Consider the following 273750-nt stretch of genomic DNA (forward strand, 5'->3'; position numbering starts at 1 on the left):
GTGGAGGTTATTATTTCCGTGAGGTCACATTTCACAGTTTCAAACGATTGTAAGGCAGAAACTCATAACAATCACAGATTACCTCTCTATGTCAACAGACCCAGGGAAGCCAGCAGAATGTATTTTCATTAAAGAGTCTATTTCACAAATGAAAAGAACACCCAACGTCTTTCTTGTGTTGTTTCTCTTCCTCAATGCCCACGCAGAAACCTGGATATTTTTAGCCAGATCAGATACACTGTGCGCCCACCAAAGAGCGTTTTCTGGCGTGAGGCATCAGCGCTTGTGATCTCTGTGTCCTCCGCTTCACCAGGCCTAGTCATCTGACATTGTTATCAATGGGAGCCCAGCTGCAGCCCGCCTCATTCATTCCAGATATAGTGCGGATGGTTCACGTTATTGTAGTGGCGGTACAATGGGATGCAGGGTTTAGTGTGTAGAGCCCCTGAACATATGGGAGACAATCAGCACATTGAGGCAGCTCTCAGCCCGGTGTGCCACTGAATGGGAGTCGGGTGGCATTGTTTGCACACCGCACTGGCTGCGTCAAGAGCCCAGACAGCCTCCAGAGTGACTCATCCCTCCACCGCGAATAGGCGTCTTCTCAAGTTATGAGGGAGAATGTCTTCCCCTCATTATGGGCCATGACGAGGCTGGGGGACATGTTTAAATATGCACCACGACACATTGTTTTCTCACTGTCTAATATTCACACAGCCTGGCTGCCGATTATGCAGATGGACTGAGGGTGAGCAAATGGACATCATGCAAATAGGAAGACATTAATATCTATGAAGTGGAGGAAGTCAGAGGAGAAACACGAAGACGATATTGGAATAGCTGTAGAGATTAATCAACATTGGCTCTCTTAGAGGATCATTATCATTGATATGAAATCTTCACTCAGAGCCATGAGCATAAGATTAAAATGTAGTTCAATTCAAATACATTTATTTGTAATGTTTTTACTGCTTTAGTAGAGGATAAAATCCTACTCCTGGTTTAAGTGGTATAAAAACGGATCTGTTAATGTTTCCTCCAGTGCATTTCCTATATGCTCAATGAACAGCAGGGTAGCCTAGTGGTTAGTTTGTTGGACTAGTAACTGAAAGGTTGCAAGATCAAATCCCTGAGCCGACTAGGTGCAAATCTGTTGTTCTGCCCATGAACAAGGCAGTTAACCCACTGATCCTAGGCTGTGATTAAAAATTATAATTTGTTCTTAACTGACTTGCCTAGTAAAATAAAATATTTTGTCAGTTAAAAAAAATAATGGTTTATCAAATTATTGACACATGGACACACTGAGATGGACACAGCAACATGATAAGTTTGACATATTTCTCTGTTCGTCTCCGTTTCTAAGCCAACATACACCATATTGTGAAGACAGAACAGAGGAGGGCCAAATTCACACCGTAAATTGAAAGATATGATTCTGTCACAGCAAAGATAAAAGGTCATCGAAACGTGGCCAGTGTCCAGGAGTACAGATAGGGTACTGTAGTTTAGGTGTTGCTTGCATTCTACAACAAATGAGTATAACGATTTGTGGAAGAGTAAAATACTTACAGTAGAAGATGAGATTGAGTTCATTTGTAATGTGAAAATTTGCACAGCAAATAAGTTTAAATCAAATCCACAAATAGGGCCCTGGCCACAGTAAAATACAGGTTTGAAATTCACACAGGAGAATCATAACCTCTCAGATATCATAAGTCAAAGAAGTATGAAATATATATTAATACATTGTATTGTCACATACACCATATACAGTAGGTGCAGTGAAATATGTTGTTTTTACAGGGTCAGCTATAGTAGTACGACACCCCTGGAGAAAATGTGGGTTAAGTGCCTTGCTCAAGGGCACATAGACAGATTGTTCACCTTGGGCATGCAAACCAACAACCTTTCGGTTACTGCCCCAACGCTCTAACCACTAGGCTACCTGTTGCCCTTGTATAATATAACCTGTCCTCTGATTCGGGAGAGTCACAAGGCAAGACAAACAGCTAAAAACAGACACAATGAAGTCAGCCAGGAGCTTTAGTCGCCACCGTGTGGATAAAAATGACAATCGCGTTGAGATTTTCCACACATTCATTCCTCAGTGTATGTGATCCACCTCCATCATTAGGAGATCATTCTGAATTAGTAGCCCTGTGTACAAGCTACAGAAAACAAAATAAGTTGCTCCACAGCAGAGTGGGAGGGGATAAAAACTCAGTTTCAGCCACCCAAGGCTTTGTGTGTGTGTCTTTTGTCTGGACAGGAGGGTTTCTAATGAGTTCCAGATGCATTTGGTAGGGTTCCCTCACTTCCCTGCAACTGAAATGTTTCTCACTTGGGAGCACAGAGACTCTGAAATAGCACACAGAAACAATGAGAGACTGGGGAGATCATGTACATGAAAAGTGTCGGACGTTTTTACAACCAAAATAGAACATTTGACAAACAGAAGATACTGTACCAGCTAGCATGACGTAGTGCTATGTGATTATGTTGTTGATATTTCATATCCTCCATGAACAATTTGAATGTCTGGAAGAAAGTGTAAATATATGTTTCAAATGAACATGGTATAAGAATGGCTTAAAGAACGTCTTAAATCTTAATGGGACGACAAGTCATTGCATAATTGATCATGCATACTGTAGATGCGATGCATGTGTGTGCACTGACATAAAACCCACAGTCGTCTCCATTATATTTACCATGAACACACTTTATTCATCATGTTGAGGTTATGTATTATCTCATTGAAAACATACTGATAAAAAGGAACCGTTACAGTTTGAAACTCTCATCACATTCTACATGGAGCTGTGACCTTCACTTGAACCAGGACTGATATCCAAGGGCTTTTAGATATATCCATCTTGTTTCTTTCCTTAACTTAAATCATGAGATTAATATCCTAACATTCTTAAATATAAACACAAAAATCACAAGTGTACATTAGCTTCCTGCCATACTGAGATGGGTGGTTTCATTGAATGTGGTGTAGAGTAGTAGCATGCACAGTGAGTAGGCAAAAGGAAAATGTACTTCGCTGGACATCAACATCACCGAGGAGAGAACTGAAATCTCATTGAGTGTGTTACTCGATAACAAAGGTCTATTCTAAAAGCCTTGCATTGAGCATCCCATTGGTCTTCCCTATCATGATGTGCCTGTGTAGCATACAGAAACGTCTACTACTAGAAAGCGCATGGTACATTTAAGAGCTAATAAGACTAACCCTTAAGGAGATATAGCAATAATAGAGTAATATTAGTCTTCCTGCATGTCTCTGGAAAAGGGGGGTACATTGTTGTATTACAGTTGTAGCAATAGGATAGATTTGGATAGATGAGTATTTACATGGGACTTCACTGACACCAGTAAACAGGTACCTTATGCTATTGGTTCTGAATAAATACACAAAGTCATGAATAGATACACAAAGTCATTAATAAATACATACAATAATTCTCCTTCTGAGTGGGCGGGACAATTCCAGTTTAATTCAGCACCAAGTACTGTTTTTATTTTGTTCACACACACATGCACACGCCGTGCGCACTCTCACTCACACAAACACACACACACACACACACAGTTAGCTGAGGGTGTCAGTCAACATAATTTGAGCACAATTCCTTTATTTGCCAAATGTCCGAATTCAATGAAATGGGGTGTTTCATCTGATCTGAGAATTCTCTGTAAGATCTACAGAGATCTATAATTTATGGAGTGTATTTGCTTCTTTTAGGTGATATTTCCTTCACACAGCTGATATCGGTGATTATCATCAAAGGTGAAACGTGGTAGCCATTGTCTCCTGCAGCGTTCACAATATAGTTTTCAAAGCATTTTAAACATCTCCATACCTTTTCTCTATCTGCAAGTCACAAATTAATTCCGAGAGGATGTAAGAGAATTTTTATTCATCTTCAATTTGAATCCCTGTGTGTGTCCTTTCTTTTTTATCCCTCGACATCAAAAGCCTGGAAAGCTTTCAGAGCACATGTTCTCCTTGACTTCCTCACAGGCAGATCTAAATGGTTACATTTAATAGTTACAATGTCCATTAAATAAGCCTTCAGCAACTGCATTGTCAAATACAAAATGATAGGTACAAGAAGGTGGTGACAACTAGATCTCCACACTCTTGGCGAGATTTATCAACGGACACTAGGGATCTAGAAAACTGGTATTGTATGCAGAGATAAGCACAACAGGCTAAGATCTGATGGTCCGACTTGTTATAGAAACTAGAATTCAGACGGGACAAATATGTTTTGAAGGGATTGTGCCATGTGTGTATAAAAAAATCTGGTGTGTGTGTTGGTGTGTTTCTGTTCCCCTCTTTTACTGAGGGAGTTTTTTACGAAATGGTTACCCTAGAAACCAGAGAGCCGATCCCTTTGGTCCCCTAAAGAGATGTCTTGTTGAGGTCAACCTTGACTGGCAATGGTCCAGCTTCCTCGCTCTCCTCTGGTTGGTCGATGGCTACAGCAATCACAGGGGTCAGGTAGTATGGGTTGACCTTCTGGACGTCATCCAGAAACTCATTGTCTCCGTTGATGCTCAGCTGGGAAAGGAATCAGTTATTCATTCAAATCGATAGAAATGTTCCCATGGTCTCTAGGCCTAATTCATCTCAGGCAAACACATGTTAAAGCTGGAATCAGTATTGGTGAAACTGCCACATCCATGAGCGATATTACAATAACAAAGAAACTCCTTAAAACAATGAAGAATGTTTGTTTCCCTAGGACATCATGCACACCATTGCACGCACGATAGAAGGGCAGAGTATGAATTGCAATTTTTTCCATCACGATGCTGGATGCTACTCTCCTCCATTTCATAAACAAAACAAAAACAAATGCAAAATGCAGATTCCAGCTTTCAGGTAACACTTCAGTGAGTTAACAATTAATCTAACACAGGGGAAATGAAGTTACACAGAGGGTTAGCTGTTTTTCATCTAAAAGACAGAGCCAATATAATTCAGTTTTTTTGTGATGCTGTTCTGGTGCTGTGTTTACCTCTGTTTTGATGTGCTGTTCTGGTGCTGTGTTTACCTCTGTGTCGATGTGCTGTTCTGGTGCTGTGTTTACCCTCTGTTTTGATGTGCTGTTCTGGTGCTGTGTTTACCTCTGTTTTGATGTGCTGTTCTGGTGCTGTGTTTACCTCTGTTTTGATGTGCTGTTCTGGTGCTGTGTTTACCCTCTGTTTTGATGTGCTGTTCTGGTGCTGTGTTTACCTCTGTTTTGATGTGCTGTTCTGGTGCTGTGTTTACCTCTGTTTTGATGTGCTGTTCTGGTGCTGTGTTTACCTCTGTTTTGATGTTCTGTTCTGGTGCTGTGTTTACCTCTGTGTCGATGTGCTGTTCTGGTGCTGTGTTTACCTCTGTGTCGATGTGCTGTTCTGGTGCTGTATTTACCTCTGTGTCGATGTGCTGTTCTGGTGCTGTGTTTACCCTCTGTTTTGATGTGCTGTTCTGGTGCTGTGTTTACCTCTGTTTTGATGTGCTGTTCTGGTGCTGTGTTTACCTCTGTTTTGATGTGCTGTTCTGGTGCTGTGTTTACCTCTGTTTTGATGTGCTGTTCTGGTGCTGTGTTTACCTCTGTTTTGATGTGCTGTTCTGGTGCTGTGTTTACCTCTGTTTTGATGTGCTGTTCTGGTGCTGTGTTTACCTCTGTTTTGATGTTCTGTTCTGGTGCTGTGTTTACCTCTGTTTTGATGTGCTGTTCTGGTGCTGTGTTTACCTCTGTGTCGATGTGCTGTTCTGGTGCTGTGTTTACCTCTGTGTCGATGTGCTGTTCTGGTGCTGTATTTACCTCTGTTTTGATGTGCTGTTCTGGTGCTGTGTTTACCTCTGTTTTGATGTGCTGTTCTGGTGCTGTGTTTACCTCTGTTTAGATGTGCTGTTCTGGTGCTGTGTTTACCCTCTGTTTAGATGTGCTCTTCTGGTGCTGTGTTTACCTCTGTTTTGATGGGCTGTTCTGGTGCTGTGTTTACCTCTGTGTCGATGTGCTGTTCTGGTGCTGTGTTTACCTCTGTTTTGATGTGTTGTTCAGGTGCAGTGACCAGGCTGGCACAGCTGAGCCACAACATCACCATGATGGACAGGAAGAGACAGGCAGCCAGGATCCAACGAGGCAGTCCAGAGCGCCTGAGAGAAAGGGGAGGTCCTACAACTCAGAAGACCTCTAAATCAGAGGGAACGAAATGGGTTGATTTGGGCAGATGACTGTTGTTGTTCAATATTTCCTCACCTTGACATGCAACCCAGGAAGTCATGCTCAGCCGTGGGGTCCTCTGTATGTTGCTGGACTGCTGGGTGCTTCCCCTTGCCTCCGGCCTTGGCTGCTCCCTTCTCCCCATGTCCTTTCACACCTGCACAGAGGTGAACACTTATGAGCAACAGACTTTGTGAGAAAGTGTAACAAATGTAACCTAATTTCATCCCTCTAGAGATCAATAAAGCATATTCAATTGAATGCAATCCTCCTTTAACCTGTTAGTGATCCCTTCGCGCGCCAATCCCTTTAGCGGGATCGAATTGACAACATCCAGTGAAATTGCAGAGCGTCAAATTCAAACTACAGAAATATCAATATTCAAGATTCACAAAAATATAAGTGTAATACATTAAAATAAAGCTTAACTTCTTGTTAATCCAGCAGTAGTGTCAGATTTCAAAAAGGCTTTACGGCGAAAGCAGACCATGCGATTATCTGAGGACAGCGCCCCGCATACGAACACATAAAAATAATTTTCAACCAGGCAGGTGGCGACACAAAAGTCAGAAATAACTATATAATAAACACCTTACCTTTGAAGATCTTCTTCTTTTTGCAATCTCAAATGTCTCAGTGACACAATGAATGGTCGTTTTGTTCGATAAATTCCTTCTTTATATCCCCAAAATGTCCATTTATTTGGCGCATTTGATTCAGAAATACACCGGTTCCAACTCGCCCAACATGACTACAAAGTATCTAATAAGTTACCTGTAAACTTAAATAATCGCTAAAATTTAAAACGGGATAAACTTCCAATACCGGATAAAAACAACGTGAAGCACGTTCCAGTTCACGCGCACCAAACAGTAGAGTCCACCTAGAGTGACACTTACAAAGAACATACTTCTTAATTTCTCAAAAGAAAAACATCAACCAATTTCTAAAGACTGTTGACATCTAGTGGAAGCCATAGGAACTGCAACCAGGTTCCTATTAAATAGGGCTTCCCATAGAAAACCTTTGGGAAATACTATGACCTCAATTTCTTTTTCCCCTGGATGGTTTGTCCTCGGGGTTTCGCCTGCCAAATCAGTTCTGTTATATAATTTTAACAGTTTTAGAAACTTTAGAGTGTTTTCTATCCAAATAATTTCCTAGCTTCTGGGCCTGAGTAACAGGCAGTTCACTTTGGGCACGCTTTTTATCCAGACGTGAAAATACTGCCCCCTATCCCTCAGAAGTTTTAATGCACTGTATACTATATATCCTACAGGTCTTATTATGATTTGTACATTATGGGTCTCAATGTGTGACAGAGCTGCATGCCACAACACTGCAGGCGGTTGGTGTCTCACCATGGGGTCTCTGTGTGTGGGAGTGGACCTGTGGCCAGGGTTTGTCTGCCACATTGGAGCGGGGAGCCTGCAGCTCCGGCAGAGTGTACTCAATCTCTGGTTGGCTCTGGTAGGAACAACAAACAAAGTCAATTCAGGCACTAGTAATTACACACAGTAATTCACTGAAAAAGTGGCAGAAAAATGTCTGTTTTACACATTGAGGTTAGACCATAATGAAGTCTGGACTAAGAATACTCAATGAACAGCTAAACACGACAGGGAGAAATACACACAACTGCAGACTTAGATGTAGAGGATACTGCCACATGTCCTCAAACAAAGAGAGGACTCACTGATTATAGGCGAACATTGCATTTTTACAAAATGTGTGCTGCTTGCAAGCCAGGCACTGTGTACCTCAGCCATCTGTGAAATTGAGCCAGATAGACTTCCAAACTACCAAACAGTACAAAACAGTACTTCCAAACTACCAAACAGTACAAAAATAAAACCACTTAATCACACCTTATAATGGCTGTTCAGGTGGCACTGAGCCCTCCTGAGGTATAGATTGTATAGAGCAGATTGTATGGATTGTTCTTTGGCACACAGGTGGAGTTTTAAATCAGCATTTCTTTCTCTCTAACTTCATTAAAGGACCCCCTGCTTGCCCATTGCTGAGTCTGTCCTGGTTGGCTGCTCAAGAGCCCCCCAATTCATTCTCTCTGAGGGGAGTGAAAAGGACACCTGACTGAAGAAAGTGTCTCTGAAAAGAGGCCTTTAAAAACAGCAATTGTGCACTACAGTATGTGAGCGAACCTAAATAACTTAGAGTGAAGACAGGGTTAATCCCTATGTCTATACACACACATATTCAAGTAGGCGCGCAAACACACACACAAGCACACTCGCACGTACACATGCGCGCACACACACACACACATGCGCGCGCGCGCGCACACACACACACACACACACACACACACATTGACCCAGCTCTGTCAGCAGAGGCATCATTGTGCCTTTCATTATGGAGACTGTGTTTCTGGCTCCCCCTGGAGAACTCATTAAAATAGGATTTTGGTTCCCCTCTACTGAACCTTTCCCAACAACAAGACGTGAAGACAGAGAGAGTCATTTTTTAAAGAAAAAATAATAATCTTGACACACAGGTCCATGTATGCATGCATAGTTATGACAACTGAAAATAAAACGTATCAATCGGCATTTGAATAGTCTATGGGTCAACGAATGTGAGATAAACAAAGAGAAAAGGAAATAAATTGGTCAGATATAGTAATTTAACTGAGATGACCTATGTGGAAGAGAATAAGGCTTGGTCTAACAAAAGGTCATAGATATTCAGACAAACTATTGTTATTTTCAAAGTAATTTCACAACCAGTTTTAGCGATAGCAAGGATTTTACGGAGCGCATTGGATCCAGGTGTAATATTGGGGGGAAAGGCAATGGGAAGAGAAGAGTGAACATTTGAGTATGTTAGTAGTTATTGGCTGCAGACTGGAAATCTTTCCATCAGTAAGAGTAGGCCTTCTGATGTACATCTGTCATGCATTATTGTCCCAGAATGCCAAAGGTGCTCTGGCTATAGAGGCACAAAGACCAACAGGAAGGAGGGATCCTTTTCTCCTTTTCCAAAGTAACAACCTCCCTTCCCTTATTTGGTATTTTTGGGTTATTTGGGCTCAGTTTCTTCTTGGGGGGGGGGGGGGGGGGGGGGGGGGTCATAGAAGTAGTATCTATGTATGTCCCTATTTCCTTCAAGGGGACCCTGCATCATGTGAATTTTGGACGCGGAAGGAATTGAAACAAAACCCCTTTTCCAAACAAGCATTATCCCCCCAATCAGTGATGAGAGGGCCCTGTCGGCTGTGTTTACTCCCTCTAAGCCCGGAGGAAACAGCTTGATTCTCGTTGATTACCTGGGAGGAGCACTCCTGAATCACTGGGAGGCTAGGATGGCATGAATAAGTGTGATTAAGAAGGAGGCTGCCACTTAACCCATGTCAAATATGGGTAGGAGAGGGATGGATGTTCCCCGAGCTGGAGCTCAGCCCATTGTCTGAGGTACAGCTAAAGGGAGCTGAGGAAGGGAGAATCTGCCGCTTGTGGGACTGAGACTCAAACCGTCTCCCTCAGACACAGGTGGCTTGCCTGGAGCAATCAGAGAAGCTGCTTTGATCACAGTTGCATCCAAACACACAAACTTTTGGAAAATGTTGTGGGTAACCCACATTGATATAGAACCCAGATGGTTTATGTGCATTACGTTAGCCCTCTAAATGTAACGGACCTGGTATCAATCTTCAGTGACTCAAGACCACATTAGACCTGTGAGCTAAAGCCTCAATAGCTCTTGGAAATAGAGTCTCAGTTCTTTTGAAAGTCGTTTTGGGAATCACCTCTGCACATCACATAGCAAAATACACCCACGTCTATTGGCTCCTTAGTGAATTAAAAGTCTTATTTGTTCAAATGACTGATTAACTGAAGGAGAGCGCAAGTTATTCCACTGTGAACTGATTCAAATATAAATCACTTGGCCCAAATAAACTTGTCATACTGAACACTGCATGAAGACCAAGTGCCATTCATTCCACAAGTTGGCTCTCTCACTAACTCTTGAAAACTCATATGAACTTGTAAATACATTTATTTTTGTCTTATTCACTTCAGCTCCAGTAGTGCACTGTTGCCTTTGAATGGCCCTTTTTGAGAACTTACTAAAACTGCTACATAATGTGGACAAACTGCTAGCACAGTGGGTCACCTAACCATTTCCTGTTTGTTTTGTATCACGCCTAAGGCTACAAGTCACCATGGTCCTCCTAGTGAGTCCATACAGCCTGCCATCCTACCCAGCCCTCTGCTCTGCAGAACCCACTCATTCTGAATGTCTGCAGTTGTGATTTGTATTGCAGCGGTGTCTTGTCTTCTCTTTCAGCTGTCCCTCAGCCTCAGTGCTTTTCTGTTGTTTCTTTGCCCCCAGTCAATTTGTCAAGAGGGTGGCAGCCAGCCAGTTGCCCACTAAACACAGGCCTGCTAGCCAGCTCAGAGCCTGTGGAGCCTGCTCTCACCTCTGCTAGCATGTCACGTCCATGAAACACAAGCATCCATCCATCGCCCCTAAGGCTAACGAAAGAAATGGCATGAAGACTGTTGTTTTCATAATTTCATGTTGTCTCACCACGTGTCTTTTTATTACTAGATTTACAGATCTCGGTTGTCCTTCTCTATAGATTCAGCCAGCCTGTCATGACTTAGCCGTCACTTATCTAGTAAATCATATACAGTACTGATCCCACGCCCTTTTCACCCTTATGTTTGAGTTGAGTTCACCTCTGTTGACCCCAAGGTTTGAATTACAGCTGTACCCCCAATAGTCACTGTGTAACTTGAGTCCTGACAGTGTCTCACCTGGAAGACCACCACCTTGCCGTCGTCGGCCTGCAGGTAGAAGGTCCAGGTAGAGGAGATGAAGCTCTGAGCAGAGCTGACGATGTCGTTAAACCAGCTGGACACGGTGTCCATGACAGAGGGGGGCTTGGGACGGTGGGCCATGGCTTTCAGCTGCAGGGAACAACAGGTTGAACTGTCTGAGTTTAGGTGCCATTATTTCATCTGGCAAAAAAGTAATGGTGTGTGTGTGTTGCTGTACAAGACTGTGTGTGTGTGTGTGTGTGTGTGTGTGTGTGTGTGTGTGTGTGTGTGTGTGTGTGTGTGTGTGTGTGTGTGTGTGTGTGTGTGTGTGCGTGTGTGTGTGTGTGTGTGTGTGTGTGGCCTACTGAATGGCTACTGAATGACCATGCTAACCTTCCTCCTCTTGATCTCAGGTTCGGAGGGCTGGCTGGCACAGCCAGTGCTGCAGGCCTCCTGCTCCAGCAGTTTGCTGTATGCTTCCTGGCATGCTACAGAGAGAAAGGGGGGGGGGGGTAGAAGAGAGAGGGGGAGAGGGGTGAGAAATATAAGTGGAGGGGGAGAGAGAGAGAGAGAAGAGGGAGAGATATAAAAAGACAAAGAAGTTCAAGAGAAAATACACAGCATGTGTTAGTCATTGCGTCCCTATTCACTCCTCCCTGCGGTCATCAATATCAGAACATTTGAGCCTCTACTGTCGGGACCAGGGAGAACAGCGGATCACAGGATTGATTTTCAATAAACAAGTCACCAGTGAACAGCTTCAATTGAGCCACACACACACAGGGTTCCATTAATGTCATGTTGGCCCTGGTACAGGCACATGATAGGACAATAGGTTGAATCAAGTGCTTTCTGGCCTTGAAGCATAGCTTGGGGTTTTTTGGTTTTGTTTACCTCCTTGACACTCCTCCCTGCTGGTGTTGAAGCCAGCATTGCCATTCACAAACTGACATATGGAGTAGAGACGACAACCACGGTGACAGGCATTCAGTATGGAGTCCTTCAGGAGAGAGAAAAACATAGGAGCTAATTATGACTATTCAAAGAAAGCAGATATCCTCAAAGAGAATGAGATATTGTTCCGGATTTGTGTGTGATTAATTAGATAGGCAATTAGGTATGCCTATACCACAGAGGTATTTCAACTGGATAATGTTACAGACTAAATATTTTAAATGAGGTGAGGAATTATTGATCTTAGAGGTACACATGGAAAATACTGCAAATGTCGTGCCAGGGAATGCTGTGATGAGTGAAGAAAAACAATCACTTGGTCACAGTTTCCGCCAAGCCTGGTTCTATTACAGAAGAACAAAACTGCGCCCCCAAGCGACTGACACAGGAACGTGAGCGACAAAGTGATCCCCCTGTCCGACCATCAACGGTTTACAGGCGTATTACAGTGTCATGCGTGTCACCCTTTCGATTTACTGCGTTTTTCCCTGTTCGTTGTGGGTCTAGCGGGGCTTTATTCTGACCCAGGATGCACGGTTCCTTTTTATAGGTAACTATTTGCTTACTACACAGTGGCAATTATAGTCCCATGAATAAAATAAACGGAACATTGTTCAAGCACTGACTATTTGTCACTAAGGTGTTGTTCAAATAATACGCGCACATCAAAGGCATACTTTAGGGCCTATAAACTGGTGCAGTGTTTTGAAAACAGGTGATTCCGCATAGTTCACTGTGATCCATTTTGCTGCTCTGCTCCGCACTCCCCTGCATGATTTCTGAACCACACCTGAGCTGAGCCGAAACGATGAATTGTAGTTGGGTAAATAATAGCCTAGCTGAGGGAGTTACCGTTATTGGCTATAGACACTAATCATCCATTAGCCATCTTACAGGTTATAAGTATTTGTCAAATTGTACATTATTTAAAATTATTCAAACATGGATATTGTAATTCATTAGATATTACTTACATATCCTGCATATTGCTGTTCATCGACAAAATAATTGCAAATGGCAATAGGCTCTATTGGAGAATGCCATGCTTGGTCTGTCGCCCACAACAATTTTACGACTGGGTTTTATATGAACATACATAAGTTATGTAATTAATGTGTAAATCAATCCAGAGGAAGTAGGGGGAGTAGGCTGTATGGCTATGATGGAGGATCAGAGCTGTGGAAAGAATAACAATTAGATGCGTCATAAAATGATATTTTCGGCCAAATCGTGCATGATAATGTCCACTTAGTGCAGAAATTAAGTTAGGTAGCGTAGCCTAGCCTACAGTTGATACGATTTAGGATAACCATGCCATTTAGTAAAAAATGTGGGCCTTCGTTACGCATTGGCCATGCTACATTTACACAACAGATTTCCAGCACTTAACGACTAAAGGGAAGTCTATCGGTTATCGATATACCGTATTCAATTTCGGATACAGTCTTCGAAACATAACAACTTATTATAGCAGCGATTCAAGCACGAAAACAGACTTTTCGGCACATTGATATGTAGCCGAATATATACTGCTGTTCTGCTATTCCTCAATGGGGTCTATATCGTTTCCAAGTATCACTTACTTTAGCTGGACTTTTGTTTTTGATGGTGATCTGGCATTGCTTTTTGCAGTAACTGATGTCGCCTAGTTGGTTGTCAAATAGATCAGAAGACGCAGCCGCCAGCCCCGCCAGAAGCAGCCAGACGACAGCGGAGACAACGCACACCCTGCCGCCGAACTGAAGCATTTCCAAGCCGGATTTGATCACCACAGTCTGGACGAGCACTGGCACTTTTAGTGGGCTCTGGGCTTCTCTGACGGATGTTGCTTCAATCCGATTGCTATCTGCTTCGGTAATCTTGTGCTATGGTTTCGTGGTGTCGTCACTCCAAACATCATCGCTCACACGCTGCTGTGCGCCCCCTCTCGTGCGGTCTTCACTCCACACAGTGCAAATTCTCTGAGGTGTATACAGTGCATTCGGAAAGTATTCAACCCTTTCACTTTTCCACATTTTGATACATTACAGCCTTATTCTAAAATATATTACATTCTTTTCCCCCCTCATCAATCTACACACAATATCATATAATGGCAAAGCGAAAACAGGTTTGTGGCAATTTTTGCTAATTTATGAAAAATAAAAAACAGAAATACCTTATTTACATAAGTATTCAGACCCTTTGCTATGAGACTCGAAATTGATCTCAGGTGCATCCTGTTTCCATTGATCATCCTTGAGATGTCTCTAAAACTTCATTGGAGTCCACCTGTAGTAAATTCAATTGATTGGACATGATTTGGAAAGGCACACACCTGTCTATATAAGGTCCCACAGTTGACAGTGCATGTCAGAGCAAAAACCAAGCCATGAGGTCAAAGGAGTTGTCCGTGGAGCTCTGAGACAGGATTGTGTCGAGGCACAGATATAGGGAAGGGTACCAAAACATTTCTGCAGCATTGAAGGTCCCCAAGAACACAATGGCTTCCATCATTCTTAAATGAAAGAAGTTGGAACCACCAAGACTCTTCCTAGAGCTGGCTGCCCAGCCAATCTGAGCAATGGGGGGGGGAAGGGCCTTGGTCAGGGAGGTAACCAAGAACCCAATAGTCACGATGGTCACTCTGACAGAGCTCCAGAGTTCCTCTGTGGAGATGGAAAAACCTTCCAGAAGGACAACCATCTCTGCAGCACTGCACCAATCAGGCCTTTATTGTAGAGTGGCCAGACGGAAACCACTCTTTGGTAAAAGGCACATGACAGCCTGCTTGGAGTTTGTCAAAAGGCACCTAAAGGGCTCTCAGATTATGAGAAGCGGAAGCCACTCCTTGGTAAAAGGCACATGACAGCCTATGAGAAGCGGCAAGAGTCTCTGGTCTGATGAAACCAAGATTTAACTCTTTGGCAGGAATGCCAAGCGTCACGTCTGGAGGAAACCTGCTACCAAAGCATGGGGAAGCATGGTGGTGGCAGCATCATGCTGTGGGGATGTTTTTAAGCGACAGGGACTGGTAGACTAGTCAGGATCGTGGGAAAGATGCAAAGCAAGGTACAGAGATCCTCAATGAACCTGCTCCAGTGCGCTCAGACTGGGGCGAAGGTTCACCTTCCAACAGGACAACGTCCCTAAGCACATAGCCAAGACAACACAGGAGTGGCTTTGGGACAAGTCTCTGAATGTCCTTGAGTGGCCCAGCCAGAGCTAGGACTTGAACCTAATCGAACATCTCCGGAGAGACCTGAAAATAGCTGTGCAGCGATTCTCTCCATCCACCCTGACAGAGCTTGAGAGGATCTGCAGAGAAGAATGGGAGAAACTCCCCAACTCCCCAATGGGAAAAAACTATTTAATTCATTTTAGAATAAGGCTGTAATGTAACAAAATGTGGAAAAAAGTCTATAGTTCTGAATACTATCTGAATTCCCTGTAGGCATACATACTAAGCATTCATAAAATGTATGATTCAATATATATATATATATATCATGGGGTAAAAGAGACATTATTTGCACTAAATTATATTCTATCAATTATTTAACCGGTATGTAAGATAATGCTTATATTTATGCATAAAGATGCCTTCCCTTATTCACAAGGCATCTGTAAATAGGAGATTGAATTATTGCAATAATATAATTATGTATACAAATAATATAATATAATTATGTATACAAATATGACTAATACAGAGACCACACCTGATGGCACAGTGCAGCTTATGAGACATGCCAACTATTGACCCACAGTCTTTTATTCTGTAGCCTAAACAAGAATTATATTATAGGCCTATAATATATATGTAAAAACGTGTATTATTTTTAATTAATGCATAGCCTAGGTATTAACTATAGCCTACTGTAATAAACCCCTTACAATTAAATGCCACTCTTTACCCCTTTGTCATGTGAAAAGTGAAAAAACACATTTGCACCACATTTAACTTTGGTTTTATAAACATCAAAATAGCATATTTAGTCAATTATTCGAATGAGTGCTTTGGATAGGATGGATCCTGTACAGTGTAAGAATGTGCCATGTAATCTGTATGAATTTAGCTTTGCTTTTATATTATAGGGCCTTAAGAGAACTTTAATCACATTTCCCTATAAACCTCATGCTGTGTTATAGTGAATCAAATCACCTGCCTAGCCTAACAATGAAGTAAACCTAAACATAAAATCGATGGGGGTGTACTAGAATAGAAAAAAATAGAACATATACTTTAAAATGGGCTCTTGACATGTTTTTTTCTTTTCTTTTGGGGGGGAATGGACATGACAAAATAAAGAGCAATAATGACTTGAGACTGTGTGGGAAGACAAGGGAGGGGCTTATAAAGTATCAACTTGAATGTTGTAGCTGTTGAGGCGTGCACCAATGCAAACCCTCACTAAACTAAAGGCAAACCTTAAGTTACTTTCATACAAGCACTGTTTATCAGCTTATCCGCACTTACATACGGAGCTCCGACGTTCGATGTAAAACGTAGTTCCTTCGTTAGAATCAGACTGTTGATTCAACGTTGTTGGAGAGGTGGGTTTCAACTCCTTCGTTTTCTCCCTTAGGAGTGTGGTAAGAGGGAAAGAAAGGACAAGAGAGCGAAAGGACACGAAAAAGGCAAAAAGGCTATCTGAAACATGATCTACATGTTGTGTCTCATACTGTTTGTTCCACGTGTGTTCTCCTCATCGACACGTAAGTACAAAACTCTGAAGTGTGATATTGTGAGAAGCCGACTACCAAATTTACCATAAGCCCGTTCCGGGTAGACTGATTTGAAGGGGAGGGGCGCTACCCCATTTGTCAACAAAAAAGTTACATCTAATGTACATGGTACAAGTCTTAACAATGTGTTAGATACATTGTATGTGCATTGTGTAAAGAAAGGCACGGAACACAAGACTCACTGAATCACAGGTGTCCAGACTGTCCACATGTGTACTTGCCAAGTTCTCAAATGTTTGACCTGTAATAAAAGTAAATTACATATATTTATACAGTAATGAATGAACAGATGATGAGTGATATTTGAAGATGTCATACTTCAAGATTTTTTGCTGTCCAAAATATAGGGCATTCTGGATTTGCCTATAAATGGTAAATAATTGGTAATAACTACTTAGGCTCTGTCTAATGCAACAAGTCTGCAAAAACGTATTGTAAGATGATTATGGCATTATACATCTTTGTGCATGACTAAATGTAAACTATTTTCCATTGATATTTCACATATTGAAATCAACAGGCTATTCTGTGACAATCTTCCACAGACAAAGTGAATGCTGAATCATTTTATATCTACTGTATTGCTTTTCATTATAATGCATTATTGGACTCATATAGCACTGAAATAACAGAGAAATGTGCCACAACGGTTTTCAAGTTCAACATTTCAAGTTAATTTGAAATTCCTAATTTGCAATGTTGCTGTGAAACATACAATTAATTTACCCCATTTGAGTAGCTATACATAAAGTGGAAATATCAGTGCACACACTGAATTCAGCACAAAATGTCTCACACCCAGTCCTCTTTAGCCCAGTCAGACTCATAGTGAGCAGCATATTGGCACATATGTTAGATAGGTTGTCCACCGCCCACCAAGAGCACACTTAATAAACCTTACATTAACCCTTGAATCTCCCCCAAAGGAACCGAGTGGTAAAATACATTTCAAACAGTATCGCTTCTCCAGGCATTTCTCATGAAGCATTAATCATAAGACAAGAGTCAGAAGAGTAAAGGATTAGTGAGGATGGAAAAGCATTGAAGAATTTGACCAACCTTGTCTGACCTCTCCAAGTGATCTCCCAACAGTTTCAGCCCAGGACCCATAAATCCACTTCATTACTCTCAGGCCATAAATATCGCCAGCTCTTCTCCGAATGTTCTCCGAGTGTTTGCACTCAAAAAAATAGCAAAGGTTGCTTATGATTCATTATCTATTCACTCTGAACAGACATGAGATCAAGAACAAACCTTTTCAAGCAAATCAAATCGAAGTTTATTGCCATACGTGTTAAGCCATCATCACCTCTAGGAGTGCAGCCCATATAAAGTAAAGTGTGTCTGTGTGTCTCCCCCCCAGAGGTGGCTGTAATCTTCCCCCAAGACCCAGCATTGTGGATGGGCTCCAGCCTAACGGCCACGTGCACAGTGAGCCCCGAGCGGGGGCTGCATGCCAACACTATGTACTGGACCCTTAACGGGAAGAGACTCCCAAGTAGCACCTACGGCCTGCTGAGCACCAACGGCCTCAGTGTCACCTTGCACCGCCTCAACGGCTCCCAGCAGCAGTCTGGGGACAACCTGGTGTGTCACAGCAGAGACGGACATGTCCTGGCTGGCTCCTGTCTGTACGTGGGCAGTAAGTGTCAGGTTGGCCCTGGAGGCCTCAACCACTTCTTCTGGGGACAAGTTGTCAGTACATTTAATCCACAACAAAATTATATTCCCCCTCCAGATTTAGTTCCTCCTTAAATTTGGGTGAAAATCACAAATCTCAACCAATTCTGTGATGTTCTGAAAAACTGTATTATGACGTTTCATGGTGCATTAAAAGGGGTGTGCTCAAAAGGACAGCGCTGTGGGGTAACAAGGAGATATTGGCAAATGCATTTGTTTGTTTGCATCAGTATTGTCTGAGTAAGCAGCTCAGGGCTCTGCATTTACAAAGAGATTATTGTTTTTTTTGTGCCTTTTTGATGATAAACTGTGTGTTTGCTATGATTTTAAAGAACCACTGAACACTCCGATTGGCACGTGTTTTTCTGTTGCTCATTATTGGCACGTGTTTTTCTGTTGCTCATTAGAAAAACAAGATTTCAGTGTCGGAGGAGTGTTTTCTTACTGATTCCGCGTACGGTTAATGATGTTTGTCCCCCATGAGACACTGTAGAAGCAGATTATTTCACTTCCTCAAAATCCCCAGAATTAATCTAAGATAACTAAAATAAGAAATCTGTAGTTCATTTAGACGTTTTTGCCAAATATGTTTTAGTTGCGCAATTTTACATCTAACTACGGTGTTTAGTGCAGTTTTTCTCAAGTAAAAGATGTACGACATGTTGTTTTATGTAAACAAAGTCGGCCTGCTGGGCAGGTCTGTCTCATTGTCTATGCTATTGGATAGAGAGCAATTACTGTATCTGTTCACCCCATGTTAGAGGGCAAATGTATATCGTCAAATCAAAACCCAACCATAATTTACCCATTGTGACGCACAGATGTTCCATACTCCGTTTTAGACAAGACAAAATAATCCTATTTACACTTTGCAGTCAATTTTGACACTAGAATAACTATTTCTGACTTATATCGATGTCACGTAGGTCGTTTTCAAAGGGATTCATTGCTTTTTAAAGGTAGTTGCTCTTTAAAGCCTGTTATTTTACCCCACTCTAATCTGTAGTGTCTCCCAGCACAGTATGTAATGCTGTCTTTGAATCATACCCCAAAGCCTCAGTTTAGCTGCTCAATAGGTTGTAATCAGCGCCACTACTTTGCTTCTCTCTCTCCACATCTGTGTTTGATAGTCTATCATTGAGAGGAAATGAGACAGGCAGCTGAATCCTCTAGCCTGTCGTCTGAGGTTAAGTAATGTGCCAGTGCATGGGTGTCAAACTTACTCTCCACTGGCTGGGTCCGAGGCCACAAAAAAACAATATATATAGAATTCTTATTTTTATTTATTATAAATATTTTTGGGGGTTGGGGGAAACGAACTCAATACACTTTAAAATGACTAAAACCAGATCTAAACTGTTTAGAAATGTTAATGGACCTACATTCATACAGTGTCTTGACCGTGTCCAGCCCACTAATAATAGCCAAAATGAAAGCTAGACAGTCAGGGAGCTTCGAAATTGTTCAAAATGATGGAGAGAGGAAAATGTTTTGCTAATTTTGACTCTGAGGAACTATAACCAATTTTCAGTGCAGCCCTCCGGACCTCGTTGAACACCGAATGTGCCCCCCAGGGCAAAATGAATTTGACACACCTGTGCCAGTGTATGATTATGGGATTGAGTGACCATTTATACCCATTGTGATAGGAACTATTATAGTGATGTATTTGTTGTGGTTCAAAACCACTTTGTTTAATTCATGCTAGGGATTATGAGTGACACTGCATGCTTTGTATGATACACAACCACTGTGATTAGTTACTGAGAGAACCATGTATTCTCACTGTTAATATGCAGTGCCCCCGGAGAAGCCGGTCAACCTAACCTGCTGGTCCCGAAACACAAAGGACCTGAGCTGCAAGTGGACCCCCGGTGGTCGGGGTGAAACCTTCATCAAAACCAAATACACCCTCAAGTACAAATTGAGGTGAGAGCCACAGATGTCCAGCATCTCCCAGGTGATCACCCAACCCACCATAATTTCTGCTTAGAAACAATGATAGATGCATCACCTGGAACACAATTACTTTATTTGACTCACTAGAGGCCTATGTCATTCTGATGAGGCATTTCTAAGACTGCAATTGTGCCTTTTGTACTGCAGATAGATGTGTAATGGACTTTCATTTGATTCGTAATGCCCCTTGTACTGTTAACATTTCATGGTCCAGGGCACACTAAAAATGATACGCTTCGCTATTTGTTGGCAGTACATAATATTGACCATTTTAGTACAGATATGATTGTCTTCACGTTGCTGTGTGTTCTGTGCAGGTGGTACGGGCGAGAGAGAGAATGTGAGGACTACAGCACGGGGAAACGCTACACGTGTTACATCCCCCGGGACTTGGCCCTCTTTACTCCCTACGAGATCTGGGTGGAGGCGTCCAATCAGCTGGGGACTGCCACCTCTGATGTCATCACTCTGGATATTCTGGATGTGGGTAAGTGGAGTGAGCCTTTGGCCCAGTCTCCCTCCTGCTCCCCAGCCCGCCACACCCCGCCCTCACCAGAGTGCCAGAGTGGGCAGGGCATGAAAGTGTCCCGTCACCATAGTGACAAGAGGGTGTGATAAATGCTTCCGCTCCCCCGTGTTACATGAGTCCTTCATGAGCCCATCCTTTCCTTTTTCTCTCCTCTCCTCCTCGCCTCACTTCACTCTCTAACTCACCACCAGATCTCCTGCATATGGCTAACACACTTTCATGTGAGAAAGGAATTTTATGTGTTCTCAATCCATCCCTATAACAATATCATCGATTCTGGCTGTGATTATAAAAGATAAACTGACCTGTCGTAAAAGTTCACTAAAAACCAGACGTTTGGAAAAAAGTGATACACAAATGATGATGGATAGATAAGGTTGAGGACACAAAACTAAATATCACTTGTTAATTCCAACAACATTTAGCTTGGCCTTGGTACATTTTGGTGTTGTATTGTTGGAGTAAGCCAGCTTACAACACTAGTTTATGGTAAAAAAAGATTATCATTAGCCAAATGCTGCAGTATTGTCTAGCTTTAGGATTAAGGCGTGTCCCTGTGAGTAGAAAGAAAACTGTACGCAATTGATCTTTGTGTTGGTCTGCTACATCCCTACTGTACCTGACACATCTAGAGACCACAGGTAGGTTGGTCGGAAGGCAGAGGATCCCTATAACATGATGCATCACTAACCTCTTGTTTCTTCACCCTCTCCACAATGGAAACAATAAGCTGTGGAATTTTTCTGTGGAATCTTCCATGATTTTCTGCTCCCCCAGGGGTGAACTTGGTCAAACCAATAAAGTGCATCAGTAAACAAACAACAAGGCAAACCTGAAATGAAGGGAGCTATAGATTTATAGAAAATCACAAATGGGCTGCTGACATTTTTATATGATTCTCTCTCTTTCTCCCTCTCTCTTCTCTCTCATCCCCCCCCCCCTTTCCCTCTATCAGCGGCATCAAAGTCATTTACTTCTTTGAGAGCCTTATTGCGTAGGGAAAACATGTTTTTTTAATGCTGGAGCGAGGGACAAAAGTACTGTGTGCATAAATCATCAGACTGGGGAGAGAAGGCAGAAACAGACACTGACCTCATTACCCTGCTTCCATAACTACACTCATTAAAAGGACTGGGAGAGAAAGCGAGAGAGAAGAATATAGGGGGGAGGGGGAGAAAGAGAAGGCGAGAGAGAAGAAGAGAAAAAGAGCAGGAGAGAGAGAAGGAGAGCGAGGAGTAGAAGGAGAGAAAGAAAGAGAATAAGACAGTGAGATAGAAAGGAAGGGAGAGAGAAACAATCAAATGCAGTGGATAGACTGTGAAATAAAGTGAATTTAAGGAGAGAAGCAAAGTGTTCTGTCAGAGTACATGAGGGAGACAGCGTTGGTGCTGGACAACAGTACAGCCCAGCCCTGACATTAAACATTCATCACCATGTTTTATTCAAGCTTGGTGGCTGTGGTGTCTAGATATACAGTGCCTTGCGAAAGTATTCGGCCCCCTTGAACTTTGCGACCTTTTGCCACATTTCAGGCTTCAAACATAAAGATATAAAACTGTATTTTTTTGTGAAGAATCAACAACAAGTGGGACACAATCATGAAGTGGAACGACATTTATTGGATATTTAAAACTTTTTTAACAAATCAAAAACTGAAAAATTGGGCGTGCAAAATTATTCAGCCCCCTTAAGTTAATACTTTGTAGCGCCACCTTTTGCTGCGATTACAGCTGTAAGTCGCTTGGGGTATGTCTCTATCAGTTTTGCACATCGAGAGACTGACATTTTTTCCCATTCCTCCTTGCAAAACAGCTCGAGCTCAGTGAGGTTGGATGGAGAGCATTTGTGAACAGCAGTTTTCAGTTCTTTCCACAGATTCTCGATTGGATTCAGGTCTGGACTTTGACTTGGCCATTCTAACACCTGGAGATGTTTATTTTTGAACCATTCCATTGTAGATTTTGCTTTATGTTTTGGATCATTGTCTTGTTGGAAGACAAATCTCCGTCCCAGTCTCAGGCCTTTTGCAGACTCCATCAGGTTTTCTTCCAGAATGGTCCTGTATTTGGCTCCATCCATCTTCCCATCAATTTTAACCATCTTCCCTGTCCCTGCTGAAGAAAAGCAGGCCCAAACCATGATGCTGCCACCACCATGTTTTACAGGGTGGATGGTGTGTTCAGGGTGATGAGCTGTGTTGCTTTTAAGCCAAACATAACGTTTTGCATTGTTGCCAAAAAGTTCAATTTTGGTTTCATCTGACCAGAGCACCTTCTTCCACATGTTTGGTGTGTCTCCCAGGTGGCTTGTGGCAAACTTTAAACTACACTTTTTATGGATATCTTTAAGAAATGGCTTTCTTCTTGCCACTCTTCCATAAAGGCCAGATTTGTGCAATATATGACTGATTGTTGTCCTATGGACAGAGTCTCCCACCTCAGCTGTAGATCTCTGCAGTTCATCCAGAGTGATCATGGGCCTCTTGGCTGCATCTCTGATCAGTCTTCTCCTTGTATGAGCTGAAAGTTTAGAGGGACGGCCAGGTCTTGGTAGATTTGCAGTGGTCTGATACTCCTTCCATTTCAATATTATCGCTTGCACAGTGCTCCTTGGGATGTTTAAAGCTTGGGAAATCTTTTTGTATCCAAATCCGGCTTTAAACGTCTTCACAACAGTATCTCGGACCTGCCTGGTGTGTTCCTTGTTCTTCATGATGCTCTCTGCGCTTTTAACGGACCTCTGAGACTATCACAGTGCAGGTGCATTTATACGGAGACTTGATTACACACAGGTGGATTGTATTTATCATCATTAGTCATTTAGGTCAACATTGGATCATTCAGAGATCCTCACTGAACTTCTGGAGAGAGTTTGCTGCACTGAAAGTAAAGGGGCTGAATAATTTTGCACGCCCAATTTTTCAGTTTTTGATTTGTTAAAAAAGTTTGAAATATCCAATAAATGTCGTTCCACTTCATGATTGTGTCCCACTTGTTGTTGATTCTTCACAACAAAATACAGTTTTATATCTTTATGTTTGAAGCCTGAAATGTGGCAAAAGGTCGCAAAGTTCAAGGGGGCCGAATACTTTCGCAAGGCACTGTAGCTGTAGTGTCTTTACAGTGTGGTACAATATTTATGTTTCTCAGAGGGGAGAGTGCTTTCAGGTACACTTTGTTGGGGTCATCCAAAGGATGCTGATCAGTCCACTACTTGTTCTGTCAGAAGTACAGAACATAATCTTCTGCAAAACCTTAAACAACGAAGATTGTATACAGTATTTTAGTGCTTATGAAGCAGTGCTGAGAGTGTGATATACTCTTTGTACTGAGTTTTGTGTTCCGTAGTCTTGGCATATAACGACACAGCTTTGTGACTAACCTGTGTCTGTGTCCCTGTTGTTTCAGTGACTACAGACCCTCCAGACAACGTCCATGTGAGTCGTGTGGGGGAGCTTGAGGACCAGCTAACAGTGCGTTGGGGCAGCCCTCCGGCACTTAAAGACTTCCTCTTCCAGGCCAAATACCAGATACGTTACCGACTGGAAGACAGCACTGAATGGAAGGTAGAGTAGTACTTTATTTCAACATTCAGACACATTTCTCTCTCTCTCTCTCGCTTTCTCTCTCTGTCTCTATGATTCAGAAACCCGATGGCATCTTTTATCTGTGTAAATATTTGAGATGCATGAGTGGCAGGTACTCTCGAGGGACTATAGAGCTATATTTTGGCTGTTAAACCAAGCTTGTGCATGCTTGTTTGTGAGTTCTGTTTCCACTGAAATATACAAGTGCTATGTGTGAAAATCTGATTTATACTACCGAACGTGTGAGCGTGGTGGTTAATAGCTTCACTGTGAGCGTGTTTTTATATGTTTCCTTTGATATTGCGCTCAGTTGGTGGATGATGTAGGTAACCAGACATCGTGCCGGCTAGCAGGGCTAAGGGAAGGGACAGTATACTTTGTCCAGGTGAGGTGTAACCCAGTGGGGATCTACGGCTCCAGGAAGGCTGGGATCTGGAGTGACTGGAGCCACCCTACAGCTGCCTCCACGCCCCACAGTGGTGAGTAAAGATTTACATAGCTCTTGAAGGGGAAGGATATTATAAGGGCTTAAATAGCTTCATTAGCATTTAGTTAGATCAGACATAGAGTATATTCTTGCGGGGGTAATTATGACATTCGTGAGCACTTGTTACATGCGTTTTCAATGCTATTAAGGGGATATTAATAAAAATGATCTTCAATAGTGCACATTGGAGATATTATTGTGGGAGATATGTCGTAATCTTTAATACTTCCCAAAGTTTATTATTAGATCAAACAGTGTTATTATAGCTCATAAGCCATGGGACATAAAAACTACCCACTAATAATCAACCTTTCATTGCCAAATAAACCAAAGAAACAATAACCTCATCCCAGATTAGGCTTCAACATCCTGGGAAAATGAGATCCAAACCGTATGTGACCCCAGAAAGCCAAACATCAAATGACACGATAGAGATCTTTCATCCAAGGATTAAAGAACTCAAGCTGAAATTGCAAAGAGCTGAGGGGGACATCTGATAGATAGACTTCTTTTTCACTTTCGTTAGCCTTGAAAAATTGATCAAGTTGAAATGCAGTCTGTCAGTTGCACACAGGGAATTAACACAGAGTGGAAACAGATTTGGGGAATACAACAGCAGATAATGGGTTACATAGGTTATGTGGTATTTACTTCCAATGGGGAGGAAGTTGTTATCAGGCTCTGTTGTTTGCCATGGAGTATTGGTTGTGGCAGGCTTTATAATAATGTTGCCCTCTACACTGGATGTGCACCAGATCCATTTTGTGAATCCCTTCTATTGTAGTCATATCAAATCTATTGTAATCAAATGGACTATTCTCAATACGCAGCAGAATGACCTTTCACGATAGCCAGAGCCCAGAGGTCATGCTGAGGTCCTAGCCCTGTGTGAGCCACTGACAAATCTGGTCCCAGCTGGTTTAGTTGTAGGAAGAGACAGTGGGTTCAATTCCATTAAACCTGAATTGAGGTGTTTACGCGATAGCTCTTTTTCCCCATGGTCAAACAAAAACACATAATGGTCCAACTACTGCAGGTAGTGCGTGGACAGCATGCAGGAGCTATCCTCTCTATCTAACCTTGTCCTTGACCACACTGCTGCCTTCCTTCTCCCTGGGCAGAGCCGCTGCAGAGTGGGTCATGTGACCCCAAGTCGGGCGAGCAGAACTCCACCCTGCGACGGGAGCTCAAGCAGTTCTTTGGCTGGGTCCGCAAACACGCATGCGGCTGCAGCGGCATGTCAATCAAACTCTACGACCAGTGGCGGGTGTGGCTGCAGAAATCTCATAAAACACGCAACCATGTAGGTAAGAATAATATCCCCTTTATTTCTGTTCCAGCTCAGCATAGGCTTCACGGTTATGCACCATGATTATGTACTACTAGGCTACTGTAGCTCCTTATCACAACAACACCCTCTGTTGTCAATGTGTTGAACTCTGCATACACCCCTATTCTCTGACCCCCTTTGTCCTGAATTGTACTTTTGTGTTTTGCGATGTGGTCAGCGTTTTGGAAGCACACAGAACCATTTCCCTAGAACTGGTTAGACTTTCTGAAGTCTCAGTCTGATGTTTTATGTTCAGGTATGTGTGCGGTTTCCACTTTATTGGCCCAGAGTACAGCATAAAGTTGATATCCGCTCAGTTCTCCAAGTCATGAAATCTAATTTTATTACATATTTTAATGGCATAGACTTATGATCTTCAGTCGATTGCCACAACAAAGGGAAATGAGCATGTAAATATAATTAACAACCACTATAATGTGTTCCTTTTGTGTTTTGTCTCTCTGTGACGTGAGGAGCTTGTTTCACAACATAACTGAGCCCAAATGGCAGCCAGGAGGACTGAGCTCACCGCTAAGCCACATCCTCTGTTCGCCCCCTGAACCCAATCGCTGGTTGTTATGCTACTGAGGACAAGGGAACTGCCCGAGTCTTTTATCTCACCTGATTTGTGTGGTGTCCCTGAATAATGTCTGTGTTTAACTGCTCTGACAGGCGTATATTGATTAACCTCAGAGAAAAAAGGAGCAGTTTAACTGGCTATTACCAATACGCAATTGGTGTCAGTATGATAATGATATGAATTTCCATCCTTTGTCTATTTAATTATCCCAATATTAAGCATATGTTTTCTCTTTCAGATTCTACAATGCGATAAATCCTAACACATGCTAAACATCATTGAAGTATTTTAACAACATTCACAACAGCAACTGAGAAACTGTCTTAGAAGGCCACTTTGAGGCCTGTGGGTAAAAGCCATCCAACACTCTGGATATTCCAGCATTTGGTCACACACAGCAACTTTTTTTTGTAGGAATCCATATGGAACAGAAAAAGAACTGATGCGAGACGCCAGCGTTACACTACTGTCTGCAGCCCAGGATTCAAATAGAGTGGAATCACTCTTTGCTCAGATACCAATACCTATCTCGAAGAACTGCTCGATCCCCTCCTCTCCACACACACTCTCTCTTACATACACATCTCCGGGGAGTGGCAAAGAGGAGAGCCTTTCTCTGATCACTGAGTGGGAGCATGGAAACGTTTCTTAATGTAGCATTAGTACATGTTTGACTCAGATGGCCATAAATCATCTTACTGACTACCATCAGATCAGACACGTAGTGGCCAGCTTCACAGACTTTTACCAGAGAGACAAGGGCATTACGCAATCCTCCTGGAATGTCATATACAGTACAAAGAACTTCACTAATTCAGCTCCTGTTCAGAAAACTCAATCACAGAACATTTGTCAGCATTCTAGAAGATGAATGTACTTTCATAATGTATTTCCATTCTAACCACTTTAATAGCCACACAGTTGTCTAAGCTATGTGTCAATGCAATTTAATTGTATGGGCCTTTTACTGGCAAAAACATGGTTGGTATGCTAGCAAATGCTAACACACCATTTTGTAGATTGGCTTTGTTGCAGTAATAGCAATTGAGCTTGATATATTTTTGGATTGAAGTCAGGTTTGTGGGTCACCATGACCAAAGCCCATTCTGCAGTTTGTTGTTAATATGGAAGTGTTCTCTTGTCCTGAGGGTTTGCACCACTCTGGATTCCTCTTATTGAAATGAAGTGGCATAAAGTTTAACTGTATATACTGTGTCTGTGTGACTGTGCGGATTAAGACATTTTTATATTTTTTTATCTGCATATTTAAGAGATCCTAAGTAATATGTCTCTCATTAAGTTATGTTCAATTATCAATAATAATTATGAATATGTCATAGTTTGACCATTTTTGTCTATAAAACAATAAAAGAATGACACTTGCCTTGGAATGTTTTTTATTAAGAAAGCAATTGTCAGATTATTGAAGTATATTTAAGGCCAAGGCAATATTTGTATCCTTAAAAATATTTACAGGACAGGAGAAAAAATATATTTTTTTGCTAAGGCCACACAGGCATACACACACAGAGACACGGTATGGAATGACTCTGGGATGCAAGAAACTGCAGCAGTCAGGTGGCGTGAGGGAGGGATCAATAACTTAGGCAAATTAATACAAAGAGGAAAGTTGTAGCAGAGCAGTCCATCAATCCCTGTCTGGGCAGCAGCCTCCAGGGAGTCCCCATCACTACGACTCCTCCTAGTCGTATTTAAAGTTCTGCAGGATCTCACTCAGGGCCTCTTTATTTTTTATGATGCTGCAGGAGGGGAGACAGAGGTATAAGAGGATTGAGTGCATTCCTGTGAGTAGTCTGCATGCAAACAGCAGGTAGGCCTAATGAAAAATGACATCAGTGATCAGACATGACAATGGAGCAGCTTAACGAGACACTGAGCTGCTTCAGCAGCTACAACACTCCATTTTTAGAGTCAGCTCATTGAGGGAATGGGTGGGTCAATGGGGAGATAAAGCCCTGAAAGCAGGGGTAAAATCTGCACTTACTCCTGCTTGATCTCCTGGATCTTCTCCTGACAGCCCTCATCCACTGGGTGATCCTGAGCCTTCTGCTTTGCCAGCTGCAGCTTGGCCGTCTGGACAAGACACATCAGACATGTGCAAACCATTTATCAAACGTTGAGCTGGAGCAATCAAATGTTAATACTAGCCCGTGCCTTGCCCAGAAGGAAAGCCGATGCCAGACATTTAACATTGGGAAAATTGATAGTATGGAAAATGAAAGCCATTATTTAAATCTTGTTAAATTCTCCTGTTTACTGCCTGAGATTCTGCGCTTCACATTACAATTGTGCATTACGATGTCAGATCCGTAAGAAGTTTCTCTACTATTTGAGACATTTGTTGCATGATACCTTCTCTCGATTGATAACAAGAATAATGTCTGACCCTATGCATCTCTAATTTACCTAGTCATGTTCCATCCCTGAACAATGAAGCAGAAAATACAGGATATTTGTTACATTCTCAGAGGACAAACCTGACCCCTTGTGGCTGACTGGAAGAAGTCTTGTGATGAACCTTGGAGGTCATGCATTATGGAAGGATGGGTTGTTCAGCAACAAAAGCGATGTGTGCGCAACCGTGGACAAAAACAGGCGTGGTTGGCTTAGAATCAAAGGATTGTTGACAACATGTAAACTACAGGTAACTGCCAGAATAAAGGAAACCATTAGGAATTCAAAGTATATTGAAAGCAGGTGCTTCCACACAGGTGTGGTTACTGAGTCAATAAAGCAATTAACATCCCAACATGCTTAGGGTCATGTATAAAAATGCCCAGTTGCCCAGTATTTTGGCTACCATGGCTAGAAGAAAAGATCTGACTTTGAAATAGGTCTCAAAGGCAAATAGGGGGTTTAAAGTGTGTGTGTCTGTTACCAGGTCGCAACCCAATTGAACACTTGCAATGAGCAGCATTTCCTGTATGACCTGGGGTTGTATGTGTGGGAGGGTGTGTGCTCTCTCTCTCTCTTTGAAGAATAGATGTCTTACTCTGGTTAGAAAAGCAAAGTCAACGTACTTCTTGAATTGTGTATCTGAGAGGGGTGGAAATCCAGCTCAATTCTGGAATGTGGTCAAGTCTTTGCCCCAGCAGGTCATGACATGCCTCTGCTCCCATAACAGACACACAAATGACATTGTTGGTGCTTTTAATTACCATTTAGCCTCCGCTGGCCATCTATTTGACAGAATGGTTTCTGAAAATACCTCAAGTTCCACTAGAGGGAGTCCTATATTCACCTCTTAACATGGCCTGGAAGTGCATCATTCTCTGCTCTCACCCTTTTTTCCCCCATTTGAACCATTTTATGTCAATTATGTATTAAGTGTCTTGCAAAACATTTGTGTCAACAACAACAAAAAATACACACGATCCCTTTCTACTGCAGTGTTCTGCCCCCCTCATTTTAGAACCTTTGACTCACATTTTAATTTAACAATTGCTTCTGGTGCTATCCCTAATATCTGGAAGGCAGCACATGCCCTCCCCATTGGTGGAGATCCTGACCTAGATAATTACTGCCCAATTTCTAAACTAATCTTGCCTTGCAAAAATATTAGAATCACTGGCAAACTGTCAAGTACCTTTTATAACTTAAATTATATTCTTAATGTGAACCAGTCTGGTTTTGGACCTGGATATAGCACAGTTTCTTAAATATTATACTAAATTGCTTAGATCATAGGATTCACTGGGCTGCCATATTTACAGACCTATCCAAGGCCTTTGATACTGTTGAGCATCCCCTACTCATTCAAAGGTTGTCTGAAATGGGCCTCGACCAGACGTCTTGCAAGTGGTTTGGAAACTATCTGTCAGACAGGACACAATGTGTGCTTTCTGATGGTGTCAAGTAACCTCGATATTACTAAAGGTAACCCGCGGGGGTAGATTTTGGGACATCTTAACTATTTATACAAATAATATTGGTCAATCTGCAAAAACCTGTAACAATCACCTGTATGCAGATGAAACCTACGTATGCTATTGCCCCTACAACTGACCAGGCTGTTGGAGTTGCAATTCCGCTTTGCAGAAAATCCTTGTTGATTTAAACTTAGTACTTAACGCATGTTGTTTTCTAATTCTCTTAGAAATATTTCAGATGGCTTACACATTTATGCATTGGATGGTTCTTTCATCCTATAAATATCTGGCCTTTTGGGTTGACAATAATTTAACATTTTAAAAAATGACATACGGAAGAGCTAGTTAAGAAGCTGAGATTTAAAGGCTTATTTTATATACTGTAACTAGATCATACCTCTCCCTAAACAGCAGGAACCAGATTGTACAGTCAACTTTCCTGTCAGCCACTACTCTTCAACCTTTGGATGCAGTCCACCATAGTGCCCTTCACTTTATCACACGTGTTTTAATACACATTACTGCATCCTGTATCAAAAGGATGGTCCTCAGTAGAGTCCCGTAGATCACACCATTATTCCCTCTTTGTTTACACAAGCTTCCAACCTACCTCACTTCACTGTTAAAATGTAAACATATGACACGCCAAACCCGTTCACAGGGATGGTTAACTCAAGGTTCCACAACTACGCACTGATTTAGGTCAATCTGCCATCAGTTTTGGTGCCCCCATTTTTTGAACAGCCTACAAAACTCCCTACATCTTGACTCTCTGGTGCCTCTAGGGAAGTTCAGGACTTTCATGTTGAGAATTTCAACTGTTTGGATGGAATAACTGTATTTGTGGTGTTTGAAGCTGTAGTGTTGATTATGTAATTTGTAGTTAATTTATTTTTTATTCATCATTTTGAATTTGTTGTACTGTTGTCCTCAGGGCACCATTGTAAATGAGACCCTGGTCTCAAAGTTAAATAAAAAAATAAAAACACTTATGGGAGATTCTGGAGTGGCGCACGAGACAGCATTTTCCACCACCATCAACAAAACACCAATGATGGAATTTCTCATGGAAGAATGGTGTTGCATCCCTCCCATTGAGTTCCAGACACTTGTAGAATCAATGCCAAGGCGCATTGAAACTGTGCTGGTGGTTCAGTGACCTATTGAGGCCCTTATGTTGGTGTTTCCTTTAGTTTGGCAGTTACCTTTACATTTCCTCTTCAAATATTTATTGAAAACATAAATACATCTGCACAATGAGCACTTGTCTCTTAAACACATCGTTACAGATGTTGGTTAGCTGGCCCAAAGGCTGAACACCATGATTTGAATTAGGTGTGATATTAATGGGCTTGAATAAAAGCATGCACATACTGTAAATTGCCAGGACTGAAGTTGCAGAACACTGCATTATTGTACATGTACTGTCAATATACACTTGTTCAACTGAAGAAGATTCATCAAAGCTGTATAAAACTCAATGGTTGACATCCATATGTAATCCCTAAGATCCAACATCTATCAACATCTATCAACTAGGCACTGTTACAGCAATATGGAGCCTGCACTTCGGTTCAGTCCCACTAAACATGGAGTAAAAAAATATGTTACACAATTAGTTAAGCCAATGTTAATACCAATACAATCTTTCAATTCATGAGAAGTGAGCAAGTGCACACGCACGCAGGGGGGAGAAGGGTAGGGGTCTGTTGTGTTCTTGCCATCTCCATTGAGCATAGTCAAGCCATTTTGTACATGACAGCATAAACAGACTGGCAATCAGGCTAAAGTGTACTGGGTAAGAGAGACTGACTGTGTTTCAAACTCAAAGTAGACAGCCCTCAGCCCTTGAATCACATCGTCACATCCGAGTGTACCTTAAAATGTCCCTTGCCCAAGCAAGGGAGAGTGATGATCGGAGAGGCAACGTCCTTGGTGGAAATCTTGAAGTGGAGCTTAAAAAACAACCACCCTAAAGCTATTAATGTACCTACTAAGCTAACGTATCTAGCTAGCACTCCTGTCAGGAAGTTAGCTACAGTTACCCATAGCCGGCTAGCTAGTTTTATAGTTAAATATTTTTTTCCAATAAATTTCAAAAATATGTTTATGAATCTAGCAACGTTTTACAGGCTCCTCATCACGAGACTAAGCCAATTTGCCAACGCTAAAGTCAATGTATATATACTACCGTTCAAAAGTTTGGGGTCACTTGTTTTTGAAAGAAAAGCACATTTTGTCCATTAAAATAACATCAAATTGATCAGAAATACAGTGTAGACATTGTTAATGTTGTAAATTACTTGTAGCTGGAAGCGGCTGATTTTTTAAATGGAATATCTACAGTTGAAGTTGGAAGTCGGAAGATTACATACACCTTAGCCAAATACATTTAAACTCAGTTTCAATCAATCCTAGTAAAAATTACCTGTCTTAGGTCAGTTAGGATCACCGCTTTATTTTAAAAATGTAAAATGTCAGAATAATAGTAGAGAGAATTATTAATTTCAGCTTTTATTTCTTTCATCACATTCCCAGTGGGTCAGAAATGTACATACACTCAATTACAATTTTAAATTGTTTAACTTGGGTCAAACATTTTGGGTAGCCTTCCACAAGCTTCCCACAATAAGTTGGGTGAATTTTGGCCCCCCTGACAGAGCTGGTTGTAACTGAGTCAGGTTTGTAGGCCTCCTTGAACGCACACGCCTTTTCAGTTCTGCCCACAAATTTCTATGGGATTGTGAGGTCAAGGCTTTGTGATTTCCACTCCAATACCTTGACTTTGTTGTCCTTATGCCATTTTGCCACAACTTTGGAAGTATGCTTGGGGTCATTGTCCATTTGGAAGACCCATTTGCGACCAAGCTTTAACTGATGTCTTGAGATGTTGCTTCAATATATCCACATCATTTTCCTACCTCATGATGCCATCTATTTTGTGAAGTGCACCAGTCCCTCCTGCAGCAAAGCACCTCCACAACATGATGCTGCCACCCCCGTGCTTCACGGTTGGGATGGTGTTCTTCAGCTAGCACGCCTCCCTCTTTTTCCTTCAAACATAACAATGGGCATTATGGCCAAACAGTTCTATTTTTGTTTCATCAGACCAGAGGACATTTCTCCAAAAAGTACAATCTTTGTCCCCATGTGCAGTTGCAAAACGTGGTCTGGCTTTTTTTATGGCGGTTTTGGAGCAGTGGCTTCTTCCTTGCTGAGCACCTTTCAGGTTATGTTGATATAGGACTTGTTTTACTGTGGATATAGATGCTTTTGTACCTGTTTCCTCCAGCATCTTCATACGGTCCATTGCTGTTGTTCTGGGATTGATTTGCACTTTTCACACCAAAGTATATTCATCTCTAGGAGACAGAATGCTTCTCCTTCTTGAGCGGTATGACGGCTGCATGGTCCCATGGTGTTTATACTTGCGTACTATTGTTTGTACAGATGAACGTGGTACCTTCAGGCGTTTGGAAATTGCTCCCAAGGATGAACCAGGCTTGTTGAGGTCTACAATTTTTTTGCTAAGGACTTGGCTGATTTCTTTTGATTGTCTCATGATGTCAAGCAGATGCACCGAGTTTGAAGGTAGACCTTGAAATACATTCACAGGTACACCTCCAATTGACTTAAACGATGTCAATTAGCCTATCAGACAGAATATTTTAAAGCCAGACACTCAACTAGTCTAAATGCCAGTTTTATTGGTTCTTTAATCAGTACAACAGTTTTCAGCTGTGCTACCATAATTGCAAAAGGGCTTTCTAATGATCAATTACTATTTTAAAATTATCAACTTGGATTAGCTAACACGTGCTATTAGAACACAGGAGTGATGGTTGCTGATAATGGGCCTCTGTAAGCCTATATAGATATTCCATTAAAAAAATCTGCCATTTCCAGCTACAATAGTCATTTACAACATTAACAATGTCTACTGTATTTCTGATCAATTTGATTTTATTTTAATGTGGGGAAAAGTGCTTTTAATTCAAAAGCAAGGATATTTCGAAGTGTCCCCAAACTTTTGAACGGTAGTGTGTATACACACACACACAGCAAAAAAATAAATAAACGTCCTCTCACTGTCACCTGCGTTTATTTTCAGCAAACTTAACATGTGTAAATATTTGTATGAACATAAGATTTCAACAACTGAGACAAACTGAACATGTTCCACAGACATGTGTCTAACAGAAATGGGGTTGGGGTCAAAATAAAAAGTAACAGTCAGTATCTGGTGTGGCCACCAGCTGCATTAAGTACTGCAGTGCATCGCCCCCTCATGGACTGCACCAGATTTGCCCGTTCTTGCTGTGAGATGTTGCCCCACTCTTCCACCAAGGCACCTGCAAGGCACCGGACATTTCTGGGGGGGGAATGGCCCTAACCCTCACTCTCCAATCCAACAAGTCCCAGACGTGCTCAATGGGTTTGAGATCCGGACTCGTCGCTGGCCATGGCAGAACACTGACATTCCTGTCTTGCAGGAAATCACGCACAGAATGAGCAGTATGGCTGGTGGCTTTGTCATGCCCTTTACAATGAAGATCTATGAAGTTATTTGGATTTTTACAAATTATCTTTGAAAGACAGGGTCCTGAAAAAGGGACGTTTCTTTATTCTTTATTTATTTATTTTTTTAGCAAGCTAGCTATATACAGTGGGGCAAAAAAGTATTTAGTCAGCCACCAATTGCGCAAGTTCTCCCACTTAAAAAGGTGAGAGAGGCCTGTAATTTTCATCATAGGTACACTTCAACTATGACAGACAAAATGAGGAAAAAAATCCAGAAAATCACATTGTAGGATTTTTTATTAATTTATTTGCAAATTATGGTGGAAAATAAGTATTTGGTCACCTACAAACAAGCAAGATTTCTGGCTCTCACAGACCTGTAACTTCTTCTTTAAGAGGCTCCTCTGTCCTCCACTCGTTACCTGTATTAATGGCACCTGTTTGAACTTGTTATCAGTATAAAAGACACCTGTCCACAACCTCAAACAGTCATACTCCAAACTCCACTATTGCCAAGACCAAAGAGCTGTCAAAAGACACCATAAACAAAATTGTAGACCTGCACCAGGCTGGGAAGACTGAATCTGCAATAGGTAAGCAGCTTGGTTTGAAGAAATCAACTGTGGGAGCAATTATTAGGAAATGGAAGACATACAAGACCACTGATAATCTTCCTCGATCTGGGGCTCCACGCAAGATCTCACCCCGTGGGGTCAAAATGATCACAAGAACGGTGAGCAAAAATCCCAGAACCACACGGGGTGACCTAGTGAATGACCTGCAGAGAGCTGGGAGCAAAGTAACAAAGCCTACCATCAGCAAGGGCATTGAAGCTGAAACGTGGCTGGGTCTTTCAGCATGACAATGATCCCAAACACACCGCCCGGGCAATGAAGGAGTGGCTTCGTAAGAAGCATTTCAAGGCCCTGGAGTGGCCTAGCCAGTCTCCAGATCTCAACCCCATAGAAAACCTTTGGAGGGAGTTGAAAGTCCGTGTTGCCCCGCAACAGCCCCAAAACATCACTGCTCTAGAGGAGATCTGCATTGAGGAATGGGCCAAAATACCAGCAACAGTGTGTGAAAACCTTGTGAAGACTTACAGAAAACGTTTGACCTCTGTCATTGCCAACAAAGGGTATATAACAAAGTTTTTAGATAAACTTTTGTTATTGACCAAATACTTATTTTCCACCATAATTTGCAAATAAATTCATAAAAAATCCTATAATGTGATTTTCTGGATATTTTCTTCTAATTTTGTCTGTCATAGTTGAAGTGTACCTATGATGAAAATTACAGGCCTCTCTCATCTTTTTAAGTGGGAGAACTTGCACAATTGGTGGCTGACTAAATACTTTTTTGCCCCACTGTACTTTTTTCTGACGTGCCAAAAATGCGGCCTTGTAGATTCAATGTGACACTCCACAGCCACCAGAGTTTGACATGACTACAGTTTGCATTCTATTGTCAGTCATAGAAATACCACAAGTGACCAAAGTTGTTCACTTGCTCCCTTGAGCTAAATCAAGAGCTGAGGGGGAAACGTTAGGGAATTGAACCACTTAAGATGACAATCAAACTGCATCCGGTTTCAACAGGGATTCCCCGAAGGAAAGTAGCTAGCGCAAGGGCTGAGGGGGTAAAAATAAAATGTTTGGACTTCAGCCCCTGTTGACCAGCTCAAAGCTTTTGCTTCTCCTTACTATGCAGCTTGTCTAAGTGTCCAGAAAGCTCTGGACAGGCAAAGTCCTGGTGCAGCCGCTCCTTGATCTCCAACACCTTCTTCAAGAGGCCACAGAAAGCTTGCGTTCTCGTCCACCAGCTGTCTGTAGTGGTCAAAGTCATAGTGGGGCCCTGTCCTCATGTATGCTTCATGGCCTCTGGAGAGAAATAAACATGATGATAGTTAGACCACCTTCATCAACCTACTTTAAGTGAACAGAAAGGCAGGAGGTGCATCTATGTACCAATTTTGAAAAATCAACTTACTCATTGAAAAGCCTTTCAGCTTGAACAGCATACAGTCAATGGGCCAATGCTTGAAAGTCTGGGTACCTAGGAGAATGGACATAATGTGAACACAAAAGTTAGTTAGCATATATACCTATATTATAACTATATTTGGGAGCTGGTGTTAGTTAGATTAACATAGTTACAACATGTTTTGCAGAACTTGGCAATGTCCATTTACCTACCCCACTGGGTAAAGACGTAATTTCATTGAAATGACGTGGAAACAAAGTTGATTCAACCAGTGTTTATTAGCTAACTAACTTTAGTTATTAAACGATATTGTTATAGCTAGCTTGATAGTTACACAGCAATGTGCCTACTTGGCATTGTAGCTAGCTTCTTGCCCTGTCTATTGCTCACTTGGCCCACGCGAGCTATCTAGCTTTTATATACAAACTGCATGTTGTTGCCTCAAATGTACTGCAACAATACACAAACTTACCATGGAAATGATCTTGAAAATGTCGATGTACAACTTGGTTAATACGTGAGGTGCAAACCAGTAGCACGTTCCCAAGAAAGCTAAGGTAACTGAGCTAAACGACTACCGCCCCGTAGCATTCACTTCCGTCATCATGAAGTGCTTTGAGAGACTAGTCAAGGACCATATCACCTCCACCCTACCTGACACCCTAGACCCACTCCAATTTGCTTACCGCCCAAATAGGTCCACAGACGATGCAATCTCAACCACACTGCACACTGCCCTAACCCATCTGGACAAGAGGAATACCTATGTGAGAATGCTGTTCATCGACTACAGCTCGGCATTTAACACCATAGTGCCCTCCAAGCTTGTCATCAAGCATGAGACCCTGGGTCTCGACCCCGCCCTGTGCAACTGGGTACTGGACTTCCTGACTCAATCATCAAGTTTGCGGACAACACAACAGTGGTAGGCTTGATTACCAACAACGACGAGACGGCCTACAGGGAGGAGGTGAGGGCCCTCGGAGTGTGGTGTCAGGAAAATAACCTCACACTCAACGTCAACAAAACTAAGGAGATGATTGTGGACTTCAGGAAACAGCAGAGGGAACACCCCCCTATCCACATCGATGGAACAGTAGTGGAGAGGGTAGTAAGTTTTAAGTTCCTCGGCGTACACATCACAGACAAACTGAATTGGTCTACCCACACAGACAGCATCGTGAAGAAGGCGCAGCAGCGCCTCTTCAACCTCAGGAGGCTGAAGAAATTTGGCTTGTCACCAAAAGCACTCCCAAACTTCTACAGATGCACAATCGAGAGCATCCTGTCGGGCTGTATCACCGCCTGGTACGGCAACTGCTCCGCCCACAACCGTAAGGCTCTCCAGAGGGTAGTGAGGTCTGCACAACGCATCACCAGGGGCAAACTACCTGCCCTCCAGGACACCTACACTACCCGATGTCACAGGAAGGCCATAAAGATCATCAAGGACAACAACCACCCGAGCCACTGCCTGTTCACCCCGCTATCATCCAGAAGGCGAGGTCAGTACAGGTGCATCAAAGCTGGGACTGAGAGACTGAAAAACAGCTTCTATCTCAAGGCCATCAGACTGTTAAACAGCCACCAGTAACATTGAGTGGCTGCTGCCAACACACTGACTCAACTCCAGCCACTTTAATAATGGGAATTGATGGGAAATGATGAAAAATATATCACTAGCCACTTTAAACAATGCTACCTAATATAATGTTTACACACCCTACATTATTCATCTCATATGTATACGTATGTACTGTACTCTATATCATCTACTGCATCTTTATGTAATACATGTATCACTAGACACTTTAACTATGCCACTTTGTTTACATAGTCATCTCATATGTATATACTGCACTCAATACCATCTACTGTATCTTGCCTATGCTGCTCTGTACCATCACTCATTCATATATTTTTATGTACATATTCTTTATCCCCTTACACTTGTGTATAAGGTAGTAGTTTTGGAATTGTTAACTAGATTACTTGTTGGTTATTACTGCATTGTCGGAACTAGAAGCACAAGCATTTCGCTACACTCGCATTAACATCTGCTAACCATGTGTATGTGACAAATAAAATTTGATTACTACTAGACTGGAGTACAACTCCTTTATGCTTTGCTTGAAAAATACAAATTTACTAAATAAATACCCTACCATCTAACACTACACTCACTAATTTCAAAATTATATAAAATTACATTAAAACCACCATACTCCACTAATTGAATGTATTTATTCCTACCTCATGCCATCATCCTGAAAGGATGGGACATCACACCCTGTAACTCTTCTGATGTCAAGTCTCGCACACCCAAATACCTCTCTGCACCTGTCACCACAACCTCCATTTTTTTGTGACTTCGGTTCCATCCCTGCAGTACAGTTGATAACCATTGCTATAAATGCTAAAAATCCAAACTTACTGAAACGTATCACTTTTGTCCTATCCCTCTGTACTGGTATACCTCTACTACTCTCACCACTCCTCCCCTTGCCCATCTTCCTCTACTTTCTTCACTGCCTCAGCATGACAACTTCTGCACTACTCTAACCCTGGAAACCTCAATCTGCATCTCTCTCACACGACAATTTGGATCCCCAGCTCCATGGGCACCCCTACAATTAACACATTCCATTACTTTCCCCAATACTACACATTCCTTTGTCTTTGTCACATTCCTACTACACACGCTCCCTCCTACACACGGATGCCATATGCCCATAAGCTTGACATCTGTAACATCGTAATGTATTTGGCACGTACAGGATAACTTTTATATCCTAACTTCACTTTGTCAGGCAAAGACTCATCTTCAAAACTCAAAAGAACAGACAATGACTCTTCTGTTTCCCCACTCTCGTCACCCTGTCTGCGTCGCATCAAACGACGAGCATCACATACACCAGGAATCTTTCCTCTCAGCTGGTCAACTTTTATATTTATCTACAACCCCAGTGATCACTCTTTTCATTGGCGCTCTTTTCTTGAGAAAGAAACAATTAACTTTTCTTGCTCCCATTCGTTGTATTCCGAGCGCATTCTCCCTCTGACCAACAGAAACACAAACAATTATCACTAGACCCCTTCTGGTTACCCTCACCGATTCCACGTTACCCAACTCTTTTTTCACCCATAGTGAAACCACAAATGGATCAGCCAAAAGGCAAGAGTCCACTTTTTCCATGAACTTCACTCCTACTGTCAAGACAAATATACGTCCACTGTTCAACCTTCAATTCTGTCTGATGGTACAACTAGAACCAGAGGTTGCTACACAAATATAATTAGGAGTTAGAAGACTAGAATGGGCCTGAACCTTCTTATAATGGGCTAAAGGTCAGCCATTTTGGTCAGGGAGTTACTCAACCATGGTCAGCCAGATATTGTGTCAAATAATTAATTTTAAGAATTTATCTGCACTTTTTGTTTGTCAGCTAGCTAGCCATCCAGTTTTAAAGGAATGATTCCATGTTTCAAATTAACTGCCAATATGACCACATTCCATTCAAACAATGCAGTCAATCCACTGCCGTACACTGGCTGAAGTCAGATAAGACTTTAGACAAGTTGTAAATGCAACAAGTACTGATATTGTATCATATAATAGCACTCACAACTTTCCAAGAACACTAAATTGAGACATTTATGGTCTATTTACATTTATTTTAGAGGCTATTTATACAGAACATTTCTATAAAACCTTCATAAACTGTATTTATAATTATATTACAATATAAGACCTGTTTGGGTCTTTGCATGTCAAAAGCTATACACGTCGTGTGTACTGAATTTGCACGTCAAGCCAACCACCACCATTACGATCACTGTCAAGTGGTAGCGAGCTAGCTTTAGGGTTGTACCTAGCTAGCACCAATGCAACCAGTCTGAAAACAATGCAGTAGAAACTGCAGTCATTTTCATTATTCTTAGCAATGGTTTAGGAATCCATGTGAGTAAGTATTAGCCTGGTAGCCACTTGTTGTTCTCCTATTGAAATAACTAGCTAGCCAGATACTTAACCCTGTTGCCCAAAACAAACGTTAAAAACAGCCAGCTATCTTCATCCGGCTAGTATGGCTTGACCGGACCCGGTTATGTGTTGTGAAGCTAACCACAATAAGGATTAGCCACAATAGTAGAATTTGCATTTCAAATCAAATAGAATTTGTCACGTGCGCCGAATACAACAGGTGTAGAACAGTGAAATGCTTACTTACAAGCCCTTCAACCAACAATGCTTTAAGAAGCGTTAAGGAAAAAAAAGTTAAGTATAGATAAGTAAAGAATAGTAATAGTAATAAAAGTAACAATAATTAAATAGTGGGGGGGTACCGATACAGAGTCAATGTGCGGGGGGCACCGGTTAGTTGAAGTAATAGGTACATGTAGGTAGAGTTACAGTGACAATGTATAGATAATAAACAGAGTAGCCACAGCGTAAAAGAGGGGTCTAGGTAGCCTTTTGATTAGCTGTTTTTATGGCTTGGGGGTAGAAGCTGTTAAGAAGCCTTTTGGAACTAGACTTGGCACTCAGGTACCGCTTGCAGTGCGGTAGCAGAGAGAACAGTCTATGACTAGGGTGGTTGGAGTTTTTGACCATTTTTAGGACCTTCCTCTGACGCCTCCCTGTATAGAGGTCCTGGATGGCTGGAAGCTTGGCCCAGTGATATACTGGGCCGTACGCACTACCCTCTGTAGTGCCTTGCGGTTAGAGGCCGAGCAATTGCCATACCAGTAAGTGATGCAAGCAGTCAGGATCATCTTGATGGTGCAGCTGTAGAACCTTTTGAGAATCTGAGGACCCATGCCAAATCTTTTCAGTCTAATGAGGGGAATAGGCTTTGTCTTGCCCTCTTCACGACTTTCTTAGTGTGTTTGGACCATGATAGTTTGTTGGTGATGTGGACACCAAGGAACTTGAAGCTCTCAACCTGCTCCACTGCAGCCTCCACAATCATCTCCTTTGTCTTGATCACGTTGAGGGAGAGGTTGTCCTCGCACCACACGGCCAGCTCTCTGACCTCCCTATAGGCTGTCTTATCGTTGTTGGTGATCAGGCCTACCACTGTTGTGTCATTGGCAAACTTGATGATGGTGTTGGATTCGTGCCTGGCCATGCAATCATGAGTGAACAGGGAGTACAGGAGGGGACTGAGCGTACACCCCAGAGGGGCCCAATGTTGAGAATCGGCGTGACGAGTGTATTGTTACCTACCCATACCACCTGGCGGCGGTCCGTCAGGAAGTCCAGGATCCAGTTGCAGAGGGAGGTGTTCAGTTCCAGGATCCTTAGTTTAGTGATGAGCTTTGAGGGCACTATGGTCTTGAACACCTAGCTGTAGTCTATGAATAGCATTCTGACATAGGTGTTCCTTTTGTCCAGGTAGGAAAGGGCAGTGTTGAGTGCAATAGAGATTGTGTCATCTGTGGATCTGTTGGGCCGGTATGCAAATCGGAGTGGGTCTAGGGTTTCTGGGATAATGGTGTTGATGTGAGCCATGATTAGCCTTTCAAAGCACTTCATGGCTGCAGACGTGAGTACTACTGGTCAGTAGTCATTTAGTCATCGTTTTGCCTTCAAAATAAAAGTCCCTCTTTGAAAGTGATGCAGAAGGTTACAATTGGTGGAATCCTGCCATGTTTAGACTAAATAATGTTAAACGAGGTTGGAGTGGTAGAATGTGGAGCGATAAAGTGTTTTACTCCCAAAGTCCTACTCAGAGTTATCAGGCTCCAAAACATCCACATCGTATTGTTTTTCCTCTGGAATAGTGTTCAATTCACATCGTAGGTTAACTGGTACAATAAATGTTGCTCAATTCACAGTGGTTTCAGAGTCCATCAATAATACTTACGACCCTAATGTTCTCTGGGTGTCACTGAGCAGACTGGTACCCCATGTCATTGATCCACACTCCATAGGTAAGGCTGTACAGTGAAATAAGTATGCCCCCAATGAAATTCTATAGTCTAATAGATCCAGTGTGATTAACATATTTTGTCAAATTAACCAATTATTGTATTTTGTTACATTTATATAACATTCCAAACATGTTTAGCATGATCTATTCCATTATGGCACGATTCCACCTTTTGTTTTAATTTACATCACTTTCAACAATGGACTTTTTTTTAAAGGCGAACCTCAAATTGTTTGCATCCATCCATCATGCATCCATGACATGCCTAGTTAAATAAAGGTTAAATAAAAAATAAAATCAGCTAGCTAGCTTTTTTATGACCAGCACTGTCCAGAGCAAGGGAAAGTGTGTCTGCGCTCTTGCGGCAGCGGCATGATCATGAATCGTTGTGACATGAAATACGAGTGATAGTGTAATCAATGTTTAATGACTACGTAAAAAATGTATGAACGTGTTCAATTATTACGTGAGGTGCAGTCATATTCAAGTCCTGATTGGTCAACAAGCTTATTTGATGCGTCAAATAGTGTTATTTGACATATTCAAAGTTGACATAGTGATGGGCATTCTGGATCTTTTCAGTGAGCCGGCTCGTTCGGCTCAGCTCACCAAAAAGAGACGGCTCTTTTGGCTCCCAAACGGCTCTTTAAAAAAATATGTTATGTATTTTTTCAAGTCAAACAGTTTGCGAGAATGATTGGTGTTAAAACAATTCTAAATAAATGATTAAATGAAATCATACTCTACCTTAACTACAATCTATTTACAATGCATTTTTTTGTAATGAAAAAGAATGATATTAAACATTTGCATTTAAAGTACAACTTTTTAATGTACATAAACAAAGTGCATATAAATCTAACCATTCAAAACGAATACAATCTGAACAGCATAATAATAGAATATTGCACTTTATCAAAGAAAAATAAATAACAATGTGCAAAACTGCAGCATCCCACTTAAAACATTAAACTGGTCCCTATTTTCTCTCTCTTCTTTACTGCCATGTTATAACCAGCAGCACACAGCAATGCTGACCATATTTTGCTTTTATGTGAGATTTGCATTCAGAAATGCAAGCTGCCTCACTTTCGAGGGGCTGATGCGGTTTCTTCTCTCAGTAATTATTTGTCCCGTTTTCGAGAAGACCCTCTCAGAGGGAACAGATGTGGCCACTATGTAGAGTCTCCCTGTCATGACTTTAGTAAGCTGTGGGTAGACAGGGGCCTTGTTCTTCCACCAGCTCAGAGGATCTGCAGATCTTTGAAGGAGTGGCTCCTCCAAATAGGATCGGACCTCCATTATGGCATCTGCTGAGGGATTCCTTCGGGCTGCATCCCAAGTTGCTCTCTCATCAAACAGCATCCAAACAGCAGACGTTTGTGGCACTACTGCTGGTGCTTCTGCTCCATCTGCTCCCTCTTCGTCCTTTTGCCCTGGTGAATGAGCCAGCTGACTGCTGGGGCTGTCCTTTCCTGCTGCAGATGTTATTCTTTGAAGAGCCTCATCAATCGCTCTGGCATCACAGAAGGCTAACTTCTTAAACCTGGGGTCAAGTGCAGCAGTTTCTGATAGCACGTGATTATATTCCATTCTGTGGAACTTTCTGTCCATTGATGAACATAGGGTGTCCATCAACTCTGTCACATGTCCTGTGGTTACATTTGCTTCTCTCTGGCGGCTGGCTGTGATTCGCTGCAGACCCTTACACAGGAGTATCATTTTTGAGGCTGTCACATAGCTGAAAAGAGAGAACAGTAACTTATTAGTTCAGGTTCATGTTTTGTCTACTGATCATATACATGTATAATACTGGATTAAATAATGATGTAGTAATAACTGCTTACTGTACCTCTCTCCACTGATCTCCACTGTGACCTGCTCAAAGGGTTCCAGGACTCTGCACACCTCCTCCACCACCTCCCATTCTTCCTGGGTCAGAGCATCAACAGGTGCATTGACAATAGAGATGACAGTAGAGATGAATGCATCCTTTGACTCAAGAAACCACTTCAACATATAAAATGTTGAATTCCACATTGTAGTGCAGTCTTGTTTAGGCCTCAGCTCAGGCATCCCTATCTGGTGTTGTGTAGACTTAAGTTTTTCAGCACCTACTTTGCTCCTGTGGAAGTATTCCACAGCTGCTTTCACTTTGGCCACAGTGGGCTTCATCACCTTTAGAGCATCTCTTACAATCAGGTTGATTGTGTGGGAAAGACATGGATGATGGGTCCATTTTTAAATTTTCATGGCTTTGGTTATGTTAACTGCATTGTCGCTAACACAACAGAATACTTTTCCATCTACTTGCCATTCTCTAGCCACTCTCAACAGTTCCTCTGCCAAGTTCTCTGAGGTGTGTGTCGCTGAACTCAAAGCAGTCAAGAATACAGCTAGACATTGAAACGTCTTAAATGAAGTGACATGTAACCAACATGTAAGAAGTGGTTACCCTTGATGTCCAGCAGTCAATGGTAAGACAAACTGCAGTAGCTTTTTGGACTCTTTCCCGCACTGAAGCCTGTGTGCTCTCGTACAGTTCTGGAATAAGTGATTTTGAAAGGGTTTTCCTGCTTGGAATTGTGTACATTGGATTTAGACTATTGGTATAATTTCTGAAACCTCTATCCTCCACGATCGAAAATGGCTGGAAATCGGTGGCAATCATTTTAGCCAATCCAATATCAATTTGGCCTTGTTTTGCCACAGACATAGACTTTAGCATAAACTGGTCCATAGAAGACTGCGTTGCTGTGGGTCGCGGAGTATGCCTAATTGACTGAGTGGATACATCTCCAGTGTGGAGGTGCCGGCTCCACCACTATCACTAGCAGGCCCACTAGTTTCTCAAAACTCAGATACAGCTAGCTTCACAGTTGGGTGCACAGTTAGCATATGCCGGTGTAGGTTGTGCGTAGAACCAGCTTTATATGAGATTTTATTTTGGCAAATTCTACACTGTGCTCTAACATTGTCTACATTATTAAAATGCATCCAAATGCTACGGTGCTTCCGACTCATTTTCCAGCTGTTGTTTTCACAGCTGTCCTTCCTCTCTCTCCTCGCTGCTAAGTGTGTGACTGTGAGTGAGTTGGCTCGGCCCTCCCTCACGCATCTTTGGTTCATTGGTTGACACTGCGTGTCTGATTGACAGGATCAACAGGTGAGGCTGTTAGTCTGAGTAGACAGTCAGAACGAATGTGTGTGCGCTTGAGCATTTAGACCGATATTATTTTTTATATTAGTTATTCTTTGAATTAGTTAATTCTATTCATTTAAATATTTTGATTATTAATACATTAATTTTTGTATATTTTTATAAATAGATTTGGCTCTTCTGATATGCGAGCCGGCTCCCAACGTTCACCTACAAGAGCCGGCTCTTAGAGCCGACTCGTTAGCGAACGACCCATCACTAGTTGACAATAATTACATTACACAATTTCTGATACATCACGTCTTACTTTTATTTTCATGCGTAAATATCAGGATTATGCCTCTACTGCCATTAATTTCAGTTAGACTGGTTTGGATTTCTCCCTAACCACTTGCGGGTTTATGACGGTTTTGTCCAAAAGTGGATCAGCTTTTGTCAAAATTGACTTTTAGTAGCAGGTTAAAGATAACTTACACAGCAGGTAAGCCATGTTGCAGGTTAGGATAATTAGGTTAAGAAAAGGCTTACGATTAGCTAAAATACAAAAAAAAATCTACTTTTGATGTAAATTCTCAAATTAATATAACTTTGCCATTAATGACACCACTTAACTCCTCTAATAATGTAATAGCTATGGCTACAACATTTTACATACAATTAACGTTAATAGTGGTCTATATTTATTGTAGATAAACCTAAACAAGTTCATAAGTACATTTTACATTTTGAATTTCAAGAAACAATATTGTATTTGCTAAACAGGGTTTGTAACACAGGCTAAGAATGTATCACTATCATCTTCACAGGATTTGTTTCAAGCCGGACATGAAAGTTATTGTACACGCTGTTCACTTGAAAGAAAAATGGCGTCAAGAATCGCCAACTGTTCCTAAAAGTCAGAAACCTACACTTGGAGATTCAGAAAGGTAGATACACATGTTCTTCATCCATGTATATTGCTAATATAATTGTATGTTTACAAAATATGAATCTAATTGATGTAATTTAACTGTGATGGTGCGATCAGCTGCTAACTAGCAGTGTTGTCGTGGACACGTTACAAGAAAATGTGTACAGATATGTAAGGTTACTTATGTGCTGTCACTATCTTGTGGATCTCACCATCTTTTATTAGCTGCATTTACCCTTAGGCTACATGTTTAAACTTTTTGTGTTATTTTCAGTTCCAAAGCTGTGAGTGAAAACAGCGAGAACAACAACAGTGGAACTGTTGAAAAGGCACCTCTCGCCAGGGTAGTGTTATGAGTTCATGTCATTTGCTGATCTCTTCTTTTTTAACATTTTTATTAGTAGTTAGAGTTCTCACAATTTTAATTCATTGCACCCATGTACTTTTCCACAGAACAATTTCCTCACCAATGAGTCCACCTTCGCCTCCACCAAGGCCTGCCCCACCTTAACCAGGTGGGGATTATCCACGGGTGGGCTCTTTCGCAAATGGTTCTCAGTCATTTTGCAATCCTACTCGTGAGTGCTTTCAGTGATCAGTGAGATGTTTGGCTGTGATCTACCATGGGCAACCTGTTTATTTTCCCAATGTCTTTGGCCATGTGGAGTTGGTTAAGTGTCGAGTGTCTGAGATCATATGCTTACTTGCAACACAACACTTTTTATCCTCCAGCAATGATGTCCAGTGTCCTTGAGCCTTCACAATTTGGAACAAGTATTCTGCAGTCCACAATCTTAATGGTCACTGTCTTCGCCCAGACATTGATGTATCTGCCATTTTAAAGGTAAACTGTCCTTTTATTCAGATCATGATAATAACAAACCAACAATAAGTTAACATGCCATGTCTCACCTATACTACAGACAAGACAGTCTTACCAGCAGTAGAACCTGAAAGGAACAATGAACATGAAAAGAGACTCCCAAGAGATGCAGATATTCTTGTTGGCCTACCTCACAGCAAAGGTAACTACTAACTGTTGTATTTAGTGTTTTTCTAAATTGGACAACATGTTCTATTGGTATTCCACCCATTAGGATGAACCTTTTTCTTATACTCTGTTCTGTTTGATTTCAGATGGCGAATAATAGCCAGAAATTTGAGGTGGGGGTGGAGGGGTGTATTTTATCAGTGATGGAGGAAGAGGAGCAGCTATGTAAGGAAGACCGTGAGAAGAACAAGCAGCTTGATGACCAGCTCGATTTACAGGTCAGAGGTAATTTCTCTCAATACATCCTAAACAATCTTTGATTTATGTAAACAAGTTGTGAAGCTGAAAATGTTGTTATCCTTTTTGTTTTGTGTGTGTTATTATTGTGGGATGGTTATTGATTTGAATTATAAAAGATAAATTGCTTGTAACATGTAAAACAATCAAACAACATTATATTTTCTGATCACAGCGCTAACTCCTGTGGCTGATGCTGTCAAGCAGTTCACAGAGAAATTACAAGCCTTTTGCCACCGCAGTCGACACCCACGTCATGAGCTGCCAGTGAAGAACTTCTTCATTGAGGGGGACAGAATTATGTTTCTGGGTTGGTGTAATTCAATTATTTCTTTACTGGTGTGAAGCGAAAAACCTACATCAAAGTTAAAAATGTATTTTTTGCTTACGCATATAATATGATTTCCTATGAATGTGTTTGAATGTGTCCTACCCATGCAGATAGCTGCTGCACAGAACATCAGCTCTCAGGGTAAGACTATAGATTAGAGACCTAAGACGGTATTTTTTTAAAGTGTTTTGAAGCAATTATGAATTTTCAACTTGTTATTAGTGAGTCTTGCCCTTTGACTGATTTACTGTATGTGTATGCACGCATAAGCTAAGTGTTTACACAGGTCAACACACTAACATTATGGTGTCACTTCAAGACACTGTAACGTTTTCCAAAGACATGATAAACAATTAATTAATGTGTAGTGGGTTTATTTTTGTTTTGGTGACCACAGGATTTCCTTCTTCACGGGGGTCTTTCAGAGTTGGTGGAGCTGTCATCGCTGGTCAGTCACCAGACCGTTCAGATTCAGCAGTTCTTGGAGGAGCTTGGCTTGACCAAAAATTGCCCCAAACAGTGAAGCAGCATTGGAGAACGTTGTATAGCATGTACAGTCTATAGTTTTTGTTAACATAGTTTAATTACTGAACATGGGAAATGTTTTGTAAAACTTTATAATAAATTGTATACTTCAATATGTAATGTATTTTACGTGCTTTTCAAATTACTTGATATTGTAAGACATTTCCGTCACCTCGGAAGTGTTTCAATTGTAAACATTTGTATCCGTATGATATTGCTGCAAGGATACATTGTGGCACCGTTACTGAATTGATACATTTTACTAGTTATTGCTAAAGTTCCGTTCGCCGGATGTGACATAGGAGCCATCACGCTAAACGTAGAATTCGTTGTTGCTGATTGGCTCATTCTGGCAAGTGACGTTGTTGCCGTCACAGTTGACCAATGAACAACAAGAGAGCGTCCTGTCGTGTGTGAGTTTTTGTTTGGTTTGATCTAAATATAAGTGTTTATCCACGTTTTTAAGATGAATTTGTAAATGATCTGTAGCATCGTAGAAAATGGATAAGAAAATAATATTGCACTGTATTATGTAGAATCAAGTCGCGGTACAGTAAGCTAACACTGGCAAGCAAGCACACAGCCTAGCTAGCTAACGTTAGCTATACATTCAGGGAGTGCTTAGTCGACTGGCATTTTCTTCGTGCTAGTTCTTTTGAATGGCAGCCTTGCATGTAAAGCTGCTAGAAGGATGAAATTATGCCATTCCCGCTATGAACATGCTTTTGCAAGGACCGCTAGTGCTGCGTCCATTATACTTATTTAATGTTATGCACTTGCCACTATTCTTTCTCAGTGATAGTATTTCGAGGCTTGATCAAAAATGTCTCTTCAATAGTTCCCACTCCAGAAGGAGAGGACAGCCCGTGGAAAGGGATTTTAGGCAACACCACAACCAGGGGGTATGGCGAGAAGTGCAAGAGGAGAGGAGGCAGGAGTCCATCCCCAGGGGTGTCTGCCTGTCTATGTGCCCTATCCGCGAGCTGCAGGACAGGGAGGCCCAGAACTTACTGCACCGATTTGAGGTGTTGTCGGGTACTGAGCGGGAACGCTGGCCCAGGGCTGACCCCTCAGGTGTGGTAAAGGAGTATGCTAGACCTGCAGCAGGGAAGGACTCCACTCGACCTAGTGACCTGCGACCACCAGCTGTGCTGCTAAAGACTGTGTTCTACCTCGTCGACAACATCGCTGCCTCCCCCACACTGCGTCCATGGACCGAGGCTAGTCATCTCCACTAGATGCCTTCTGTTATCTTGTCATATTATTTTATGCAACATTTCATTAACACATTTCTTCTTGTGCTGTGCATTTCTAGGTGTATGATTTTGTCTTTGACCGGCTGCGCAGTGTGAGACAGGATATGATCATCCAGAGGGTGTCTGGTGCTGACTGTGTGGCCGTGCTGGAGAGGACAGTCCGCTTCCTGATCTACGCCTCCTACCGGCTGTGTGGGGAGCCCCTGCGCCTCTACGACCCCCGCATCAATGATACCCACCTGCAGGAAAGCCTCAGCTGGCTGCTGGAATGCTACACCAGTGGAAAGCACCCCAACCAGGAGGAGTTCCAGGCTCTCGGTCTCCTCTACAACCTGGGTGAGTAGTCCTGGGCCCAGTCTCCCAAATGCATCTTTAAGCTAAGTTCGTCGCCAGAACCTTCGTAGGAGCGTCAGTAAATTCCTGAGCTGTTTCCCCAAAACCATCGTTATTAATGTTGCACTTAAACGCTTATAATCTAACGCCTGCCACAGACCACTCATCGAACAGCTAAATGCGTCGTTAGATGCTTTTTTTTTTGCCCTCGCACCTCACGTTATACACAGTTCTCCGCTAAACATAGAATCACACATCATATTTGTCTCTGTGACGCCGAGAACTTCAGAACAAAGTTGACTACAAACACAAAGTTGACATTGTTTTGCAGTTGATACAAACAAGCAATGTGTAAAAAGATGCATCAAATAAAAAACGAGAACTGCATTAAAATATGAACAGTAAGCTATTGGCCCATTTCAATCATATTAAAATATGAACAGTAAGCTATTGGCCCATTTCAATCATGTTAAAATATGAACAGTAAGCTATTGGCCCATTTCAATCATGTTAAAATATGAACAGTAAGCTATTGGCCCATTTCAATCATATTAAAATACATTTAATGTTCAATCAGTTCTATTTTGCTACTGTCTGTAATTTGTCAACATGTTTCATGTGTAGCTTAACATTGGTGCAATGATGGGCCAAATTGGTGATAAGTCACCTCAATATTTGCAGCCATAGGTGGTAATATCTTTATAGGAGCTGATCTGTCATCAGTTTTGTGAAATAATTATAATGTTAAGGAAAGATTTGAATGGAGAAAGCTGATCTGAGAGCAACACACCCTTTCGATCCTATCAGTATCAACACATGCTCCAACAACGTACTTAGCAATTGTTCTCTGTGTGTGGTGTTTTGGGGAACACGTTGCATCTTGGCCCATTGTAAGAAAGATGCATGGTTAAATACTCGTAAGTTCTGGGCCCTGGATTGTAGCCAACATTGTGTTCACATAAATGCAAGACAACCTGAGGAGGTTCTAGCTTGTTGTTTATTTTACTCTCACTTACTGAGACATCCACTGTGAGTTTGGGAGTAAAAAACACAAAAAATGGATCGTAAAATTGCTGTCTTCAAACAGATAGCTGACATACAGAGCACGACTCTTAAAGATAATTGAATCACAGCCTCTATGAGGACAGGGTTGGGTTCACCAATGGTACATATGAGATGAAGGAAATGGAAATGGCCAAAGGACCAATATTGTGTAAAAGAGCTGCATATGATTAATGATGGTGTTACTGCGAATTACAAGCTTGTAATTTCACTAAAAGAGGAAACGCCAGAGAAACTGACAGCCGAGTGTACTGAAAAGCAGCAAGTGGTCGTCCTATCGCCTCTGACCACAGAACATCATCAGTTATTTTATATTAATTTCTAGACAATTCTACATGTTGATCTTCACGGTGATCTACTGTGCACTGTCTTCCTTCTTAACAGACTCATATTTCCTGTATAATATATCCAGGTTCAAGCCGTGCCACACAGCACACCATGGAGCTGCCAGAGCGGATACGCTCCTCCCCTGTCATGCATCTGGCCCTGTCAGTGAGCCGGGCCTTCATGGAACGCAACCCTGTACGACTCCTCCGATTGGCCCACAGTCTGGACTTCCTGCAGAGCTGTGCCCTGCACCGGCACCTAGAGACCTGTCGCAGAGACCTGCTGCTGATCTACAGCCACGGACACAGCAGCAAGAACTGCCGCTTCCCCCTCCACAAGCTGGCCCACATCCTGGCCCTGGATGTCCCCCTCACCAACCAGCTGTGCCAGGCCCATGGGGTGGAAGTCCGTGGGGACTATGTGGTCTTCTCCAAGACCTCCTTCACTGAGCCAGAGGCTGGGAAGCTACAGTGTGCACACTTTCATGATCTGGTGGACAGGAAGCAGAGGGATCTCACTGTTGGTAGCATCATTCATGGCTGCACTTGATATGACCAGACATGGACATTGGATAAACTGCGGCCTGCCTGCTCCAAGAAGACTGAGATGCACTTGATTTTATAGATTTTAAAGTTTTCGAAATAAACTTGTTTTAAAGTGATTTGTGAATATTCCCTTAACATCGACACCTGTTACATTTACACATAAAAATGTTGTGATTATAAAGTTGCCCTTTTGGACAAATCAAACATTTGATTATGATAGATCAGCGATCACACAAGAAATGTATGCCATATAGAGAACCACATGAATTACCATGTTTTATATACTGTATCTATAATTGTTTTTGACTTCTGCTGCCTTTGGTTTTAAAATAAAGCATTTATTTTTTGAAGAGTTTAGTCTTTTCTTTCATGCATGTTTACTTCTCTGCCAGTGCTATTGACGTTTTGTGAGTGCTGCAGTGGTTGAGTATGAGTGGGTGTAGTCTAGAAGTTCAGGCTTCTCACATGAGTCAATGAAACAACATTTGGAAGGATGGTCATGTGAGGCTAGAGCGGTTGTAACAGGCTGTTTTTCTATAACTAAATGGGTAAATATAATTGCTGTCTTTCTAATGAATCCTTGTGAATTGTATGAAGCGCTGGAAGACTATGGAAAAGGATGCAAGTGCTCATTCAATGGCAATGAATGTCCAGACTGTATTACACTTATCAGTGCTCACAATTTGCCACTTGAGGGGGCTAAAGGTTTATCTGGAGAGTGTGCGCACTGCAAGCATTGAAACGCATATTAATTTGAACTACCCTGATATTTCTAACATTAGTTCACATACCCAAGTTAAGAGGGTTCTCATCAATATTGCATGCATGCAACTAATCATATTCATACTTAGAAGTGATCTATGTCAGGTTAATCAAAGATCATGCCTGGATTAATTAGACTGTTAAGTAGACAACACTGATTAATACAACATGTAATGCCAACTGCAAAGAGATTTTTACTCCAGACTGTTACATTTATTTCATTTTTATTTAACCAGGTAGGCCAGTTGAGAACCATTTACAACTGCGACCTGGCCAAGATGAAGCAAACCAGTGTGACAAAAACAACACAGAGTTACACAAACGTACAGTCAATAACACAAAATAAAAATCCATGTAGTGTGTGCAAATGTAGAAGAGTAAGGAGGTAGGCAATAAATAGGCCCTAGAGGTGAAAATAATTACAATTTAGCATTAATACTGGAGTGATAGATGTGCAAATGATGTGCAAGTAGAGATACCGGGGTGCAAAAGGGTAAGTAATAATATGGGGATGAGGTTGTCGGGTGTGCTATTTACAGATTGGAAGCAGGGGCTTAGCTGTATTTTATTTTTGTTCAGGCCAGGGCCATTGTCAAATGTCCAGATCAACTGGCGTGTGTCAGCTAACGTTTTTTTTTGTTGCCCATAGATATTGTAATTATTTAGTCATATCACATGAATACACATTAGACATGACACAATGTATAACATTGCAGGAAATGTAGCTTTAAAACTGCAACATTTTCTTTTTCACCCATGACAAATGGTGTAGAATTGCAGGAATTAAGCTTTAAATTATTTCCACCAACAAGCAGTTTGTGTCATGAATAGTGCTGTGCCCATAGAAATAGACGTGGCGCGTGCGCGCGCGGGGAGAATTCTGGAAGAGGGGCCCCGGAGTGAAAAAGCTTGGGAACCCCAGAGCTAGGCTATAGGAGCTGTTCTGACTCGAACCAGCCGTGACAAAAGCTTTGAAACGTCAAGGAGGCGAGGAGGCAAGGTTGGAGAAGAAAGGGACAACACCAAGGCTCTGGAAATAAATGTATAAACATGATCTATTTTCTATCGTGCTACATTTCAGGGGATGGGAGGACACTAATAATCTGGAATGCTGTTATATGAGAGAACGAAACTGAGGCGGGTGAATCAGGCACGCAAAAAGAGGACTGTCTATGTGCCTTGAGCTCTGACGGAAAAAGCCAGTTGCCCCGAAACGGGATTTCTCAAAGTGGGATGCTGATAACATGATCCTTGCTTGCCGATTCGAGACAGAAGTTGGCGCTCACACATTAGTGCCTCAATGAATAGGCTACGTTAGAATGAGAGGATGGTCGAAGCTACTGTACATTTGAAGCGTTGAGTATCTGAAGTCTGAACTTTATAACTCTGAGCGACTTTAGAACTCTCGTCACAGCAAACTGGGGTAATATTGAGAATGTGGAGGTCCTGCTGGACAGCGTGTATCTCGTGGACTTTATTCATCTGCATCGTCAGAAGTTATGCACAAGAAAGACAGTAAGTGGTTGACCTAATTCTATTGTAAATGAGCATGTTGCCATTTTTACTGCAATACGCAAAACCACACTGTTTCAACTCTGCTCATTCCTAGTTTAACAGATCAATCACTACTTCGTTTATTGCAAACATTTTTACTTGTACACATCGCATTGTTTTGTATTTGTATTGATTTTTTTCTTCATTTTCAGTACAAGCTAAATTTTGCATTTGCGGAATGAAATCAGGATTGTTTGGGAAAATCGAATGACATGGATTTATAAAGAGGGTTTGTTCATTATGCTATGAACGTGAAACAATGTATCGAACTCACTTGACACGTTCAGCGCCCTAGTTGCGGTTCGATTGATGATGCTGTCGACACGTTTTCACATGAAGAATGGGATTTTTAAAATTCTAAAATGTTATTACAACGCTTTATAAATGATACTATGTCCCATTAGCAGGCGACATTTGGGTTATATGATGCAAATCGAATGGTTGAGCCCCAATTGTTTATTTATTTGTGCCTTCGTTGTAATACTTTGCAGCAAATATCAACCCTGATAAAAGTTTGTGTTTTTCTCATTAGTTTTCACCTATTCCCTATTTGCATAAACAACACTATTGAAATTTAAACAGTTAAAAATAAAGTCCTTTGTATAGAATTGGTCATTCAGGACTCCTCTTCTGCTTCGAGAAGTGTTTTAGAGCCCATTTACAACAAGAAAACAGTAAATGTTTTATTTTACAATACACCATTCATATACCATTATCTCTGATAGGAGAAGAAAATGACAAAGAGCTTACAGTCTAAGCCCAATGAGATGCTTTACTTGATTTGTGTACATATTATTTCCTATGAATGGAAAACTCTCCTCCACACTTAGCACCTTATGGTCACTATAGTACCATACCGCTATTTCCTCCACCTCCCTGTGTTTGACAAAAAGCTCTACTGAAATTCGTTTGACTTTGGGCTCTTTGATGCTATCAGTCATGCTGCTGTCAACAGTATGACAGAGCCTAATCCTGAACAGTGGAGAATTTGGCTGTGTTATAATTGTGAAGGGTTACAAGCTGTGCTGAGGCCACAACACCACACCATAGAGAACTCTATAGGACTAATACCAGCGTTCCTAACAAAATAACATCCGTCTTCAAGCATTGGAGACTGAATTCGGAGACAGGCAGAACCACTTTGAAGTTCCGTGCATCTGCCTGTGTGACTAAAGTGAGCATGGTCCTCAGCACCTGACGCAGGGCTGTCAAAGAGATGATTGAACTTGCTGCAGATCAAACCCTGAGAGTCAATTTCCTCATATTATCTTGCTATTCTCAAAGCCCCCCTTATCCAAGGGATTTTCTCATGACTCTGGGACTTAGATAGCCTCTGGCTCCCAGCACTGTAATGCTAAACACATGATCGGACAATAAGACATGGGTGATCTCGATTAAAGTTTAAGAAGGGAGCTCCCAGGTCTGGAAAAACTGTCACCTGAATGACAAACAGAACTAGCTTTTTATATACTGTAATCACATTTTTATTGAGTTTCACTCATGAAAAGGTTAAATGAGCATGTAATAACACCATAGCAATTGTAATGTAATAGTAGTGTGATAGTGTACAACATGGAAACCTAAGTATGTCTCCAAACTAAAGCCAGTTGAACCCCTTGCTCTCATTTATGGTGGTCTTTTGCCTACCATTGGTCAAAGTTTACTTGGTCTTTTAGAATGTTTATGTGCATCTGAGGATGTCATTTGGCCTCCAACCCTTCTGACAGCCGTCTTCCCTCGACTAAATATCAGAATGGCTGTCTGGAATCTTGCTCGTTATGTAAAAAAAAAAAAACGACTATAAGGTTACATCAGAAGTGGTTTCAGACCACCCAAAGAGAACACTAGAGCAGAGCCCTGTTGGCTGACAGGTACTGTGTCGCTGCTAACATCGAGTTAAACCTTATCTCACTTTGCAAATCCCTTGAGGTGTGTTTGTGTGTGTGCGTCAATACTGTCTTAGGAACAGCCATATTTGGAGGGCAGGAGGAGGGTGAAGTTGGGGTCATATGGTGTGTTGATATTGGATGCTGCTGGAAGCATAGTTGGATGAGAATGATCTATATATCAGAACCTTTAAAAAACAGCAAGCCCTCAAGGACCAGAGTTGTGAACCACTGGCTGAAGTACTGTCTGATCAAAAGCCCACTCTTTGTCCTGGTCACTAGGGGTTACCTGATTGCTGCTCCCTCAGTTTTCCGCGCTGGCGTGGAGGAGGCCCTGAGCATTACCATCTTCAATGCTGTGGAGGAGACGCATGTCCAAGTCCAGCTCTCTGTGAAGGGTGAGACGGTGGCACACAGCCATGGCACTGTGCTAGGTGAGGACCCACACACACACACACACACACACACACACACACACCACCATTCCCTACACACACTGAGAGTGGATTACACACACGCTCTTACAGGGGACAGTGTGAGGCTGATTGACCCCTGACCTGTTGGGTTGAGTGTAAACTCCTGACCTCACAGGGCCCTTAACGGATGTTTCTTATGATAGGGGGTTTATGGAAAAGCCTGGCTTGTCTAACCAGGCTTTTGTGTATATCTATGTGGGCTTTGTTTGACAGCACTACTAATGGGACTTCAGCACTTCATTGAAAGAGCCTGTAGCTGTATTTCCTGCATAGTGCATCGCTCCAGTTCCACTGGTTTTCCTTTCCTCTGGCAATTCATTGATAACTGTAAAACTGAGATTTCACATAACTGGTTATTGTGATGTATCTAAATGTTTGCACACATCGCACCGAATGTGGATCTAGCGTTCTTCTGCCAATCGTTCAGACATTTGTCACTCGATTCTACATGTAAAATCGGTGCGTCCTCGGTTCGCAAATTACGTTCATTAGTGCTAAGTAGTCTCGGCCAGCAAATGCTATTGGACGTGTGTCTGAGCCTAAAGTACAGAATAACCAAACATTATATAACTAAGATTCTTGATTACTGTAAATGACAAGGACGGAAACCGGTATACAATGTGCCCCTCAAGGACCGGTGTTGGCACGAGTTAATGTTCCTTGAATCAAACCACACCTCAATCACAAGAGCTTAATCATTTTGACAGAAGGTTTTACTTGGTTTTGTGTGAACTTTTACTGATTGATTTTATTTCATTTTCTCCATTTCAGACAAAGGTACAATCAAATTAAAGGTGAGAGCAACGTCATTGTGTTTAACAGCATTTTTATCTACCATTCATCAGTTGATCATATCAGGTCTTTCTTGTGTGGAGTTATAAATAAAGAACGCAATTGTTGTTTCAAGAGTGTATTTGAAATGCATTGAAATGGTTGTGGCTCCAGCTGCGCAGTAGTGAGATCCCATTCAGTTTGTCAGCATTCCACAAACGAAATACAGAACAACACGAACATCATTTGTATGTGAACATCTGCCTTTTTGCACATTCATTTGGAATAAGGTAACAGCCTCAATATAATATGCAACATCTGTTTATGTGCATGTAAGGGTCTGCAGCCCCCCAAAGGCTAGAATGGATCAATCCAACATGCACGACTTGATTCCTCCACTCCCTCTAACCCCCACCCCTGTCTTTATCAAATATAGTCTTGTATTGTCCACTGTGTTAGCTAAGCACTTTAGCATCTGGTTTGCCACTGCTCTGTGTGGTGTGGTGTTGTGTTAGGGACCGCATCCTGAAGATATACTATATGTGTCCTTCCTGGTTGCAGGTCCCTCCTGGTCTGAGAGGTCAGGCCCATCTGAAGGTGTGGGGGAATCGCCACATTACTGAGGGGGGATATATCTTCCACAACTACACCACTGTCACTGTGGACAGCAAGGGCACAGCCGTCTTCATCCAGACTGATAAGCCAGTCTACAAGCCCAAACACAAAGGTCTCAATCTCCCAGGCCCTTTCATTTTTTTTATTTCACCTTTGTTTAACCAGGTAGGCTAGTTGAGAACAAGTTCTCATTTACAACTACGAACTGGCCAAGATAAAGCAAAGCAGTTTGACACATACAACATCACAGAGTTACACATGGAATAAACAAACATACAGTCAATAATACAGTAGAAATAAAGTATATATACAGTGTGTGCAAATGAGGTAAGATAAGGTAGGTAAGGCAATAAATAGGCCATAGTGGCGAGGTAATTATGATATAGCAAATAAACACTGGAGTGATAGATGTGCAGAAGATGAATGTGCGAGTAGAGATACTGGGGTGCAAAGGTGCAAAATAAATAAATAAATACAGTATGGGGATGAGGTAGTTGGATGGGCTATTTACAGATGGGCTATGTACAGGTGCAATGATCTGTGAGCTGCTCTGACAGCTGGTGCTTGAAGTTAGTGAGGGAGATGAGTCTCCAGCTTCAGTGATTTTTGCAGTTCGTTCCAGTCATTGGCAGCAGAGAACCGGAAGGAAAGGCGGCCAAAGGTGGAATTGGCTTTGGGGGTGACCAGTGAAATATACAGTGCCTTGCGAAAGTATTCGGCCCCCTTGAACTTTGCGACCTTTTGCCACATTTCAGGCTTCAAACATAAAGATATAAAACTGTATTTTTTTGTGAAGAATCAACAACAAGTGGGACACAATCATGAAGTGAAACGACATTTATTGGATATTTCAAACTTTTTTAACAAATCAAAAACTGAAAAATTGGGCGTGCAAAATTATTCAGCCCCCTTAAGTTAATACTTTGTAGCGCCACCTTTTGCTGCGATTACAGCTGTAAGTCGCTTGGGGTATGTCTCTATCAGTTTTGCACATCGAGAGACTGACATTTTTTCCCATTCCTCCTTGCAAAACAGCTCGAGCTCAGTGAGGTTGGATGGAGAGCATTTGTGAACAGCAGTTTTCAGTTCTTTCCACAGATTCTCGATTGGATTCAGGTCTGGACTTTGACTTGGCCATTCTAACACCTGGATATGTTTATTTTTGAACCATTCCATTGTAGATTTTGCTTTATGTTTTGGATCATTGTCTTGTTGGAAGACAAATCTCCGACCCAGTCTCAGGTCTTTTGCAGACTCCATCAGGTTTTCTTCCAGAATGGTCCTGTATTTGGCTCCATCCATCTTCCCATCAATTTTAACCATCTTCCCTGTCCCTGCTGAAGAAAAGCAGGCCCAAACCATGATGCTGCCACCACCATGTTTGACAGGGGGGATGGTGTGTTCAGCTGTGTTGGTTTACGCCAAATATAACGTTTTGCATTGTTGCCAAAAAGTTACATTTTGGTTTCATCTGACCAGAGCACCTTCTTCCACATGTTTGGTGTGTCTCCCAGGTGGCTTGTGGCAAACTTTAAACAACACTTTTTATGGATATCTTTAAGAAATGGCTTTCTTCTTGCCACTCTTCCATAAAGGCCAGATTTGTGCAATATAAGACTGATTGTTGTCCTATGGACAGTCTCCCACCTCAGCTGTAGATCTCTGCAGTTCATCCAGAGTGATCATGGGCCTATTGGCTGCATCTCTGATCAGTCTTCTCCTTGTATGAGCTGAAAGTTTAGAGGGACGGCCAGGTCTTGGTAGATTTGCAGTGGTCTGATACTCCTTCCATTTCAATATTATCGCTTGCACAGTGCTCCTTGGGATGTTTAAAGCTTGGGAAATCTTTTTGTATCCAAATCCGGCTTTAAACTTCTTCACAACAGTATCTCGGACCTGCCTGGTGTGTTCCTTGTTCTTCATGATGCTCTCTGCGCTTTTAACGGACCTCTGAGACTATCACAGTGCAGGTGCATTTATACGGAGACTTGATTACACACAGGTGGATTGTATTTATCATCATTAGTCATTTAGGTCAACATTGGATCATTCAGAGATCCTCACTGAACTTCTGGAAAGAGTTTGCTGCACTGAAAGTAAAGGGGCTGAATAATTTTGCACGCCCAATTTTTCAGTTTTTGATTTGTTAAAAAAGTATGAAATATCCAATAAATGTCGTTCCACTTCATGATTGTGTCCCACTTGTTGTTGATTCTTCACAGAAAAATACAGTTTTATATCTTTATGTTTGAAGCCTGAAATGTGGCAAAAGGTCGCAAAGTTCAAGGGGGCCGAATACTTTCGCAAGGCACTGTACCTGCTGGAGCGCGTGTTGCGGGTGGGTGCTGCTATGGTGACCAGTGAACTGAGATAAGGCAGGCTTTACCTAGCAAAGACTTGTAGATGACCTGGAGCCAGTGGGTTTGGCGACGAGTATGAAGCGAGGGCCAGCCAACAAGAGCGTACAGGTCGCAGTGGTGGGTAGTATATGGGGCTTTGGTGACAAAACGGATGGCACTGTAATAGACTGCATCCAATTTGTTGAGTAGAGTGTTGGAGGCTATTTTGTAAATGACATCGCCGAAGTCGAGGATCGGTAGGATAGTCAGTTTTACGAGGGTGGTTGGCAGCATTAGTGAAGGATGCTTTGTTGCGAAATAGGAAGCCGATTCTAGATTTAATTTTGGATTGGAGATGCTTAATGTGGGTCTGGAAGGAGAGTTTACAGTCTAACCAGACCCCTAGGTATTTGTAGTTGTCCACATATTCTAAGTCAGAACCGTCCAGAGTAGTGATGCTAGACGGGCGGGCGGGTGCGGGCAGCGATCGGTTGAAGAGCATGCATTTAGTTTTACTTGCATTTAAGAGCAGTTGGAGGCCACGGAAGGAGAGTTGTATGGCATTGAAGCTCATCTGGAGGTTAGTTAGCACAGTGTCCAAAGAAGGGCCAGAAGTATACAGAATTGTGTCGTCTGCATAGAGGTGGATCAGAGAATCACCAGCAGCAAGAGCGACATCATTGATGTATACAGAGAAGAGAGTCAGCCCGAGAATTGAAACCTGTGGCACCCCCATAGAGACTGCCAGAGGTCCCGACAACAGGCCCTCCGATTTTACACACTGAACTCTATCAGAGAAGTAGTTGGTGAATCAGGCGAGGCAGTCATTTGAGAAACCAAGGCTCTCAAATGACTGCCTCGTCTGCCGATAAGAATGTGGTGATTGACAGAGTCGAAAGCCTTGTCCAGGTCGATAAATATGGCTGCACAGTATTGTCTCTTATCGATGACAGTTATGATATCGTTTAGGACCTTGAGCGTGGCTGAGGTGCATCCCTGAGGTGACCGGGGAAGGGGTAACCAGGTGGAAAGCATGGCCAGCTGTAGAAAAATGCTTATTGAAATTCTCAATTATCGTGGATTTATCGGTGGTGACAGTGTTTCCAAGCCTCAGTGCAGTGGGCAGCTGGGAGGAGGTGCTCTTATTCTCCATGGACTTTACAGTGTCCCAGAATGGATGCAAATTTCTGTTAAAAAAGCTAGTCTTAGCTTTCCTAACTGCCTGTGTATATTGGTTCCTAACTTCCCTGAAAAGTTGCATATCACAGGGGCTATTTGATGCTAGTGCAGTACGCCACAGGATGTTTTTGTGCTCCAGTCAGGTCTGGAGTGAACCAAGGGCTATATCTGTTCCTGGTTCTACATTTTTTGAATTCCATTTTGAATTTAGTATCAGCAATACAGTAGATAGATTTACTCATAGGCCATTATGTCTTAATAGCAGCCCAGGAGAAAAGCTAATGACATGGATTGTCTATTCCACTCTACATTAAAAAAAATGCATTAAAGTGGGTAATAATCTGTTCCTCTCTCAATCCAGTGCTCATCAACGTGTACTCTGTCACTCCGGATCTGAGGCCGGCCAATGACAAGGTAATGCAACCAGTCTCTCACATCAAAGCCAAGACATCACACCCACTTACAGGAAATGGATGGGATATGAATTATGAGAATCAGGTGTGTTGACCTAATGTGTGTCAGTGGGCCTTGATGCCAAGCAGCTGGCCTCCTCTCTTTTGATGTGTACCGGCTTCAAATGAAGGGTGGCGGCATCATGCTAGTTTTACACACTTATTTTTTCCAAGAACACCTCAGAGTGGAGTGAAGCGGGGGAAACCTGGCCTGAGTGTACCAAATGTACAGTAACCTATTTACCTCCACAAACCTTGAGTCATTTCTGCTGGATTTTTTGAAATGGCTCCAAATATACCATTGCCACTGTGTAGACAGTGTGTTTATTGATGGCTAGAGCTATAAAGGTCTGCTGCTGGCAATGGCTAACGAACGCACTCACAGATAGATGATTGTTGGAGAGGGGAGGGGGAGGAGATATTTTACCATGTGGCTGTGCAGTTTGTCTAATGTGTGTGCCAACCTTGACTATTTTTTCCCCATCTTTCCCTGGTTGCAGATTGAAGCCTACGTTGTGGTGAGTGGATGGAGAAGGACCACTTGGTCCGGGAGGGAGGGCCACGGACACTGGGGGTTTAGTGTCCCAATCCCAGGCAGAATATTACAGGGCAGGGAAGGGCTCACTTTGATAACAGGCCTGTGCTCTGAGCTCCAGCCTGGCCCCTGAAGCAGACCAACCTAACACTGAACATGAAAGGAACTTCTCTCTTTGACTCAGCTGCTCTCCCCTGCTGTTACTAGCTCCTCAATCTCTCTCCTTCTCTCTCTCCCCCACTCTCCGTCCATCTCATGTCCTCCAGTGCTCTGTCTGCAGTGGCTTTGTAGTGTAAATATGCTACTTGGTGTTAAGATTCCAGTAGAAGTTGTTGTATAAATGAGCTCAGCTCAGGCACTAAGAATAACTGTGTAGCTGTTGTGTTATTCTGTCACCTGCAGCCAGCAGACCAGTGGCCTTCTGGGTAGGGGAGTTTCTGTGAGAGTAGCTGTAATTACCTGATTGACAGCAGTTAGTGTTAGTCTTTCTCCTAGAGTCAGAGCCAGGCCAGTAAGAAGTAGCTTACTGTAGGAGTGGGGGACATGGAGGGGTTATCCCCAATATATGTATTTACATAACCCTTACATAACTTCACTCGTGAGTACTTATGTAAGTTCATGCTGTTTTAGGGCAATCCTCCACAGCTTTCACGTAGGGAGAAACAGATTGATGCCTGTTTTGATGAAAGTAGAATCTCTTGATCAACTGTGTATTCATACTCTGGATTGCAGGACCCAAGAGGATCGCGGATGGTCCAGTGGAAAGGGCTTAAACCCCTCTGCTGCGGTGAGAGAAACTCCCTATGTTATCATGTGATGTTGACTGAGTCCAAAACACTGTTTTTTTACCCCTGCTTTTCTCCTCAGGGGTCGTCAACATGAGTTTCCCTCTCTCAGACCAGCCTGTGTTTGGAGAGTGGTTCATCTTTGTAGAGATGCAGGGACACACCTACAACAAGTCCTTTGAAGTGCAGAAGTATAGTGAGTTGATAACTGAGCGTGACCATTTATCCAGATTGGGATGTGGTTTGGGTTGAAAGGTTTTGGAACTCCAGCATGATTACATAACATAGATATGTTCAAAGATCCTTCTGTTTGAGGTGGTATTTATAGGTTTGAACTGGGACTGTACAGCCAAGTTGTCACGCCTCTCTTTGCATAATGTGGACTCCTCTCCCCCTGCTCCACACAGTGATGCCCAAGTTTGAGCTGGTGATAGACCCTCCACAGTACATCCAGGACCTCAACATGTGTGAACAGGCTACTGTGAGGGCCGGGTGAGTGACTGACTCGCATCATTCACTTCAACATGGTCAATGTGATTTCCTAACACATATTGTTCTTTGAATATTAGAAAGGCAAAGTAGCACCTCTACTCTTGTTAAAACACAAACTACTTTTCTGTCTTTAGATATATCTTTGGGAAGCCAGTGACCGGGAAGATGACAGTGAACATGACAGTGAATGGAGTTGGGTACTACCGGCATGAGGTGGGCCATCCTGTGGTCAAGACCATGGAGGTGAGTGAACCCTGCTGCAGTGCTGAAGAATCTAAAACTATCAGGAAAATGGAATCACATTCAACCCTTTTAGTATTAATTTCAGATATTTAACAGTCTGTCTGTTTCCTCCACTATTATTAGATCAAAGGCTCAGCGACCTTCAGCCTGTGTGTCAAAGACATGATGCCCCTGGATGTGGCTGATCATTTCCGGGGCACGGTGAACATGTGGGTGTCAGTGACCAGCAAGGACGGAGGGCGACAAACCATGTTCGATGATTCAACCCCAGTTCACAAGCAGCTTATCGACATCAAATACTCAAAGGACACTCGCAAACAGTTCAAGCCTGGTCTGCCCTACAAGGGAAAGGTAAGAGACAGCCAAAGGTATTCATACCACTGACTTCACATGACCTCTATCAAGGGAAGCTGGACTGTACAAGACTTGCGTTCACTTATGCGTCTCAATGCGAGAGACCTGACTGTCTGTCCCCCTGTCCCCCAGGTAGAGGTAACTTACCCTGACGGTAGCCCAGCAGATGGGGTGCGGGTGCGTGTGAAGGCGGAGCTGACCCCTAAGGACAACGTGTACACCAGCGAGCTGACTTCCAGGGATGGCCGGGCCACGTTTGAGATCCCCTCCATTCCCAACTCTGCCCAGTACGTCTGGCTGGAGGTCAGTGGACCATGGAGGTGGAGAGATGCGGAGAGATGGAGGGAGGTGGAGAGATGGAGGGAGGAGGACAAATAGAGGGAGGTGGACAAATGGAGGCTGGTGGAGAGATGGAGGGAGGAGGACAAATAGAGGGAGGTGGACAAATGGAGGCTGGTGGAGAGATGGAGGGAGGAGGACAAATAGAGGAAGGTGGACAAATAGAGGCTGGTGGAGAGATGGAGGGAGGAGGACAAATAGAGGGAGGTGGACAAATGGAGGCTGGTGGAGAGATGGAGGGAGGTGGACAAATAGAGGAAAGTGGACAAATAGAGGCTGGTGGAGAGATGGAGGGAGGAGGTGGAGGGATAGAGGTGGAACGTTCGAGGGAGAGGTGGAGCGAGAAGGAGGGATAGAGGGAGAGGTGGAGAGATAGAGGGAATGGCGATAGAGAGGGAGAGGTGGAGGGGGAAGAGAGAGATGGAGGTGGACATGGCTAGAGCTTAGTTAGTTTCTCATAAGAGTGGGATGTATTGGTGGGTTAAATCCTGTTGTGTGTTGTGCCCCAGACCAAGGTGACAGCCATAAATGGCCGTCCGGCTGGAGACCAGTACCTCCCCAGCTACCTGTCCATCAGCAGCTGGTACTCCCCCAGCAAGTGTCACATTCAGATCCAGAGCCTCAGCGCTCCTCTCAAGGTAGGCACTCCACTCGACTTATCATTACTTTACTAGCATTACAGATCATCAGGTCTCCAACACCATCGTTGAGACATGGGCCACATATCATAGACATACTGTATGTAAACAGTAATAACATGGTACTTCTAATACTGTTATGATCCTTATGATGTCCCTAGGGTAATAGTGGTGTGTGTTTTTGTGTGTTTAGATCGATCAAGAGGCTGAGGTCACTTTGAAGTCCACCTGTCCCTGTAACTTCACCCTCCACTATGAGATCGCCTCCAGAGGAAACATTGTCCAGTCCGGCCAGCAGCAGCCCAACGCTACAGCCCACAGAAGCAAGAGGGCAGCGGTCACCTTTGACAAGAACATCCACATCACCATGCCACCCAGTGGCTCTGGTCAGTACTATAGAGTCCCATAATGAAGAGCAGAGAACTTTGACCAATGGACACCATGTTTGCACCAAACGTTTCAATAGAGGATAGATGGTCAAACATATTTAACTCTGAATCTCCCCACTCTGTCTCTTCCACCCCTTATCTCCTCTCTCCCTTTACCCTCTCTTTCTCTTCCCATGCTCTCCAGGTCCGGAAGCCTCCTCCCCACAGGGTGAGACAGACAGCTGTATGGTGGTGCTGCGTTTCCCAGTGACCCACTCCATGGCGCCCCTCAGCCGCCTCCTGGTCTACTATGTGAAGGGGAATGGAGAGGGCGTCACTGACAGTCTACAGATCCCCGTACAGCCCAGCTTTGAGAACCAGGTACCGTACAGGACGTCCCTCTCTGAGTCCTTGCGTCCCTCAATGTGCACTGTACACACAGTCTTGCCTGTAGACACAGTCCTACCTGTACACACAGTCCTACCTGTACACACAGTCCTGCCTGTACACACAGTAGCTGTCAGAATGATAGGTAGGTCTATCATGGTTGCCAGTTTGTCCCTGATTTAGCCAACTCATGCCAGACAACAAAGGAGTTGGCTAAAGCAGAAACATACTGGCAACCAGGCCACGTTCAGTTTGGGATAGGGCTGGGCGAAATGGCCTAAAAATCTTATCTCAATGATAATTTTTTATTTTTCTAAAAATATGTTTTGCTGTACAATTAAAGGTAAAATACACTGCATGTCAAGCAGTCAGCAATAATCAAATTAATTCAGGGCTTGTGCAATGATACCTAAACTAAATATAAGCCTTACAAAACCATAAGACCCACTAATTATTTCATTATTACAAATAGATGCTTTTTTTTGCAATAATCAGTGATCTGGCATTCAGGTCAGTCTTTGAAAAGGCCCTTTTTGTTACCAATTTAACTAGAACCATGCATAATGCACATTCACTAATAATGACTAACTTCTTGAAGCAGGCATTATAGAAAATGAACACAGGTCTCATAAACAACCTCTTAAGCACAAGCCCACGTGTTAGTGAGTAGCCAGCTAATATTTATAGTTGAAGTTTATCCAACTTGGATCTATTTGCTGTCTAACAAGGTAGAACAGTTGAATTGTTATGAACACACCCTGCTGTCCATCTCCAACTGTTGGAACAGCATGCTAGCCTGTCCACTTTGTTCAGATGTTGAAATCAAGTGGCCTACCTTATTTCTCAGAATAACTTATTTCTCAAGTTGCACATTTTTATACTTATTGCACATTAATAAAACACAGACAAGACAGCTAGTATAACAGTCTTTGGCAGAAATGCTGCTATAGTGGTACTGCAATGGCACGCGACAAACTGAGCATTCATATTCCAGAACCAATGTGCATCAATACTCCTGTTTTAGTAGTGTCTGTTTGGCGTGCAGTTTGAGTAGTTGAGACATAAAAAGGGTTAACTTCTCCTCTGTTACAGTAAAAGGCCTCAATGTGTTTCGGTGTCTATGTGACCAATTCTGTCGGACCAAACATCAAATGCAAATAGCGAATTGAAACAACTTGTCAGAGAGGAAGTGATCTCTCATCTTTGTTGTTGTGAGTGGCAGGAGAGGGGCTTGGTGTGTGTGTGTAAGCGTAAGCAGAAAGGAAGAGGCGAAGCAAGAGGTTTTACTCTTGCCGAAATCTGTCCAAAATATGACTTATATGTGTTTCTATGGGTTTATTTTGGACCTAAGCTTGTCACCTGCCTTCCTGCCTTTGGGACAACGGCTCCAATTGTTAGGGCGGAGACATGAGCATCTCGTCATTATATAAAGATCTCTGGTGTAAATGTGAAGTTGCACACAGCACAGAAGGCGTGAAAGAGACAAGAGGAGACCAAAAAGACAACATGAGAACAAGCGGACATAAAAGAAAAATAACAAAACCTTGATTCTTGCGATACAGGTATTTGGAATATCGCGCAGCCTAGTTTGGGATGACTGAGACATATCCCACTGTTCGTGTGTAGTTGACTGAAGTCTCATGCTATGCTACAGTGGGATCCCTAGGGCCAGTGAGTCCCTGTAAACAACCAGCTGTATGAGCCCATGAGCTCCCCAGTTGCTGACCGCATTAGGCAGGCTGGGTTAACTCCTCCCCTGAAGTATTTACTGCTCCCTGGTATGCAATCAATGAGGTAGGGAGGTGTGTGTGTGGCTACCTGCATGGGCATGATTAGACTGTGTGTGTGTGTGTGTGTGTGTGTGTGTGTGTGTGTGTGTGTGTGTGTGTGTGTGTGTGTGTGTGTGTGTGTGTGTGTGTGTGTGTGTGTGTGTGTGTGTGTGTGTGTGTGTGTGTGTGTGTGGGTGGGTGGGTGGGTGGGTGGGTGCGGTGCTTGCGTGCGGGGTCATGACAGGCAGGATGATGAGGGGTTAGGTTAGGAGCTGGAAAAAGGAGGTCAGCAGGAACGCATATAGGGCTAAAGTTTAGAGCTGTCATTGTCCATCTACAGGCCTGGCTATGGGTCTCACAGGAACTCTCATCTGTATCTTTGTTTGTCTGTAGGTGTCTGTCTCTCTATCTACCAATGAGTCGATGCCAGGTGACCCTATCAGTATGCGTGTCACTGGTGAGAAGGGCTCCTGCGTGTGTGTCGCCACTGTGGACAAGAGCCTCTATCTCCTCAAGCCAGACTTCCAGCTCAGTCCAGACAAGGTCTGTCTCCCTCTATCTTACCCTGTTTCTAATCTATAGTACCACTTAACTACATTCAAACAGGAAAATAATGTAAGCCATCCATGTCCACTGTTCTGTAGGTGTTTAAAGAACTGGCAGACTTTGATGTGTCCGATGCCTTCGGAGTCCCCAAAGACGACGGGCACTTCTGGTGGCCGGGGCTGTCGTCTAGCCGACGGAGGCGTTCTTCAGTGTTCCCCTGGCACTGGGACATCACTAAAGATGCCCGCTTCGCCTTCACGGTGAGAGCAACGCCCAATCACCAGTCATTAGGTGTAGCATAAGATCCTCAATCTATCGTTTTTACATTGTGTGTCTGTGATGTGTAACAGGAGACTGGTCTCGTGGTGATGACTGACATGGTGACCCTGAACCACAGACAGACTGGAGGAATGTACACAGACGAGGCCGTTCCTGCCTTTCAGCCTCACACATCCACACTGGTGGCAGCCATGCACTCGCGCACTGTGCCCAGGTAGCTACACATACAGTGTAACGCCAGGTTTTTGCCCATTAGAACTTGTCAATGTGCCCACTATTCTGAACAAGAAACTGGACTGTTGGGATGGGGACCATAAATATTTAGGACTTTACTCTTCAAATGACTTCAATCCTTGAGATGAACATTACATACATGTGCCTTAAATGTCAGCGTGAGTTTAAAAACAATCAATTTTCCAATTACAGGTTGTTGCATCAAGATTCATAATGGAAGGCCTTTATTGATGTCAGGTTGTGTTGTTTTGGTTGCAGAGCCGAGAAGCGCAGGCGGACATTCTTCCCGGAGACGTGGGTGTGGCACTGCATCAATGTCAGGTACAGGAACACCCACACCATCTGTGTGTGCGTGCGTGTCTGTGTGTATGCGTCTGGGTAAAAGATCGAAAGGAATGTAAGTCTTATTTTTTAATTGCTTGCTTTTCTAGTCTCCCAACCTTGCCAGCAGGCATACCAGCTAAGATAGTTAGACAAGCTAGCTACTCTAACTTGAAATGGCTTCTTGGTATGGGGTTTGGAAATTGGGAACCTATCTGAGCTAGCTTAAAGCCAACTTCATAAAATTGCTAGGTGGCTTATAGTATTACAAAGAAACGACAGCAAAATAAAAAAGTTAAATATATATTTTTTTTACGGGTCAAATCTGAGGTTGGCACGTGCCCCTGTGCCCCCTATGGGTATGACACCTGTGTGTCTGAATGCATTTGTGTGTGTGTTTGAGAGAGTGGGTGGAGATGGTCTCAGCTGCATCAGATTGTGGGTATTTAATTGGGATTTGGTGGTGTTCCAGATCTGTGAGGATGGAGGAGTGGGGGGGGGGTAAGGGAGCACATATTTGAGAGGGGGATATTTCACCAGTGGGTGTGAATGTGGCCCATTTAAGCAGGGTTGTCTTGGAACACACATCGGCTTTCTCAACAGCTCCTGCCATTCATTTCCAGCCAATATAAATTAACTGGCCATAGATTTCCATATGCTTGATTCCTTTGGGCAGAGTTATGTTATGCCTAATTTCCTATTCAATCCAACGCTTTGATTTCCCTTATTGACTGTATCAAAGTAATTTTGGGTTGACTTTGATCAAAAGGCAGTGCGGTAGTAATTTCCGAGAACGTTTATTATGCCCTGTGAAAGCCGGCCAAAACCAACGTCAGTATGGGTAGCCAACAATGATTTCACTAATTTACAGCTTTACTGAACAACTGCCTGTTTTTCACACCTATGTATTGCAATGTGTTATGGGCAGAATATTACTTAGTTACAGGTGTTTCCCAGATGAGACACATATTAGATCAATCCCCTTCATTCCCATAATGGGGTCTTGTTCCAAACGTTAGTTTGAAACAGTGTTTTCTATGGGGTCATGATTAGAGAACATTGTTTGTTGGAATGGTGCATTAGCTTTTGAGTAAAAATGTTCCACCCAAATCTGTTTTGGCAGTGATGTCACCGGCGAAGCTGAGTTACGATTGGACGTTCCAGACTCCATTACCACCTGGGTGACAGAGGCCATTGGCTTGTCAGAGGAGAAGGGGCTGGGCCTTGCCAAGAGGGCGGAGCTTCGTACCTTCAAGCCCTTCTTCGTAGACTTCACCCTCCCCTACGGTGTGATACGTGGGGAGCAGACCAAAGTACCGCTGACTGTTTACAACTACCTGTCTACCTGCGCAGAGGTAAGGGGGTCGAAAGAAGGGGTGGATCCTATACCATGACGACCACAAGGAAATATGTACGCTTTTAGCAGAGCAATCTGGTCCTAACATGACCATAAGTGTGTCCATCCTCCTGTTTACAGAGATGACATCATGATGTTGGCAGATGAGCCTGTTGAAGGGCTATGCATGGTGTGCTTTAATGTCATGTTAGGTGATTATGTAAGCCAATGGAGCCCTGCCTTTGATGTCTGCCTGAAAACATGTGATTCTTATATTTCCTGCAAAGTTATTTATGACTTGTAGCGTGTAGATAAAGAACAGTGAAACAATCTGACTGCATTACCGAGCCCTCTGCGAAATTTGGATGATGGGTGAAACTTAATCCTTCAGGGAGCCTTAGAGCCATGAGTCAGTCAGCATGGAAAATGTGCAATGTGATTCGAAATTCCCCAAAATCCTTTAAGAGCTTTGAGGAGGTCACGCTACATGAAGGGACGAAACAGAGAGCAGATATGACGAAATCATTTCTTGTCAGAAAATATACATATCTGTTGCGCTAATGCAGTGCCTTCCTCTGTGTGTGTGTGTGTGTGTGTGTCCCTCTCTCCATCTTGCTCAGGTCTATGTCAAAGTCACCATTCCCAAAGGCATCAAGTTTGTGGGTCACCCCGGGAAGCATCACCTGACCAGGAAGAAATGTGTGGCTCCTGGAGAGGCCACACCCACATCCATAGTGCTGTCCTTCACTGAGCTGGGCGCAGCTAACATCACAGGTTATTCCATCTAGTCAGTTACTGGGGAACCCCTGGGGAAGAGTTCCAGGTTCTCTCATAGTTCTTACAGTTCCGGAAAACCTCAGTTTTCTGATGCTGTAAGCGTATTGCTAGTAACTCTTGAACTTTGGGATTTGATTCATAGGATATTGCAGGTTGGTATGGTACACTGCCCTTTTGTGAATGCTGTTGTTACATGCTGTATGAGTAACACCTACCTTTTAACTTTCCTCTCCATCCAACTCTAAATACTGCTAAAAGACCTGAGGCTTCCGCATTCTTCCCAGACCAAACAGTTCGGAAGAGTTTGTGCATATATTCTGACGACATTGCGAAGTACTGCACCAAACATCTTAGTTAGATGTAAAATTGCGCGACTAAGATTTCCTTTGCAAAAACTTCAAAACGAATCACAGTTCTCTTGAGTTATCTTAGATTAATTGTGACTATTTTGAGGAAATGTACACTGGCTACTAAATGTCGACCGATTAATCGGAATGGCCGATTAATTAGGGCCGATTTCAAGTTTTCATAACAATCTGAAATTGGTATTTTTTTTTTTTTTTACACCGTAACTAGGCAAGCCAGTTAAGAACACATTCTTATTTTCAATGACAGCCTAGGAACGGTGGGTCAACTGCCTTGTTCAGGGGCAGAACGACAGATTTTTACCTTGTCAGCTCGGGGATTCAGACTTGCAACCTTACAGTTAACTAGTCCAACGCTCTAACCACCTGCCTTACATTGTACTCCACGAATAGCCTGCCTGTTACGCGAATGCAGTAAGAAGCCAAGGTAAGTAGCTAGCTAGCATTAAACTTATCTTATAAAAAACAATCAATATGTCACGCCCTGACCTTAGAGATAGGTCAGGGTGTGACTCGGGTGGGAAAGTCTATGTTTTATTTTTCTTTGTTTTGGCCAAGTGTGGTTCCCAATCAGAGGCAGCTGTCTATCGTTGTCTCTGATAGGGATCATATATAAGTTGTCATTTTCTGTTTGGGTTTTGTGGGATCTTTGTGCGCTTTCTTTTTCACTTTGGTTATTTTATTTGAGTGTTTTTTGAAAATAAATCATGGACACTTTCCACGCTGCGCTTTGGTCCACTCCTTTTGATGAGAGCCGTTACACAATCAATCAATCAATCATAATCACTAGTTAACTACACATGGTTGATGATATTACTAGTTTATCTAGCGTGTCCTGCGTTGCATATAATCGATGCGGTGGCATTCTCAAAAAAGGACTGTCGTTGCTCCAACGTGTACCTAACCATTAACATCAATGCCTTTCTTAAAATCAATACACAAGTATATATTTTTAAACCTGCATATTTAGTTAATATTGCCTGCTAACATTCATTTCTTTTAACTAGGGAAATGGCGTCACTTCTCTTGCAGCAGAGTCAGAGTATATACAGCAGTTTGGGCCTCCTGGCTTGTTGCGAACTGTTTGAAGACTATTTCTTCCTAACAAAGACAGCCAACTTCGCCAAACCGGGGATGATTTAACAAAAACGCATTTGCGAAAAAAGCACAATCGTTGCATGACTGTAACTAACCATAAACATCAATTCCTTTCTCAAAATCAATACACAGAAGTATATATTTTTAAACCTGCATATTTAGCTAAAAGAAATCCAGGTTAGCAGGCAATATTAACCAGGTGAAATTGTATCACTTCTCTTGCGTTCATTGCACGCAGAGTCAGGGTTTATGCAACAGTTTGGGCCGCCTGGCTCGTTGCGAACTAATTTGCCAGGATTTTACGTAATTATGACATAACATTGAAGGTTGTACAATGTAGCAGGAATATTTAGACTTATGGATGCCACCCGTTAGATAAAATACGGAACGGTTCCGTATTTCACTGAAAGAATAAACGTTTTGTTTTCGAGATTATAGTTTCCATATTAATGACCTAAGGCTCGTATTTCTGTGTGTTATTATGTTATAAATAAGTCTATGATTTGATAGAGCAGTCTGACTGAGCGATGGTAGGCACCAGCAGGCTCGTAAGCATTCATTCAAACAGCACTTTCGTGCGTTTTGCCAGCAGCTCTTCGCAATGCTTCAAGTATTGAGATGTTTATGACTTCAAGCCTATCAACTCCCGTGATTAGGCTGGTGTAACCGATGTGAAATGGCTAGCTAGTTAGCGGGGTGCGCGCTAATAGCGTTTCAAATGTCACTCGCTCTGAGACTTGGAGCAGTTGTTCCCCTTACTCTGCATGGGTAACACTGCTTCGTCGATCTGTTCCTGGTTCGAGCCCAGGTAGGAGCGAGGAGAGGGACGGAAGCTATACTGTTACACTGGCAATACTAAAGTGTCTATAAGAACATCCAATAGTCAAAGGTATATGAAATACAAATGGTATAGAGAGAAATAGTCCTATAATTCCTATAATAACTACAACCTAAAACTTCTTACCTGGGAATATTGAAGACTCATGTTAAAAGGAACCACCAGCTTTCATATGTTCGCATGTTCTGAGCAAGGAACTTAAACGTTAGCTTTCTTACATGGCACATATTGCACTTTTACTTTCTTCTCCAACACTTTGTTTTTGCATTATTTAAACCAAATTGAACTTGTTTCATTATTTATTTGAGGCTAAATAGATTTTATTGATGTATTATATTAAGTTAAAATAAGTGTTCATTCAGTATTGTTGTAATTGTCATTATTAGAAATACATTTTAAAAATCAGCTGATTAATCGGTATCAGCTTTTTTTGGTCCTCCAATAATCGGTTTCGGTATCGGCGTTGAAAAATCATAATCGGTCGACCTCTACTGGCTACGGCCTCTCAAATTGGACAATGAGTACTATTGCCGTTTTTTTCTCGCAAAGGTCTTTTAAGGGAGTGTGTGAGCACACTCGTTCGGTTCGCCTAGCCGCCAGCCTGAACTGAAGCATGCTGACGCCTTTATGTGATCTGGTCATCCAGCGATACAAACAGTCCCATCAAAGGTACAAAGCAGGCCACCAGCAGGGGAGCAGCCGGGGCCTTGCACTGACACTCAGTGGCATGTTGATGAGTTTTCAGGTCACTGGTGGTCAATGGGCCCCCCACGGCTCTCTCGCTCCCCTGGTCTTTCCCTTTCACTACACACATACAAAGAGAACACATTGGCACACAGCCATGTCTCCAATGTGCTCCTCTGCAAAGGGAACTACATGTTCTTTGACAACCATGATTTATGTTGTTGTGCAATGTGGGATTGTGTTGTTGATAGATGTATTACAAAGCAATTTCATTAACATAACTATGTTTTCTTCAAATAGCATTCTTCACGCTATAGTCTTTTGGCTGCTTGTTCGGTTTATTTTATACAGTACATTTGTACTTAAAATGTATGCAATAAAAGTGCTTAGTGGGAACTTACAGGCAAAAAAACCCATCCTGATATAAAGTATGGTGAGGTGAAGTATGTCTCTGTTTTTTCCTGCCGTAGCACGGGCCATTGCCTATAGTGAGCCGGGCTGCTGCTTAGATGGACTCCAGTCAACTAAAACAGGCAAAAACATAGATGACCCGGAGGACCGGAGGACCCCCATTGGCCTTGACTATGTCCGAAGGAGTGTCCTGGTGGAGGTATGAGAAATGGGGGAGAGACTGCTTGGGGAGAGAGCTGAGATGGGGAGCAGATGCTTGTTGTACCATGTACTGTCATTAGTAGAGAGTGATGTCAGCTCTAACATGTTGTTTCTCCCCCTACAGCCAGAGGGCCTGCCCAGACAGTACACCTACAGTGTCTTCTTCTGCCCCAACGGTCAGTATACAGTTATATTCGCGACTATTGCATCTTGCCTATGCCGCTCGGCCATCGCTCATCCGTATATGTTTATGTACATATTCTTATTCCATCCCTTTACATTTGTGTGTATAAGGTATTTGTTGTGGAATTGTTAAATTACTTGTTAGATATTACTCCACTGTCGAAACTAAAAGCACTATGTGTATGTGACCAATACAATTTGATTTGATATATGTTGTACTATAGTACAACAAGGGTATAAGAGCAAATACATTTGAAGTGTTACCCAATACCTTTCTGCCTCTACAGTCTGGTTTATTTTCTGCACTGGGCCACGATTTAATGTGAATCTGACATTTCTATTCTCAGAGCGAATCCACATCTCCACACCCAACAAGTATGAGTACCAGTACGTGAAGAAGCCGGCCAAGATGACTCACTTTGAGGTGGCAGTGAAGACCCACAACGATGCCCATTTTGCCCTCTCACCCAGCCCCCACGACTGTGCTGAGATGCTGGAGATTGTACTGGGGGGCAGACAGAACACCCGCTCCTGGATCTCCCTGGGCAAGATGGGTGAACCAGTGGTCAGCTCCCCCACCCCGGGCATCCTCTCCTGGGATGAGTTCCGCAGCTTCTGGGTCAGCTGGAAGGGTGGCGTGGTGCAGGTGAGAGGAGGGGGGTGGTCAAGCCTAGTTCTCTTGGTTATTGTAGCATCTATTCTAGAAATGAGTTCTGGGATTTGTGTCCTCATATGAATCCTATACAGATCCACTGTGGCATCTCCAACATAGAGCCCCAGTCAGACAATCAGACAGACAGTCAGTCAGTCACTCAGACAGTCACTCAGTCAGTCAGCAAGTCAGGGCTTGAGGTAGAGTATAGTAGTGAGTTGGGGTAGTAAGAGAGGGAGTGTTCGACTGGACAGGCACAGGGGCTGTGTAGTCAAGAGGACTGGCGCCACTTTTAATGACATGCCTGTGAGGTCACGCTTAACGGGCTGGACACTGTGATCTGTGGCGTCCGCAGGCAGCGGCCTGGCACACGGGCCTGAAAACTGCATTAGCCTCGTACCATTCACCAAAGGGAGCAATTAAAACCTTGCACTAGAACCCAGTATGGCCCAATAAGATTCATTTATTTTTCTAGTGACTGATTGCATTTCATTTTCAGCTCTGCATGGTCTTTGGTTTAATGTGATTACAAAATGCCTAGAAATACCCAGGGTGCCATCTGTTCATTTGGAAATACGGATTGAGTGGATGTAGGAAAAAGGTGATGCAGACTGCTGTTGCCAACTCTTGGAAATTGACTTTATGTGTGCCTAGGATTTGAAATGCAAAAGCAACCCAAATGGCTTTTTAAGTAGAATCTTATTGGCTTCCAGTATTTTACTATTGACCTTAAGCCACAGGGGCTTCCTCTATACAGCATTAGCAAACACTTATTTCTATCATGTTATTAGATATTAATTTAATCAGGGTGAAATTCAGAACCACATTTATATCGTGTCAGGCTTTCATTTGAACCTGGCATAAAACCAAGTCACTACACATTGTTGTAACAACCATAGAATTTGAATTACAACATCCTGGTTTATCTCTCTGAGTTTGACCAGTACTCGAGGTAGAAGTTGCCCTTAAGAACAGATTTAGAATCAAATACCTTACCCTCCTAATCATTAGGTCAATAAAAGACACCTGACCCTGCATCAGTGGTTAGGGACAACTTCACTCTTTCACTCCAGTCAAAAACCTAAAATCTTTAAAATCGATCTCTGATAGGTCGGACATGGTTTGCAGCCATCCAATGAGTCGGTGATCCTACAGTGGTCTGGCCCCCTCCCTGGCCAGGTGCGTCACATAGGTTTCTCCACGGGCTGGGGCTCGGTGGGTGAGTTTAAGATCTGGAGGAAGGAGGACACTGATGAGAACCACAACGAGGCCTTCACCCTGGGCGTCCCTCACAACGTGGTGCCTGGCTCTGAGACCGCCACTGCCTCCATGATAGGTGAGGAGGGACACCATTTATTTCTCATCCTTCTTAAATACCTATCATTTCTGTTATCTGAATGTCTGCTTCTCCTCCTCCTATTCACTTTGACATACCTTGTCCATGTGGTTAATTAGAGTTGGAATTAATAATTTCTCTCTGAATGATGTTTGATGAAGCAGTTGTAGCCTACCATTTGTAATACTCTTGACCCTGCAGCTGTGTTGAAGAAGAGATGTTATCTTAATGAAACTAACTTTATGTGAGGCAGTGTAGCAGTGTTGCTGAACAGTTTGTGTATTGTGTTTTGTGATGTGCCAGGAGACGTGATGGGCCCCACCCTCAACAACCTGGACAAGCTGCTGCGGCTGCCCTTCGGCTGTGGAGAGCAGAACATGATCCACTTCGCCCCCAATGTTTTTGTCCTCAAGTACCTGCAGAAGACCAGGCAGCTCAGCCCTGAGGTGGAGGCTGAGGCCACAGACTACTTGCTGCAAGGTAGCCACCGGAGAGATCAAGTAGTTCAAGGGCTTTGAGACCTAGAGCCAAATGCTACCTTGAGAACCTTGAGATATTCCCATTGGGTGATGTCAGTTACCCCTGTGAAGATCATCTTATAAAGTCAATGCATTTACTGTCCACTTAGTTCTAAAACAGTGTTTTTCTGATATTCACCAAGGGCCCAGATTCACAAAACCTTCTTAAGATTACATTTCTTCTTAGCTGCCATTTTTCCTTAATTAACTACAGACTTAAGAAGAAAGTTAAGAAAAGTTGCTATTCCTCGAAAGGTTATTGGAAATGTTATTGTGCTATTTCTTGTGTTTCTTCTCCTTACGCAAAAAGTTAAGAAGAAATTAGATTCTTGAAAATAAAGTTCCTGGAAATGTTGTTAATTCCAAGATAGCTAAACCCTTGTCTTAAACTCAGGGTAGTGAGAAAAAAGCTAATGAAAGCATGTTTTGTTCACTCAGACTTCCTCTGAAAGTTTCAGTGTTGATTATTTTAAACCCAAGAACATGTTTTAGAACAGAAATCTCAGTAAGAAATACGCTAACATGATTTAAAAAATGTATTATTATTTTTAATTTTTGTATTATGAACACAACAAATACAAAAAAAAAACAGAAATATACAAACTAGAGTACATAAACCTAACAGTATTACATATCAAGATTCATTTTACATTTGTTAAATACTTTTATGGTGCGTATTGCTTTGTTGCTTTTACATTTACTGATAATTTCAAAATAATATTTCAATTCTATCTTAAATAATGTGAAAAGTGGTTTGTTTTCTGCCCACTTCATTTTATGGACAAAGAATCTTCCATGAAAGACAAACAAATTAACAATGAAAGTTAAATCAGGGTTGATATCATTTGGTTCAAAATAAAACATAATATCAGAGTCTTTCAAATTATCATTAATAGTTGTTTCTTTTAAAATAAAATCTTCTAACTCACACCAAAATCTTCTGACATAAGAGCAGTCCCAAAATAAATGGTCAAGAGTCTCTGGGTCACAACCACAAAATACACACTTGTTATCAATAGCTATTTTGAATCTGTGTATAATAAAGGTCTTTACAGGGTAGATTCTATGAATGAGTTTGTAGGATACTTCTTTCACCTTAGATATACAATATTTACCAGATAACAACAAAACTTTGTTCCAGTTCACTTGGGCTGCATTCCAGTACATTTTAGCAGAGGGAATAGTAACATATTGACATAGTTTCCTTATATACATGTTATTACATTTATAGTTTAAAATGTCAATTCCTTCTAGTTGTATTGAGGCTACTACGCTAACATGATTGCTATTGCTAGATAGCTAGCTAAAATGGTTGCTTAGCAACAAACAATTTGTAAGAAGACAATTTGTAAGAAGATATTTGAGAAGTTCTTAAGAAAATCATTACATCTTAAGATATTGTTGAGGAATTGCACATACAGACTATCTTATGAAGTTCTTATTTTTTTCTTAAGAATCTTTTGCGTAAGTGTTTTAAGTGTTTTATGAATCTGGGCACTGGTTTGGATAGCAGTATTAGTGAAAAAGTACTTTAGCATCAACCCACTAATTCCTTCCCCCCTGTACTATTCCAGGGTACCAGAGACAGCTGACCTATAAGCGCCAGGATGGATCCTACAGTGCCTTTGGAGAGAGGGACTCCTCTGGAAGCATGTGGTAAGTCATCTACTCTTCACTTAGGTTTACATCCCTCAGTAAGTCATCTACTCTTCACTTAGGTTTACATCCCTCAGTAAGTCCTTTACTTTTCAATTAGGTTTACATCCCTCCGTAAGTCATCTACTCTTCACTTAGGTTTACATCCCTCAGTAAGTCCTTTACTTTTCAATTAGGTTAACATCCCTCAGTAAGTCCTTTACTTTTCAATTAGGTTAATATCCCTCACTAAGTCCTTTACTATTCACTTAGGTTTACATCCCTCAGTAAGTCCTCTAGTCTTCCCTTAGGTTTACATCCCTCAGTAAGTCCTTTACTTTTCAATTAGGTTAACATCCCTCAGTAAGTCCTTTACTATTCACTTAGGTTTACATCCCTCAGTAAGTCCTCTAGTCTTCCCTTAGGTTTACATCCCTCAGTAAGTCCTCTAGTCTTCCCTTAGGTTTACATCCCTCAGTAAGTCCTCTAGTCTTCCCTTAGGTTTACATCCCTCAGTAAGTCCTCTAGTCTTCCCTTAGGTTTACATCCCTCAGTAAGTCCTCTAGTCTTCCCTTAGGTTTACATCCCTCAGTAAGTCCTTTACTCTTTCCTTTGGTTTACATCCCTTAGTAAGTCCTTTACTTTTCACTTAGGTTTACATCCCTCAGTAAGTCCTTTACTTTTCACTTAGGTTTACATCCCTCAGTAAGTCCTCTAGTCTTCCCTTAGGTTTACACCCCCAAGTTAGTCATCACTTAGGTTTACAGCCCTCAGTAAGTAATTTTCTTTTCACTTAGGTTAACATCCCTCAGTAAGTCCTTTACTTTTCACTTAGGTTTACATCCCTCAGTAAGTCATTTACTTTTCAATTAGGTTAACATCCCTCAGTAAGTCCTTTACTTTTCAATTAGGTTAACATCCCTCACTAAGTCCTTTACTATTCACTTAGGTTTACATCCCTCAGTAAGTCCTCTAGTCCTCCCTTAGGTTTACATCCCTCAGTAAGTCCTTTACTTTTCAATTAGGTTAACATCCCTCCCTAAGTCCTTTACTATTCACTTAGGTTTACATCCCTCAGTAAGTCCTCTAGTCTTCCCTTAGGTTTACATCCCTCAGTAAGTCCTTTATTTTTCAATTAGGTTTAGATCCCTCAGTAAGTCCTCTGGTCTTCCCTTAGGTTTACATCCCTCAGTAAGTCCTTTACTTTTCAATTAGGTTTACATCCCTCAGTAAGTCCTCTAGTCTTCCCTTAGGTTTACATCCCTCAGTAAGTCCTTTACTATTCACTTAGGTTTACATCCCTCAGTAAGTCCTCTAGTCTTTCCTTAGGTTTACATCCCTCAGTAAGTCCTTTACTTTTCAATTAGGTTAATATCCCTCAGTAAGTCCTTTACTATTCACTTAGGTTTACATCCCTCAGTAAGTCCTTTACTTTTCAATTAGGTTAACATCCCTCAGTAAGTCCTTTACTATTCACTTAGGTTTACATCCCTCAGTAAGTCCTCTAGTCCTCCCTTAGGTTTACATCCCTCAGTAAGTCCTCTAGTCTTCCCTTAGGTTTACATCCCTCAGTAAGTCCTCTAGTCTTCCCTTAGGTTTACATCCCTCAGTAAGTCCTTTACTTTTCACTTAGGTTTACATCCCTCAGTAAGTCCTTTACTTTTCACTTAGGTTTACATCCCTCAGTAAGTCCTCTAGTCTTCCCTTAGGTTTACATCCCTCAGTAAGTCCTTTACTTTTCACTTAGGTTTACATCCCTCAGTAAGTCCTCTAGTCTTCCCTTAGGTTTACATCCCTCAGTAAGTCCTCTAGTCTTCCCTTAGGTTTACATCCCTCAGTAAGTCCTTTACTTTTCACTTAGGTTAACATCCCTCAGTAAGTCCTTTACTATTCGCTTAGGTTTACATCCCTCAGTAAGTCCTATACTCTTTCCTTAGGTGTACATCCCTCAGTAAGTCCTCTAGTCTTCCCTTAGGTTTACATCCCTCAGTAAGTCCTTTACTATTCACTTAGGTTTACATCCCTCAGTAAGTCCTATACTCTTTCCTTAGGTTTACATCCCTCAGTAAGTCCTATACTCTTTCCTTAGGTTTACATCCCTCAGTAAGTCCTTTACTATTCGCTTAGGTTTACATCCCTCAGTAAGTCCTATACTCTGTCCTTAGGTTAACATCCCTCAGTAAGTCCTATACTCTTTCCTTAGGTTTACATCCCTCAGTAAGTCCTTTACTATTCACTTAGGTTTACATCCCTCAGTAAGTCCTTTACTTTTCACTTAGGTTTACATCCCTCAGTAAGTCCTTTACTCTTTCCTTAGGTTTACATCCCTAAGTAAGTCCTTTACTTTTCACTTAGGTTTACATCCCTCAGTAAGTCCTTTACTCTTTCCTTAGGTTTACATCCCTCAGTAAGTCCTTTACTTTTCACTTAGGTTTACATCCCTCAGTAAGTCCTTTACTCTTTCCTTAGGTTTACATCCCTCAGTAAGTCCTTAACTCTTCCCTTAGGTTTACTTCCCTCAGTAAGTGCTTTACTCTTTCCTTAGGTTTACATCCCTCAGTAAGTCCTTTACTCTTCCCTTAGGTTTACATCCCTCAGTAAGTCCTTTACTATTCACTTAGGTTTACATCCCTCAGTAAGTCCTCTAGTCCTCCCTTAGGTTTACATCCCTCAGTAAGTCCTCTAGTCTTCCCTTAGGTTTACATCCCTCAGTAAGTCCTCTAGTCTTCCCTTAGGTTTACATCCCTCAGTAAGTCCTTTACTTTTCACTTAGGTTTACATCCCTCAGTAAGTCCTTTACTTTTCACTTAGGTTTACATCCCTCAGTAAGTCCTCTAGTCTTCCCTTAGGTTTACATCCCTCAGTAAGTCCTTTACTTTTCACTTAGGTTTACATCCCTCAGTAAGTCCTCTAGTCTTCCCTTAGGTTTACATCCCTCAGTAAGTCCTCTAGTCTTCCCTTAGGTTTACATCCCTCAGTAAGTCCTTTACTTTTCACTTAGGTTAACATCCCTCAGTAAGTCCTTTACTATTCGCTTAGGTTTACATCCCTCAGTAAGTCCTATACTCTTTCCTTAGGTTTACATCCCTCAGTAAGTCCTATACTCTTTCCTTAGGTTTACATCCCTCAGTAAGTCCTTTACTATTCACTTAGGTTTACATCCCTCAGTAAGTCCTATACTCTTTCCTTAGGTTTACATCCCTCAGTAAGTCCTATACTCTTTCCTTAGGTTTACATCCCTCAGTAAGTCCTTTACTATTCGCTTAGGTTTACATCCCTCAGTAAGTCCTATACTCTGTCCTTAGGTTAACATCCCTCAGTAAGTCCTATACTCTTTCCTTAGGTTTACATCCCTCAGTAAGTCCTTTACTATTCACTTAGGTTTACATCCCTCAGTAAGTCCTTTACTTTTCACTTAGGTTTACATCCCTCAGTAAGTCCTTTACTCTTTCCTTAGGTTTACATCCCTAAGTAAGTCCTTTACTTTTCACTTAGGTTTACATCCCTCAGTAAGTCCTTTACTCTTTCCTTAGGTTTACATCCCTCAGTAAGTCCTTTACTTTTCACTTAGGTTTACATCCCTCAGTAAGTCCTTTACTCTTTCCTTAGGTTTACATCCCTCAGTAAGTCCTTAACTCTTCCCTTAGGTTTACTTCCCTCAGTAAGTGCTTTACTCTTTCCTTAGGTTTACATCCCTCAGTAAGTCATTTACTTTTCACTTAGGTTTACATCCCTCAGTAAGTCCTCTAGTCTTCCCTTAGGTTTACATCCCTCAGTAAGTCCCTTACTCTTCCCTTAGGTTTACATCCCTCAGTAAGTCCTTTACTTTTCACTTAGGTTTACATCCTGCACGTCAGTTCACTCCCGATGGTGCATAGTTTAACACTGCATACCGCTCCTCCACTTACCCTGACCTGAAGTGGATTATTGGCAGAAACAATGGGAGCTCTTATCAGTAACATTGTATACGCATGTTCAACATTCATACCCTCATATTCCTGTGTTTAAATCGGTCTGAGTTATGCTTACTGAGTGTTTATTTAATATTTACACATCCCTGGAGGCAGGCAGGCGGCCACGACCATGTCATAATATTTGGAATAGTGAATACGGAGCGAATGAGAGGCTCCAATGTTCTGCTTGCATATTCAGGCCACTTGCATACCTTCAGGGTGATTTACTAGTTGATGTGGGTATTATGATATTTAATAGAGCTCAGACTGTGAAACAGTAGGTTAAATAAACCCAGGAGAATCATACACAAACTTCTAATTGGTTCCCAAGGCAGCCGTGGGGCTCCAGTAAGCTATTTGCTGTTAAAGAGGGTTAATGCATATGGAACAGAATGGCCCCTGGTTGTTTTGGCCCAGGGGCGAAGTAGCACCTCTGTATGTAGGCTACACTGACTACACCCCCTCCCAACCTCCTCCTCAGACCCCTACCACCACTGGAGACACAGGAGCTTGCTATGCTCTAGGCCACTTAACGAAAAAAGCGTTTTGACTTTCGACATGCCCTAGAACCTGGAACTAGGCCATGTCTTGTCCAAAACAATTGAATCACTGCTCTGGTATAATTGGTAATATCATTCAACTTTTCCATGAAAACCCTTGAAACCTCCATATGCGGGAAGAGGATATTAAGAAGATATGAAGTGTAACGGTCATAATAGTGTAAGCGTCGGTTTTGGAGCCACGGGCAACATGGCAGGACACAGATGTTGAACCTTATGTAAACCTGTAGCAACAAACTCTTTATGAATCCATCAGCTTGGTGTTTATATGTCAGAACAACCCACCTTTTGTTTGGCCTCCAGAGTTAGTCATTCGTACAGGTCATTTATGGGCAGGTAAACAGCGTTCTTAATGCAGTGTTAATGTATTCCAGTTGTAAAATTGTATCTAAGCGGAAATTGCAGGACCTAATGAAAAGATTGTACATAATGACACAGGCAGTAATGTCTCCATAGGCTAATGCTGGGTCTGGCTGATGCCAAGGCACTTAGCCCTACTTTACTCTACTTTTCTCTACTCTGCTCTACTCTGCTCTACTCTACTCTGCTCTTCTCTACACTGCTCTACTCTACTCTGGTCTACTCTGCTCTACTCTACTCTGGTCTACTCTGGTCTACTCTACTCTGCTCTACTCTGCTCTACTTTGCTCTGCTATACTCTGGTCTACTCTGCTCTACTCTGCTCTACTCTACTCTGCTCTACTCTGTTCTGGTCTCTGTGTCTGTCCCTGTGGGTTGAACAGTCCCTGTGGGTTGAACAGGACCTCGGGGCACAGAGCTGAGGATGAGGAGGGGCTGGTTCTCATCACTAACCCCTGCTTGCCTCTCAGGCAGATGCAGATACCACTGGTGTGTGTGTGTGTGTGTGTGTGTGTGTGTTTAGGGGGGTGGTGTTGGGATATATCAACATATCTTTGCAGGATTGGAGGTGGGGGTGTTGTGGTGGGGCCTGGAGCGGACGTGGCAGCCCCTCTTCCGGCATCGCTTGCATACCTGTCTCCGTCTGGATCCAATGAGAGCCACATGCTGCTGTAATCTGCAGAACCCCCACCATCACCACCCTCCACCGCCTCAAACCCCGTAGCCTACTTAATACCCTGGCCTGGGGTAAATATGCAGCCCAATGGAGGGCTCCACAGTGTGGAGTGTGGGTCTGTTATTGGTAGTCACTCTAGATATCTGCGTTGCTTCCCACAATTTTCAAATGCTCCTAGGGTCTGGTTTTCAAGACTATGTTAGTGGTGCCTGATTAGATACACACGGGACGTGTTGAGGCTGGCAAGGCATTTCCCTGTGAATGAGATTGATCTGGCAGTGAGGCTAGAGTGGATTGGATAGCAGAGATGGAGAGAACTGATCTACAGTGTTGTTCAACTATCTATTTCCACTCCAATGCCAAACATTGGGTGATTACAGCAGGAATTTGGTGTTTTTATCAAGCCAGATCTTAGATAACTGGGTGCTGAATTGATAGATGTTTACATGTTGAAATGGAGAATGGTTGTTATTGTTCTGTGCTTGGATGTGGTAACCCTTTCTCTCCCCTCTCACACACACTGCCATGGAAGCCCTGGTGTGTGTGTATCCATGTGGTTTAACCACAAACAGAGCACTCTGTCCTTCATTCAAACTAAAACTGTCTGCAGTAAGAACTGTGTGAGAACCAGGGTAATCTGCTGCCTTTGAAGACTTTAAGGAACTTGAACTATCATTTTGACTTTGAGAAACTATCATTTTGACTATCTTTACATTGAAGATAAAACATATTCTGTGTTGGACTTCTATAGAAAACCTCAGTCTATTTGGACTTCATATGACCCACATTTTACAACTGCTACTCAAACAATAAATATGTTTATATAACCTGCATCAAAATAACCAGTAGCCAGGGTATTTATCATGTTGTGGAGTTGTTAACATGGGCCGTATTTGTCAGTAAGTCTCGGTCGTTCCTGTAGGCAGTTATAAAAACCTTGGTTTCAACTTGCATTGACGTTGCAGGATCCAGCTCCAGTGTGCTGTTCTGAATGACCTCTGTGTGCTATCCAGAAAAACATGTCAACAACTGCAATACAGGGGGAGTGGAAGCCCGGAGGGAGGGACTTCAGCGGGCCAGAGTGGAGGAAGCAGCTCTGTCTCTGTCGTTTCCTCACACACTAAATCATCTATACGCTACCCAGCACCTCTCCCTGGGGCCTAGCAGTTAAAGCCGGTGACACAATATTACTTAACATTATAAAAATTCCTCCCGGCTTAAGACTCCATCCCTGCTGGCTCTCTGGGGAGACATAACTTCCAGGGCCCAGCAAGGGAAGATTTAGTACCGTGGTTTATGGGAGAGGGTTTTTTCTTACTCTCTTGGTTTGTTCCTTCAGTTACAGCCCAAATGTATGTTTGGGGGAAAAACACACATGGTTTATTTATTTATTTCACCTTTTTATGGTAAGCAGCTTGCCTCATCACTTGGTTGCTCTGGGGAGGATGCTGTAATGGAATGCCAGTCTGTAAGTGAAGAGCATTGGCCGTTGTGTGCAGGGGTTACTGAAGGGCAGTTGTTTATGTATGAACGTTGTGTGTTTATTAGCCTAGCCAGGTCCCTCAGTCATCACCATTGGCCTCTCTGTGGGTCTTGAGTTCTTCTCTGTGATTCCCGCTGTGATTCCAGTTCAGAAACTACAGGTCACACACTGTTGCTGGAGATTAGGAATGCCAACCCTGGCGATGGCTGTTTGTATAAGTTCAGAATGCTTACGGGATAGTCCGGCATGCAGAAACATACTTGATTTTGTTTTGTGAAATTCCTTGTTCTTGAGACGGAACAGCTGCTGTATCCTGTGGTGACAATATGCGCTTTTCCCACTCCTCCTCCATCTTCCCCTCTTTCATCTTCCTCTGCTCTCCCTCCAACCCCCTCTCTGTCAGTTAGTCTGTTTTTGCCTGACAGGATTTTGATGTAGTTTGATCTTCTCAGCATGACGTGCTGTGTAGTTTGGCATGTATCAGCTGCCATCTCACTCATCCCTGTTGCTGTTGAGAGATTTAAAAGGTGTGACTGGTTGGGGAACATTTCACCCCATTCAAATGGTTTATGTGAACTCCGATGTGAAGTTTGCTAAGTATTTTTGAAGGATATGTCAGCACATGCTTGAAAGAGACCCAATCCCTCTCTCTCTCTCTCTCTCTCTCTCTCTCTCTCTCTCTCTCTCTCTCTCTCTCTCGCTGTCTCTGTCTCTTCCCTCTTCCTCTCTCCTCTCCAGGCTGACAGCGTTTGTGTTGAAATCCTTTGCTCAGTCTCGTGGGTTCATCTTCATTGACCCAGAGGAGCTGCAAGCTGCCAAGGCCTGGCTCATCAACCACCAGAGAGAGGAGGGCTCCTTCCCCGCCATGGGACGCATCCTCAACAAAGACTTGCAGGTGTGTGTGTGTGTGTGTGCGTGCTTGGGTGCGTGCGTGCGTGCGTGCCTGCCTGCGTGTGTGCCTGCCTGCCTGCCTGCGTGCGTGTGCATGTTTTCATAAGCACCATTAACCAGTGTTATTCTCCATCTAAAGGGAGGAATCCATGGAAAAATCTCATTGACAGCATACGTGGTTGCAGCCCTCCTGGAGACAGGAATAACTTCAGAGGTAAGAGGATCAGTGGGGGGACCATGACCTCTCCAATTAAACACCTTCACCTCCCAAACAGTATTATTTAGCACAGTATTCCTCAAGGGGCGAATCTTAACCTAACATTCATATGTTTGTGTAAATTGCACTTTCAATTAAACTTTCAGGCTCAGACCTAATACCAGACTTTTGTAAATGCAGCTCTCTCTCTCACCCAGAGAGTGCGTGCGTGCGTGCGTGCGTGAGTGCGCCGGTACATTCCCATCAGTTGGAAATGTGGATGTCCTGGCACAGAGCCCATTCATTTTTGTTATGCTCCAGTGGCTGTAATTTAATATCTAATCCCTGGCTGACTGCATCAAGAGATTTATGAGGAGGACATGCAGAGACAAGGATGCCTGTGAAAGGTAGTACACCCCAGCCACATTCCTGTCACCTCGCCATGCTCTTACCCTGGTGCTGAACCCTTGACCACGTGCTCACCGACCTGTTGAACTCTCTCCAGTGTGCATTGAGGCAACCCATAGGACACACTGGCAGTTGAACATTTGATCACCGTCATGGTCGCTCTAGTAAAAAGCGATCTTTGGCTATTGAAAGGTAGCAGTGTCCTTATTTTAGGGCCAAGTGTGGAATGCTCTTTATCTGCCAAAGTCATTGTTCCAGAAGAATGTTGCTGTTTATGTGTACAGTGACCGGGTCCATGTAATGTTTATGCTGTGTCCTACATTGAGAGTGTTGCCAATACCAATGTTAAAACCCAGATTGTTATTGTGTCAGCTCTCTGTTCATTCAGGCACAGCTCTTCGCAAAGTATTCACAAGGTAGTTCTTCCCTCTAGTTCCCCTTCCATCCATTTCCCTCCTCCTTCACCAAACCCCACCCCCTCTTCCAGTCTTCCTATCCTTCCCTATCAATCCTGAAGGGCTCTCCAGAGAATCAGGCCTCTTTAACTGATACCAACTGAAGAGGGATACTTTACATCAAAGCAAAACTCCTTCTTCCTTCCAAATTCAGTTAATGAAAAGGTAACTGGGCATATTAAAGTGAGTGGCTGTTGAGGTCTCTCATTTGAGCACATCTGGAAAAGCTCCTGCCTTTAATTGCAAAGTCAATGTTTATTTGCCTTTTGATAAGCAGCACATCTGAGTTGGGGAGTATGAGTTGGAACAGGACTGATCTTGAACACTCAGCAAAGATCAAATATGCCGGACTTAAGTGAAAGATGAATACGGAGGGAAGGGGGGAGTTGTGGAGAGAGGTGTATCCATCACTCATACGAAGGTTTGGTCTCTGTGCACACATGTAGTGCACCTGTGTTTATGTCTATTTAAATAAATATGTGTACTCTTCCCCAGGAGGAGAAGACTGCTGTGGCCAAGGCAAAGGGTTTCCTGGAGAGTAACACATACACAGCTGATGACCCGTACACCACAGCCCTGTCTGCCTACGCCCTGGCCCTGTTACGAAGCCCCTACGCCACCCTCGCCCTTCGACGCCTCAACCACATGGCCATCACGCAAGGTACTCAGCTGTTAGGAAGTTTGGTTGCCTACCAATTAATATGAAACACTAAGCTGACATGACTAACGCACTGTTCTCCCTCATACTGTTTCTTACACTTTCGTCTCTCTCCATGTCCTTCTTTCTCTTACTTCTTTCCTCTTTCAATCAGACGGCTTTACCCACTGGAGTCTGACTGGTAGCACGGTGACAGATGAGGCCACCTTCATGGGCTTTAGTGACGGTCTTTCTCAGTCAGGTAGACAGATTGTCAGGCCACAGCCTGACTGTCCTCTATGATGGATGATTCAGATGTTCTCAGATCGGGACTTTTAGTGTTAGTGTGGCTGTCTTGTGTTTGTACGCTAATAGTCTCCTCCGTGTCCCAGTGGTGTCAGCGGAGGTGGAGATGACAGCATACGGTCTGCTGACCTACACCCTGCTGGGTGACGTGGCCTCCGCCCTGCCTGTGGTCAAGTGGCTCTCCCAGCAGAGGAACGCCCTCGGGGGCTTCTCCTCCACACAGGTACACCTCACAAACCCTGGAGAACCAGAGCCTCTCAGTCTCTTAGTCTAAAGTATTCTCCCAGATGCATCTCACCCATATGTATTGTGTTTTTTAAGCGGCCAAATGTGGTTTTATTTGACCAGGTTTTACCAGGTCAGCCTGATAATCTCTTTTAAAAGAGAGAACTGTCCTACCGACGTCTATTTGAAACAACTGGTAATTGGTCATCTGGTGTCCAAAGCCTCTTTCTAATAACTGTCTGTCCATCCACTCTCCTAGGACACGTGTGTAGCTCTTCAGGCGTTGTCTGAGTATGCCATCCTGTCGTACGTGGGAGGAGTTAACCTGACCATCTCTCTGGCCTCTACCAACCTGGACTTCCAGGAGAGCTTTGAACTGCACCGCGACAACCAAAAGATGCTGCAGAGCGCCTCGGTAAGGAGTAGTGCCACGTTGCCACTAGACTCTAATGTAAGGTCAGTTATGGTTTTTCCTTTAATAGTTAAGGTTAGGATTGGAGGAAGGTAATCTGATCCTAGATCTGTTTCTAAGGGCATCTTCTTTCTGAGTTAAACGCTCTTTCTCAGGTAGTGAAGAGACTCCTACTGGACCAAGATACACACTACACACAGAAACTCAAGTTACACAATTGTCTGTTTTCAATGATGAAAGGTACCTTAAATAACATCCACAAAGTCAATTCACTTGAAGATGACAATGAGACTCTATCTAAGAGCAATGGAATATGATTCCCAGTGAATGAACCAGTGAGTCTTTTCAGGCTGTTCGTCTACATTTCCTTCTCATTCCCAAGCACCTGCCAATCAGTCACAGTGAGGGAGTAGCTCAGGTGAAGGATTGAACTTTTGTTCCCTCTGCCGGGCATGTAATTCTCTGCTGTAATTAGCTCTGTCAGTTTAATTGGGGGTAATTTAGTTGTGCTGGTTAGTGGCCAGGCTATTTGACTGCTACTGCTTGGGTCTACAGCATTAATTCACTTGATAAGTGTCTCTCTCTCAACCCCATTTTTTTCTCCTCTCGCTCTGTCTAGATCCCCAGTATTCCCACAGGGCTGTTTGTCAGTGCTAAAGGCGAGGGCTGCTGTCTAATGCAGGTATGTTACTACTGATCTCCTCTTCTTTCATTCTATCCTTCAGTCACACTGAGAATCCTCCAGAGGGGAAAAGCCAGTTCATTCCCATGACTCATTGCTCTAATGCCCAAATTCCTGACTGTAAATTGGAATGATCTGGTAAAACTTAGGCAATTGTTCAGCGGGGACTGTTCGTTCCTCAATAACACTGACCCCCTGGATAGGATGCTGTTTTTGCTGTACCTTGTCACTAAAAACAAAAAGCTCTTTGAGGCCAGGGTGGATAAACAACTTCTTGGGGGGCCAGTTTCTCCTCTCTTCTTCTCTCCTCTCCTCTGCTGGATGTTTAGAAGAGTGTGTCAACCTTATCCCTCTTCACATGACAGGTGATCATTACGCTGGTCTCAAATGGGCTCTGTGATCCTCCAGATAACGCTTAACAGTTTTTGGTTCCTTTGAAAAGGGACATAAAGCATATGTGTATCACTACTGTTGAAATGCTGCATTTATATATATGTATATATCAATCAATCAAATGTATTTTAGAAAGCAATTTGTCACCAAGTGCTTTAGAAACCCAGCCTAAAACCAAAGAGCAATAAATACAGATGCAGAAGCACAGTGGCTAAGAAACTTCCTTTGGAGGAAGGAAGGTCATTTTAAAGGCAGGAACCTAAGGCAGGAACCTAAGAAGAACCCTAGATAGGAACCAGGCTCCGAGGGGTGGCCAGTCCTCTTCTGGCTGTGCCAGGTGGAGATTATAAGAGTACAAGGCCATTAAGGCCAGATCATTCTTCAAATGCTCATAGATGACCAGCAGGGTCAAATAATTATCACAGTGGTTATAGAGGGTGCAGCAGTTCAACACTTCAGGAGTGAATATCAGTTGGTTTTCATAGCCGAGCATACAGTGCATTCAGAAAGTATTCAGACCCCTTGACTTTTTCCACATTTTGTTACGTTACAGCCTTATTCTAAAATGGATTGTCTATTTTCCCCTCATCAATCTACACACAATACCCCATAATGCCGAAGCAAAAACAGGTTTTTAGACATTTTTGCATATTTATAAAAAATGTAAAACTGAAATATCACATTTACAGGATTCAGACACTTTACTCAGTACTTTGTTGAAACACCTTTGGCAGTGATTATAGACTCCAGTCTTCTTGGGTATGATGCTACAAGCTTGGCACACCTGTATTTGGGTAGTTTCTCCCATTCTTCTCTGTAGATCCTCTAAAGCTCTGTCAGGATGGATGGAGAGAGTCGCTGCACAGCTATTTTCGGGTCTCCAGAGATGTTAGATCAGGTTCAAGTCCAGGCTCTGGCTGGGCAGCTAAAGGACATTCAGAGACTTGTCCCGAAGCCACTCCTGCATTGTCTTGGTTGTGTGCTTTGGGTCGTTGTCCTGTTGAAAGGTGAACCTTCGCCCCATTCTGAGATCCTGAACACCCTGGAGCAGGTTTTCATCAAGGATCTCTCTGTACTTTGCTCCGTTCATCTTTCCCTAGATTCTGACTACTCTCCCATTCCCTGCCACTGAAAAACAACCCCACAGCATGATGCTGCCTCCACCATGCTTCACCATAAGGATGGTGGCAGGTTTCCTCCAGACATGACGCTTGGCATTCAGGCCAATGAGTTCAATCTTGGTTTCATCAGACCAGAGAATCTTGTTTCTCATGGTCTGAGAGTCTTTAGGTGCCTTTTGGCAAACTCCAAGCGGGCTGTCATGCTCCTTTTACTGACGAGTGGCTTCCGTCTACCATAAAAACCTGATTGGTAGAGTGCTGCAGAGATGGTTGTCCTTCTGGAAGGTTCTCCCTTCTGCAAAGAGGAACTCTGAAGCTCTGTCAGAGTGACCATCGAGTTCTTGGTCACCTCCCTGACCAAGGCCCTTCTCCCCTGATTGTTCAGTTTGGCCGGGCAGCCAGCTCTAGTAACAGTCTTGGTGGTTGTAAACTTCTTCCATTTAAGAATGATGGAGGCCACTGTGTTCTTGAGGACCTTCAATGCTGCAGACATTTTTTGGTACTCTTCCCCAGATCTGTTCCTTGACACAATCCTGTCTCGGAGCTCTACAGACAATTCATTCGACCTCATGGCTTAGTGTTTGCCCTGACATGCACTGTCAACTCTGGGACCTTATATAGACAGGTGTGTGCCATTCCAAGTCATATCCTATCAATTGAATTTACCACAGGTGGACTCCAATCAAGTTGTAGAAACATTTCAAGGATGATCAATGGAAACAGGATGCACCTGAGCTCAATTTCCAGTTTTATAGCAAAGGTTCTGTATACTTATATAAATTAGGTATTTCTGTTGTTTAAAAAATATATAAATTAGTTTGTTTTCGCTTTGTCATTATGGGGGTATTGTGTGCAGACTGAAAAAAAAAATATTTAATCCATTTTAGAATAAGGCTGTAACGTAACAAAATGTGGAAAGGGGAAGGGGTCTGAATACTTTCCAAAGGCACTGTATACACTGAGTGTACAAAACATTAGGAACACCTTCCTAATATTGCGTTGCACCCCTTTTGCCTTCAGAACAGGCTCAATTTATCCGGAGTGGACTACAAGTTGTCGAAAGCATTCCACAGGGATGCTGACTCGTGTTGACTTCAGTGCTTCCAACAATTATGTTAAATTAACTGGATGTCCTTTGGGTGGTGGACCATTCTTGATACACACGGGAAACTGTTGAGCGTGAAAGGTGACATCAATAAGGGTTCATAACGTTCACCTGGATTCAACTCATCAGTGTATGTCATGGAAATAGCAGGTGTTCTTAATGTTTTGTACACTCAGTGTATATAGGAGCCATGGCTGAAGAAGGCCACTATTGCTGCCTATCTCTGCCCCCCTCAACTCCTCCATACATCCCTCCATCTATTCACACACCTCCTAATTTCCTGCTTTCACACCTCTATCCCTCCCTCAGCACATCCCTCTCTCCAGATTAGCATGATGAAAGAGAGGGAGCCTGTGTGTGTGTGTGTGTGTGTGTGTGTGTGTGTGTGTGTGTGCATGCCTGCGTGCGTGCGTGCGTGTGTTAGCTTCCATATTCAATGGGTTTTCTCTGCACACAATTTTTCTCTGCACTATCTATTACACCCACGATCTGGAATACATTCTGTCTCTCCTCAGATTGATGTATCCTACAACGTGCCTGACCCCTTGGTCAAGCCAGCCTTCCAGCTCAAGGTGGACCTGAAAGAACCCAGGCAGGAGCGGCACCCGCCAGCACCACCCTCCCCCCGCCACCCTAGTCCTCGCTCCCGTTCCCGTGCCGACAACCGCTCAGAGCTGAGCCGCAAACGCCGGGCGGCCACCGATGATGAAGACCCCGCAGCTCACCAAGACAACCTGGACTACCGCATCACCCTGGAAGCCTGCGCCAGGTAGGGCAGAGACAGTCGGCTCAGTGCAGCAGCCTTTAGCCTAGCTAGCATTTAGGCTGGTAGTTGGCCTAGTTCTGCTAGCATTTAGCTTAGCGTCTAACTCTGTTTCTCTCTTCAGGTGGCTCCACTCAGGTTCTTCCAACATGGCTGTCTTGGAGGTCCCTCTGCTCTCAGGTTTCCGTTCCGATGTGGAAAGCTTGGAGAGGGTAGGACATAAACATACATACATACATACATACATACATACAGACAGATATTTCAGATTTAGATATGATTATTTACCACGAAGTAGTTTGGATGTAGTGAAGTAGTTTTTTTCTTAAGGATAGCTTTAGTGTAGCTTAACTTCTTCCACACACACACACACACACACACACACACACACACACACACACACACACACACACACACACACACACACACACACACACACACACACACACACACACAATGTAAACTCCATTACATCCCATTACTGACAACAACAAAAAACACTGTAGTAACTACTTGTTTTTAACTATAGTAAATACTACAGTATTTATTTGTATGTACCCTGCCCATTCCCCTCCTCAATTTGTGCCACCTGTAAGTAAGAAACCTACATGCCAAGTATAGACCATATAGTATATTGTGTTCCCTGTGGTTATAGAAACTCCAGTCCTATCTACCTACAGGTTATGGAACATTTGCTCTTTTACGATTTCCCCAGTAGGTTTCCTCAAGGAGAAGCCCTCCACTTCTATGTCAAAGATAATCAAACCAAAACACTTTAGTAAAAACTACAGTATACTACAGTCTGCACAAACACTACAGTAATTACTATACTATATTATACTATTTTATTACAGCATTTATACTATAATAAACTGTAGATAATACAGTATACTAGAGGTCGGCCGATTATGATTTTTCAATGCCGATACCGATTATTGGAGGACCAAAAAAAAGCCGATACCGATTAATCGGACGATTTATAAAATGTATTTCTAATAATGACAATTACAACAATACTGAATGAACACTTATTTTAACTTAATACAATACAATCAATAAAATCAATTTAGCCACAAATAAATAATGAAACATGTTCAATTTGGTTTAAATAATGCAAAAACAAAGTGTTGGAGAAGAAAGTAAAAGTGCAATATGTGCCATGTAAGAAAGCTAACGTTTAAGTTCCTTGCACAGAACATGAGAACATATGAAAGCTGGTGGTTCCTTTTAACATGAGTCTTCAATATTCCCAGGTAGGAAGTTTTAGGTTGTAGTTATTATAGGAATTATAGGACTATTTCTCTCTATACCATTTGTATTTCATATACCTTTGACTATTGGATGTTCTTATAGGCACTTTAGTATTGCCAGTGTAACAGTATAGCTTCCGTCCCTCTCCTCGCTCCTCCCTGGGCTCGAACCAGGAACACATCGACAACAGTCACCCTCAAAGCAGCATTACCCATGCAGAGCAAGGGAAAAAAGTACTCCAAGTCTCAGAGCGAGTGACGTTTGAAACACTATTAGCGTGCACCCCGCTAATTAGCTAGCCATTTCACATCGGTTACACCAGCCTAATCTCGGGAGTTGATAGGCTTGAAGTCATAAACAGCTCAATGCTTGACGCACAACGAAGAGCTGCTGGCAAAACGCACGAAAGTGCTGTTTGAATGAATGCTTACGAGCCTGCTGCTGCCTACCACCGCTCAGTCAGACTGCTCTATCAAATCATAGACTTAGTTATAACATAATAACACACAGAAATACGAGCCTTAGGTCATTAATATGGTTGAATCCAGAAACTATCATCTCGAAAACAAGACGTTTAATCTTTCAGTGAAACACGGAACCGTTCCGTATTTTATCTAAGGGGTGGCATCCATTAGTCTAAATATTCCTGTTACATTGCACAACCTTCAATGTTATGTCATAATTACGTAAAATTCTGGCAAATTAGGCGGCCCAAACTGTTGCATATACACTGACTCTGCGTGCAATGAACGCAAGAGAAGTGACACAATTTCACCTGGTTAATATTGCCTGCTAACCTGGATTTCTTTTAGCTAAATATGCAGGTTTAAAAATATATACTTCTGTGTATTGATTTTAAGAAAGGCATTGATGTTCATGGTTAGGGACACATTGGAGCAACGATACGCACCGCATTGTTTATATGCAACGCAGGACACGCTAGATAAACTAGTAATATCATCAACCATGTGTAGTTAACTAGTGATTATGATTGATTGATTGTTTTTTATAAGATAAGTTTAATGCTAGCTAGCAACTTACCTTGGCTTACTGCATTGCAATGAGAGGCAGGTGGTTAGAGCGTTGGACTAGTTAACTGTAAGGTTGCAAGATTGAATCCCCCGAGCTGACAAGGTGAAAATCAGTCGTTCTGCCCCTGAGCGAGGCAGTTAACCCACCATTCCTAGGCCGTCATTGAAAATAAGAATGTGTTCTTAACTGACTTGCCTAGTTAAGTAAATATTAAATAAAGGTGTGTAAAAATAATAAATAAATAATCGGCCAAATCGATGTCCAAAAATACAGATTTCCGATTGTTATGAAAACTTGAAATCGCCCCTAATTATTCGGCCATTCCAATTAATCGGTCGACCTCTACAGTATACTGCAGTAAATACTACTATATACTACAGTAAATACTACTATATACTACAGTAAAATATCAAAAAACACTAAAGTGAATACTATAGTATTCCTACCATAGTATACATTTTAGTATTTTTTCATGCGAGTGTGCTGGAACTCTTGGCAGACATAGCCAAAACTGGGTCGACTGGATCTACGTGTGTGTGTTTATGAAGCAGTGGGGTAATCACTATTGAGAGAGTATTTTTACTGCAGTGTTTAAGGACTGTAGTGTTGTCTGGATGAGGGCCAACTCTGGCCCAGAGACACATTACTGTGTCTCTGGGGCTCCACAGGGAGCCAGGGCAGGGGGCACCTACCCTCTCTTGGCCTAAAACCTAGCCGCCAGGGCAGGGGGTTGCCACTGTTTATTACCCCCCTCTGAGAGCTAGGGGAGAGGGACCCATGGCAGCAATCTTAGTGAGGGTTAGTTGAGGTCACCTCCCCAGGCACTCATCAAATGCTTATCTCCCCCATTACTGCAGAGTTATGGGCCACAGACTCCAGCTTTATAAAGACCTACCTACCTGGGATAACACACACACACACACACACACACACACACACACACACACACACACACACACACACACACACACAATCACACACACACTAGCTCCCTGAGACTTGAGGGAGTCAGTGCTGACCTGTGTTGTTTAGTGGCTAACAAGCTAGGTTTACAGAGCCACCCCTGCTAGCCTCCCTGCCTTACGACTGCCTGACTTCCTTGACCAGCAGCATTCCTCACTTTACGAGATGGAGCCTCGCTTATGCAGTCATGTGTTGTTGTTTTCATCAATGTTACTTGGAATGATTACCCAACACACTTTGGCTTATGTCTCTATGGCTCTTTTTTATCAGTATAATGGGGCTGAGCTGAATGGAACAAAATGCCTCACATTAACTATGCTACCTATTTTATTTTACTTTAAGTGCTAAGAGAAGGTGAATGGAATACATTTCAAGTTGTTACTATAATTATAGTTCTTGTCAAACAACACAGCCAACACACAGCCTACTCACACACAGACACACACATACTCTATTACTCTCTACTGAACTCTGTGTGTGTGTGTGTGTGTCCCAGTGGCGCCAGCTCAGGCTGAGCACCTCATAAACTTCATCTGTCCATAGGACTGCCACCTTCTAGAGAGCCCTGTGGGAGGAATTAACACCCGTGCCCCCATGCTCCCCCCAACACCCAACCCCTTACGCTGTATCAGCAACTCCCTCATAGACACTGATACTGTTATTGGAAGCTGTCTCTGGCTCCCTCTCTTCAGCTTGTAAACAGACTTGACCTACCTACTGTACAACTAGGCTGAAATGAAGTCACCAGAATACTTACTGACCAGTGAGACAACAAAAAAGCTTTGTATTTAACCCTTTAAACTAAAAGGCTTTGACAGTGGTTCTGTACTGTATAATAGTATTTGTTGAAAGGGATGTTATTGAATGTTTGGTTAATTGTAGATTAGAATATGTACTGACCCCCATCCTCTCCCCTTTTCTCATCAAACAGCTGCTAATGGACAAGAGGGTTGGTCTGAAGAGGTACGAAGTGGACGGAAGGAAGGTCCTCTTCTACTTTGATGAGGTACCAGTATATCACCATTGTGATCTGTTTATAGCTGTGGTGTACTTTTCTGTTTGATCAACTCTAACTGGTTAACATTTGACCTGTCTCTGTGTTTTCCCACCACACAGATCTCCAGTCAGTGTATGACGTGTGTGGCCTTCCAGGCTGTCAGGCAGTACATAGTGGGCAAGACAGCGCCTGTTCCAGTCAAGGTGTACGACTACTACGAACCAGGTGTGCCTCTGATGTTATGAATATGCTCACTTTGCGAGCAGGGAAACCCTCCTCTATCTTCACAATGATTTAGTATGATTTACCGACAGCCTTCTCTCAGAGGAAATTGGAATTCAATAGTATGTGGTTTAAAATATAGAGACAGTGTTGTTTTGTGGAGAGAGAGGTGCATCCACCACTCGTACAAATCTTTGTGTGTGTGTGTGTTTCTCTCTCTCTCTCTCTCTCTCTCTCTCTCTCTCTCTCTCTCTCTCTCTCTCTCCACAGCGTTTGAGGCCACCCGCTTTTACAACGTGAGCGAGAGCAGTCCACTGGCCCGCGAGCTGTGTGATGGCACCACGTGCAACGAGGTGGAGAGCTCAACCAACCAGTGGATAGGTAAGAGCTACACCACCGAGTTACAAAACTCTACTGTATTTCCATTAATGGGACTACGCCATTATACTTGTGTTAGTGCCCATTAAGCTTAGCTAAGAGAGAGAGAGTGAAAGTGTGACATGTCTCACGGGGCTCCTCTAAACCTCCCTGTCCCTATGCTTTCTAAGAGCGTGTGTGTCGTGCCTAAATTGTTATTGGCACGGGCCGATATTGGAAAGTGAAGAAACAGAAAAACAGGCCCACACAGGAATGCCCACTGGCCCTGGTTGTCATCGTGCCGAGCCGAGTGTTTTCGTTTCAGCGAGACACAACCACACACACACACACGCACACACACTCATTAGCGAGGACCGATGTTGCTACAACAAATGGCGAAGTTTGCCGTGGTGATGAGTGGATGACCCTGTGTGTGTTGGCACTGTGTTTTGCCGGCCTGGCTGAGAGAGTAGCAAAGAGAGAGAGGCTGAGGGGCTGGGACCCCGTGCAGCTGGAAACAAGACCATGCTCGGACCCTGGGGAACACACACATCCTCTCACACACTCTCTCTCTCTCTCTCTCTCAGCTTTCCCTCCTATGAAATATGTATTCTCTATTTCCTACCCTTTACCTGGAAACTGGATAAACGTAGAAAATAAGGTCTGTGGTAAACGCAGGCTTAAGAAATCATGTACATTTTGATCTATGATAATCTGCATCAGCTAGCGTCACTTTTTGTGAATTTTGAAGCATTTATGTAATCAAAAAAAGCACATAAAGCACTAGTATTTACCTCAGACCTTATTTTGGGCGTTTATCCCAAAACCCTATTCTTTCCCCATTCATGTTCCCCATAGGAATGGCTTAACGAACCAGAGGTAACTCATTTCCGTTTTTTAGGGCGACAAGCTGATGAGCTCGATTATGATGGTTAAATGTAACAACTAAAATCACACAATGTTGATAAACATTGTTAGAAAAATGCAAAAGATCCTGTCCTCTGTGTTTCCTCTGACCCAGGCTTTGTCCAGGGAAACCAATGTAACAAGGTGTTTGGCTGTCTGGAGGAGAAGTTTGAGCGTTGCACCTGCTACAGGGACTGTGGCTATGACGGGGAGCCGGTGTGTGGCTCAGACGGACATCTCTACCAGAACCAGTGTCAGATGGAGGTCTTCGCCTGCCGCAACGGGACCCGCATAGAACAAATGCCCATGTCCCAGTGTCCTCAGAGTAAGACTACTCTACCAGGGATGGGCTCCATTCCATTTGAAATTAAGCTAATTAGTTGAAAAATCCTTAATTACGGTAATGGCCAATTAATCAATTCATGACTTTGATGTGAATTCATCCTCTGAATGGATTTAATTCAAAGCTGCTACAGCTGTGCCCCCACACCCACTGACTGCTCCTAACACTGCCAGGCTCTGAACCCCTCCCAGTGTCTCTGCCAGCCAGGCTCACATGTGGCTCTAATTTATCGGTCAGCAACATTGAAGAGCTAAAACATGATCTATTTCATAGTCAAACATTACATCCACCAAAAATATGTCTCCAAAATGTTTTTATTATTAGAAACACCCTTTGAGGATGTGCTGGAAGAGGGTGCAGGGCAGCCCAACATGCACATAATCTATCACACACACACACACAAAAGTAGGAGAAGAAAGGGTGGGGTGGTGTGTGTGTGTGTGGCTGTGGTAACAGCTGTTCAGGTGCAGGCTGGATGAAGTTTGTGAGGAGAGCTTCCCAGTGCTGCTATATTACAGGGCACCCCAAATGACAGAGTGCTTTTGTCCAGGCCTTTGAAAACCCTGTCACATTCCTTTCCGACGCACAGACCAACAACAAAGGAGCCTTCTTGTTGTGGAGCGGATTGGGAAAAGACACAGACAAAACCTGTGTGGGAACACTCGGCTGCCTGTGCCAAATGTTTCATACAGTAGATTATCAGAAGGAACGGATACGTGTTTAGACCTTCCTATTGTCGCTTGTTTGTGTATGGGTGATTTAGAGATATTCACCCACGTTGGAAATACGGGAAAAGATATCACACTTGTACTGTAACCGTACAGTTTAATATGTGGTCCGTGTAACATTGGCTTGTTGTCATTGTGTTGTGTCTTTGTTCACACAGCGGAATCCACCACGGAGGACAGAGAGACTGCAACGAGCGAGGAACCAGGGCAAGCTCCTGCGCCTGTACACAAAGGTAAGTACAGTGCCAGGCAAAGCACTCACACACACTCATACAGACACACACACACACACACCACTCTCTCTTTTCCTCTCTCTACACCTCCCCCACCCCTGTCTCTCATTGGACGCCAGCGGTTCCCAGCTGCAGGAGGGAGTGTGTGTGATAATTGAGGAGTGTGAAGAGTGTGTGTTGTGAGTGCCAGCCAAAGGCAGGGGCTGGAGAGTTCAGGCGTATCACCTCTGAGTGAAGCTTGCGTTGACATGTGCAGGCGTGTTAGGTGGCTCATACTGTAGGGAACCCTGCTCTGCTCTGTTCCCACTCTCGAGACACTGTACACACACCTGCCAGAAGAGGACCAGACCTCTACTGTGCCCACTGTAAATGTATATCTGCATGTATCCATTGATCTGTATTGTATGAGGGATTGGAGCTTACTCCAGCTCAGACTACACACATACAACCCTCTGAGAACATTCACATACAGACTGCCTACAATAGTTTGCTCTACCCTACACCCACTATAAAGTATATGTCCACCAACATGCATCTGCTTCTTCTGGCTTATAACGAGTTTGATCATTTTTATAAGTAAAAATAAGTCTAAGGAGTTTGATCATTGTTGTAGAAGAGCTAGAGGTGTAGATGAGAGCCCCTGCCCTTCCTTCCCTCCTGTCCTCCAGGTCTGATCACTCTGTCTGCCTGCAGTGTGCTGGGGGCTGTTGGGACTTGCCCCAGTCTGCAGGAAAGGTGAGGAGAGGGGGAAGTAGAGCACTGACTCTACAGGCTACTCTCACATTCAGATAAACAGGAGTATAGGCTTCACTTAGGTGGATCGTTTTTCTTAAAGGTGATATTTGTTGCTCCTCCACAGGGTTCACTTAGATGTCATGCTGAAATAACTTGTTACAGAACTCCTGGTCAGATATATCATTCTTTATGTTGGTGTGTAGCAGAGATCGTGGGTGTGATATAGAGTAGGCTCAAGTCCGTGTGTGCGTCCGTCCGTGTGTGTTTGATGTGGCATATGCCTGTGCTGACTTGTTCCCAGCCTGCAGCTCACAGTAGCTGTAATGGAGTTCCACAAAGGTCAAAGGTCTCCTCAGTACAAAGACTGATGCTTCACATTGGAAGACACCTCACCACAGGAATGCCATTAAAACTCTAGCGGTACACACGTACAAAAAACATGTATCAAACCAGATTATTACACTAAATGAACATTGTGCAAACTGTAATTCTGAGCTATTATATGTTGTTGACCTGAGCTACACTGTGCGTTAGGTTAGGTCGATTGTGATGGATGTGATTTTGTGTGCCAAGAATCTGACAGCATTCTCAACAGATTTAGTGAAAACATTGAGACTTTGGAGTCAGTTGCTCCCTTAGTGGTGAAACAGCATCAGAGCTGAGTTCACAAATAATTCAACAAAACACTATGTTTAAGAGACTGGTTAAAATAAATGGAATGTAGTGTGTGTAGTCATCTGAAATATATGATTTCCAAAAGGAGCAGTGTGCATGCAGTGCTTTACATGAGGCTGAACTTTTAAAGGACATAGTGACCCCTACTGGCCACTTTGTACAATTAACTCATTTTTGGTAGATTCTCTGTGGAAACATACTGTAATTCTCCTTAACGTTTTAGCCAAAACTAGTGTTCTCTCAAAAACAATGTGTGTGAACAATTGTCTCATATCTTTATTATTTCAATTTTTTCAACATCCCTCCTCCCCTCTCTCTGTCCCTCTCTCTGTCCCTCTCTCTGTCCCTCTCTCTGTCCCTCTCTCTTATGCTGTAGGTGAGGAAGAGCAGGGTTCCATGGCTGAGGTGTCCTACTACTCCTATGAGTATGACCCAGACTCAGAACCCTTCGCTGCGGAGGGGGAGGACCACTTTGAGCTGGCGGAAGGGGAGCAGGGGGGAGAGCAGGACAGTCCATCAGATAGCCAGCTACCCACACTGGACACAAAGGACACCCATGAGCGATGGTATGGCCCTCTGACCTCTCCGTCTGTTTGCACAACAACACTGAGTTGGAACTGTTAACACGGTGGTAATGTGGATAGGACTTGAAATTAACTCAACTGTGACTTTGTACCTTCAAACCTGTTTCAGTCTATTTCCTCTGTAATAACAAAGTGTATTCAGATACCTCTACGTCAAATCAAATGTTATTGGTCACATACACATGGTTAGCAGATGTTAATGCGAGTGTAGTGAAATTCTTGTGCTTCTAGTTCTGACAGGGCAATAATATCTAACAAGTAATCTAACAATTCCACAACAACTACCTTTGGGGTGGCAGGTAGCCTAGTGGTTAGAGCGTTGGGCCAGTAACCGAAAGGTTGCTGGATGGAATGCCCGAGCTGACAAGGTAAAAATCTGTCGTTCTGCCCCTGAACAAGGCAGTTAACCCACTGTTCTTAACTTAACTGACTTGCCTAGTTAAATAAAGGTTAAATAAAAAATAAATAAAATACCTTATACACACAATGTAAAGGGATGGAATAAGAATATGTACATGTAAATATATGGATGAGCGATGGCCAAGCGGCATAGGCAAGATGCAATAGATGGTATCAGTGGCAGTCAGTGCCTTTTAAGATGAGTCATGACGATTGGCCTTATTTCTATTGCCGCATATTGGATGCCTGTCATTCATATTCCATTCACCCAGTTGAATGAAACAGCGATAGGTTTAGGCTACTACCTGATACTCACATTTTCCCTTTAACCATCATGAGGTTGCTACAACCAAGCTTATGAAAGAAACGTTTACAATGTAGGTGCACACAGGTCTATAGAAACATTTGAGGTGACAGACAGTGACACATAGACAGACAGTGACACATTCAATGCTGCCTTGCACACTCTTGCCTGCATCTAGCTGATCTGGGGTGTAATCATTAAGTTGCAAACAAGTTTTTTATTGGACAAATTCAGGTATGTTAATCCCTGTTCTGTTTTCTTCCGTTTAAGAAAAGGTTTTCAACGGAATACACCCCTGATCATGCGTAAACACAGTTCACTTTCATAGCAGCCATGTTATATTCATTCTAGCATCTATGCGCTCTCCTCCTCTCACCTTTTCACTTCACTTATGGACTTCAATGCACAACATATCAGATATATGTGGCCAGACAAAAAAACCTATCCAAGCATATCATAACCGCTACACACAACCTACATCATTGTCACCATATTAGCTAAAGTAAAGTCATAGTACATAGCTAATAGAACTAACATAGCTAATATAACTAACGTGTTAGTAAACCCGCTACAATCATGCAGTAACGTTACAGTGTACAGTCAGTAAGCAGTTGAGCACTTACACCTGCGGGCCCCGGAGGCAATAAATTAGTAAAACCAAAAGCTTACCTTGACTTGGAAGAGTCCCAGTGTTGTGTTGGATAGTCATAGCTAACATGCCATCCCTCTGTTTGAGCAGGCTGTTTGAGTAGGCTGCATTTGCTAGCTAAGTAAGTTAAACTGAAAGTGATTTATTTTTAATTACCCCTCTCTCTCTTGCTTCTCTCTCTTCTTCTTTTTCTCTTTTTAAGTCAACTAGTCACCACATTTTAGGCACTTCAGTGTAGTATAGCTGTAGCTTATGCTTTCAGTACTAGATTCAAACTTTGATACTTTGATTGGGTGGACAACATGTCAGTTCATGCTGCAAGAGCTCTGATAGGTTGGAGGACGTCCTCCAGAAGTTGTCATAATTATTGTGTAAGTCTATGGAAGGGGGTGAGAACCATGAGCCTCCTAGGTTTTGTTTTGAAGTCAATTTACCCAGAGGAGAACGGAAGCTAGCTGTCCTCCGGATACACAAAGGTGCTACCCTACAGAATGCTGTAGTGGCTACTGTAGACCTTCATTGCAAAACATTGTATTTTAATAAATTATTTGGTGACATGAATATGTTTAGTATAATTTTATCTAAAAAGGATAACTTTTTAAATGTTTATGAAATTCACTTAGGAGGATGGTCCTCCCTTTCCTCCTCTGAGGAGCCTCCACTGCTCTACATCAAAGATAGCATATAGATATTTCTGTAGTTAGAAAACAGGTAAGATTAGCATTCCTACAACATTATCCTGTTGAAATATAATTTTATCTCAGCAAAATTGGGCTGATTTCACCCAAATTGGCTATTTTAATTAATCTATTTTATTTCCTCCTCAGAGGAGGAAAGGGAGGACCATCCTCCTAAGTGAATTTCATAAACATTTAAAAAGTTATCCTTTTTAGATAAAATTATACTAAACATATTCATGTCACCAAATAATTTATTAAAATACCTTTGTATACCTTTGTATCAAATTGCAATGAACATCGTCAGAGATCTTATTCAGTGTACTGTTCTCCTCTCCTCCACAGAAACTTCCCCTGACTGCATCACCAGCCAGATCTCCAAATTGTACATTGTTTGTTAATATGTTAGAGTGGGTGGAGAGAGAAGGAAAAGAGGGGACTGCCCATCCTGAAAGGAAGAGATGGTGGGATGTGTGTGTGCGCGCATATGAATGACTAAAGGACTACGTGTGTGCGTGTGTGTGCGTGTGTGTGTGTGTTACTATGCTAGTCCCCCTCCAGCCCTCTGTATTTCTCTCTTTTATATCTCCAGTCTCTTATTCAACAGTAGACACCATAGCGTCTTTGATATTCACTGTAGTGCCTTTACATTGTTTTTCTGTAACCTCTAGATGGAGGTGTAATTACACCTGAGTTAAAACAAATGTTTTTTGTTGTTTTTTCTATCTGTGGTATTTATTTGTAGCTAGTGCTTTTTTGGTTTATTTGTTCCAATGCCTCCCCCTATTGCCTTTTTGTCCTGTCACCTACACCAATGTCTTCATTTAATTCATCAAAAATATGTCAAGATGTCATGGACCTATTTTTCTTATTCTGAGGAAGCCTTAGGTCGAACACTGAGGTGTACAGTGGATATCTTTATGTACTTATTTGGTGTGTTAACCTACTAGAGACGGAATTTCTGCAGCTTAAAACTGGAGGATTAAGATAAGCTCAATCCTTCTAAACATTTTTACCAAGCTACCAATATCTCCACATAATAAGTCCTATTTGGGTATAGCTGTCACCTCACTGTTGAACAGACAGGGATTTGATTGTACAGTACATAAGCTATTTTGTTTTGTTAAATTTTGATTATTGATATCCTAAAACAAGAATAAAGGTTTGGAACTATGGTACATTTACCATTTAAACCAATGTAACCCCACATCCATTTTCAATACAGCTGCTTTTGAAAAACAAGAGAATAAACTTTGTATACAATCCATGTCTCTGTTTGCAGTTAACTTTACATGCTACTGTAAGTCTCTCCTCAGGTAGCAGTAATTTTATTCCCTATATGTATAGGCCTATATGTTACATAGGAAACGAGGAGCAGACCTGGTGGTTAAGGAGTTGTGTTGGTCTGAGGAGAATTTCCTGTCATCCTGTCAGCAGTTAGCTGTGTTATTAGGAAGCGCTGCGGTCTTTCAGAATACCCTCTGCTTTGAAGGCTGTGACTCCGTGACCTCTGGAATGGCTGTGTTTAGCTGGACCAACCCGTTTGTTTGCCCCTGTTAACAACACATTCAGGTTACCTAAACAGCAGCCAGGAGAGAGTTGGAGCCTGTTAATGTTTAATGTTGGCAAATGTTGGCACTAAACAAGGCACTTGTTTATGTTCTCGGTTATAATATAGCTTCTGGCAACTATAGTGTGTGCTTCTGCTGCTGTTTAAAATGAATACCTGGTCAAAACGGCACATGGATATGCCTTTTCAATGTAGAGGTTATTGAATGGGTCATGAGCCCACTGTATGATCGAACTACAGGAATGGTGGTGGAAAACTGTCAGATTACACATTACATATGTTATAATATGCATTGCCTTTCTCACTTTCAGTGTATCATATACTGTGCTATGTCAAGAAGGATAATATTTGTTCACTCCACTCCTTTGCAGGTCTCGAAGGGATACTGTTGTGATATAAAGTGTGAATGGTATATCTACATTACAAGTGGGAGGTCTGCTGTATGAATGGGGAAGGTACAGTGGGGAAACTCACTTCGCTGACCAAGCAATGCTGGAACCCTGGTTTCTGAGTCTGAATATCATGGAACATCTCCCTGGCAACTGCATGCATGGTTGAAGTGTAATATTCTGCCTCCATGCTGCGATGAACAGCGAGAGTGAAATAGTAAGGAGGGAGAGGGGGATCTTGGTTTCATGGATTGCTCTGTGGAGATAGTGTTACATGACAGTGCATTCGAGTGATGACATTGTTTCTAAGCACCAGCAGAGCTGGACTGCTTTTTAACTGGCTGAGATGATGGACTAGTTGGAGACAGCATTGGAGTGAGATCAAACATTTGTTCATTTTAAAGGCCCTTCTAAACAAGATGCTCTATTTTTTATGGTCTTTATGGGTCTTTGATGTAGGGCTGGGCGATATATCGTCTTTTAAGGTATACCGGTATAGATTTTACTATACTGCCTATAAAGGTAATTTAATACAGTGCTAAATAAATAAAACGTTCTACAAATTGGACTACTTCCCTGTCAGTTTTGTCCTAGTTTGTTTGAGTATAATCAGAATGGAGAAAGCCCATAAAAAACACTTGCCATACTCGGGTCATGCACTACTCATAAAACATATTAAGAACTTTTATGATTTAGAAACAAAAAATACCACCATACTGTAAAAAACAAGAAAAATATTGTGATATGATATTTTGGCCATATCGCCCAGCCCTATTTGATGGTAATGGATCTTATTTTGGAGTGATTAACTGCACAGACTGTTTTAAGGTATGCATTTCTGAATAGGCGAGCTCCATACTGTATTCAACTGTATTTAACTCGGGAGACTTGGGAGATGTTGCTGCTGAGTGGAGAGCTGACATCCATCTGACACAGAAGATCACCTCACTAAGAAGAGAGGAAGACCTGCTGGCTATGAAGCATCTCTAGAGCCTGTTTGTGTCCACATCTACAGTAGTATGCTCCCTATACCTGTGTTTTTGTGCATACTGTATTGTCAAATGCCATCTTATTGATTGAATAGAGCAGTTTATGTAATGATTTGTAGGATTTTTTTTGTAGGACTTCTTGTAGGACTGTAAATCTCTTTGACCATTGTGGGGAGGTGAAAAACCACCCCATCATTGCCGGCAGAGAAAGATGAGAAAATTGGAACGGAAATGGCGCCACACCAAACTGGAAGTCTTCCGACTAGCTTGGAAAGACAGTACTGTGCAGTACCGAAGAGCCCTTACTGCTGCTCGATCATCCTATTTTTCTAACTTAATAGAGGAAAATAAGAACAATCCGAAATTCCTTTTTGATACTGTCGCAAAGCTAACTAAAAAGCAGCATTCCCCAAGAGAGGATGACTTTCACTTTAGCAGTGATAAATTCATGAACTTCTTTGAGGAAAAGATTATGATTATTAGAAAGCAAATTACGGACTCCTCTTTAAATCTGCGTATTCCTTCAAAGCTCAGTTGTCCTGAGTCTGCACAACTCTGCCAGGACCTAGGATCAAGAGAGACGCTCAAGTGTTTTAGTACTATATCTCTTGACACAATGATGAAAATAATCATGGCCTCTAAACCTTCAAGCTGCATACTGGACCCTATTCCAACTAAACTACTGAAAGAGCTGCTTCCTGTGCTTGGCCCTCCTATGTTGAACATAATAAGCTCTCTATCCACCGGATGTGTACCAAACTCACTAAAAGTGGCAGTAATAAAGCCTCTCTTGAAAAAGCCAAACCTTGACCCAGAAAATATAAAAAAACTATCGGCCTATATCGAATCTTCCATTCCTCTCAAAAATTTTAGAAAAGGCTGTTGCGCAGCAACTCACTGCCTTCCTGAAGACAAACAATGTATACGAAATGCTTCAGTCTGGTTTTAGACCCCATCATAGCACTGAGACGGCACTTGTGAAGGTGGTAAATGACATTTTAATGGCATCGGACCGAGGCTCTGCATCTGTCCTCGTGCTGTTAGACCTTAGTGCTGCTTTTGATACCATCGATCATCACATTATTTTGGAGAGATTGGAAACCCAAATTGGTCTACACGGACAAGTTCTGGCCTGGTTTAGATCTTATCTGTCGGAAAGATATCAGTTTGTCTCTGTGAATGGTTTGTCCTCTGACAAATCAACTGTAAATTTCGGTGTTCCTCAAGGTTCCGTTTTAGGACCACTATTGTTTTCACTATATATTTTACCTCTTGGGGATGTTATTCGAAAACATAATGTTAACTTTCACTGCTATGCGGATGGCACACAGCTGTACATTTCAATGAAACATGGTGAAGCCCCAAAATTGCCCTTGCTAGAAGCATGTGTTTCAGACATAAGGAAGTGGATGGCTGCAAACGTTCTACTTTTAAACTCGGACAAAACAGAGATGCTTGTTCTAGATCCCAAGAAACAAAGAGATCTTCTGTTGAATCTGACAATTAATCTTAATGGTTGTACAGTCGTCTCAAATAAAACTGTGAAGGACCTCGGCGTTACTCTGGACCCTGATCTCTCTTTTGAAGAACATATCAAGACCATTTCAAGGACAGCTTTTTTCCATCTACGTAACATTGCAAAAATCAGAAACTTTCTGTCCAAAAATGATGCAGAAAAATTAATCCATGCTTTTGTCACTTCTAGGTTAGACTACTGCAATGCTCTACTTTCTGGCTACCCAGATAAAGCACTAAATAAACTTCAGTTAGTGCTAAATACGGCTGCTAGAATCCTGACTAGAACCCAAAAATTAGATCATATTACTCCAGTGCTAGCCTCTCTACACTGGCTTCCTGTCAAAGCAAGGGCTGATTTCAAGGTTTTACTGCTAACCTACAAAGCATTACATGGGCTTGCTCCTACCTATCTCTCTGATTTGGTCCTGCCGTACATACCTACACGTACGCTACGGTCACAAGACGCAGGCCTCCTAATTGTCCCTAGAATTTCTAAGCAAACAGCTGGAGGCAGGGCTTTCTCCTATTGAGCTCCATTTTTATGGAACGGTCTGCCTACCCATGTCAGAGACGTAAACTCGGTCTCAACCTTTAAGTCTTTACTGAAGACTCATCTCTTCAGTGGGTCATATGATTGAGTGTAGTCTGGCCCAGGAGTGGGAAGGTGAAAGGAAAGGCTCTGGAGCAACGAATCGCCCTTGCTGTCTCTGCCTGGCCGGTTCCCCTCTTTCCACTGGGATTCTCTGCCTCTAGCCCTATTACAGGGGCTGAGTCACTGGCTTACTGGGGCTCTCTCATGCCGTCCCTGGAGGGGGTGCGTCACCTGAGTGGGTTGATTCACTGATGTGGTCATCCTGTCTGGGTTGGCGCCCCCCCCCCCCCCCCCTTGGGTTGTGCCGTGGCGGAGGTCTTTGTGGGCTATACTCAGCCTTGTCTCAGGATGGTAAGTTGGTGGTTGAAGATATCCCTCTAGTGGTGTGAGGGCTGTGCTTTGGCAAAGTGGGTGGGGTTATATCCTTCCTGTTTGGCCCTGTCCGGGGGTGTCCTCGGATGGGGCCACAGTGTCTCCTGACCCCTCCTGTCTCAGCCGCCAGTATTTATGCTGCAGTAGTTTATGTGTCGGGGGGCTAGGGTCAGTTTGTTATATCTGGAGTACTTCTCCTGTCCTATTCGGTGTCCTGTGTGAATCTAAGTGTGCGTTCTCTAATTCTCTCCTTCTCTCTTTCTTTCTCTCTCTCGGAGGACCTGAGCCCTAGGACCATGCCCCAGGACTACCTGACATGATGACACCTTGCTGTCCCCAGTCCACCTGGCCGTGCTGCTGCTCCAGTTTCAACTATTCTGCCTTATTATTATTCGACCATGCTGGTCATTTATGAACATTTGAACATCTTGGCCATGTTCTGTTATAATCTCCACCCGGCACAGCCAGAAGAGGACTGGCCACCCCACATATGCTCTCTCTAATTCTCTCTTTCTTTCTCTCTCTCGGAGGACCTGAGCCCTAGGACCATGCCCCAGGACTACCTGACATGATGACTCCTTGCTGTCCCCAGACCACCTGACCGTGCTGCTGCTCCAGTTTCAACTGTTCTGCCTTATTATTATTCGACCATGCTGGTCATTTATGAACATTTGAACATCTTGGCCATGTTCTGTTATAATCTCCACCCGGCACAGCCAGAAGAGGACTGGCCACCCCACATAGCCTGGTTCCTCTCTAGGTTTCTTCCTAGGTTTTGGCCTTTCTAGGGAGTTTTTCCTAGCCACCGTGCTTCTACACCTGCATTGCTTGATGTTTGGGGTTTTAGGCTGGGTTTCTGTACAGCACTTTGAGATATCAGCTGATGTACGAAGGGCTATATAAATAAATTTGATTTGATGAGCTTCCTGAATGGAAGAAACGGTACTGTACTTATTCAATAAAGATCACTCGTGTATTCTGAGATGAGTTAATATAACATGTAAATGTTACATGTTTAGCTAGTTAGTAATTGAATGTATTTCATCATGTCTGAGAGGGAACATTGACTGGAGGAGTTGATCATTTCTCAGAGCTTGGACTGGCCAGAACTCGCTTTATTCAGTGTTAATGTTCTCAGTAGCTCTGCTGTGTACGTGTATGAATAAAGACTTCAGCATTTTGACATCCCTCTGTGACTTCTAGGAAGATTTTAACCAACTTAATCCCAAGATTTCTCAAAATGTTCACCATCATTTTAAAGCCCTAGTTATATTACTGCTTTGAGAAAGTAATTTCAAAACAATATTTATTTCATATGATTAGTGATTCACATATGTCTGTCCCTCATTTTAAGGTCAACCCTGTTATGTGAACTTAACTGTTGGTTTAATATGGTGAAAAATGTAACATCTAATAGTCAAATCATAGTGTAAAAGCAAGTGAGCTGGTTTTGGCATTTTCTGGTTGAAAGCAAAGTGGGTCGAGCATAACACATCAACCCACAGGCTAGAAAAAAAATGTGAAGCTTGCATTTAATTGCCACACCAAGCTTCCTTCCCCAGGCACGTCTTCGTGGTAACCTTTGCAGCGTATTCGTCCCTACACCAGATATCATGTAACGTGTGAAATAGACAATCCTTTTTGTTCATACTTAAACTGGTGTGTGCGCGCAGACACAGGTCCTCAACCTATTGTGTAAAATATCTATCCCACAGGGCCAGGAACTGGGCATTATGCTGTCACTGACCGTTGCTTTCATCAGCCATGCCTTCACCAAGCCAACCAGCCCTGCTTACTCCTTCCACGACAGGATAAGCAACAATTGTGAGTACTACAGAGGTCACAAAAGAGATCCCAAGCTTTAAACATGACATGCTACTCTATTCAAGAGTCCTAAATGGTCTATGGAAAACTACCCCAAGTAGTTGCTCATGAAAGGGAATATTGAACGTTGTAATGCCAATGTAAATCCACTAAGGGGAGACACCCCAAAGACTTTTCAAGCTGTGAACCAGCCTACAACAGTACAGTATACTACTTATCAGCCAAATGTGACTGTCCTTAGGGTACTGGCAAACTTACTACAGTACTGTATGTCAGCAAGTTATTTGATTGTTTCTCTTGTTTGTTTGTGTAGTGTAAGGTGTTGACGACAGCCTCAGTATTACATTGATGCAAAAACCACCTGTTTCGGCAGGGACGGCAACACTGCATACTCCACGCTGGGCAAAGTGAGAGGATAATCAAGTAAGTTCCCACTAACTTCAGGTAAATACACTTTTAATTCAGAGCTGATTCCACATTTTAATGCACCTATAACATTGTAATAAATCAAGTATAACCATGTTTTTATTTGACAAAGACCCAAAGCATCCTCCTAGAGGACTGCAGTCTCAGGGCGCTATTTATTGGATATGTGAAAATGTAGATTTTTCCTGATAGAGGTGTTAATTACATAAGGACCTTGTTGAGTGTGGCAGTTCATATGCCACGTACATAAGTAGGGCAACAAGATACAGCTGGATGTGACAGCTCAAGCCTTGCCTTCTGCTGTTAGATCTAAACTTCATGAACGTACTTCACAAATATGCATTATCTAAATTAACCTATTGCATTCCATTTCAAAATGTTGCTTGTTTTTAGAAAGCCAAAGCTAACTGCAGCCGTTTCCACCCGCAGGGCTTTTCCATACTCCTGGACTAGCGGCATATAGCCCTGAGAATGCTCCTCCATGCAACATCCAGCGCAGACCCCCATCCTATACCATGTGCTGCCACACTCGCTACTGTAGCAGCAACTCAGCGCCTAAAAAGCACCGTCTTCCTGCTCTCATGGGCCCCCAGGTCCCCACCAAGCTTGCCAGGGGGTCCTCAGAGGACATGTCCAAGACCCCAGGCCCTGGTAGATACAACAGTACAGATCCAAGTGTCTACCTGCCCAGGCAACCAGCTTTCTCCATGCTAGGTTGCCATGGCTTCCCCAACGATGCCACTCTAAAGCCTTCCCTGGAACTCGTAACCCTGAGAAGGTGATTGTCCACAAGCCCCGGGCCCCAGCATTCTCTCTGGGCATCAGACACAGAGTTTGTCACCCCACTGGTGGTCAATGTAGCTGACTACACAACCATGTTCCTCCATCATATGGGACTAGGCCTAACCAATGTTGGATTTATCTGCAAAACAAACAACTCGATGAGGTGACAAATGAGAACCATTTCTACTGCCGTGCTGGCTTATTATAAAATATGAAATTAAGGATGTTTAGATACAGAAAAGAACATATACAAACTTCCACACAGAAAGTAAAGAAATATATTGTATTTACGTACTATCCAGCAACAGTGCTATTTAGAATGAACAGAAATGCGACTCTAGTCAGTCAAAACGTATACTGTCTGATAATACACACACACACACACACAGAAAAACAAATAAAATAAAAACATTTCTTCTTTGAATAAAATGTTCCACGTTCAAGAAAAAAAAAAAAAACTACATTTGACCACTATGCTCATTAATACAACATATATTGACAAGTAAACATCAATAAAAGTGTACCAAATGTTATTCAAACTCGGTAATGTCTCATGAGAGAAATTCCATCTTCATATTGTTGCCACTTATCAAAGCAGAACTGCTCACCATCTCTTAGTCAGGGCCGAGCCTTCTGCCTTCCACTCTCCTTGGGCTACCTCTATCATACCGCCAATATTTTGAGGAGTTTAAAAAAACTGAAAATAAATGGTCTATTCTATACACCAAAACACATGGAGAGATGTACATCTTGTTTAGTCAACAAAGACCATACAATTCAACTGAGGCGGTTTTCCGGGACGTGGAAGATGATTTCCACTCAATCCTTTGGAAGAGGTCTTCGGAAAAGCAATATATGCGGCTCTAGAAGTAAAACAAGTAAAGTTATTCAGTACTCACTTCAAGCTACCAGAGATAGCTATGTTATTTTCAAATATGCAGATGGCAGAACAATGGCTTTACATCTGTATGGATGTGATCATGACAACATGAGATTGGGGAAAAGAGGTCAATGGTTTGTGTCAGAGTCATGTAATAGGCAATACAATATGGCTAGTACATTTCAACTGTATTAAAGAGGATGTCAGAAAAGCAAGAATTCCTGATTAATCTGTTCATAAACAGCCATGAGAAGACTTATGACATAAGTAAACAAATAACATTAAGTAATGCTGAGATGTTGCTCTATGAAACATCAGTCAATAGCTCACCTGGCTTGTGGATCATGTAGTGGATCCAGCCCTGGCTCTGCTGCACCCCCAGACCCCTCCATTCATCTTCTGTCATCAAATGAGAGGTGGGCACCAGCTTGGATAACTGTTTCGGAAGCATAACATGCCTGTGTAGGAAAGGGACATTGAGTTCAACCAATTAATTTAGTTACCAGCTAAATAGAAAGGCCTCTGTGATTTACATGTAACTTTAGTACCAGTGCAGTAGCCCAAATAACTTTGGACATGTGGCAACACCAGCTGATATTATTAGCGAACGTTAACCAAGTCACCTGATAGTTAACGTTACTCACTGCAAAATAAACACATGAATACAGCCTTCAGTTAAAAGCAAACAAATATCATTTTAATAGCAGTAGCTAAGTATCATTATTATTTTAGCCAAATAAAGTATTATGGCTGTTTCTCGGCTAAAGCTAGCTAGGAAGTTGGCAACAGCCAACGTTGGCTAGCTAGCTAATCAACCTGGGGGTTGTGTAACGATACACTTGCCTGCGCTAGCATATAAAGCAAGCATGTTAGCTGCTACGCTAGCTACAACGTCAACCTACCTGTACTCGAATGCTTCATCTGTGTACTTGTCAGAGTAGTAAATTTCTTTCTTCGACATGTTTAATCAAACATAAATATATTACACAATCTTCTGGGTTCGTTTTCGTATTTTCAGAAAGGTGTCAATAAGCTTAGCTAACTAGCTTGGAATGGGCGCAAGTTGTCATCCAAAGTCTATCGGCAAATTTTGAACTCAAACCGTCCCTCTCTCCGCCCGGATTGGTGAAGGCGCGCGGATCAAAACGACGTGCGAGGCGCCCCGCCCCGACACCATCTTCTGAAGTTGACAGTTGTAACGTTAGATTTGTTTGTAAGAGTTGTTTGTAAAAATGTTTCCTGTGAAATAATGTTTTTTTCTTTTGATTTGTTAATCGAAATAATGACACACTAGCCACCTAGTTATAGAAATAGAGTCCATGTCCATTTAGCGTGCTTCTTTAGTACTACAATCATGTCATGAATATTCAATCATAAATGTTGCCTAAAGGAATCCTAGTTTTTCCACTGATAACATCAGTCACACTCTTTCATAAAGTCATAAGCACTTCTTCTTGTGGTGTACGTAATGTAGCTAGCTAGCCATCAGTGTTTATTTTGAGTTGCTAAATAACACTTAAATGTCAAAGGAACCACATTTGTTCCTGTGACCTTTGAGGGTTAGAGTGCTGTATAAACAAATACTGTCATTTTACTTCTGTGCTTTATCATCTATTTGAAATTCATCACCTATACAATAATAATAATTGTAGATAGTATACATGAACTTACAAAGACATTGTCTTCTTTATAACTGCAATGTAACAACAGGTTTAAACCTGGGCTGTTTTAAAAGTGGCGGATTTGTGACTTTAGAAACCCAGCTGTTTCCACAGGCCCCATGTATGATAGTTTCCCTTGTGAATTAGTTACATAGAAACAGCCTGAGTTCTCAGAGAGTGTGCTTGCAAGTTGTTATCACATCTCTGGGCTCTGTAATGGTTGCTAATGAGACATAGTGCATGCACAGCCTGCCTTATTCCACTGCTGATTGCAGTGTTACAGCACGCTGAAAACCAGGTGAATATTAGCTCCTTGTATTGCAGTGCAAACAAATGAGTTGCATGTTACAGATACAGATGCATTCAATTCGATCAGAAAAGTTTTTCATTGTGTCTGCAGTGTGTATTAAAAGTTTACATTCACTTTTTTTTTTGTTGATGTGTTATAAAGAAGCCTGTCTGGTCTGAAATGCTGCTTACTTTTTTGATAGATTTATATTAATCTGGTGATATATCGTGGAGTCTGTTTTCACTCTCCTCCCACTTATCATGGAAGTGGTAGACCTAGTTAGTAGTATGGTCTGATGCTTCTCTTCCTATCAGTCATCAGTCACATCCTACATATTGATGACATTTGGTTTATCAGTAACTTCTCAATTCTCTTATGCCACAAACAACCAAGTGATGTAATTGGTTGTCGAGGAGTTGGCATGTGTGTATGTGTTTTTGTGTGTAACTTGTGTTAACTGTGGCTTGTTGCCATTGCGAGTTTGTTCATTCAGTCTATGACTTGCAGAAGGGTCTTATGCTCCTCAAGCCGTTATGCTCTCTCACATACTCTGAACTTCCTTTATTGCTTTGGAGTTTTAGGTTTCTGGGTTATTGTTCAAGTCAGGGCATCTTCACTCTGCTCTCCAAATGTCTGAGATATAGGTGAGTCTATTGCTGCCTCTCATAATTCCTGTGTTTACTGCATGTACTGTGTATTGTATTTCTTTGCTATTTTATCTCTGAGCGTACACACTCTTTAAATCTAGTGCGTTTAATTGTTGCCTTGCACAATCAATTTTATGGTGTGCTAAGCCTTTTCAACTTCCACCTCCGCAAATGTTGGCCTTTGCAAATGAACCAATACTTTTTTTGACATTTGTATGTGACCTTTTGAATTGTAATCAAATGTTCCCAGTGTTGCTTTTTCAAATAGTGACATATTTGAATTATTTTGAACCATGTCTCCATGTCATGAGCAGTAACAAGACTATGCCCTCTGAGGAACTACTGCGGACTAAGATTATATATTGTGGGGCAAAACAAAATGTTTGTCTTTCATCTCAAAGTCTGGGTTGTTGGAGGAAGTCACCAGGTTGTTTTGATGGCTTTATCCAATTTAAGGTAAAATTAACCTGTTTTTACAGCGTATTACAGTATGAGCAGCTAGCCCTGGAGTTCTGCTCTGCCTGGGATGAGTGGGTGGCATGTTTTAGTTGGTTGATTTCCCTCTACTTAGATAATAGGTGATTCAGTTAATTATTTGGTCATCCATGTTAACATGCTCTCCTAAATAAAGTTAAAAAAATGTTTTTTATTTAAAAAATCCCATGATTGGCTACAAAGCCTAACCTTAAAGCATTAGTTGTTGTTTGTGTACTGTAATGTTGGTCACTGTGGAATAATTGCATGAATACATATCTAACTCGGGTCCTGCACAGTGTGCTGTGAGTATGTTGGCCATTCTAATTATTCTTGAAAAAGCCTGTTAATTCAAAATTTACAAAGTTTATATTAGGCCCACTGGCTTTCTAATCTACAGCACCTTCAGAAAGTATTCACACCCCTTGCATTTTCCCACATTTTGTTGTGTTACAGCCTGAATTTAAATGTGCATAAACGCCGCCCGAACAAGGAGAGGGACCAACTTCGACGGAAGTCGTGACATTCTGTGTGCAATAATAGTGTTTAACATGTTTTTTTAATTACTACCTCATCTCTGTACCCCACACATACAATTATATGTAAGGTCCCTTAGTCAAGCAGTGCATTTCAAACACAGATTCAACCACAAAGACCAGGGAGATTTTCCAATGCCTCGCAAAGAAGGTCATTTATTGGTAGATGGGTAAACGTTTTTTAAAAAGCAGACATTGAATATCCCTTTGAGTTATTAATTACAATTTGGATGGTGTATCAATACACCCAGTCACTACAAAGATACAGGCATTCTTTCTAATTCAGTTGCCGGAGAAGAAGGAAACTGTGCAGGGATTTCACCATGCGGCCAATGGTGACTTTAAAACATCCTGTTTGCAGTAAGGCACTAAAGTAATATTTTTAAAAATGTGGCAAAGCAATTAACTTTTTGCCCTGAATACAACGTTTTATGGTTGGGGCAAATCCAATACAACACATTACTGAATACCACTCTTAATATTTTTAAGCATAGTGGTGGCTACATCATGTTATGGGTATGCTTGTAATTGTTAAGGACTGGGGAGTTTTACAGGGTAAAAAAGAAACGGAATGGAGCTAAGGACAGGCAAAATCCTAAAGGAAAACCTGGTTCAGTCTGCTTTCCATCAGACACTGGGAGATTAATTCACCTTTCAGCAGAACAATAACCTAAAACACAAGGCCAAACCTACACTGGAGTTGCTTACCAAGAAGACAGTGAATGTTCCTGAGTGGCTGAGTTACAGCTTTGACCTAATTCTACTTGAACATCTATTGCAAGCCTTGACAATTTTTGTCTAGCAATGATCAACAACCAATTTGACAGAGCTTGATACCTTTTTTAAATAATGGGCAAATGTTGCACAATCCAGGTGTGGAAAGCTCTTAGAGACTTACCTCGAAAGACTTGCAGCTGTAATCACTGCCAAAGGTGCTTCTACAAAGTATAGACTCAGGGGTGTGAATACTTAAGTGAGTGAGATATTTCTGTATTTCATTTTCAATAAATGTGCAAACATTTCTAAAAACATCATTTCACTTTGTCATTATGGGGTATTGCATGTAGATGGGTAAGAAAAAACATATATTTAAAGCATTATGACTTCAGGCTGTAACATAACAAAATGTAGAATATGTCAAGGGATATGAATAATTTCTGAAGGCACTGTATCACTTGAGCTAAGTAGTGTAGTGTTCCAGAGCAGAATGGCTTCAGATTTAAATTATTGTATTTTTTTATTTTTTAATATATTTTTTTCTTCTCCCCAATTTCATGGCATCCAATTGTTTTTAGTAGCTACTATCTTGTCTCATCGCTACAACTCCCGGGCTCAGGAGAGACAAAGGTTGAAAGTCATGCGTCCTCCGATACACAACCCAACCAAGCCGCACTGCTTCTTAACACAGCACGCATCCAACCCGGAAGCCAGCCGCACCAATGTGTCGGAGGAAACACTGTGCACCTGGCAACCTTGGTTAGCGTGCACTGCGCCCGGCCCGTCACACGAGTCGCTGGTGCACGATGAGACAAGGATATCCCTACCGGCCAAGCCCTCCCTAACCCGGACGACGCTAGGCCAATTGTGCGTCGCCCCTCGGACCTCCCGGTTGCGGCCGGTTACGACAGAGCCTGGGCACGAACCCAGAGTCTCTGATGGCACAGCTGGCGCTGCGGAACAGCGCCCTTAACCACTGCGCCACCCGGATTGTATTTCACTCTATTAATATTAAGTCCACTTAAGATCATACTTAAGTAGCATTTTTTTCCACCTGTGGGTTATGGGATATTGTTTTGAGTTAGTGCACGTAGAATTCTCTGTAGTCACGGTTCGTTATTAGTTTATTGCTTATTTGTTTTTGTCTTTGCTAAGTTTCACTTTCTTTGTTAAATTATGTGGAACTCAACATACCCAGCACCTTGGTCCGATATTCATTCCAATGAAAGTGACAAAGAGTTTAGAGTGGGGAGCTAAAAGGTCTGATCTCCTCCAGTAGGCAGCTTTTAGAAGACTGTGGATAGATCTCGAGAGAGGAGTGGGAAAGGGGGAGACATGAGGAGAGAGGTCACACAGATGGGACGGGCTGGGATTGTTACTGGGAGTAATTCTCAGTAGAAATTTATTGTTAGCTTTGTTCGTTTTTGCTTGTTTCATGACAAGTGCAATCAATATGTGTGCATTTGGACATTGGATGTTACATTCTACCATTATTGGACATGAGTCACATGCCGTGGCCATATTTCCCCATCACACCGAATGATTTGAACTCATAGACCCCTTTCTATGTTTGCAAACATTGCAGCACGAGGGCGATGTGCGCAAGTTGGTGTCAGAACAAGGGGGAGTTCATATAGAACGCCAGCAAAAAAAAGCTTTTCACACTACTTTTGTATTATAATTGGATTTTAAGGCGTGTGTGAATTTCCTGCTTAATATAATGTTTGTGTCATCATAGCAAATCAACTGCATTATACTTACAAAACACTTCAACTTCAACCAGTAAAATGTCTCTTTGGCAATGAGTGTTAGCATTTTAGCTAACAATTGCTGCATCCAAAATAGGTGTTTTGCAAAGAACACAACCAAATATAATCTTAGCGACTATTCAAGCAAGAATCAAAACATCATTGTAAGCATATTATGAGAACCCCAAAAAAGTCATTTTGTTTAGAGGTAATACTTGAATGGGCACGGATGGCGATGGCTTTCTCACTGCCGCCGAAAGTCTCGCGCATCTGTGCTTGACGTCAGTGTGTCGTGTACTGGGAAAGGGTCTATATAGTCAATCTGAATATGAATTTTTTCATATTCTATAGCAAAAATGTATTGATTCATTCATTACAATTTTACATATGCTAGTTAGAAAATTAGTTAATTTCAGCTACTTTATTATTGACAGGTGCACATTCATTATTGCTTTTTCCTTATTGACTTAGGTGCTGTGCCAAACCATTTGCTAAATTATTATTCCTTTAGTGTCACGTTCGTCATAAGGATCGGACCAAGGCGCAGCGTGGTATGCGTACATTCTCTTTTTAATGAATGAACAAAAACAACAAACGAAACGTGAAGCTATACAAACTAGTGTTGACAGGCAACTAAACATAGACATGAGGCAACTAAACATAGACATGATCCCACAACACAAATGAGGAAAATGGCTACCTAAATATGATCCCCAATCAGAGACAATGATAAACAGCTATCTCTGATTGCTAACCATATCTGGCCAACATAGACATACAAAAACCCCTAGACATACTAAACCCCCTAGACATACAAAAACCCTAGACAACAAAAACTAGAGTGCCCGCCCTGGTCACAACCTGACCTAACCAAAATATATAGAAAAACAGAGATATCTAAGGTCAGGGCGTGACAATTAGTAGTTATGCATTAAGTACAAACCTTTGTATTCTATATACTGTAGGGAGATGGGTGGTGAACACTTACACTACACACAGAACACACACCAATCACACAGCAGAGGAGAGTACTTCCTGTTATTTGTTGCCTGTGACAGAGGATGCAGTTTGGATGCGATACTGGGGACATTGACGTCAACACCAAAGGGAAATTGGGTTTTCTAACGTCACAGCACCCCATATTGCACAATACTAATGAATGAGTTTCCCTTGAGGTGTGACTCTCTCACATTCGAAACAGGAAAAGATTGTCACAGAGTTCATGTTCCTCAGTCAAGTCCCGGCTCTCAGTCATCATCATCTCATTCTGAAATCAGAAGTGTAGCGAGCAGAAAGATAGGACATTTCAGGTATAGTGGGCTTTTCTCAAATCTTTTACATCTCTAAAACCATTGATAATTCATTGCATTTTGTCACAGCTGCTTTGTCTTAATATACTGGCAGCACAATTCAGTCCCATAAATGTGAAATATTGATGTTAATGTATAGTAGCTAAAGTATGATGTCTAGTATGACTCTCTTCACTAAATTATTAATTGATGGTCTTTGTTAAAAATGGCCGCAGGCATGCATGCTTTGCTTTTGCAGCAATTGCCTACGGTATGTCTTATGGTGGGATGCTCTGTCTTTCTGTCATTGTCACATGCAGGGACAATATAATGTGTAAATGGTGTCTGTGCTCTGCATGTAGATGCTGACTGTGTGAACGAATAAACGTGCGTGTGTGTGTGTGAATGCTTGTGTGTGTAAGCTAGGAGGGAGGCTCAGGCAGATGTGTGATGGCTAATGCTGTCTGAGAGCAGCTGGGCAGGGCGAATAGACAAGCAATAACACAATGACATCACCAAGAGAGAGAGAGAGAGAGCGAGAGAGAGAGTGGGGGAGCATGTGAGCGAGCCAGAGAAAGGGAGAAGGCTGGAGCAGGCCAGCTCAGATGCAGAGAGGCTGGAGAGTGAAATGAGCCTGTGTGAGTGGGAGAGGACCATACAGCACTCACTCAACAGGGGATACAGCTATTTCCGCAAGATTTAGCAGATTTTGTCCCGCTCTGCAATACCTCTCCCCCTCCCCCTTTCCCCTTCCCCTCATCCTCTGTCAGCCCCTCTCAGCCTCTGCTTCAGGCTGCTCCTCCGGGCATGCTACTTAAGCCAAAGTATGGCCGCTTTCGCAACGACTCTGTGACCTCCTCCGACGACCTGATGCAGAGCTTAGCTATGAGCGGCAAAGTGGTGGCCACCCCGGTGGTCCTCTCCTCCGCCCCCAGCCTGCCGCTGCCCCCCCTGCCTCCTCTGGAGTCCATCCCCCGGTCCTCCTCCGCAGCCCCTGCTCTGGCCGACTCCCCCTGCCTGGACGGGGAGCAGGACGCCACCACCACTTTCTGCATGCTCATCCCCAGGATGCCTCAGTGGAAGTTCTCTAACTCGCTGCTCAGCAGGAGCCCCTCCAACTCCAGCTCCAGCAAGGACTCGGGCAAGGCTGCAGCCCCCTCATCGCAGGGCTCGCACAGCCCCAGTGGAACTTCTGCCCCCAACGGTCCCGTGGCCAGTCTGGCTTCTGTTTTGAACTCCTGTGACCCTGTGTGTGTCAACCCCTGTTCCCTACAGGCCATCAGCAGGCACAGATCTGCAGCAGGCTCAGCCAGTCCAGGCGGCCACAGCGCAGGGGCTACAGAGTGCACAGGGAGCCCCGGGGGCCACAGCGGATCCAGGACTGGGATGAACCGCAGGACAAGGGTGGAGGGAATGTGGCTGGGAGGAGAGGACTTCAACCAGAAGGGCAGCTTCATCCACAAGCCCTCCCAGGGCTGGCTGCACCCAGACAAGAAGATCACAGGCCCTGGGGCTTCCTACATAGTCAGGGTGAGTAACCATACATACAGCCCCTCTACAGCTTTGTGCATTACCCAAATGTTGTTATCGTTCAGCATACCTTTGAGCATTTCTGCATTGCATTTTTTAAGGGTCGTCTTCCTTGCAGTTAAATACTGTATCTATCCGCGATAATTTGACAGCTTGTTGATGGTTTCCACCTAGAGTTCATGTTATGTCGAATAGCGAATCATTTAAATTCCCTCAGTAAAGCTTTAATAAGACAAAACTGTCAGAAGATATCCTGTTTGCAGTTAACATTTGGGACGTCTCATTCTTTAGAAATAATATCAACTTTAAGATGATTCACCACCCTAAAGGTGTCTCTTGGATACAATTGGACATGCAAATGTCAGGCAGTGTGTTATGCACCAAATGGGTCGAGGTTGAGGAGGAATACATGATTTCATCCAGATAGATGGCTCTCTCTGCTTTGTTTGCTGTGGTGTGGTGGGAAGACTGTCAGCCTACACCCTACAGGCTTCAGGGTGGGTGGGAGGGAGGAAATAAACAGAACAACACATATTGTATGTGGTGAATGAGAGACATGTGTGTGTGTGTGTGTGTGTGTGTGTGTGCAAGTGTGTGTGCAAGTGTGCTAGTGTGTGAGTAAGTGGCATGTTTCTTGATCATAGTTTGATTGTTTCCACCTAAGTGAAATATTGGATGGCATATCATTTTGGACAGACATGCATACAATACATACAGTCTTAATCAGTGACAATGGTAATGATATTTTTACAAATCCTGATGGTAGTGGATACGTTAGGTGTTATCACACATTTGGTCAAACTACACTTACCCCTCAAAGCCTAGTTCCTCTCTAGGTTTCTTCTTAGGTTCCGGCCATTCTAGGGAGTTTTTCCTAGCCACCGTGATTCTACACCTGCGTTGCTTGCTGTTTGGGGTTTTAGGCTGGGTTTCTGTACAGCACTTTGTGACATCAGCTGATGTAAGAAGGGCTTTATAAATACATTTTATTGAAATTTGACTTACAAATATAAGTATATCTGAGAAATATAGAGAACAAATTATAATATTGTCCAATGAAATAGGTCATTTTAAAAAACATTGTGTCTTTTAGTGAGTAAGATGTAATTTCCTAGTCTAAGCCCGTGATTCTGGCTCACAATGGGTTACATCCGAGGCAGACTGTTTGACGTCAATGTCAATGATCTCCCCTCAGCAATCCCCTCTGCCCCTTCGCTCTTCCCATCCCCCCTCCTCTACTCCCCCCAGCCTCAACAAAACGACATGGCTCTTTATTAGCACAGTCTAGGCCCAAGCACGCTTTCTAATTACATCACACAGGCACCATTCATTCCTATACTCCATTACATTTAATCACAGTCATTTGTATCACACGTGGTAGGGAAGAACTAGGGTGACATAGCAGGGTCAACGAGTCCATCTGCATTAACACTGAGGAGTAGTAGTAGCAGACAGCATAGAGAGAACACTCAGCCAGGGGCTTCCCTCAGCTCTAACCGTGCTTTCCTACAATTAACGCCTCTGACTCTGCCATGCCTAATATAGTCCACAGCTAAACATGCTACACTGAGAGGAAACACCAGAGAGCATTACAGGAAATATGTCATTATGGTTGTGCCCTGCACCAGTTTTCATTAGCAGTTTGCTCTAGCCTAATCCGTTATAATATTTAAATGGCCCCTGCAGCAAGACAGGCAGATAAGATGTGTGTATATAAGGGACGTTGTGTCTTTTCATCCTCTCTATATAATGTGGTGTGCAGGGAGGAGCACCAGTGAATCTATTACTGTCTGTATGACAGCAGATGTATGCTGCTCTCTGCTTTTCTCTCTGCCATCATGACATACACTACATGGACAAAAGTGTGTGGATACCCCTTCAAATGAGTGGATTCCGTTATTTCAGCCACACCCATTGCTGACAGGTGTATAAAATCGAGCACACAGCCATGCAATCTCCATAGAAAAACATTGGCAGTAGAATGGGCCGTGCTGAAGAGCTCAGTGACTTTCAACATGGCACCATCATAGGATTCCATATTTCCAACAAATCAGTCAGTCAAATTTCTGTCCTGCTAGAGCTGCTCCGGTCAACTGTAAGTGCTGTAACGTCTAGGAGCAGCAACTGCTCAAGCGTTGGCTGGAGTAGTATAAAGCTCACTGCCATTGGACTCTGGTGCAGTGGAAGCTTGTTCTCTGGAGTGGTGAATCATGCTTCACCATCTGGAAGGCCAACGGATGAATCTGGGTTTAGTGGATGCCAAGAGAACGCCTGAATGCATAGTGCCAACTGTAAAGTTTGGTGGAGGAGGAATAATAGTCTGGGGCTGTTTTTCATGGTTTGGGCTAGGCCCCTTAGTTCCAGTAAAGGGACATCTTAATGATACAGCATACAATGACATTGTAGATGATTCTGTACCTCCAACTTTGTGGCAACAGTTTGGGGAAGGCCCTTTTCTGTTTCAGCATGACAATGCCCCCGTGCACAAAGCGAGGTCAATACAGAAATGGTTTGTCGAGATCAGTGTGGAAGAACATGACTGGCCTGCACAGAGCCCTTACCTCAACCCCATCGAACACCTTTGGGATGAATTGGAATACCTACTGCCAGCCAGGCCTAATCGCCCAACATCAGTGCCCAACCTCACTAATGCTCTTGTGGCTGAATGGAAGCAAGTCCCCACAGCAATGTCCCAACATTTAGTGGAAAGCCTTCCCAGAAAAGTGGAGGTTGTTATAGCAGCAAAGGGGGGACCAACTCCATATTAATGCTCATGATTTTGGAATTAAATGTCCAACGAGCAGGTGGCCATATACTTACCATGTAGTGTGTATCTTCTTTCCTGCACATTTCCACCCAGTCACTTCCTTTCTTCCAGCCAACCAGCCAGGCAAGTTGAACCAGCATTTGTGGTGTGGTGGCCCTGCATCTTCCACTTCAAGAGCCAAGCCAATGCAATGCAGACTTCCTGGCCTGGCAAACCGCAACGTGAGAAATAAAAACTAAAATTGCAACTTGGTTCAACTGACAGGTAGCGACAGTACAGTATACCTTTTCCACTGAGCAACATGAGCCCCTTTCCAGTCTCTCCCTGCTGGCCCCTGCTTCTATCTGGAGAGCAGAGCAGCAGCAGCAGAGATATTAGATAATAAACTTTAGCTGGAGACTTGAACAGGATGTTCTCTGTTGCAGTGATAGTGGGGCCAGATTAGCCCCAGTAATATGATAGATATCCGTCGTTGATGTTCACTTCCTTGAAGGCAAGGCAGTGGCTGAGATGGCGTCTCTTTCAGAGAAGAAAGGTACATTTTCGCCATTTCTCTGGAATGTTTCTAGGAAAAGCTGCATCACTGGTTCCAGGAAGGGAGTATTAGAGATTCTGCCGGGGGGCAGAAGGAAAGTTGAGAGCTCGATGGGACAGTGTATCGTGCGGAAGAGAGTGTGACAATGAAGGCATTGAGAGAGAGAGGGAAAGAGGGAGAAGAAGAAGACCGTCTGCCTGATGGAAGACTTCCCCAGTCTCCTAATCTGGTTAGGGTGCTCATTTAGCTCTCAGGCAGAGAAGTTAGCCTGATTATTTCTCTCCCTGTCTCTGGCAGCAGCCAACCACAACAACAGATCCAGACAACAAACTAAGAAGACATTGATTGAGCTTGAGTCAAATGAGGATGCATGGACATGAATGATAGAGCGTTGAATAAGCTCCTACACCTTTGAAAGTAAACGGGACTACCGTACAGTAAACATACCCTATCTCAGTGGATGCTGGTGGGAAGAGCTATATGAGGACTCTGTTGTGGCCTATTTAAACATAATCTAATTTGGCCTATGCCTGTGATGTTTATATGACCTCGAGTATACTTAGCATACGTATCTTGTATAATTAGTATTTTTGGTGTAGTAGGAGATGATGGAGTCCCCTCTCCCAGAGCACTTTGCCTGGTCCCCAGTGACACACACACACACACACACACACACACACAGGGGCCTTTGCAGCTACAGTTCCCTGAATACACGGAGTTCTCAGTGTTGCTAATCTAGTCATGGAGACATTATTACCACCTTAATCTGGCCATTACTCTGCCACTCACACTGCCTGCAAATAATTGGGCCTTTAGTACTATGGTATAAATGATTGTCATACATGCTATGTGTTAACCATTCTGGAAATACATGCTACACTGTGTGTGATACATGCTATTGCCGTAGTACCGTGTATCACTGAAAAAGGCTGTTATGACAGTTCCAGTCTCATGACCTAAAGTGTTTTAATTGGAATGAGAAAAATGATCTATAGAATAATACATCTGGTTGGAAATCTATCATGTAATAAAGTATGTTTCTATCTTTGCAGTACATGGGCTGCATTGAGGTGTTAAAGTCGATGCGATCGCTGGACTTCAACACTCGGACCCAGGTGACGAGGTAAGCGAGGATTGATTCTGCCCTGCTAGTGATGAGTCAGTAGAACCCGATCTGATTAGAAGGACAAGGTACACAGAAGAGTCACAGTGATACCAAATCAGGTAGAAATTCACAGGCACGCCAGCCCTGCTTTTCACTGTAATGATATTACTAGCGAGGCCCAGAATATTGTGTATCTGGTAAACATCATTTTGACTAAGCCATTGATGCATGTAAATGGCACATGTGAGCCTTTGCTGTGTGTTTGTGTGACTGTGTGCACTCACACGTTTACATGTGTGTTTATTTGTGTACGTGTACACATGTAATGCTGGTGGTATGAAGGTGGCCAGGCGGGGTACCAAGTCTGAGTTGGAGCGGTGCAAGCTTTCTTTCTTGTCTTTTTTTTATCTTTCTTGTTTTATTACATTTATTTGGACAGGGACAATGTACATCAAAAACATCTCCGAAGTGAGAAGTGATGCGTTGCACCAGATTATATTTTACAGCTAATTTACATCTGAAGTCCCGGGCAGGTGAACATATAAACATGAAAATAGCTCCGTATGAGAGAGCAAATTGGGAAAAGGTGGTGGTTCGTTTGGGGACCCTGCAGTCCCCCCTGGTGGAGGTTCTTGTGACCAAGGTTATTATAGTTTTGTGTTTTTTATATTTGTTTTTATTTCTATTCATTTTTTTTTTAGATCTACTTTACTAGTTGTTTAAGTTGTATATATTAAGTTTTTATATTATATTATTTTGTTTCAGTTTTTTGTTTTAGTGTTGGGGACAGAAAGTATCCTGTGTGGGAGGCTAGGAGCCATTTACGTGTACAGTACCAGTCAAAAGTTTGGACACACCTACTCATTCAAGGGTTTCTCTTTATTTGTACTATTTTCTACATTGTATAATAATAGGGAAGACATCAAAACTATGAAATAACACATATGAAATCATGTAGTAACCAAAAAAGTGTTAAACAAATAAAAATATTGTTTGTCATTTAGATTCTTCAAAGTAGCCACCCTTTGCCTTGATGACAGCTTTGCACACTCTTGTTTATTTTATTTTTATGGGGGAGGGATGTTACTTCTTGCCACTGTCGGGCAGAAATGCATAAGGTGAAGGGTCAAATCATAGGATAGGTTAGGTTTAAAGGTAGACTTACAGAAGCGAGATGGCGTGGATGTGGGAAGTAAACAGTAGTAGTGAGTCAATTTCCACAACAACCAAGAGCATTGAAGCGCAAGGCTAAACTTCTCAGCTGTTTTGGTCCCGTAGCTACCACGTTGTAGTAGGGTGAAGAATCCGTGCACATGCGCAGATAGTCTGTTTGACTGTGTGAGAGCAAAGTTTTGCATGGTGCTCATCTCAATGGGCGTGTTCGACCAGATCACTTTTGTCAAGTAGCCTTTCATTCTGGAGATAAAAACTGTCCGACTGACATGTAGACTGCATGAACTTTACAAAAATCATGTGATCAAAGGTCATTAATTTTTGACTGCAGAAGACTGCATTGTGGGAGGCTCTATTGCCAACGAATCATTAGGGTGTTTCGGTTTAACCCACGTGAACAGGAACCAATTTGCCGTGATTTATGTGTACAGTGGATATACAAATAAATGTGATATGAGGCTTTGTCTCACTAACTGATTGTACAATGTGTTATATTATTATTATATATTATATTATTATTATATATTATTATATTATTCTTTTTGGATTTTTTTTACCCCCATTTCCGTGGTATCCAATTGTTACTATCTTGTCACATTGCTACAACTCCTGTACGGGCTCGGGAGAGACAAAGGTCGAAAGCCATGCGTCCTCCAAAACACAACCCAACCAAGCCCCACTGCTTCTTAACACAGCGCGCATCCAACCCGGAAGCCGGGTCGGAGGAAACACTGTGCACCTGGCGACCTGGTTAGCGTGCACTGCGCCCGGCACACCACACCACATGAGTCACTAGTGCGCAATGAGACAAGGATATACCTACCGGCCAAACCTTCCCTAACCCAGATGACGCTAAGCCAACTGTGCGTCGCCCCATGGACCTCCTGGTCGCGGCCCGGCTGCGACAGAGCCTGGGCTCGAACCCAGAGTCTCTGGTGGCACAGCTAGCAAGCCGCACTGCTTCTTAACACAGTGCGCATCCAACCCGGAAGCCAGCCGCACCAATGTGTCAGAGGAAACACTGTGCACCTGGCGACCTGGTTAGCGTGCACTGCGCCCGGCCCGCCACATGAGTCACTAGTGCGCAATGAGACAACCCGCAATGCAGTGCCTTAGACCACTGCGCCACCCGGGAGGCCCTCATCATCATCATATTATATTATGATTTCAGTTTGTGAGTATGTGATTTGAGGGTTAGAAATGACCTGTACACTCTCGTTGGCTCGCCCTCGCTTCAAACTCGTTGCCAAACCCACTGGCTCCAGGTCATCTACAAGTCTCTGCTAGGTAAAGCACTGCCTTATCTCACTGGTCACCATAGCAGCACCCACCCGTAGCACGCTCTCCAGTAGGTACAGTGCCTTGCGAAAGTATTCGGCCTCCTTGAACTTTGCGAACTTTTGCCACATTTCAGGCTTCAAACATAAAGATATAAAACTGTATTTTTTTGTGAAGAATCAACAACAAGCGGGACACAATCATGAAGTGGAACGACATTTATTGGATATTTCAAACTTTTTTAACAAATCAAAACCTGAAAAATTGGGCGTGCAAAATTATTCAGCCCCCTTTAGTTAATACTTTGTAGCGCCACCTTTTGCTGCGATTACAGCTGTAAGTCGCTTGGGGTATGTCTCTATCAGTTTTGCACATCGAGAGACTGAAATGTTTTCCCATTCCTCCTTGCAAAACAGCTCGAGCTCAGTGAGGTTGGATGGAGAGCATTTGTGAACAGCAGTTTTCAGTTCTTTCCACAGATTCTCGAATGGATGCAGGTCTGGACTTTGACTTGGCCATTCTAACACCTGGATATGTTTATTTTTGAACCATTCCGTTGTAGATTTTGCTTTATGTTTTGGATCATTGTCTTGTTGGAAGACAAATCTCCGTCCCAGTCTCAGGTCTTTTGCAGACTCCATCAGGTTTTCTTCCAGAATGGTCCTGTATTTGGCTCCATCCATCTTCCCATCAATTTTAACCATCTTCCCTGTCCCTGCTGAAAAAAAGCAGGCCCAAACCATTATGCTGCCACCACCATGTTTGACAGTGGGGATGGTGTGTTCAGCTGTGTTGCTTTTACGCCAAACATAACGTTTTGCATTGTTGCCAAAAAGTTCAATTTTGGTTTCATCTGACCAGAGCACCTTCTTCCACATGTTTGGTGTGTCTCCCAGGTGGCTTGTGGCAAACTTTAAACAACACTTTTTATGGATATCTTTAAGAAATGGCTTTCTTCTTGCCACTCTTCCATAAAGGCCAGATTTGTGCAATATACGACTGATTGTTGTCCTATGGAAAGAGTCTCCCACCTCAGCTGTAGATCTCTGCAGTTCATCCAGAGTGATCATGGGCCTCTTGGCTGCATCTCTGATCAGTCTTCTCCTTGTATGAGCTGAAAGTTTAGAGGGACGGCCAGGTCTTGGTAGATTTGCAGTGGTCTGATACTCCTTCCATTTCAATATTATCGCTTGCACAGTGCTCCTTGGGATGTTTAAAGCTTGGGAAATCTTTTTGTATCCAAATCCGGCTTTAAACTTCTTCACAACAGTATCTCGGACCTGCCTGGTGTGTTCCTTGTTCTTCATGATGCTCTCTGCGCTTTTAACGGACCTCTGAGACTGTCACAGTGCAGGTGCATTTATACGGAGACTTGATTACACACAGGTGGATTGTATTTATCATCATTAGTCATTTAGGTCAACATTGGATCATTCAGAGATCCTCACTGAACTTCTGGAAAGAGTTTGCTGCACTGAAAGTAAAGGGGCTGAATAATTTTGCACGCCCAATTTTTCAGTTTTTGATTTGTTAAAAAAGTTTGAAATATCCAATAAATGTCGTTTCACTTCATGATTGTGTCCCACTTGTTGTTGATTCTTCACAAAAAAATACAGTTTTATATCTTTATGTTTGAAGCCTGAAATGTGGCAAAAGGTCGCAAAGTTCAAGGGGGCCGAATACTTTCGCAAGGCACTGTATATCTCACTGGTCACCCCCAAAGCCAATTCCTCTTTTGGCTGCCTTTCCTTCCAGTTCTCTGCTGCCAATGACTGGAACGAACTGCAAAAATCACTGAAGCTGGAGTCTCATATCTCACTCACTAGCTTTAAGCACCAGCTGTCAGATCAGCTCACAGATCACTGCACCTGTACATAGCCCATCTGTAAATAGCCCATCCAACTACCGCATCCCCATACTGTATTTATTTATTTATCCTGCTCCTTTGCACCCCAGTATCTCTACTTACACATTCATATATGCATATATACAGTGCCTTGCGAAAGTATTCGGCCCCCTTGAACTTTGCGACCTTTTGCCACATTTCAGGCTTCAAATATAAAGATATAAAACTGTATTTTTTTGTGAAGAATCAACAACAAGCGGCACACAATCATGAAGTGGAACGACATTTATTGGATATTTCAAACTTTTTTAACAAATCAAAAAGTGAAAAATTGGGCGTGCAAAATTATTCAGCCCCTTTACTTTCAGTGCAGCAAACTCTCTCCAGATGTTCAGTGAGGATCTCTGAATGATCCAATGTTGACCTAAATGACAAATGATGATAAATACAATCCACCTGTGTGTAATCAAGTCTCCGTATAAATGCACCTGCACTGTGATAGTCTCAGAGGTCCGTTAAAAGCGCAGAGAGCATCATGAAGAACAAGGAACACACCAGGCAGGTCCGAGATACTGTTGTGAAGAAGTTTAAAGCCGGATTTGGATACAAAAAGATTTCCCAAGCTTTAAACATCCCAAGGAGCACTGTGCAAGCGATAATATTGAAATGGAAGGAGTATCAGACCACTGCAAATCTGCCAAGAAAGACCTGGCCGTCCCTCTAAACTTTCAGCTCATACAAGGAGAAGACTGATCAGAGATGCAGCCAAGAGGCCCATGATCACTCTGGATGAACTGCAGAGATCTACAGCTGAGGTGGGAGACTCTGTCCATAGGACAACAATCAGTCGTATATTGCACAAATCTGGCCTTTATGGAAGAGTGGCAAGAAGAAAGCCATTTCTTAAAGATATCCATAAAAAGTGTTGTTTAAAGTTTGCCACAAGCCACCTGGGAGACACACCAAACATGTGGAAGAAGGTGCTCTGGTCAGATGAAACCAAAATTTAACTTTTTGGCAACAATGCAAAACGTTATGTTTGGCGTAAAAGCAACACCCTGAACACACCATCCCCACTGTCAAACATGGTGGTGGCAGCATCATGGTTTGAGCCTGCTTTTCTTCAGCAGGGACAGGGAAGATGGTTAAAATTGATGGGAAGATGGATGGAGCCAAATACAGGACTATTCTGGAAGAAAACCTGATGGAGTCTGCAAAAGACCTGAGACTGGGACGGAGATTTGTCTTCCAACAAGACAATGATCCAAAACATAAAGCAAAATCTACAACGGAATGGTTCAAAAATAAACATATCCAGGTGTTAGAATGGCCAAGTCAAAGTCCAGACCTGAATCCAATCGAGAATCTGTGGAAAAAACTGAAAACTGCTGTTCACAAATGCTCTCCATCCAACCTCACTGAGCTCGAGCTGTTTTGCAAGGAGGAATGGGAAAAAATTTCAGTCTCTCAATGTGCAAAACTGATAGAGACATACCCCAAGCGACTTACAGCTGTAATCGCAGCAAAAGGTGGCGCTACAAAGTATTAACTTCAGGGGGCTGAATAATTTTGCACGCCCAATTTTTCAGTTTTTGATTTGTTAAAAAAGTTTGAAATATCCAATAAATGTCGTTCCACTTCATGATTGTGTCCCACTTGTTGTTGATTCTTCACAAAAAAATACAGTTTTATATCTTTATGTTTGAAGCCTGAAATGTGGCAAAAGGTCGCAAAGTTCAAGGGGGCCGAATACTTTCGCAAGGCACTGTATATATTCTGCACATCTACCATTCCAGTGTTTAATTGCTATTTTGTAATTACTTCGCCACCATGGCCTATTTATTGCCTTACCTCCCTTATCCTACCTCATTTCCACATACTGTATATAGACTTTTTCTACTGTATTATTGACTGTATGTTTGTTTGTTCCATGTGTAACTCTGTGTTGTTGTATGTGTCAAACTGCTTTGCTTTATCTTGGCCAAGTCGCAGTTGCAAATGAGAACTTGTTCTCAACTAGCCTACCTGGTTAAATAAAAAAATATATAAATAATAATAAAAAAAATGTTTTTACTTCGCCATAATAAAGAACACATTTTATTAACAATGGCAACACTGCCATGTTGATCTGAGCCTAGCTGTTGGAAAACCACATTACATGCTGACCAGACCGCGCCATCGCACGCATTTTGACGCAATCAGGACACGCAGGTTGAAATATCAAAATGAACTCTTAACCAACTATACTAATTTGGGGACAGATCAAAAAGCATTAAACATTTATGCCAATTTAGCCAGCTAGCTTGCTGTTGCTAGCTAATTTGTCCTGGGATATAAACATTTGGTTGTTATTTTACCTGAAACGCACAAGGTTCTCTACTCCAACAATTAATCCACAGATAAAAAGGTAAACCAATTTAGTTTCTAGTAATCTCTCCTCCTTCAGGCTTCTTCTTCTTTGGACTTTATATGGCGGTTGGCAACCAACTTTAAGGTGCATTACCACAGCCGACTGGACTAGAGTATGGACCTCAGTTCATCTTTCAAACATCTATGTGGGTATATGCTTCTAAAAAACAATGAGGAGATGGGAGAGGCGGCACTTGCATGGCGTCAATCCTCACAAAGAGAACTAAATTATATTTTAGCACCTGGCTACGCAGACACTCGTTGACGTACACCAGCAGTGTGGGTGCAATGATTGAATAACATGTATGTATATATTTATTTTGCAACGCTCGTGCACACGACACTAGACGTGTAGTCAGCATGTAGTGTCCGATTTTTATCTGTCGCAGATGAACCACCCCCGACTTCATTCCTCGACTGTCGTTTGCAATTTGTTGCTTTCGCTTCACCATTCAAACGTGCCGGATATCTGCAGTGCAGCTCGTGGCAACGTCATCTCGCTGTCTGCGTTTAAATTAGAAAGTCAATGTCAATGTGACCCGCCAGATTCAGAAGTTTGAAAATTACATAAAAAAAACAACAACGTAAAAACACCATTATATTCCTGCCCCCCAAAAACCTACAACTGAACATAATTTATGATGGTTTTATTTTATTTTCATTTCAGTTTTTGTTTACTTGCTTGTGACCCTGCTATTTTGGTCTGAGCAGAGGTTATAAAAATACCCTCAGAGGTGGTGATAGTACATTGTGTGTAATCTTGAACACCAGACAGATCTTTCTCTCCTCCATGATCGATTGCCAGTAATCTGAGCCCCCCCCCCCCCCCCCCCCCACACACACACATGGCTTAAGTGCAGGGGGAGAGGCAGAAATGGAGTGATGGAGAGATGTATTATTGATGATGTTCGCTAATGACTGTTGAGAGCTGAGCTGCAGTGGTTCACGCGGACACTCCCCTGCCTGCCTGCCTGCTGGAATATAGGAGACAACAAGAAAGAGGGAGAAGAGCAGAGATTGAACATTTATGTATTTATGACTGTGTTATGGCAAGATCTATGAAATAATGAATTTAACAATGCTCCATTTGAATAACTTAGTAGCATAATAAGAAGCTCAATATTGTCATTCCTTTCAGAATGACATTTGTTTACATTATACTGTTATTGTTAAGGATGTTGAAGAAGAGATTGGGGATGTCTCCATTTGACCGTGCATTACTTAATTTAATTACTTTTAGTTGAGGTTTCCTGTTCCGCTTCTATTTGGTTTTTCCTGTTGGGTCTTTTCTGGAGTCACTTGTTATTGGCAGATTAAGAAAGAGCCTGACATTCCCCATGACACATCTTCAAAGACTGACTGGAGAACACTGATTATCATTCCAGCATGAGGTCCTCTTTGACAGGTGTCAAAGTGTGATGGTTTTGGGCCAATATGCTACAAACCCACATGAAAAATACTATGTTATACTATGGTATAAATACTATAGTGTTCACTGTAGTATTTTTTTTCCTGTTAAGTCCACAAAAACACTACAGTGAATACTGTAGTATTCACTGTAGTATACTGTAGTATGCACAGTTAACTATAGTATAAATAATGTAGTAAAAGAAAACTGTAATATATACTGAAGTAATTAATGTAGTGTTTTTGCAGATTCTAGTACACTAGTATTTACTGTATTGTTTTTCAGAATGTACTATACTATTGTATTTACTGTAGTGTTTTTGCGGACTGTAGTATACTGTAGTTATTTTGAAGACATTACTGTCGTATTTACTATTGTGTTTTTGTTTAGTTATCTTTGATTATCATAGAAGTGGGGGATTTTTCCTTCAGGAAACTTACTGGAGAACTACTAAAAGAGCACATTTTCCATAACCTGTAGGACTGGGGTCTAAACAGAGCTTCTGTGCTTTTCCATAACCTGTAGGACTGGGGTCTAAACAGAGCTTCTGTGCTTTTCCCTAACCTGTAGGGAACACAATATATGTAGGTTTCTCACTTGTGGGTGGCACAACTTGCAATATGGGTAAGGGGAATGGGCAGGGTATATGTCAATTAAATCCTATAATATTTACTATAGTTGCAGACTGTTTTTGCAGACATTACTGTAGTATTTACTACAGTGTATTTTTTTTCTACTGATAATACTGTAGTGTTTACTATAATATTCTACAACATTCTATAGTAAGTAAGTACTACAAATGATCGAGGGATAATACAACGAACCCAGTCCTACAGGTTAGGGAAAAGCACAGAAGCTCTGTTTAGAACCCAGTCCTACAGGTTATGGAAAAGCACAGAAGCTCTGTTTAGACCCCAGTCCTACAGGTTAGGGAAAAGCACAGAAGCTCTGTTTAGAACCCAGTCCTACAGGTTATGGAAAAGCACAGAAGCTCTGTTTAGACCCCAGTCCTACAGGTTAGGGAAAAGCACAGAAGCTCTGTTTAGAACCCAGTCCTACAGGTTATGGAAAAGCACAGAAGCTCTGTTTAGACCCCAGTCCTACAGGTTATGGAAAAGCACAGAAGCTCTGTTTAGACCCCAGTCCTACAGGTTATGGAAAAGCACAGAAGCTCTGTTTAGACCCCAGTCCTACAGGTTATGGAAAAGCACAGAAGCTCTGTTTAGACCCCAGTCCTACAGGTTAGGGAAAAGCACAGAAGCTCTGTTTAGACCCCAGTCCTACAGGTTAGGGAAAAGCACAGAAGCTCTGTTTAGACCCCAGTCCTACAGGTTATGGAAAAGCACAGAAGCTCTGTTTAGAACCCAGTCCTACAGGTTATGGAAAAGCACAGAAGCTCTGTTTAGACCCCAGTCCTACAGGTTAGGGAAAAGCACAGAAGCTCTGTTTAGACCCCAGTCCTACAGGTTATGGAAAAGCACAGAAGCTCTGTTTAGACCCCAGTCCTACAGGTTAGGGAAAAGCACAGAAGCTCTGTTTAGACCCCAGTCCTACAGGTTATGGAAAAGCACAGAAGCTCTGTTTAGACCCCAGTCCTACAGGTTATGGAAAAGCACAGAAGCTCTGTTTAGACCCCAGTCCTACAGGTTATGGAAAAGCACAGAAGCTCTGTTTAGACCCCAGTCCTACAGGTTATGGAAAAGCACAGAAGCTCTGTTTAGACCCCAGTCCTACAGGTTAGGGAAAAGCACAGAAGCTCTGTTTAGACCCCAGTCCTACAGGTTATGGAAAAGCACAGAAGCTCTGTTTAGACCCCAGTCCTACAGGTTATGGAAAAGCACAGAAGCTCTGTTTAGACCCCAGTCCTACAGGTTATGGAAAAGCACAGAAGCTCTGTTTAGAACCCAGTCCTACGGGTTATGGAAAAGCACAGAAGCTCTGTTTAGAACCCAGTCCTACAGGTTATGGAAAAGCACAGAAGCTCTGTTTAGACCCCAGTCCTACAGGTTATGGAAAAGCACAGAAGCTCTGTTTAGACCCCAGTCCTACAGGTTAGGGAAAAGCACAGAAGCTCTGTTTAGACCCCAGTCCTACAGGTTAGGGAAAAGCACAGAAGCTCTGTTTAGACCCCAGTCCTACAGGTTATGGAAAAGCACAGAAGCTCTGTTTAGACCCCAGTCCTACAGGTTATGGAAAAGCACAGAAGCTCTGTTTAGACCCCAGTCCTACAGGTTATGGAAAAGCACAGAAGCTCTGTTTAGACCCCAGTCCTACAGGTTATGGAAAAGCACAGAAGCTCTGTTTAGAACCCAGTCCTACAGGTTATGGAAAAGCACAGAAGCTCTGTTTAGACCCCAGTCCTACAGGTTATGGAAAAGCACAGAAGCTCTGTTTAGACCCCAGTCCTACAGGTTAGGGAAAAGCACAGAAGCTCTGTTTAGACCCCAGTCCTACAGGTTATGGAAAAGCACAGAAGCTCTGTTTAGACCCCAGTCCTACATGTTATGGAAAATGTGCTCTTTTAGTATATTCTAGTATTTTTTTCATGTGGGATGGGACATGGCCAGGAAAGATGCAATGTAACATGTACATGGCCAGGAGAGCTACTGCAAACAAACAAACACACATTATTCCATTATCCATGTGTAAAGAACGTCACGCTGCTTGTTTAGCGAGTACCACTTCCTCCCGATTCGTCTCACATGAGGCTCAAACCCAGGACCTCTGCTTTGCTAGCACACATGACAGCCCTCCTGAAGCATCTTACTAGTCGCGCCACATGAAAAGCTAGATATTTGGTAGTGCAAGTGGGGACACTTCAGGCTGAAGAGTAAGCTTCACACATTGCATGCTCTAATATTCTCCCAGGCGGCGAGTTGAGTCTCTTTGAGAAGTCCTTTACTGGAGACGGCCGCTCCTGCTTTTTAAATATTTACGAGTCAATTGATAGGGGCCGGGTGCTTGACTCTGGCAGCCAGCCGCACCTGTCCCCTCTGTCCCCTGACAGACCCCGTGTTCCGGCTATCTCTGCCACCACACAAGGGGATATCATCAGACATCATCACTCATAAGTCCCCAATGCTCCCCATGCTCACAGCCTAATGACATAGAATACACTGCAGTAGTACACCACACGCTTCTGATTGGAAACAAAATGGAGAGGAAAATGAATGCAAATCAAATAGAGCCTGATGAGCACATAAATCATCAGACCAAGACATTACGCTGTTACTTTCAATCATGCTGAGATACTTGTGTTCCTTACCCTAATATAATTTATGGAGAGAATTTGTTTATGTGAACTCAGCTAAATGTGATTATGATATTAAGTGTTCCTGTTAGCCGTGTGTAAACTGAGATTAGACGTCTGCTGTCCTGCTTTATTCTGAGGGCTCCTGTGTCCTTTGAACTGAGATGGATTGGTGACTCCTGACCTCTGACCATGACCTGAGGCTGAGGGAAGGACCACTGACTTGCTCTTTTTATAGTTTATGCAACCACTTTACCTGCACGCTGTCTATAGGATGATGATGATGATGATGATGGAGTACAGTTAGACTTTTCAACATTTTCCCATGGAGCTGCTTGAAGCTGAATTCCAAATTGACCCCTGGCCTCTATCCTCTAGGCACTTTAGTTGATCTGAAAGGATTGGCTAGATGTATCCGATATGGCAAGATGCCCTTTTAGCCTATCAAAGGGCAAGATGGAACTATTACCATGATGCTCTCAGATGTACTGTTTGTAAAGGGTATGGTTTAGGGGAGATTTGGGATTCATTATGGGGGCAACTGTTTGTGTGTTGTCATTCTGACCCCTCCCTCTCTCCTCTCCCCTCTCTCCACCCACCCAGGGAGGCCATCAACAGACTGTGTGAAGCTGTGCCTGGGGGTAAAGGGGCCTGGAGGAGGAAGGTGAGCGAACGTATTTTGATGCAACACTAGTTCAATTGTGTGTGTGTGTGTGTGTGTGTGTGATGCTAAGCCCAGGCTCTGTGCTCCTGTCCTGTAGAACATTAACAAGGCCCTGCAGTCCGTCATGGGGAAGAGTAACCTTCGCTTCGCTGGTATGAGCATCGCTGTCAACATCTCTATAGAGGGGCTCAGCTTGCTCATCCCCACCACACGACAGGTTGGAGATCTCTTCAACTAATGCAACACAAACAATACATGTCAATCTTTAGAAACCTGTTTCCTAACAGGATAGCTGATTTGTAGATTATTTGATGTGATGAAGGACTGATATAAAAGCTGCACCTCCCTCTCTTCCTCTTTCATAGGTGATAGCACACCATCCCATGCAGTCCATCTCCTTTGCCTCTGGGGGAGACACGGTGAGAGTTTGCAGCATAAGTGCACTTTGTGCTTTCCTTTCTCTGTCTGTTTGTTGACATGGGCCGCTTGGCAGACTGCATGTCTGACTTGGTTGCTTTTGACCGCTTTCCAATCCCTTGACTTCACGATCAATAAGCCCTCTAATGCAATTATATCCTAATTCATCAGAGTTTATTGAGGTTTTTCCCTCTGTTGCAGGACACGCCCGATTATGTTGCTTATGTGGCCAAAGATCCAGTCAATCAGAGAGGTATCTCCTTACACACTATTCAGTTTACTATTGTATTTCATAAACAGAAACAAAGCTATGCAGTTTCTTCCTGGCGTTAAACTCATTAGGATTTTCTGGCATAATGGTTTACTAATGTTTGTTTAACTTAAAGATATAGGTTTTTCGATTTTTTTCTTGAAAATATAAGTTGTTATCCTCACAGTGGCGTTGCGTAACTCATATCCTCCATGTTCTCTTCAGCATGCCATATCCTGGAGTGTTGTGACGGTTTAGCTCAGAATGTCATCAGCACCATCGGGCAGGCCTTCGAACTGCAGTTTAAACAGTACCTCCACAGCCCTCCCAAAGCCATCCCAACCGTGGAAAGGTGAGACAGGACCACTGCAGTGAATCTGGGATGATAGAGGGAAGTGAACCAGCAACCATCAGGTTTCCAGACTAGCACACTACAAACTGTTCCAAAAGCCCAGACCATTGGCTGTTGTTGTAATGTGCTAACTTATCTGTAGTCAATAAACCAACACTCATCCATCGCACACCACTGGATCGACTGTTTGACAGTGTGTACAATGACACACAGGCTTGAAATGAGCACCACAATCGACATGTAACCACATGCACCATGGTCAGTGTGCACAAGCACTGCACTCAATATAGGGTTGTGTCTGGAAAGACAAAGACTTTACACACACATGCACTCAGTGTGTTCATTCTGTGTGGTTCTCACGGAATTGGTACAGTGCAAGTATGGTGTGCTACTTAAAGCGTTGACTTGCATTTTCCACAGACACACGCTCAACTCGATATGAAACTCAAACATTTTTAGCTCCGTCACTTGCTAGAAATGTGATATGCGGTGCTCAGATTTCAGTCCATCGAAATCAAAACTGTTATTTAAAGCAGAGTGTGTATCTCCTGCTACCAACAATAGAACCATTCAACTCTAGTGTTTACGTTATCGAATGTGGAGGAGGTATCTGATCCCTTGCCTTGTCATATTTGGGAATTAAATTACCTCTTCTTATCGTGTCACCTCAGGAACATCAGGACAGAAGACTCGGCGTGGGGAGATGACGAGGACTCGTTGGAGCACGACTACTACAACAGCATCCCTGGGAAGGTGCCTCCTTTTGGGGGAGTGGTGGACTCAAGGCTGAAGCCTTGTACGGCCTTGCTGGGCCACATCCACAGCCAACCAGAGAGCAAGGCAGTGCAGGTGATTCCCCAGCCCCCAGCCTCCACCCTCACCACCAAACCCTGATATAGTATTTCTGGACACATGACTAACGACCTTGCCTGGCTTTTCAACATAAAGTCTCAGAGAAGAGAGAGAACTGTGAGCATACAGTAGCAGGGAACCCAATAACTGTCTGGTAGATGTGCCTGCTACATAATTACAAGAGATTGATATCACTCAAGATAGAAACCAGGCCTCTGGGTTATCTAATTGGTGAGAGGAAAGTCTTGCTCATACCCTGCAGCCTATACAGAGGATTCAAACATAAGGTGTCTGTAGAAGTGGAACTATTTATTACCAGGTGGTCTGAAGAGTCATAAAGAAGTACATGTCTACTATTAGTAATGCTAATGTGAGTTTTGGGCATCTGTTTTTAGATGGGTTCTCCGTCCAGGAGAGAGACAGCTTCCTGCCCTTCAGGTCAGCTGTGCTACGAGCTTCACTGGGATACTGAAAACAACGGCAGCTCAGGTGAGACACCATGTGGTCTGATATGGTACTGCACATCACAATACTGCAAGTTCCAGATATTACAATGTTTGTGGATACTTAATTTTTTAAGTAAGAATATTGCAGAGAGTATGTAAGTAGCAATGTATTAGTAAACTGAGTTGTGATTGACAGGTCTGACATCAGATGGTTACCAGCGGGCAGACGGCCAGACTCCGGGGAGCAGGGACTATGAGGAGCACCTATATGTGAACACCCAGAGTCTGGAGGGATTGGAGCAGGGAGCAGAGGGCCACAGGGGGGCCAGGGGGCCAGACAGCCCCATGAAAGACATCTTTGACATGAGTGAGTCTCATCAACAGCTATCCATCCACTGAACACAGCCACTGACACAATAGAGATATTATTATTCAAGATGAAGGGAGCATCTGGGAAATAGGGTTGGCATGTATGGATGATGTCATTCATGTTACAGGTTCCACGTGTGTGCCTTGCACGTGTTCTCACTTTTCCTGGTTCTCTGTAGGACCCTTTGAGGATGCTCTAAAGATGCACGAGGCTGGTGGTGTCGGTGGTAACGGTGGGGTGTGTGTTTTGAAGAACCAGTGGCCCAGCCCGCCCCGACGTCGTGCCCCTGTCGCCCCTACAGAGGAGCAGCTCCGGCGGGAGGCCTGGTACCACGGTCGTATGAGCCGCCGTGATGCTGAGAAACTGCTGGTCCGAGACGGGGACTTCCTGGTACGAGACAGTGCCACCAACCCAGGCCAGTATGTCCTGACAGGCATGCACTGTGGTCTGCCCAAACACCTGCTACTGGTGGACCCAGAGGGAGTGGTGAGTGATAATCACCTTCTGGCATTTAACAGCAGTCACCTATTGACGTGTGAAAATTCTACTTAACTGGAAATTAGGATTTGCCCCATAGAGTATATATTTTATATGGAAATGGTGTCAGCCACTTAGCTATAGCCTAGCATTAGCATTGTTGAGTGCAAAACAATGGTATCAGAAGTATTCTTGTTAGCATCCTTAAATATGTGGTGACCTGCTAACATCTGTTAGCCCACTCCTCCTCGTCACTGTCAGGTACGCACCAAAGACATGCTGTTTGAGAGCATTAGTCACCTGATCAGCTACCACCTGAAGAACGAGCTGCCCATCGTGGCGGCCGAGAGCGAGCTGCACCTCAAACAGGTGGTCCGGAGGAAACAGTGACCCAGCCAGCCACGGAGGGGATGACTTTCTGGAATGGTAAGAGACAGGAATGACAGCCCAAAGGGATTGTGCTCAGCACTGCCTAGTTCTAGATTCAAATGACTGTCTTGTGATAACCTTTGTTTCAGTGTGGGCAGATTATTGATACATGATACTGTATTAATAAAGTTTATGTTCTAGATTTTAGTCTTGTACTGGTCTAGTTCTCTAATATGTGTTTGAGTGATATCCTTTCAAATTGTGCCTGTTTCACCAGGAGTCAGAGGTGTGTCCATGTAAGCCCAAGGGAGGAAGATCTTCACTGCCATATCCATATCCCCAGAATCAGAGCTTTCACTGGGGTAGGAGGACACAGGCGACTCCCTCTGCCCTGGACACAGGAGCATTGCTACAGTACTTGGCTTCCTCCCGCAGTGCCCACAACTGTCCACCATTTCCGCCTGAACTCTCAGCATGCAGTCATTAAGCTAACAAACACCTGGATGCCTCAGAACGGGAGGTAACAGACCAGACAATCACAAGGATGGAATTCTAGGTCAGAGGTCACAGATGGTCCGAGGTCAGATGACATCATCACAGTGACAAACAGTAGTTGTTCCATAGGAAATCATTATTTTCGAGTGCATGATGATGTTGCAGCTCATACTGAATTTCAAACTGCTGTAGTCATGCACAGTCCCAGAATGATTTGGGTTCCCTGTGTCTTTCACTGAACAAATGTGAACATTCATAGACAAAAACATTGTAAATGATATGTAAGAAAATCCTGGCAGAAAAATATCACTCAATTGTTTCATCAGAAAGCAGTTCTTTGCTCCTCAGACATTGGGATGCTTTAATGGACTTTTATATACTGTTCATCTGCAGCAGTAGGAACTGCACCTTCATGAGTTTTATTCATATGTAGTCTCAGGACCAAATTCTGCAGGCTTTAAATATCTGATAGCATATGCTTTAGAGGTACAGTACTAACCAGACACAAACCTAAAAAATGTGTCTGTCCCTCTGTTCCCTCAAATCCACAAGACTACATAACACAAAATACATGGGCAGAACTCTGAATATCAATGTGATTGTTCAATTATAACCACATACTTGTCAACGTGTTTGTATCGGACAGTCGGATCGTCATTGAATACCTACCCGAGTTGTGTATTATCAAGCCTACTGTATGAAGAGAGCACTGGTCAGAGCCTGTACTCTCAGAAGGCAGACTACAGTACTACAAATGACTCAGTGTATATATGATGAACATCTCCTCAGTTCAGTGCCTTAATTGTCCATGTGTTTCATATCTTTCCTCTCAAATCGCTTGTACAGTGTCATACATTCTACATCTACCACCGAAGAAATACAGTAGTGTGGAATGTATGTATGCCCTGAGAGCAAATGACACATTTTCTTTCCATGCCAAACCATACTTTAATCAATGAATAGAGTGGACTGAAAGAAATCACCCATTTTTCTTGTGAAACTTTCTATAAGCTGCTGATTAATGGGGGGGATACTGTATACTGTAGCACCTCCCACAGTGTGTTCTGATTGGTTGTCCTATTATGTGCTTCCTGTTCTATTGTACGAGTCCTCCAATCAATAATCGTTGCAGGCATGGGCCCTAATGGTTTTGATCAGGATTCTGTGTTAAATTCTGTGTTAATGGCAACATGTTTGATCAATCGATAGGGGATCCTTTGGTCTCTGCTGTATCTTTGTCTCAAAGGGGAAAGAGAGAGGACATTGCTTTCTGTGATGTTAGTATACTTTATGCAACTTTTCTAAAAGGACCCCTTTGCTTCCTCAGGGCTTTCTGGTATCTACTCTTCTTTAAACTAAATGCATTTTTGCAATAAAATATGTCAAAATTAATGTTATTCAAATGTGCCTGATTTAGGGCTGACCTCAATTGGTCGATGTTTGGTCGTTAGGCTGTTGGTCGACCAATAATGTTTTAGACGATCAAGGATCTCTGTACTTTGCTCCGTTCATCTTTCCCTCGATCCTGACTAGTCTTCCAGTCCCTGTCGCTGAAAAACATCCCCACAGCATGATGCTGCCACCACCATGCTTCACTGTAGGCATGGCCTTTCTCATGGTCTGAGAGTCCTTTATGTGCCTTTTGGCAAACTCCAAGCAGACTGTCACATGCCTTTCACTGAGGAGTGGCTTCCGTCTGGCCACTTTACCATAAAGGCCTGATTGGTAGAGTGCTGCAGAGATGGGAGAACCTACCAGAAGGACAACTATCCCCCCAGAGGAACTCTGGAGCTCTGTTAGTGACCATCGGGTTCTTGGTCACCTCCCTGACCAAGGCCCTTCTCCCCCGATGGCTCAGTTTGGCCTGGCCTCTAGGAAGCATCTTGGTGGTTCCAAACGTCTTCCATTTAAGAATGATGGAGACCACTGTGTTCTTGGGGACCTTCAATACTGCAGAAATGTTTTGTTACCCTTCCCCAGATCTGTGCCTCAACACAATCCTGTCTCTGAGCTCTACAGACAATTCCTTCAACCTCATGACTTTTTTCTCTGACATGCACTGTCAACTGTAGGACCTTATGTAGACAGATGTGTGCCTTTCCAAATAATGTCCAATCAATTGAATTTACCATAGGTTGATTCCAATCAAGTTGTGGAAACATCTCGAGGGTCAATGGAAACGGGATGCACCTGAGCTCAATTTCGAGCCTCATAGCAAAGAGTCTGAATACTTATGTAAATAAGCTATTTCTGTTTTTTTTTATATAGATTTGCAAACATTTCTAACAACCTATTTTTTCTTTGTCATTATGGGGTATTCTGTGTAGATTGATGAGGAAAATATTTTATTTAATCAATTTTAGAATAAGATTGTAATGTAGCCTCCAGATGCATCGCCATGCGCCTCCCACATTTTGTAACAATGCGGAAGGGTCTGTATAGCTCAGCATTGACATGCTTAGTTGATGGTAGGTGGGAGAGGTACATACTGTATAAACACAAACTCACTTCCTTGACAACAGCTCTGCACTATTCCGCGAAGCGCAAGAAGTATGAATGCTCTGACTTCTGCTGAGGCCATATCCGTAAATGCCATAAATGCGCCCAGATGCACAATGCACTTCTCACTCCAGAATGCGCGCTCTCCTGCCAATTTGTGCACATTCATTGTTTCATAACTTAATTGTGTGAATTGTTTGCATTTCATTGTTATTGTATATCATTTCCCCATTGCATATATCACCAGTAGTACATGTACCATTAACTCCGATAATGTCTATGTTTATGCATTCAATATTATTAATCCAATGTTCCTGTTCTCATTCTCAGAGTTGACACAATGTTTGCAGAGTGCACAACCTATGCTACACCTGTGAGAAAAAAAGTTTGGGTTTGTTTAAATCCATTTAGGCGTTCTGTCAATTTAGTCATTGTCTTTTGTTTAGAGCGCCCTTGTCAATGTTGAGTAAGTAAGCCCATAGGCTACCTGGCCTGTGCGCAAACCTAGTCATATAAATGTGCCCATTGGGGATCTGATTGGCTTAACGCACCACCACTAATGAATGACCTGTGGAGTTTCTCAAAGTAATGTTTTCTTTACCTCAAACACCAAGAAAACGAAACCTGTTTCTATATCCATTGAGAACGACAATACTTTGTTCCTCAATGTATCTGAAAAATCTTTCCAGCTCTCTCCCTTTCGATAACCACTCAAATGTCATGCTCTGATCCAGTGGAAACATAATACAATAGGCTTCTTATCAGTGCCTGGCTTGACTTGGACTGAAATATGTTCCGGTACTCATTTTGGGTGCTGGTACTGTTTATATTTAGGTGCAGGAACTCCACAATACCTTTGAGCTACTAATATTCTTTAAGGGGAACAGGAGCTTAAACAGTATAACATTTGAGGTGCTGGTATTCAGCTCCGTTGAGGTCTTGTCACGGACCGGCTCCTCTCCCGTAACAAAGAGGCAACAAACAAAAATATATTTACTAACTAAAGTAAACTATAAACAAGTAACAATGGCGTGTGTAGTCAGTAGTGTGAGTGAGTGGTTGCAAAATAAAATAAATTAATTTAAAATGAAAGAAGTGAGTGGTTGCGTGCATAGATGGTGATAATGACAGGTCTTGAGAGGGGCCAAAACAAACGAACCAAAAATTGACCGAGGTAAAAAGAGTTTCAAGTTGGATATTCGCGCTTTCAAACCACTTGAGCCACAGACTCCAAATAAGTGTCATGGTGTTGCGCACAACATTGTACAGGTCTTATTTTCACGATTTGGACCTTAATTCGCTTTAAAAAGCTAATAAACATGTGGAAATGCAAGCAGTATTTTGTATCATGTTGAATTAGTTAGGGAGCGTAAACAAAGTACAAACTTTTTTTAAATTTGAATTTCAATAGCTCCTTGGTCATGTGACCTACTGGGAGCACATGTCAGCCCCCACCGATATCCCTGGCCTAGCCTAAAACAGAGGAAATCGATGAAAAGCTTCTGCATGTTAGTCCTATCACTTTTGAGCTTTTAGTATTTATTTATCCAATAAATAAACATCTAAACAAGGAGGTAGAGGCAGGATTTTGGTTTCTTTCTACGTCTTTATTGTAAGAATATCATACAAAATATATTCAATCAGTAGGCTCATCACACAATTGAGACAAGAGATACATTCTTGTTACTCAATACAAGTAATTATCTATAAATACATCTCTTTCTGATACCAGAAAACCATACCTGTCAATGTCTATCCAGTTCAACGCTAGTCATGAAGGGGCTAGCCTCTTATGTCTTTCCAAGGCTACACGTACTGTATGCAGAACAGACCCGTTGCTTTCAGTAAGTGTGTACATATACTGTAGTTAGTAGAGGGTATAGTACAGTGATGGGTCCCATAGCCCGTTGTGTCTTGCATTGCACAGGGAGTACACTGCCTGTGGGGGTCAGTAACCCTGGTCCTTGTGTGACATCCTCAGGATCTGCAGTAAGAGCTCTTGGACCTCCTCATCCATCCGGCCCTGAGGAAGATACAACAAGTCTCCTTCACATCCCCTCAACAACACTTCATATTGCACTGACCCGATAATGACGTGTCTTCTACAAAGGTGCATAGAGTTGTACTTACCTGTACAGCAGCCAGTAGATGGGATCGGTATACAGCTACAACTTGTCTGTGCTTTCGTTCCCAATCCTGTAATAAGATATACAATACAGACAGTATGCTCCAGCATTCTTTAAACCATGAACCTCTGTATTTGTTTTGGCTCAGTGATGCCCTCACCTGGAGCTCCTTGGAGAGTACAGCCACTCTGTTCTGCAGCGCCACCTGCTGGCCAGGGTTCACAGGAGGGACTCTCTCAGAGTGGGAGTGAGAGGAGGAGTGGGAAGAGGAGAGTCCCAGAGGAGGACTCAGGGCCCCCAGAGCCTCCTTCAGACGGAAAACCTCCTTAGACAGCTCCATTATCTACACAGGGAGATCACAGATCCCTTCATTTCCCATGGTCTTTTTCTCAGTTCCAAATCACACTCATGCCCTCACACTTCAGCACTATGTGTTGATCTAAATGGAATGGACAGTAACATGGTCACATTCCACCCAGCTTACCAGAGGGCAGGTTGCCTGATGACTTATACTGAATTTAATTCCACTGCTCTATTTATTTATCGCTACGTACTTTCAGTCTGAGACCGCCATCGTAAAAGTCATTTCTGCTGATGTTAAAGAGTGTGGCATTGTACAAAACAAGTCATCAGCGATTGGATCGTCTCTAACCAATCAGAGTATCAAAGCCAATGATTTTACCCACATGTGTTCAGGCTCTGGCCCAACCCATTGGTTTCTTTGACCAATCAAAATGGTTTGAATGTGTTCGCATTCGAGAAGTCATGAGGGAGGAGATCAAATCCAGACTCATCATGGAGAAGAAACATTAGTTGGTGTGGCGTTTGGCCTAAGCGATGTGGATGGGTAGCCAGGCAAAGGGGTAGGGTCTAGGGGTCGATTTCCAAATAAAGTACAGTGTCGCTCAATTTAACTTCTACCATCTGTGTCTCTGTCTCACCTTGCGGTCCTTCTCCTTGACCAGGCCCTGGGAGTCCTGGATGTCTTTGTGGAGCTCCTGGACGTGGCTGGACTGGGCCTGCAGGTCAGCCAGCTGCTGTTGCGCCGTGGCCACCTGAGCCTCGGCCACCTGACGTTCACTCTTATTAAACAGAGCCTCCCGCTGCACCTGGAACACCTGTTGGGAGGGAGACCGGGAGAAAGAAAGAGGTTTTATTTTATTTATGGTTTCACACACCGGATAGATGCAGTGAAATGTGTTGTTTTACAGGGTCAGCCATAGTAGTACAGCGCCTCTAGAAAGGGGGGGGGATAGATGAAGGGAAAAGGCTGTAAGGAGATATAGAACACACACAGAAATAAAGCAAAAGGAGTCTGTAGTCTGTGGCTTTTAGTCAACTCTTGAGTTAATGTTTGTCTCTAACTTTCTTCAAATTCTCAGTATTTTGGTAAACAAGAACACACACACACACACACACACACACACACACCTCGGTGCAGGTCTTCTCATGTTTGCGTGTGAGGTCGTTGAATCGGGCGGTGAGTGTGTTGATGTCGGCCTGCAGTGAGAGGCGCTGGGACTCGTGGTCCTCCTTGGACACCAGGCCCTGTTCCAAAGCCTTCTGGGACCTCATGTCTCTCAGCTCTGTCTCCTTCACACTCAGAGCATCCTTGGCCTCTGCCGCACTGCTCTCACTGGCCTGCAGAGCGCGCTGCAGCTCCAACTGATACAACAGGAACAGTAGACAGCATGAAGTCAGGAAGTACTACTTTCGTAGTACTGTCAAAGATTTTTACAACTAACCCAGGATAGACCAGAGCATGTCGTTTTCAGTGGGAGAAAATTAACCACCGTGGGCAAGCCAAGCAAGGAGTTGGGCCGAGCCAAGCACGAGCTAGTGAGATCCCATTGGTGCGTTTTAGAATTTATTGGAAAATTTCCATTAGGGAGCGCCTACACTGTGACGTGCCCTTGTGCAATAACTCAATCTGCCCTTTGCACTCCTAAACAACGCCGTTTTTTTAAAACTTTGGCATATGGTAAAGTCCACAAAACGCAGTCAACTTTTTTCAGATTTTAGTTTTGGAAACAGAAAACTGTATGGAGATCAAATGTTTCATCGATGAGAAAATTAGCAGAATGTTGGCCAAAATCCATCTTGCTCCATCTTCTCCCACTGCCGGCCACTGAGCTTCCTCTCATCACTGGATGCTTCACATTTATACATCCAGTGAAATATCGGTCTCATTGATCTATCTGTGGTACTGTAGTGTAGGCTACCCAGTCCCTCCAGGATTTCACTGGGCTTTATTGTATTATTTGCAGGGAAACATGCTTGATTTTGCTGGGGCAATTCTGACATTTTGCATGGGAAAGAGGGAAAGAGTTTGTTGACATATTGCTTGATTGAACTATATTATGCAGTAAATGTGCAGTGATCGCTTGAAATTGCGTGCCCTTTTTTTGTACTCCGGTGATGGGTCCGCTTTTTGGCGATAAAATTGCAATGATTTACTGTTTTATGCAGAAATAGTACAGTGATTGGTCAAATTTGCAAGCCCTCGGATAATATGCAGGGAATTGTTGATTTTGCAAAAGAAATTGCGATTGCAGAATTGTGGAATCCTGGAGGGACTGGCTGTATATGATTGACAGAAGTGGTGCCATACGTGGCCAAATGTGGGTCATACACAATTCTGGCATTTAGTTTAGTAAAACATATGTTGTATTTATGATAGCCTAATATCCATTTACTTAAAACCTCATATATATATATATATATATATATATATATATATGATCCGAGGCTAAGTCCCTCGTCGCTTGCATGCATTTCTCGTCAAGCTAACCTTAACTTTATTGTGCTCCTCCCTGGGTATAAGGTCCTCTTGTGTGGCCTGTAGCTGGGCCTCTAGCCTAGCCGTCTCAGTCTGGGCATGGCATCGCAGGGCCCTTTCTGCCTGCAGCTCCTGGGCTGTCTGCGCCAGCTGCTCCGACAGGGCCGATAGCGCCTCTGTGTGTTGGGACAGGGACACTGCGTCTCTCATGTGGAGGGTGTCCTGGGCCCGGCCCTCGCGTTCCGCACACAAACAGTCCAGAGCCTGAGCTGCTTCCTGCCTAGCCACCTCCAGTTCCTCTCTCACCCGTCTCAGGGAGGGCTCTAATTGGAGAGAAGAAATATCACAGACTTAGAGAGTGCTTTGATTGGTGAGAAGTGTCATCACGCAAGCCTCAGAAAGAGTTCTGATTGGACAGAACTGCCGTCACAAACTCAGAGAAACATGAAAGTTATTACATGACAGCAAATGAATGGTTATAAACAACTTATTTAAAGCTTACCACTGTGATTGACTACAGTGAAATAATGTGTCCTTGTGCCACAGAGAGCAAAGATGATAGATAAGGTAGAGAATATTATAATACCGGAGTATAACAATAACAGGACACCAGTTAGACAATAGGGAAACACACCTGATGTGATGGAGGGCTCTGACCCCTCAGACCTATCTTCCTCCTCTTCCTCCTCCTCGTCTCCTTGGTGGTGTGTGGGGCTGGGGGGGCGTAGTCTCTCCAGCTCCAGTAAAGCCTCGTTCAGTCTCAGGCTGGCCTCAGCTCTCTCCCTGGCCAGCTGCTCACACTGCAGACCCAGGGTCACCTGCACCTCATCCAGCTCCGAACGGGGAACACACTGCCTCAGCTCCTCCTCCAGCTCCCCCACACGCCCCTGCAGCCTCCACACCACCTCCCCTTCTTGCTTTACCACACCCTCTCTCCTTTCCCCCGCTCTCCCTGACTCCTTGCTCTCTGCCAGGTCGGCTTCAAGCTCGCTCACCCTCTCCCTGAGGCTCCTCACTGTCTCACTCTCCCCTCCTCCGTCCTCCTTTTCGCCCTCTTTTTCTGTTCCTTTATCTTCCAGGGCTGCCTGTAGTTTCTGAACTTTCTTTCTCAGCTGTTTGACTGTGTCATTGTCCCCTGTGCTCTCGCCCTCACTCTGTCCCTCCCCCTGTCTCTCTCGCTCTTTCAGCACCGCCTCCAGGTCCCTCACCCTCTCTCTCAGCTGCTGCGTCTCCTGGCCCGCCCCCTCCGTCTCACCCACCGTGCCCCCATGGCCCCCTGCCTGTTCCACGGAGTAGACCTCAAGGTGCACCTGTTCTCTCAGCTCCTCCAGTTCAGACTGGGAGTGGGCCAGCTGCTCCTCCAGCCCACACAGCCTCTCCTTCAGCTCCTTACTGCTCTCCCCCTCCATCTCCTCTGTCCGCTCCTTCCCCTCTGCCCCTGACACCCCATCTCCTCCCCCTTCCACCTCCTCACACCTGCAGAAAATCAAATCAATTTATATAGCCCTTCTTACATCAGCTGATATCTCAAAGTGCTGTACAGAAACCCAGCCTAAAACCCCAAACAGCAAGCAATGCAGGTGTAAAAGACAACAAACATCAGAACTGAAGTGAAGTGAGAGGTTTAACTATGGTTGTAGAGGCATATTATGTTAGCTAGAATCTTCTAATTACAATACTGTGGCTGGCAGGGTTCAAATTACACTCAGACTCTTAAATAGTGGGCTTAAAGATGCTAAAAATAGTGGGCTGGACCAGTGGTAATATTTTGAACCCTTATGGGGGTGTCCATGTTGATTTAAGCACCCCAGGGCACCTCTATAAATTGAACTCGAACCCTAGTGGGTGGTGTGAATGTGACATTTTAGTCATTTAGTAGATGCTCTTATCCAGAAGGTATAAGGTGGCTGGTGTAAGATGGTGTGGGTGGTAATCCTTACCCCTGTTCCCCTGCCATGCTGGAGGCCTCAGCTGAAGCCTGGGCCTGGGAGTAGTGCTCCTGCAGAGCTTCAAACTCCCTCCTCAGGGAGTCATACAGAGCCGTGGGGACAAAGTCTGGGCCGGATGTCTGCATGTCAGTGTCATCTTTCTCAAACATCTCCAGCATCTGCAAACCACACAAGATCACAGTACATAAATAATCAGTGAGGGTTTGTTAATTCTCCAGCGGTTGTGATATGTATATCATATTTTCCTATTGTCAAAACTTCATCAACTCAAGTCGCCAGTCACAGAACTCCTCTACTCCTCCTTGGTGACAGGTTCAGACTTTATACCAGCCCTTGTACTAGCTCTCACGCAGTACACAGCCTCAGACACACCCTCCAATGGTAGCCTGGCTGTAACCCTTTGTCCCGATTCTGTCTACTTGTACAGACCATGACCCAGTTAGTGAAGAATGCCTGCAACCAGTCTCTGTGCCTCTCTGTGATGCTATTATTCTATTCCTAGCTGGATGCTACATCATAGGCCTATAAAGTGGTTATGACTAACGGTCCAATCTGACGCTGCTCAGCCAGCCTTGAACCAGCAGCATCATCAGTACTACTCTGAAGGGCCTTTTAATAACTCCCTCTCTATCAATTCATTAGCCGATGCTGTGTGTGTGTTTGTGTTTGGTGTGTGTGTGTGTGTTTGCTACCTGCACTTTCAGGACCAGCTCCTGATTCTGTAAGGCCAGCTCTTTCAGCTGTCTGCGTAGCTCAGCCACAGTGTCGGAGTCTGCAGCACCAGGAGAGGTGGGGTTGAGGGAGTCTGCCTCCCCCTCGTCCAGAGCAGAGGGAGACTCTCTCGACCGCCTGGAGAGCAGCTTCTCAGCACCTTCAAGATAGACAGAGGTAAATCAATGCCATATTTTGACTAACAAAACATCAGCCATTGCCATGTCAGTAGCTAGAATTTGAGTGATGATTCATCATCTATGTATGACGCTCATTAGGCTGCTATAGCCTAAGTCCATCTATCCAACATTTGGTCAGTTTAACAAAATTAACAAACTGCCAGCAGTATTCCCTCTCTACCCGCACACACCTGGGAAGTCCAGCATGTCGTCATCTGAGTCACTGGCACCGATCACCTGACCTGCCTTCAGCTCCTCCAGCTCAGTCTGCAGCCTGTCCCGCTCTGCCTCCGCCTGCTGCAGACGCTCTCTCAGCTGAGTCAGCTAGCACAGGGAGAGAGTGAGTTCACAGCGGATTTCTTTTCAGATAAATGAGAGGTTTCTAGGGAATAGGCATTTGAGCTTGAGCTCAGGCTCGGAAGTGGACATTGCATGCAGTACCTCCTCCAGGGCAGTGTGGGCGCTGTTCTGCTGCTGCTCCAGACCTTTGATCTTCTGGAGCAGACGTCCCCTTTCCAGACGCAGTCTGCGGATCTCCTCAAACACCTCCTCATCCTCCATCTCACAGACACACATACATCAATACCTATCAGTAATATCACAGTCGCACAGCAGCACCGTACTCATTAGCAGTCTCAAATTGAATACAGTAGATAGTCATTCACTATGTATTGTCTGTTACTGTCTGCTACAGTCATAAATACTGATCCTAAAAATTGATACCTAAAGATGAGTACCTTGAATTGAGATGTGTTAAGGTTGTATACCATAAGGATAAGCATATTTTATCTCCTGTATGCTTAGTTGCTATTAGCGTTGCAAATGGAGGGTATATTACTGGTAACATTTACCAGTAAACTAACAGAATCTAGTGGCCTTTCTGGTTAATTCAGATGATCACAGGTGTCTGTAATTATCTCTGGTCTTCTGTGTGGCCTTATCACTTGTAAAATATATATAATAATACAATAATTTTAAAAATGTAAAAAAATATGACAAAACTATGAAACATTAACATAAATATAACCCATCAACCTATTGAATAACATTGTTTAAAATGAGGGTTACAGCATTAAAATCCTTTATATTTTTTACACTTTTATATATTTTACTAGCTTTGTCAATAGGTCTTTGTTGTTCATTTTTTTGCCGCCAAACTGGTGACAGTTGTGAAAAAAAGTCAATAGTTGGAAGAGTTGCAGAGTTAATTGAAAATAATGCAATTGTTGATTAGATACTTTTTAAATTAGGCTATTATCTCTTGAACCATCTACTAGAAACTCATGGACAATATAGACAAAGATATAAAATAGATTGCCTATTAATTACCAACATTGCTGAACATTTTGGTAACTTTGGTAAATTACCGGTAGTTTTGCAACCCTATGTGCTATGCATACACTATGTAGTGGCAGGGGACATAACTCACAAGGTTAGCCTGAGCAGAGCGCTGCGTCTCTGGGGACTGAGGAAGGGGAGCGGGTCTCTGGGTCAGAGGCTCAGGAGAGGCAGGGGGAGGAGGGCTCTGGGAGGCAGGAGATGGCGGGGAGCCCTGGAACATGGTTATCAAAGTTATTATGAGCATGATTATCACAGCATAAGTAAGAGTTAGTAAGAATCATACAAAAAGCATTTTGATATGTCAAAGTTACAACTATGTCATCCATCTCTGGAGCTGCAGTCGTACCTGGGGAGGGGAGCGTGGAGGAGGGGGGGCTTTCCTCTTACGGGGGGTCGTACCCCCTGGTAGAGGAGGGGGAGGAGGGGGTTGTCGCTGGAGGCACAAACAAACAGAAGGAACAGGGGAACAGGGGAAAGCAGGAGAAGAGGAGCAGCAAGGTCCATAACAAAGCAAGCAGTACTGTCGCCTAAAATGTCTTGTAATGAGACTTTTATTTGTTTTCCTTGTGAGATGTTACTTCAGCTGTTGTTGTTCAAAAGTTGTTGTTGTAGATTGAACATGTGATAAGAAGTTGGTGTTCGTTCCTATGTCGTAAAGTCTATCATGTACAATTCAGTAATACTGGCTATGTTTTCACATGAAAATGAAAATGAAATGATGAGTGGTAAGTTACCTCTTCTCCATTGCCCTCAGTGGCTACGTATGCATGAGAGAGACAAACAGCAAGGCTTTTTAACCTCTGGTCCATTGAGATTCAAGACACTCACACAAACACACACACACGCAATGATTTACACTGCAACTAAAGCTAAAAAGCATACCCACTACCCACAAAAGCATACCCACTACCCCCAAAAGCTAAATAAAAAAATCCTCCTATATCCTGTCGCACACAGTATACCACCGCACAACAGTATACCACCGCACAACAGTATACCACCGCACAACAGTATACCACCGCACAACAGTATACCACCGCACAACAGTATACCACCACACAACAGTATACCACCGCACAACAGTATACCACCACACAACAGTATGCCACCGCACAACAGTATACCACCACACAACAGTATGCCACCACACAACAGTATACCACCACACAACAGTATACCACCACACAACAGTATACCACCGCACAACAGTATGCCACCGCACAACAGTATACCACCGCACAACAGTATACCACCACACAACAGTATGCCACCGCACAACAGTATGCCACCGCACAACAGTATACCACCACACAACAGTATACCACCACACAACAGTATACCACCACACAACAGTATGCCACCACACAACAGTATACCACCACACAACAGTATACCACCGCACAACAGTATACCACCGCACAACAGTATGCCACCGCACAACAGTATACCACCGCACAACAGTATACCACCACACAACAGTATGCCACCACACAACAGTATGCCACCGCACAACAGTATGCCACCGCACAACAGTATACCACCGCACAACAGTATACCACCGCACAACAGTATGCCACCGCACAACAGTATACCACCGCACAACAGTATACCACCACACAACAGTATGCCACCACACAACAGTATGCCACCGCACAACAGTATGCCACCGCACAACAGTATGCCACCGCACAACAGTATGCCACCGCACAACAGTATACCACCACACAACAGTATACCACCGCACAACAGTATACCACCACACAACAGTATACCACCGCACAACAGTATACCACCGCACAACAGTATGCCACCGCACAACAGTATACCACCGCACAACAGTATGCCACCGCACAACAGTATGCCACCGCACAACAGTATACCACCGCACAACAGTATACCACCACACAACAGTATGCCACCACACAACAGTATGCCACCACACAACAGTATGCCACCACACAACAGTATACCACCGCACAACAGTATACCACCACACAACAGTATACCACCACACAACAGTATACCACCACACAACAGTATACCACCACACAACAGTATACCACCACACAACAGTATACCACCACACAACAGTATGCCACCACACAACAGTATACCACCACACAACAGTATACCACCACACAACAGTATGCCACCACACAACAGTATACCACCACACAACAGTATACCACCGCACAACAGTATACCACCGCACAACAGTATACCACCACACAACAGTATGCCACCGCACAACAGTATGCCACCGCACAACAGTATGCCACCGCACAACAGTATACCACCGCACAACAGTATACCACCGCACAACAGTATACCACCGCACAACAGTATACCACCACACAACAGTATACCACCACACAACAGTATACCACCGCACAACAGTATACCACCGCACAACAGTATGCCACCGCACAACAGTATGCCACCGCACAACAGTATGCCACCGCACAACAGTATGCCACCGCACAACAGTATACCACCGCACAACAGTATACCACCGCACAACAGTATGCCACCGCACAACAGTATGCCACCGCACAACAGTATGCCACCACACAACAGTATACCACCACACAACAGTATACCACCACACAACAGTATGCCACCGCACAACAGTATACCACCGCACAACAGTATGCCACCACACAACAGTATACCACCGCACAACAGTATACCACCGCACAACAGTATACCACCGCACAACAGTATGCCACCGCACAACAGTATACCACCGCACAACAGTATACCACCACACAACAGTATACCACCACACAACAGTATACCACCACACAACAGTATACCACCACACAACAGTATACCACCGCACAACAGTATGCCACCGCACAACAGTATACCACCGCACAACAGTATGCCACCACACAACAGTATACCACCACACAACAGTATACCACCACACAACAGTATACCACCACACAACAGTATACCACCACACAACAGTATACCACCACACAACAGTATGCCACCACACAACAGTATACCACCACACAACAGTATACCACCACACAACAGTATACCACCGCACAACAGTATACCACCGCACAACAGTATACCACCGCACAACAGTATACCACCGCACAACAGTATACCACCACACAACAGTATGCCACCGCACAACAGTATGCCACCGCACAACAGTATGCCACCGCACAACAGTATACCACCACACAACAGTATGCCACCACACAACAGTATACCACCACACAACAGTATACCACCACACAACAGTATGCCACCACACAACAGTATACCACCACACAACAGTATACCACCGCACAACAGTATACCACCACACAACAGTATGCCACCGCACAACAGTATGCCACCGCACAACAGTATGCCACCGCACAACAGTATACCACCGCACAACAGTATACCACCGCACAACAGTATACCACCGCACAACAGTATACCACCGCACAACAGTATACCACCACACAACAGTATACCACCACACAACAGTATACCACCGCACAACAGTATACCACCGCACAACAGTATGCCACCGCACAACAGTATGCCACCGCACAACAGTATGCCACCGCACAACAGTATGCCACCGCACAACAGTATGCCACCGCACAACAGTATGCCACCGCACAACAGTATGCCACCGCACAACAGTATACCACCGCACAACAGTATACCACCGCACAACAGTATACCACCGCACAACAGTATACCACCGCACAACAGTATACCACCGCACAACAGTATACCACCGCACAACAGTATACCACCGCACAACAGTATGCCACCGCACAACAGTATACCACCGCACAACAGTATACCACCGCACAACAGTATGCCACCGCACAACAGTATACCACCGCACAACAGTATACCACCGCACAACAGTATACCACCGCACAACAGTATACCACCGCACAACAGTATACCACCGCACAACAGTATACCACCGCACAACAGTATACCACCGCACAACAGTATACCACCGCACAACAGTATACCACCGCACAACAGTATGCCACCGCACAACAGTATGCCACCGCACAACAGTATACCACCGCACAACAGTATACCACCGCACAACAGTATGCCACCGCACAACAGTATGCCACCGCACAACAGTATACCACCACACAACAGTATACCACCGCACAACAGTATACCACCGCACAACAGTATGCCACCGCACAACAGTATACCACCACACAACAGTATGCCACCACACAACAGTATGCCACCACACAACAGTATGCCACCACACAACAGTATGCCACCACACAACAGTATGCCACCACACAACAGTATACCACCACACAACAGCCCTACTGTAAGCTACAAGACTCCTCATTTATCAGATACACCAGAGACATTTTAGGGACGGCTCTATTTTCATTCCCCTCCATTTCAAACAAAGCACACATCTGTTTTTCGTAAATCAGCAAGCCTTTGTTTAAAGATAAAAGTGCAGCAAGCCTTCCCTCTCTGTTTCAGCCTGTTACAATTACCCCCAGCTGTCTCCTTCATCGACTTCCTCACATTACAGCCATTTCCTGGGGGACCAGATTGAGGCCATAACCCAGACCATAGAATTACATCTGATAGAAAGGATAAAGGACCATGGATTTTGGTACAGTACACCCAATAGCAGACATCGTTTTGTGGCAGTTACCATGTCAATTGATTAAACATTTGAAATGGTACACCAAATATGGCCTCCGTTCACCCAGCAGGGAATATTGATTTGAATTAGTCTATTCTATTGATTATAATTGTATGTAAAAATCCAAATTGAAATGGAATTGAGCCCAATCCTGCTGCAGGCAGCAGGTAAGACAACCAAAGGTTACCGTTGGTTACCTGGAGCTCTGTTTTGCAGCAGCTGTGCAATGCGCTGGTTGCCGGCAGTTGCGCTGTAGTGGGCTGCGTGGTGTCCGAGGGCGTCGGCCAGATGTGGGTTAGCCCCTCCCCTTAGCAACGCCTCCACAGTCTCTGCACTGTCACTCTCACAGGCCAGCATCAGGGCTGACCTACAACACACAAAAAAAAAACACAAGATCAAGAACATAAGAGGACACATAACATATATTTAGCCCCTTATGAAACACTGCGGGTCTATCTGACTACATTGCCAGCCATCACCTTTGTCTTATGTTCACAGTTTGTTTTGCATAAGTCAATCTAATACAAAGCCTTGTTTGTTGAGTCTTGTTGAAGTACCTGCCCTGGCTGTCCTGTATGTTGGGATTGGCTCCTCGGTCCAACAGGAAAGCACACAGCTCCACTCTGCTCATCTGGGCTCCTAGGATCAGCGCGGTCACCCCATCCTGAGATAGCGAGGCCACAATGACTTAACATGGTTGATTGTTTCATGTGTGTTAGTGATGGGCTGTAACAAAACCCTGCACACCCTTTAGCTCTCCTGGATCTGACTTGGTGGCTATTGCCGTACAGAGACAGTCTAAGGCCTACGCCACTTACCCCGTCCTGGGCATCCAGACTGGCCTTGAAGTCCCACAGAGTCTCAGTGCAGGACAAGCAGCCGCTCACAGCTGCAGGAAGATGGACAGGCACCATAGTGAAACAAATGGAAGGTACAAAATGGTTGAGTTGTTTACAGTGTTACACATACAGTGCTGTAATCAATTGTATTATATAGTAGCTAGTGCATTGCAGACCTGCGTGATGCAAAGCTGTCCGGCCAAAGCTGTCTGTGGAGTCTACAGACAATCTCTCCTGTGGGAATATGAGACGCATTTCACCAAAAATGCATGATACCTTATTTTCCATGTATCGTAGTAATATTAACTGAGTCTGACTGTCTATTGCACCTGTAATAGTCTCTTCAGGCACTCAGGCTGGCAGTTCTTTGCTGCTAGGTGAAGGGCACTGAAGCCTTGGGGTTGATGAGGCCATTTCAATCACCAAGAGAGAGAAGGAAATAATGAGAGTAGCAAGAGAGCATGTTGTAATTGTTTTGACCAGGTATAGCCACAAAGCTTTACCTTGGCGGTCCGTGACACTAAATGTGTTAACAACATGTTCAGGTAATGAGACTGTCGTTTCACCTGTACCATCTGTCACGTTAATGTCTGGCCCGTGAGCCAGGATGACCTCCAAGCAGTCCAGACGACCTCGAGACGCACAGAGATGGAACCTACCAGGAAGAGATCATGTCCTTATGGTGATGAAGATAATCAACAAGATCATCAACACTAGTAAACTCAGCAAAAAAAAAAAAAAGTCCTCTCACAACTGCGTTTATTTTCAGCAAACTTAACATGTGTAAATATTTGTATGAACATAACAAGATTCAACAACTGAGACAAACTGAACAAGTTCCACAGACATGTGACTAACAGAAATGGAATAATGTGTCCCTGAACAAAGAGGGGGTCAAAATCAAAAGTAACAATCAGTATCTGGTGTGGCCACCAGCTGCATTAAGTACTGCAGTGCATTTCCTCCTCATGGACTGCACCAGATTTGCCAGTTCTTGCTGTGAGATGTTAACCCATTCTTCCACCAAGGCACCTGCAAGTTACCAGACATTTCTGGGGGGGGGGGAATGACCCTAGCCCTCACCCGCTGATCCAACAGGTCCCAGATGTGCTCAATGGGATTGAGATCCGGGCTCTTTGCTGGCCATGGCAAAACACGGACATTCCTGTCTTGCAGGAAATCACGCACAGAACGAGCAGTATGGCTGGTGGCATTGTCATGCTGGAGGGTCATGTCAGGATGAGCCTGCGGGAAGGGTACCACATGAGGGAGGAGGATGTCTTCCCTGTAACGCACAGCGTTGAGATTGCCTGCAATGACAACAAGCTCAGTCCGATGATGCTGTGACACACCGCCCCAGACCACGACGGACCCTCCACCTCCAAATTGATGCCACTCCAGAGTACAGGCCTCGGTGTAACGCTCATTCCTTCGTCGATAAATGCAAATCCGACCATCACCTTCCTGGTGTAACTCGGGCAGTTGTTGTTGCCATCCTGTACCACAGGTGTGATGTTCGGATGTACCGATCCTGTGCAGGTGTTGTTACACGTGGTCTGCCACTGTGAGGATGATCCTCTGTCAATCCTGTCTCCCTGTAGTGCTGTCTTTGGAGTCTCACAGTACGGACATTGCAATTTATTGCCGTGGCCACATCTGCAGTCCTCATGCCTCCTTGCAGCATGCCTCAGGCACATTCACGCAGATGAGCAGGGACCCTGGGCATCTTTCTTTCAGTGTTTTTCAGAGTCAGTAGAAAGACCTCTTTTGTGTCCTAAGTTTTCATAACTGGGACCTTAATTGCCTTCCGTCTGTAAGCTGTTAGTGTCTTAATGACCGTTCCACAGGTGCATGTTCATTAATTGTTTATGGTTCATTGAACAAGTATGAGAAACAGTGTTTAAACACTTTACAATGAAGATCTGTGAAGTTATTTGGATTTTTATGAATTATCTTTGAAAGGCAGGGTCCTGAAAAAGGGACGTTTCTTTTTTTGCTGAGTTTAGTTCTGAAACAAAGAAAGTAGAAAGGAGAATTTCAACTACTTACCCGCAGTGACACAGCTCGAACAGTAAGGGCCATTTCGTGGTGCATTTAAACCTAACCCTAGACTAATAAGCAAGTTCAATAACGACTCTCCATTGAAAGTGCTTCTTAGTCTAAGACTAGGCTTAGTCTGTGTCCGGGAAACTGGCCCTAAGTGCTGGTACTTACGCTGACTTTCCCTCCACGTCCAGTTTGGTGGGACAAAGTCCCTTCTTCACAATCAGGGCAGCTACTTTGTCAGGCTCGTTCTGCTCTACAGCCTGCAGTAGTCTCTCATCGCTCTTACTCCAGTCCTGACTCTGAGGAGACAGGGACAGATGGGTCACGACTCAGTCGCAACCTGGGGCTCATGATCAGAGCTAACCAAATTACGGTACATTCAGTACAGAATAAACACGGACCCCTATCTGATTACATACTATACAAAGATCTGAGTGATGACTAAACATCGGTCTAGATGAGACTGCCAGATCTAATACTGTGTGCCTCGTCAAAGTGAAATGACGATGGACATACGGCACAAGCTGATTGCTTCAATTGGACATTACACACAGTACACAACATTTATTTTGAGCAGTTTTTGCCAGAAAAAGTAACCCGTTGAGAGAAAGTACAATGAAAAGACAGCTGAGGTCAAACAGATGTAAAAGAGAGTGTACCTACCACCAGTAAGCTGAAACAGGGACAGAAATAACGCTTCATCAGGCTCAGAGCTGACGATCGATAGAGCTAGGAAGGATCCATAGACCCATAGAGCGGTGCACTGCCTGATCAGAATTCTGACACACACAAACATACACACTACTCAATTGCCACTAGGCCTTAAATACAGCCTCAGAGTTTAGCACTAACTTAGCACTGACTTAATGACAAAGCATAAATGCATAGCATAAACCTCACTGAAAACAATCGACAACCCCATGCATGTATCAAAACAGAAACATGATGATGCACATACTAAAGATAAACATTAGGCTATACTTTCTTGCACAAACACACACACTGCTTCAGCCCTCTGAGTCTCACGATAACATCGCTCTCCATACGCAGTGCTCTGCTCTCTCAGCCAAAACACCTTTCCCTCTTCCTGTGCTGCTGCTCTCAGGGACCTACGTACTCAGTCTGCAGTCTCAACCTGGCACACACACACACACACAACCTCCCTCTTTTGGTGCCCTTCTTATTTTTCACCCCAGCCTAGTCTGGTACAGTCTTCTCTGCCTCCTCTCACAGTCTGTCCATTTATTTCAGTCAGCTCTCTCCCTCCCGGTGCTGTCCTACTTGGACTAGTTAGCCCAGCCACACTCTTTCTCTGGGCCTGTGTGCATCAGGAGAAGATGAATGCTCAGCAGAAAGAGGAGAAAATAGCTGGCTGGTAATGCCAAGGTAGGGCAGAGGGGACACGCTGATAAAAAAAAAAAAAGATTTATTGTCACATACACCGGATAGACACAGTGAAATTTGTTATAATACGTCGTCCCTGGAGCAAATTAAGGTTAAGTGCCTTGCTCAAGGGCACATCGACAGATTTTTCACCTTGTCGGCTTGGGAATTCAAACCAGCAACCTTTTGGTTACTGGCCCAACGCTCTAATCGCTAGGCTACCCTCAACCCTATATAAATATTATAGAATAATAACATCCTGACTCGACTCTCGTCTGACCTGGATGCAGCCACTTACAGCATTAGAAGTAACTGTCACAATAAGTGAAATAATATAATCTATTATTTTCATAAAATGAGATGGTCATAAAGTAACTATATCCTTTACTGTTTGCATTATGCATTGTTCTATCAATTGATTAACTCTGTAGAAATGAGGGAAGTGTATACCAACATTAATAACCAGTTAAGTAGGCTGTTTCTATTCTCTATAGTGTGCTTATGAGTGGTCTGTGTGTGACCAACATCGTGAGACAAATTAAGATGGATGATAAGCTACCTGATTTGTGCTCCATCTAGTCCACATAGTGTGATTCCCACTCGCTCCCCCTCCATATCTCTCCCACCCTCTCGCTTTCTCTCTCGCTCTCTCTCTCCTTCTATCTCTCTAAATGAAATTCTGAGCATCCCTCCCAGTGAGAGGGTAAGTCATCGACTGATTAATAACTTACTCTGTTCTCTCTCAGCTTCACCCCAGCAGAGCAGCCATATCACTCAGGCTCTGGGGATCTCTCACTAAAACAGGCCAAGGCACACAGGAGTTGAATACTTGAGTTCTACTCAGAGCTTACTGTATAGCATAGCCACACAACACTATAGCTATTAGCTACTTGCTACCAAACACAAGGCTCCAGTTGCTTGGACATTTAAGACATTAGGCTATACAAAATTAGTACAGAATGGTTCTTGTCTTGGGATTGATTACTTTATTTTCACCTTGACATTACAACCAACTGCATAATGGGATGGGGGCGATAGCAGGAAATGAAGGATTATTTGAATGTGTGTGTGTATGCGTGTGTCCAGTACAATGTGTGTGTATTTGTGGAGGGGGGGCTGAATAATTGAAGGCTACCTGAGAGCTCTGGTTACAGCATCAGTCTATAGACTGGCCTGCTCCCCTGCTGTACCCCTGCTGCTCAGTGATACTGACACCCAGCCGAGTGCCCCCCACACACACTGTGAGCACTGGGACCTACATACAGATAGCCATCAGACAAAGAACACCCTATCACAACCGATAGCAGTCAATATCAGGTCCCAAAAAAGTTTAAATAATACTTTTTACTTCACCTAAATATACCTACGAACTCTAAACGTAACCTGACTGTGTTTGTAGATATCAGTGCATGAGGTGGATGGTTTTTGTAAGAGACCGTCTCCTACTCTTGCCTCTTACCTCATTCTTCTTAAACTTTGCCTTGAGGCTCTTCATTTTGGTTTACAGCACTTTGCATCCAGGAAAGGGAAACTGAAAAGAAATACACCAATTTTCTCACCATAGCATTTCAATCTGCCAAACACATGTGGGTTGCTAGCTTTTAACATGCATTCAAACAGGTTTCCCTTTGCATAGCATACAATACAACAATAACCAGGTTTGATGAAGTCTTGTGTGATAAACCACCATATATGTTTTATAATGGCATCATTGAGACACAGGGCTATTCTCAGTTTGATTAAAGAAGCATTTAGCCTTTTGGGAAACACAACCAATACATTTACAGGTAATATTACAGTGGTAGTACATAGGTGATAAAAATGTAGTAGGCCAACACACATTAGGCTAAATCCTCAACATTCAATTGGTATAGAAAGAAATACCTGAGGTAGAGTGGCGTTTTTTGGAAGGGGTTTCTTCTGTCCCATGAGTTGCCTGCTACCGCAACGTACACAACTGGTCCATCCCTTTTGGACTTTCAAATGCACCTGCCCTTTCTTCCAGATCCTCCAATCACCTACGCATCAGAAGCCGGATCGGATTTTGATTGGCAGGCGTACATGACAGATTTAGTGTGGTATGCATTTTTTTATGTAAGTATTGGGATAACGCATATTTGTCACTTGAGGATAACGATTCAACTTTTATATCAAATAAAAGTAATTGTTTATTAGAAATAATCTGGTTTATTGCGATTAACCATGTTTCACTGCATTGCAGTTTGCCGTCACAGAGTGTATTGCCGCATATCCCAAATTGTAACACAGTAACGTATTAGGTTAAATGTTGCAGTTTTGGATGACTTCGGGACTTGGATACATTATTTGATACATTATAGCCAATCACTAAGACCAAAGCAAAAAGACGTAGCCAATGATGATAATTGGGGGGTGGGATTTAAGATCAGCCCGGAAGTACAGTAGTGCACAAGGACAAAAGATGGAGAAGAAAGTAAACAGCGTCGCCTTAAAAGTTGAAAAGGTACAAAGCACTTTAAACGAAATTTGGCCTGTACAGAGAGCTGGGTAGGTTAGCTTACATGATAGTAAATATTGTTTTCTTGTAAAACATCACATTTTAGCTGAACATGGCTCAGGCAATTATAACACTACAAATACCCTACACTAATTTACTTACATATAAAATATATATATCTAATTGAAACTACTGGACAAACTACTGGACATTCTGTGTATAACCCTCCAAAGCAAACTGAATTATCCCTGAAATATGTTCTTTACAGCAGGATGGACGAGACAATGGCTACGTTTACACAGGCAGTTGAAATCGGATCTTCTTTCCACAAATTGGTATTTTGACCAATCACATCCGAAGCACCATGGCAACGTGCTATATTTTACAGCGAAGGCTGCAGCAGAAGCGAACGCCAGCAAATAAACACAACATTGTTTCACCTTCTTTAACAAAAGACTCATAAACAGACAATAGGCTACAGCTTGTTTCACAGTTTCTCCACTAACGATGTACTGTATCTCGACAACGTTGAGTGCATGGGGGGTATGTACCCAGCCTAGTACAGTACCTTCCACAAAAAGTATTGGTCGATAAGACCAATTAGTGAAAACAAGATCAGGCTGCCGATGTGGGCTGCCGTTGTGAACACAGCATATGTGGATTGCCCCATAACAGAGACCTGAATGGTGGAGAGCAGAGCACTTTAGCCTGTCTCTAGGAACTCTGGTGTAGCTGGAGCGACTCAACCCCAGGATCAGCACAGACAAACCATACCAGCCAAACAGTCAGGTCAGTCCCCTGCAACAGGTATCATCATATTTAATCAGATAGTTTATTGAACCGGTGTCTGTCATGAGAATGAGGGAAACAGACTGTACTTTATGCAGTTCTTTCAAATCACCAAGAGATGGCGACACATGCCAAGCATTACATTTACTATGCTGTTACTGGCCTTCATTAATGATTGTGTAAAAGTATTTCCACACAAATGGGTTTTCATTACATTTGATTTAATTTGAGTCCTTGGTGGAAAACCCAGGCATGTTGTTTACTCAAACAACATTGTATGAGTAAATGTGATGTAGTGTCCTCTCTCTGCAGGGGCCAGAGGGTACTGTCTTTCCTTCTTTTCTTGCTCTACTTCACTGTTTTGTTCCCCACTGTCCCTCCTGCCAGGCATACCAGCCTGGAAGAAGGACTTTGGAGAGTGTGGGAGCAGTGGTGGGCGGGGGGAGTTGTGGCAATGGCAGTGAAGGCTGCTGCTCAGATATTCCATCATCCTCTCTTTCTCCCGGGGAGATCGTGAGATCGTGAGATCATGGCTGTCATGAGGCATTTATGGTGTCTTAACTGGCCCAGATAACATTATCACCCACTGGATCACTGAAATTCAATTAGCTTCTTAACAACTCTGTGGTCCGGACAAAAAAGGACATCTGTGGACGTATGAAGCCCACTTCCCCATATAACAATGTGCTATCTTTTGAACAGAAAGGATATTTTCTATTATGTAGATTTTGCTTCACCATGCTTTTCCTGGAGGGTATGGCAGGCAGGCACCGCACATCTATTTGCTTGCTCAAAATGTGTTTGTCAGATTGGTAACAGTTTGTGGGTGTAAGTGTTAATTATTGTGCAGAGGAAATTCTTTTTTCTCTCCTACCAATTTACCAAACTAATTTACATAATTTTGAATGTCATAGCCTAATTTGCTGTTAAGGCAGGCAAATCAGCAAGAGAGTGCTGGGATGAGGACAAATTGAGAGGGGTGGAGGAAACATTGCAATTATACAAAACTTGTATTCTCTTTTCATGCGTTTGGAATCGTTTTGCTGTTTAATGAGAACAAGCATTTCAATGATCTGTTCAAGTATCTGAATGCCTGAGTATTTTAAACCTGATTTTCATTTAATTTGTAGGGCTACTACATATCATTTTTTAGATGCAGCCTACTTAATTTTCCATAAGCAATTACTCTTATGTTATGGGTCTGGTCTATGCAGAATTATTAAATGAAAAATCGGCTGACTGTAAAAGAGAGAATCCATTGTGAATCATGGAATGAACACCTCCCCTTTAATTGCGTGGTTTCTCCCTGATTTCTATAGGTTTCCTTCGTAGTTGCTCTCACTTGCGATCAGTCGTTTCCCAGCGGAACTTTGCTGTTATTCTCCACCCTCGCACGCAGGCTGTCACACTGGAGCGAAATGATTGTTCTTTCCATATTTACGTTCATGGACAAAAGCTATTATTAACATAGGACTACTTTCTACGATCAAAATGAAGAAAAGTGGAATAAAACGCTCGCATACTGAGTGGTAGGACTGAAGGTGTGTCTTATTGCAATGCACTTTCAGTATAAAAACTGGAATTTATTGAAAAGCTTATTTTAAAAGTTGCAGAATTTACGTGGAAGTAGAATTACAGATTTAAGTGCTTGAATTGTAGTTTGTTTCAATGTTATCATCGTTGTCGATGGTGAAATAATGAACATATCAAAGAGGACAAGAGCAAAGGAAAACATGATTACAATGGGATGTTTTGGACCAATATGTTTTTAAGCATATAAAGACTATTTGATATGGTATAATTGTATTTAATGCGTGTTAAACTGTTACCTGTACTGTTGCTTTTATGTTAGTTGTAAAATATAAGTGTGATGTAACATATTACTTATCTTTGTTGATTGCCTTCTGTTTTGAAGTTTGACACAGGTCAGGAAACTGTTTTGCTTGTTTTTATCCATGACTTGCAGTTGTTCCTAGTGGATTCAGTATCTGTTAATTAAATCAGACTTTATTACTGGGTTTACAATTTAATTGCTGTTCTCAGGCAAAGTCTGCTATAAAGACTGCTTTATTGTTTCTCTGAGCATTAGTAGTAATTAGTAGTTCCTACTGATTAGTAGTAATTAAAGTCCAGCTGTCACTGAGACTAGGGTTAGTTTTTTTCTTATATTTGTTCTGGCTGTTGCACAGTGGCCCCTGGACCAGTGGGAGAAGTGTCCATGTGCACACAGAGATGATTATTGTAGGATTTCAGGTTATCCTAGTAGTCCTACATTTTGAATGAATGATGACATTATGTTAGTGTTTTACTTCAGAACAGGACACACAATGTTAACCCATCCACTGTCTGTTGTCTATTGAGTCTGAGGTTTAGAATCAGGTCACTAAAAGGAAAGCAAGTAGTTTAACCAGAATCATAACATTTTCTCTTCACAGAAACCTGTCTTTCAACCCATCAAGTGCCTGAGGGAGCAGAGGTCAAATGGCAAAGTGGCTCAAAGACTATTTGAGTTTTGGGAGCAGGAGGATGCCTCCTCAGCCACCCAAACCAGACTACACAGAGAGTGAGATACTGAAAGCCTATCGGGCTCAGAAGAAACTAGACTTTGAGGACCCATACGAGGACTCTGAGAACCGGGCCAGAAACGAGTCTGGGTCCTCAGACTCCTCCTACCCTGCCTTTGGTTCTCCTCTGAAGTCCGCCAGCCTGGATATGAAGGTTGTATCTCCCAAACATCGTCTCATCAAGATGGACTCTCAGGACCTGGGGCGAACTAAGATCTTACTGAGTGCCATCTCCCTAGAAGATCAAGAGCCTGTAAGTCATTTCCTGTTCCACGTTAACAATCATTACCATTAAAAAGACCTCTCTGCTTATTGATTAAGCCCATATGCAAGTGACTGGTAATGTGAGTCAGAAGTATGCAATGTTTCAATACATCATGCCATGTTTGAAGTGGCCCATAAATTGGCCGGCCTGGATGACTAATGGAAGGAAGCGTTATTGATGGGATGAATGGCTCGTTGAGTGGGGTGTCACAGTCCCCTGAGTTTATGTCCAGACATAAATAATAAATGGTGTTTGGTTTAGCAAGCAGAGAGAGATTCCCATGTGAACACATGGTGAGGAAAGCTATACAGGCCTTAGGCTGCTATAGTACCGTATGCCACACTTGTGCTGCCATCAGGCACATAGACCCACCCTGGATGAGTACAGTATGTGTTGGCAGGAGAACACACAGGCACAGCTGCAAGGGTCAGGGATGCTCAGAATTTCATAGAGAGACAGAGACAGAGAGTAAGATAGTATTTGCCTATAGAGGCAGGGAATGCACATTGATTCTGCATTAAAATCGATCTCTTATTCTCATTTGAAAAGCCTTAAGTGCACAGCTCCTGAAGTGCATTGAAGGTCTAAGGGAAGGTAGAGTTGATACAGACACTCTGCGTAGGTGCTCTGGCTGCCCTCATTAATGTCTGTGTGGAATTCTGGTGTGTGAGAACATCCATCCCCCCATGAACATTGCAATTTAAATCCTGGGCTTTCGATAAGAGCAATTCCACGGTAACAATGATGTTAAAACGCAGTCTTTTCACTTAAAAATGCATGACAAACAAAACCAATGATTGCAAAGTTAAACAAACCACAACTCTATGTACAAGGACTACTTTTAACAATTTCAAAAGCAAAAATTTTACAAAAACACATTTACTTGAAGAACAGTACAGATGAAAAGTTTGGTAACAGAATGACGGTTTGTGCTCTTAGTGTATAGTGCATTTGGGAAAAGGGTTCAGACTACTTGAGTTTTTAAACATTTTGTTACGTTACAGCCTTATTCTAAAATAGATTAAATATATATTTTTTCCTTATCAATCTACACACAATAACACATTATGACAAAGCAAAAACCGTTAAAAAAAAAAAAAAATTCAAATGTACATAAACTGAAATATCACATTTGTATAAGTATTCAGACCCTTTACTCAGTATTTAGTTGAAGTACCTTTGGCAGTGCTTACAGCCTTGAGTCTTCTTGGGGATGACGCTACAAGCTTGGAACACCTGTATTTGGGGAGTTTCTCCCATTTCTTCTCTGCAGATCCTCTCAAGCTCTGTCAGGTTGGAAGGGGAGTGTCACTGCACAGCAATTTTCAGGTATCCCCAGAGATGTTCGATCGGGTTCACGTCCGGGCTCTGGTTGGACCTCTCAAGGACATTCAGAGACTTGTCCCAAAGCCCTTCCTGCATTATCTTGACTGTGTGCTTAGGGATTATCATCAAGGATCTCTCTGTACTTTGCCCCGTTCATCTTTCCCTCGATCCTGACTAGTCTCCCAGTCCCTGCTGCTGAAAAACAGGTTTCATCCATAAGCTTGGAATTCAGGCCAATGAGTTCACTCTTGGTTTCATCAGACCAGACAATCTTGGTCTGAGATTCTCTACTGTAGGTGGCTTTTGGCAAACTCCAAGCTGGCTGTCATGTGCCTTTTACTGAGGGAATGGCTTCTGTCTGGCCACTCTACCATAAAGGCCTGACAGGTGGAGTGCTGCGGAGATGGTGGTCCTTCTGGAAGGTTCTCCCATCTCCACAGAAAAACTCTGGAGCTCTGTCAGTGACCATTGGTCACCTCCCTGAACAATACCTTTTTTCCCGGATTGCTCAGTTTGGCTGGATGGACACCTCTTGGAAGTGTCTTGGTGGTTCCATTTAAGAATGATGGAGGCCACTGTGTTCTTGTGGATGTTAAATGCTGCAGATTTTTGTTTGTAACCTTCCCAGATCTGTGCCTTGACACAATCCTGTCTCGGGGCTCTACAGACAATTCCTTCGACCTCATGTCTTGGTTTTTGCTCTGGGTCTAAATACTTATGTAAACAAGGATTTGTCATTATGGATTTGTCATTCTGGGGTATTGTGTGCAGATTGATGAGGAAAACAATTTATTCAATCCATTTTAGAATATGGCTGTAACAAAATTTGGAAAAAGTCAAGGGGTCTGAATACTTTCTGAATGCACTGTATGAGTGATACATTGTAATGTATTGTGTCTTAATGAGTGTCTGTTATACCCCAGGTGGTTCCGTCAGCCCCAGCAGTAAGAGATGCAGATTATTCTGATCCGTTTGATGCTCACACAAATCCCCGGCCAGAGTCTGATCTGGGACCTGTGCACTGCGAGAACAACGGCTACATGGAGCCTTACGAGGCCCAACGCGTCATCACAGGTGAGTCGGTTACTAGGCTTTGGTTTTTGGATGAACCAAGTATTTCTTTGTCACAGGACAGGTAGGCTAATCACAATTGACGGAATATATTCTCTCCATGGCGTTTTTGTTCATATCTGTCTTCTAGCCTGTTACCAGATCTGTTTGTGGTTTAGCCAACTCCTCTGACTTTGGTTATCATGCCTTCGATAGGAGAGTTGGCTAGAGCCTAGCGTAAAACAGATCTGCCGACGAGGCCACGACGCCCTCCGCTGCAGGAGGGAGACTTTTCCCCTGTCAGATTGTCCTCTGTCTGACTCACAGCCTTACAAATGTCTCTCGCGCTCATCCTTTCCCTAGCGCTCATCCTCCATCCCTTGGTTCAGATCTGTCGTTTCTCATGTTGCCTTTCTGTAGTAACAACTCTGTTTCCTCAGCCACTGTCTGTCAGAGCCATGCAGTGTAGCGTCTCTCACTAGAGTGGTGGAGGGATTCTCCCCTAGTTGCCCTCGGGAATCTGGGTAGCTTTTTAATCCGTCTGAGAGTCAGTGTGTGTTTGACTGTTGTCTTTGCTGGCTTCATTCAAGTCAGAAGCAGTTTATAGTCACAGGGTTAGGACAAAGGGGCTCTTAGTCTTTCAGCTTGGTAAATACACAATGGAGCCTAAGCCAGTGAGCCAGTCAACCCAGGACTGAGTTACTGTGGTATGTCAGTGGGCGTTCCATTAAACACATGGTGGAAGAGGGAAAGCCAGGTGTGACACTGAATATCGCTCTGATTCTCAAGTAGAACAGCTATTATACCCCCCCAGAGACAGATTATCAACTGATGTGTGTTTTTGGCAGATGTCGTCCCCAAGGTATCTTAAATGTGGTTCTGTCACGTTTTTGAAAGTTCAGTTGGGGAGAATAAAGGCAGAACTCAGTTTCTATTCTCTGTCACCTGCCGGTCTGACATACATTTGCATACCGTAATAGATTCCTGATTCCCTTCAAGATATGTTCTCTCCCTTCATGTTCCCATCCATTTCTCATTCCCACCCTGCCTATTTTCATCTCCCTCCCCTAATCTCTTCTATCTCCTCTCTGTTCCCTGACATTCCATGCTCCCTGCACAGGTACAGCAGCATGCCACAACACCAAGCCTGCCTCTGTCTCAATGATTTAACATCAAACCAACCCAGCCCTCCCCTCCCTTCCTCACCTCCTCCCACCTCAGGGTCTGTCCCCGGGGCCGCCTCTGTCGCCATGGAGACGGCAGGGGCGCCCAATAGCAGTCTTTAGTCTGAAGGTTAAAGTTAGCCTGTTCTGCTTTTCACCAGCCAACCCTTCCATTTAAGATCCAGCACTCTTTCCCTCTCACATCACTGCACCTCCATAGATAGGCTGATGGTGGAGACAAAAGATTCTTCCACTTTCCTTCCACCCAATATTGCCTGTTTTTTGAAGCTTTGAGCTTCACAGCCCACATGGCAGTTGTTTCAGAAGTCTGTCTTCGTGTGTTTTTGTTATTTCAATAATCTATGGCTTCTCAGCTCAAAGTCACACGTAACTCTCTGAAGGTTGACGGTGTTGGGAAAGATTTTTATAGAACATGCTACATGCTGAGAATTCTGATAAAAATGCAAATGAGACTGGCTGTTGTGAGATGCAGCAACTAGATTGCTGCTGTAACTGTGAAGAGAAGTGCTGTTCTTCTGCTACACGGCTCCGGGTCTAGCCCAGAGTTTAGTTAAGCCTCTCCATATGACGCGTTGAGCCTTCAGCAAGCTGTGCAAACATAATTTGTTTCCCATCCTCAAATTCAACTCATGTTGTTTTTGCTCAACAGGCTTTTCATATAATTTGCTGTGACAGATGCAATTGACCTCCTGTTGTAGGAATCTTGTGTTTTCTAACCATAATAACAGTTTGTTTTCTGTTTCTGTGTTCTAAATTATTAACTGTTGGTTCATAAATCCTTCATGTCTAACTTTGAAATGTGTTTGTTCTCTCTTTGAAAAACAAATGGAATAGTCGCACACTATTCAATGAAATTAGTCAAATGTTTGTGTTCTCTCTAACAGAGTTGCAGCATGGTCCCGGAGTGGGTCGGACACAAGGCGAGGTGCAGCTCTACGACACCCCCTATGAGAAGGGGCGGGGGCGGCCGCTAGGGGTGGGGCTGGGGTACAGCAACCCCCTGGAGGAAGGCAGGGAGAGCCGGTTGCCGCAGGATGACGAGCGGCCAGCAGACGAGTACGACCAGCCATGGGAGTGGAAGAAAGAGAACATCTCTAAAGCCTTCGCAGGTATTGACCTACTTAAACATTTGTATCTCTTTTTTTTTAATTGAACCTTTATTTAACTAGGCAAGTCAGAACAAATTCTTATTTACAATGACGGCCTACCCCGGCCAAACCCTCCCTTAACCCAGACGACGCTGGACTAATTGTGCGCCACCCTATGGGACTCCCAATCACGGCCGGTTGTGATACAGCCCTAGATCGAACCAGGGTCTGTAGTGATGCCTCTAATACAGAGATGCAGTGCCTTAAAATGCTGCACCACTTGGGAGCGCTGACTGACCTCAGTCCCATCCTCAGCCACCTGAGTAGCTATCTCACACTGTCACTATTACACTCATTAGGGTTTGACTGTTCAGTACATGTATTATTATTCTTTTTCTCAAGTTCTATTTTTAGAACACAAGAGCAAGGCCTGCACAGCATTTTTTTCCCTCACATTTTTTCCACACTGTTATTTCCCGAGCCCTTATCACATTAAAGACGCACCTATTTTATTGCAAAAAAACACAATTTAATATGACAGAATATTTTTCCAAATGAAAAAAGTTGCCAGTGCGAAGTAATACGCACCCATCCTGCGTGTCTGGAGCTGTTCTTTTCAAAGAGTGATAATTTGAAACGGGGCTTATTTTGGCGTTTTTCATTGTTACATACCAAAATCTGTGGTCTTTTCGATATAGACCTACAGACGTTTAATTTAGTTTATTCTGCCTGTTCTTTGGAATTTGTTTAAATGGATGAACGATTCCACATTGTACACTGCATGGTGATGAATTACGGCACGGCATCAGTTTGGTGAGTAGGCATAATGATTCTGATGAAAATATGCTCTTTGTCTTTAACCTGTTTTTGCATATTTTCAGTGTGGAACCTCTCTATGTTTAGGGGGGTTATGGCTTAGGCTAACCAATTCTAAATGGCACCAGCAGTTCACAAAGTAGCCTAAGCAGAAAATAGACTGGATACAATTATTCCCAAACTGCAGCTCATTTTTAGAACACATATTTCCCTACTTCAATCAACCAGTCTATGTTTTATTTATGATTAAAACTGTCGTAATTTGGCAAGGAATGTATCTTGTGTATCCTATCAGTTAGACCTTTTTCTACGCCCACCGTTCCTCCGTTTTTATAGGCATTTATTTCTGTAAGCCTAACGGGAGCTTGTGTGCCAACTCAGCATGCGTGTGTAGAGGGAGCGCTTGGAATGCAATTGAGTGAGGGAAAGGGAATATAGGGAGAAGAACTGAGTGATGCTTGCCTTGTTGTGTATTTGAGGGGCAAAAACCAAAACATGTACAAATGGAAAACTAGAGTCAAAGCAAATTGACATGGTCTTCAAGACAAAATGTATCCCCCCCCCCAGACATGCCACAAAGCACATTCCACAAACACATTTTAGAGTTGGTTGAAGCTAGTTTTGACGTCTGTTTGAGTACTCGTCCCTAACACTCACAACCACCCTTTTACACTCAATGAATAATCTTTCACTTTTTACTCTCACGCTACTAAACACACACCTTGAATTATCACATTCATGACTACTTGCCAATTGAACATGAGACTGGATGATACGGGTGACTTTGTGTGTGTTAATGAATTTGCTATCTGTATCCGACACTTACGCTGAGTATAAAAACATTAAGAACACTTGCGTTATCCATGATATAGACTGACCAGGTGATTTCAGGTGAAAGCTATGATCCATTATTGATGTCACTTGTTAAATCCACTTCAATCAGTGTAGATGAAGGGGAGGAGACAGGTTAAATAAGGATTTTCAAACCTTGAGACATTTGAGACTTGGATTGTGTATGTGTGCCTTTGAAAGGGGTATGGTAGTAGATGCCAGGCGCACCCATTTGAGTTTTGAACTACCAACGCTGCTGGGTTCTACAGCCCTTAGACTGTAGAGGGGTTCTACTAAGCTATATGGAATTGTTTTAAGAAGGTCATACCAAGGATCATTTAGCTATTTGATTTGGAATTTTAAGACCCCTTGAAGAATCAAAAAATATACTTATTTAAAATAAAATTATATATATAATTTGTCCTTCCTGCTATTAGCCCATACAAACGCATTGAATAACATATTCACTATATAGAACAACAGAGAGCCCCCCCCCCCCCCCCCCAAAAAAAAAAAGATCCAAAGGAAGTTTGTTATGAAGTGTACAGGGGGGCAAAAAAGTATTTAGTCAGCCACCAATTGTGCAAGTTCTCCCACTTGAGGCCTGTAATGATGAGGCCTGTAATTTTCATAATAAGTATACTTCAACTATGACAGACAAAATGAGAAAAAAATTCATAAAATCACATTGTAGGATTTTTAATTAATTTGTTTGCAAATTATGGTGGAAAATAAGTATTTGGTCACCTACAAACAAGCAAGATTTATGGCTCTCACAGACCTCTCACAGACCAGTACTTCTTTAAGAGGCTCCTCTGTCCTCCACTCGTTACCTGTATTAATGGCACCTGTTTGAACTTGGTATCAGTAAAAGACACCTGTCCACAATAAGACACCTGTCCACAACCTCAAACAGTCACACTCCAAACTCCACTATGGCCAAGACCAAAGAGCTGTCAAAGGACACCAGAAACAAAATTATAGACCTGCACCAGGCTGGGAAGACTGAATCTGCAATAGGTAAGCAGCTTGGTTTGAAGAAATCAACTGTGGGAGCAATTATTAGGAAATGGAAGACATACAAGACCACTGACAATCTCCCTCGATCTGAGGCTCCACGCAAGATCTCACCCCGTGGGGTCAAAATGATCACAAGAACGGTGAGCAAAAATCCCAGAACCACACGGGGGGACCTAGTGAAGGACCTGCAGAGAGCTGGGACCAAAGTAACAAAGCCTACCATCAGTAACACACTACGCCGCCAGGGACTCAAATCCTGCAGTGCCAGACGTGTCCCCCTGCTTAAGCCAGTACATGTCCAGACCCATCTGAAGTTTGCTAGAGAGCATTTGGATGATCCAGAAGAAGATTGGGAGAATGTCATATGGTCAGATGAAACCAAAATATAACTTTTTGGTTAAAAACTCAACTCGTCATGTTTGGAGGACAAAGAATGTTGAGTTGCATCCAAAGAACACCATACCTACTGTGAATCATGGGGGTGGAAACATCATGCTTTGGGGCTGTTTTTCTGCAAAGGGACCATGACGACTGATCCGTGGAAAGGAAAGAATGAATGGGACCATGTATTGTGAGATTTTGACTCAAAACCTCCTTCCATCAGCAAGGGCATTGAATATGAAACGTGGCTGGGTCTTTCAGCATGACAATGATCCCAAACACACCGCCCGGGCAACGAAAGAGTGGCTTTGTAAGAAGCATTTCAAGGTCCTGGAGTGGCCTAGCCAGTCTCCAGATCTCAACCCCATAGAACATCTTTGGAGAGAGTTGAAAGTCCGTGTTGCCCAGCAACAGCTCCAAAACATCACTGCTCTAGAGGAGATCTGCATGGAGAAATGGGCCAAAATACCAGCAACAGTGTGTGAAAACCTTGTGAAGACTTACAGAAAACGTTTGACCTCTGTCATTGCCAACAAAGGGTATATAACAAAGTATTGAGAAACTTTTGTTATTGTCCAAATACTTATTTTCCACCATAATTTGCAAATAAATGCATTAAAAATCCTACAATGTGATTTTCTGGATTTCTTTTCTTCTAATTTTGTCTGTCATAGTTGAAGTGTGCCTATGATGAAAATTACAGGCCTCTCTCATCTTTAAGTGGGAGAACTTGCACAATTGGTGGCTGACTAAATACTTTTTTGCCCCACTATGTCCTATGTCTGAGAGATATAAGAAGGATCAGGAAATGCGCGCACACATATATATATATATATACACTTATTTTTTTACATGTATATAACTCCACAATGACAAAGCAAAAACAGGATTTTAGACGATCTTATTTTTTTTTATATACATTTGAAAAAATATCACATTTACATAAGTATTCAGACCCTTTACTCAGTACTTCGTTGAAGCACATTTGGAAGCAATTGTAGCGTCATACCCAAGAAGAATCGAGGCTGCAAGTTTGGCACGCCTGTATTTTGGGAGTTTCTCCCATTCTTCTCTCCCATTCTCTCAAGCTCTGTCAGGTTGGAAGGGGAGCGTCGCTGCACAGCTATTTTCAGGTTTCTCCAAAGATGTTCGATTGGGTTCAAGTCTGACTGTGGCCACTCAAGGACATTCAGAGATTTGTCCTGAAGCCATTCCTGCATTGTCTTGGCATTCCTGCATTGTGTGCTTAGGGTCGTTGTCCTGCTGGTCAGTCAGGTCCTGAGCGCTCTGGAGCAGATTTTCATCAAGGATCTCTCTGTACTTTAACTCAGCAATCTTTTGATCCAGACTAGTCTCCCAGTCCCTGCCGCTGAAAAACATCTCAGCAGCATGATGCTGTCACCACCATGCTTCACGTAGGGGTGGTGCCAGGTTTCCCGAGACGTGACGTTTGTCATTCAGGCCAAAGAGTTCAGTCTTGGTTTCATCAGACCAGAGAATCTTGTCCTTTTTAGGTGCTTTTTTGCAAACTAAAAGGCTGTCGTGCCTTTTACTGGGGAGCTTCCGTCTGGCCACTCTACCATAAAGGCCTGATTGGCTGCAAAGATTGGTTGTCCTTCTGGAAGGTTCTCCCATCTCCACAGAAGAACTTTGGAGCTCTTTCAGAGTGACAATCGGGCTCTTGGTCACGTCCTTGACCAAGGCCCTTCTTCCACAATTGCTCCGTTTTGGCCTGGCGGTCAGTTCTAGGAATAGTCTTGGTGGTTCCAAATATCTTCCATTTCAAGAATGATGGAGACCACTGTGTTCTTGGGGACCTTCAATGCTTCCTTGACACAATCCTGTCTCAGAGCTCTATGGACAATTCCTTCGACCTCAGGCTTGGTTTTTGCTCTGACATTCACTGTCAACTGAGGGACCTTATATAGGTGTGTGCCTTTCCAAATCATGTCCAATCAATTGAATATGCCACAGGTGGACTCCATGTTGTAGAAACATCTCAAGGATGATTAATGGAAACAGGATGCACCTGAGCTCAATAGCAAAGGGTCTGAATACTTACGTAAATAAATAAGGCAATACATTTGCTAACATTTCTAAACCAGTTTTTTTGCGTTGTCATTATGGGGTATTGTGTGTAGATTGAGGGATTTTTTTTGTTTTAATACATTTAAGAATATGGTTGTAACATCACGAAGTGGGGAAAGGGTCTGAATCATTTCTGAATGCACTACACTTCATTTTTAAAAAACTGTTACCGGGGGACCTTTTTAGATGAGGCCTGTGGGCATCCTAGAGCAAAATGTGTGTAGCCAAACTGTTCGGATGCTACACACAGAAGTTTGCAGATTGGCTGTACCGACTTCAAGCGAGTCAAGGTGATTGTGGTTGTCACAGAGAACACCATCGTTTTCGTGAGTCTCATCTTTCCACAGAGGGAGTCATAGTTTGTAGGCCAAACCGTTTGGACGCTATAGATGATTTTGTGAGAAGACTGATTTTCGGGATGTCTCATGATCTGACAAACACTGCTCTATATCTGTCACCTTTCACCGCAGATGCGGAAGTGCGACATCAGCGGATGTGATGGATTGAGACGGATCCGATGCCAAATAATGTCTCATATCTCTAGATTAAACTGACAGATTTCTATGGGGATTTTTTTTAATGCTAATTACATTTCGCTGGGCCGCGGAAATCGACTAGTTTTTAAAGAAGAATTGTATGTATGTATGTATGTATGTATGTGTGCCATTCAGACGGTGAATGGGCAAGACAAAATACTTACCGTTAAGTGCCTTTGAGTGGGGTATGGTAGTAGATGTCAAGAACTGCATTGTTGCTGGGTTTTTTCACACTCCACAGTTTCCTGTGTGTATCAAGACTGGCCCACCACCAAAAGGACATCCAGCCAACTTGACACAACGACGGGAAGCATTGGAGTCAACATGGGCCAGCATCCCTGTGGAATGCTCAGTGTACATCATAAATAATACAAGTTTTTTTTTTTATATATTGTGAGGCCCTGTCTCCGTTTCTGGTGTGTGTGTGTGTGATTGACAGACTGGACGGTGGGCAGTAGATCAGTTACGATACGGCAGGGCAAGCCTACTTAATTGAGCTGCATCTCAGTCAGGAGGTCAAAGTGACAGGAGAATAAATCAACAAGCTTGCTTTCACTCCTCTTTTTCATGCATTCGCTCTCCCTTCCTCCCTCTCTTCTCAGTTAATTACATGCTCACGTGTGCATGACTGATCCAGATCTAATAAGCAGGTGGTCAGCAGAACTGCTACAGCAACACACGACACAGACACAAACACACAGAACATGTTCAAATCACATTACATCGCAGGCATTAAATAGACAACGTAGCGTTGACGGAGAGGATTACTTCCATCGGGTGGGTGACCCTCTCAGAAGATTTAAGGAATAAAACCCAGATCTCTTGGACAGGATCTATTACAACACCAATAAGAAATGGTACCAGATGGGGGGACAAAAACCTTCACTCATGATTTCCTGGCACCTGTTTTTCTACCTGCAGTCAGTTAGCTGCCAGCACCCCGGCCTGTGTGAACAGATTGGTTGGAGGGAAAAACAGAAACACTACAGTATGTTCCATTCTCACTTTTAATCCATATTCCCAGTCAGATGGCGGGCATTACTAGGCAGGGTTGGTATGGCAGCACTGAGGGTTAGTTGAAGAGCTGTAGAGAGAGGGGGGACGTCCAAGGTTATGGCAGATTTGATGTGAGCTCAGTGCGGATGTTTGTGGATCCCAGCGACTCCGAGGGCAGGGGACAGAAGATAATGAATGACATTGGCTGTGGAGGAGGGGGGGGGGGGGTCGAGGCCATTGTGACAGGGAGCAATCAGTCATGCGTGGCGCTGACACCTTCGCCTTCACTGCGGCCTCTCCTCCCACAGCGGTGACAGGACTGTCCCTGCAGTCCTCCCTCCCGAGGTGACACACCGCCTGATAACCTACGATCTGCCAGCAGTGCCTCAGCTCTCACCTCATCACCACACGAACTGATTATCAACAGTTACCACAGTCAGGAGAAATATTCCCTTACATTTTTTCGGCACCGAGTAAATTTCAGGTCTGCTGAGCGCAAACTTGAATGTTGTGAATATTCAGTGCAACTTCCAGCAAGCATTTACTGTGAACACTGAGGCTGTACCTGCTTTAAGTTAGTTTCAGACAATGGTCAAGTAGGCTACTGTAGCTATTTGATCATAATGTAGGCCTACTAGAGTGGCCTACCATCAAAAACAATGGAGAAAATGCATCCCATTACATTTTAACATGGAACTGGATGTTCTATCATTCAGCCTACAATAGCAGCCAATGTGTTGTTCAATGTAGGCCTATATTCCATGAGACTTTTGAAAAGAACATGCAGGGCTTGACATTAACCTGTTTATCCACTTGTCCTTCAGACAAGGTGACTGAAAATGTTGTTGTTTTGATGCAAGTAGCATTTTATACAAAATTAAAATGCATTATTAATCCCATAACATTATTACAGAGAATTAGATACATTATGCTACCCTCTGCCTATAGGCTACTTAGCTTATTCAAGCCTCTCTCAAAATACAACACTGCCCCTTTTAAGATAAAAAAAAAAAGCTGTTTATCCGAATCACTTTTGAAAAAAAGAAATGTACATGTTTTGTGCTCTTATAGGAAGCAATCACTCTCCCATTGCTGACTACAAATGATCTATAAGTGGGCTAATATGAACACGTGCACACTTGGCTGCATGCAGCTCTTGCTTGGATCTCAAAACAAGAGCATCTACTCATACTGTAAACACGGTCCAGTTTAAAGTGAATAGCACAGATCCAGATATGGCAACGGTCTATTTGCATAAAGGTCTACTGCAGCTCTGATTGGTTATGCTGCACTGTTCTGCCTGCAACATATTTTGCATAGTTATTTCTGCATACTTAGTCTTGCATAGTTTTGTTTTGGTATGTTGTATTGAAAGTGGATAATATTGCATTGATTCGATCACAATTCCCACAGTAAAGGGAAATGTTGATAGTGTTAACTTTCTACAGTTTTTCCCCTTAGTTAAGTTCAATCTAGTGTTTCTCTGCGCGTGCTGATATTTCTTCTGCACGGCAGTCCTGGGGAGCTGCACTCCTGCGAACAAGCGCAGCTTAAAGGGAACATTGGTCAGGAGTGAGAGCAGGATGCACATTTAGATGTGGCTTTTTGGATAGTTTCATATTACATGCACAATTATGATAATCAGGAAGTAAAATGCTGTGCATATCCTCTTTTAGAGTGGGATGAACAGTATTCACTGTGGAGTCCAGTCCAGCTCAGGTGGAGATCAGTGTCTGGGTGTGAGTTGGTAGTCAATTACGTGACACCAGCAGTGTGAGAGAGCCTGCTGCTGGTAGACAGACATGCCTCAGTCCAGTAGGTTTTAATTAGAACACTACAAACCTGTCACTAGCACCTAGCTCCCCCATATTACAACCATCATTAATTCCTGTGAATGTTTTAAAATGTAACAGTGAGGGTTGCATAGATAGCCCTGCAGCCATGCAACACCAATTAGTGAGCTAATTTAATGGACACTCATTACTCCACACAGAATGCCCTGTCTAATGAGTAGATGAATGGTGTTAGGTACACAGCATATTTGATCTACATTATGTGCTTTTAGTATCTGATCTCTGATATCTGGTTTCCCTCCACAAGTAGGAGGCCTTAAATATCATTTAAAGGTCTCTCACACAATATTTTGCAGATACGGAATTTTGGATTGGTTTTCCAGGTGTGAATGTACTGTAGACTGGCGTCTACAAAGACACATTTGTGTGCATGTGTGCGTGCGACGCAGCAATCATGAGATTTCCGTCACCTTGGCCGGTGTGTCCCTGGTCTGTTAGCTCACTCTAAGCTGGCCCTGGGGTTCCCAACTGGCTTCTCCATCAATTTACAGGATGTGTCGTGTCGACATTCTTCCAACCCTCGCGCTCTCTTGCTCCATGTGAAGCTTTACTGATGTTAATGAAAAGACATCCTTCACCATCCAGACTCGTTCCCTCAAGTGAGTTGGATGGGAGGCAGAGTGAGATGGGGAGGGGGGAGAGAAGTAGTGAAGGGATAGATAATGCACCACTGAGTGGGGGAGAGATGGTGTGTGTGTGCGCAGGAACCAACAGAATATACAATCCCAGAAAAATTGAGGCCAAGAAGAGAAATCAGAAAGGGAGGAATAGTAGAAAGCCATTGGTTTGAGCTGAATAAGAAAATGGCAGTTCTGTCCATGAAAATGGATTTCAAATGCCATGTCATATTCCTATTTTATATGCCTTAGTGTGTATTCGTGGATAGGGGTGTTAATTATCTGTCATTAGTAGGAAGAAGTTGCGCCCGGCAGAAAGCCTTTTGTTGGCAGAGAGAACATGGGGAGCTGGGCTTGTTACAAAGCAGATGTCTTAATACTTGTGTTTAATGACGAAATACAGCAGGATTTATCCAATGCTCCTGTCACTTGATTCCAGGATAGTTATTTTGATAAAAAATAAAATGGCTTTTTATATTTACTATATTTACTATGAGCTCTGAGGTTGTAGTGCCATTGTCTTCCATACTGAAAGAGTAAAATGGATTGAACTTGTTTTATACTGAAATGCCTTTTTCTTGGTTCAACCAGTGGACCCACTTCAGTGTGAGGTTGTCTTTTGTGTCTGCTGAGTTTATTTTTTTATTTATTTTTTATTTCACCTTTATCTAACCAGGTAGGCAAGTTGAGAACAAGTTCTCATTTACAATTGCGACCTGGCCAAGATAAAGCAAAGCAGTTCGACACATACAACGACACATGGAGTAAAACAAACATACAGTCAATAATACAGTATAAACAAGTCTGTATACGATGTGAGCAAATGAGGTGAGAAAAGGGAGGCAAAAGGCAAAAAGGCCATGGTGGCAAAGTAAATACAATATAGCAAGTAAAACACTGGAATGGTAGATTTGCAATGGGAGAATGTGCAAAGTAGAAATAAAAATAATGGGGTGCAAAGGAGCAAAATAAATAAATTAATTAAATACAGTAGGGAAAGAGGTAGTTTTTTGGGCTAAATTATAGGTGGGCTATATACAGGTGCAGTAATATGTGAGCTGCTCTGACAGTTGGTGCTTAAAGCTAGTGAGGGAGAAGTGTTTCAGAGATTTTTGTAGTTCGTTCCAGTCATTGGCAGCAGAGAACTGGAAGGAGAGGCGGCCACAGAAAGAATTGGTTTTGGGGGTGACTAGAGAGATATACCTGCTGGAGCGTGTGCTACAGGTGGGAGATGCAATGGTGACCAGCGAGCTGAGATAAGGGGGGACTTTACCTAGCAGGGTCTTGTAGATGACATGGAGCCAGTGGGTTTGGCGACGAGTATGAAGCGAGGGCCAGCCAACGAGAGCGTACAGGTCGCAATGGTGGGTAGTATATGGGGCTTTGGTGACAAAACGTGGTTTGTACAGGTTTTCAAATATATTATTGAATATTCTGTTCTGAAATGTCAATCTGCCTGCTAGTTCTCGCTCTCGCTCTCTCGCTCTCTGAACATGATGTTGTCAGAATGTAAATATATCACAAGAAAGACCTTCGGGCAAATGGCCTCCACAACCTGTGTGATAGATCCACAGGTTCCCATTAGTAGTAAATGGAGCCCAGATGTTCCCTCTGTTTGAGTGACAGCTCTGTGTGCACCCGGCCAGCAAAAGGTCACGTCCTGCCCTTTGTCACAGTGATGAGTGCTGACATGTGTAGGAGGAGGTAAAGGTGATGTCATGAGGGGATTATAAAGGGGCCATTTAGGGTAAATGTTACACTGCAGGCAGGAGGTCGCACTGGAACACGGATGCCCCAAACAGCCTTCCAGACATTCAAACAGAACACTTGTGTGCTACAAATAGCAGCAACTGTGGAATCATAAAATTTGAACAGAATGCACACCCACTCGTACTGCTAGTGCAACTGGTTTCTAAGTACATGGTGTACTGTATGTCCTTGGTATTGCATACAGTCTGGAACTCCCCCTAAACAGGGCAGGAATTCTGTTTGAAATTTTCTCATTTAACTGTGACAAGCAAAGCTTAACTGCAATCCCTTTTCAAAACAATGTATGATTATCTTCACTGAGTTCATTCCCTCCTTCCTTTCATTCTAGTCCTCCCTCACTGTTGTTCTCTCTGAGCTGGTCACACTTTAATGATGGCTTCTGCAGGGCTGGGAGGGCTCTCCAGATGGGGCCATTGTACTGCATCATGCACCAATAGTTCACAGAGAGCCAGAGAAAGTGGCGGAGTGTGTTTTCCCTGATCAATAATGAACTAGTGAGAGAGAGGGAGGGATGAGAGTGAGGGCTGTATGTACAGCATCACTGGGGTCTCTCCTAATGCCCTGTTCAGCTGCCCTTTTATGTCACACACCCAGGGGGTCTTTGGTTTTGTCTGATCATCAAGATGTCAGCCCCCCCTTCATTTGTTTAGTAATTCACTGTGTGGTGTGTTGCGCAGCTGTGGCGGATTCTGTGTGCGTGCGCCATTGAGACTGCAGTAATGGGTTACGTGGTTGCTGGCCACGGATTGTAATGAGCTATTTTGTTCCGCTCCTGCCTCATTTGTGTGCCCTGTCCTCACCATCCTAGACACACAGTCCACATCATTTTCAATCTGACACACAGCATCTACTTGGCTACCTTCACTCTTTCTCCTGTCAGACTTCTTACCTCTCCTCCATATTCCATCCATCTCCGTATTCATTCTACTTCCCCTCCTATCCATCCATTATTTTTTATCTGTCTCTCCTCTGCACCTGGCTCCCTGTAGATATGTCAGAGCTGCCTGAGCTACCCTGCCCCCCTCCAGTGGGGCAGCAGATGGAGGAGGATCTCCTGATAGGACAACACCTACCCAGGACAACACCTTCTCACTCCCCAACCTGTTCCCTGACCCACCAGCCTGAACCCCCAGTGTCCTGCATCTGCCCTGCCTGCTTTTTGTATGATGTTAACATACAGTACCAGTCAAGTTTGGGCACACCTACTCATTCCAGGGTTTTTGTTTGTTTTTACTATTGTTCTACATTGTATAATAATAGCGAAGATGTCAAAACTGTGAAATAACACACATGAAATCATGTAGTAACCAATAAAGTGTTAAACAAATTCTTCAAAGTAGCCTCCCATCGCCTTGATGACAGCTTGGCTCTTCTTAATGCGTTTGTGCTAATCAGTTGTGTTGTGACAAGGTAGGGGTGGTATACAGAATATAGCCCTATTTGGTAAAAGGCCAAGTCAATATTATGGCAAGAACAGCTCAAATAAGCAAAGAGAAACATCTGTCCATCATTACTTTAAGACATGAAGTTCAGTCAATGCGGAAAACTTTTCAAGTGCAGTCCCAAAAACTATCAAGCGCTATGATGAAACTGGCTCTCATGAGGACCGCAACAGGAAAGGAAGACCCAGAGTTACCTCTGCTGCAGAGGATACATTCATTAGAGTTAACTGTCTCTCATGAGGACCGCAACAGGAAAGGAAGACCCAGAGTTACCTCTGCTGCAGAGGATACATTCATTAGAGTTAACTGTCTCTCATGAGGACCGCAACAGGAAAGGAAGACCCAGAGTTACCTCTGCTGCAGAGGATAAGTTCATTAGAGTTAACTGTCTCTCATGAGGACCGCAACAGGAAAGGAAGACCCAGAGTTACCTCTGCTGCAGAGGATAAGTTCATTAGAGTTAACTGCACTTCAGAATGCAGCCCAAATAAATGCTTCACAGAGTTCAAGTAACAGACACATCAACATCAACTGTTCAGAGGAGACTATGTGAATCAGGCCTTCATGTTCGAAATGCTGCAAAGAAACCACCAATAAAGGGGTAGAGACTTGCTTGGGCCAAGAAACACGAGCAATGGACGTTAGACCGGTGGAAATCTGTCCTTTGGTCTGATGAGTCCAAATTTGCGATTTTTGGTTCCAACCGTCATGTCTTTGTGAGACGCAGAGTAGGTGAATGGATGATCTTCGCATGTCTGGTTCCCACTGTGAAGCATGGAGGAGGAGGTGTGATGATGTGGGGGTGCTTTGCTGGTGACACTCAGTGATTTATTTAGAATTCAAGGCACACTTAAGCAGCATGCCTACTACAGCATTCTGCAGCGATTTGAGATGGTTTATGATGAGTTGGACCGCAGTGAAGGAAAAGCAGCCATATGTGGAAACTGTTGGAAAAACATTCCAGGTGAAGCTGGTTGAGAGAATGCCAAGAGTGTGCAAAGCTGTCATCAAGGCAAAGGGTGGCTACTTTGAAGAATCTAATATATTTACATTTGTTTAACACTTTTGGTTACTACATGATTCCATATGTGTTCATAGTTTTGATGTCTTCACTATTATTCTACAATGTAGAAATAGCAAAAAGAAAGAAAAACCCTTGACTGGTATTGTACATCAATGGGTCACATAACCTAACAACCCAACAATAGGTTTGGCAACAAGTGGCTATTGAAGGCCTTTTTTGTAACACACCATAATAGGTCTAGTAAGCCAGATACTGGTGGTAGCACACAGCAATGGGTCTCATAACATTGGGTCATGATGGTATTTTGCCTGTCGCCACACAGCACTGACTCTCCCTCTACATCGCACTGCAGGCCCTCAGGGTCCGCTTCCGCCACAACCCAGAAGCCCCCTGTGCTATGTGGTCCTCTCATGCCTCCTTTCATTAGGTCACCCTGCAGATCTCCCCTGGAGCAGCTCCTAGTCCCAGGCAACCATTGGATGATGATGTTGCACCCAGTCAGATCTGTGCTCTCCTCTCCACTGTGTACCCCTTCAGCAGAAACAGTCTGTTCTCTGTGCTATGGCATGCTCCAACCCTTTTTCCATCTGCACCAACAACAGTATCTACACTGTTTTCCCAGGCCTGGCTTGAGTTTTCCCTTTTTAATGAGATACTCTGTCTGACTCACTTTCTTTTTTTCAGTGCAGTTTGATGGTGCTGAGTGGGAACGGTCCTCGTCCCCCACCGAGCGCCTGCGTCCACCCAGGTCCAGTCCCCTGGCAGGAGGGAGCATGAAGTTCCGGATGCCCTGCTCTGACCCTCACAACATGATGGGGGAGAGAGTAGACCCCACCCTGCCCCTGGAGAAACAAGTGTACGTACCGTACTCTTTTCCTTTGTAATGACATTTTTATTGTTTACTTTATCTCTTGTTTGGGTTGGGTGTTATTGCTTCATCTACACAGTAATACTGAAAGCATCACAGTAGAATGTAAATGTGGTTTTGTTTTATACATGTATATCATTAGAATAAACTATGTTTCGATATACAATATATGAATGAACAAACTCTACTAATCAATCATATATTTGCACACCAGGCTATGGTACACGAAGTGAGAGGGTAGTACATTACTCTCCCAGGTGGTCTTGTAAGGGTTGTTATAGGATCCACTGGAGAGCCCTACTCATGTTTGAGTGAGTGTGGTCTGGTCTCAGTCCGACCCCTGTGCCATCTGCCAGAGTTAGTAAACAGTGACTAAAGGAGACCATGCTTGTTTAAAGTGAGAAGAAACATGGTTATAACACACTACATGACACATTTGCACATACAGAAACACATTTCAACAATAGTGGCAATCAAATATTTGCACGTCACTATATTTTCACATCTGTGTACTGTATGTCACAAAATAAAATCCCTCAATTTACCACTAATATTTGACATTGCACAGTACTCCAGAGGCCTAATTTATCAACCATGTGTACATTTCGTACTAAACTTTGGCGTAGGTGGAGATTCTAGGATTTGCTCGCATCACAGCTTATTGGAATGTATTAAACGGTCATACGCAACATATCCACATTTTTTTAAATGGATAAATCAGAGCCATATTGTATACACCCCTGCCTGGAAAACGTCCTCCATTCACCTTTATGGTAACGTAAACACCCTCATTTGCTGTAGGATTTGGAAACATTGCAACTGGGCCATGTCTGTTTCTAAAAGAAAGCACAATGGTAAATTGGAACACATTTCTGTAGATGTGTGGGCTAATCTTTTCATCTTTTGCTGTTACTTTTTCAAACAAAAAATGCGTGCCGCTTATAAAGAAAACCAACACTTGCTGCGTATTTTATTTATTTTTTTAAAGTAAAAGTAAGTACTATAACCCACACTATGCAAAATACAAATTGTTGTTCAGTATTTTGTGTGTCAATTGATTGTTTCTATTTCCTGTCTTGGTATAGGCTCTGAGATGAAGTGGGCTGTGATGTTGTGCTCCTTGGCTATTGAATGAGCGATGAATAAGTAGTAGCCTAATATTTTTTTGTGTAGCGTGGAATTAACCAGTTATGTCAGTAAATATGATTATGATTTCAGACCATATTATAAGACTCATAGAAACATATTAGGCTGCATGCTGCTCTGCGAACTCCTTACTGATGGCAAACGCATCTGTTATATAATTAGCCTGCGTTTTAGTGCTTTTGTTAGCCTTCAATAAATATAAAATTCTGTGCGTCAAACACCTCCATTTCCCCCAAAATAACAATGTTTGCTTGTAATACAATTCTTTAACCCGAAGTTGTGCGTACGCATGGTCTGAGATTTGCATGGAGATATGCACACTTTCCTGTCAAGTTCAAATTTGAAATATATCAACCTTTTGATAAATGAGGCCCCATGTCTTTTTCCCTCCCTCCATTCATGTTGTGTATCTGTCAGGTGGTACCACGGGGCACTGTCGCGGTCAGAGGCAGAGTCTCTGTTGACCCTGTGTAAGGAGTGTAGCTACCTGGTGAGGAACAGCCAGACCAGCCTCAACGACTACTCTCTCTCACTACGGTATAAAGCTCAACATATTCACACCATTTACATCTGAACAGCAACATCAAATCATTGCTAATGCACTTAAATACAGTATGAGTCAAATAGTTTGAGTCAAATGGTATGAGTCAAATAGTCCAATAAGTACAGTAGGTTAGAATATTTATTGAATCATCCTCCGATTTAACTACTCTGACTTGATTGTCTCCCGAGTGGCGCAGTGGTCTAGAGGCGTCACTACAGACCCTGGTTCGATCCCGGGCTGTATCACAACCGGCCACGATCGGGAGCGTCGTCCGGGTTAGGGGAAGGTTTGGCAGGGGTAGGCCGTCATTGTAAAATAGGAATTTGTTCTTAACTGACTTGCGTAGTTAAATAAAGGCAAGTGTACTGTGTACTGTGTACTGTATACTGTATACTTGCAGCCACCTTCCCTACTGAGCTTCTATCTCACTGTATGTAGGCCTCCATCTGTCTGTCTCAACCTCCTCTGCTTTCTCTCTCCTCCTCCCTCAACCCATTTGAAGACTGATTTTCTTCTCAATAGTCCTTCACGCCGCATAATAGTGCTTATATGGTCAAATCTCTTCTCTCTAATTACTAGCTTGATCCTTAAATCCCCTTCTCCATCACTCTCCCCCTTTTTCTCCCTCCCTCACTCTCATTCCCCCTCTCTTCCCCAGCACCTCTTCTCTCTCGGAGTGGTAATCAGGCAGATACAGCACACTGCAGCTCTCACATCAGCCGCTTTCCAATCACTAATGAATATGAATCACCTTCTGTGGGCCACACACAGGCACGCCTGAGTGCACGCACGCACACTACATTAGAGGTTCTCATTTTCAGCCTCACAGACATCACACGGATACAATGTCACTCAAACACACACACAAACACACACCCGCCGATGTTAACAGCTCAAATAGACAGGCTGACGTGTGAAATGACAAAGCTACAGTATGTGGCCCTCGTCTCACAATAGGAGGTCCAGGGGTCTGAAAGAAGCAGTGGTTTGATCTTTAGACTGGCAGGTGCTTTGTGTCTCTAAATTGTTGTGAGGGAGACATGCCAGAGGTAGTTGGAGATGGAATCAAAGCGATAGAGAACCAGTAGAGTGAGTCGGCATGGAAACAGACTGACACACAGCCCAGCATCACACCAATATGGATGAGGCAAATACACAGACAAATCATGTCTCTTCAAGAGGGATTTTTCTCTAACAGCTTGTCATGGATCTGTGATTTAATATGAAACACAGACTATATATAATAAAGTGTGTGGACACCCCTTCAAATTAGTGGATTTGGCTATTTCGGCCACACCCGTTGCTGACAGGTTCACAAAGCCATGTAATCTCCATAGACAGAAATTGGCAGTAGAATGGCCTTACTGAATTGCTCAGTGACTTTCAACATAGCACCGTCATAGGATGCCACCTTTCCAACAAGTCAGTACGTCAAATTTCTGACCTGCTAGAGCTGCCCCGGGGGAACTGTAAGTGCTGTTATTGTGAAGTGGAAACGTAGGTCACACAAGCTCACAGAATGGGACCACTGAGTGCTGTAGTGCGTAAAAATAGTCTGTTCTTGGTAGCAACACCACCGAGTTCCAAACTGACTCTGGAAGAAATGTCAGCACAAGAACTGTTTGCAGGGAGCTTCATGAAATAGGTGTCCAGGGCCGAGCAGCCGCACACAAGCCTAAGATCACCATGCGCAATGCCAAGTGTCGGCTGGAGTTGTGTAAAGCTTGGCGCCATTGGACTCTGGAGCAGTGGAAACGCGTTCTCTGGAGTGATGAATCACGCTTCACCATCTGGCAGTCCAACGGACACATCTGGGTTTGGCGGATGCTAGGAGAACGCTACCTGCTCGAATGCATAGTACCAACTGTAAAGGTTGGTGGAGGAAGAATAATGGTCTGGGGCTGTTTTTCATGGTTCGGGTTAGGCCCCTTAGTTCCAGTGAAGGGAAATCTTAATGCTACATTATACAATGACATTCTAGACGATTCTGTGCTTCCACCTTTGTGGCAACAGTTTGGGGAAGGCCTTTTCCTGTTTCAGCATGACAATGCCCCCGTGCACAAAGCGAGGTCCATACAGAAATGGTTTGTCGAGATTAGTGTGGAAGAACTTGACTGGCCTGCACAGAGCCCTGACCTCAACCCCATTGAACACCTTTGGGATGAATTGGAACACGAGCCATGCCTCATCGCCCAACATCAGTGCCCTTCTTCACTAATGCTCTTGTGGCAGAATGGAAGCAAGTTCCTGCAGCAATGTTCCAACATCTAGTTGAAAGCCTTCCCAGAAGAGTGGAGGCTGCTATGGCAGCAAATGGGGGACCAACTCAATATGAATGCCCATGATTTTGGAATGAGATGTTCAACAAACAGGTGTCCACATATTTTGGGTCATGTAGTGTACTTTTCAAGCCTGATGGGAATGTGTTCCAAAGAACACAAAAAATAAGCCATAGCTAATTAGCAATGTAGTGATGCTGGTTCTGTTTGTTGTTATTGCATTGTGTAGAACAACAGATTTCCCTAGTCTTCCATTGTTGATTTTGCAAACTAATGATGACCAATTAGAGCCAATTGTCTTTCCCTCTGCTTCTATAATTAGACATACATCATGATGGCAGCTTGCTCTTAAAGGGGAGGTGTAGCGCTGCGCTACTGCTAGTTCTGTATTGCTTGCTTCCTCTCTGTCGCTCTCTCTCTCATCATCTTTGTCTTGTCTCTCACAAGCCATTACATTACTAATTTATACTGTATAATTCCCCCTTCTCTCTCTTCTTACTAGTCCAACATTATGATATGTTGTTAAATCTGGGTAAGAAATACCTCATAAAATGCCAGAAATAAGTAGGCTGTATATGTCACTTCCAGTGTGTCATCATGTGGTCCATGACTCTGCCCTTCGGCCTTCTCTCTCAGGAGCTGCCAAGGCTTCATGCACATAAAGTTCAGCCAGTGTAAGGATGGAAAGTACGTCCTGGGGCAGAACAGCCTGCCATTCAACACCATCCCAGAGGTCATCCACTTCTACACCACACACAAGCTACCAATCAGAGGAGCCGAACACCTGTCTCTGCTCTTCCCTGTCCTCGTACAGACCCTCTGATTTGCTGGGACAATGGTCCTGGAATCCTGGGTCACATTGTGATTGGACATTGACTTTAGATTGTGTAAATTCCTTTAATATTCAAGTCAATCAGGCCATCTGTGCTCTCGTTGGACTAGACTATTTTGTTGAGGATTCAGCATCTGCTGGCTTGTCAGTACCTTCACAGACCGTCTCGTTTCTGTTGTGCCAAATCTCTCTGATCTGGGAACAGATTCATATGAAACGCAATACCTGGACTGTACCAACACCACCTCTCTGTAGCCTACCTGGGATGCTATCTGGACTGACTGTTGCAGAATGAGCTTCTCACTGAGCTAGTGCTGCTGCCTGTACTGCTCCACTGGTTGACAGTCTGAGGGAAAACGTGGTTCTACTCACACAAACCTTTGTTGATTTGATTCTCTCTGTACTGTTAAGTAAACCTATTTGTCAATGCTTTATGTTGACGAACTAGTGTCAACCCGCGTCACTTACTGTATGGCTGTTGTAGCAGCAGCTGTTTGATTGTCCTACTGTTGCCGTGTGGTTGTCATATGATCTGTTTGTCTGGACACTGTCACTGACTGGTTGCAGTGCTCTGTAGTTGACCAGAACAATTTTCAATGGCGAGACAAAGGTTTAAACCGCCATATAAATGGCCATATCAGTGGTAATGGGTGTTATGGTTTAATGATTATTCTTATTATCTGGGTCGTCATAATCAATGGCATTGTTGTCGTCTCTGATTGTAATTATGGATAAGATGTTTTCTCATTTACCTGCTGTGTTCAACAATAAACCGTTTCTTAAAGAGCCGTGTCTGCTTTGTGCATCATGTGGAACGACGAGCATCACAGTGTCTGATTATGTAGATAAGACTGAGGACTAATCTGATGTGGTGTCATTTTTTTAACATGTTAATTCTCAGAAAGAAAAAAAAAACTCTCACATGGATTAACACTCATGATCTTTGCATTTTGGGAATAGCCAGTACTGTACCTACCTTGAGATTAGACCTAGATTTGCAGAACTCTGAGTGGAACACGGAGAGGATGGTGGACTACAAAAGCATGCGAATGTCCATGTTTCCTCTACTCCAGCAGACGCAGGCTCTTCCCCAGCCATTAGGGCAGCAGGGGGAGCGGCGAGTGTAGCGAGAAGGAGAGGAAGGCAGGTCTCATTATTTAGGGTTTGCTGGAGTGAAAGGCACTGGGATTGCTTTCATTACTGAGCCAAATGCGGCGGCTGATTACCAGTGGGACGAAGAGCAGAGACAAGCGAGATCACTCACTCTTGAGAGGGGGGAAAAGAGCGTAGGCGCAAGGGAGGGAAAGAGTGTCGCGTCTGTATTCCTGTACTCAAACACAAGACTAATAACAATAACGATGAGTAATACGAATGTCGTAAGTGTACTAAGTAATCCACAAGCATAGTGATTATATCTTTTCAGCGTTCTCCCTAAACTGCTTGTTTTGTGTGTTCAGATAAGCATCCTATGTTATTATTGTGGGCGGAGAGGATTTCTATAAGGGTTTTGTTTGAATATGGTTGCATGTGCGGGTACTGTACAGTCATGGCCAAAAGTTTTGAGAATGACACAAATATTCATTTCCACAAAGTTTGCTGCTTCAGTGCCTTTTAGATATTTTTGTCAGATGTTACTATGGAATACTGAAGTATGATTGCAAGCATTTCATAAGTGTCAAAGGCTTTTATTGACAATTACATGAAGTTGATGCAAAGAGTCAATATTTGCAGTGTTGACCCTTCTTTTTCAAGACCTCTGCAATCCACCCTGGCATGCTGTCAATTAACTTCTGGGCCACATCCTGACTGATGGCAGCCCATTCTTGCATAATCAATGCTTGGAGTTTGTCAGAATTTGTGGGTTTTTGTTGGTAGCGCTCACCTTGTCTTCTCCGGACAAGCTTTTTTCCGGATGCCCCAAACAATCGGAAAGGGGATTCATCAGAGAAAACGACTTTACCCCATTCCTCAGCAGTAACTTTTGCAGAACATCAGTCTGTCCCTGATGTTTTTCCTGGAGAGAAGTGGCTGCTTTGCTGCCCTTCTTGACACCAGGCCATCCCCCAAAACTTCACCTCACTGTGCATGCAGATGCACTCACACCTGCCTGCTGCCATTCCTGAGCAAGCTCTGTACTGATGGTGCCCCGATCCTGCAGCTGAATCAACTTTAGGAGACGGTCCTGGCGCTTGTTGGACTTTCTTGGGCGCCCTGAAGCCTTCTTCACAACAATTGAACCGCTCTCCTTGAAGTTCTTGATGATCCGAAAAATGGTTGAATTAGGTGCAATCTTACTGGCAGCAATATCCTTGCCTGTGAAGCCATTTTTGTGCAAAGCAATGATGAGGGCGCGTGTTTGCGTGTTTCCTTGCAGGTAACCATGGTTGACAGAGGAAGAACAATGATTCCAAGCACCACCCTCCTTTTGAAGCTTCCAGTCTGTTATTCAAACTCAATCAGCACGACAGAGCGATTTCCAGCCTTGTCCTCGTCAACACTCACACCTGTGTTAACGAGAGAATCACTGACATGTCAGCTGGTCCTTTTGTGGCATGGCTGAAATGCAGTGGAAATGTTTTTGGGGGATTCAGTTCATTTGCATGGCAAAGAGGGACTTTGCAATTAATTGCAATTCATTTGATCACTCTTCATAACATTCTGGAGTATATGCAAATTGCCATAATACAAACTGAGGCAGCAGACTTTGTGAAAATTAATATTTGTGTCATTCTCAAAACTTTTGGCCAAGACCACCTATACGTACGTATACATGCATTGCACGGAATATCCAGCTGCCTTATCAGAATGTTTGTAATATGAGGCGTGTGGGGTGTGGATTATAATATGGCAGCAGCTGGTAATCTCTTAGACTGAGAGGAACAGACACCTGTGATCACTGTGGAGCCAGAGAAATGTCGCACCCATAACACACACAGAGACGCACACACCTAGAGATTTACACTTCCAACACACACACACACCGACACACACAAACTCAAGGCTAGTCATGGGTGACACCACCACACACAGATTTCTCATACACACACACACAAAGCTCGAGGCTTGCATGCATGGGGCAGAGAAAAATACCCAGCTGTGCGCACACGCACTGCCACAAGTGGGGGCCACGCATGGTGAGCCAGGGACACAGTCTCCCCTGTCACATGCCCCCACAGACACTAATATCTGCAGTTGTGCTGCAGCAATGAGGCTGGGCAGCCAACTGGGGGAGCGTGGCTGTCTGTCTGGGCAGGTGTGTGCGTGCCATCAGGCCCCGGATCCTGCGATCTGAGATGGGTCACAAAAGCAGCTGGATGGGGGAGGTGGAGGGGGATTGAGGAGGTAGGGTGTGAGTGGTGGAGTGGGGCTGCTGCTTAGACCACTTTACACTGCCTGCCCCTGTCGGAAATGGATGGACACCATTCATAGGTCTACAATTACGAACACTGACAGCATTCATCATTAATCCCTATAAAATGGGTATAACTTTACTTAGCTGACAATGTTAGTGGTTAGAGCGTTGGGCCAGTAACTGAAAGGTTGCTGGATCGAATCCCCGAGCTGACAAGGTAAAATCTGTCATCCTCCCCCTGAGCAAGGCAGTTAACCCACTGTTCCCCAGGTGCCGAAGATGTCGATTAAGGAAGCCCCCCGCACCTCCGATTGAGAGGGGTTGGGTTAAATGCAGACAACACATTTCACTTGAAGGCATTCAGTTGTACAACTGACTAGGTATCCCCCTTTCCCTTAATGGAGAATAATCGTATCAGTTACAATTAGGGCTGTGGCGGTCATGAAATGTTGATAGCTTGTGATTGTCAAGCAAATAACTGCCGGTCTCACGGTAATTGACCGTAAATTAACGTAAACACATTTAGCATCTCGTGGCTTCCACGTATAGCCTACAAGCCACTGATGCAGACCTTTTGGAATATCTACATTTTAAAAAGTCTAACCAATCCATGTAATATAGCCTACACCATCACAATAAATCCCGTATTTATTTTAGACGGATCTAAAGAAACATGATATGAAGAAAATGTAGTCTATTTCAAAAGAACAGAATAATATACTCTGTACTGCCTTATGTTGGGCCCTGTTGGGCCCACAGGCATGTGGCTACACAGTTAATTTAGCAGACAAGATTTGCTTAGAATTTCTTAGTATTATTTTATATTGTTTTAAAGTATGACAAATACAATTGAGTATAGATAAATAAAATATGTTGAGTGGTTAACAAAAAACGGTACTCCTTAATGCTTAATTTAGTTATTTATGTAACTTCAGTTCTACAAACATTGGGCTGGCTATATGTTTAGATTTTTTAATACATTCTAAGGCTGCATGATGCAACTCTAACGATGAGCTCTGCTTTGTTTTTTGTGCAGGCTGTACACACTTCATCAGTCTCTCATTCACAATTTGACAAGCACTTGATAATGCCTCAAATTTCCTGGCTGCATCTGCTATGTGGGGCCATAATCCCCCTAAAAAAAATCCATGCCTTTTGCACCCAGTGGCCATTATCCCCTTGGGCTGAATATAATAATAATTATAATTCCCTTCTAACTGCTCGGGTCTTTCTCACAGGCTACAAGTGAAGATGGACATGTGCGTCCTTATCCAATTCTGAGATGCATATTGAAGATAGTAAGAACTGTCCACATTTACTTTTTGTCAGCCAACAAGATCAGTAGCCCTAGCAAACAGCAAAAGCATTAGCCTATCTACTATCCCCCATAGTGCATAAGTTGACCTATTCTGTGTGAGAAATAAATATTCCAAACATTGTCCGGGACAGTTGCGGGATGCGATAGATCCCAAATGAATACAACTACTAGCATAAAAAAAACTGTTTTAAGCAATGAGTCTAATGCAACAGATGAGAACGTTTAGCTTAAAATGACTAGCAGCAGCATCAGAGCCTGGAGAAGCCTAATTACCGTGACTAAATGGTCACATGGAATTTGACTGCCATCATGACTCGTGAGCGCCGGTGTGGTGGTAATACGGTCACCGTAACAGCCCTAGTCACAATTTGATTTTTACATTAAAGTTGAGAGGAGGCACTTGAGAATCTACAGTTGGTCATGTATATTTCTGGCAATGCCCATGCATTATTAATGTGTAAGCAACATTTCAGTGTTCCACAGTGCACATAGCTGGTTGAGGGGTTATGCTTGGGTAATGTTTAGGGGGTGATTAAAAGGCAATGGGGCATGGGTAAGTGGGGTGTTCAACACTGCCATAATATCCTGTGCAATAACCTTTGAACTCTCTCCCCCGAGCCTGCTCCCAGATAAATCTCCTGATCATGGGAAGCTTATCACTAAAGCCTGTCTGGATACCAGCTCTTATTGTTCCAGATACAATTACATTGGATTGAGGAGGTGTGTGTGTGTGTGTGTGTGTGTGTGTGTGTGTGTGTGTGTGTGAGAGAGAGAGAGAGAGAGAGAGAGAGAGATTCAGTTGTGATGGAGAAAGCAGCGAACAGGAGGATAATCTGGGACTCTGGGGTGCGAGTGACACTAACCAGCCCCCTCAACCTCACAATGCTCTGACCCTCTCCACCCCTGAGCTTGTGAAGAGGAACCCATGGTCTTGTGAATGGTAGAAATTCTCCACACTGGCACAGCCTTTGGTGGAGGCCAGATGGAGTCTTTGTCTTCTAACACACAGACCCCAGTGGGCTCAGTGGAATGCCAGCAGAACTCTCTTGTCCTCCACCATGTTCACATGACTCATGTGCTAACAGCCATTATTCACAGAGAATGATACAAATCCACCATGTCTAAGACCATCACAGCACACTGGTGATGCTTATTTACTTTGATAGCACAATTTAAGGTGTGTAATATGACTTTGACCCAGTTGGAGGTCCAAACTGTTTTTGACGTGGATGTTTGTGAAGCAGTGCTTATTACCAGTTATTGACTGGTATCAGCAAGTGATGTGAAAATGTCCTAACTGCTGATTATATCTAAGGAATAGTCATCCATAACTGGACATGTTATTTTATGTCTCTCTGGGTGACAGATTTTAGTGTCTGCCAGTAGAAACACACTTCAATATTCGAGTGTAATGTAGGCCTATACATTTTCACATTCATGTTTCACCTGGACTGACTAAATATTGAAGTGCATGCCATTTCATTCAGGCTACAGACAGTTTGTTGAGAGATTACATGATGACATTGAGTAGATTTGTTTTGACAGTAAACCAACAGTAGGCAGGTTTCCGTTGACCCAGTTTTTTTTTATTGAAGAACACACAAACACAAAATGGGCAGCCAGGTACACCACTCATCCCACGTACATCAAATGAGTTATCATAACACCGTCTTTGAATTAGACAACATCGAAGTACGAAACCCATTTTTCCCGGTATTCCTGGCCTCTGTCTTTCTGTCTTCTTAAAGTAATGGGCTCCATATAGTGTATTTGTTTAACATTTAGTGATAGCCTTTTTACTGGCAGCCAGTAGGACTTTCAACAGGTATTGCAGGTATTTCCCCTAAATAGAGAGTAATGAATGTTTGTTCTATGTCAAAACCCATTTCTAATTAAAGATCTTATTTCTCCCCAGTAGGATTCAATAGCGGGGAATGACCAAAAGATATGAGAGTGATCCGCCATTGAAAACACACATTCTCTTTAAATAGTTTTTTTTTGTACTCCAAGTTGTATGCGTTATTGAATAATTCTGGTACGCTCGAAGGGTCAATCACTTTTTAATTATTTTTAAAAGTACTGTCGAACCTGCTGGTATTTGTAAAAATCTTGTTATTCAAGCCATGTTTTTTTACTTAGGTCCTGAAAGCGATCTGGAGCCCCATTCCTTATAATTGTACAAAATGATGTGATGCCTCTTTGGGTCCACTGTTTAAATCTGTTATCCTGAGTTGCATGGATGAATCTGGGGTCTTATGCGGGCACCTCTCTGTCTAAATGAAATTGCTTGACTACCCTAAACCATGTCTTGAGAGAAATTAATCCCCTGATTGTGTCTATTGTGTCTTTCCATTATCATGTCATTACTACCCACTACTGTGGGTGTCTCTATCAAAGTAGTCTCAATGTATTTCCATTTAGATTCAAATTCTGAATTGCACCAACACACCAGATGTCTCAATTGGGCTGATGTAAAATGTATATTTTAGTCTTTCAGTAATTTTAATGTTGTGTATCTAATTTGTGGCCTCTTACTGTTTCAGATAAACCTTGATATCCGTTTATCCCTAAACTGTTTAGGTAGGATTTCTATGGGGGGCAGTGATTGGAACAAATACAGTAACCTCGGCAAGATATTCATTTCCAAAGGAAGGGAATTCCACATGTCATATTGTCTTGCTGATAGCAACATAATTTATGTCATTAAGTTTGCCTGTATCTTTTGGTAGATTTACTCCAAGATAATTAATGGATTAAGAGGTCCACTGGAAGATATATCTGCTCTCCAGCTCTTGCCATGGGGAATAATTAAATACTAGGGCTTGGGTCTTGTGTACATTAAGCACATACCCTGAATATGTTCCAAATGATTGTCAAACATCCATCAATCTAGGTACACTTGAACCTGGGGTTTTAAGGAATAACAGATTACAGCCTTGTCTTGCCCCTCGTTCTAGACGTATTGTTTGTGACAAATGTCCATTAATCATTATTCTGGCAGTCGGATATGAATACAGTGTTTTGATGCAAAGTATCACTTCTTTGTTGAAACCACATCTATCCCTAACTTCGAATAGATAATCCCAACCCACTGAATCAAATGTTTTTTCTGCATCTAGATGGATTAATATAGCACTCGTGCTGTCCTGTATCTGTCTATTTTGTGTGAAACCAGTTTGATCCCCGTCAATCAATTCTGGGATTGGGGATTCCTTATCTTTACCCTTCTTTGGAATTAAAGATATTAAGGCTTCTCTCCGCGGTGGCGGTAGAGTCCAGTTAAAACAGGCCGGAAGTAGAGGTGTTAGTTGTTCTCTGAAGGCTTTGAAACATTCTGAAGGGAAGTCATCAGTCCCGGGAGATTTGTTTTGCTTTTAGATTAGATATTGCAGTATTCGTTTCTTCAGTGGTTATTTCTGAAATAAGTCTATCATTTTGCTCTGTCCCAATTTCAGTCAAGTGAATAATAAAAATGCTGTACTGTCTGTGCGTCTACCTTCTCTGGTTGCTTGGACAGATTTGTATAGTATGATTCAAATGCATTCTGTATTTCATCCAATTTGCATGTAAACTGTTTTTTAAATTTTTTTTTATGTATTCTGTGCAAGTTGTTTTCTGAGTCTCCAATCTAGTGATTTATTTGCCTTTGAGCCTGCTTCATAATATCATGGTTTAAGGAACCTGATCTTTTTCTTTACTTCTTCACTATATATCTGATACATTTCCTGTTTTACCTTATGAATCTCACACAATATAACAGGGTCCTTTGAGATCACTATGAGAGCATTCTAAGCTTCCTAATGTTTAATGTAATTTCATTCGTTTCTGTACTGTAATCATTTTCTTGAGTGATGTGGCTATGATCTTCCCTCTAATAAGTGACTTAGCTGCATCCCACAGTGTAGCAGGAGATACTTCCCCGTTTTCATGATTCTCCAGATAGATGTTTAATTCTGTTTTTATTGATCCTTGAAAGCTGTATCCTTCAGCATGCTTGTGTTAAGCCTCATAGAGTATTTCTTGGTTGGCTATAAATGTGCAGTTAAGTAAACTCCATTATGGTCTGATAACTCCCTCTGCCTGACCCTACAATCCTTAAACCTGTGCCTATCTGCACTGTACATGAAAAGGTTGTCTAACCTGTAGTATTCAGTGTGGCAGGCTGAGTAAAAAGTATATTCCCTTTCTGACATATGGAAGTTGCGCCATACATCAATCGGTCCTAAATCTTGTAATATCCTATTGATCTTTTAGCAACCAGACTCCTTTTCCTATTCTGATTCATGCTGTCCATTTTCTTGTTTAAAATCATGTGGAATATCCCCTCCACAGATAAGTGCCAGAGGTTTCTGTGGCAACTAAATCAAACACTTTTTTTTTTAAAAAGAAGACCATGTCACTCCCCGGGGCCACGTACATAAAATAATGTAACTCCCTTATGAAACAGTTTACATTTAACAAATATATATTTACACTCCTTGTCTTTTATTTCTGATATCAACTCAAAATGAACTGAATTTGGGATCCAAATTGCAACCCCCTTTTCTACCTGTTTTATAAGAAGAGAAAACAAGTTTCTCGTGTTCAGGACGGGATATGTGAGTTTCCTTCCAGAATAACATGTCAGCTCTCTTTTCATCTTTGATATTACCTTCTCTTTATGGCACTCCCCAGTCTGTTCACACTGACCTTAAATTCCCAATGATGCATCAATATAGACCAAAAGAAAGTGGACCATAAGTCTGCTTAACATGAACCTCAAAAATAATGAAAAAACAAGAACAATAAAAAGAGTTAACCAAAAGGGAAACGACTTTACTATAAGGACTCCTATGTCAGAGGACTCCTGCCTCTGGGGTTTGAGGGGATGAGCCTGACCGCTGGATGGGCCCCTCGCTCAAGTATCAAAATGTGTGACGCATTGACAAAATGCAAAACACCTGCACAGCAAATAAGGACGAGTCATTACAGCAGAGTTACTATTATTATTTTTCTCGAAACGTGCATCTTTTAAACGTTTTTGGAATTAAGTGACTGATTGTGACCACGAGGGAAAACACAGAGTTAATTCAAATAGAGTGTTTATAATTAAGTATTGCTAGAGTCAATGTGATCCTGCCCACAGATTAGCAGTTACATTTAGATTTTGCCGCCATTGATATTTTCTTCCTCGCATTCGCCTCAGGTAAGTAATATGGATTTGAAAAATAGAATTATAGGTTCATGATTTCTTAAAATATTTATTTGGCCTGACATTTAAATCATGCTAAATAGGGTTAGTGTATGACTAACAGTCAAATGTAAAGACACAGATATGCAATTTGGTTGTATTATCCCAGTAGCATTGTTGAGAACATAGCATTCATTTATTAATCTAATAGGCAGATTCTGTTGACTCTTCTGCAAAATGCTCCATGGATGTTTGTGGTTCGTCAGACTGACACTCTTACCCTGACAAAGTCCTAACAGAAAAAGGAGAGCAGAGGAAGACGGTGCAGCCAAAGTAAGTCTTTCATTATTTGCTATGATTGTCTTTTAATAATTAAAAACTGTATTGATCTTCCTGAGGTTCCATCTTTGATTTTGGGTAGGCCTATTCCAACAGAGTTACTTAGTATGTGGGCTTTTTCCAGTCCTGCTCTTATCGGCCTAAATTATTTTAGAAGATCCTAATGTGCAGCTTAGTGATATAGCCAGGTGTTGGAGTAGGACTGAAACCAATGTTTCACAGTAGCTCTCCAATAGGATGGCTGGCTACCACAGAGCTCTTTCTCAATTTTTCTACCCTTGGCTCCTTGTGTCCTCTTCTCATCCTTCTCAAAACTAACTACAGAAGAACGAATTAGGAGAGGAACATTGGGTCTTATTATCAAATGGGATTTTAGGAAGCGAGGAATCAATAAACTATTGTGATAAAGAACCCTGGTGTACTAGGGTCTGTGTCTGTTGTGTTTTTTGTTAGATGATTGAGGACATTCTCCAGAGCAAAGCTGGAGGGGAAAGGATCATGAACGAGTATGCTCAGACAAAAAGCTTGAATTACAGCATCAGACGTAATATGATCAAGATATTGGTTGCAAATATGACAGAGGATCATGGGTAAACCATCACATATTTTATGCATTTAAGATCAATGTTTCGCATTCATGTATTATTGCCAATCTAATAATTATGTATATTTTTGGGGTCCAGAACAAGTCTCCAACGACATGGGAAGGAAGAGGCATATGCAACAGGAATAGTTTCCTTGTTCCCCTATCTGGCTGACCGCAAAAGCAAGACAGACTGTGAGTACAAAATAAATCAGGGTCCCAATTCACTTTACCTTAGCCCTTTGATGTTTGCAGATTTGAAGGTTGTGGATAGATGTAAGCTGTGTAGTTGTGGAGCTTTCACCCTATGGATCTGATAGGGTTATAGGGCCAAGGGGAAGTGGTGACAATTTTAAAAAAAATGATTTTACTGTTTTAAAGGCACAATCTACTGATAGTGAAACTGCCACATCAAATGATAAACGCAGCATTTTTCAAATCACTTTTTAAGGTGAAAAGCTGTCTGACATGGCACTGTTGCAGTTTATATGCTCCTCCTCGGTAACTTGTAATTGAAGATAACATCAATCAGGCTTTGTGTATGTGAAGGTGACTGAGGAGCATTAAACTTTACAGTCCCTGCTACTGCTAAACTTTTCTTCCAGATTCTAACATGCTTCATGTGAACAAAATGTTTGTTTATTTCTTGTCTTTGTTTATCTAGGCCCACCATTAGAATGCAGAAGACTGGAGTGGCTACTTGGTATGGAGACTGAAGCACCTGCAAAAGGAGGCTGCAGCTAGTTGGCATGCATAAGTATTTTATTTGAGTGTGTATGGTTTGTGTTCGCTCGGGTGTAGGCATATGATGGTGTGTTCATAAGGGAGTGAGACTTGTTTTTTACGTGTTTTTCTCACAATTCAGTGTAATGGGGTTTGGTTGGACTGTTTATACCAGTGTTGCGTGTTCCTGTCCTATTAACCTTCAAAGGTGACAGGACCATGTCTTAGAAATCTGGTAGCTGCAATCTTGTCTTTGTGTGTCTTGTCTGTAGATGGAGCAAGATTTTGGACTGATGTTTGGTGATGCTACTTCCACAAAATTCCTGAAGAAATGGCCTACTGTCTTCAAACAGAAGGTCGTCCTGCAGAGCCATGGACTCCCACCAAAAACTGAGCTTCGGGACCTGATACACAATGCTGAGTTTGCAGCTGAGGTGGATAATGGTACAGACATACCACTTTACACTAGAATATTAAGTTCTAGTATGGGCATGTGGGAGGGAGAAGAATTTTAGGATTGTGGTTGAAAGTGAAGTGGGTTAAATTAGTGTTTCTAGGCTGGGACAGTGACATGTCATCTATTCTTATCCTCGACCATCTTCTGCCTCCCTCTGCTCAAGGCCACAACAAGCCAGGAAAATTGTCAGCAAGACACGCAGCTGAAGTTCCTTAAGTTCAGGCTACAATTCAACACAATTATAGGCAAATTGTGTCGCTGTATCTTGATCCCTCCACTTCACCACTCTCTCCCTCAAGTGTACAAACACTTACCCCAGCAAAGAACACTATCATGACCTTTACTGCTATAATAACACTTACTAGTTAAACTACTACAACTGTCGCAGTATACATATAATAATCACTACTGTCTGGCCTGTGAGACTTATAGTAGATTTTGTGAGATTTCATAGTAGATGTTCTAACGATACATTGTCTTCTAGGCAGGGACCAGCATACTCTTGATGCCATCACCGGAAGTCAACAGCCCTATCTGTTTGCCGTGGGGACCCAGAGAACGAGCATTCACGCCTACTTAATTGTGATTGACAAACATGCTGTACCTTGTAAGGCATCTGGCTCACTGGGCTGTTTTAATGAGCTTTTCAAAGCTTTGTACCTTATACAGTCAGGGTCTGGCAAACATGTACACTTTTCGGCAAACAACAATCTACGAAATTGACGTTGATACAACTAAAGTGAATCCCAGGGTAGCAGAGCTGAGGGCCAGAATGTCGCATTTAACAGATCTATTTGAGACAATTTTTTTGTTTTGTTTGCAAATGCGAATAGCCTTGTAAAACATCTGAAGTTATTCTGCGGTCTTTGTTCAGGGAAATTTCTGCATTCAAAGTGTGGTCAGTTTGGTTGTTCACATGTATTTGCCACTTTTCCTAGATTTCTAAAGCATCTTAACAAGGCACATGAAGAGTGTAACAGAAGTTTCTCATAATGATGGTGGAGGCCCCTCTACCGCTACTAACAGTTTTGCAACAAAGACTTCAGTCAGTTCCATGGAAGAGATAGACAGTCTATAGGGAGGAGGTCAGAAACCTGGCAGTGTGGTGCCAGGACAACACCCTCTCCCTCAGTGTGATCAAAACAAAGGAGATGATTGTGGACTACAGGAAAAGGAGGACCGAGCACGCCCCCATTCTCATCGACAGAACTGTAGTGGAGCAGGTTGAGACCTTCAAGTTCCTTGGTGTCCATATCACCAACAAACTATCATGGTCCAAACATACCAAGACAGTCGTGAAGAGGGCACGACAACGCCTATTCCTGCTCAGGAGACTGAAAAGATGTGGCATGGGTCCTCAGATCCTCAAAGTTCTACAGCTGCACCATCAAGAGCATCCTGACTGGTTGCATCACCGCCTGGTATGGCAAATGCTCGGCCTCCGAGAGCAAGGCACTACAGAGGGTAGTGCGTGCAGCCCAGTAGATCACTGGTGCAAAGCTTCCTGCCATCCTGGACCTCTATACCAGGCGGTGTCAGAGGAAGGCCCAAAAAATTGCCAAAGACTCCAGCCACCCTAGTCAAAGACTGTTCTCTCTGCTACCGCACGGCAAGCGGTACAGAGTGCCAAGTCTAGGTCCAAAAGGCTTCTTAACAGCTTCTACTCCCAAGCCAAAATACTCCTGAACAGCTAATCAAATGGCCACCAGACTATTTGCATTGACACCCGCCCCCATTTTTACACTGCTGCTACTCTCTGTTTATTATCCATGCATAGTCACTTTACCTCTACATACTTTTTCTTGCCCCCTTACATGTATGTGAACCCTTTGTAATGAACTGGATTTCTGCCTGAATTGGTCATACAATTTGATCTGATCTTCATTTAGGTCACAACAATAGACAAACAGTCTGCTTAAACGAATAACACACACAAATTATACGTTTTCATTTCTTTAATTGGACATACCGTGTAAACATTCACAGTGCAGGGTGGAAAATGTATGTGAATCTTTGGATTTAATAACTGGTTGACCCTCCTTTGGCAGCAACCTCAACCAAACCTTTTGTGCAGTTGCGGATCAGACATGCACAACAGTCAAGAGGAATTTTGGACCATTCCTCTTTACAAAACTGTTTCAATTCAGCAGTATTCTTAGGATGTCTGGTGTGAACTGCTCTCTTGAGGTCATGCCACAGCAACTCAATCGGGTTGAGGTCAGGACTCTGACTGGGCCACTCCAGAAGGCATATTTTCTTCTTTTGAATCCATTCTGTTGTTGATTTACTTTTGTGTTTTGGGTCGTTGTCCTGTTGCATCACCCAACTTCTGTTGAGCTTAAATTGGCGGACAGACAGCTTAACATTCTCCTGCAAAATGTCTTGATAAACTTTGGAATTAATTTTTCCGTCGATGATAGCAAGCTGTCCAGGCCCTGAGACTCCCAAACAATGATGCTACCTCCAACATACTTTACAGTTGGGATGAGGTTTTGATGTTAGTGTGCTGTGCCGTTTTTCTCTACACATAGTTTTGTGTGTTCCTTCCAAACAACTCAACCGTAGTTTCATCTGTTGTATTTCACTGTAACAACTCGAACCTTCAGCTCCCTCCACAGATTTTCTATAGGATTAAGGTCTGGAGACTGGCTAGGCCACTCTAGGACCTTAATGTGCTTCTTCTTGAGCCACTCCTTTGTTGCCTTGGTAGTGTGTTTTGGGTCATTGTCATGCTGGAATACCCATCCACGACCCATTTTCAATGCCCTGGCTGAGGGAAGGAGGTTCTCACCCAAGATTTGATGGTGCATGGCCCCGTCAATCGTCCCTTTGATGCGGTGAAGTTGTCCTGTCACCTTAGCAGAAAAACACCCCCAAAGCATAATGTTTCCACCTCCATGTTCGACGGTGGGGATGGTGTTCTTGGGGGTCATAAGCAGCATTCCTCCTCCTCCAAACACAGCGAGTTGAGTTGATGCCAAAGAGCTGCATTTTGGTCTCATCTGACCACAACACTTTCACCCAGTTTTCCTCTGAATCATTCAGATGTTCATTGGCAAACTTCAGATGGGCATGTATATGTGCTTTCTTGAGCAGGGGGACCTTGCGGGCCTGCAGGATTTCAGTCCTTCACGGCGCAGTGTTACCAATTGTTTTCTTGGTGACTATGGTCCCAGCTGCCTTGAGATCATTGATAAGATCCTCCCGTGTAGTTCTGGGCTGATTCCTCACCGTTCTCATGATCATTGCAACTCCACGAGGTGAGATCTTGCATGGAGCCCCAGGCCGAGGGAGATTGACAGTTATTTTGTGTTTCTTCCATTTGAGAATAATCGCACCAACTGTTGTCACCTTCTCACCAAGCTGCTTGGCGATGGTCTTGTAGCCCATTCCAGCCTTGTGTAGGCCTACAATCTTGTCCCTGACATCCTTGGAGAGCTCTTTGGTCTTGGTCATGGTGGAGAGTTTGGAATCTGATTGATTGATTACTTCTGTGGACAGGTGTCTTTTATACAGGTAACAAACTGAGATTAGGAGCACTCCCTTTAAGAGTATGCTCCTAAACTCAGCTCATGACCTTTATAAAAGACACCTGGGAGCCAGAAATATTTCTGATTGAGAGGCGGTCAAATACTTATTTCCTAAAATGCAAATCAATTTATAACATTTTTGACATGCGTTTTTCTGGATTTTTTTGCTGTTATTCTGTCACTCACTGTTCAAATAAACCTACCATTAAAATTATAGACTGATCATTTCTTTGTCAGTCGGCAAACGTACAAAATCAGCAGGCGATCAAATACTTTTCCCCCTCACTGTAGTATGACCAGGTTATTATTGCAGATAAAATTAATTGACATACCCATTTTGCAGACTAGTCTAGTTGCAAAATGCACCCAAAATGAAATGTTGCAGCCTGTGGATGGTCCCAAAGAAAGTTTACTTTATGACTAAATGTTGCAGCCTGTGGATGGTCCCAAAGAAAGTTTACTTTATGACTAAATGTTGCAGCTTGTGGATGGTCCCAAAGAAAGTCTACTATGACTAAATGTTGCAGCCTGTGGATGGTCCCAAAGAAAGTACTTTATGACTAAATGTTGCAGCTTGTGGATGGTCCCAAAGAAAGTTTACTTTATGACTAAATGTTGCAGCTTGTGGATGGTCCCAAAGAAAGTCTACTATGACTAAATGTTGCAGCCTGTGGATGGTCCCAAAGAAAGTACTTTATGACTAAATGTTGCAGCCTGTGGATGGTCCCAAAGAAAGTGTCACGTCCTGACCATAGAATGCCTTTATTTTATATGGTAGAGTAGGTCAGGGCGTGACTAGGGGTTTAGTCTAGTTTATATTTTCTATGTGGGGTTCTAGTTTGTTTTTTCTATGTTGGTGTTTTAGTATGATTCCCAATTAGAGGCAGCTGGCTATTGTTGTCTCAAATTGGGGATCATACTTAAGTAGCATTTTTTCCACCTGTGTGTTATGGGATATTGTTTTGAGTTAGTGCACGTAGCATCTCTGTAGTCATGGTTCGTTGTTAGTATATTATTTATTTGTTTTTTGTCTTTGTTAATTTTCACTTTATTATTAAAATTATGTGGAACTCAACATCCGCTGCGCCTTCGTCCGATATTCATTCCAACGAACGTGACAGAAAGTGTACTTTATGATTAAATGTTGCAGCCTGTGGATGGTCCCAAAGAAAGTACTTTATGACTAAATGTTGCAGCCTGTGGATGGTCCCAAAGAAAGTCTACTTTATGACTAAATGTTGCAGCCTGTGGATGGTCCCAAAGAAAGTCTACTTTATGACTAAATGTTGCAGCCTGTGGATGGTCCCAAAGAAAGTCTACTTTATGACTAAATGTTGCAGCCTGTGGATGGTCCCAAAGAAAGTACTCTATGACTAAATGTTGCAGCCTGTGGATGGTCCCAAAGAAAGTCTACTTTATGACTAAATGTTGCAGCCTGTGGATGGTCCCAAAGAAAGCACTTTATGACTAAATGTTGCAGCCTGTGGATGGTCCCAAAGAAAGTCTACTTTATGACTAAATGTTGCAGCCTGTGGATGGTCCCAAATTAAAGTCTACTTTATGACTAAATCTAAATGTTGCAGCCTGTGGATGGTCCCAAAGAAAGTACTTTATGACTAAATGTTGCAGCCTGTGGATGGTCCCAAAGAAAGTCTACTTTATGACTAAATGTTGCAGCCTGTGGATGGTCCCAAATGAAAGTCTACTTTATGACTAAATGTTGCAGCCTGTGGATGGTCCCAAAGAAAGTACTTTATGACTAAATGTTGCAGCCTGTGGATGGTCCCAAAGAAAGTCTACTTTATGACTAAATGTTGCAGCCTGTGGATGGTACCAAAGAAAGTCTACTTTATGACTAAATGTTGCAGCCTGTGGATGGTCCCAAATAAAGTACTTTATGACTACATTTTGCAGCCTGTGGATGGTCCCAAAGAAAGTACTTTATGACTAAATGTTGCAGCCTGTGGATGGTACCAAAGAAAGTCTACTTTATGACTAAATGTTGCAGCCTGTGGATGGTACCAAAGAAAGTACTTTATGACTAAATGTTGCAGCCTGTGGATGGTCCCAAAGAAAGTACTTTATGACTAAATGTTGTAGCCTGTGGATGGTCCCAAAGAAAGTACTTTATGACTAAATGTTGCAGCCTGTGGATGGTACCAAAGAAAGCACTTTATGACTTGCGTAATGGATCTTTAAGAATAATGCTCTTTTCTCAAAAGAGAAACATGCAATACAAATTCTTCTATTCTATGAGGACTTTGAAACCACTAATCCTCTTGGATCGAAGCGTGTCATACATCATTTGGGTGCCATTTACTTTAAGAAATCTCTCAACTGGAATTCCTCTCTGCTCAATATTCACCTGGTTTCTCTGTTTTATGCTCAAGATATAAAAACCTATGGATTTCACTTACTACTTGACCCAATTGTATGAGATGTAAACATTTTGGAAAATGATGGAATTAAGGTTCCCTTGTACGATCACCAAATTCATGGAACTATCGTCCAAGTAACAGGTGACAAACTTTCTATTCAGAGTTGATTTGGTTTTGTGGAATCTTTTAGTGCACGATATTGCTGCTGTTTCTAACTTGCTGAGAAAAACTACTTTTAGGCAGAGTTTAGTGAAGACAATCACAAGATAGTATTGCGAACTAAAGAGATGCATGTGGAACACTGCCAAACAATGGGGAGAATTCCCTCTGTGATGGGTGTTCAAAAATCCTGCCTGTTAAATTCGTTACAGTATTTTCATAGAAGTGAGAATTGTTCAGTTGATATCATGCATGGCATCTTGGAGGGTGTTGGGCAACATGAGGTGAAATTGCTACTACAGTACTTGCAAAATGAGCATTTAACCTCAAAAGAATGAGAATTCAGGGCTTCAATTATGGCTATATGGAAAGAAGCAACATACTCCAGAAGTGAAGTCACTTGAGGGTTCCAATGATTTGGCCTTAAAAGCCATTCAGTCTTGGTGTCTACTACGCAATCTAACACTTATCTTTGTTGACTTGGCGTCTCCAAATGATCAACACTGGCTTTTGTATTTTCTCCAGTGTTATCAGATGGTATTACAGTATATTTGAAGCACTTGATTGCAGAACACCACATATTGTTTAAGCATTTTTTTCATGGAAAAGGTTGTTATCAAAGCACTTTATGGTGCATCATCCGTGATGTATTCAGAAAATCGGGCCAATTCTCCATAGCTGGTGTAGGCGCTACTAAGCAAAACACTTATTTTTTTTAAACAAGAGAAAAGCTTTAACATAACTAAAACATTGGCCCAGAAACATCAAAGAGACATGGCATACAACTGGCAAACATTGGACTGAGAGAGATTGGATATTGGTCCAGGGAAAATGGTGTCCTTGAATGCAATGGAAGGAGCTAATGAGATAGCAAAAGCACTCTGGTTGCCTTCCACTAAGGTTTTAAGTGTAAAATGGGCCAAACGTCAAGGTAATGTATACCGTTCATAGTGATGCCCTTATTTCATGAAATCCAGTCTGTTCTTGCAAAAGATGACAATGTATTACTGGTTACCTTTGATTTAGACACACTGTGTCTTTGAGAAAATGTTAATCCATTTTAAAGTTGTATGGATAAAGGGATCCCATGTTGAAGATCTTTTGTATCACAAAGCATTCGACATACCGATGTCATATGGTGGTGATGATTCAAGTTTGTTTGTTGTCCTTGACTGCTTCATGGCAGAGTAAAATTATCTTCAAATAGAGTTAAATTCACTGTCATTTTTACTGTGTGGTCTTCAGGTTGGTTAAATCAAAAACACAGTGACTACTGCACTCCATGACCAGTGTTTCATACCCCTGACCTATTGGAACCAAAAATAAAAAGGGTGCCCTTTTCATCGCCTACACGCACAGGTTAATTACAAAGAAAGGTGTATAGGTTCTGTGTGCTAAGGGGATGAGTATAATGTATTAGGATATATAATGGAAGAAAAACAGTATCTTCTGTATCTTATTGCCTATAATAGCCTACTATGTGTTAATAAAAGCTAACAACCATATGCTGTCCATTAATTGAATCCTCCCCATGTTATAGCGTTCTGTCAACTTGTCAGTGTCATTCATCATTAGCTAACAGATCTGTTATTAACGTGACCATACGTAATGTGTTCATGTAGGTCACACACTTTAGGCTTCTCACCATTACACAGCCAGGGGGAAAAATAGGGGAGCTGTTCTACTACTTGCAAAGTCAATATGTTAAACAGCTCGCGCCTCGGGGAAACTATTAAGTCCGTTAAATACGATTCAGTATCTTCTAATTGGAAATGCCTGAGTCTCTCTAATGAGAACGTCCTCTTGCCAAGGTGACATCCATCTTTCAGACCACGATCTATGAGAGTCTTTCCGCTGGTGAAGCCACCTGTCTCCTGGAGGTATACTCCACTGGGATGTCCCTCGACTTCAGGTCCTCAGACGGATGCTCGTGTGAACCCAGGCTGTTATCCAGAAATACTTGCATCCTTTCCAGGAATGGTGTTTGGAAGTGAATCGCTTTATCTTTAAGTGCCTTCTTAATAGGTGTGTTTTCTTTCCTTCTTTCCTTCCTTACCGCATTCGTATCGCCTGGTTCACCAACTACTCCTCTGATAGAGTTCAGTGTGTCAAATCAGAGGGCCTGTTGTCCCGACATCTGGCAGTCTATGGGGGTGCCACGGGGTTAAATTCTTGGGCCGACTCTTTTCTCTCTCTTTTCTCTGAGCGACATCAATGATGTCGCTCTTGCTGCCGGTGATTCTCTGATCCAACTCTATGCAGACACCATTCTGTATACTTCTGGCCCTTCTTTGGACACCGTGTTAACAAACCTCCAGACGAGCTTCAATGCCAAACATCACTCCTTCCGTGGCCTCCAACTGCTCTTAAATGCAAGTAAAACTAAACGCATGCTCTTCAAACGATCGCTGCCCGCACCCGCCCGCCCATCTAGCATCACTACTCTGGATGGTTCTGACTTAGAATATGTGGACAACTACAAATACCTAGGGGTCTGGTTAGACTGTAAACTCTCCTTCCAGACACACATTAAGCATCTCCAGTCCAAAATGAAATCTAGAATCGGCTTCCTATTTCGCAACAAAGCATCCTTCACTCATGCTGCCATACCCTCGTAAAACTGACTATCCTACCGATCCTTGACTTCGGTGATGTCATTTACAAAATAGCCTCCAACACTCTACTCGGCAAATTGGATGCTGTCCATCACAGTGCCATCTGTTTTGTCACCAATGCCCCATATACTACCCACCACTGCGACCTGTATGCTCTCGTTGGCTGGCCCTCGCTTCATATTCGGCGCCAAACCCACTGGCTCCAGGTCATCTATAAGTCTTTGCTAGGTAAAGCCCCGCCTTATCTCAGCTCACTGGTCACCATGTCAGCACCCACCCGTAGCACGCCTCCAGCAGGTATATTTCACTGGTCACCCCCAAAGCCCACCCAACTACCTCATTCCCATATTGTTATTTATTTTTTGCTCCTTTTACCACAGTATCTCTATTTGCACATGCATCTTCTGCACATCTATCACTCCAGTGTTTTGAAACCAGAGTTCAGTGTGCTTTTGATTCCCAAGTCACTGTCATCTAAAAGTATATCCTTGTATAGACCCTCCACAAAATTGGGCATAACGTTTTTTTCGGTGTCCTCAGCCAGTCTGTTATTACAACGTGAAAAACCTGTCACTTTTGCCTGTAGTGCGACCTAGCTTTTCACAAGTGCGTCCTTGACCACAGTGTTCTCGAAGTTCCTCTCAAAAGCTAGCGAGCATCTCGCGCAATTCCTCCTGTCACTTCACAGTATGAGGGTTCTAACTAGTTTGCATTATCGAGCTCTGCTTCGTCTACGATTTAAGCTTCTCCTACTTTGTTGCGGACTATCATTGTAGCTCCACGACTTTTTCCTGCTTTCCCTTTTTCAATTTCAACGTAAGTTGCTATAATTCTCACTGTAAATACTTACATTTATGGGGAAAATACCAAACCGATGACAGAACAAATTATCTGGCAGCCATTTCCAAAATTGTGTCACTGGAAATCCAATTTATCCAGGTTTATTTGATGAAAGAAATGTCGCAAAAAAATCACGTGTAATGGAAATGATATAGGAGACATTTTCTAAAGGTGAACAAACGTGCGAGGGAAGGAGAAGGGCCTGATGAGAAAGAGAGAGGATATTCCCGAATTTCATTGTACCATTCATCAGGAAGCACTTGTAGCTGTTAGTGTTTAAATACTGGAGAGTTGAGACCAAATCACGGATGCTGGACAGAGTGGATTTCAGTTGTAACAAAAGACAGTTTTAATGAGTCAGAGATATCTTGTCCCGCAGTTTTACGTGCACGGACCTAGTTCACATAACTCGGCAAGGAGCCAGGTGAAAAAGAGGCCTTATACAACGGTTACATTCATTTTTATACATAGAATAAAGTAGGTGGAGTCTTGTCGTTTCGGTCTTCTTGACTGGTCGGAGGGTTGGAGGCGGGCCTTGCTCTAGCCAGAGCAGAAGCCCCATTGGTGCACAGCAGAGCCTTATCCTGAGCATCCGACCAATAGAGGGGGTCAGTCTTGTGGCTGGGTGTATGTGTTCTTACGACGGAATGTCTTTGTTTATATGAGCTATGTGTATGAATACTTATATAACATAGCTAAACTCAGACTGTGACTTACAGAATGTGATGCAGCAAGTCATGCGTGTGGTGAACATTATTATCGAGAGGGCACTGAATCACCGACAACTCTGAGTTGCTGGAGGAATACCAGACATAATACGGCAACTTGATATGGCACAATGAGGTGAGATGATCGCTGGAAAGATTTCTCTCTCCTCCCTCAAATTCGTGAATGTGTTGCAAGCAGGGGGAGAGTTGAGCCAGAGCTGGATGATCCACAGTGGATATTAAAGCTGTCTGTTTTAACTAACATCACCTGCCACCTGAACACGGCTCCAAGGGAAAGCTAAAACTCAGGGCAAACTGCTGCATGTGGTCACAGCATTTCAAAATAAATCACCACACTGTTCATACCTGACAGACAGTTTGTTCATTTCCCAAAACTCAGAGCAGTCACCAAATCCAATCCAGACATACTGCAACATTTTAGCCATGATGCATTTGTGCGTGTGTTGGAAGAGTTGAAGTTGGAGTTTGAGTGAACGTTCTCATGGAGTACAAGGAGTTTTTCAACTTCATTGAGAACCCCTTTCATGTGCCAGTGTCATCTCTGACCCCAGTCATCACAGCCCTCTGTCCTGACTGTGCTGGAATAGAGAGTGAGTTGGTGGAGCTGCAGGCAAATTACACATTGCAAGGGAAACTAAGATCAGGGGTTACCCATTTCTGGAGCCTTGTGTCAGACACAGAGTATCCACTTCTGAAGGAGTGTGTGCAAAAGGTGACATTTTTTCGTCAGCACATTCATGTGAAGCAATATTTTCAACAATGAACATTGTGAAACAAAAACAGAGAAACAGACTGACCAATGCACACCTGGATTGCCTTACAGGGATAGCAACAACAGACTATACATTTTGAATGCATTCAGTCAAGGAGCAGAAGGGACATTTTTGCTCATTCAACTACTGAGGTAATCCTTAATATGGGACTGTGACGGTCCCTTCCTGCTCTGTCTACTGGGTTTTGCTGTGCTTCCTTCCTGCAGGAGATTGATGGGTGGCGTAAGAGAGGTGGGCGGAGCTGGGGGGGGGGGGGTTGTCAGTGCTGATGGGGCACACCTGTGAAAGCTCAGCTGTGGCATAAAGCCACTTTCACCATTCAGCAAAATATTAATCTCTCTATGCATACCTTTGGTTGTTTTGTTGTGGCTTTGACAGTTAACACCTCTTTTACTGTCATCCATGCCTCATCTAATTATTGTTGTGAGTGTTTATTTATGGAATAAATTCATTTTGTTATTCCTTTACTCAGTGTGTGGTTTCCCCATTGTTACAATGTTGAGCCAGGTTGTCACAAGTGGGGGCTCATCTGGGATATCTGTGGAGTTACTCACTGGGATTGTGTTTGTTTGGCTCATCTGGGATATCTGTGGAGTTACTCACTGGGATTGTGTTTGTTTGGCTCATCTGGGATATCTGTGGAGTTACTCACTGGGATTGTGTTTGTTTGGCTCATCTGGGATATCTGTGGAGTTACTCACTGGGATTGTGTTTGTTTGGCTCATCTGGGATATCTGTGGAGTTACTCACTGGGATTGTGTTTGTTTGGTAGCATTTGCTAACTGGTTAAAGTGGTATTTCAAAGTAAAGTGCTTTGTGACTGTTTGGCCAACCCTTCTGTCTATGGGGTTATGTTGTGGGCACTACTTTGATTGGGAGTTACATACTGAGGTACACACAACGTATTTGTGACATTTGGATACTGCCTGTTACTACTTTCTTTGGTTACATCCCTGTGGTTGATGTGGAAGTAGTGTTGGTTTGTGCTGCAGTGGAGAGAGACTCAGTTTATCTCCATCCCTTGTTCCAGTTGGAGATCCTGCTTTGCTCGTTGTTGGGATCTCAGGTTAGTGTTTGTGTGGTGTTAGCAGTGAGAGATTGTTGGGGTAGTGCGGATTGGAGACCTGAACTCTTGTCTTCTCCCCTGGTAGGATTAGTGATGTGTGTCCCTTACGACACATGTTGGGCAGTGTTAACTCTGTTATTTTTGTGTGTGTAGTGACCTTGGCTGGAGCAGTTGTCTCGGGAGCACATCCCAGCTTGCTGGGAGCTTTTTCTGTGACAGCGGGCTAAAGTGCATACATGCTCACTGCCAGTAACTGCAGGAAGAGTAGGGAATGTACTATTAATAGGTCTTAGGGAAGCTCCATTTTTTTTCTTCTCTCATGGTTGACACTGCTTTTGTTTTGTCTGCTTTGGTGTACTCAATTGGGGCGAGAGCAGGTGGTTCATCCGTAGTTAGTTGACTACGGTTAACATGGAGGAATTCTTCCAAGTCCCGAGGGAGGATCTTATCGATTGCTATACTAAAGACCAATTGTTACGAAATGTGACATGTTATTACATTGAGGTTGATGACAAACGTCTGAAAGATACGGTTAAGTCCATACTAAAGGCCAACTTGATCGAATCCAGCATTCTAATGGAGTCGTTTTCTCCTATTTTGGCTACATTTTGGTCCACTACAAATACCCCTATTCCTGTCTTATCTTTTGAACAGCAAAAGGAGCTGTTGCTACAACTAGAGCATGATGGGCTGAAACGGCAACAAGCCTTGGAAAAGGTGTTGGAGGTAGAAAGGCTTAAACAAGAAACTGACGCTGCAACAAGTCCATTTTAGATTTTAGATTTGGTCAGAGATGGTAAGCTCTCTGACATGTCTCTTAATGACAGTTACAGTGATTTCTCCAGAGGTCGTGCTCAGCTGTCCTTCGACGTAGCTGGAAACTTGAGGCTCCTGCCAAAATTCAGTGGAAAGGAACCAGAGATTTATTTTTTCACTGTTTGAAAGGGTAACAGAGTCCAGGTATTGGCCTGACACCGACCGGATGTTGATGTTGTAATGGTAAGCACAAGAGGTCTACTCAGCTCTTAATGTTGCTGACAGCCTAAACTATGGTGAAGTTAAAACTGCAGTGTTGCACGCCTATGAATTAGTTTCTGAAGCATATCGCCAGCGGTTTAGAACCTGGAAAAAAGCTGACAGACTTGTGTTGAGTTTGCATGGGATTTGCACACCCAGTTTAACCCATGGTGCACTTCGTTAGATGTTACAACCTATGAGCAGTTGTGCTGGAGCATTTCAAAGATTCCCTCTGACTGCCTTGCCACAAACATAAATGAGCATAAGGTGCAGACTGCCTTGAAGGCTGCCGTGTTGGCTGATGAATATGTGCTGAATATGGCCTGATCTTGTCTCAAGGGTTGACTGTGGTTCCCATGTGAAATCAGATTATGGCAAAATCTGTAATTACTGCCGTGGTAAAGGTCATTAGAAAAATGAATGCCTTGTCCTCAGAGTAAAAGCTTGGCCTTCTAAGGTTAATGTGCCCGTAAAGCCTACGCATTAGCGCATCTGCTTTTAAGTTAAGGGATTCAATTGTTCCACCTCAGGACCAGTTACAATAACCATTGGATGTGGTTGACAGTGCATCCATCTATTCACCATTCATTACGGAGGGTTACGTATCCCTGATAACCAGGAGAGGGTCCCAGTTAAAGTTATGCGAGACACTGGTGCTTCAGTCTTTCATCCTGCAGTCAGTGCTCCCTCTTTCTCCAGAATCGGATACAGGACAGTGTCTTGATCCGAGGGATAGGTTTGCATATTGTGTCTGTCCCATTACACAAACTTGTACTCTCCAAAGATCTGGTACAACGTGAAGTCCTCATAGGAATGCGTCTCATTGCCTGTCGAAGGAGTGGCGGTGGGCGGGTCCGGTGAGATGTATCACCACCTCCCGTGATTTCCGTGCCTTCGGCCCATCTCAGAGGTGCCTGATGAAAGTGCTCGGTTTCCCCAAAGTGTTTAATGCTTGTGCTGTGACTTGTGCGATGAGCCGCTCTGAGCCTGGTGTATGGACCAGCGAGGTGGCGGGCTATTCTGTAACTTGTATGCCTGACCTTCCTTTGTCTGTTTCCTGTAGTGACCTGGTAGCGGAACAGCAGGCTGACCCTACTCTGAAAGGGTTGTTTGAGCAGCTCCTCCTGGCTGATGTTCCAAGTGTAGTACAGGGATACTATTTACAGGATCAATTTTTGGTGAGGAAATGGCTGTCTCATGGTGACCATTTTGAGTGACCCTGTCATTCAAAATCTAATACCATATACCTTCCGTGATTTGGTTTTGCAGTCCTCTCATGGGGATGTTGCTGGTCATTTGGGTGTTCGGAAGACCTATGACCGTATTGTCCATTTCTTTTGGCCTCGGCTAAAAAGAGATATCTCGGCATTTATCAGACTTTGCCGTACTTGCCAGTTGACTGGGAAGCCTAACCAGTTGTTTAAGCCAGCACCTTTGTACCCAATACCAGTAGTAAGCCAACCCTTTGAGCATCTAACTATTGTTTGTGTTGGGCCATTGGCTTGTTCCAAAGCCGGTAGTATTTACCTGTTGACGGTGATGTGCCCAGTGACTCATTATCCTGCTGCTGCTTCTCTCCGTGCCATAACAACTAAGTCTGTTAGGGCATTGACTCGCTTTATTTCTGTTTTTGGAATACCCAAAATGATCAAGGTTCCAACTTCACTTTTCACATGTTTGCACAGGTGTTACGCCAACTTCGCATCAGACACAATCTTGTGACCGCTTGTCATGCACAGTCAGGGAGCCCTGGAGAGGTTCCATCAAACCTTGAAGTTGTTGCGTGCTTACTGCACTGGGTTGGAAGGAGGAGGGGTTGCCTTGGTTGATGCTTGTAGCTAGAGGTTTTACAACAAAGCACAGGATTTAGCCCTAACAACCTAGTTTTTGGGCACACCGTACGTGGTCTACTAGCTGTTTGATGAGATGGCTGGGGTACTACAGAGCCCCCTAAGGATCTGTCATATGTAAATGACTTCAGGCGGTGCCTGAATGCCACTGGGGAGATGGCTAAGGAAAAGTTAACATCTTCTCAGTGTAAGATGAAGCGACTTTGACCGGCGAGATGAGCGCTGCCAGTTCAGTCCTGGTGACCAAGTCCTCGCTCTGGCACCTATATTGTTGGTTTTGTTTCAGGCTAGATTTAGTGGGTCATATACAGTGGTACGTCAGGTTTCGGAGTTGAACTATGTGGTTGCAACTCAAAGGAAAAAGGCTACACCGCTGTCATGTGAACATGTTGAAAGCCTTACTCTGCATGTCCTTTCATCCTCTATTGCCTCAGACTTGCCTGTACCTGCAGGGGACACTAAACCTGTTAATTTAACGAGTTCAGCTCCTGAATTGTTATTGTTATTCACGATGGCAGCGCCTGAATTGTTATTGTTATTCACGATGGCAGCATGTTGTTAGGGGGTTGCTTAGCCCAGATAATGGTGTCCTAGAAGGACGGTTAGAGAATTCATAGTGTCTGGGTAGATTGGTAACTCTCCTGGGACACTTGTCTGTTCCTTGTCGTGCTGAGCTGGTTCATTTGATCATGGGTTTTAATAATTTATTTACAGACACGCCTTCTCCTACCCATTTGGAAAATCATGATATTGACGTTGGTGATACCCCACACATCCGGCAACGGTTTACTGTGTCATTTGAGAAACAAACATTTTAAATTCCGTATATGCTTGTTAATGACTTTGCTGAACCTTTATTTTCTAGCTGGGCGTCACCTTGTCTTTTGGTTCATAAGCAAGATGGAACATTTCGGTTTTGCACAGACTACTGAAAAGTTAATTAAGTGTGACAACCTGAATCCTACCCACTTCCCCACGTGGGAGACTGTTGATCATTTTGGTGCTGCTGCATTTGTAAGCAAATTTGATCTGCTTAAGGGTTACCGACAGGTGTCATTAACACCTAGGGCAAGAGAGATCTCTGCTTTTGTCACACCTTCAGGTCTCTTCTCCTATAAGGTGATGAGTTTTGGCCTGCGGAATGCACCAGCCACTTCAACACCTTATGGCAGAAGCTCAACTTGGCAAAATGTGAGTTTGCCAGGGTAACTGTGACATACCTTGGTAAAGTTGTTGGTCAGGGGGAAGTACGGCCGGTATGCGCTGAAGTTTTGGCCATTGATCACTACCCACCTCCAACAACTAAAAACACTGGATATATTGTTTGTGGAATGGTGGGCTACTACCACAGATTTTGTAAGAATTTTGACTGTGGCCGCTGTGGCATGCTTAAGGCAAAGGCCAACATTGTCTGGTCTCCATTATGTCAATGGTCCTTTGACAATGTTAAAGCTCTTTTCAGTACTGCTCCTGTGTTGGCTGCTCCATGACTGGGGAAACCTTTTACACTGTAGGTGGATGCTAGTAATGTGTGGGCTGGGGTCAGATAGCCAGGAAATTGAGCGTCCTGTGGCGTACTTCTCCCTGGCCAGTCCATTTAAAAAAAAAAACATAAAAAAAAAGAAGGAACAAACAGGTGACAACTTCAAACTACTTTTCCCATTCACTTTTCCTATTGTACATGATGAGCTAGCTAAACGGCTCAAGTGGAGGATGCATACAAGGTAATGTGGATGGAGAAGGAAATTCATTGCTTTACAATAACCATCAGGGTGTACCTTTCCATGCATTCTAAATGTTTGCACTTTGGTGACTTTTATTTTTATACATTTGCAATATTTAAAAACCTTTTTACGCTTTGTCATTATGGGGTATTGTGTGTAGATTGAGGGACTTTATTTTTCATCAATTTAAGGCTGTAACAATGTGGAAAAAGTCAAGGGGTCTGAATACCTTCCGAATGCACTGAAAGTCAGAATGTCTTTAATGATAAGACATAGAAGCTCAGTACTTGGAAGTCGTGATAAAAAAAGTACTTGACCAGTCTTGATTAGTTAGCTCTGGAAGGTCATTGGATTTGACACATGCTAATAGCCCCCAACACCCCCAAATGTAACCACATGTAACATATGGATTTGCGTTAGAATATGCATCAAAAGTCCCAATGCAAAGTTACACCTCACCTTTATATTTTTCATTAACTACATAAAACTGATCAGAAATGAATGTCCATAGGGGCAGTATGCTCTCAATGGTGCTCCTGTAGCACACTGTGATGGCCCTCGGGGACAGGTTGAATTTCTTCAGCCTTCTGAGGAGGATGGGTGCATGACCAGTCTGGTTCCTCCTGAAGTCCACAATAAGTTCCTTTATTTTTGCTGAGGTTGTTTACCTGGCACCACACCGTCAGTGTCTACCTCCTCTCTGTAGCTATCTTGTTGGTAATCAGGCCTACTACTGTCGTGTCGACGGAGTTTGAACTTTGAGGCCGCACAGTCGTTCAGCGTCCTAAGTTAACAGGGAAAGACCATAGTAACACTGCAAAAAGACTAGAAATCATGGTGAATAACAATCTAACACAGGATGCAGTCGAAATAGCAATAGCCTTCAATTCCTACTTTATTGACTCTGTCAGGGTACTGACACAGAACCCCTCCACTGGTTTCTTGGGCTCAGTGCTAGTGAAGGACACTCAACCTGTCTTCATCATAAGGGAGGTTTCTGAGTCAAATGTGAACAAGGTGATTAGCTCACTAAAGAACTCTAAAGCCAAAGATATGTTTGGGCTGGACTCTACCTTTCGTAACTACAAAGAGTCACTCATTGGCCACATTACTAAGGTCCACAACACATCTATTGGTCTCGGGGTGTTTCCAAGGGTATGGGAGTCGGCCATAATAACGGCCATCTTTAAATTGGGCGACCCTGCTGACGTGAGTAACTACAGGCCCATTAGTATACTACCTGTGGTGTCAAAGGTTGTTAAAGTGTGTAGCAGAGCAACCGATTGCCCACCTCAACAACAGCCCCTTCACATTACACTCAATGCAGTTTGGCTTCAGAGCGAAACGCTCCACAGAAACGGCCAACTGCGTTCTTCTGGAAAATGTGAAGTCCAAGATGGACAAAGGGGGCATTGTTGGGGATATGTTTCTGGACCTAAGGAAGGCTTTTGATACTGTTAACCATGAGATTCTCAACACAAAATTGCCCTAAGTTCAACTTTTCCCCCGATGCCTTGAGATGGATGAAATCATACCTTGAAGGCAGAACTCAGTGTGTCAGAGTGAGCAATGAGCTGTCGCCCACTCTTACCTATGATGTGGGTGTGCCCCAAGGGTCAATACTGGCGCCCCTCCTGTTCAGCCTGTACATTAATGATCTGCCTTCTGTCTGTACTGGGTCTGAAGTTCAAATGTATGCAGATGATACAGTGATATATGTGCATGCAAAGAGAAAACAACAAGCTGCACAAGAACTCACTACTGTAATGGTCCAGGTTACAAAGTGGCTCAGTGACTCGTGCTTGCATCTCAATGTGAAAAAAACTGTTTACATGTTCTTCACAAAGAGGGCAACAGATGCTACTGAGCCAGATGTCTATGTGTCAGGGGAGAAGCTCCAGGTGGTATCTGATTTTAAGTACCTTGGCATCATACTTGATTCCAACCTCTCTTTTAAAAAGCATGTGAAAAAGGTCATTCAGATAACCAAATTCAACCTAGCTAATTTCCGATTTATACAAAATTGTTTGACTACAGAGGTCGCAAAACTATACTTCAAATCTATGATCCTCCCCCACTTAACATACTGCTTGACTAGTTGGGCCCAAGCTTGCTGTACAACATTAAAACCTATTCAGTCTGTCTACAAACAGGCTCTCCAAGTGCTTGATAGGAAGCCCAATAGCCATCATCACTGTTACATCCTCAGAAAGCATGAGCTCCTGAGTTGGGAAAATCTTGTGCAATACACCGACGCATGTCTTGTATTCAAGATCCTAAATGGCCTGGCTCCCCCTCCACTGTTTTTGTTAAACAGAAAACCCAAACATATGGCAGCAGATCCACAAGGTCTGTCATGAGAGGTTAGTGTATAGTTCCCTTAAGGAAAAACACCTTTAGTAAATCCGCTTTCTCTGTGAGAGCTTCCCATGTCTGGAATACACTGCCATCAGACACACACAACTGCACCACATATCACACTTTCACAAAATGCATGAAGACATGGCTAAAGGTCAATCAGATGTGTGAACATAATCCCTGGCTGTGTATTGCCGCTTTCCATGTTGTCTGTAGCTTGTGAGGTGTGGAAGCACTTTGTTGCTTTTATGAATTTTGTCTTTCTTTTTGTTCTGTCTGTATGCTATGTCTTGCTTGTCCTATGTTGCTCTGCGTGTGCTCAATGATTGTCTATATTGTAATTGTTTTTAATAACCTGCCCAGGGACTGCTGTTGAAAATTCGCTGGCTGGCTAAAACGGGCACTTTTACTGAAACGTTGATTAATGTGCACTGTCTCTGTAAAAATAAAATGAACAGTCGTGGGTGTACAGGAGGGGACTGAGGACACTGCGGATCAGTGTGGAGGTAATATTGCCTACCTTCACCACCTGGAGGCGGCCCGTCAGGAAGTCCAGAACCCAGTTGCATAGGTAGGAGTTCAGTTTAAGGACTATAGTCAATGAACAGCATCCTCGCATATGCATTCCTCTTGTCCCTTTGGGTAAGGGGATTGTGCAGTGCAATGGCATTTGTGTTGTCCATAGGTCTGTCGGGTGGTAGGCGATTTGGAGAGGGTTGAGTGTGTCGGGGAGGCAGGAGGTGATGTAGATTTCGACTAGCTATTTTGATGCACTTCATGATGACTGAAGTGAGTGCTACAGGTCAGTAGTCATTCAGTCCCGTTTCTTTCCCTTTCTTGGGAATGGAGATGATTGTGTACATCTTGAAGCAGGTGGGGATAAGCTAGAGCTAGAGAGAGCTAGCTGGTCAGCACTTGCTCAGAGTGCGACTAGGGATGCCGTCTGGGCCGGCAGTCTTGCGAGGGGTGACTTTGAATGACCTCCATTTGAATGTCCTCCGTTGAGACCGTAAGCACTTAGCCCTTGTCGTCATCAGGCACTCCTCGGCAGCTCCAAGTTGTCTTGCTCGAAGAGTGAGAAAAAGGTGTATAGCTGATCCGGTAGGGCCACGTGGTGTCCACGACGTGACTGGCTTTTTGTAATCCATGATCGTTAGAAACCCCTGCCACATATACCTCGTATCCGACCCGCTAAATTGCTCCTTCACTTTGTCCTATACTTGTGTCGCTCTATCTTTTAGAGCTGCGTAAGTCATATTTGTACTGTTTAACCATATAACTTGTTCCTGGTCACATTGTGTTTCTTAAGAAGCATCGCCTTCAGTCTCCCATCAAGGCTGCCATTAATCCTCATTTGTATGCATTTTTTGTTTTTATGAATCCGGTGATTTGAGTCGGTGTAATCATTGATGATATCCCCAGATGGCCTTATATCCGTGTTGAAAAGACGTGTAACAGGGGTCCAGTATAGAATCTCTGTGTTGGACAGTCAATGTTTTGATAGTAATTTGGGAGCACGGTAAATTGCTTTTGCTAAAGTCCCCTACCACAATGAACACTGGTGCTAGGTACGTGGTCTCCAGTTTGTTCAGGGTCCAAGGAAGATCTTTGAGACTATTTTTGGTGTTGGCTTGGGGCGGGATGTACATAGCTGTGGCGATAATCTCTGAAAACACTTGGACGGTAAAAATGGGTGAAATTTGATGACCAAGTATTCCAAGTCAGGAGAGCAGAATCTCACAAGTTCCTGTACGTTCCCCCCGTTGTGCCACTTGTTAGTGTTCATAAAGCAGAGCCATCCACCTTAGTTCTTGCCAGCGAGAGCCCTCTTCCTATCTGCTCGATGAACTGTAAAGACCACATTGTGTATAATCCGTTTGGATGTTGAAGGAAAGCCATGGCTCAGAAGGAAAAAGTTATACTACAAACGCGATTTAGCCAAGTTTAAATGAAAAGGGTGAATCAGGTACTTGACTGATGGACTTCCCAGCTAGCAATGAGGAATCTTGGCGGCATCTTACCAGAACCCCCCCTCCCTCCCCCCCAGAAGCGGCCTGATAGAAATTGAAATAAATGTATACAAAGTTACCCCATTTAGTCATTTTAAATATGACTATTATACCCATCCCATCCACAAAAAAACATGTGTCGGAGGAAACGCCATACACCTGGTGACCATGTCAGTGTGCATGTTCCTGGCCTGCCACAAGAGTCGCTACAGCGCGATGGGACAAGGATATCCTGGCCGGCCAAACCCTCCCCTAACTCGACGCTGGGCCAATTGTGCGTTGCCTCATGGGTCTCCCGGTCGCGTCTGGCAAGGGTCTCAAACCAGCATCTGTAGCAACGCAGTTGGAAAGATAAATGAAATGTTAATCATATAAAGCAGCCTGTGTAATCATCTGCCAGAGTAGCTGCAATCGGACCGAGCCCCAAGTATTACACTTGGGCCAGATAACTCACACCGGAATCGGGCCTGAGCTCAATGCCCACATCCTAGCCATAAGTAATACTGCCGAAGGCGGCCCAGACCCGGGCCACATGACGTTGGCCAAGTTTGCCTCTCAGCCTAGTGACCCGACTCTCAGCCAGAATCTGCCCAGATCCACTGTGCTAGCTGGGTTCAATCTAAAAAACATTACTTAGCTAAGGATACTTCAACTGGTGACTATCCAGGAGAATAAAGAAAACTGAGAATTCTGTTTCTGTGTAAATATGAGATTTATTAACGGGACTAACAAACAATAGGCTTACCTTTCGGCTTGAATCGCCTTCATCAGAGCATTGAGTAGAAAAGAGTGGGGGAGTGTCCCACTCATGTCAATTAAACATGTAAGTAGTAGTAGGAGCAACTAAACAGGTCATTCAAACATGGTGATTACATTTTGTGAATTTGATGATGCTTTCTTGTCATGTAGATACACCAAATATTCTATTTTTATGTCCAGCAAATGTTTTTTTAAAGGCAAAATACAATATTTTTTTAGGTTCAGAAAAGGCTTCTTAACTTCTTTAAAATACATTTTCAACATCTGGCAAATACATAAACTTTTCATTCAGAACTGATAATGGACATAATTTCTGGAAAAGATGTCATTTGGCTAGTTTACCGGGAAAGATAGCCTGTTTTTATATGAGAATCGCACGCAAATGTTTGGGTTTTACAGAGATATGTCTCTTTTTGCTGTAGCCTCAACAAATTGGCTAAATGATGAGTCAACAACATGATTTTGGTATGAGTTGACAGGATATGAGCTTTTCACTGGACAGTTACATTAAATTACCGAGAATATTCTGTCCCTTTTGCAACCTTGCTCCACATCCCACAGATACCCCCATCCCCCTATCCTTTCATCATACACGCCTCCACAACATTTGGAGTAGGTTAATTTAGGCATATAATAGGTTTAAGTGTATGCTAACGTTTAGGTTAAATTAAGCAACCCATTGGTTACTGTTTTTAAATGGGGTTAATGCATTGAGATCGGTGAACTTCATGAGTACAAATAAGGCAAATGAATCCGGTAATGGTATTGTAGTTTTGCAACATTGTGCTGAATTAACCTGATTTTGTACCAATGAAATAGACAGGGACAGGATAACTATTTGTACAGTACTGTTTCCATTTGTATTGATTATATAATATTAGATATTAACTTTGTTTTAGCTTCAAAATGTTATTGTACTTTCCTGTGTGACTTGCCAATGCAGTTGGTTGTGTGTGTACTCATTTGTTTGCCTTTCTCTTGTCATACACCTCTCCTTTCTCCCTTATCTTGCAGGTTGTGGTAAATTAAGTCCTTTTACACTAGGTTGAATAAGATGTTTATCCTATAGCTGTCTCCCCTCTCCACTAATGAATCTTTCCCTCACTAGGTGGCAGGGTTGTACCAGTGGCCACGCCAATCTCTCATGGAACAGATTGAGTTGCTGAAATGCATCATCCTCTTGTGATATGTAACATTAATTGCTGAAAAGCAGAGCTTCCATATGATGTCTGAAATGGTTTAATGAATGGCATGGATGCTTTCTATTAGATTATTAAATGGTATCATCTGAAGAGTGTAATAAACCATTAAAATGAACAGTTTTGTGTCATTAATGACAGTATGTTTATCTCTGGATTGGGATCTGTTATAGTTCCATTGGGAATATTAAGGCTTGGAACAGATTGAAATGTGACAGACATCACGTCTACAGACAGTAGAGCAAATGGAATTAAAACAATGTGGGAAAACATGCTGCAATGTGTACAGTAACTGCTCTGAGAAAACATCCTAGTGGGCAAAACTTGGTTGAAAAGATGGCAGTCTTATTCTGGTTGTATTTTTAGGGACCAAAATATTATGTATTTTTCTGACCACCATACAACCAGTTGGTCATCATTCTTATATTATGTAGCCTACTGGTTAAGATTTCATTACCTGGTAATGACTACAGCGTATTACCTACGCTCCATAACTCTTACTGTACATACTCACCACACCGATCGTGTTGCAAAATAAATGTACACGTTATTCAATGATTGCACCCACACTGCTCGCATGCGCCAACGAGTGTCTGCATATCCAGGCGCTAAAATAGTACTTGGTTCTGCAAGTCCTGCCTCGCCCGTCTCCTCAGTTTTTTTTAGGAGCGTATACCCACGTGCCATCTCCTCCTTGGTTTTTAGGAGCATACACCCACGTGGGTGATTGAAACTATTTTCTCTCATTATCACAGACATAGTGAGTCAGAAGGACACCATTGTTGTGTCCTTAGGCGCCACAGGGTAGTATGCTGACAACTTACACCTACTCTCCTTTACACCTTCTCAGTTCTGTCTCACACTTCACTCAGAGTCTGGGTAGCACAGTCAGCATCATCCCCCGTATGGGTCCCCTTGAATACTTCAGCACATTACAATTTGAGATTTGAGATTTTAAGAAATCTAAACGACATTCCTGATTAAAAAATGTTGCACTCAGCTGGCTAAAAGTACAGTGCCTTGCGAAGGTATTCGGCCCCCTTGACCTTTGCGACCTTTTGCCACATGTCAGGCTTCAAACATAAAGATATAAAACTGTATTTTTTTGTGAAGAATCAACAACAAGTGGGACACAATCATGAAGTGGAATGACATTTATTGGATATTTCAAACTTTTTTAACAAATCAAAAACTGAAAAATTGGGCGTGCAAAATTATTCAGCCCCTTTACTTTCAGTGCAGCAAACTCTCTCCAGAAGTTCAGTGAGGATCTCTGAATGATCCAATGTTGACCTAAATGACTAATGATGATAAATACAATCCACTTGTGTGTAATCAAGTCTCCGTATAAATTCACCTGCACTGTGATAGTCTCAGAGGTCCGTTAAAAGCGCAGAGAGCATCATGAAGAACAAGGAACACACCAGGCAGGTCCGAGATACTGTTGTGAAGAAGTTTAAAGCCAGATTTGGATACAAAAAGATTTCCCAAGCTTTAAACATCCCAAGGAGCACTGTGCAAGCGATAATATTGAAATGGAAGGAGTATCAGACCACTGCAAATCTACCAAGACCTGGCCGTCCCTCTAAACTTTCAGCTCATACAAGGAGAAGACTGATCAGAGATGCAGCCAAGAGGCCCATGATCACTCTGGATGAACTGCAGAGATCTACAGCTGAGGTGGGAGACTCTGTCTATAGGACAACAATCAGTCGTATATTGCACAAATCTGGCCTTTATGGAAGAGTGGCAAGAAGAAAGCCATTTCTTAAAGATATCCATAAAAAGTGTTGTTTAAAGATTGTCACAAGCCACCTGGGAGACACACCAAACATGTGGAAGAAGGTGCTCTCGTCAGATGAAACCAAAATTGATATTTTTGGCAACAATGCAAAACTTTATGTTTGGCGTAAAAGCAACACAGCTCATCACCCTGAACACACCATCCCCACTGTCAAACATGGTGGTGGCAGCATCATGGTTTGGGCCTGCTTTTCTTCAGCATGGACAGGGAAGATGGTCAAAATTGATGGGAAGATGGATGGAGCCAAATACAGGACCATTCTGGAAAAAAACCTGATGGAGTCTGCAAAAGACCTGAGACTGGGACGGAGATTTGTCTTCCAACAAGACAATGATCCAAAACATAAAGCAAAATATACAATGGAATGGTTCAAAAATAAACATATCCAGGTGTTAGAATGGCCAAGTCAAAGTCCAGACCTGAATCCAATCGAGAATCTGTGGAAAGAACTGAAAACTGCTGTTCACAAATGCTCTCCATCCAACCTCACTGAGCTTAAGCTGTTTTGTAACGAGGAATGGGAAAAAATGTCAGTCTCTCGATGTGCAAAACTGATAGAGACATACCCCAAGCGACTTACAGCTGTAATCGCAGCAAAAGGTGGCGCTACAAAGTATTAACTTAAGGGGGCTGAATAATTTTGCACGCCCAATTTTTCAGTTTTTGATTTGTTAAAAAGGTTTGAAATATCCAATAAATGTTGTTCCACTTCATGATTGTGTCCCACTTGTTGTTGATTCTTCACAAAAAATACAGTTTTATATCTTTATGTTTGAAGCCTGAAATGTGGCAAAAGGTCGCAAAGTTCAAGGGGGCCGAATACTTTCGCAAGGCACTGTATTTCCATGGAACTAGTTGAAGAGGTTTGCGGCAGTTATAGCTTAGAGTTGTCTTTAAAAAATACCAACTTGCTCATGTTCAGTGCATTCGGAAAGTATTCCTCTCTTTATGTAGTGTTGTGGTGTCTCTCTTGTTGTGATGTGTGTTTTGTCCTATTAATATATTCTTTATTCCCAGCCCCCGTCCCCGCAGAAGGCCTTTTGGTAGGCCATCATTGTAAATACGAATTTGTTCTTATCTGACTTGCCTAGTTAAATAAAGGTTAAATAAAATAAAAAATATTCTAAAATTGATTAAATCGTTTTTTTCCCCTCATCAACCTACACAAAATACCCCATAATGACAAAGCAAAAACAAGTTTTTAGAAATTTTAGCAAATGTATTAAAGATAACACAGAAATACCTTATTTACGTAAGTATTTTACCCCTTTTTCTCCCCAATTTCGTGGTATCCAATTGGTAGTTGTCTTGTCTCATGGCTGCAACTACCCTATGAACTCGGGAGAGGCGAAGGTCGAGAGCCATGCATCCTCCGAAACACAACCCAACCAAGCCGCACTGCTTCTTGACACAATGCCCATTTAACCCGGGAAGCCAGCTGCACCAATGTGTCGGAGGAATCACCGTACACCTGGCGACCGTGTCAGCGTGCACTGCGTCCAGCCCGCTACAGGAGTCACTAGTGCACGATGGGACAAGGACATCGCTGCCAGCCAAACCCTCCCCTAATCCGGACGACGCTGGGCCAATTGTGCGTTGCCCCATGTGTCTACTGGTCGTGGCCCGGCTGCGACAGAGCCTGAACCCAGAATCTCTAGTGACACAGCTAGCACTGCGATGCAGTGCCTTAGACCACTGCGCCACTCGGGAGGCCTAACCAAAACATTACTGCAGCATTGAAGGTTCCCAAGTACACAGTGGCCCCCATCATTCTTAAATGGAAGAAGTTTGGAACCACCAAGACTCTTCCTAGATCTTGCCGCACGGTCAAACTGAGCAATCGGGGGAGAAGGGCCTTGGTCAGGGAGGTGACCAAGAACCCGATGGTCACTCTGACAAAGCTCCAGAGTTCCTCTGTGGGGATGAGAGAACCTTCCAGAAGGACAACCATCTCTGCAGCACTCCACCAATCAGGCCTTTATGGTAGAGTAGCCAGACGGAAGCCACTCCTCAGTAAAAGTGCACATGACAACCTGCTTGTAGTTTGCCAAAAGGCCTCTCAGACCATGAGAATCAAGATTCTCTGGTCTGATGAAACCAAGATTGAACTCATTGGCCTGAATGCCAAGCATCACATCTGGAGGAAACCTGGCACCATCCCTATGGTGAAGAATGGTGGTGGTAGCATCTTGCTGTGGGAATGTTTTTCAGCTGTCAGGATAGAGGGAAATATGAACGGTGCAAAGTACAGAGAGATCCTTAATGAAAACCTGCTCTGGAATGCTCAGGACCTCAGACTGGGGCGAAGGTTCACCTTCCAACAGCACAACGACCCTAAGCACACAGCCAAGACAACGCAGGAGTGGCTTTGGGACATGTTTCTGAATGTTCTTGAGTTGCTCAGCCAGAGCCTGGTCTTGAACCTGATCAAACATCTCTGGAGAGACCTGAAAATAGTTGTGCAGCAATGCTCTCCATTCAACCTGACAGAGCTTGAGAGGATCTGCAGAGAAGAATGGGAGAAACTCCCCAAATACAGGTGTTCCAAGCTTGTAGCGTCATAACCAAAATGACTCAAGACCGTAATCGCTGCCAAAGGTCCTTCAGAAAAGTACTAAGTAAAGGATCTGAATACTTATGTAAATGTGATTTCAGTTTTTGTGTGTTTATTTTACATTTGCAAAAATGTCTGAAAACATGTTTTCGCTTTGGCATTATGGGGTATTGTGTGTAGATTGATTTAATCAATTGTAGAATAAGGGTGTAATGTAACAAAATATGGAAAAAGTCAAGGTGTCTGAATACATTCCGAATGCACTGTACATACTTTGTGTCGTCCTCCACCATGGCAGTCAGAGGCATTTGAGATCTTTCCTGAGAGCCCGCAACACATCAACCTCCTGAGTTTTGTGGCTTTCATGACACTTGCTGTAAGCATAAAAAGAGAATATTTTGTTTAACGATTGGCATAATGTGGGCATGAAGGACACGACAGAAGAGTAACGTACAATAAAATACCTTTAACAGTCAAAATCTACAAAAAATGTCTCATTGTCTATGTTAAATGCCTTGTGAAAATTTGTCGAGAGTGGGGAAACCGCCGCTACCTTCCGTCCTATTGGCCAACGTGCAATCATTGGAAAATAAACTGGATGATCTACAATCAAGACTATCCTACTAACAGGACATTCAAAACTGTAATATCTTATGTTTCACCGAGTCATGGCTGAACAATGACACGGATAATATAGAGTTGGCTGGGTTTTCCGTGCATCGGCAGGATAGAGCAGCTACGTCTGGTAAGATGAGGGGCTGGGTGTGTGTCTATTTGTCAATAATAGCTGGTGCGCGATGTCTAATATTAAAGAGGTCTCGAGGTATTGCTTGCCTGAGGTAGAGTACCGCATGATAAGCTGTAGGGATTCATCCAATGTCATTGAGGAGTATACCACCTCAGTCACCGGCTTCATCAATTAGTGCATCGACGACGTCGTCCCCACAGTGACTGTATGGACATATCCCAACCAGAAGCCATGGATTACAGGCAACATCCGCACCGAGCTAAAGGCTAGAACTGCCGCTTTCAAGGAATGGGACACTAATCCGGATGCTTATAAGAAATCCCGCTATGCCCTCAGACTAACCATCAAACAGGCAAAGGATCAATACAGGACTAAGATTGAATCCTAATACACCAGCTTTGACGCTCGTCGGATGTGGCAGGGCTTGCAAACTATTATGGACTACAAAGGAAAATTCAGCCGCGAGCTGCCCAGTGACGCGAGCCTACCAGATGATCTAAATGTATTTTATGCTAACTTCGAGGAAAGCGACACTGAAGCATGCATGAGAGCACCAGCTGTTCCGGACGACTGTGTGATCACGCTCTCCACAGCCGTTGTGAGCAAGATCTTTAACCTGTCTGGGAACGGGATTCCGCTCGCCAACAGCCAATGAAATGGCAGGGTGCCAAATACAAATCAACAGACATCTCATAAATCAAACATACAAGTATTAGGCACCATTTTAAAGATACAATTCTATTTAATCCAGCCACAGTGTCTGATTTCAAAAATGCTTTACAGCGAAAGCTCCACAAACGATTATGTTAGGTCACCACCAAGTCACAGAAAAACCCAGCCATTTTTCCAGCCAAAGAGAGGAGTCACAAAAAGTACAAATAGAGATAAAATTGATCACTAACTGTTGATGATCTTCATCAGATGACACTCATAGGACTTCATGTTACATAATACATGTATGTTTTGTTCGATAAAGTGCATGTTTATATCCAAAAATCTCATTTTACATTGGCATGTTATGTTCAGTAGTTCCAAAACATGCTGTGATTTTGCAGAGAGCCACATCAATTCACAGAAATACTCATTATAAATGTTGATCAAAATTCAAGTGTTATGCATGGAACTTTAGATAAACTTCTCCTTAATGCAACCGCTGTGTCAGATTTCCCAAAAACTTTACGGAAAAAGCATACCATGCAATAATCTAAGTACGGAGCTCAGAGCCCAAACCAGCCAAAATGAATATCCGCCATGTTGCGCAGTCAACATTAGTCCGAAATAGCATTATAAATACTCACTTACCTTTGATGATCTTCATCAGAATGCACTCCCAGGAATCCCAGTTCCACAATAAATGTTGGATTTGTTCAATAAAGTTCATCATTTATGTCCATATACCTCCTTTTGTTAGGGCGTTTGGTAAACAAATCGAAACGCGCGTGCACCTTCCAGTGGAAAGGTCGGACGAAAATTCCCAAAATATATAGAATCAATCTTTAGGATGTTTTTATCATAAATGTTCAATAATGTTCCAACCGGAGAATTACATTGTCTGTAGAAAAGCAATGGAACGAGAGCTATCTCTCATGTGAATGCGCGTGTCTGAGCTTGTGACTGCTGGCAGACCTCTGACTCATTCCCCTCTCATTCAGCCCCCCTTCATAGTAGAAGCATCAAACAATGTTCTAAAGACGGTTGACATCTAGTGGAAGCCTTAGGAAGTGCAACATAACCAATATCCCACTGTATCTCCAATAGGGGCTGAGTTTAAAAACCACAAACCTCAGATTTCTCACTTTGGTTTTTGTCTCAGGTTTTTGCCTGCCATATGAGTTCTGTTATACTCACAGACATCATTCAAACAGTTTTAGAAACGTCAGAGTGTTTTCTATCCAATACTAATAATAATATGCATATATTAGCATCTGGGACTGAGTAGGAGGCAGTTTACTCTGGGCATGCTTTTCATCCAAAAGTGAAAATGATGCCCCCTAGCCCCAATAGGTTAAACAGGTCAACATTCACAAGGCTGCGGGACTAGACGGATTACCAGGACATGTACTTAAATCATGCATGGACCAACTTGCAAGTGTCTTCACTGACATTTTCAACCTCTTCCTGACGAGTCTGTAATACCTCCATGTTTCAAGCAGACCAACATAGTCCCTGTGCCCAATAAAGCGAAGGTAACCTACCTAAATGACTACAGACCATATCACTCACGTCGTTAGCCATGACGTGCTTACAAAGGCTGGTCATGGCTCACATCCTGTCTGTACGGTCATCATCCTGGAAACCCTAGACCCACTCCAATCTGCATACTGCCCCAACAGATCCACAGACAACGAAATCTTTGAGAAACAGATGCCTCACAAGTCCTCAACTGGCAGCTTTATTAAATAGTACCCGCAAAACACCAGTCTCAATGTCAACAGTAAAGAGGCGACTCTGGGATGCTGGCTGTGAACAGGCTCGGATGGTTGTCGTCCTGGATGATCTTTTTGGCTTTCTTGTGACATCGGGTGCTGTAGGTGTCATGGAGGGCAGGTAGTTTGCCCCCGGTGATGCGTTGTGCAGACTGCGGGCGGTGCAAATGCCGTACCAAGCTGTGATACAGCCCGACAGGATGCTCTCGATTGTGCATCTGTAAAAGTTTGTCAGGGTTTTGGGTGACAAGCCAACTTTTTTCAGCCTACTGAGGTTGAAGAGGCGCTGTTGTGCCTTCTTACCAACACCATCATTAAGTTTGCTGATGACACAACAGTGGTAGGCGTGATCATATAGGGAGGAGACCTGGCAGTCCCTCAGTGTGAGCAAAACAAAGTAGCTGATTATGGACTACAGGAAAAGGAGGGCCGAACCGGCCCCCATTCACATTGATGGGGCTGTAATGGAGCGGGTCGAGAGTATGTAGTTCCTTGGTGCCCACATCACCAACAAACTATCATGGTCCAAACACAACAATACAGTCGTGAAGAGCTCATCAAAAGGCATTACAGTTTCCTCCACGACAAGTTTGTCAGGGGGCTTTGGAAACTGAGTGTTTAGAAATAGATGATGATGAAGATCCAACGTTTTAATCATTCTGATCATGGGTTTTATTTCGAAAATACTAACCATTTTGTTTTGTATTCCTCTGTTTTTTCTACATATTTAAAATAAAAATATTCAGTCTATTCATTTTGAAAGGGAGCATAAAAAGGGTGCATGACGAAAGCCCCCGAAGCTACTTGCTTGATGAGGTGTTACAAATTACTCTACATCTTAACGTGTCTAATACATACGGTTCTGAACAAACTGAGTAAAAACTCAAACGGACAACTAGAAAAAGGTCAAACAAAGTTTATTCACCCACGGGGTCATACAGCTGCTTGATTACTCAAGCACATATATTTATAACCTTCTAATAGGCATGGTCAACTCCTTACACATCTAGACAACCAATACCTCTCTGTTGCTAGGTAGCAATTGAATTGGTTCCTCTCACTGGTGTAGTCACAGCCCTGCCTGTTACTAAAACCTTCGTGGGCGTGGAAGGGTATGTGTCAGATAGTACTGCAGTAGGAGAGACATTGTGGTGGGCCTCTAGGGCCCGCCTCCCAGAGGTTCCTTCTCACTTCATCTGTTGATTTGACCTCAAGACGCATTCCTCACTCCTCCATAGTTCCGCATCCGGCCTGCCTTATCAGAGACTAATAATTGCCATTCACCTCTCTCCTCAGAAACATGGAACAGAATATGAAGCTTCTACTCTCAGTAACTTTCCATATTCCTAGTTTCCATCCTTCTCTCGTCCATACTCCTTCCACACCACTCTGTACCACAAACGTATGGAACAAATTCACACGTTAGAAAATGTTTGCATTTACAAAAGTCAAATAGGCCTCTATCTATACCTTATTGGTGAGGTTAAGAATGAAAAGTTCCTTAATGATCTTCTTAATGAAGGAAAGGGTCCAAAACTGTTCCTGTCTTGCGTGGTATGTTAATGAACTGTATTTCCACTGAAGTTGATCTACACGTACAACTTATTTTCTACCCTTTTTAGTGCTACTCAAAAATAAAATGTCAAGCAAAGTAGATTTGCAGGGTGAGCAAAAAAAGCACTCACAACAGTGTCCCATATAGTGTGTTCTCCGCCACAATGGCAACAATTTGGTTCCTCAACATGAATGTGCCATTTATTTTGTTTGCAGCCAGACGGAACCCTTTCTCCTGTATTGGAGCAGCAGATTATCCTCTGTTTGTTTTGTCAACCTCACACTTCGTAGATACGTATCTGAGCAACAGGGTTGTTGGAGTTTCTCACAAGCTTCTTTACCTTGTAGAGGTACAGTTGAAGTCGGAAGTTTACATACACTTAGGTTGGAGTCATTAAAACTCATTTTTCAACCACTCAACAAATTTCTTGTTAACAAACTACAGTTTTGGCAAGTCAGTTAGGACATCTACTTTGTGCATGACACAAGTAATTTTTCCAACAATTGTTTACAGGCAGATTATTTCACTTATAATTGTAACGTTTTTCCTCCTCTTCTGAGGAGGAGTATGAAGGATCGGACCAATATGCAGCGTGGTAAGTGTTCGTCATTTTATTCAATAGCACTGAAATAGCACTAAAAATAGAAAAGCAACAAAAATAACACCCGAAACAGTTCCGTCTGGTAACTAAAACAAAGACAGAAAACAACTACCCACAAATCATAGTGGGAAAACAGGCTGCCTAAGTATGGTTCTCAATCAGAGACAACGATTAACAGCTGCCTCTGATTGGGAACCATACCAGGCCAAAACCAGAAATACAAAACATAGAACAAAACATAGAATGACCACCCCTACTCACGTCCTGACCAAACTAAAATAGAGACATAAAATAGGAACTAAGGTCAGGACGTGACAATAATTCACTGTATCACAATTCCAGTGGGTCAGAAGTTTACTGTGCCTTTAAACAGCTTGGAAGATTCCAGAAAATTATGTCATGGCTTTAGAAGCTTCTGATAGGCTAATTGACATAATTTGAGTCAATTGGAGGTGTACCTGTGGATGTATTTCAAGGCCTACCATCAAACTCAGTGCCTCTTTGCTTGACATCATGGGAAAATCAAAAGAAATCAGCCAAGACCTCAGAAAAAAATTGTAGACCTCCACAAGTCTGGTTCATCCTTGGGAGCAATTCCCAAACGCCTGAAGGTACCACGTTCATCTGTACAAACAATAGTACGCAAGTATAAACACCATGGAACCACACAGCCGTCAAATCGCTCAGGAAGGAGTCGCGTTCTGTCTCCTAGAGATGAACGTGCTTTGGTTTGAAAAGTGCATATAAATTATTACAGAACAACAGCAAAGGACCTTGTGAAGATGCTGGAGGAAACAGGTACAAAAGTAACTATATCCACAGTAAAAAGGGGGAGGCTTGCAAGCCGAAAACACCATCCCAACCATGAAGCACGGGGGTGGCAGCATCATGTTGTGGGAGTGCTTTGCTGCAGGAGGGACTGGTGCACTTCACAAAATAGATGGCATCATGAGGAAAGAAAATTATGTGGATATATTGAAGAAACATCTCAAGACATCAGTCAGGAAGTTAAAGCTTGGTCACAAATGGGTCTACCAAATTGACAATGACCCCAAGCCTACTTCCAAAGTTGTGGCAAAATGCCTTAAGGACAACAAAGTCAAGGTATTGGAGTGGCCAACACAAAGCCCTGACATCAATCCTATAGAACATTTGTGGGCAGAACTGAAAAAGCATGTGCGAGCAAGGAGGCCTACACACCTGTCTCAGTTACACCAGCTCTGTCAAGGGGAATGGGCCAAAATTCACCCAACTTATTGTGGGAAGCTTGTGGAAGGCTACCTGAAACATTTGACCCAAGTAAAAACAATTTAAAGGCAATGCTACCAAATACTAATTGAGTGTATGTAAACTTCTGACCCACTGGGAATGTAATGAAAGAAATACAAGTTAAAATAAATCATTCTCTCTACTATTATTCTGACATTTCACATTTATAAATACAGTGGTGATCCTAACTGACATAAGACCGGAAATGTTAACTAGGGATAAACTGAGTTTAAATGTATTTGGCTAAGGTGTATGTAAACTTCTGACTTCAACTGTAGTTCTCAAATGGAAAAGCTGATAAGGCATTCAAGTCACAACCGTAATTAATCTGCCAGATAGAGTAAGTTGTGGACATTGTACAACCACAAAGCTCTGACCGTAGACACCTTCACTGTGCTCAACAAAGTGCTTCAATAGGCTCACTGGCATAACCCACATCTTGCATCATACTCATGTAGCAGAATTGCTACGCCAATGGACAGGGACAGGAAATGTTCATAAGTATCACTTGGAAGCACATCCTTTATAAAAACAGGGCCAGTGCAGAGCAGGAACTTTTTCAGTTGTTGCCTTCCACCTCTCTACTTCAAAAGGAGATCTGGGCTGATGAGAGAACTCCTGGGGCAGATTTCCTGAGAGATGAGCAAGTTCTTCTGACACGTGATAATTATGTGAAGGACTTCTTTCACTCCCTTGGTCCCTTTCTCAAAAACCACAGCACCCCCCTAACATCCCCAAGACACACCAAATGCATGTAATCCAGTGGAGATCCCCATGAATCCCACAAGTCAAGAGTGGGCAAATACCACATTGATGATCAGGATGGAGACTCTGCAAAATCCAAGTCTGAGTGAACTGATGATATGTCCTTACAGTTAAAAGTCCCTCTATTCTCTCTCCATTCCCCCTTATGGTACACCGTTCACACGAGTTGTAGCCTGTATGTCCCACAATGCACTTGATGAATGCTTGTGCAGGGGCATCACAAGTGAAACATACACTATATATACAATAGTATGTGGGCATCCCTTCAAATTAGTGGATTCAGCTATTTCAGCCACACCTGTTGCTGACCGGTGTATAAAATCAAGCGCACAGATTTTCAATCTCCATTGAAAAACATTGTCAGTAGAATGGCCTTACTGAAGAGCTCAGTGACTTTAAATATGGCACCATCATAGGATGCCACCTTTCCAACAAGATAGTTCGTCAAATTTCTACCCTGCTAGAGCTGACCCCATCAACTGAAAGTGCTGTTATTGCGAAGTGGAAACGTATAGGAGCAACAACGGCTTAGCTACAGAGTGGCAGGCCACACAAGCTCACAGAATGGGACCGCCGAGTGCTGAACCACGAGGCACATAAAAATAATCTGTCCTCGGTTGCAACACTCACTACCAAATTCCAAACTTGCCTCTGGAAGCAACATCAGCACAAGAACTGTTCATCGGTAGCTTCATGAAATGTGTTTCCATGGTCGATCAGCCGCACACAACCAAAAACATCACCATGCACAATGTCAAGCATTGGCTGGAGTGGGGTAAAACTCAGCGTCATTGGCAGTGGAAACGTTCTCTGGAGTGATGAATCACGCTTCACTATCTGGCAGTCCGACGGACAAATCTGGGTTTGGCGGATGTCAGGAGAACGATGCCTCAATGCATGTCGGAGGAAAAATAATGGTCTCAGACTGTTTTTCATGGTTCGGGCTAGGCCCCTTAGTTCCAGTGAAGGGAAATCTTAACGCTGCAGAATACAATGACATTCTAGATGATTCTGTGGTTCCAACTTTGTGGCAACAGGGGAAGGCCCTGTCCTGTTTTAGCATGACAATGCCACTGTGCACAAAGCGAGGTCCATACAAAAATGGTTTGTCAAGATCGGTGTGGAAGAACTTGACTGGCCTGCACAGAGCCCTGACCTCACCCCCATCGAACACCTTCGGGATTAATTGGAACGCCAACTGCGAGCCGGGCCTAATCGCAGAACATCAGTGCCCGACCTCACTAATGCTAGTGGCTGATTGGAAGCCAGTCACCACAGCAATGATCCAACATCTAGTGGAAAGCCTTCCCAAAAGAGTGGAGGCTGTTATAGCAGCAAAAAGGGGGGCCAACTTAATATAAATGCCCATGACTTTGGAATGAGATGTTGGACGAGCAGTTTTCCACATACTTTTGGTCATGTAGTGTATATCGTTGATGGTTATTGTTTTCCCATTTCTCTCAATTCCTTTATGGATGATGCTATTGAGCTCAAATGTAAAATCCTGTAGATAGTCCTGCACTGATTTGGGTTTTGTGTTCCCACAGAAGAGCGCCATAATGAAAGATTCTGATTGAGGAAGAATGCAAAGAATAGGTCAAAACTGTTCTAGTTGACTTGAAGAGGGGGAGGCCATAAATGTTCAATGAAAGCCTCTTAATATCAGTGACGTCTAAATGGTTTGTACTCAGTGCATTCTGAATGCCCTGCTCTATTCCATAATAAATGTACTGTATTTTCCTCCACATTTATTTATGGTTTCCACTGTTTGGGGTGTCTGGAGGCATGTCCTAGCATCTTTTGGCAGGGTATGGCCTCATTTCCTCAAAATGTTCAGGAATTTATTGCACGTCCACCGCATTTAAATGATGTTGCCTATGCTGCAAATTACTCCCCTAGATTATCCACGTCCACTGTTTCCTCCTCAATTGAGAAATAAATACCTCCCCCGTGAGTCATGTAAAGTTTCTCCCATTTCTCTCTTACTCATTCGCTCTGTCGCTAACTCGAACACACATGCAGTTGCAGAGAAGAAGAAGAAGAGATTTGACAATTACACCCATGTCTAACGCTGTTTTTTTGCAGGAATGATATGACAGACAACTTTTGAACCATATCAAAATGTATTGTCTCTCTTTATTGCATGTTTACACATTAACATTTTTGCATTGAACTTTTTTTAAGACTGCCAAGCTGTCTTCAATTGGGTAAACTCTGTCTGGGGCAATGTCCTCAGGATTATGGAGTGGTGTGTTTATAAAAAGTTGTTTGAATTAGAGTTCGACCGATTATTCGGAATGGCTGATTAATTAGGGCCGATTTCAAGTTTTCATAACAATCGGAAATCGGTATTTTTGGGTGCCGATTTTTTAAATATATTTTTTTACACCTTTATTTAATCTTTATTTAACTAGGCAAGTCAGTTAAGAACACATTCTTATTTTCAATTACGGCCTAGGAACGGTGGGTTAACTGCCTTGTTCAGGGGCAGAAAGACAGATTTTCACCTTGTCGGCTCAGGGGATCCAATCTTGCAACTTTACAGTTAACTAGTCCAACGCAATAACGGCCTGCCCCTCTCTCGTTGCACTCCACAAGGAGACTGACTGCCTGTTACGCAAATGCAATAAGCCAAGGTAAGTTGCTAGCTAGCATAAAATTTATCTTATAAAAAACAATCAATCATAATCACTAGTTAACTCCACATGGTTGATGATATTACTAGATATTATCTAGCGTGTCCTGTGTTGCATATAATCTGACTGAGCATACAAGTATCTAAGTATCTGACTGAGCGTAGGCAGAAGCAGGCGGTAAACATTCAGTTAAACAGCACTTTCGTGCGTTTTGCCTGCAGCTCTTCGTTGTGCGTCAATCATTGCGCGTTGTGCGTCAATCATTGCGCTGTTTATGACTTCAAACATGTCAACTCCCGAGATGAGGCTGGTGTAACCGAAGTGAAATGGCTGGCTAGTTAGCGCGCGCTAATAGCTTTTCAAACTTCACTCGCTCGCTCTGAGCCTTGGAGTGGTTGTTTCCCTTGCTCTGCATGGGTAACGCTGCTTCGAGGGTGGCTGTTGTCGTTGTGTTGCTGGTTCGAGCCCAGGGAGGAGCGAGGAGAGGGACGGAAGCTATACTGTTACACTGGCAATACTAAAGTGCCTATAAGAACATCCAATAGTCAAAGGTTAATGAACTACAAATGGTACAGAGGGAAATAGTCCTTTAATAACTACAACCTAAAACTTCTTACCTGGGAATATTGAAGACTCATGTTAAAAGGAACCACCAGCTTTCATATGTTCTCATGTTCTGAGCAAGGAACCGAAACGTTAGCTTTCTTACATAGCACATATTGAACTTTTACTTTCTTCTCCAACATTTTGTTTTTTAAAAAACAAAAAACAAATTGAACATGTTTCATTATCTACTTGAGGCTAAATTGATTTTATTGATGTATTATATTAAGTTAAAGTAAGTGTTAATTCAGTATTGTTGTAATTGTCATTATTACAAAATAATAATAATAATAATCGGCCGATTAATCGGTATCGGCTTTTTTGGTCCTCCAATAATTGGTATCGGCTTTGAAAAATCCTAATCGGTCGACCTCTAGTTTGAATATTACAACATTTAATGGTATTAAGCAAATCATTTAGTCTAATTGTGATATCCCCTTTCTTAAAATGTTTCATATTGATGACCAATTCATTCCTGTCTGACATCACTACGAAGGGACAGAGGAGGAAACATACCTTTGCTACCAATTTTAGTAGATTGACTGTTAGATATTTTACTGTGTTACTGTTATGTTGTGTCCTGCATGCTCACATTATGCCAATTGTTATTTATTTTAATTTTATACTTACAGTAAGTGTCATGAAAAGCCATAAAAATCACCAGGTTGATGTGTTGCGGGCCCTCTGGAAAGTCCTGAAATATGCCCCTGAGCCGTGTTGGAGAAGGACGCAAAGTATGAGCAAGTTACTCTTTTTTTAAAACATCCTTAAGCTATAACTGCCACAAAATTCTTCAACTAGTACCATGGAAATACTTTTAGCCAGCTGAGTCTACAAAGTCTCCACAAAAACATTGGGCCTTTATATACTCCCAGTATCTCTATGCTGACATTTATAAAACGATTACTGTATGCCATTGCTTGATCTATTTTAAAATGTAAGAATATGTTGGTGACTATGGAAACAAATACAAATGTAAATGTAAAATGTTTTCAATATACAACTTTATCCTCTGCAATACTTTTTACAGTACACTCTTAGAAAAAAAAGGTGCCATCTAGAACCTAAAAGGTTTATTCGGATGTGCCCATCGGAGAACCGTAGAACCCTTTGAGGAACCCTGTTTAGTTCCTGGTAGAACCCTTTTGGTTTCAGGTAGAACCCTTTTGGGTTTTATACAGGACAATTTCCACAGAGGGTTCGACATGGAAACAAAAGGGTTCTATGTGGAACCAAAATGGCTTCTCCCTGTGTATGTTCTATATATCAGAGTAAGAACTCGACGGACACTATGAAAGCTTAGACCAAGTTTATTCATCCCAAAGGATCGAACAGCTGAACCGACAAAAACATATTCACACAAGCACTGACATTTAACCCTTTCTCCTCTGCTGAGTCTCCTCCTACACATCTGAGCAGCCAATGCATCTCTGTTGCTAGACAGAACCTTAGTGATATCTGTTCTTCCTCAGTTCATCTGACCTGACCTCTGACCCAAAGTGCTCACTACTCCCCAACTCACAGCTGTCATGGTGGCTAGTACCAGACTGTCTCTTCTCCTCCCAGATGATCCCTCCCATACAGTAGGATCCCTGATGGCTAATAATAACATATTCTGACATAATGTAAAAGTTATACATTCCCCTCTCTCCCTCAGTGACATGAATAAGTATATTTCATATTCTCAGAACCCAACACCTGGAACCAAAACGAGTTAATCTATGGGGGATGCTGAAGAACCCTTTTGGAACCCTTTTTTCTAAGAGTGTTGGTAATAAGCTGTAGTCATGTGGTCATTACCAGGTTATGATGAGGTCTTAACTATGACAAGTAGGCTACATAATGTACACATAATATAGTGGTCACAATAATGACCAACTTGTCGTATGGTGCTGAGAAAAATTATGTAATATTCTGGTCAGTAAAAATATATTTTAAAAAAACTTGTCCTTTCTCAACCATACTTCATTCTGACGTCTTTTCAACCAGCTTTTGCCCACTAGGTAGAACCTATGCAAACTGCTTTACTAGCACAAAGACTATCTTTGAATAGCACAAGGTTCTCAACTTGCCTACCTGGTTAAATAAAGGTGAAATAAATAAATTGATACGGACAGTCAGTTCTTCTGCCTTACAAAATGGCTACACAAAGGCTTGTCAGAGAGGAAAGTACATTCGCCAAGTATAAAATCTATTTATGTTTTTGTTTTGATAGGCTTATGATCCCAGTGTCTCAAACACCGGATGATTTCTCAAGTTGAAACGTTTGTGGTTTGTGAATTTTGACTGAACAGAAATGGATGACCTAAATGTATCTGGACCTTCTCTGCCACATTGAAAACATACTTGTTTATTTATATCAAATAACAAGCATTGGTTGGAAATTGTGATTTTGATTAACCAAAATTATCTGGCTATTTTTGAGTTTTTCTGCATCACTGGCTGAGCTAAATACAGTATTTCATGAGACCCTAACTGCCAGTTGTTTGCCAACTGTGCTAGAAAATTGCAAACCCTGCTCAAAAAGAACATTACTCCAATTTTAATCATTATAATGGCTCCAGTGTCTTATATGCAATGGGTGCATGGCCCACAAACACTATGCACATGTTTATATAGATTGGTGTGTATTAATCTAGTAGCATTTAGATAACTGGTCAGTAGTTCAATCAGATATCAACTAAAAACCAGATATCCACCAAAATAAGCCATTTTTCATGATGTCAAAAAGACGTCTGGCTGTGATCTGGTTATATTTCAACCAATAAACGATGTCTAACAGTAAAGGTCTAACCTACAGAATCACGACAAGCTACCAAAGCTTATAGTTTTTATTCAATTGGTATTTAGACACCACACAAGATGTAAAGGTAATTGTAATACAACTCTCTAGTGGTTAGTGGAAGCGTGAATGACTTGTATCTATGTTGCTGAGAGGAACCAGAACCAACATTGACACATGTTCTTTACTCTGACAGCAAACTTCAAATCATTACAAAATCAGTATTTGACTCACTGTACCATTTAAGGTGTAAACACAATGGATTAGTACACAGTTCATCATACCGGGAAGGCCTAGTCTTCATTGAAAATAAATATACTGAACTGTCCTAGAAAGAGAAAGGCAGGTGCATTGGAAAATATATATATATACACTGTATGTGCAATACACAGTGATCCTACTTTCATTTGCAAACTACCCATCCTCTATTGCACACATACAAACAGTTTATTACAATTAATCCACTTTTCCCACACTATAGATAGTTGATAAAGCTATAGTATGCTCTATTACATGTCTTGTGGGAAAATTTTTCATTGTGTTCCGTAGTTATGAAATATTAAGTAAATTAATATACAAGGCATGCCCAAAGGTTCAATGTGAGTCATTTGAATGTCTTTGCAAAATAGTGGCTTTAGATGAGCTATGGTAAGAGTATATCCTTAGCATCCCTTCGCTTTGCAGTCTTATTAATGAAGCATTCGCGCTTGGTTCATAGAACCGGGGTTATATCAGTAACCTCGAGTAGCCGCTAGATGCGGTTGTAATAAACAGAGTGGTTTCTGTTTTCTTCCTACAAAATCTGAAAGATAAGACTCACAGGAACACAAAGGTACGTACGTACTGTACTGTTTCCCTGTACAATACCCATAAGCAGTTAGAACCGAGTGGACAAGGCCAGGCACTAAATTAGATTGGGGGAGAAAAGAACATCCTCAACAATGATGTTATTTTCTACACAGACATCATCAACATCATCAACATTATTGCCTGATGATCTTCTGAACTTTCCAATACCTTTCTGATGCATTTCAGTCACTTCAAACCACGAGTTAGGAACCAAAATTATTTTCCAATCATTTAGTTCTGACAAAAAGCTGAATTTGTTTTCGTTCTGTTCCAATGTTTCGACCAGAAAAATAAAGTTCTGAACAGTTTCAAACCCCAAAAAGTACCCGTTTATATGGTTCCTTTCGGTTCTTTTTTAAACCTCTGAAATATACACTACACGGCCAAAAGTATGTGAACACCTGCTCGCCAAACATCTCATTCCAAAATCATTTGCATTAATATGGAGTTGCTCCCCCCTTTGCTACTATAACAGCCTCTACTCTTTTGGGAAGGCTTTCCACTAGATGTTGGAACATTGCTACGGGACTTGCTTCCATTCAGCCGCAAGGGCATTGTCATACTGAAACAGGAAAGGGCCTTCCCCAAACTGTTGCCACAAAGTTGGAAGCACAGAATCATCTAGAATGTCATTGTATGGTGTAGCGTTAAGATTTCCCTTCATTAGATCCAAGGAGCCTAGCCAAAACCATGAAAAACAGCCCCAGACCATTATTCCATTATTCCTCCACCAATCTTTACAGTTGGCACTAGCGTTATCCTTGCATCTGCCAAACCCAGATTTGACAAACTGACTTGTTGGAAAGATGGAATCTTATGACGTTGCCATATTGAAAGTCACTTAGCTCTTCAGTATGGGCCATTCTACTGAAAATGTTTGTCTACAGAGATTGCTTAGCTGTGTGCTCGATTTTCTACACTGGTCAGCAAGGGCGTAGCTGAAATAGCCAAATCCACCAATTTGAAGGGATGTCCACATATTTTGTAGTGTATATATTTTTTACCTTTAGCTCGACATTAAATTACTTCAACAATCAGTGAGGATAAAGCAGCTTGTTGTGGAACGTGTAAGCAATTTTAGCTGTACAGGAAAGTTGTTAAGAGCACATTTTAACAGCATGGTTTAATCTCAATGAAAGACAAACACACACAGTGTAGGACACAAGATGCAACATCAATTTTGAGGGTGAGAGAGAATGGAGGAAGCTTCCTTTGAAGCACTGGGCATCTTGTAATGACATGCATTATCTGAATTAGGCCCCCAGAATTATACCTATACGGAGGAGCGGGTTCTATGGAGGAACTTTAAATGTCTTTCAACTTCCGAGTTGGTTTATTAACGTTGGAGCATTGCAAGCGTTAGCTAGCTAGCTTGTGTGTGCAGAGCAGCACTAGAATTAAAAACACGTCTTACCTTTTTTGTAGTTAATGAATCCATTGTGAAATGTGATAACTATAGTATCCTTAACTAACATTTTAAAAAGTCAATCCATTCTTCTCCAATAAACATATCTCTCTAAATTCTGAATTACTCTTGTAACATCGTCAGTAGGCTACAGTAACCTATGCTTCAAGGGGGAGGGGCAGATAGCCTACACAAAGTGTTACAGCTGGCAGGCAGAAGCTGGAATACATTTCTGAGTGACAGAGCCACTTCAGGCACTTCAGATTGAAATACTGTCAGACTGATTTGTAATAGACTCTCATAGACCCAATAAAAAAGTTTTAAAAAGGGGTCACGGGCCAAAACAACGTGGGAACCCCTGCTTTACAGCAAGTTCATCAGTACAAACCTCATCTGAGTGTCTACCAAAGGTCTCTTCAGTCAATACTTTCACCAATGCATACTGAAATAGCCCCAGTGTCCATGCCTGTACCATGCCCACTCACAGCATTGCCAGTTACCCATGCAGTGTGATTCTAGCCTGGTCCAAGATCTGCATGTGCTTTAGCCAACTATGACAGACATTGCATGATAACGATAGTCAGAGGAGTTGGCTAGACTACTAGAGCACATACAGATCTAGGACCAGTCTACAGTGAATTAGCTGTCAAGTCAGAATTTGCTGAGGGACGGCAGTGCACCAGCCTTGACCAGCACCGCTGACACCAGGTCGGTCGGCCCTGGTTATTAGAGTTCAGGGGCGTGGTCACCTTCCCCCGGGTCAGAGACTTGGCAGCCCCCGTTATCCTACTCCCTCCTCCACCCACACTGGACCTGCTGTTCTCGGCCGTGGGGATGACTGTCCCCAGGTGGGGGTTGCCTGCCATGGAGGCTGGGGCCTCCAGGTGAGGCTGACAGCAGCACAGCAGCCTGAAGAAGGCTGCTCTCATCTCCATGCTGGACAATGTGTAGATGAGGGGGTTGACGGCTGAATTGAGCACGGCCAAGGCGATGAACCAGTCTACATGGTAGAGCACTGGGCAGCGCTCAGGGCTACAGCCCACATCCAGCAGCAGCAGCAGGAACAGTGGGGCCCAGCACATCACAAACACCCCCAGAACTATTACCACCGTCCTCAGCAGGGCCAGTGAGTGCTCCGAGGGCCTGCTGCTCACCCTCCGCCCGCTGGACGTCACCAGGCGGTAGATGCGGATATAGAGGATGATGATGGCCACCAGCAGGGCGCTGAAGACGCTGATGCAGAAGGCCACGTAGCTCTTGTCATAGAGGGGCAGCACGGTGGAGCAGGAGGCCAGGTGTTCCAGGCAGTTCCAGCCAAGGGAGGGCAGGGCGCTGAGCAGCACCGACACGGCCCAGCATGCCCCCAGCAGGCCCAGTAACCTCCCCCGTCCCGCTGCCTCGCACGGACGCAGCCGCACCATGGTCATGTGTCTCTCGATGCCAATGGCCAGCAGGCTGAAGGTGGAGGCGCTGAGGGCCACGAACATACTGCCCTCTCTTGCCAGCCACTGGGCCGGTGTCAGAAAAAAGGTCTTGCCGCCAGAGGTGAAAATGTTGACCACATAGGCCACCCCGGCTAGCATGTCAGATAGGGCCAGGTTACCGATGAGGAAGTACATGCGGCTGTGGAAGCGTTTGTTCCTCCATAACGCCAGCAGCACTGTAACGTTCTCCAGCACGATTAGGATACAGATGAGGAGGAGGACAGCAGTCTTACAGACCCCACTGCTCCTCGGCCGACCCCACTTCCCAGAGTGGTTGTAGTGGGCCACGATCACAGGGTTCATCCCCTCTTCAAACACATTCTCCATCCTGCCTGGCCCTGGCCTTCCCCCTTCACCCAGCAGAGGGCGCCACAACACAGCAGACTGCAGACAGAGGATCTACTGACATCTGGCACTGTTGTTATCACACTCTTTATTGGGAGCTGTTGGATAAAATGTGTTAAAATGAGTATTGCTAATTAAGTAAGAACTTTATTCTGATTTAAATATTAAATATGTTGATTAAACTCATGGGAAGATAGTCAAATAATTATAATAATACACGGATACAATAATTTTGTGTCACACCTCAGTTAGTTTGAAAACTTTTAGGAGCCTAAAATGTATATTATATGGTAATGTTTAAATTAATAATGATAAAATCATAAATTCCATTTAAGATTAGTTTTTTTATGTAATAGTATTTATGTTTGTATTCAAATAAGTTATTTAAGAACATGTGGATACATACTATTCTCGATATTTGATAGAATGTGTTTCTCCCAGTCTTCCCATTTTAATAAACGATGTCATGGATGGTAATTTACATGTTCCATAATTATTTCGAGGCACTTTTAAATCCTTATTGTAACGTTTGAAACATTTAAGTTCACTGTGCCACACATATCACTAGAATGAAACAGCATTTTCATCATTGTTATGAAAAGGTGAATTTAGTTCAAATTATAAAGATCAATCAATCTTACCTGTCAGATAATTTACAACTCCATCGCAGATAATTTGTAGCATATGGATATTTTCTATAGCTTTTTGACAGATATGGTCATTAAAAAAGTGGTGCTTCAATAACCAAATATTCATTGCGTCGTGGCATCGATTCCATATTTTATTCCGGACAATCTAAATAAAGCTTATTGTAGACTAATTCCCGCTAGAGTTTCATTCCGATAAAGCCCACAACTCCATGCGTCAAACTTTTTAGTGGTCCTTCTGTGACTTCTCTGAAACGTTCAACTCATTTCTCCCCAACCTGGAATAGGGCGGGTTCATCCCGTATTCCCAAACCCATTCTCAAACAATTAGTAAGAGAGTCATGAGCGGCCAAATGTCGAATGGGATGCTGAAGTTTGACTAGCTAAATAGAGCAAGGTATCATTTACTGTAGCTGGGGTGGAGGGATTTGATTATTAATTACTTTTAGACTCCAGTAGTCTCTGTGTGTAGTTTTCTATGTCAGACGTCATTTCAACGTCTAGTTTAGCTGGGTATCACTTAATGTAGCTGGGGGTGGAGAGATTTGATTATTAATTACTTTTAGACCGCAGTAGTCTCAGTGTGTAGTTTTCTATGTCAAACGTCATTTCAACGTCTAGTTTTAATTTACATTTGGTTGTTGTAAACCAACGTGAATTGAAAGTGAATTTCACCATGTAATTGGATTTAGGTTAAAAGTTGGGTGAAAAAAAGATTAAATTACCTTATGTTGATAACTTTTTGCAAATCCAATTCGTTTTCCATGTTGATTCAACGTCATCACAGATTTTTTGGGTTGAAATGAAGTCGTTTGTTTTTGCACTTTTTTTGGTTCCCCAAAAAATGGATGATATAAAAAATGTTCCTCATCAATCTACACACAATACCCTAGAATGACAAAGTGACAACAGGTTTTTTAGGAATAGCTTATTTACATAAGTATTCAGACCCTTTGCTATGAGACTCGAAATTGAGCTCAGGTGCATCCTGTTTCCATTGATCATCCTTGAGATGTTTCTACAACTTGATTGGATTCCACCTGTGGTAAATTCAATTGATTGGCATGATTTGGAAAGGAAAACAACTGTTTATATAAGGCCCCACAGTTGACAGTGCATGTCAGAGCAAAAACCAAGCCATGAGGTTGAAGGAATTGTCCGTGGACCTCCAAGACAGGATTGTGTCGAGGCACAGATCTGGGGAAGGGTACCAAAAAATGCCTGTAGCATTGAAGGTCCACAAGAACACAGTGGACTACATCATTCTTAAATGGAAGAAGTTTGGAACCCCCAAGACTCTTCCTAGAGCTGGCCTCCTGGCCAAACCGAGCAACCTGGGGAGAAGGGCCTTGGTCAGAGAGGTGACCAAGATGCCGATGGTCACTCTAACAGAGCTCCAGAGTTCCTCTGTGGAGAGGGGAGAACCTTCCAGAAGGACAACCATCTCTGCAGCACTCCACCAATCAGGCCTTTATGGTAGAGTGACCAGACAGAAGCCACATGACAACCAGCTTGGAGATTGCCAAAAGGCACCTGAAGACTCTCAGACCATGAGACGCAAGATTCTCTATTCAGATGAAACTAAGATTGAGCTCATTGGCCTGAATGCCACGGTGAGCATGGTGGTGGCAGCATCATGCTGTGGGGATGTTTTTCAGAGGCAGGGAATGGGAGACTAGTCAGGATCGAGGGAAAGATGAACGGAGCAAAGTACAGAGCGCTCAGGACTTCAGACTAGGTCAAAGGTTCACCTTCCAACAGGACAATGGCCCTAAGCACACAGCCAAGACAATGCAGTGGCTTAGGGACAAGTCTCTGAATGTCCTTGAGTGGCACAGCCAGAGCCTGGACTTGAACTCAATCAAACATCTCTGGAGAGACCTGAAGATAGCTGTACAGCGACACTCCCCATCCAACCTGAAAGAGCTTGAGAAGATCTGCAGAGAAGAATGGGAGAAGCTCCCAAATACAGGTGTGCTAAACTTGTAGCGTCATACCCAAGAAGACTCGAGGCTGTAATCGCTGCCAAAGGTGTTTCAACAAAGTACTGAGTAAAGGGTCTGAATACTTATGTAAATGTGGTATTTCCTTTTATGTATTTATTTATCCAGTTTTTGCTTTGTCATCATGGGGTATTGTGTGTAGAATGATGAGGGAAAAAACTATTTAAGCCATTTTAGAATAAGGCTGTAACTTTACAAAATGTGGAAAAAGTCAGTGTCTGAATAATTTCCGAATGCACTGTATTTGTTGCTATTCAAATGATTTCCTCTCTCTGTCTCTACTTTTTGCAACAGGTATTTTGCACCTTGTGAGTCATTCCTCAAATCAAATGTACGCCCATACCACAACCATCGAATCCACTTTGAAATGGCTCACATACACACATTGCCAAACAAAGGGAGAAAAAAGATTAGCTCAGATGAAACTAACGCAAGGCGATATAAAACCAACAAAATAATGTTCATGCTCGGATGGTTTGTTTATTTGCCTTCTGAGATATTCTCCCAGCTGACAGGTCAAGAAACAACAGTTTATAAACCTTCATATCCATGCTTTGATCAGACATAGATTTTCATGTTCCGAATGAAGAATTCCTTTTTCTCTTGGCCCTTCCTGTGTGTGGGATAGATTACCCCTCTCCCACTGCCCTGCCTGTCCACAGCAGATGAGGTGACACGGTCACACACATTCTCTCACACAGGATCATATGGTCACTCACACTCTCTAAATTACAGGATGTGATGTTTCTCCCTGGCCTAACACATTGTGACATGAACTGGCTGGCTTGAACAGAATGACCAAAACAGGAGGGACAGGGGACACAGAAAAACTACAGCTGAACATTTTGGAACTTGAGGCAGACATTCTGAGTGCTGTGTCTGACCCTGTCACCTCAGCCCCACCCCCGTCCCCCTCGTCCCCATCCCCCTCTCCACTTCGCAGTGGGCTCTCTCCCATATTGTGTTGATAGTCCAGGCAGCACATTCCTAGTATAGTATTCCCCAGGGAAAAGTGGCCCAATCTATTATTACGACCGTTAGATGGTACACTGGCAGGAAAATGCTAAGTGGAGAATTAGGTTGCCATTGCATGCCATTTTCTCGGCTGCTTGCTACATTTCTCAAAATACAATTTTATTGTCACATGCTTCGTAAACAACAGGTGTAGACTAACAGTGAAATGCTTACTTACAGGCACTTCCAAACAATGCAGAGAGAAAAAAAATAGAAATAATAGAAAAAATAATAACACAAGGAATATAATGAGTAATGATAACTTGGCTATATCCACAGAGTACCAGTACCTAGTCGAGGTAATCAGAGGGATAAAGTGACTAGGCGACAGGATAGATAAAACAGTAGCAGCAGCGTATGTGATGAGTCAAAACAGTTCAAAAAGGATCCATGCAAATAGTTAATCAACAGCTACCAGGACAAACTATTTAGCAGTCTTATGGCTTGGGGGTAGAAGCTGTTCAGGATCCTGTTGGTTCCAGACTAGCTGCATCATTACCACATGCCATGCGGTCTATGACTTGGGTGTCTGGAGTCTTTGACAACTTGTAGGGCCTTCCTCTGACACTGCCTGGTATAGATGTCCTGGATGGCAGTGAGCTCGGCCCCAGTGATGTACTGTGCCCTACACACTACCATCTGTAGCGCCTTGCAGTCGGATGCCAAGCAATGGTGCACCTGTCGATGGTGCAGCTGTACAGTATTCACCTTTGGAAAACAACACTGCCTCCCAAAAACAAATCCAAGTCTCTCGATAGAGAGACTCTCTCAGTAAAGACTCTCTAAACGATCAAAACGGTATCATTTGTCATCTAGTCATCTCATCATTCATTACACACAGCAATGGCACAACAGATATGTATTGTAACCATCCATAGACATGATGCATTATCTGTTTGTCAAAGAGGAATTGGTACGAAATGGCAATCAAACATTTTATGAGTTGTATTCTTGTTCTCCGAATTACAGAAATCTCTCAAAAGCAGTAATCATTTTCTACTATTTATCATTGCAAAAGTGTTCCTGATTGATAGAAGGATGCATAATTAATGTTATAAACATTTACTATAGGCCTAGGGTAAACATTAATCAAATGAAGTCCATCAAAAGTACTCAGGTCCAAGAAGGTAGTTATTACAACACAAACTGTGACATACGCACAGTAGTTAGACCTACAATACGTTGTGAGGCTATACTTGGCTAACAAACCACTCCAAAAAATTATCGTGTCTCTGCAACAGGTCGAGAGCGGTTTGAACAGAGAGGCTGAGAATGGAGGTAGAGGTAGAGACTGAGCAAGGGGAATTGAGGAGGAGAGGACGGATGGGACTGAGTGCAGACAACTGAATAGGAGGAGAGGGGGATGGAGAGAAGAGGGGATAGAGACTGCGAGAATGTGTTTGAGGCTGTGAGAGAAAAGGATTGGGTAAGAGAGGGTAGAGGGGTGGAGGGGACTGTGAGATTTGGCTGTGTCAGTGAGTGTGAAGTGTTACAGGCAGTCTGGCCCTCTCACATGTCAGCCCCAAGCCCTGCAGATTAATGAATGGCACCCAGCACTGTTGACTTTACCCTGACCGACGAGATGTGCAGACACTCTGACAACTAATTTATAACCATATTAAAACACACCAGAGCTCTTGTTGTTGCAAGCATAGTGATTTCCTGGATATACAGTATGGCGCCGTGGGGAGAGGAAATACAGCTATGGGTCAAGAGAAAACATTTAGGGTTTTCAAGAGTCTAGGTTTACAATCGTGTGCTTGTGTGTGCACGCTTATGCTTTTGTTGTGTACGTGTGTGGCACTGTGAGTTAAAGCTGTCTGACGCACAGTTTGGCAGTGAGTTAGCTTGTTTGGAATTTAAAGTTTAGTGGGAACTGGGGGGGTGGTTCTATGGTGGAAAGGGAGGCCCTCTTGTGCCTTCACCTTTCTGCCCCAGACCCCCCCCCCCCCCCCCCCCCCCCCCCCAAACTACCCTCTCTCCTTTCCTCCTCCGCTCCTCACTGAAACAGTTACACAAGAATGAAACATACTTCTCAACCAACCCTCACGTTCTCAATGTTTACCCTTTGAGTTTGGATTTCATCAGACTTGTACAGGATATCCTGGAACTCTGACAAACACAACATTAGCACAACAGATAGGATTTTATCAGATAAGTATTATTTTAGATCACTGTGAGGCCATCACATTTCAGTCAGTCTGATATCCCTCTATAGGTGGTCTTGATTAGAGCTCTGAGAGCTGATAGTCTATCTGGACCTGTATACCTAACTGTTATCTGGACAGTATGTGGCCCCTACAGGGTCCAGATGGCAGACAGTCTGAGGAGCAGCCCTGCTTCACTCCTGAGATAGCTATTTATATTGGTTGGTTGAAAATAATGACATCAAAGGTACATAATGGAAAGGTATGTGTACGTGACTGCAGGTTGAAGTTTCCTGTAGGCACTTAGCAGTAGGCACTGGCACAGATCTAGGATCAGCTTTCCCTCCCTAGATTCTAACAGTAAGCCCGTACACGCTTTTTTTGTATTGGTGCAGAATGTCACTGAGATTTTCTTCGAAAAATCAAATTTTCTTAGAGAAAGTGGGTTGTCGAGGTCACTTCCTGTTCCTGAAAAGAAGTAGTCAGTTAACAGGAAATCTGATGAGAGAAACAGATGACAAGATGGATGAAAGTTTACTCAACTGAGCTGTGTAGATTTCCATACCGAGCAAAACAATCAGACAGCAGTTAAAAAGCACAATCAAGGTGAGCAAAGACATTGATTGGTTGATGATCTTACGGTGACAATGCCTTGTTCATGTGCTTGTCAGAACTAGGAAACTCTGACATTTCCGACTGTCTAACTGGTTGTAGTTCTACACGTGCTGCGTTCAACCAGTTGGCAAGTCGAAAATCCCAGAGTTTCCTAGTTCCAACTAGCTCATAAACGTTGCACAATAGACGGAGGAATGAAGAAAAAAAAAAAATTAAAAGCAGAAGATAATGTACTGATGAGAGTTTACTATGTTGAGTTTAATGCGGTAAGAAACCAGTGGAAACTGAGCTTTAACTTTAATGACCCAGCAGGGAGGTTTTAATAGCAAACCAAACATAATAATAAAATGTCCTATTACTCAAAAATGGACATTAAAGTGCTGGTGAACATGGTGCCACAATACATCAAAATACTTTTTTATTATCACTGTCCCGTCGTTCACCCATCTTTATCTTCTTTCACATGTCATCTGTTGTCGGTTAGAACATACATTTTTTGTGGCCTTCATTTATTTTCCTTGTGATCATGGCCTTAAACACTAAATAAAGTTCTGGCCTTTGCCTTACCAAATAACTTAAAAATAACTTGGACCTCAGTCATGTAAACAAGCCTGCCCTTTGATTCTGCCCGATTCTCTCAGCACTGCTACGCTGATGCCTGGGAATGCTTGTATATCAAATCAAATCTTTATTTGTCACACTTGTCACATGCGCCGAATACAACAAGTGTAGACCTTACCGTGAATTGCTTACTTACAAGCCCATAATCAACAGTGCATTTCAAGAAAGAGTTAAGACAATAACGAGGCTATATACAGTGGGTACCGGTACGGATTCAGTGTGCGGGGGTACAGGTTAGTTGAAGTAATTTGTACATGTAGGCAGGGGGGATGTTCCTATGCATAGATAAGCAGTTCAGCAGTCTTATGGCTTGGGGGTAGAAGCTGTTTAGGAGCATTTTGGTCCTAGACTTGGCGCTCCGGTACCGCTTGCCGTGCGGTAGCAGAGAAAACAGTCTATGACTGGAGTCTCTGACAATTTTTGGGGCTTTCCTCTGACACTGCCTAGTATATAGGTCCTGGGTGGCAGAAAGCTTGGCCTCAGTGATGTACTAGGCCGTTCGCACTACCCTCTGTAGCGCCTTACAGTCAGATGCCGAGCAGTTGCCATACCAGGCGGTGATGCAACCGGTCAGGATGCTCTTGATGGTGCAGCTGTAGAACCTTTTGAGGATCTGGGGACCCATGCCAAATATTTTCAGTCTCCTGAGGGGGAAAAGGTGTTGTCATGCCCTCTTCACGATTGTCTTGTTGAGTTTGGACCATGATAGTTTGTTGGTGATGTGGACACCAAGGAACTTGAAACTCTTGACCCGCTCCACTACAGCCCCGTCGATGTTAATGGAGCAAGGTCTTGTGCGTTATCACATAGTCATCCAGAACAGCTGGTGCTCTCGTGCATGCTTCAGTTGCTTGCCTCGAAGTGAGCATAAAATACATTTTGCTGGTCTGGTAGGCTCGCGTTACTGGGCAGCTTGCGTCTGGGTTTCCATTTGTATAAGCCAGACTCCTGTGTGTGTATGGTGTGCAGTATGTCTGAGGGTACTGTAACTCGGTTGACTCCAGTCTGTGCACAGAACTATAACCTAAATGTGACTTCAGTGAGTCAATTATGGACAGAAAAGTAGTTCAACTGCGTCTCTCGGGGGGGGGGGATATTTTGGCTGTCTGTACAATATCTAGTCTGCTGCCGCATAGGCTGAGGTCAGAGCATGATAGTCCCATGAGGCTATGGAATGCTCAAATGTTCCAGTGTGTGTCTCTCCAGACTCCTCTTTTCCATAAGGAGGAGAGCGGGACCAGAGGGCCCCCTCACCCTGGGCCTGACCAGCTGGGCCTCCTAGGGATTGCAGCTGGAGCCTGAGAAAGGGCTTGCCCACCAACTAGACCCAGGCCAAGCCCAATTGCACTCCTTACTTATTACTGTGCAGTGGCTGGTTTCAGGGAATGCGTCGCAAACTCGTACAACTTCCTCACTGCACATCAATGCAGCTGCTTTGTTTGTTTGGTTTGGTAAAGCAATGCTGGTTGGGTTGGACAAGCAAGCAATGCTTTTGAGGGAGTTGTTTGTTGAATGAGCATTTGATTTGGTTTGAGTCTGTATTTAAAGAGGGAGTTGTGAGGGAGAGAGAGGTTAGGTGGTGTGGAGGGTGTCTATGCTTGGCTGTGTATATTTGTACATAGAGTGTGTGTGTTTGTGATTGCGGCAGGGGTCTCCCAGAACGTGACCCTGCTGTGTGTGACTGTGTGAATAGAGCGGACCCCTGGCCTCTGGCTGCTGACGTTAGCTTCTCTGACTGGGAGTCACAGTGAGTGATTCACCAAACAAAGACCTCTGGAGATCTGCAGAGGTAGCAGGCAGTGGCTCTGCTGATCCAGCGACAAGAATAAGACAGACTGGGTATGGAGCAAGGTTGCCTGAACAGACTCCATGGATTTTCAGTCTTTACAAGCCAGGATGTTGAATAAAATGTTTACAATTCATTTACTGGTTGTCCGTGCTGTTGGTACTTCTGGAGTTAGGAGGTGGAGATCCACAGGAAAGTGTTGTTACCCGACATTCTTGCCGCACCGGTAGGTGTTGCCACTTGTATTTTCAATCTCGACACATTGCACAATATGTAAACTGTAGCCGAATGTAACCGAACATAGTTGACCGAAGCACACGTTTCCTCGCAATCAGCTGTAAGTGTTTGCCAATAGGTCTGGGGTTCGGTTAGGCTCAGCAATATTGTGTAAGTGTTTGCCAATCGGTCTGGGGTTCGGTTAGGCTCAGCCATATTCTGCAAGTGTTTGTCACCTGCAAATTGCATCAGCATTGAACATTTAAAAAAAGGAAATACAAACCGATTGTCATGTGTGCTCCCTCTCCGGTCTCTAGGTCACCAGGCTGCTCGTTATGGCGCACACCTGTCACCATCGTTATGCGCATCAGCGCATTATGACACTCACCTGGACTCTATCACTTCCCTATATACAGTGCCTTGCGAAAGTATTCGGCCCCCTTGAACTTTGCAACCTTTTGCCACATTTAAGGCTTCAAACATAAAGATATAAAACTGTATTTTTTTGTGAAGAATCAACAACAAGTGGGACACAATCATGAAGTGGAACGACATTTATTGGATATTTCAAACTTTAACAAATCAAAAACTGAAAAATTGGGCGTGCAAAATTATTCAGCCCCTTTACTTTCAGTGCAGCAAACTCTCTCCAGAAGTTCAGTGAGGATCTCTGAATGATCCAATGTTGACCTAAATGACTAATGATGATAAATACAATCCACCTGTGTGTAATCAAGTCTCCGTATAAATGCACCTGCACTGTGATAGTCTCAGAGGTCCGTTAAAAGCGCAGAGAGCATCATGAAGAACAAGGAACACACCAGGCAGGTCCGAGATACTGTTGTGAAGAAGTTTAAAGCCGGATTTGGATACGAAAAGATTTCCCAAGCTTTAAACATCCCAAGGAGCACTGTGCAAGCGATAATATTGAAATGGAAGGAGTATCAGACCACTGCAAATCTACCAAGATCTGGCCGTCCCTCTAAACTTTCAGCTCATACAAGGAGAAGACTGATCAGAGATGCAGCCAAGAGGCCCATGATCACTCTGGATGAACTGCAGAGATCTACAGCTGAGGTGGGAGACTCTGTCCATAGGACAACAATCAGTCGTATATTGCACAAATCTGGCCTTTATGGAAGAGTGACAAGAAGAAAGCTATTTCTTAAAGATATCCATAAAAAGTGTAGTTTAAAGTTTGCCACAAGCCACCTGGGAGACATACCAAACATGTGGAAGAAGGTGCTCTGGTCAGATGAAACCAAAATTGAACTTTTTGGCAACAATGCAAAACGTTATGTTTGGCGTAAAAGCAACACAGCTGAACACACCATCCCCACTGTCAAACATGGTGGTGGCAGCATCATGGTTTGGGCCTGCTTTTCTTCAGCAGGGACAGGGAAGATGGTTAAAATTGATGGGAAGATGGATGGAGCCAAATACAGGACCATTCTGGAAGAAAACCTGATGGAGTCTGCAAAAGACCTGAGACTGGGACGGAGATTTGTCTTCCAACAAGACAATGATCCAAAACATAAAGCAAAATCTACAACGGATGGTTCAATAATAAACATATCCAGGTGTTAGAATGGCCAAGTCAAAGTCCAGACCTGAATCCAATCGAGAATCTGTGGAAAGAACTGAAAACTGCAGTTCACAAATGCTCTCCATCCAACCTCACTGAGCTCGAGCTGTTTTGCAAGGAGGAATGGGAAAAAATGTCAGTCTCTCGATGTGCAAAACTGATAGAGACATACCCCAAGCGACTTACAGCTGTAATCGCAGCAAAAGGTGGCGCTACAAAGTATTCACTTAAGGGGGCTGAATAATTTTGCACGCCCAATTTTTCAGTTTTTGATTTGTTAAAAAAGTTTGAAATATCCAATAAATGTCGTTCCACTTCATGATTGTGTCCCACTTGTTGTTGATTCTTCACAAAAAAATACAGTTTTATATCTTTATGTTTGAAGCCTGAAATGTGGCAAAAGGTCGCAAAGTTCAAGGGGGCCGAATACTTTCGCAAGGCACTGTATATGTCACTCCCTTCGGTTCCTTCCCCAGGTGTTATTATGTCTGTTCCTATGTCATGTCTGTGCGTTGTTCGTGTTTCTTATTTTGTATTGTATTGTGTTTATTTATTAAAACACTCACTCGGTGAACTTGCTTCCCGACTCTCAGCGCACATCGTTAAACCGATATATAGACCAGTGTCCTGAAGGTCAGGTTGATAACACTTCCCTGTAGATATTTTGGATTAGATGACCTTTGACATGGGGACAAAACAGTCGGACAACAGGTAAAGTAAGTTGAAATGTTTGTACAACATTTTGACTTGTAATGGGACTGTTCAGGAATGCTGAGCCTACATGTTAGAGACAAGTGTGTAAGTATTTCACTCTTGGATTCTAAAAGAGGCCAGGAGCAGGGCTCCCCAAAGCTCTCTGGCACCAGAGACAAGCCTCCAGAACACTAGGCTAAAAACACACTTCACATCTAATTACCCTGCACTACTCTGACATCTGATAGCCCCAAACCCAATTTAGGAAGGTGAGCGTAAGACTCATTTTCCTACTTCACAGGAGAGACGTTTGATGGGGGGGGGGGGGGGGGGGGGGGGGGGGTTCACATCTTCCCTCTGCGGTTCCCATCAGATAAGAAATGTACACTTTTTCCCAGCAAGATATGTTGTTTTGAATTTTATTGGCTTGGGAATTCCAGAGATTTGTGAGAAAGGAACTGGCTGTGAGAAAAAAAATCAGCTTTTAATGATCCATGTCGTAACCTATCAGTTTGGTTATCTATAAATAGATTTGTGGTGATTGACACATGATTTAATTGCATTAGAGAGAATGTTTTAAGTGTTTTAATTGAGAACTTAACATATCCCAGACAGCAGTCTAATGATGTTAGCTACTGACTCAGCTGCCATTCTTCCAGACCCTAGCTGTCCTTTTGATGACAATCACAACATTGCCATCCTACGTAACATATTAGATTTGATCAGGCAGTGTTGCTTGTGTTAAGAAACCAATAACTAGCCTGCTAATATTGTTGCACTCGCTAAGTCTAGGGGTCTTAGGCCTAGTTAACTGTTCGCTAACCTGATTTGATGTGTGCAAAAATGTGAGAAGTAAGCGTCTCAACCAGGTGTTGAGACAGCCAGGGTCAGATTTTCAACATATGAGGCTGTATATGGAGCCAATTTCCTAAATGGTTTGAAAATACAACAACAGCCGTTCTACAGTAGCCTACAGCGATTCATAAAACCTTATTGTAAATGTCAAGGCTTGTAATTATACTGTGTAACCAGGCTGTGTTTTATATGACCCATTTCACTGGTTCCTTGCCTTCCTGTGGGCCCATGTAGGAGTTGATGGCATGGATAAAGGCCCCGGGGCATCTTGGTGGCACATGTACCTCCAGGTGTGCCTGTCTGCGGCCCGGTATTGGCTCGGTGTGGCCCATCTGTGTTTATGAGAGTAGGACAGCATGACAGGCAATGGTTATTGTTGAAATTACAGTGCCCAGCAAGCACCCTGCAGCCAAGCATCTGTTGGTGTCTATAAATGTGGCCTGTGCACATGTGTCAGTACTCTAGGGGTACAGAGGGCATCATGCCACAGTGCTTGATGAAAAAGAGCTGCAGTGAGCACGGTGCTGCTCTGTTTATTCATGGAGGTGGACGGGGACAGGAGAGAGGAGGACTGCAGGCGGAATTTGGTGTGAAAATAAACGAGTCTGGCCGCAGACAGTGGAGGGAACAATGATGTTTCAGAGCCGGACCGGCCTGCTGGATGCCCTCTGTGTAAACACAGGCATTATCTTCATGAGCTCATCCTTTCCTATTAGACTGGACTAGAGCAGCTTTCACTGTTCCCTACATAACATTTCAGACTTAGCACCATACACAGCCACACCCGTGCTGTTGAGGAGAGCTAAGTGAAATGTTCCTACTGCCCTTCTCACAGTTGGAATAATACTTACAGTACATCGTACTTACACTATGCACAGAGGATGTGCTCATACTAACACAACACAAAATGATGAATAACTAAGTAATAATGTTTTGATGGTGTTGATATGTATTGTGAGTACTGGCATGGGAGATATGCATCATAAATCACTTTGAGGAATGGTCATACAGTATTTCTGAAATCTCAACTTGTCACACTAGAACACTCTCCAGTAGTATTTGCCTACACACATCATAACTTGGGCATTTTCTCATCAACCACACGGGTGATGTGGCCATCAGGAAAGACTTCATCAGCACTGAATAGCCTCACATTAAATCACATTTGTGTTTCTAAATGGGTCATTGAACCTAATAGTTTCCATATTGCATCAGGCCTGAAGAATTGTTTTCCATGGATGAGATCCAATAGATGAAGAAGTGATGTGAGTGAGCTGCTCTCAGTGGACTGTGTCTTACAAGACGGCCACCATAGTACTTACTTTGCATTGTTTTTGCCTTTGAATGTTTCACTTAAAAAATAGTCACCGATGCTTATATTAAAGGAAAGGGTGCACTTGAAGAGTGACGATTACCAAAAATAATAAAGGTCTTATAACATCACTACCTACCGTATGGAATACTTTATTTTGGATTCTAAAATGAATGAATGGCTTATATCACAAACATCATTTCACATGACAGTACATTATTTGATACCAGCAGTGATGTATCTGACAAAGTATGATTGGTTCAATGAGTTAGTTTGCTTGGATTTTGTGTCTGTTCTTGACCATGTCTGTTCTTGAACTGAGGTATCAACAGTGATTTGAAAAGGATAAGGTGATTAACCTTGCTTTAACAGAAAGAAAAAAACATTGTTGTGGTTGATTAGTTTACAGCTTACAAGATCTGACAATCATGTAATGATGCCATGACCTGACTTGACTTACTTGACAAGCAAACCCAGTTCGAGAACATTTACATCTATATGCCTTAACCAGTTTGATTATGTTGTCAAGTTGTCATGTAGTTAATAATGGCAAACACGTTTAAGAGCCGCTAGAAGAAGCTGCTGAGCAGTGAGAACTCTTAAAGAGAAAACCGTTGAGAAGTGACATTTCTAACTGCTCATACCAACCTGGACAGACAGCAGGTCATGTTCGATTAGGCTGATCCGAACAGGGTTGTGATTGTGTGCAGTATCTATGCCACATGTGTATACACAAGTCCTCTAAAAGTTTCTGAAAGCCCTGTGTGTGTCTGTGCGTCACTGACTTAATGACACTACTTACTCTCTAATTCACATTCGGGTCGGTGTGCTTGCTTGAAAAAACAACATAGACATTGAGCCAACACAGAATCCGTTGTGTCACTCAGAGTGGAAGTGGATACATTCACTGGCGTGTTTGAGCTTTTTTGATATGATGAAATGGAATTCAGGTGATCCTTTTATCGCATCAAACTCATTTAGCCTGTTTTCATAGCAGGACTGTGAAAAGTGTTACACATTTCAATTGATTACTTTCAATCCAATTCAACCCACGACGTGTGGAGGGTTTTGGGGGTAGAAAAAAAACAGAGTGGATGTAAAATAAATATTGAAGAGGGAGGAGTGGACCTCCCTCGCAGAAAGGACAGGGAAGGAGAGAGGGAAAGGCCAAAACAGGGCAGAGCCGTACACGTCTTTCCCCTCCAGTGGTTTTATTTGAGCCGATTGCGTCTCACAGGAAATGCCCTCCAATGTTTCCGCAAGTGGTCCTTCTAATAGCAACAGCTTATTAATACGACACTGATACACTAAGTACTGCCAAGTAGCACCACCCTAATATCATCATTGGTCCTCATCATTGGTCCTCAATGATCCCATAACCACTTCATTTTATCGCCACCATGAATCATTAATGATGCCTCCTCAGGTTGTTGACTATTTGAGTCTACTGCATTTCATGGTGACATTGCTGTGGCACAGTGACTCAAAATCCACAAGCAGCTGATCTGGCGTATGACATGTGGTTACCAAAGAATGGGCATGACTGAGATGTCTAAAGGTTTATCCCCTTTGTCTCTTCGTCAACAGAATGATGGTGACCTGTCAAATCTCTTTCCCAGTTACACAAAGGATGTCTCAGTCCTAGAAGTGATTGTTACTGGTGATAGCCCTGATATTGGTGTGAGTGTTTCTACGTAGGCTATGTGTATCTTAGAGTCCCTGACCTGCCATGACGCTGTTTGTAATAAACATGGACTGAGCAATAATGATCGGGGGGGGGGGGGGCTTGATCGTCACGGCAACAGAGGCCAGGCCAAAGGAAGGGTGAGCGTGCGGTTGGCTGGGTGACCTCCTGTGCTGTCTCAGGCTGTGTGTTGCTTTAGTGGCCAGCGGAATGAAACCTTTAAATCCCAGTTAATCTGCACTGGGAATGGGAGAGGAAGGGAACAGCGGGAGCTGAGCTCTCTACTCCTCTATGCTACTATCAGATCATCAGTGTTGTGCTCTTCTGACTGCGGCCCACAGAGGCATTAACATCCTGTTTATACTAACACAGTCAGAGCGAGAGAGGCTTGATGTGGGGAGAACAAGGGATGGGGGGACCTAAGAGGGGGGAGAGGGAATATGGTAGAGGAGGAGAAAAATAGGAAGATGGGGGGACCTAAGAGGGGGAGAGGGAATGGGGTAGAGGAGGAGAACAATAGGAAGATGGGGACCTAAGAGGGGGAGAGGGAATGGAGGAGAGGAGAAAAATAGGAAGATGGGGGGGGGGGGTGTGATGAGAAATCTCATTACATTTTATTTGTCACGTTTCGTAAACAACAGGTGTAGACTAACAATGAAATGCTTACTTACGGTTAAAGATACAACAAATAGTGACATAAGGAATAAATACATAGTAAGTAACGAATAACAATAATGAGTTAAAATAACATGGCTATATACAGGGAGTACCAGTACTGAGTCGATGTGCAGGGGTACGAGGTCATTGTGGTAGCTATATACATATAGCTAGGGGTAAAGTGACTAGGCAACAGGATAGATAATAGACAGTAGCAGCAGCGTATGTGGTGAGTGTGAAAACGTGTGTCTGGTGTCAGTATGCATGTGTGTGAGTGTTATGTGTGTGTGGGCATACAGTGCCTTCAGAAAGTATTCAGACCCCTTTACTTTTTCCACATTTTGCTAGGTTATGGTGCCAGGTTTCCTCCAGAAGTGACGCTTGGCATTCAGGCCAAAGAGTTCAATCTTGGTTTCATCAGACCAGAGAATCTTGTTTCTCATGGTCTGAGAGTCTTTAGGTGCCTTTTGGCAAACTCCAAGCGGGCTGTCATGTGCCTTTTACTGAGGAGTGGCTTCCGTCTGGCCACTCTACCATAAAGGCTCTTATCTTACCCTTATCTCAGCTCACTGGTCACCATAGCAACACCCACCCGTAGCACGCACTCCAGCAGGTATATCTCACTGGTCATCCCCAAAGCCAACACCTCCTTTGGCTGCCTTTCCTTTCAATTCTCTGCTGCCAATGACTGGAACGAATTGCAAAAATCACTGAAGTTGGAGACTTATATCTCCCTCACTAACTTTAAGCATCAGCTGTCAGAGCAGCTTACCGATAGCTGCAGCTGTGCACAGCCCATCTGTAAATAGCCCATCCAACCAACTACCTACCTCATCCCCATATTTGTTTTTTTTTCTGCTCTTTTGCACACCAGTTTTTCTACTTGCACATCCTCATCTGCACATCTATCACTCCAGTGTTAATTGGTAAATTGTAATTACCTCTCCACTATGGCCTATTTATTGCCTTACCTCCTTACTTCATTTGCACACACTATTTACAGATTTTTATATTGTGTTATTGACTGAATGTTTGTTTATCCCATGTGTAACTCTGTGTTGTTTTTGTCTCACTGCTTTGCTTTATCTTGGCCAGGTCACAGTTGTAATTGAGAACTTGTTCTCAACTGGCCAACCCGTTTTTTTTTAAAGTCCTGATTGGTGGAGTGCTGCAGAGATGATTGTCCTTCTGGAAGGTTTTCCCATCTCCAAAGAAGAACTCTAGAGCTCTGTCATAGTGACCATCGGCTTCTTGGTCACCTCCCTGACCAAGGGCCTTCTCCCCCGATTGCTCAGTTTGGCCGGGAGGTCATCTCTAGGAAGAGTCTTGGGAGTTCCAAACTTCTTCCATTTAAGAATGATGGAGACATTCAATGCTGCAGAATGTTTTGGTACCCTTCCCCAGATCTGTGCCTCGACACAATCCTGTCTCTGAGCTCTACGGACAATTCCTTCGATCTCATGGCTTGGTTTTTGCTCTGACATACACTCCCAACTGTGGGGCCTTATATAGACAGGTGTGTGTCTTATCAAACCATGTCCAATCAATTGCATTTACCACAGGTGGACTCCAATCAAATTGTAGAAACATCTCAAGGATGATCATTGAAGACAGGATGCACCTGAGCTTAACCTCGAGTCTCGTAGCAAAGGGTCTGAATACTTAGGTATTTGGGTGATTCTGCGACTTTGGGCACTTTGGTCCTGCAATAGTTTAGATTTTTTTTAAATTGAAACACCATTTTACCATTATTATAATTGTCTTTGATTTGTCAAGACATAATATCGGATCATGGCTGCGATCATATTTATATATTTTTGTTATTTTTCTCAGACAGCCATAGACAAATGTCATTTACATCACATCATTAAACATCAATTTTTGTAGAAAATTAAATATCATACAATTAATTTATAACACATTTCTTATACATTTGTACATGAACTTGCATTGAATATTATTTTTATGCTTTTTAAGGTTTTCCTAATATTAATAATTTAACACCGCCTGTTTATATAAACTTGCCTTTGTGACACCTGAAAACATTTATTTATCATAAGAAAATAAGATATTTCCACCCAACCTTTCTGTGAGATTCTGATAAAACCATATGATTTCCCTATCTAAAATAAATCAATCAATGTAAATTATACACAATATACTAATTTACCAAAAACAACTTATGAAAACAATATTTTATTGCAAACATATGGAACAACAACCCCTGTTAAACATTTAATTAATTTAAGACAAAGTAAGATTCCAAAAGTAGCTGATGGGCAGAGCTCAAGAAAGTAGGCCAGTGTTTTTGAGAGATGAACCCAGATGGGGTAATCTGCATAGAAGCAAAGTTTAACTGTACCGTTTGTGGTATACCCAACACAGGTGTGGAGGGTCACCTGCTTATGAGAATCACCAAAGTGAACTGCCTGGATTTCAATGGTGTATTTACACAGGTAGTTCTCTCAGGGGCGCAACTTTGGTTTTAGAAGTGGCAGATTCTCTTTTAATTCTCTGTTTGGAGTATTGGTGTTGAATGTTGTACACGTGTTTCCCCAACTTATCTTTCAATCCTTTGGAGAAGTACTCCAGTAGAATATGCAGTTTTACTGTCAAATGTACAGTGAACTTCTCCATGTTTCCCTCTTTGTTTTTCTTCTCTCTCTCTTCAGCTTTGTTTTAGGGAGAACTCTGTCTACATGCACTCTTTCTTCAGGTTCTCATAGCACAAAGACTCAATAAGGTTCTCATTGTTGCTGCAGCTGATCACTTTGTGATGCTGTAGTTTGTCCTCCATGAACTGGAGGTTGGCGTGGGTTTTGCAGAGCCATGTGTCCCTATCCTGGACTGTTGGCTTGACAACCCAAAAGGACGTCTTTTGCAGAATTCACAGTAGGACATTTACATTTCTGAATATTCCCTCTTAAAATTCAGATCAAGGTTCTGAATTGTGCCAATCAAGAAGAGCTTCTGCTTTTCTTTCTTGTTCCTCGTTAGTGTGTCCTTTTTTCCCTGTTTGTTCTACTGTTGACATCCCGTTCATAGAATCTAGTGATTTTCTCTTCTGTGGCAGTAGTTCTGTTCTGTAGTTCTGTAATTATGTTACACTGATTTTTCCTGGAGTATTGAAGACTTGATGGACTGTTTTCATTTGCCCTCATTTCTTTTGCTGAAAATCCAAATTCTCTGTTTGCGGCTTTGACCAGGCCATGCTTTCTCAGAATGTTGCATCTGAGCATTTTTGAAGCCACTTGTTTGTCTTTTGCACTGCGCATTTTTAAAAATACTTTTGCTTTAACTCTGCAATGATGACATTTTGAAACAATAAAATCCTTCTCAGGTTCTTCGGAGTTCCCTTCATTTGCTGTTTTGTCTTTGTCTTTGGGGAATCTTGTCTCTCCATTTTATTCATCCGTCGATCAGACCTTTTTTTGTATTTCTCAGCTTTCCGTAAAGATTTATCAAGTTTGACATTTGTCATACTAAGATCTCTGTATGCTTTTGAGCGACCTCTTCCAACCTTTTCCCTTCCAGCAAGTATTCGACTTCTCCTTCCTGTTGCAGACGATGAGGAAGGGGTATCAGGGTGTGCATCAGGGGCAGGTATGTTGGCCTCATGTTCTGGCTGCAGGTCATCTGGTGACTGAGGTGATGTGTTGCCTGATAGGTAGGTCTCCATTGCAACTGTTCTCTTTTAAGTCTCTCTTCTATTCCGTTAGTTGCATTTCCATTGCCATCTCTTGCTTATTTGTTCTCGCTTTGTAAGCTCAGAGATAGATTTCACTTCTCCCTTCTCTTTTTTCTTCCAGTATCTCTCCCTGTCTATCAAAAAGAAAGGAGGACCAAGGCACTCTTCATATAATTAATTAAAATGCCTTTGTTTGTATAGCATGTTCAATGGAAATTAAGTTTTAAAAATCCGACATGTTTCGGCTGCATGGCCTTTGTCAGGGAGTACAAAGAAATTCTAATACAATGTCCTCTTTTGAACATTTTTTTCCAATCAGATCTAAGTTGAAGAAGGAGTGGTTACAAAGTTGATTGGACAACACCTAGTAAGCAATACTATACACATTACAATGTGAAATACTGTAGATATGTTATCAAAAAAGTAAACTCCAAGCTAGAAGCATCAGAACGCCTAGAAAGGTAGTTCTATTCTTGGCAAAGTGCCACGAATAGGAAAGCAATCTATTCCACAGTACACTAGAACATAGCAAACATGGACAACAGCAGTCTTAACATAGCTGAGGGCAGCAATAGAGCAAAATGTCCACTAGATGACAGCAAATGGACCTATCACGACCCTACAGGAAAGGTGAGAAATCCATATTTTAATTTAAACCAGGGTACTTAGTGGCCTGTAGTTTGTAAATCCAAATCTTCATTTAAACCAGGGTACTTAGTGTCCTATAGTTTGTAAATCCAAATCTTAATTTAAACCAGGGTACTTAGTGGCCTGTAGTTTGTAAATCCAAATCTTCATTTAAACCAGGGTACTTAGTGTCCTGTAGTTTGTAAATCCAAATATTCATTTAAACCAGGGTACTTAGTGTCCTGTAGTTTGTAAATCCAAATCTTCATTTAAACCAGGGTACCAAGTGTCCTGTAGTTTGTAAATCCAAATCTTCATTTAAACCAGGGTACTTGGTGTTCTGTAGTTTGTAAATCCAAATCTTCATTTAAACCAGGGTACTTAGTGGCCTGTAGTTTGTAAATCCAAGAACTTTCCCTTTGGTTTAACTGTTTAAGACGGTCCCCTTTTCTAATTGAGGCCGGAACATGATCAATACCCATAGCTTGAAGGAGGCAGGGTTGACATGGTGTAGGGACTTGTGGTGCTTCATTGTTCTTCATTGCCTACCCGTATGGCGTACTTGTGTTCCGCTAAGTGGTCTTGAGGCATCTCTTTGTCCGTCCAATGTAGAACACCTTGCACTGTGGACATTCCAATCTATAGATGACATGAGTGGTTTTACAGTTAATGAAATGCTTGATGTAATACTCCATTTTAGAAGCTTTCTCAACAAATTTTTTTTCTGTGCAATATTTCTGCACTGGTTGCATTTAAAAGAGCCTTTGGGTTTGTGGTCTAGCCAAGTTTTTTGAGAGTCACCAGGAAGATAGCTGTGGACTAATTTGTCATTTAGGGTCGGACATCTCTTAAAGCGTATGACTGGTGGCTCTGGGAAGACTTGGCGTGGTAGAGTATCACTTTGGATGATTCCCAAATTATTTGTAATGATTATTTTAATGTTCTCTGCTTCAGTGCTGTATTTTGTAACAAAGTACACTCTCTCTGATGTATCACGAGGCACTCCCCTTCGCAACAAGTTCTCTCTGTCAAGTTTTCCTGCCCTTATACCTGCATCTTTCAGGGCCTGAGCTCTGTAGCCCCGATTCCAGAAGCGATTCTCCAATTCTGCAGATTTAACACTGTAGTCTGTTTCCTGATCGCAAATTCTGCGGACTCTTTGGAATTGGTCATATGGAATGTTCTCTTTTAGCCTTTTGAGGTAAAAGCGGTCTTTTTGTTCCTGGTATCATATAGGATCATTTTGTATTATGTTTCTATGTCTGTGAGCTCTGTGCTGTTTTGTATGGCATCTTCTAAGAACAAAGAAAAATACTAAAGTTTTCAAATTGTGCACAGCTTGGAGCATTTTCTAGATTAAATCAATTTAATGCATGATTAAATAAGACTAAAGTAATTAATAGTAATAATATAATGGATTTTTGTGATTTCCAACAAGTTCTGTTATTTCCTCCACAATTAAGTTTGTGATGGAAATGACTGTGATGGAAATTATGCTTCTACTGTTTTGGGAGAAAAATGACAGACTGCTTAGCATGCTTTGGCTAGTATTACAGCTTTTTTTATAATTCTACCACAAATTAAAGAATTTATAGTCTGTTTGGAAATGACTGACAATAAAAAATATTCTCTACACAAGCGATGTTTACCTAGATTTTTCTTCATCTTCTGGACATCACTTCTGGAATAACTGTCTGCTGCAGCCATCTGCTTTTGTGTCACAATACGTTTCCATGGTAACTAAATTAACATTCTCTTGACAAAACTTTATTAATGAGGAATTTGCCCTCAGTGGTGGAAATGACACCACTCCCAAAGGACAGGCATTTTTTTGTGTAAATAACAATATAAAGGGCATACTCACAATAAATATTGAT

General features: G+C 42.9%; 9 protein-coding genes, 1 long non-coding RNA gene and 3 pseudogenes across 28 annotated transcripts; 7 read left to right on the forward strand and 6 right to left on the reverse strand.

Moving 5' to 3' along the window:
- Positions 1-2704: 2704 nt before the first annotated feature.
- On the reverse strand, positions 2705-13914 carry tmem59l (transmembrane protein 59-like). Its single transcript, XM_036978056.1, has 8 exons — positions 13555-13914; positions 11912-12017; positions 11411-11505; positions 11015-11167; positions 7595-7700; positions 6270-6390; positions 6049-6166; positions 2705-4576 (listed from the first exon to the last, which is right to left on the reverse strand). Exons 1-8 carry the CDS (start codon positions 13717-13719, stop codon positions 4418-4420), a joined length of 1023 nt encoding a protein of 340 aa, XP_036833951.1. The 5' UTR covers positions 13720-13914; the 3' UTR covers positions 2705-4417.
- A 2309-nt stretch (positions 13915-16223) lies between these two features.
- On the forward strand, positions 16224-28234 carry crlf1b (cytokine receptor-like factor 1b). Of its 5 annotated transcripts, none has more exons than XM_021603845.2 (8): positions 16224-16669; positions 18063-18341; positions 20179-20308; positions 20656-20825; positions 24275-24432; positions 24764-24932; positions 26062-26247; positions 27089-28234. In XM_021603845.2, exons 1-8 carry the CDS (start codon positions 16612-16614, stop codon positions 27103-27105), a joined length of 1167 nt encoding a protein of 388 aa, XP_021459520.2. In that variant the 5' UTR covers positions 16224-16611; the 3' UTR covers positions 27106-28234. The 5 variants fall into 5 exon arrangements, with proteins under 5 accessions (XP_021459520.2, XP_021459519.2, XP_036833952.1 ...); XM_021603844.2 differs by having other exon boundaries at positions 27265-28234; XM_036978057.1 differs by having other exon boundaries at positions 26062-26243.
- Positions 28235-28540: 306 nt separating this feature from the next.
- On the reverse strand, positions 28541-39502 carry LOC110522984 (annotated as a pseudogene).
- A 7680-nt stretch (positions 39503-47182) lies between these two features.
- sac3d1 (SAC3 domain containing 1) lies at positions 47183-53266 on the forward strand. 4 transcript variants are annotated; one of them, XM_036978059.1, is made up of 11 exons: positions 47183-47263; positions 47522-47591; positions 47701-47825; positions 47980-48091; positions 48171-48272; positions 48385-48523; positions 48711-48845; positions 49264-49417; positions 50230-50611; positions 50707-50983; positions 52455-53266. In XM_036978059.1, the coding sequence occupies exons 5-11, from the start codon at positions 48210-48212 to the stop codon at positions 52916-52918; spliced, it is 1614 nt and encodes a 537-aa protein (XP_036833954.1). In that variant the 5' UTR covers positions 47183-47263; positions 47522-47591; positions 47701-47825; positions 47980-48091; positions 48171-48209; the 3' UTR covers positions 52919-53266. The 4 variants fall into 4 exon arrangements, with proteins under 4 accessions (XP_036833954.1, XP_036833955.1, XP_036833956.1 ...); XM_036978060.1 differs by having other exon boundaries at positions 47701-47762; XM_036978061.1 differs by lacking the exons at positions 47183-47263; positions 47522-47591; positions 47701-47825; positions 47980-48091; positions 48171-48272 and having other exon boundaries at positions 48509-48516.
- A 1308-nt stretch (positions 53267-54574) lies between these two features.
- Positions 54575-107216, forward strand: LOC110524317 (C3 and PZP-like alpha-2-macroglobulin domain-containing protein 8). The gene is made up of 43 exons (XM_036978062.1): positions 54575-55191; positions 57399-57550; positions 58364-58386; positions 58925-59090; positions 62858-62910; positions 63449-63466; positions 64216-64270; positions 64351-64464; positions 64676-64760; positions 64895-65003; positions 65127-65354; positions 65490-65660; positions 66206-66334; positions 66528-66720; positions 66908-67083; positions 69252-69401; positions 69503-69664; positions 69755-69897; positions 70176-70238; positions 71362-71593; positions 72195-72348; positions 75807-75946; positions 76073-76124; positions 76479-76777; positions 77894-78119; positions 78423-78599; positions 80212-80293; positions 88043-88199; positions 88335-88409; positions 89750-89915; positions 90067-90153; positions 90284-90420; positions 90682-90837; positions 91454-91516; positions 94651-94904; positions 95023-95110; positions 99076-99150; positions 99261-99366; positions 99634-99744; positions 100742-100951; positions 101856-101930; positions 103717-103906; positions 106299-107216. Coding segments are annotated over exons 1-43 (5583 nt in total). The 5' UTR covers positions 54575-55111; the 3' UTR covers positions 106300-107216.
- Positions 107217-113280: 6064 nt separating this feature from the next.
- On the forward strand, positions 113281-114918 carry LOC110522985 (annotated as a pseudogene).
- Positions 113647-116411, reverse strand: LOC110524318 (cyclin-dependent kinases regulatory subunit 1). The gene is made up of 3 exons (XM_021603850.2): positions 116199-116411; positions 115627-115754; positions 113647-115279 (listed from the first exon to the last, which is right to left on the reverse strand). The coding sequence occupies exons 1-3, from the start codon at positions 116255-116257 to the stop codon at positions 115236-115238; spliced, it is 231 nt and encodes a 76-aa protein (XP_021459525.1). The 5' UTR covers positions 116258-116411; the 3' UTR covers positions 113647-115235.
- A 1213-nt stretch (positions 116412-117624) lies between these two features.
- shc2 (SHC (Src homology 2 domain containing) transforming protein 2) lies at positions 117625-146087 on the forward strand. Of its 5 annotated transcripts, none has more exons than XM_021603853.2 (14): positions 117626-117890; positions 123933-124187; positions 128542-128612; positions 140562-140622; positions 140720-140839; positions 140988-141041; positions 141241-141292; positions 141515-141641; positions 142313-142490; positions 142889-142982; positions 143136-143306; positions 143488-143795; positions 144024-144212; positions 144433-146086. In XM_021603853.2, the coding sequence occupies exons 2-13, from the start codon at positions 124044-124046 to the stop codon at positions 144174-144176; spliced, it is 1533 nt and encodes a 510-aa protein (XP_021459528.2). In that variant the 5' UTR covers positions 117626-117890; positions 123933-124043; the 3' UTR covers positions 144177-144212; positions 144433-146086. The 5 variants fall into 5 exon arrangements, with proteins under 5 accessions (XP_036833959.1, XP_021459528.2, XP_021459527.2 ...); XM_021603852.2 differs by having other exon boundaries at positions 117629-117890; positions 144048-144212; positions 144433-146084; XM_021603854.2 differs by lacking the exon at positions 117626-117890 and adding an exon at positions 122182-122678.
- A 2654-nt stretch (positions 146088-148741) lies between these two features.
- Positions 148742-153514, reverse strand: LOC118964635 (ankyrin repeat domain-containing protein 24-like). The gene is made up of 7 exons (XM_036978065.1): positions 152689-153514; positions 152067-152377; positions 150707-150940; positions 150217-150393; positions 149436-149618; positions 149280-149345; positions 148742-149172 (listed from the first exon to the last, which is right to left on the reverse strand). The coding sequence occupies exons 1-7, from the start codon at positions 153461-153463 to the stop codon at positions 149098-149100; spliced, it is 1821 nt and encodes a 606-aa protein (XP_036833960.1). The 5' UTR covers positions 153464-153514; the 3' UTR covers positions 148742-149097.
- A 357-nt stretch (positions 153515-153871) lies between these two features.
- On the reverse strand, positions 153872-167504 carry LOC110522986 (ankyrin repeat domain-containing protein 24). 2 transcript variants are annotated; one of them, XM_036978067.1, is made up of 16 exons: positions 167050-167504; positions 166625-166696; positions 163951-164081; positions 162303-162391; positions 162066-162130; positions 161913-161970; positions 161716-161786; positions 161455-161561; positions 161095-161264; positions 156969-156991; positions 156581-156667; positions 156323-156445; positions 155335-155454; positions 155085-155217; positions 154696-154874; positions 153872-154161 (listed from the first exon to the last, which is right to left on the reverse strand). In XM_036978067.1, the coding sequence occupies exons 2-16, from the start codon at positions 166658-166660 to the stop codon at positions 153991-153993; spliced, it is 1563 nt and encodes a 520-aa protein (XP_036833962.1). In that variant the 5' UTR covers positions 166661-166696; positions 167050-167504; the 3' UTR covers positions 153872-153990. The 2 variants fall into 2 exon arrangements, with proteins under 2 accessions (XP_036833962.1, XP_036833961.1); XM_036978066.1 differs by lacking the exons at positions 166625-166696; positions 167050-167504 and adding an exon at positions 164446-165061.
- An 82-nt stretch (positions 167505-167586) lies between these two features.
- Positions 167587-195736, forward strand: LOC110524320 (SH2 domain-containing adapter protein D). Of its 7 annotated transcripts, XM_021603856.2 has the most exons (8): positions 167587-167647; positions 167910-168430; positions 170866-171247; positions 173509-173659; positions 175704-175928; positions 189966-190137; positions 191713-191832; positions 194755-195736. In XM_021603856.2, the coding sequence occupies exons 3-8, from the start codon at positions 170912-170914 to the stop codon at positions 194939-194941; spliced, it is 1191 nt and encodes a 396-aa protein (XP_021459531.2). In that variant the 5' UTR covers positions 167587-167647; positions 167910-168430; positions 170866-170911; the 3' UTR covers positions 194942-195736. The 7 variants fall into 7 exon arrangements, with proteins under 7 accessions (XP_021459531.2, XP_021459533.2, XP_036833966.1 ...); XM_021603855.2 differs by lacking the exons at positions 167587-167647; positions 167910-168430 and adding an exon at positions 169739-169971; XM_036978070.1 differs by lacking the exons at positions 167587-167647; positions 167910-168430 and adding an exon at positions 170204-170225.
- An 8348-nt stretch (positions 195737-204084) lies between these two features.
- Positions 204085-208076, forward strand: LOC118964637. The gene is made up of 5 exons (XR_005051830.1): positions 204085-205719; positions 205813-205907; positions 206377-206415; positions 206708-206879; positions 207377-208076. It is a non-coding gene; the product is annotated as an uncharacterized LOC118964637 (long non-coding RNA).
- A 41101-nt stretch (positions 208077-249177) lies between these two features.
- On the reverse strand, positions 249178-252674 carry LOC110524322 (annotated as a pseudogene).
- Positions 252675-273750: the final 21076 nt, after the last annotated feature.

The sequence above is a fragment of the Oncorhynchus mykiss genome, chromosome 5 (assembly GCF_013265735.2).
Source record: "Oncorhynchus mykiss isolate Arlee chromosome 5, USDA_OmykA_1.1, whole genome shotgun sequence".
NCBI classification, from domain to species: domain Eukaryota; kingdom Metazoa; phylum Chordata; class Actinopteri; order Salmoniformes; family Salmonidae; genus Oncorhynchus; species Oncorhynchus mykiss.

Excerpts from the sequence above, each read along its gene's own strand:
- tmem59l (XM_036978056.1), bottom strand. The coding sequence starts at position 13,719 with ATGCTTCAGTTCGGCGGCAGGGTGTGCGTTGTCTCCGCTGTCGTCTGG. Across the intron at positions 12,018-13,554 it reads AAAACAAAAGTCCAGCTAAA|GACTCCATACTGAATGCCTG; the intron begins GTAAGTGATACT and ends TCTCTCCTGAAG. Across the intron at positions 6,167-6,269 it reads TTCCTGGGTTGCATGTCAAG|GCGCTCTGGACTGCCTCGTT; the intron begins GTGAGGAAATAT and ends CCTTTCTCTCAG.
- crlf1b (XM_021603842.2), top strand. The coding sequence starts at position 16,612 with ATGATCTACATGTTGTGTCTCATACTGTTTGTTCCACGTGTGTTCTCC. Across the intron at positions 20,309-20,655 it reads ACCCTCAAGTACAAATTGAG|GTGGTACGGGCGAGAGAGAG; the intron begins GTGAGAGCCACA and ends TGTTCTGTGCAG. Across the intron at positions 24,933-26,061 it reads TGCCTCCACGCCCCACAGTG|AGCCGCTGCAGAGTGGGTCA; the intron begins GTGAGTAAAGAT and ends CTCCCTGGGCAG.
- sac3d1 (XM_036978059.1), top strand. The coding sequence starts at position 48,210 with ATGAACATGAAAAGAGACTCCCAAGAGATGCAGATATTCTTGTTGGCC. Across the intron at positions 49,418-50,229 it reads TGGAGAACGTTGTATAGCAT|TTCCCACTCCAGAAGGAGAG; the intron begins GTACAGTCTATA and ends TCTCTTCAATAG. Across the intron at positions 50,984-52,454 it reads CGGTCTCCTCTACAACCTGG|GTTCAAGCCGTGCCACACAG; the intron begins GTGAGTAGTCCT and ends TAATATATCCAG.
- LOC110524317 (XM_036978062.1), top strand. The coding sequence starts at position 55,112 with ATGTGGAGGTCCTGCTGGACAGCGTGTATCTCGTGGACTTTATTCATC. Across the intron at positions 69,665-69,754 it reads ATGCCCGCTTCGCCTTCACG|GAGACTGGTCTCGTGGTGAT; the intron begins GTGAGAGCAACG and ends GATGTGTAACAG. Across the intron at positions 78,600-80,211 it reads CACAGACTACTTGCTGCAAG|GGTACCAGAGACAGCTGACC; the intron begins GTAGCCACCGGA and ends GTACTATTCCAG.
- LOC110524318 (XM_021603850.2), bottom strand. The coding sequence starts at position 116,257 with ATGTCGAAGAAAGAAATTTACTACTCTGACAAGTACACAGATGAAGCA. Across the intron at positions 115,755-116,198 it reads GATGAAGCATTCGAGTACAG|GCATGTTATGCTTCCGAAAC; the intron begins GTAGGTTGACGT and ends TTTCCTACACAG. Across the intron at positions 115,280-115,626 it reads CTACATGATCCACAAGCCAG|AGCCGCATATATTGCTTTTC; the intron begins GTGAGCTATTGA and ends TTTTACTTCTAG.
- shc2 (XM_021603853.2), top strand. The coding sequence starts at position 124,044 with ATGAACCGCAGGACAAGGGTGGAGGGAATGTGGCTGGGAGGAGAGGAC. Across the intron at positions 140,840-140,987 it reads TCATCCCCACCACACGACAG|GTGATAGCACACCATCCCAT; the intron begins GTTGGAGATCTC and ends CCTCTTTCATAG. Across the intron at positions 141,042-141,240 it reads TTGCCTCTGGGGGAGACACG|GACACGCCCGATTATGTTGC; the intron begins GTGAGAGTTTGC and ends CCTCTGTTGCAG.
- LOC118964635 (XM_036978065.1), bottom strand. The coding sequence starts at position 153,463 with ATGGAGGGGGAGAGCAGTAAGGAGCTGAAGGAGAGGCTGTGTGGGCTG. Across the intron at positions 152,378-152,688 it reads AGAGCCCTCCATCACATCAG|AGCCCTCCCTGAGACGGGTG; the intron begins GTGTGTTTCCCT and ends CTCTCCAATTAG. Across the intron at positions 149,619-150,216 it reads TCAAGGAGAAGGACCGCAAG|ATAATGGAGCTGTCTAAGGA; the intron begins GTGAGACAGAGA and ends CTCCCTGTGTAG.
- LOC110522986 (XM_036978066.1), bottom strand. The coding sequence starts at position 164,484 with ATGAAGCGTTATTTCTGTCCCTGTTTCAGCTTACTGGTG. Across the intron at positions 162,392-163,950 it reads GACGTGGAGGGAAAGTCAGC|GTTCCATCTCTGTGCGTCTC; the intron begins GTAAGTACCAGC and ends TCTTCCTGGTAG. Across the intron at positions 155,455-156,322 it reads GCTCTGCTCAGGCTAACCTT|ATGGAGGATGAGGAGGTGTT; the intron begins GTGAGTTATGTC and ends TGTGTCTGTGAG.
- LOC110524320 (XM_021603856.2), top strand. The coding sequence starts at position 170,912 with ATGGCAAAGTGGCTCAAAGACTATTTGAGTTTTGGGAGCAGGAGGATG. Across the intron at positions 171,248-173,508 it reads CCCTAGAAGATCAAGAGCCT|GTGGTTCCGTCAGCCCCAGC; the intron begins GTAAGTCATTTC and ends GTTATACCCCAG. Across the intron at positions 191,833-194,754 it reads GACTACTCTCTCTCACTACG|GAGCTGCCAAGGCTTCATGC; the intron begins GTATAAAGCTCA and ends CTTCTCTCTCAG.